Source organism: Vicugna pacos, chromosome 3, assembly GCF_048564905.1.
Source record: "Vicugna pacos chromosome 3, VicPac4, whole genome shotgun sequence".
NCBI lineage: Eukaryota > Metazoa > Chordata > Mammalia > Artiodactyla > Camelidae > Vicugna > Vicugna pacos.
The window spans coordinates 38,251,941-38,478,017 of record NC_132989.1 but is presented as its reverse complement, the minus strand read 5'-3'; the positions used below and the strand labels follow the sequence as shown (position 1 = coordinate 38,478,017).

The 226,077-nt window shown below is 39.7% G+C and overlaps 2 protein-coding genes and 1 non-coding gene across 9 annotated transcripts; all 3 read left to right on the top strand.

The window, feature by feature from the left end:
• Nucleotides 1-6,627: 6,627 nt before the first annotated feature.
• On the top strand, nt 6,628-127,481 carry TNFAIP8 (TNF alpha induced protein 8). Of its 4 annotated transcripts, none has more exons than XM_015250328.3 (2): nt 6,628-6,777; nt 125,750-127,481. In XM_015250328.3, coding segments are annotated over exons 1-2 (567 nt in total). In that variant the 5' UTR covers nt 6,628-6,776; the 3' UTR covers nt 126,316-127,481. The 4 variants fall into 4 exon arrangements, with proteins under 4 accessions (XP_015105814.1, XP_072814014.1, XP_031528989.1 ...); XM_072957913.1 differs by lacking the exon at nt 6,628-6,777 and adding an exon at nt 57,499-57,522; XM_031673129.2 differs by lacking the exon at nt 6,628-6,777 and adding an exon at nt 64,593-64,992.
• Nucleotides 127,482-136,706: 9,225 nt separating this feature from the next.
• Nucleotides 136,707-136,811, top strand: LOC116278209 (U6 spliceosomal RNA). The gene has a single exon (XR_004187606.1). It is a non-coding gene; the product is annotated as a U6 spliceosomal RNA (small nuclear RNA).
• A 12,317-nt stretch (nt 136,812-149,128) lies between these two features.
• Nucleotides 149,129-223,336, top strand: HSD17B4 (hydroxysteroid 17-beta dehydrogenase 4). Of its 4 annotated transcripts, none has more exons than XM_072957894.1 (25): nt 149,129-149,352; nt 153,448-153,501; nt 162,247-162,354; nt 164,265-164,324; nt 165,589-165,610; nt 165,715-165,761; nt 167,283-167,367; nt 168,461-168,648; nt 177,124-177,215; nt 179,788-179,812; nt 181,431-181,559; nt 181,714-181,817; nt 183,221-183,457; nt 185,922-185,973; nt 189,072-189,143; nt 191,008-191,111; nt 194,294-194,359; nt 201,475-201,544; nt 202,151-202,257; nt 203,542-203,628; nt 206,655-206,741; nt 207,756-207,894; nt 217,537-217,664; nt 221,298-221,442; nt 222,922-223,336. In XM_072957894.1, exons 1-25 carry the CDS (start codon nt 149,295-149,297, stop codon nt 222,930-222,932), a joined length of 2,277 nt encoding a protein of 758 aa, XP_072813995.1. In that variant the 5' UTR covers nt 149,129-149,294; the 3' UTR covers nt 222,933-223,336. The 4 variants fall into 4 exon arrangements, with proteins under 4 accessions (XP_072813995.1, XP_072813990.1, XP_072813997.1 ...); XM_072957889.1 differs by lacking the exon at nt 222,922-223,336 and adding an exon at nt 222,148-222,314; XM_072957899.1 differs by lacking the exons at nt 149,129-149,352; nt 222,922-223,336 and adding exons at nt 149,671-149,691; nt 222,148-222,314.
• Nucleotides 223,337-226,077: the final 2,741 nt, after the last annotated feature.

Sequence of the window (226,077 nt, the reverse complement as noted above, 5' to 3'; positions counted from 1 at the left end):
TCATGACTTTCTTTTCCTTTCTTCTTACTTTGTTTTCTCCTGTATGTGGCCTATAATTCAGGGAGCTAATGGCACTATTTCACAAGGCTCCCCGGCACAAGAAAATTTTGTTAATGTTCTCACACTGCGAATATAGATGGGTGATAGAAATGATCCAGTATGACAATCCATTTCTTTCCACGGTGGAAATGCCTTACTTCTGTACAGTTGATTGTCTATACAATGTATAGGTCTGACTTACGTCACAGAACCTAAGCAGTACAGTGTTTCAGCCCAGGATATGTGTTTAAAAAATTCTAAAGTCTATATTCCTCCCACATGCCAAATCCTCCCTCCCTCCCTCCCTCCCTCCCAAGAAGTCCAGTGATTTCATCCTATTACTGCATGACGGTTAGGCTTGACCCCAGGATTCCATTATCTAAGTCAGGTTCAGGTGTATATGTGGCTCCTCAAATGAGCTTTCTTAAGTGTAGCGCTCCTCAGTCTAAAGACCTATGAACAAATGAGGCTAGTTATGTGCCTCCCACCCATGAAACATACAGTGGTGGGACAGAGGTAGGATAGATATCTCCCATTCTAAAAGAGAAAATAAGTCACATGGCAGCCCGTGGTCTGTAGAGATTCTGGAATTTAGCTGGGCGCATGTCTCCAGTTCCTTGAGTAACCCTGTTTCCTGCAAGTAATTCTGCAGGACTCTTGGCTCCACCCTCTGGGCTGCTTTTTTCTACCTCTCAGTTACTATTTTTCCATAAAAGTGGACCATGTTTTTAACTGTAGTGTTCTCAGCTCATTCCTGGCCAGAGAAGTTTGAGGGTTCAAGGGCCTCTTTACATTTTATACAAGTCCTGTCCCTTATGGTTCAGTCTAGTGAAATTGCTTTTTAAAACATTGTGGGTTTCTTGTATGTAGTAATCCATTCATTAGACAAAAGTCACACCCATATTTTATTTCTCAGAAGGGCTCTTCTCTACCTTGGGCCCCCTGTGAGGCTACTGTAGTATTATCACCTTAAGATTATTAGAAATCTTAGTATTTCATGAAAAGACACTAAGACATGTCACACCCTAAAATCTGAGATCTTAACAAAAGGATTTACACCCATAACCTTGACTGTATCTTTACTCTGAGACTCTGTAATCTACCACAATGTTGAATAAATTTTTAAAAAATGCACGTGACCATGTTTATACAGAAGGAGATAGATGACCAGACGCATGTACACATGCAGAGAAAGAATTCATACATGGAAGTAAATAGCACACCAATGCTTTACACTGAAGATTGATAATTGGAAAGAAATGAGGTTACTGAAGGAGGACAGTGTAGGAGTCAGAGCCCACCAGGTGAGGGTGTTGTGCTTCAAACACTCCAGGATTAAGGTGGGAGTCTTGTTTAAAATCAAGTAAAGCATTGCCAATAAGGACTAGCATTTCACGGGTGTAAATACAGAAGAGAACTGTGTTAGTAGAGCCAGGAATTTAGACCATATGCATAGAGAAAGGGCAGAATTGCACAGCCAAAGACAAAACAAAAATTGCCTTTGTAGAACTTGAGATAGGCTCAAGTGAGATTGGAGATGGTCAAAAAGGAGAAAATAGTTCAGGTGAGGAAGAACCCACATAGATGAATCCAGAGGTGCAGTCACAGAAAAATAAGGGCCCTAGCTAGGGGCAGCAGCATATTTTCTATACAGGGATGGCTTAAGGGATAAAAATCTGGAAATACGCAGAGAACTTGTATTCATATAGAGGGTGGCTGATCAAACTAAGATTGTGGATGACGTTACCTTTTGATGCAGGCAACAGTTCTAGCAAGCTTTCTTAGGAAGTGGTGTGTTTTAGTAATTTATCATAGTAGGTAAGTAATTATGAATAAAGAGTAAAGAATCCTGTATGATGCAGTTATAATCACTAGTGATTACTTCTGTGGAAGTAATAGAAAAAGATCGCTGATCCCAAAATCTTGATTTTTGTTCTGTCGCCAGCTTTCTAGTTTGCATGACATCAAACAGTTCTCCTACCTTACCCAATCTGCACCTTGACTTCTATTAGGGCAAACATACTCTTTACCATTCTTATATTTTTCCTTTAAGCACACAATTACATTATGATAATGCTCTGAAAAAGAAATAGGACTGGAAAGAGATTTGAAGCAGTAGACAGTTAGTGATCTTGGAGGATGATGAAGTTATAGCCATGTTTTGAATCAGGCTTATTCATTGATATACTCCCATGAAAATGTAGTTAAAGCACAGGCCACATAGATATTTCTGTGGACTGTGTTTAAGGAGCACATCCTCACTTCAGTGCTTTTGGCCTGCTAGGAAATGTTAGGCCGTATCTTTCTTCTCTCTCTTCATGCTGCCTGGAGTGCCCTTCTCTCTGCCTGGCAAACTTGAGTTTGTCCTTTTTGACTTGGTTGGATGAAACCTCCTCTGTGAAACCTCCATTCTCCTAGGGAATGCAAGCCACTTCCACTCTCCTCCCAGAGTATTTGTGCATACATTTTTATTGCACGTTTCACAGTGCCACGTAGTTATCTCCTTAGACTTCAAAAAGAGGAGGCTGGGCCTGAGTAAACAGAGTAGAAGCTTGAAGCAAAAGAAGAGTACAAGAGAAAACTGAGTCAGAAGGTTTTTTTTCCTTTTAACAACTTTACAACTGTCTAAAGTTACTCCCTATACCTTCAGCTGGGCAGAAGTAAAAATAGAAGGTATGCACAGAGGTATTTTTGCCATGCAGCTGTAGTTACAGCTCTCTTCACTTCATGTGATTTATTGGGCTTGGGATTTTCTTTGTGGGAGGTTTGTCTGAGAAGGTTCATTAATCCAGATATAGGTGCAATCATTTAAAAATATAATTAGCCACTGAATAATGGACTAGTTATTAGGAGCTTCTGAGATTCTGATATGTTTTTTACAAACCCAAATTGGAAATATGCAGGTTCTAGTTTGAAAATGAGCTGATCCAAGTATCTTTTGGCCTAAGTAAGATAGGAGAGTTAATCATCTGTTAATTCCTAAATATTATCACACTATGAAATAAGGTGGAGTCCTATGTCTTTATCAAAGAGAAGAAAAATTGGTTGTTCTTTGATGACAGTGATGCAAGTTGCCTGGGATTGTAGAGACCCCTTCCCAGGCCACCTAGAGTAAGCACTGAGGCATTGGTCACTCTGCATTGTTTCTACTATCAGCTCCTGTGGTCACTCAGGTCTAGATGGCCCAGTAAAGTGGGTTGTGGTGAGAGAAAGTGGTAGGACCCATGGAGATTTTTAGATTTTATTTTATTTTAACATTTTAGCGTTTTTTAATGTTCTGTGGGGAAAGTATAGAAATTGAGAGGTTGAGGATAAAAGAGAGGGACTATTTAATGGGATGCAGCCTCTGTAGTTAGATGGGAGGGCTCCTGGGGGACTCAGAGAACTGGTGAATAGGTTTGTTCTGATCCACTGGGATAAAAGCAAAGGAAGTAAAGGTGAGTATGGATGCAAATGGCATTTTTGGCAGCTTGGGCAGGAAGTCAAGGAATTTCTCTACTGATGATCTATATATGTTCTCTGAAATAGGAAGTAAGATTGTATTTCAAGAGCAGGAGGGATGGGGTGCAAAAGATGTCTCGAGGAAAGGGATAAAGATTGAACCCCCTTTTCGTTTCCATCCATGATGCAAGAGGAAATCCAGGTTGCATGAGGATTTAGCTGAGATCAGAAATCATGAATATGCAGAGCATCGGGTTTCACACTTTTTGGTTCTTCTTAAGTAGCCCATAATAATGTGGATGGCTAGAAAGATTTGCCAGGTAAGTACAAGGAAAAGAATGATGGAGTAAAGCAATAGGAGGCACTAGCAGTGAGTGACCAAAGTGTTGGTTCTTGGGGTTGGGCTGGATAGAAAAGAAAGCCAACTAGGAGAAATGCAAGTCTACATGAGGTAAAGGAAGAGTGTGAGGACCAAGGATGAGAGGATGTAGTAGGAGTACGGAATGATTTATCTCCATCGTAAAGATTTTATAATCTTTATCTTTGAAGGTAGAAGCAGCTCTGGGGATTGTACTCCAGGGTGCAGCTTGAGACAAGGAGGCTGATGAAGCAATGGTAAAAGTTACTGGGGTTAAGTTTACAGACATCATGACATCCTGGCTGACTCTCCCAGCAGTCACACAGATGGGGCTCCTCCTTCTATCTCAGACAGTAAAAGAAGCCAAGTCTCATTAGGGCTTTGTGCTTTGTCCAAAGTGATCCAGCTTACACAGAGCTAAGACTCTCAGTTGCTGATGACAGATACTACTGCTCATGGGCATTCAGGGATCATTTCTAATGATTTTGAGGGGTAGAGGAAGCCTGGGAGTGTACAAACCTTTATAATTCTAATTTAGTTCCATCCCTGCAAACTCAGAGTATTTAGAAAGGACCTGCCTTTGTCCCTCCCTCCACTGGATGGCACCACCAAAGACTTAGCCTGCCAAACCAGTCAACCTGTATGATTCTCCTTCCCTTAGCCCCCACATTCGATCAATCTCCAGGGTCTGTGTAAGTCCTGAATCCTCCTTCTTTCCATCCACTTAGTTTAGGCATTCAGCATCTGCAATTATTTCCTATTATTGCCACAACAAATTAACAACAATTTAGGGGTTTAAAACAACACACATTTACCATTTCACAGTTCTACGTGTCAGAAGTCCAGTATGAGTCTCACCAAGAAAAAAATCAAGATGTCAGTAGAGCTGAGTTCCTTTCTGGAGGCTCTTAGGAAAGATCCATTTCCTTGTGGTTGTAAAACTGAGATTCACATTACTTTTTTGTTGGCTGAAGTCTATTCCCAGCTTTTAAAGGCCACCCACATTCCTTGGCTCCTGACCCAGGTCAAGTCCTTCTCATACTATGAATCTCTGACTCACTGTTCTTCCACATTATGGGAATCATATGATTAGATCAGTTCCACCCGAATAATCCAGGATAATCTCCCCATCTCATTGTCTTTAACCTTAATCACATCTGCCAAGTCCCTTTTTGCCATGTCAGGTAACATATTCACAGGTTCTGGGGATGTGAGAGTGGACATCTTTCCTGGAGTTACTATTCTGGCTACCACTGTATCCCAACCTGTCATATTTCACTAAATCCATAAATAAATTTCCTGGCTCTGGTATTCTCTACGCTGTGTTCAGATTAATCTTTCTACAGCAGTATTTGACATGTCTTCCACGGTTCAAATCCTTCTGCCTTTCTACTCACCAAGGGTCAAGTTAATGTTCTTTAGCTCCTATAGTTAGAAAACACTTAGGTTTGGTTCTTTTCTATTGTTTTGGCTTTATCACAATCTCCACTTCCTCCCCAAACCTTAATGCTTGAAAAATGTTTTCTGTGTCCTTTCTCCACCTGTAGCTGCTTGTGAAGCTCCCATTCTTTCTTCCAAATTGTGTTCAGACATCACATCCTTCAGAAAGACCTTCCTAACCCTCCCCTCTCTATAGCTACAACCACAGGACAGTGTCCCAAACGTCTGAACCTTCTGTATATTCCTATTTGGAGCATTAAACCCAAATGTGTTGTGATATTTGTCTATTTCACCTATCAAGTGTTAACTTCCCGGTCTTCCAACAAGACTCTGCCACTTCCTAAGTTTGTAACTTTGGGCAGGCTATTTTATTTCCCTATGCCTCTCTTTCCCTTTGTAAAACTAAGGTAGCTATAAGATCTACATTTATAGGTTGTTGTGAGGATTATACAGTGACCGTGACACATTAAGCTTTGCTAGTGTATTAATATTCCCAGCCGTCTGCACACAGCCAGCAATATAGTAGGTTCACAATGGAGGATGAACCTACTATATGAACATACTCTGTCAAAGGTCCAGCTCCTTCGCCCTTGAGAATGGCTACCCCGGGTCAGGGCTCCTCACCACCAGAAGGAAGGCCCAGATTCAGCCGCATTCTGATGAAAAGCCAGCCTTCCGCTGTATGGGCAGGGTCAGTCCCTGAAATCTGAAGGGATGGCTCAGACCTGGCTTCTCAGGAGCCAATGAGCCTTTAACTCTGCGAGGAAGCCCTGCATCCCCGCGAATGAAAATTGGGAATCAGGAGCGCGTCAGACATCGCTGGGTAGACTTGAGGCCAGTAGAGGCTGAAAACAAAACAAAACAGAAAAGTTAAGAGCAGGCAACATTTAGGGGCCTTATACGGATATGATGGTGATGATGATGATGATGTGATGATGATAACCATAATAATGGCAACAGATGATAACATTCATGCGTACTTGTTACGTGCACCGGGCACTGGGCAAACGTGCATGAGCTCATTTAACCGTCTAAACACACTACGAGGTTGGTATCTCATTTTCACAACTGAAGAAACTGAGAGACCCCAAAGGTAACGTCTTCCCAGGCTCTTGGCGCCCAAAGGTCTTGCCTTGCAGCTTGAGTCCAGCTCCCGGGCTGCCGCCCAGCCCCTCTCCGCTTTCTCGCGAGCGCTGGTCACTCCCGGGCCCCGGGCGGTCCCGGCTGCCAGGCTTCTCCTCCTCGCTCCGCCCTGGCCCTCTAGACCCTCCTCCTAGCCCCGCCGCTCCTCCTCCCCTTCACGCCCCGCCTCCAGTCCCTAGCCCCGCCCCTATCTTCTTTTGCCCCGCCCCTGACTTCTTTTCTCCCGCCGTCGGTGGCCCGCGCTCTGCTGATCAGTCCGCGGGAGCCCGCGAGCGTTCAAGCGGCTAGGGAGCTCCGCGCCGTCAGACCGCCCAGCTCGCCTCAGCGTCCCGGCGCCGCCGCGCCCCCTCTTCAGAGTAAGTGCCTCCCGGGCGAGCCGGTCCCGCACACACCCTCTCGGGGCTTCCCGGGCCGCTGGGCTGTGGGCTGCTCCTGGGGGCGCGCTTTCCTCTCACCGAGAGTTTCTGGAGTGAGTGTGAGTGGGTGTGCAGGCGCGCACAGCTCCGGAAACTCCCCGGAGTTTTTACTCAGTTCCTGCGTCGCAGCGACAATCTGAGACCTCGAGTTAGGAGCCCTTACGGACTCTGGTTGACCCCCTAACTTCCACCTCCTGCCCTAAGCCCCGTCGCTATTCCTTCATTTCTTCTGCAGTCGCGGCCCCCGCTTTGTGTCACGCCCTCCTGGTACCAGCCCCTGCTGTGGAAAGGACTGCCCGGGTTATCAGAATGCCCCAGATTGCAGACCGAGATGCTGGCCTGAGATTGTAATCCAACCCTGCATTGTAAAACGGGCAGGGGCTAGAGTTTTGCCTTGAGATCATTCTGTGGAGACTTCCTTTGAGGAAGAAAATTGTGTGTGTGTGTGTGTGTGTGTGTGTCCCCGTCCCCCCGGCCCCCGCCGTGTCCTTATGCGCGCGTGTGTGACCCTCAAGCCCTCAGCACCTGATGCAAAAACATTTCATGAGCGCCCTCGGACCCGGGGCGGCCGATAGGCACGTTCAAGACCGGGCTGACCAACTGGGCTTGGGCGCCTAAAAGATGTTTATTGATTCAGTGACACGATATTTATAAGGCCACCTGGTTTCCCAAAACACAGTATTAGGTAGGAAGAGCAGTACCCCAAGGGAACCATGGGAGGACGGAGACAGTAGTTGAGAGCTCAGTGTGTAAACAACAAAATGCTTGCGTTAAGACTGATAATTCCATCCTTCCATAAATTGTTTTTATTGAGAAGCCAATACTATCTCAACGTTGGGTGTATTTCTGTGCTAAAAACAGATTCAATTGATAGCCGTACTTTAATCCATCTATAAAATGATTCCCTGGTTGCTGAAGTCCCACACAATTATAACAGTCTCTGAATTCTTCTGTATCTCAGTTGATTCTTGCTGTGTTCTTGCTGTGAAAGTCGAGATACCCATAAGATGCTCCACACTTTCTTGATAAGAATTCATTTTAGAGATGCTGGTAGGGGAATGGCATGTGGAGTAGAAATGATTCATTGAAGTGTAAGGGAAATGGAACTATGTGGCTAAAGGAAATAATCAGAGCCTTTAAGTTGCCTTTGTGCCCTGGGTATGAAAGTTAGAGCTGATAAATTCACTTTAAGTGCTGCTTATCACAGCAGATATTTTTATCCTGGTTTGAATCCTGTGTTACACAAAAGTGTTTCCACAGTGTTTTAACTAAGGAAACATTATGCTTTGAAATGTAAACATATGACTACATCTCTCTTTAAGGAATGAAATAATTATCACATTTAATTAAACACCTGGAAACATTGATTGCCACCTTCTAATTCTGTCATGGAGAGTTAAGTCAGCAAATTATTATTAATATTCTAGCTGGTAACATAATTGGCTTTTTTGTAGTTTTGGGGCTAAGGGGGGATGCCTGTTCCCCTCTATACACATTACTTGCCTCCCCATCCCTTGCTCACCTTTTGAGTTTTTATGGGTAATTTGAGTAAATAAAGTTTTAGGGAAGTGGACTACCATCTGCCTCCCTGTAAAATATGAATACCTTAGTTATTGAATGCACAGTCTTAGCTATTTGCCTTAACGGAGGCCTTATGGGCCCTTATGTCTGTCAAGATTATCTGCTAATTTAAGAATCATTAATAAATTATTGACTATAAGAAATTTCTCCACAAAGTGCAGTGATCCTGCACAGATGGTCCTTTAAATTTTTTTCTTTAAGGGTGACTTTGTTGTGCCCTGTGTTCTAATGTGTTTAAGTTTAATGAGACAGGGGTGGTGTGAGCTGGAAAATCTGCTTATCTTTGTTGTCTCTTAATTTTGTTTCTGACAGTATTGCTAGAAATAGTCTTCATCTGTGTAGTGAATATTGCGAGGACAGGCTGTTCTGGGATCCCAAAGGAATGACAGAAACAGAGGGTGAACGTGCACACTGCCAGGGCCAGTAATAGAGGGTTTTATGAGGCCCATTCTCTGCAATTCTTCATTCTGTTGAAATTCGAGGAAAGGGTGTGTGAAGAGAAATGATTGCATAGAAACAGTACTCATTAGGAAATGCTGAGGTAGGGGTAGGGGTAGCCGGGCTGGTCTGTAGCTTGAGGAACTTCAAATAGCTGATCCTTGAAGCTGAGGCCGCCATGGTGTCAGGCACTAGAAAAGCCTCAGCGTTAATTAATCCAATTAATCCTTATCTGCTTGGACAATGACTTGGGCAACAGGGACATGAACAGGGGCCAACCTGGATCAAAAGGGGACAGTTTGCTTCAATTTGGCATTCACAGAGAATCAGCTCTGACACAGAAGTTAAGGGAAGGCACCATGTGGTGCCAGATTAACTTTTATCACCTCTCCTCTCCTCACACTGCCCACATCCTGCATTTAATACCAAATGCACACAGTAAGAACTCAGCCAACACCAAAAAGGAGCTTTTAACACCCCAACCTTAATGTTTCCCTGTAACAGTTTACTTCCTGCTCTCCTCTCTGGTTTTGATGACTTTGGCCCTGGGGTCTAAGCCAACTGCAGTTTCTACACTTTTGTCCACCAGTGGGGTTTCCCAGTAGCTAAAAATGGGTGATTTGTTGAGGGTTAAAAAAAAAAAATCAGTGAACCTTGTTGCACAATGTAAACGAGGTCAGATAGGATCCAGTGAACATCAGTTTGCCTTCTACATTTTGACCTAAAGAGAAGGAAATGAACTACAAGTAGGGGTTAGATAATTCTAGAATGTGAGGGCAAGCAGCACCTTAGAAACCGTCTGACCCATAGGTCTTAGACTGCAACGTTGGCTGTTATATAAGGTATACAGGTTTGGAGCACAGCCCCTCAGTCCAGTTTGCAGGGGCACCATTCATTCATGAAGCAGGCATTTATTGAGCTCTTACTGTGTGTGTGGCACTGTGCAACCCTCTTATGTTCACATGAAGGCCTGGGATCCAAGAGGACTGGTGACTTGCACAAACATGTTTATTGGTAAGAACAGGTCCCTGAAAGTGAGTTGACAGTGGCCAAGATGGCTTCATAGTTCTTCTGAGTTTTCCAAAGGAAAGTAAAGACACTTTCTTAGGTTGGTGGAAGAACTATTTTCAAAGTATTTTTATTTTTCAATAGTAAGAAACACCTTTCTTCTAATGTCAGTTTCTAAGAACCCGGGGTCTAATTGCAATACACCCGATTCCACAGGATTTTGTTTTCCCGGCCTTTCACATCGAGCCTAGAAGTTACCTGAGAAACTTGTTGAAAATGTCACAGGCTCTGGAATATTCAAATAACATACACCCACCTTTTTAGAGACCAGTTGCTTTTTCTCAAGAAGCAAATATTTATGGTTCACAACCAAGGCAGCAAAGATTCAGAGCCAGTTGCAAAGCTGAATGGGTGTCAACATGTTTGTTTTCTTAGGGTTGTGCTTTTTTACGTAGAATGAGAGGGGTTATAGATCAACATGATGATACTTCACTTGAGGTGACTGGGAGCTAACTAGGCATGCAGCAATCTTCCCTACCAAAAAGAAAAAAAAAAGGGTGAGAGGTCACAGGAATGGACCTTCACTGGAGCAACCCAAGCCGACTTATAAACAAATTGGGGTATGTTTCTTTAGTAACAGAGAGTGGAATTAAGTTCAAAATTCCACTTGTCGTAGTTTCCTTAAACATTGGGAATAAAGAAGAGTTTTAGTTTACTCAAGAAATCGTTGGTTCACATGACTCGGCTGAAATCAGCTGTTCATGTCTCAACCACCGTGGGCTGTGTGACTTTGGACAATCTACTTAAGCTCTCTGAGCCTATTTCTTTACCTAAAAAGGGGGGCTAGTATTTATATCATATGGATTAAACCAGGCTGTTCCTCTTCTCTTGTCCACTGTGCAGAAGTGAGCAGTAGACTTTGTTGGATTGGCCAAATCGATGTCGTTTCAGGAGGATGGCATTTGTACTGGGCCGTTGTGGAGTAGAGAGGGAGAGAGGTAACTTGTACCACACGTGCTTTTAGCATGAACTTTCTTTTTTGCTTCTAATGATGCCAGAGAAACCCAGAGGAACGGGGTGAATATAGCACCATTTCAATGATTCGCAGCTGCAGGGTCACATGATTAAATAGGGAAATCTTGCTGCTGCCACAGAGAGAAATGAACCAGAGCAGGGCACCTGGGTTTTATGTGTCTGAACAGAAAGAGCCAGTGCGTTCAGTCTCCCTGTGCAGAAGGGAAGCTTTGTAAAGACCTGTTACAGTTCAACTGTGAGCTGTAGGTTGGCCTTTCATCTTGGGAGGCCCTTATTTAAAACAGGTCGTGGATGAAACCAGGTTGTCCAAGCCAGACAGGAGCATATGTCTCAGCTGCCCTTGGTGTTGCAAAGGGACTGGGGCTGGCATGTCCTCAGGGGAAGTTGTGAGAGTTCCGGGAGGCAGAGGGCAGGGGCACCATCTTTAGGGTTGTCCACTGGGGCAAGCTCTTCTGGGGACACAGCCCTCTCCAGGCCACACAGGACACTTTGAAAGGACCCAAAGGAAGAAACAGCCCACCCAGCCAGTACCTTCTCTAAGCCTGACTCTTCTTGCTTCAAACCCAGTGCGTTCAGTTCAAGCCTTCTCCACTCCCGACTATTACTTTATTTATTTCAAAAAATGAGTTCCTTATATTATGACTGTCCACCAAAGTGAGGGAGGTTGTGGTGTGTGCTTGCAGGGCCCTAAGTACCTTTCCTGTATCGGGCTCCTGAGCTGTGTTCAGGCTCTCACACACATGTAGATGCAATAAGAGGGAATTCTGCAGAAATGCCACTGGCTTCTAAGAAAAACTGCAGGCACCATGTTGGCAAAAGATTGCAAAGTTCAAAACAATCTTTGATGACTCAGACCTTTTAGAAATAAATTCAATACCTGATTCCACCCCTCTGTGATCAGGAAATAACTCCTCCCCACCCCCTTTCTTCTATCTTTAAAAAGATGAAGTAGTTTTCCAGGAAATGGCTGGTGTTTGATTCAATACTATCACCGCCCTCGAAGGGCAGAGCAGTCTAGACTTCATGATGGAATTCCTCCCGCCTTGGAGCAGAGGCATGCCCCCAGTGACTCACAGAGTGTACCTGATGAGCTCAGCCGTCCCCAAGCGCCTGGCGATGGCCTCTGTGTTCTACACACTCAGCTGTTTTGCTCCTTTGCCTCTGTGGCCTGGAACCACTGAGAGTTCCGGAAGGAACGGCTGCTAAGGTGAGAGACTCTGTGTGGATAAGGAGCTTCTTGAGAAAGCAGGGTGTCCCAGCCCTGGGTCCCCAGGTGGGCTGGTTTTAGAGTATGATTATCTGGGCAGCCACAGAGGTAATCTGCTAAATGGAACTTTGAACATGTCCAACATGCTGCTGTATTTTAGGGCTCATCTGGGGCCGTAGCTCCCTACGTGACTGCAAGTTAGCATCACCTGGGAATCCGCACATAAACAGTGCAGAATCCTGGGCTCCACCTACTCCAGCATCACAAAGGCCGGGTCTGGGAGCTGCATTTCTAAAAGCCCCACCCCCGTGACTGATGCATGGCAAACTGAAAACCCCTAGCCTGCGAGACCAGTTTTAAGGTCTTGTTCTGTAAGATTATTGAGGCAGCAGATATCTATAGGGGTTTTTTTTGTTGTTGTTGAGTGGTTTCTTTGTTTGTTTGTTTGGTTGGTTTGGTTTTGGTTTTTGGTAGTGGAAAGTGCAAATCTCTTGGAAGTATAGAGTGGCTTTAAAGTTAAAGAAGATAAAAATGAACAGGCAAAAAATGAACACCTGTGTACCCATCCTAAGAAATAACAAAGTGGTTTTTCAAGTAGATCCAGTCCTCACTGGGTTAAAAAAATGTTAACCTGCAGCCAGGTTAAGAACAAAAAACGACCAAAACCAATAGTCGCATTGCATAAATAAATCCAGGAATTGAAAGCCATGAAGTAGAGACGCTGGGGAGTCAGCTCAGTGTTCATTCGTTGACAGACTGGATTTCCAGACACTGGCAGTGCTGACCTCACCCTTGAGTGTGCCTTTATGACACCTCGTGTCACTTTGTAGATCACTAACAAGGGATGTGAGTCCTTCTTCCAGGAATGGCACATGCTGGGAAGAGCCCCAGGCCCAAGACCCTTGGGTTGCCAAGTGGTCCGTTTTCCCTTGCCTGGGTCTACTCCCCTGTCCTGAGTCCTGGCACCTCCAGGAATCTGTCCTGTTCTGAGTGCCCCTCTCCCCTTGTAATGGTGGGCAGTGGGAAAATGGAGAACAGATTTTTTTTTCTTTGACGCCTTCTGGCTGTAACTTCCTCCCCCCCCATCCACTTCCTCCCCCTCCCCCATCCACTTCCTCTTCTTTCTCCTCCTCCTCTTCCTTCTTTGGCTTTTTTTGCATTTTGAGTTGTGCCACAACTTGAGAGTTTCTTTCCTATTTCTGAATTCTGGTCAGTTTGCAGTTTATCATTGTAATAGGGGCCAGGAAAACTATGAATAGTAACGGTCCGCTACTGTTGCTGCTTGCCACTGACTGCAGTTGAACCACTATATTTTCCCTCTAGGTTTAAATATTTGACCAGGGATCAACAAGTATGAACATGGACTGATTTGAGGCATGCCTCAGCCTTCCTCTCCAGCTGGCCACCCTCCAGGTTTGCTGCCCCAGAGTCCAGCACACCAGGCACCTTCCAGCCTCACAGATGGGGAAAGGGGCTGATAGAGGAGGTTGGGCAGTGACGTGGAGAGAGACCACGGGGCAGAGGATTAATCACCACAGTCTTCCTGGTGCATACCTGGACTCTGAGTTCCCTACAAGCACCTCCACCCCACATTTTACCCGTCTGTCAGTCTTTCGTAAGTTCCCTTCCCTTTTATGGCTGCCCTAATATTTGTACATTCATGGTAACAAATGGAATACTTCTTCACTGTAACAATTTGCTGGGGCTGCCGTAACAAAATACCACAGACTGGGTGACTTAAACTGTAGAAATTAGTTTCTCACAGCTCTGGAGGCTGGAAGGCCAAGGTCAAGGTGTCAGCAGGTGTGGCTTCTCCTGAGGCCTCTCTCAGAAGTTTGCAAATTAACACATTTTCCTGGTGTCCTCACATGGTCTTTTCTCTGTGCACTCGCATCTGCCGACTCTCTCCTCTCTTTTCAGAAGGACTGCAGTCTTACTGGATTAGGACCCCACCCTTATGACCTTATTGAACCTTGGTTTCCTCTTCAAAGGCCCTGTCTCCAGTCACATTGAGGGTTAGGGCTTCAACATATGAATTTGAGGGGAGGGGGTAGAATTCTGTCTATAACAATCACTTTTGTAAAGGGAATCGCAAATAATACCCTTAACGTAACTGTCATATGATTTACTTCCACATATATGTATCCTCAGAAATGATGGTTATTAGTTTTAACTGAAATGATCTTTTAAAGAAATGGAAACATGGCAAAAAGTTTTTTTCATATTTCATATATATCCACTTATTTGAAGGTCTGCATTCTTTAGTGTAGACCCAAGCTTCCATCAGGTATTTTTTTGGCCTTCACCCTGAAGAACTTCCTTTACTATTACTTGTAGTTCAGAGCTGCTGGCAACAAATTCTCTCAGTTTCTTTTGTACATATGCCCCTGGTGTCTGTGTACCCAAATCTCCTCTTCTTATAAGGACACCAGTCAGATTGCATTAGGACCCACCCTAAAAGCCTCATAGCTGTTGAATCACCTTTTTAAAGACCATATATCAAAATACAGTCCCATTTTGAGGGACTAGGGGTAAGGGCATCAACATAGGAATTCTGAATGGACATGATTCGGACTATAACAGTTAGGATGCTTTAGGCTGCAGGTAAGAGAAAGCCCAGTTAACAGTGGTTTAAACAGTAAAGACATTACATTATCTTAGGTGAAGGGTAGTCTGGGATTGGTCCAGTCCAGAGTTGAGTCAGTGGCTCAAACAGTATCATCAGGGACCAGGTTCTTTCCATCCTTCTACTCTTCCATCCTCAGCACGTTACTTTTTTTCTGCAGACTTGCCACCTGCCTCACAGACAGAAAATAGCTTCTTCAGGGAATGGGTATCACAGGCTTCTCCAAATTCATTCAGAGGCAGAAAGTGCCTGTGGGTGTCGGGGGAGGTAGGCACAGCGTGTGGTGATGAATCTGTCCTCTTGTGGTGTCCATCTCTTTTCATCAGACGACCAAATCTTTCTTGAAGCCTCCTCAGGCCTCATTGTCCAGAACTGAGTCACAGCTGCCAGGGAAGCTGTGAGAGTGTCATGGACTTTGAGGGACAGCTTCTACTGTGGGAGACTGTCTGTACCAATAGGAAGGACAGATTAAAAAAAAAAAGGACAGAGAGGGGCATGATTCCTGGGCAGACAAATAGCATCTGCCCCAGCCCCAGGCTCCCATGCCCTAGCTGTCTAGGCTAGATAAGGCCAACACTCTTACTGATAATAATCATCCCAGGTTTTATTGGTGTTAAAATAAACCACCCAAGATTAGTGGTTGGGAGAAACCAAAGCCAAGATGTGGAAGGTGTTGAAAATCACACACAGGCACATAATTACTACTAGCAGTGACTTTTTAATGTGAAGGGTTGTGGGATAATAAAAATTGCCTCTCTTAGTTTGGGGGACAGCATGTTGCATTGAAATCCAGAAGATGCTCATCAGATAGAGAGTTCTTTCTGTTTCTGCAAATGTTTACCACCCCAATAACAGTAATCATGGCAAACATTTTTGGGTACTTGTGATGGGCCGGGCACTGTGGGAAGTGCTTAATACACCATATCCCATTTCATCTTTGTAACAGATCCGTGAGAAATGTATTACTGGTTTTTTTATTTTATCTTATTTTATTGTTTATTGAAGTGTAATTGATTTACAGTGTTAGTTTAAACTGTACAACAAAGCTATTCAGCCATGTATATACATACTTTTTTTTCAGATTCTTTTCTGTTATAGGTTATTATAAGAAACTGAATATGGCTCCCTGTGCTATAAAGTAGGTCTTTGTTATTTATTTTATATATAGTAGTGTGTATCTGATAATTTTTTAATTTATCCCTCCCCTACCCAGAAAGGTATTATTGTTAAACTGCATTTGGAGATGAGAAATTAAGGTTTGGGGAGGTTAAATAACCTACCACAGATGCCTGGCCAAGCTGGGAGTCACACCCGGCAGCTCAGCTGCCTCTCATACTTGTGCTCTGAACTGCCACAGGGTATTACTCCTCAGTAAACTGCTACCAACTCCCTCATTGTCTGTGAGCTGTCAAAGGCTGTTACCTCTCCAGCCAGTCGGAGTCTCCTTCGTGGTTGTGTGTCCCATGGTAGTATGCGTATGCCCCATTTATAGTTTATGTCCTATTTTATTCTTCACATCTTACAGTGGAGATATACTCAAAATTTTGTTTTTAATAGTTGAAAGATGAACCATGAGCGTGTGCCTAGCTGACACTCACTCACTTGGTGACCTTCAACAAGCCAGGACAGTCTCCTCTACAGTGCCACATCCCGGCACTTAGGGTCTGTCATTCTCGGACTGCTGCCATCTGCAGATTGTACCCCAAATCCTATGTTTAGTTCAGGTAATTCACATTTCAAAGTAAGGCTGTGGAAGTTCAAGATCAATGGAGCTGCACTTCCCAAACTGAGAAGATAACCTTTATCTCCTATTTCATACTGGGGAGAAGTCGGGCAATTTTAATGACCCAGAGGAATAGGTCTTTCATTATTGGTTTGTACAGCAGAGTGCCAATCTGAGTGATGGCAAATTTGTCTCAGGTTGTAGATTCTTCGTGTGAGGACAATTTTACAACAGCTGAGACAACTTCTGGGTGATCATTGTGCAGATTGTGCCCTGCAGAGTGCTTAGGCACTGGGAGCTGGCCACGGTAGATGCAGGGCTATGTGTTTCTTGTGACTCTGATGCTGGGAACGAACGCAGTGAAGCCACTGCTCCGAGATCCTATCCACACAGCTCAGTACAGACCTTGGGAGCCTGTGTTTCTTCTCTTAGTCCAGAACCCACGCTGCCAAAGCTGTAACGACATCTTGGGTGTGACAGTTCACGTAGACTTTAGGATGCTTAATGTTTGGGGAAAATTGTTTTGTTTGTTTTTTTAAATCTACTATTGCTAATAACTTTGATCTGGAGCCGACTAGGGGAGTAAGGAGTTTAGGTTTCTTGTCTGATTCTGGGAACTTGAAGCTGCGCTAGGTTCGTATGCTGAATGGTACAACTTTGAGTCAAGTGATTCATTCATCTTATGTCTGTGAGAACTCAACACCCTGCAGCTCTTGGCAGTCCCACTTAGGCATCCAAGATGTCATTTTGAGTTGGGAGTGCCTTTGAGATATTTTGGAGTATGCCATTGCTGTAAGTTTTGGTTTTTTCTTTTTCCCTTTTTCAGTTTTATTAGGTAGAATTGTTACAGTTCGACTGCACATACACGTTATATTGCATGTCAATACATATATACAGTATATTGCACTTTTTTTTAGTTTACATATATGTACTGATTATTGTTTCTAAGAACAGATTAGAGCTTTAGCTTTTTACACTTACGTAGTTATCAAGGGAATAAAGCCAACTACAAAATAAGAATCAACAGAATGCAGTAATCCAATCATAAAGGACAGTCAAATGTGCTTACACATATTGAAGAAGTCAATCAGCTTATAAATAATTAGTTCATTTGTGTTCCTATGATTATTGTTATTATTTTTTAGATTTCTCATATAAATAAAGTAATAAATTATTAACAAATAGTTTGAAGTGCTATAAGGCCAATTTTCATTAAAGCACTGTGGATGAAATTGTTTATCATCAACATGAGCAGAACACTGACACAGAAGTCCTTCATCAAACAATGGCTCCCAGCTGACTGGCTGCTGGCCCCTTGCCCTTCTCTCTGACTGGCTGGCTTTCCCATCAGTTGACTCTTGTGCTGACACACCTAGATTTTCTTTTTTTTAACTTAAAAAAAAAAGAAAATGTTACTTTATTGCTTTTTCTTTAATTGAAGTATAGTTGATTTATATATTAGTTTCAGATGTACAACATGGTGATTCAATATTTTTATCGATTATATTCCATTTAAAGGTATTATGAAATATTGGCTATATTTCCTGTGCTGTGAATAGATCTTTGTATCTTATTAATTTTGCATATAGTAGTTTGTACCTCTTCACCCCTTACCCCTATCTTGCCCCTCCCTACTTCCCTCTTCACACTGGTAACCACTAGTTTGTTCTCTATATCTGTGAGTCTGTGCATATTTAGTTATATACATTTGTTTATTTTTTAGATTTCACATATAAATGATAACATATAGCATTTGTCTTTCTCTGTCTGCCTTATTTCACTAAGCATAATACCTTCCAGTTCCATCCATGTTGTTCAGATGTTGTTATGGCTGAGTAATATTCCATCATATTATCTATTCCACTTATATTATCCACTTTTTTATCCATTTGGTCTGTCGATGGACACTTAGGTTTCTTCCATATCATGGCTATTGTAAATAATGCTGAAATGAACAATAGGGTGCATGTGTCTTTTTGAATTCATGTTTTCAGGTTCTTTGGAAATACAACCAGGAGTGGGTATATTGATTCCTTGGCCTTAAGAGACAGATCCAAAAAGATATTGCTATGATTTACATCAATGAATACCTATGTTTTCTTCTAGGTGTTTTATGGTTTCTAGTCTTACATTTAGATCTTTAAATCCATTTTGAGTTTTTTTTTTATACAGTATGAGAAAATGTTAGATTTTCTTTTCACTTTTTATTGCAAAATAAAATACAAGTAACAAAAAATGCCCCCACATAAAACAGAGGTACACCTTAGTTAATTATTATAAGGCAAACACTCATACAGCCATCACTCACATCAAGAAATAGAACTTTACCAGCTACCCTCCCTGTCCTATTCACGTTCTCCTTTGTCCTTCCAAAAGTAAATGCCATCCTACCTTTTATAGTAATAACTTCCTACATCTCTTTATGGTTTTATCACCCAGCTGAGCAGCCTGACACACTGTAGTTTACTGTTGCCCATTAAAAAACATAACAAAACAAAAAACAACTTGTCTCTTCTAATCTACATATTTCCTTAACATCCTCCCTTATTTAAAAGAATAATGTTTCTGTTGTTGGAGGATTTGGGCAGTTTGATCTGCAGAGTTTCCCACAGTCTTGGTAACAAGAGAGATGCACCCTCATCGTGCACTTCAGCTTATTCCCTTGCACTCTATTTCCTGTGTCTAGGTCCAGAGCCTTGATCAGACTCAGGTTTGATCCCTCTGGCAAGATTACAGTGCTGTTATATTCTTTCACTGAGAGGCACACAACATCTGTTTTTTCTGCTCTTTTTTTGCCTTTAGAAGATGTTGACCCTCAATGTCTAGATTGACCCTAATTCATTGGGGATTGCATAATAGTGATATTCTAATTCTACCATTTTGCTTTTACTTATTAGCTGGAATAGTTTTATAAAGATAGACTTCCCTTCCATCTGTTATTTGATTACACAGTGGTATAGGTCACATAGGAAAAACAAGATGAATGCTCAGTTCTTTCCTTTGATTTACCCACTTTTTGAGAATTGGTTTCCTGTCATTCTCAAAAGGGGACCACTTAGGACATTTTCTTTATTGTTATGATCATGAAATTCAGTATATTTAATAAAACTCAGACTGTCCTATCTTTGACTAGTGGGGGCTTCTTCAAGCTGGCTCCTGGGTCCTTCTGCCGTGACCTTAGCTTCCATGTTATCTGGTGTGTTATGGTGATCCAGGCTTGTCTTGTACATTTTCTGCCTAGACCTGGAATCAGCCATTCCTCAAGAATCCCTCGTTTCTTTTAGTAAGAATGATATTTCAGGACCATAATCCAGCACTAGGGATGCTCATTCAGTGGAATGGTCGTTGTTTCTAGGCCTTTTCATTGGTCAAAGCTGAGAAAATACACACACACGCACACACACATACAAACATATATACACATACAAAGATACAACACTTTGTAAGATCATATTGATATTTCCAAGTGAAGTTCAAGGGTACGGGGTTTTTGTTTAGCCTCTTCTATATTACATTTGTATTTCCTTCCTTTCATGCTTAGGATCTTGGCTTTTTAGCCACAAGGGAGATAGAATATCTTTTAGTTACCTATTTGATTGTCCTGTGTTACACGTAAGCAGTCTCCCAGTAATCAGCTCTGATTAATAAAAAAAGTAAAAATACTTTCTTTGGCTTATGCCATACCCATTATTCCCCACTTTTTTTTTTTGCTTGTTCTGTATCTGCCTTTGTCAGATCATGTAGCCATTATATACTGAAATACCTCCCTTTTCATATTCATCTAGTCTTATTTCTGCAGGCAACTATATATGTCATGCTTATTGTCCCTACACATTTTGACTGAAGCCATTTGTCTCGTGGATTCCTTAGGAAGTGCTCTTGGGAATAGTATTCCCAATTTCTTTCTTTTCCCCTAATTTCTTGATAAAACTCTGTGACCTTTATATTAAAGGTCAGTTTTGCTGGATATAACACACTTGGCTCAATTTTCTTTCCTCGAGAATTTTAAATATATTACTTCATTTTCTTCTGACAAAGTGTGTTGTCAAAAGTCTGATGATGACGATGACCTCATTTTCTTTCCCTCTCTAGGTCACTTTTGAGAGCATCAACTCTACATCTTTTTCCTTCAATATACTGTTTACCTAGCATTCCAGTAAAGTGGTTAATGAGATGGTATGTTACCAAATCCAAGTTTGAAACTTGGCTAACCCTGGTGCCAAATAATCTCTCCCTCCTGTTAACCTAGAGGAAGCCACCTACTCTCAGTAACTATAGTTTTTTAAATCTTTGTAACCTCAGCTGTACCTTGGAAGGTGCACAGTTAGCACTAAATACATGCTTGTTTATGCAACAGATGCAGTGGAAGGATGTGGTTTTTCCCTTTCCTTCAGCCTGTTAGAAGCTGCCCCTCCCCTTTGACTCTTTTCCTCCTATCAGGTGCGGCTTCGCCTCAGACTTGGCCGGCTGGGTGGGGAGGCTCTGCCCTGAGCAGGAGGTGTGTGTGCGGCCCCCGTGGGTCCCGGCCTGTCCCTGTACTCACCGCGTCCGGTTGTCAGACCATGTTCTCGTGATGCTGCTTTTCCAAGACGATTGCACTAGGAACCCCCGGCTCACTGAGTGTCGGCTCCACAGCGAATGCTCCCGTGGTCCCGGTGCCTGCTTGCCCTCCCGGAGGTGGGTCCTTTGCCTTCTCATTGTGGGTGTAATGGCCCAGGCCCCTGGCATGGTGGGCCCAGACCCTCCTTTCTCTGAGGGTGCTGGCGCTGCCGCCTGCCCTTTCCTTTCTTGGCTGACTTTTTCGCTGTTCACTTCTTGGCCACCAGAACCCACAGCAGGACATCAGAATGGGAGCCCTCACCCAGGTGTGATCCCTCGTGTAATTTGCTCAACATACACACTGTATTTAGTTTTCAAAATTTAAATGCCAGTTGGTTGGTTACGCATGCCAGTTTGGCCAAAGCCTCTGCTGCTTGCTGCTGTGTTATCCTGTCAGTCACATATTTCACTTATCAATTGAGTTTGTGACCTTTGACCTCTAATACCATACTTCTTAGAGTAATGGTCATATGGACATGACCTTGGGCTGCCTGATTTTAGGCCTGGCCTTCACTATAGTCCTGTGATGTCCCTGCCCTGACTGTCCTTGTTAGGTCCTGGCCTCTGGGCCGTGCAGATCTTTTTTTTCTTTCTTCTTCTTGAGTATATCATTGCCATATAATTAAAAAACGAAAAACCATCGTGATACCTGGCTTTTACAGAAGTTCACCCGCAAAAGCGATGATGAAAGTAATACAGAAGTGATGGGATAGTGGCTCTTCCCCAATGGATGTGAATTCTGAGGTAATCTCTTATTTCAGGTATGAAGGAAAGTGAAACCCCACAGCCTTGACCTCGCCGGGCAAATGTTGCTGGTAACAGAGACTCATTGATATAGAAAAGCCACCCTTGACATGAGAAATTGCTCTGGTTGTCCGAGTTTTCTTTTCTTGGTCAGGCCCCTGAGGTGAGGAACTGTGCAGCCTGGCTTTCTACTCCTGGGCCTGGGCCCCTAAGAGGCAACTCCTCAGCCTGATCCACCCTAGTGAGTTTTTTCCAAGATCTAGTGTTCTGGTTTTGGTTTGGGTTGGGTTTTTTGGAGGTACATTTGGCTCATACCAGTGTATTAGTTTCAGGTGTACAACATAATGATTTGATATTTGTATATACTGCAAAATTATCCCTACAATTGGTCTAGTTACCAGCTGTCACCATACAAAGTTATAAAATTTTTTTTTCTTATGATGAGCAATGTAAAGATTTACCTCTTGGCAACTTTCAAATATATACTGTAATATTATTGACTATATGCTGTACATTACATCCCTGTGACTTACTTATTTTACAGCTGAAAGTTTGTACCTCTTGACCTTCTACCCCTCTTTCTCCGTTTTACGCACCCTGCAACCTTCCTCCCCTCTGGCAATGGCCATTCTGTTCTTGGTATCTATGAATGTAATTTAGTTTTGTTTGTTCATTTGTTTTGTTTTCTAGATTCCACATATGAGTAAAATCATATAGTACTTGTCTTTCTTTGTCTGACTTATTTCATTTGGCATAATGCCCTCAAGGTCCATTCATGTTGTCACAAATGTCAAGACTGCATTCTTTTAATGACTGAGTAGTATTCCATTATATTTGTATAATATTACATATGTATTTTACATATGTAACATATATTAATATTATACATAACATTAATTATAATATACATATACATACACACACACACCCCTACATCTTCTTTATCCATTCATCCATCGATGGATGTGGTTGTTTCTATGCCTATTGTAAATAATGCCACATTGAACATACAGGTGCATATATCTTTTTTAATTAGTGTTTTCGTTTTCTGCAGATAAATACCCAGAAGTGGTATTGCTGGATCCCATGGTAATTCTGTATTTAATTATTTGAGGAGCTTCTATACTGTTTTCCATAGAGGCTGTCCCAGCCTAGGTGTCATGTCTCAAGTTTCAATTGAAACAGCCCTGGGAATACTTATTTGCTCCTAGGACTCTCCATAGACAAATATGGACTCGTGTGAAAATGTAACCATTTTCTATTCTGCTTTTGTTAACTCTGCAGAAATCATACTGAAGACTTTTTCTTCTTTTCTTACTCCCAGCTGTCTGTGTTTTTGCCTTTTGCCCCTGCTTGGCTCCTGTGTGAGCCAGGTGTGGTGGTAGAAGTTCAGTATTTATTGAGCACTTACTATGTTCCAGGCATTGTACTGGCTCTTCATAGACATCGCTGGATCCTAGGTTCTCTCGTTACTGTTCCCATCTTAAAGATGAGGAGACTGAGACCATGAGAGTTGAAGTACTTACCCCTGGTCAGAAGCAAAACTGATATTCACATCCTTTGGTTCTTAAACATATTGCAGTACTTCCTCCTGCAGAAACACAGGCTTCAGAGGCAGTTTGCAGGTCTTCCTGAGGGTCAGTAATAGAGCTGGCCTCCAGGATCTAGGGGGTGCAACTGGCAACCCTGTGATGTTTATGTTTAGATCTTGAGCAGACTTTTCTGAGAGCTCTTCAAGATTCCTGATTTAGACTAAGCAGCATGAATAGGAGGAAGAGCGGGGAGTAACAGAAATATGGCTCTGGAGTCTCACCGCCTGGAGTAGTCCCAGATTTGAAATCCATTCTCAGGACTGCAGACAACTTGCGAGCTGCATGTCTTGCTAATAACAAGTCAGCAGTGTTACCAGCACTCACTTGCTAACACCTCCACAAGGGACAGGAGAAGGGAGGTGAAGCATAAATATGTCAGTTTTAACACTTGCTAGACATTCTGGTAGTGAATTTGGTGGAGAAATAAGTTAAAATGACACAAATGAACTTACAAAACAGAAACAGACTCACAGACATTGAAATCAAACTTTTGGTTACTAGGGATGAAGTGGGAGGGAAGGGATAAATTGGGAGTTTGAGATTTGCAGATACTAACTACTATATCTAAACTAGATAAACAACAAGCTTCTTATGTATAGCACAGGGAACTATATTCAATATCTTATAGTAACCTATAATGAAAAAGAATATATGTATGCACATGTATGACTGAAACATTATGCTTCATACCAGAAATTGACATAACATTGTAAACTGACTATACTTCAATTAAAAAAAGAAGTTAAAATGATCTAAAGTAAGGTTTTAAAAAATTTCTTACTACCTGTGCTATCTCTACATATCCTCTCAGAATGGTCTTTTTTTTTTGTTTTTTGTTTTTTGCATCATGATTTCCGACCAGGGGATATTATAGACAGATTTTGCTTACATGGTCTTTCTGAAATAATTAAGCAAAGGATACAGATGTTGCTTGGTACCATGTAATGGAAAAAGCTCTGGAATAGATATGCAGAGGGGGTGCTGAACAGCAACAGGCTGGGTGACTTTGTGGAGATAGTCAGCCCTCTGGGTCATAACTGCTACCTCTAAGAAATGTAAAGTGTAGACTAGATAATCTCTAATCCCTTTCACCTCATAAATTCTACGATTCTGATTGTTACAGTCTGCACTTTTATTGACATTTTAAGCATGGAAACCAAGGGAGGCTGAAGCCAGTGGTAGAGCAAGAAGGGCAAACCCCTGGATTCCTCTGGAAGGAATGCCATCCTGCCCCAGTGTGGAATGAGGAATTCTATACGAGGAGCCCAGGGTGGGAAAGCCAGAACACTGACCCTGAGTCTTTCCAGGAGGCTCCAGGGCTACAGAGTGAGATATTCCTGTGAGTAAATTTATTTTTAGGTTATCTTTGTGTTCCCCTTCATTGCTAAGATAAGTGACTGCTAACTATACTAACACACAAGGAAATTTGCTAAATTATGTCTTACACCAGAGAGTGCATCTGTGACTATCCAAGAAGCTGATACGAGTGACCATAAGTGAATTCAGTTTGGGACAAAAAGACTTCATTACAGTGTTGTTTTTAAGAATAAACACGATGAAAACTCTGAACAACCTGATTATGCATCCACAGCTTACATATATATTACGATACTTCCGTGACATGAAACATTATGCATCTTTAGAACAAGGTTGGTCTGTGTGCACTGATAGGGAAAGATCTCCAAGACAGATTAAGTCAAAAAGCAAAATAACGATCTCATTATGTTTAGAAAAAAGGCATATTATATGTTTATGAGTGCATAAGCTTTTTTTTTTAAGAAGAATGAACAACATACTATTAATAGTGGAACTCTCGGTTTGAAGCAGGGAAAGGAGTTTAACTTTTCATTTTATATCTTCTATTGTGCTTAAATTTCATAATAAAAATACGTTTGATAAAGGAGAGAATTTAGATTTCAGTTGAGCCTTTGAGGCATTCTAATACTTCCTTAGAAAAATCTGTATATATAGCGCACACTGACCAGAGCAAGATGCTGCCTGTAAACACTGTAGTTTCCCAACATTAAGTAACCCCGTCACCTCCCCAGCCTCTACTGTCCTCATCTTAACACATGGCTCTCAGGTAACTGCATCCTCTAACTCCCAATTTTCAGTTGCTCCCAATGGCTATCAAAACCCAGTGCAGAAGAGCCATATGGTGGCACTGCCACGGGGAGGCCTGCAGGTGGGCTACACGTGCATCTGGCAGCGTTTGTGGAGGACCAGCTGGGCACCGGGCGCCGTGCTAGTGCAGGGTTGTGTCGGCAAAGGGCGTGTGTTTTGGAAACTGTGTGACTTCTCGGAGTGTCAGTCTTCTCACTTATAAAACAACCGTGGGGATTAAATAGAACAGCAAGTGCAAGGCCCCTTGCCCAGGCCCCAAAGGACAATATTTGCTCACTTGCCTCGCCCTCCTCTCCATGTTCCGGGCCAGGTCTGATATTCTGTACTCTTTTGCATACTTCCTTTGGTTCCCATTCCTAAACTGTGCATAGTTCCGGAACGCACCCCACTCTTACGGGCTTTTACCTTTAGCACTATGTCTCCCTTCCCTCCATGCCCGTGGCTTCTCTTTCCTGGACAGAATTAGACTGCCCTTCAGGATCCAGCTCTAATGTGCCTCCTCCATGCAATTTTTCCTAGAGTTCTGTTCTTTACCAGGGAAAAAAAAAAGTCCTAAAGTAATCTCTTCCTCTTAAGAATCTGAGTAGCTCATTCTGGTCTCCCTGTCTATTGATTACATTGTCACTTCCGCCACTGTCCCTGAGTTTGCAGCTGCGTGTGCCCCACTAGATAACCTTTCTGAGAGCAGTACTCAAGTTTTGTGCATCTGTAGAACTCATCTGTGTGCCTGTGTTCTCAGCAAATATGTAGGAAAGAATGGCTTCCTTTTTATGATTCACCCTATATTATTTTTACTTACATTTAAAGGATTATTTTAGTTTGAAACTAAAAACGAGGACATTTCTTGAAATCCACTACTATTAGCAGGTTAGACAGAGCTTCTCTCCCCTCTCAGGGATTAAACTTGGAATTGTGGAATTGCTATCCCTGAAGAATGTTCGGGAAGAGTCAGGCAGTCATCTCTCTAGGGTGGTCCAGGCAGTCACCACCCTTGATGTGAGTAGCTGGCTCCTAAAATCTTGTCTGTCGAGGTGAGATCTTATCCTGATAATTTAAAGAAGCAAACAAACTATGCCCACTATTAAGAGCTCCCAGCAGAAGAAAAAGAAATTAGAAAGAAAAAAAATAGTAATATTTTAGATACGTGAGAAAACAGCTTGTTTCATTTTTCATATTTCTTTTCCCTTCTTATCCATAGTTATATATTGTAGCTGTGACTACAGCATATACATAGTTTAATATTCTGCTTTTCTCTTAACATTATTTCCCACAGACTTTCCTATGTTTTTATGGACATTTTGATTCTATTTCTCAATGAAACAATTAGAGTTAAGACGATGACTTTCTTGAGCAAGAAATGGAGACTAGAAAGCAAAGATGTAGCCTGAGGGAATGTCTGCATTGTCTGTTTTTAAAAGACATGATCTTATCCTGAGATTGCTGAGATGTATGGAGCAAAAATTTTAACAAATGATTTGATTTAGGTTTGCAGCATGGGAAATGAGATTAAGATCATGAGCCACTTTAAAATGTTTTCTTAAATATACATCTTTACAAGATTAGACAGAGTTTTGCTGGCTCTTTATTTACAAAGGCGTGTTGGGAACAGCTGGAAATCAGCCTTCCCTTATCAGTGGGTTTGTACAACTAGCCTCAAGTTGTTTGCTAAAGAAGTTCATGTCTCCCATGCTAATAGAAGGCAATAATTTGACAGAGAAGAATCAAAGTCTAGCCTCCTTTTTCAGAAGAAAGTAATCTGACTGGTGCCTATAGGCAGTGAGGTGTGTTTAACATATGGAAATCATTAGGCTAAATACCAGAATCTCTTTGAGGTCTGTGGATATAGTCTCCAAAGAGAGAGAGAAGCATTTAAAATTAAACTGCCCAGAATTCCAAACAGCACTGTGTACTCATTCTTGGAACTAATCTTGCTTTGGCCCTAGGCTAAATTGACTAGATTTGTACTCCCTTTGTTGATTTAAAGCCACATTCAGTCCTTTTCACAATGGGAACCAACTGTCTTCTAATGTGATTTTGTAGCTCTCCTACATAGAGGTTCTTAATTATTTTGCTGTTTCTGTCATCTGTCAGAGTCATTAATATAAATGTCAATTTAAGGTAAATTTACCTTCTGGGCCAGCTCACCTGGTAGGAATTAGTATATTTTATAATTACAGATGGTCCCTGATTTACGATGGCTTGACTTAATGGTTTTTTGACTCTCCAATGGTGAGAAAACAAAGTACATTCTATAGAAACTGTAGTTCGAATTTTGAATTTTGCTCTTTTTTCTGGGCTAGGGACCAATGGTGCACACTCTCTTGTAATGCTGGGCAGTGAGCTGCAGCTCCGAGTCAGCCACAGTCACAAAGGGAACTACCGAGGCACTTAAAACCATGCTGTATCCACACAGCCATTCTGCTTTTCACTTTCAGTACAGTACTCCATAAATTACATGAGGTATTCAATACTTAGTTATACAGAAGGCTTTATGTTAGATGATTTTGTCCAACTGTAGGCTAACATAAGAGTTCTGAGCACGTTTAAGGCAGGCTAGGCTAAGCTATGATGTTCCACACGTTGATTATTAAATACATTTTTGACTTACAATATTTTCAACTTACGATGGGTTTATCAGGACTGTAACCTCATCGTAAGTCAAGGAAGATGTGTATCTTGCTTCACTCTACTTATTGTGTATCACATCCTGTAATTTAGCCTAGGGGATGATGCTTGAATTTCTTTGTGTTTCCCAAAGGGGTGACTGCATCCTTATCTGGTATCTATCTATGGTTTGGTCTGTAAAAGAACCCACAAGAGATTAATTCTAGTATTTTTTTCCTCTGCTTTCATTTATGGCTTAAAGAGAGGTATTCAGTCTTCCTAGTCGCCAAACCAGCTACAGTGAATCCTAAGAAGACCTATGAGGACTCTGTTAGACCATAGCTTAGTCCGAACTCTGGAGAGGACCTGCACTGGACTGAAACACTCTCTAAAAATTAGAGAATTCAGAAGAAATCTTCTCAATCAGACACCTATAAAATACCTCTAGTCCCTGGGGCTTCTACCAGGTTTAGGCTGTTTGGACATGGCTGACCAACAGCAAACCTGTTACGTGGTTACTATTTATTATTGCCAGTCTCCTCCCCCATCCTCATCCCTGACTCCTGCCCTGCCACACCCCACTGCCTTTGTATCTTCTGTGACACTGGGAAGCTGGCCTTGCTCTGGGAAAAGTTAGGAATGTCACGGTGCAAGACAAGTCCTCAGGTAGAGGTGAGACAAGGTCTGTCTGTATTTCTGGCTGTGTTTCCTAAAATCCAGGGCTGCTTCAGAATCTAGACCACCAGCTGTTACTACTTTCACACTACCAAGTCCTTAAAGTAAAAAAAAAAAAAAAAAAAAAAGACAGAATCATCCAAAACCAGTATGAAGTCAGCCCAAGGCACAACTTCATCAACAGTTTCTTCGTTTGATTTCTCTGTTCTTTTATCATTCAATCAACTAATGATTGCTAAGTGTCTTACTAAAGCATACAGATAACTGAAAAATGACAAAGAAGGTCCTTTCCCTCTGGGAAATGTTAGTCTAATTCTAAGGAAAAGTTATAAGGTTAGGCTACAAATAATTGGAATGCAATGCGTACTACATCAGAGAGGTATATTAGTTATCTACTGCTGCTTAACAATTGCCCTAAAACTTAGCAGCTAAAAACAATAAGAAGCATGTATTATTACACACAATTTCTGTGTCAGGAATTTGGGAGAAGCTTAGCTAGGTGACTTGAGTTCTCTCCTGAAGTTAAAGACAGGAAGTTGCAAATATCTGGAGGTTTTTCTGGGGCTTCTTCTGGATTTTTTCTGAGGATCCTATTCCAAAATGGTTCACTTACATAACTGGCAAATGGATGCTGGTTCTGAGCAGGAGGCTTCAGTTCCTCACTATGTAGGTTTTTAAAATATATATATTATTTTTTCCCCCTTAACAGAAGTACTGGGGATTGAACCCAGGACCTGGTGCATACCAAGTGCATGCTCTACCACTGAGTCATAACCCCCACCCCACCACCCTGTAGATTTATAGAAGTGTCCTTGAGACCAGGGTGGATGACTTGCCCTAGAGTGAATGATCCAAGAAGGCACAAAGTGGAAGCCTCGAACATCTATTATGATCAAGCCTTGGAAGTCACACAGCATCACTTCCACAATATCCTATTGGTTATACAGGTCGTCATATTCAGTGTGGGAAGAGACTGTGAATGCCAGAAAGTGAGAATCACAGGGGGGCACTGTGGAGACTGGCTATCTCAAGAGGCAAAGATCTTGTGTAGTAACGAGAAAGCAGTGTTGGGGTGCCTCCAGGAAGGAGGTGGAATGTACAACTGATGGATTTTCAGGGGCTGAGATTGAGGGAGGGGGTGTTGAAGGATGGGGCGTCAGGAGCTGGGGTTGGACAGCGACAGGTCCTGCTGTGTTTGAGGAACATTTGACTGGAGCAGAACTCGGCAAGGTGAAAGGGGCAGGGCCGATGAGGTCTTGAAGGCCAGACTGGGAAGTTTGGTTGTTCTTTGTTTCTTACTGATGAGCCCACTGGATGTTTTTGAGCAGGTGAGTGACATGATCATTGGCATAGTTCAGCTTTAGTCTGCATGTGAGCTTTAGGGTTTTGGTGTCCTTACCTCCCTTTCTTTTTCCCTCGGTCTTATTCAACTCTCTCATTTCTAAAATTCTGTAATATTTCTGCCCTTGCCCCTTGATCACATAGTATTTTATACTGTTTAACTTTGCATGTTTTTGCCCTATCACAAGTAGATTGCAAGCATCATAATGGCTGTATCTTTATCCATGTCCATTTCCCCTGCTGTGCCTACTGCCCTGGGTGCCTAATAAATATTTGCTGACTGATTGGATAATAGCAGCCGATTATTACAACATGACAGTACAGCCACTGTTTCCGGCCTGATGTGCATAAAAGAGAGAGCAACTGTAGTTGATCTGACTTATGTCAGTTAAAAAAAGTGTTCAAAGTCAGTTCTGTGTGCTTGGCATTTGGCATTCCAACATATTTATAGGAAACTTGGGGTAATAACTTTATTTTTAAAAGCCCGTGGATTATTTTCAGCTTCAAACAGAGTTCTTATTTTGCCTAAATTAGGCAAATGAAGGAATGACCGGCCACAGAGTGAAGTCAGGGCTCCTTGCATCTTTTAATAGTGAAGGGCAGCCTCTTTCATGCACATCTAAGATATAGATGGAATGAAACTCTTGTTTGGAGTTTCAGGCAAGGTTTTATCTCCTTCTCCATTTCTTAGTTTGAGGGAAATTTCCCTTGTCCCCATTGTTTCATTTATCAAGTATTTCACCATCATCTCGTGAAAGCTGGAGACTTCTGGTTTCAAGCTACCAAAGACAATTTTGCTTTCTTCTCCTGAAAATCCCCCAAACAACTCAAAAGGCAAAAGATCAGGCATATTCTTTGCACACTATATTCTCAGAGACCTTGGAGAAGTCTCTAACCCTAAACCACACAGGACTTGAAGAGAAAAAGCAGATGAAGTGATGGCAAATGAGTTTGCAGAGAGAAAGGGTCAAGAGTAAAATGCCTGCAGGAGGGTGAGGGGAGAGGACCAGAAGCAACTGATGTGCTCACAGAATCCCAGGAGGGCTCAGAAATGAGTTCCCAGGTTCCCCGGAGGTGAGGTTGAGGGCCTTGGGATGGGAAGGGGGATGTGCAAGTCGACAAGAGGTGAAAGAGTGTCCTACGTTGATTCAGGAGAGAAATTCCTCAATTGCAGCTCTGGAACAGAGAGAAAAACCAGGCCAGAAGCGGGCAGAGGGAAGAGGGCTCCAGGAGGGGTATTTCTCATGGGAATAATGAAACTCACTAAAAAAGAAAAAAAAAAAGAAAGGATGGGAAGTTCTGAGTTTAAATCCTGTCTCTGTCACCAGTGAACTGTGAATATAAACAAATCAGTTATTTCCTCTTTTGTTAAATAAAACGGTGGCACATATGAGGTTTAAGGTCCATTCAGACTCTAATATTTTGTGATTCTGTTCAGTAGAAGGCAATAAAACCCCAGCAACTCCACCTCTAGGTGTCTGCTGAAGAGACATGAGAATACATGCTCACATGAATATTTCGATTATAATCTTCATAAAAGCGCTATGCATAAGAGCCCCAAACTGGAAACAGCTTCAATATCCATTAGTTGGAGAATGGATAACAAAATGTGATATATTTATACAATGGAATACTATTCAGCAATAAAAAGAAGGTACTATATCTGCTATAACATGGATGAACCTTAAAAACATTTTGCTAAGAGCAAGAAACCAGAGGCAAAATTCCCTTTATATGCAGTGTCCAGGAAAGGCACATGTGTAAAGACAGAAAGTAAATTAGTGGTTGCCTGAAGCTGAAGTGAGAATGGGGATTAAAGGCAAACAGACACTTTTTGTGGGAGGGTGAAATGTTCTAAAATTGACTTATAATAATGGTTGTAGAACTCTAAATTTACCCAAAATCACTGCATTGTATAATTGCAATTATAAATTGTACCCCCAATAAAGCTATAAAAAACAAAAGGTAACCACAAAGGAGTAAGGGATGGAGAGGTGTAAGTGAAACAAGATTGACAATAGGTCGATTATTGTTGAAGGTGGGTGATGGACAGTGAGGGCTCATTATATTCTTCTTTCTACTTCTGTGTGTTTGAAATTTTGCGTCATAAAAAAGTTTAAAAGGATGAAGAAAAAATGCAATCACAAACCTTTTATTGTGTGGATGTCAGATAACAATTGCAACATATATTTTATGTGTTATAGTGGGAAACATTCTAGATACTCTTGGGATATAATTTAACCCCCACTGACAGTAAATCCACAGTATATTGAGTCACCTTTATTGTGGTTAGCCCTTCCTTCTACTTCATCAGGCACTTGAGAAAAATCAGTGATCATAGCATCAGAAAGAGGGTTCAGTTTTGATCAGCATATTCTATTCAAACAAATGTTATATATTTTAAAGAGGAGAGAGTTAGAGAAAGCTTTACAGCTTTATTGGGAACCCTCAGACTTAGAAAGTAGACCATCTAAAACCATGTCATTTGTAATAGTTGTGAATAGCTAGATTTTTTTATGCTTGAAACTTAGAAACAATATTCCATTTTAGATGCTGTCTATTGTCAAAAGTGGGTATAAAAATGAGTATTGGGGGAATGGTAGAATGTATGCTTAGCATGCACGAGGTCATGGGTTCCATCCCCAGTACCTCCAGTTAAATAAAAAAAAACAATTGATCAATAGACCTGATTACCTCCCCGCAAAACAAAAAAAGAACGAGTATTATTTTCCTTGCTTACTGTATACTTGTACTCAAACCTCATACCACCATTCCAAAGAAGGTAGTTTTTTTGGCTTTTTTTTTTTAACTTTTTTATCATAAGGAATTTGAGGCCAGAGAGGCTGAGTAATTTGCCTGAGATCAAGCAGCTGGTAAATGTTAGTGCTGGGACCATGCTGGGCTGTGTTCTTATCAACTGCACTCTCCTGGTTGTATTGGAACATATTTTCTGTCCGAGGCCTTTCTTCCACAAACCTCAGGTTAACTTATGTGATGTACTCCCTTTATGGAATCCACATGAGGTAGAGGGAAAGGGGCAGGCATTCTTCCAGGGAGAGGAACCCTAGGTGTGGATGCCATTTACGACAGTGACCATCTGCAAGGCAGGTTTTGGGCTGCTAATGCTAAAAGCATTACAGATGGGCCCCAAGCTTTGATCTGAAGGTGGAGACAGTCGTCTAGAATTCAGAATTCAGATCCCCATTTCTTAGCGTGATTAGTATGTCTTCTCACCTGTCTCCCAGCTTCCAGTGCATTCTTGGCCTTGTCACCCAGTTGTGTTCCTTCCAGGCATAAAAACCATCAGTGGTGCCACACTGCCTGCACATTAGCGTCTGGACTCCTTCTTTTGGTGTTCAGAGATCCTGTGTCTTGTGTCATCCTGTCTTTCTCTCCTCCCTCCCGCCATTCCCCATTGGGGCACCCTATGCTCGTGCCAGCTGGAATATGTCACAGTTCGTACCCCTCCGTGGACTGGTCTGTCATTCCCAGGCCCCCCTTCTCTGCTGGGAGAGCTTTCAGCTTTCAGAGCCCCACTGAAACGTCGTCTCCTATGGGATGCCTTCTCTGATCCTCCCTCAGCAGCAGCAGCTGCTCCCTTCTTTGGCTCTTCATGACACTTTCCACAATTGAATGTGATTTTTGTCAGTTGTTCGTGTGCCCCAGCTCCTTCAGGATGGAGACCGTGTAGTCCCATCTTTGGGTCTTATCACCCACTTCTGTGTCTGGTACTGAGGGAATGTTGGTAGAACTAACTTTTCCACAGAAATCTGATTTACACTTTTTAAGGATTTTAAACAAATCATCTTTATGGGGAAAAGAAATGGGAACTGGCCTGAAAGTATCAAGACACATATTCATAATGTACCAGAAGTACAGCCCTATCCCTTAGGGTAAAATAATCCAAGTGTCAGCCAGGATCCTAGGAATATTCCCACTGTGCCCTCTTCCCCACTCTGACGTCTCATCCGACTGTTCTGGGTTGGGGAAGGTGTGGGGAAATGAGAGTCCAGGAACTGGAGAGGAGTGAGATGGGTGTTCCTAGGAATTTTTCAGTTGATCTTCAGGGAAAAAGACCACTTAGATCACATAATTTATGCGGTCCCATCAAGCTCTGAAGTATTTTTAGTTGCTTTTTAGTCCCCATCTTTTAGCAAATAAGAGAAAGGAAGGGTTGGTTTTTCACTCACTAGACATTTTGAATGATAGGACCAAATGTGGTGGCCTTTTTGGGGTCAGACTGGCCAGAACATTGAGCTTCACCTTCAAACCACCTGTTGTATGTTCGGGTCACTTGGTTCTAAGCTATAGCTTTCCTCTAACTGTTTACTGGTATTTTATGGGCTGGTAGATCCCTAAACTTTCACAAGTGATAACCTCAAAATGGTTATATTCCAAGGGAGGTAGTCTAGAAATATGAGCATTATTTTATGAGAGAAAATAATTTCTAAAGAACTTTGAATAGTTTTGTTTCTACTCTGCTTCTAGTATGTTTCTTGCTAGTCGCTGTATTAAAAATAAAAATTCATCTTTCTTTCAGAAGGGTGGGCTGAAAATAACTTATATTTCTCTTGAGAATTGGTTCTGCAGAACTGTCTAACTATTCACCTGTATTGAGAGGGAGAGCATCTGGTTTTCCGTGGTGTCCCCCCTCCCTTTTCTCATCATCTTTTAGTGGACATTTTATGAGTTCATATGGAGGGTGTTGCTCACCTGACCGTCATCTTTTCATCAGGGCTGGCTGGATCAGTGCAGTAATTTCCATTCTTAATTAACACTTGAAGCGTATGATCTAAGAGGGTTCACCTGCAAAAACAAATGAAAACTTAAAACAGCAAAGCAAAGCAACTTTCCCATCATGTGCTGAGGACAAAAGGAGAAAAGTGAAATACCCCTGGCCTTTCTCCCTGCCCTGATTTCGCATCAGCATGGAAGGAGAGAGACTTCCTGCCTGGGATTTCCCACTTTAGTTAGAGATTTGATACTGTAAGTTGTTATACTTTGAACCATTAAAATGATAATTTCTACCTTCATTCATTTGGTTGTATTATGTTTTAAAACTTTTGCTTGGGAAGACCCACCTGTCATGCCTGCTGTATCCTATTCTGCTTCTCTTCTAGAAAGACTCCTGTGCCCTCCAGCCCTCCAGAGCAGAAACCACAAAAATTGGAGAAATTGGGGAACTGGGGCCTGGTTTCCGGGTGGATTCCTTGAGGGGAATGGCTTTGCAGCCAGAATAAACATTCCAATTCATTTAGAGATAACTTCTTGGTTTTCCATTACCCACGCCAGTGAGGTCATAAAGAGTATGCTCACTTTAATGAGCCTTGTGTTTTGTTTAAAGTGTGTGTTGCCTGGTAGAAAATACTCAGGGTTCGAAAGCCAGAGGATTGGGTCCCAGTTAATGTTTTGCTACTGACAACGTGTTACACCGAACATACTTCTCCTTCCTTCTCCCTCTGCTCTCTGCTGCCCTGTACAGGGTGAGCAACACTGTATGTTCTGGGATGGGCCCAAGTAGATGGACCCGTGCCTCTTGAAGGTCAGTACAACCATGCGTCTTGACTTGAATCTCAGAGGGTGGAACACAGGGCTTTCTCTCCCTCCATCCGTGGGTGAGAGTTGGAGAAGTAAATCCAAGCAGATGTATAGTGGCCTAGAAAACAGGAGCGGTGAATGCTTGCTTCAGCAAATAAAACAGAAAGGAAAAATAGGTTGAATTGAAGTAGAAGTTCCCTGCAGGACAAAGAGTAACCAAGGGCAGAACAGGAACCGATGTGAGGAAAGGCAGGCCTCTCCCCAGCAGTGGCACCTGCACTCACGAGATGGTCACCTTCCCCTGAGTTCTCACCTGTCCCATGGTGTAAGTGAACCCCGTGGTAAGAAGTAAGTATGAAACAACAGTTAGTTTCTATCACCTTGTGCAATAGTTTCCCACCATTGTTCAGGGGTGAAATATTTCACTTAAGTAAATTTACCAGGTAAGTGGTTTCCAGCTGTCAACATTTCAACCAGTCTGATTGGAAATTTTCTCACCCTTTCTGCCCTTTGTCCTCTGAGTATAAATGGAGACACTGTGTTCCATGGGTCTTCCTCATAAGGGCTCTTTCTTTCTTTTTTTTTAAACAGAGGTACTGGGGATTGAACCCAGGACCTCATGCATGCTAAGCACGTGCTCTACCACTGAGCTATGCCCAACCACTCCCCAAAGGCTGTTTCTAAGACAAGAATCCCACCCTGTCGGTCCCAAGCTTCAAATTCTCAAAATTGCTCCCCCTGCTTTCAGGCTGAGTTCAGACTCCTTCACTTGACATATTAAAGGCCTCATTATCTGGTTCTAGTCCAACTTTCCAGCCTCATTTCCTTCTGCTTTTCCAAAGGCACTCTCTACTTCAGCCGTTCTGAACCGTTTCTTACAGTGAGTTGATCTAAACTACTACGCATATTGTTCCTTCTCCTTGGATTGCCTAACCGCCTGATTGCTCTGGACTCCTGCTTTGAGATGTTCCCATGTGTGCCCTCCTCCCCTCTACACCCCTGTTGCCCCCATATAAATTAGATGCTGCCCTTCCGGATTCCCCCAGGGCCTCCATCACAGAATTGGCTACACTGTACCGTAGTCGTGGGTCTATTGGCCTGCGTCCCCCACAACAATAATTATAATAGCATTTATTGAGCAGTTACTAAATACTCAGCACTTTTCTGAGGGTTTAATTTGTATTGACTCATTTAATCCTCATAGCAATACTTTACAGTAGATGCTATTATTTTAAGGATGAGTAAACTGAGTCACAGGACATTGTACCATTCACCCAAGGTCTTGCTGCTTCTGTTGGTAGAATTAGGATTTGATCCCAGGTACGCTGGCACCACAGGCTGAACCACTGTACCCCTGCCTGTCTATAGGGACTGGCTCCCTAGTTAGGGAACACAGTGGGCATGCTGTGTTTAGGGGAATGGATGAATAGTGAATGCAGTGATGCCCCGGGAGCTTACAGAGGCCGGTTGATCTGAAACAAGAAATACACCAGATTGGCATTTAAACATCTTCTGTTTAACTTGACTACTTCCACACTGTTGATTGTCAGTTGTTAATGTGATTCCTACTAATCTTACCTTGACGAGGAAGGAGAATCCTCATTGTCTTCTCATTTAAACACAGATGGAGTTGCCTAGGGAAAAGAGCTTGTGGGGAGAGGACAGAGTGGTGACTGCTGCCGAAGACAGTGATGGCTTTTTGGAAACTTGCGGCCCTCCATGACCCATAGGGGACCTGAACGCTTTCCCTACTGTAATGATTCATGGTGCACCCACAGACCTGCACCTCAGAACCCTTATCTGAATATGATGCAGTCATCGCCCTTATGATCTTATTGGAGATGTTGTAAAATCAAAAACCGTGATTACATGAACTCACTTCTGTCAGATGATAGTAGCATAACTACCCCTGTTTTTTTTTCAGGGAATAACTTCCTTTCAGTAAACTGGTAGTATCCTTTTAGAAATTATTTTCAATTATCTTCTGTGTAAATCTTATAGCACAGGTTTCCCTTTTGGATGCATGAGGAAGCAAATCAGTACATCTTTGTTTAATACAAATTGATTTAAGTGATACATTTTCCAAAGTTCTAACCCTGTGTTTGAAGCTGCACTGCACCAGAAAAGAAAAGTCCCAAAGGAGCAGTGAGTGAAAATTATCTTTGAAAGAAGACAAAGACCATCTACAGATGACTGGATAAAGAAAATGTATATATATATATATATATATATAATATATATTCACACACATACATATACACACACAAAATGTATATAATGGTCTAATATATTGTGGGGTATATATATATATACACACACATATATGTATAATAGAATACTACTCAGCCATAAAAAATAATAAAATAATGCTGTTTGCAGCAACATGTATGAACCTAGAGATCGTTATTCTAAGTGAATTAAGCCAGAAAGAAAAAGACAATTAACATATGATATCACTTAAATGTGGAATCTAAAAAAGAAGACACAGATGAACTTATTTACAAAACAGAAACAGATTCATGGACATAGAGAACAAAATTGTGGTTACCAGGGGGGAAAGGGGAGGGTTAGAGGGTTAACTTGGGAGTTTGAGATTTGCAGATCCACACTACTACATATAAAATAGATAAACAGCAAGGCCCTACTGTATAGCATAGGGAACTGCATTCAATACATTGTAATCACCTATAATGAAAAAGAATATGAAAAGGAATACAGATAGATAGATAAAACTGAATCACTATGCTGTACACCAAAAATTAACACAACATCGTAAACCAACTATACTTCAATTAAAAAAAAGAAAGAGGACATATAATTAAATCATTTATAAGTAAGTCAATCTACTGTGCCTTCTATCATGACATAAAGAGGAAAATAATGCCACATTGCTTAGAGAGAGAAGTGAGGTAAACTGAAATCTTTAAACTCCAAACTGAAACAGCAGAGGAAGAGGCATTTGAAGTGTAAATTTTGGTGCTGTGAGCTCCCAGGTGCAGGCTCACCCTATGAGCAGAACTTAAATCAGCTGATTTGCAGAAAAAATGGAAGAGCTGGAAAAATATAGGGTGTTTAAAACATTTTCTTGCTAGTCATTTTAGGAGTTCCTCCCCTCAAAAATAAACTTAGTTTTCCAGAGGCCATTTTCTTAATTAAATACATTGAGGGAGGGGTATACTTTCTCTCAAGAAGGAGATGAAATTTCCAAGCATTTGCTTCAGTTTACAACTATTAAAATATAAAGGTCTTAATCTCAGAAGATTTAGGTCCTTCCTGTTTGAGGAGTAGTAACAATTCTAATTTTGAAAGTCATTTGGGAAAAATTTGTTGAACTCTGTTACCTCTGTTTTTTTTTTTAACTTTTTTTTATTGAGTTATAGTCATCTACAAATTTTGAACTCCCAGTCTGTCCCTTCCCACCCTCCTTCCCCTTGTTACCTCTGTTTTTACATATTGTAACGGTTACCCACCTTATGTGACAGATGCAAATAGTCAAATCATGATAGCTCAGGCCACTGCTGCTGGAAATTCCTTTGCCTTAGACCTGGGTAGGCCAGGGGATCTGCATTTTAACAACACACCTTCCCCACCCAGACCCCCACCCCGCTAATTCCAAGGGTGGAGGACCACCAGGTGAGAAACACTGCCCTGAAGCTTCATCTTCTGGGCCCCAGCTTACTTGTGCTAAGGACCCGGCCCTTGTCCTTGAGGCGGCCATCCTCTGCTGGTGTGGTTGGCCTTGGCCAGACATCGTCTCTCACCTCCCCCTTTCTCCCTCAGAGAAGAACACTTGCTCTGCTTTGCTGCTCCGTCTTCCCAGAGGACAGAACTTCCTCTGAATTCCCACCCCCTCCACCCCTAGCATGAAGACCAAGCTACAGCTTTCGGCAAGACTTTCCTGAATGATCAGGAAACAGAAAGGAAGCAGACACTGCCAGGTGCTCAAGATCCATCAGCAATCTTCCCGCTTCTTTCGTCCCTGCTTGTTTTTTGTCTGTAAAATAAAAAAATCTCATGGGGGTGGTTTTCCCAAAAGGGGTGGTCTGTCCTATTGTTTGTCCAAGCCAGTACATTTTAGGAACCTGGAACGACTTACATGCGGTTTGTTTTGTTTTTATTTGGAAGTAATATGTGTTCAGGGAAACACCTCAACCCTTAAAGAATATAGGATAGAGTAAAATAAAACATTTTAAAGCATCTTTTCCTTCCCCTGTGTTACAATTAGAAGTAACTTTCCAGAAAATTTCTATGCGTATTCAAGCATATGTATTATACGTAAACACAAATAGGATCGTACTACTGTATTTCATGGACTCTGAGATGCCAGATTGTACACTAATTTCCCAGATGTTAAGATATGAAGAAATGTGCATTTTACAGTCAATGAAATACAGAATGTTACTCTTAGAAATTAGATCTTTTTTGTTTTCTTTCTCTCACACATATTTAGTATCTCAAACATCAGTCCGTATTAGCAGAGAGATCTACTTCGTTCTTTTTAGTTCATGGTGTTCCACATTCCAAATCTATATTTAAATATCTATTCCATATTCCAAATCCATGAATGTAACATAATTTAAGAATTCCCTTATTGTTGAACATACATGGTTTTATAGGTTTTTATAGGAGTATAGATTTTTTGTTATTTTTTATCGATTTGTTTTTTAGGTGAATGAAAGATTCTTTAAATTCTATAGTGTTTTATAGTTTTCAAAAGTTTCAAAAACATGATTTCATATAATCCCATAATAATCCTTTTTCTCCCTGCCTCTATATCACCCTTCTCCCCTCCCTCTCCTTGCTGGTAACCGCTAGCTTGTTCTCTATATCTGTGAGTCTGCTGCTTTTTTTTTTTTAATTCACTAGTTTGTTGTAGTTTTTTAGATTCCACATTTAAGTGGTATCATACAGTGGAATATAGGTTTTTGTATTTCAGTTAATGCTATAGTAAATATCCTTGTTTATATGTCACTGTATTCAAACAATTACATTTATAAGGTATTTTCCTAGAAGAAGTAGAATTGTTGGGTCAAAAGGTATGCCCAAAATACATTTTTTTCGTGCAACTTTCATAAAATTCTTTTACTAGCTTCTGTGTTTTCAGTGTTAGGGAGGAGTTACACACAGGATGAGTAGCTTCTGCTCAGGGTCTCTTGTTGAGAAAATTCTGGAAAGATAAATAGACACATCTAGTGAAGCATCCATATTTATCCATTCTTACCATAGTCTTTCGATTCTGAGATGCCTGTTTTTCAGTTTTTAACGGTTTTAATTGGGGATGCATTGTAATGTTGTAGTCCTTCCCCTAAAACTCCTGCTACTAAATTGTGTGCCTGACAATCCATGGAATCAAAATATGGTGTATTCTAGTAAGTGTATGTGTCTGTACGTAGATGCTCTTCAAGACGTATTTGTCAATGATTCTTATTCTGATTTAATTATGAAAATACAGTTGTAATTATTTTGCCACTGAGGCAGTCTTGGAACAAGGCAGAGCTTTACCGCTGCACTGTGTTTATCAGCAGTTACTGCTCTCCTTTACAGTCTGCACATGTAATTTAAAAACAAACTTTCATTTACAAAAGAGCCCCTTTTCAAGGAAAAATCAAGTCACAAGCAGCACCTTGAGAAATACTAATGCCATTTCACTTAGAAGTACAGTATTTAGAAGCTGATTCCAACCTCCTTAACTTACAGAGGAGGAACCTTCTGACTCAACATGTGGTGTTTTGTGCATCTTGCCGAATTGATAATTGATAGTAAAAGAATATTGTTAAGTGAATATCACCAAGCTCCAAAGCACACTTGAGTCATGAAGTGTTAGCTTTGGTCCCAAGCACAGCACTCCCTCCTGCCCTGGTGACTTCCCGCAATCTTCTACCTGCGAACTCTTCAAGGGCAATCTGCGTCATTTCCCAGGGGCCTGGCGTTGCCAAGACTGGCCCCTCACACCTGTTTCTCACTTTCTGTTTAATCAGGTTTGAAATCTGTATTTTTCTCCCCACCACTCTTCCTCTGCCTTTATTTTTTGGTTTCCCAGCTGGTGTGCAATACATCACACAGGCTGGACTCTCCTGTCTCTTGGCACCGAAAGGCTTCCATTATATCAGGGGTGGCCTTGGGAGTATGTCTTAAACAGTTGGCACTTAATAAATGTTCTTGGCTGACTTTGCGTTTTGGGTCTTCCCTACGACTGCTCCCATTGTGCACTGGCGGGGTATCTGAGTTGGTGTGCCCATGTCCCATAGAAGTTGACTTTTTTTCTTACCAGCTATTTATCCTTCACCTGGTTAAAAAGCAAAAGCAGTTGTGCATGTGTGTAATAGAATTGTTAAAGCAGTTTCTTGGTAACTGTCAACTGATATTGTAGGAGACAGTTGCTTACATTTTCAGTTGCTTTTTGTGAAATACAGAGATCAAAGACCTCTTCTGCAGTTTCTTCCTGTACTTAAACCACAGCTTCCTTCCTCTGTATTCAAAGCCTCTGTAACATGCATTAGTATTCTACTTTCTCACCCTGGGTGGCAAATAATAATTTTATTGAACCAAGATGAAGTGTGGCCGCTTCTCTGTGGGTGACCCTGTATCACTGAATGGACATTCTTGCGACACCCTTAGAGGTCTATTTAGAAGCACATTTTGTTTTTATTTCTTCCAGGAGGAAAGACTTTGTGGAGGTGCTTCTCACTAGTTTTCAACCTTTTTTTTTTTTTTTTTTTTTTTTTTTTTTTTTTTGTTATGGGTCCCTCTGAGCATCTGATGAAAGCTTTAGAGGGGAGCTTGGTGACAGGACAGCCGTGGGTCACTCCAGCACGTTCTCCAAAAGTGATTCCCTTTCAACAGGTGTCTAAATAACAGATTAACAAGATGGCTTCTCAGACTAATGAAGGGATAACAGTAGAGGAAATAGGGTAAGAGCAAGGGTGGGTAGTTCTACACCAGATTGAAGCGTCAGTGTTCAGACTGTGGGAGGAGCAAAGGAGACCAAGTGGGGGCATTTGAAGTGAACCTCCCGCAAAAGACACAGTGCCCCTAAGCCCAGTCAGAGGATGTGGGCCTCAGCTTGGAAAGTTCTGTTCTCAGGCTTGACGGGAGAATTCTGTGTGGGCCCAAGAAACCTTGGGTAGACCATTACCTGAATTTCAGCTCTAAGGCTTCCCGGGTATGAGGCCTGGCCAGTCAAGTTACTTCACTTTTTTTTTTTTTTTTGAGCAGGGAGGTAATTAGGTTTATTTATTTATTTTTTATGGAGGTACTCGGGGTTGAACCTCGGACCTCGTGCATGCTAAGCACACATTCTGCCTCTGAGCCATGCATTACTACCCCACTACTTCACTTCTTTCAAGTCACTGTTTTCCCCCAGAAAGTGGGAGGAAGTAAAACCAGGCACACAGGATGGTGTGAGGTGTAACTGGGATGACCTGAATCAAACATCTAGCACATAATAGGTTTTCAGCAAATTATTTTCCTTTTCTCCCTCCATCTCTGGTTTCTTTTGGGAAGGGAGGTTTTCTTCCCCAAGGAGATGGATTTCAGAGGAACAGAAATCACTAACTGCACGGAGGCTCTGTGTAACTGTCAGAACTCAGATGCTTTTGCGGAGGTTGGGAAATAGACGTCACTCCTCCGTGCCCCCCTCTCCAAGATGCCGTCGCGGGCACTGTCGCTGGCACTGTCGCTGGCACTGTCTCTGGTGGGCAGTGGGCGAAGATGGAAAAGGCAGTGGGGCTGTCCTGGGAGGGCCCAGACGGGAGGGAGCCCGGTGCTCACTCCCAGAAATGGAACCTTCCCCAGGGCAGTAGCCCCAGCTGGGGATGCTCTACTGGGAAAGGCCCAAGACTGTAGGCCAAGGCAGCGCCCCCTGTAGGATTCCTGGAGAACTCTCTAAGGCAGAGGGAAGGAAGATCTTAGAAAGCTTGGAGAGGGCAGAGAACCAAATCAGGTCTGGGCAAAGCCTAGTCTTAAAGCTGATTTGAAAATGTTCTGACAGCAGGGGTTCACCTTTCCCTTCCTTCTCATTTTCCTTCCCCGTTTCTTTTCTCCAAGATCCAAAAACATCATACTCCAAAGACTTAAATATTCCTAGCTTTGTTTGGTGTTCATTTTAAAGGGAACAAAAAGGGGAAATGGCAACATGAATTCTGAAAGGTAAAATGAACATGAGCCTAATGCATGAACCCTTTTATAGCAATAGATTGGAAAATAAGGTGATCAGCAAAAATGGAGTAAAATTAGTAAGAAATGCTGCTGAAGGGACCTTGTGAGCATTTACTGAGGAAGGAAGAACAAAGTTCAGATTTGTGGAGTTTGGGTTTTAAGCAAAGGCATAAAAGTATTTACAGACCTGTGGTCCCTTTGAGGTTCAGCAGAGTGTTACATCTATTATTTCCTTAGGGTGATTGCAAAGTTCAGAACTGGCTTCCACCTTGCAAAGTATTTCTTCATCCAGTTTCCATCTTATCTTTAAAAGACCACTCCTTCCTCTCTTTGAATTCTTTATTCTGCATTCTTTGTATTTCTTTCTTTCTTTTCTTTCTGGGCTCTTTTTGTTGTGCTTTTGCAGAATAGTATTTAGCGTCATAATCTGGACTACTGAAAATAGCATTAGCTGATAACCTTGTAATTGTAACTCAGAATCAGTGTGAATGGAATTCTTATCTAGAACATTTTCAGTGGGAACCCGCGCATTATGTTTATCAAGGGAGAAATGCTGGGTTATGCAGAGCAGTACTCGATCTGTGTGCTTTCGGATGTTATTTCTCACTTCTCTGATAGGCAGTCTGATAAGGCCCAAGGTGGGAGGGAAAGTGGGCAAACAGGGGCATTCCCAATCTCAAACACTATTGGTAAGATTGCAACTTGGTGACTTTCTGGGGAGCAGTCTGGCCGTAAGCATCAAAATTTAAAACACATATACCTCTCACCCTGCGGTTTCACTTTTAGAAATTCATTCTTAGGTAATAATTGGACACGTGCACAAATGTTTTAGGCTCAGATGTATTCTTAGGATAGCTGCTGCAATATTATATGTAACAGAAGAGAGTTGGAAACTGCCTAAATGATCATCAAATTTAAGCAAACCTAGTTTAACTCAGGTTAACTTAGTTGTTGTACTACCACATGGTGGATGAGTATTGAGCCATGACAGAAAGAAAAAAAGTTATATGTAGACTTTGAAGGATGCTCACAATGTATTTTTAAATTCCAAACTAATGTGTGTGTTATATATAGTATATATATATATAGTAGGCATACTTATTTGGCATTTAAATTTTAGAAGAGGGAGGTGGGGGAAGTGGGTGAAGGTAGTCAAAGGAAACTCCACTAGTAAGATGAATAGTTCTGGGGATGTAAAGTACAACGTGGTAACTGTAGTTAACAATCCTGTATTGTATGTTTGACAGTTGCTAAGAGAGTAGATTTAAGAAGTTCCCACCATAAAAAAAAACAAAACAAAAAACTATGTGTGGTGATGGATGTTTTAAATAACCTTATTTTGGTAATCATTTATTAGTCTACACAGATATAAAATCGCTATGTTGTACATCTCTACCTAATTCAGTGGTATATATCAATTATATATCAATAAAGCTGGAAAAAAAACCTTGGGAAGGAAAGAACAAATGTTATCAGCGATTCTAACTGGGGAAAGATTGGGAAGGATTCTATGGCTTGAATCCTTGAAGTGACTTTACATGTGTATATATTGCAAAATGATTGCCCCAATAAGCTTAGTTAACACATCTATCACCTCACATAGTTACAATTTTTTTCATGTGGTGAGAAATTTTGAGACCTACTCTCTTAGCTACTCTGATGTATACAATACAATATTGTTAAATTTAGTCACCATGCTATATATTACATCCCCATGATTTATTCTTCTTATAACTGGGGATTTATACCCTTGACTACTTTCGCCTATTCCCTCCTCCCCCAATCTCTGGCAACCACCAATCAGCTGTTTCTGAGTTTGAGGTTTTTTGATTCTGTGCATAAGTGACATCATACGATATTTGTCTTTCTCTGACTTACTTTATTAGCTTAATATCCTCAAGTTCCATCTATATTGTCCTACATGACAGGATTTCCTTCTTTTTTTTACAGCTGAATGATTCTTATGTATATGTAATAAGGATTCCAGGAAAACTCTCTGTGGTGGAGGGAAGGAAGGATATATATATCATATTTTCTTTATCCATTTGTTCATCGTTGGACACTTGGGTTGACTATTGGAGATAATGCTACAATGACCATGGGGGTGCAAATATCTCTTCAAGATAATTTCATTTCCTTTGGATATAACCCAGAAGTGGAATTGCTGCATCATATGGTAGTTCTATTTTTAATTTTTTGAGGAACGTTTATACTGTTTTCTATAGTGGCTGTACCAATTTACATTTCCATCAGCAGTGTACAACGCTTCCCTTTTCTCCACATCCTTGTCCTTTTGATAACAGCCATTCTGACAGTTATGAGGTGATCTCTCATTGTGGTTTGATTTGCAGTTTCCTGATGATTGGTGATGTTGAACGCCTTTTCATGTACCTGTTGGCCATTTAAATATCTTCTTTGGAAATATGTCTATTCAGGTCCTTTGCCCACTTTTTAATAAGGCTATTTTTTCTATTAAGTTGTATGAGTTTCTTTTATATATATTGGGATATCAACCCCTTATCAGATATGTGGCTTGCAAATATTTTCTCCTGTTCCATAGATTGCCTTTTCATTTTGTTGATCATTTCTTTTGCTGTGCAGAAGCTTTCTAGTTTGATGTAGTCCCACTTGTTTATTTTTACTTTTGTTGCTTGCACTTTCAGTATCGTATCCATGAAATCATTACCAAGACAAGTGTCAAGTAGCTTTTTCTCCACATTTTTTTCCCCTAGGAGTTTTAAAGTTTCAAGTCTTTCATTTAAGTCTTTTGTGTTCATTTTTATGAGTGGTGTCAGAAAAGGGTCCAGTTTCATTTTTTTGCATGTAAATATCATTCTAAGTGAAGTAGGCCAGAAAGAAAAAGAAAAATGCTATATGATATTGCTTTTATGTGGAATCTAAGAAAAAGAACACAAATGAACTATGATAATTTATAACTTAGATGATTGATTTCTTGAATATGTGTAAGCACATTGCCTGTCCTTTATGACTGAATTACTACATTGTGTTGATTCTTTAAAAATATCTTTATTAAATGTTCTCAATTTAAAAAAAAAAACCTGTGGAAATCTGAAGAAGGAAGACTGCCAGGTGTACAGGAAACTTTATCTTTTGTACTCATTGGTCTATCTCTAGCACCTTAAACAATGCCTGGCACTGCTTAGTAAATTTGGGGTGGAGGAGGAGAGCACCCCAGATCCAAAGATGAGAGTGTCTCAGTAGGGTAGTTTTGCCTTAGACTTATTTTTAACATGTATATAACAAAATTTTACATATATATATATATATATATATATATATATATATTTAACATATATAAATGAATAAATGAATGCAATTAAGGATTCAAAGTGAGGAACTCAATTCAAACATGGAGGATGGGACTCTCAGTACCAGGTCACAGAGGTTGCTGTGAGCAGAGAAGAGAGTATTTTTGGGAGAGAGTGGAAGATGGTCAGACTAGAGCTCTGAGATTCATAGTGGAAAATAGTAAGGAGAATACTGGATGATAGGAACCTTCAGAGCTGTGCAGGAGAGTTGGGGCCATCAGAAAGAGGAACTATTGCAGAATTTTTACCAGAAGAGGGACAACTTGAAAGTGACATTGAAAGAAGATTTGACATCTGTAAGCAAGGTGGTTTGCAGTTATGTGAGCTGGACTGAGCCAGCTCAGAGGCACTTGCAAATCCAAGAGTGAGAAATGAAAGAGCCTTAACCAAGACAATAGAGTGTTAGGGAGAGACTCGAAAGAAGAATCAGTAAAGCATGGTGAGTGTCAGAAGTCAAAGCTGAATTCCAGGATTAACTTAAGGCAAGTTCAAAGACATGCACAGTGCCTTGTGATTCTGTCGATGGAGTCTGGAACAAAACTGGATATCACATATCTTCTCTGTATCTGGGAAATTTTCTCCTAACCCAGCATTTCTAACCCAAATCAATGAGAACTTAAAACATTTGTAGTAGGTAGAGTTCAAGTTTGGGTTCTTTTTGGAGAATCAGGGGAGGCAGCATTTTTTGGTGGTTAAGAGCAAGGGCTTTGGTGCCAGAGAGAAATGAGTCCAAGTCCTGGCTTTGCCTTGGATAAGTTTCTTAAACTGCATAAGCTTCAAAAACCCTTGTCTACCAAATGGGGACAGTAATAGCATGTCCTTTACAGTCCTGTCAGGAGCCAGGGAGATAATACATGTACAGCTGGTAGCAAAGTAATGTACACGTTGTAAGCAAGTTGCCCATTAGATTCTTCCCAGACTGGGAGAGGAATCACTGTTATGTCTGTATGCATGTGTCTACTTGCTTCTTTCCTAATTAAAGAACAGCCATCAATCTGTTACAACCCATAGGTTGCCACATGGTTGATAGGAAAGCCACAGCCAGAGACCAAGCACTTAGGGGAGCAGTGCCCTCGGGGGCGGTGCCAGGTCATTCTCTGCACAAATTGGAACTAATCCCAGAGTGTTGAACACACTAAGGCTGGTAGAGGACGCTGAGGTGTAAGGGGAGGAGGGAAGAATTTGGGCTGTTTGTGGCCGTGGAGCTTTTGTACAGGAACCAGACTTCGCTGTCAGCTCCAGGTAGGTCCCTGGTAGTGTCACCTACTGCAAGGATGAACCCGCAGAAAGAGCTTGACTTCAGTTCCCATGTGGGTTCTTTGGGTGTCTTTCCAGCCCACAGATTGTTGGCTTGTTTATTATTTTTAATGAACTCAGCATCCAAGGCCAGTTTAGTGGCGCCCATTAGAGAGATGGCAGCTCCAAAGTTTTCTTCATTGTAAAGTGGGCATTTTCACCCTGTGAGGACATAGTTCTGTTTTTGCTCTGTGTGAAGCTTGGTTTCTAAATTACCCACACTGTGGAGTATTTTAAGATGCAATGTTAAGATTCAAATCAATATGCTCTAGTTTCTGTCCAACCGAAAGGGAAAAAGAAGTTTGCAGATCAGAACTACAGTTAACCTTTTTCCGTTTCCTCTACTTTTTTCTGTTTACTGTAAAAATGTAGATTCTAATACCAAGATAAGAATACTCTCATTTGGGGGAATGTGGTGCATTTTTGTGTTCCTTTAAATTGGTTCAGTGACTTCCTTGCTATCATTGATACACTCTAGGGCAGAGATTCTCACACTTGGCTATGTATTTTACAATCTCATGGCTTCAAAAAATCCAGATGCCCAGCACCTAGCCCAAATGGATTAAATCAGAATCTCTAAGAGATGAGACTTAGAATCAGTATTTTTCAGAATTCCTCAGGTGCTTCTAATGTGTAGCCAAGAACCAGTGCTCTAGAACAATGGCTTAACCAGGAGCAATTTTGCCCCCTGTCCTCCCAACCAGGGGACATTTGGCAATGTCTGGAGACACTTTTGGTTGTCACAATTAGGGGAGGAGTGCACTACTGACATCTACTAGGTAGAAACCGGAGGTGCAGCTGAACAACCTGCAATGCACAGAACAACTCCACCATAAAGTACAATCACCAGGCTCAAAATGTCAGTAGCACTGAGGTTGAGACACAGTGCCCTAGAATGATCAGGCTTAAGAAATGAAATACCAGAGCAATGTTCCTGCCCATGGTGAGGAAATCATAGCGTGCAGAAGTTTGTATTTTTGGCCTCCTAGCAAGAGGAGGGGAGGGAAGTGGTTTAGCAAACGCCTCTGCCCCTTGAGTCTTCCATGCCTGCCATTGTGGGGGGTCTAATGATGTGGTCCTGGCCTGCCCTTGTCGCTGTTTCTGATTTTTGCACAGGCTTTCTTCCTGTGGTTCCCTAAGTTTATTACATTTGAATGGCTTGGAAGAAGACCAAAGTTAGGAAAATTAAACCCATAGAAATTAGCCAAGATAAATAATTAGTAAGTAAGTTTTTGAGTTGGTTTTTTTTATGTAAAGTTTTTTTTTTTTTAATTAGGGAGTGAACCATGTGAAAGTGATTTTTCATGGGCTAGAAGAAATCTGATTTTATGTGCTATAGTGTTTCTTTCTCTTCTTTCCTTTTGATTGGATAAGAGGAGTCCAGGAAAGGCATTTTTCGTTTTAGGGCAGTTAAGTTTTCTTTAATGTTGAGACATTCAAGAACACTTTTATAGCACGTTCTTTAACCTCTATTTATTATACTGTATAATTAATCTTATGAACTTTATCCCCCTCTACAGACACCCAGTTTTCCAGAGTGTTACATACATAAAAGATATTTGCCATAAATAAGTTTTCTGGTTACACTTGTCAAATTTAAAGTGTTTGATTGAGTGGTGAATTTTAATGTTAGATATAAATAATACTAAATTGAAAATATTCAAAACTGTTGGTGTTTCCAAAAACCTGTAAAGTGGATAGTTAAAGCTCTTGAAGTTGCTCTGAATTCATTGATCCTTATGCAAGTGGTTGAATGCCAACTTTTAAAAAAAAATTCTCCCTTTAAAGAGATTTCAGGAGATTTTAAGCAGTACCTTTAATGCTCTACATCAACCTTTTGTACTAGAATTAAATTCATGTATATGAATCTGGGGTTATGTCTACAACAGTGTTTTAGTTTTCTCTTTCCTTTTTGGGGGGATGGTGGGAACCCTTTGGCTCCAATGTAATGCAGTTTATTCATTCAGTAAATATTTCAGGGCCTACTATGTGCGTTTTGCATTAATTACTATAATGGCTTTAAAACTGTTTGAGTCTAGTTTAGTGTGATTTGAGGTACTATGCCAACACTCTTGTGTGCTGAGTCTCTTTTACACCTAGTGGTTGGAATGTTTTAAATTAAGACTTAGAAGAATAACAGCACATGTAATATTTGGCGTGAATCTCCAAACTTCTGTGTTGGAATAACATATCCTGTTTCTTCATCAAGTTGTGGCGGTGACTCCATAATCCACAGGATACTTTAATTTTAATCTAAGCCTGTTTTCTTCATAGCTGTGCTTTTAAAGTAATGTATAATTGCATTTTTTTAAGTTTCCTTTGGATATATAACCATTTAGGTTTTTCTTTTGACTTTGGAGTTTTGTTAAATGAAGTTTGCAGAAAATTAATCCAAATTTATGGTGTAGAATTTACTAAAAACCTGATTGCCATAAGAACCATTACAAAGTATGCTTAATAACAGGTGTTCTTAATAGTACATAGCTGAGATTGTCATGCTAAGTGAAGTAAGCCAGGAGAAAGAAAAATACCATATGATATCACTTATATGTGCAATCTAAAAAATGAGACAAATGAACTTATTTACAAAACAGAAACAGACTCACAGACATAGAAAACAAATTTGTGGTTATGAGGTTAGGGGAAATGGGGGAGGGGTGGAGGGATAAATTGGGAGTTTGGAATTTGCAGATGCTAGCTACTATATATAAAATAGGTAAACAGTAAAGTCCTACTGTATAGCACAGGGAACTATATTCAATACCTTGTAATAGCCTATAATGAAAAAGAATGTGAAAAGAATATATATATATATATATATATATATATATATATATATATATATATATATATAACTGAATCACTATGCTGTACACCAGAAACTAACACAACATTGCAGACTCTTTACTTTAATTTAAATAAATAAATAAATTCTAAAATAAAATTAAATTTTTAAAATAGTAAATGAGTCTGAGTGTGCATACATGGTCGATGTGTGTGTTGGGGAGAGTGGGGGCTGTTCTCTGCTGGGGTTGGGGGACGGATGGGAAGGAGAAGAAGTAAATTAGTGCTTAGGGGACTGAAATAGATCAAGCCCAAACCTTGAAGTAGAAATTGCCCTGTGCTATTCTAGTTCTTGGAAACCAGGGTTATTGTGGCTATTTGTATACGTATTGGTGTAACTTTTATTGCATAGTTTGTCTACACCTACATTAAAGAACAACTGGGTTGGTTGGTGGCCCCTGTCTAGATATTTCCCGGAATGGGGAACTGTTTGTCAAGACATGTAAAAAGAACTGATTTAGTTTGGGGAGTAGGGGAGTAACAGGATGGGGCAAGAGTTAATAGTTTTCGAATGTTTGAAAGACATAAAAGAGGGATTATGCATGTTCTGTGTATTCTGACAGCAGGGAGCCAGGGCTGGTGGATTGAAATACAGGAAAACAGACTCTGGCTTGGTTCAAGGGGTGTCTAAAGAGATCATGAACCATGGAGTAGTGAAGAGGAGAGGAGGAGGAATGAATGGAGTGAAGAGGTGTAGAGATTTCCTTCTATCGGAGGTTGTCAGGACCATGAATGGGATGGGACACGGGATTCTAGCAGGAGACTTAGAGTGGACATTGGACTAGATGGTCTTTAAGTTCCATTTCAGTCTAGCCATCCTGTGATTTTTTTAGGACACATTACCTCCTTTGAGTAATGAGAAAGGAGGACCCCTGTCATTTGAAGGGGAATTTCATCTTCATTAGTTCAGGGTCCTTGATGGCTTTGTCTCTCCAACTTCTGCAAATCCTCCTGCAACTATACCCCCTCTTCTACGACATCATTTTCTTTCTCTGTGTGGGAACATCCTCATCACCCATGCTTTTTAATCACCCATCCTAAAAAGCAAATGAAAGCAAATAATGCAAAGAAGAATGCACTCGTGCCAAAAATGTCAGCACGTTGAGACTCAGAGGGAAAAAAAAAAACAAGTGGAAAAAAAATTCCTCAATCCAAAGTAGTCTTCCAGCTCTCACCCTACTCCTTTGTTCTCAGTTCCGGTGGAACTTTCCCAATGAGGAATCTCTGCATGCGATCTCCCTTTCTCTCAGCCCTCCTCACCCTTCCACTCCTCCAAAACTGTCCCTGTCAGAGTCACCAGAGACTTCCATTTTTACGAACCTCATGACCACTTCTCCATCCTCATCCCATCAGCATCAGCAGGATCCGCATCGTTTATCCCTCCCTCCTCCTAAAACACTTTATTGACTTGGCTTCCAGGGCATCACGCCCACCTTTCCTCCTTCCACCTTAACGCCTCCTTCCAAGGGCCTCTGCATTCTCCACACCCTCTGGACAGTGGTTCTTTACCTGGCTTGGGCTGCTGGGAAAAATGGGGGAGGGGCTGGTCTCACTCAAGTCTGATTAATTCAGTCTCTGGGTGGGGAGGACTCCTGGGCATCAGATTTTAAATTTTGGTTTTGCTTGTTTGTCTTTGTTCCTGTTACCTGCACTATCACGTGGCCAGGATGGAGAACCCAGGTGATTTCATTTAGTCCCACAGAATAGATACCAAATACTAGCTAATGACTCCCAAAGTCAAGTCTGTCACACATCTCTTCTGAATTCCAGACTTGATTATTCTCTTGCCTCTTTTATTAAAGTTCCTCTAGGAACAGACACCTTGATTCCACCCCTCCCTCCTCTCCCCAAACCTCCTCCTCCCCTGGGTTTGTCCTTCTCTGTCAACACATTTGTATACTTAGCTCTCAGGCTAAAAGCATAGCCCTGCAGCATCCCACAGCTAATCCAACAGCAAGTCCTATCTATTTCTCTTCCAAATATGTATATCCCCCATCTCACCACTTCTCCGCCTACCACCATGTCTCATCTCAGTGACCTCAGTAGCCTCCTAACTCCCACTGAGCCCTTGCCTGTCCCGCTCAGCCACTTCTCATGTCATCAGAGTGGTCTTAGAAAACCCATCAGACCATGTCATTCCCTTGCTCTCATCCCTTCTGTGCCTTCCTGTCATAATCGATCAAGTCTACACTTCTTACCATGAGCTACAGTGCTCCCTTGACGAGGCCCTGGCCCAACTCTCCAACTTCACATTGGACCACACTGCCTTGCTGGTTCCTCAAACTTTCCGAGCTTGATCCGACCTCAGAGCCTTTGCACCCACCCCTCCTTCTGCCTGGAAGGCCCTTCCCCTCAGCTTGTTCCTTGGCTCTCTCCCTCACCCTTCTCAGGTTTTGCTCAGCTCTCACCCCAGGAGAAGGCCCACCCATCCATCACTCTATCTCTTTCTTCTGGTTGATTATTTTCCTTCCACAGCATTTATCTCTGCTTGACATCCTGTTTTTCTGGCTGTTTTACCAGAACTTCTGTCAGTGCTCTACCCTCAGCACTGTAAACAGTGCCATACCCAGTAGATGACCAATAAATACTTGGGACTGAACAACGGAGTGCCACTTGTGTAACCTTGTATTTGGTCACTTCTGTCGCCCTTGGCCCATTTTCCAGCCCCTGAGCTGACCATGCTGGCTATGGCCAGGATCTACTGCCAGGTTTATCTCAGAACCATCTCTCTTCTGCTGCCTCCCATTTGGCCCCTGCCTGCTCAAGATGACTCTAAAAATATCGATGGGTGGGGAAGAGATAGAGCAGCGCCTGGCATTTTGATGGTGGGTGGACAGCCACCATTCAGTCCTCTCCTTGACTGCTCAGCGCAAGTCCCTACAGCTCCAGTTTTCTCTATGCAGGCTTTTCCTTGACAATCTACCCTCCAGATTTCCTTCTTCCTTCTCTCTCTATCCCTGCTTCGTCTCCTCTGCAGGCTCCTTCCTCTTTGTCCATCCCTTAAATGCTGGTATGTCTGAGGGTGTTGTCTGGGTTCTCTGCTCTTCCTGTTCCGCCCTCTCCGTTGGTGACCCCATCCATTCCTAGGGCTTCAGATTCTCTGCATGGTAACAACTTCCATATTTGTATTTCAAGCCTAACTGAGACTTGTATGTCCAGCTGTGAAGTGTTTTCATCAGTACTTGGATATCTCACAGGCAACTCAAACTCAATGTGAAGTAAGCTGAATTTACCTTCTCTTCAAGTTTTTCCCCTAATAAATGATCCAATTGACCATCCAGAAACCCAGAAGGCATCTTCTGCTATCTCAGTCAATTGCTAATATTGTCAGTTGTCCCGTTAAATAGCTGTAGAGTCTGTACTCTCCTTGTCATAGCCTACTGCCACCCACTAAGACCAGGTCACCACCATCATCTCTTACCTGGATTCTTTCAAGGTCAGGTGACATGCCTGCTCCTACCTCCATACCAGTCTGGCGTCCTGTGCTGCTGTTGGTCTTTGTAAAATATCCACCTGAATATGTCATCATCTGCTTAAGATGCCTTATTAGAGTTTTTGATAAAGTCTAAATTTTTAACAGGGCTTGTTAAGATCCTTAATAATCTGTTCTCAAATTGACTGTGTCCCTGTTAGAATATCTTGAAAGTACCTGCCTCCCTTCCCTCCACACCCCATCCCACCTCCCCAGTACATCCTCCACACCTTGTGGCCCCCTTGTTTATTATTTACTCTAGGGGCTCCCCTGGTGCACAGTAAGGCTTCAGTAAATATCTGTTGAATGAATGTGGGAAGGCAGAAGCCCAGGATTGTCATTGTCAAGGTCCTCAAATTCTGATTTAATTTGTCTTAAAATTTTTAAGGTTCTTCCAGAGTCAAAAAATTCTGTTTTCTTGTATAGCCCTACATATATGTTTCCCTCAGCTCTGTTACTTCCAGGGGATTATTAAAAATAGAAAGAAAAGAAGTGAGATTCTTCTAGCAAATCACTTTCTGTCTGTGTTCTCCGAGTGGCCCTTGAGTGCTGAGCCTAGGAGGCTGCCAAATGGGACGTAGGAACCAAACCACTTGTGACCCAGTGGCCAGCAAGGAGGCACGCCGGCTGAATGGGCCTTGGAACTTTTTCACCTTTTCAACTTGGGCATGAGTAAGCCAAGATTCAGAATACCGGGACTTGTTGCAACTTGTCTGAACTGTTTATTAAATTTTCAAACCTGTTTGGGAAGAAGGCTCGTACAACACAGTGTGTTTGGATCTTGCGCAGTAAATCTTGTTTAAGAGAAACAGACAAAAATGTAATCACGTTTAACCTGTAATAATAGGAGTGAGAGTGTTGTGTCTCAGTTGTATTGAATCTAAAGGAGAATGATGAAATGCTTCTTCTTTGGAAGATCCAGGTTGGCTTTTCAAACTTCAGCCCCAGGGCTGGGAGCTCCTGGGTGAGGTCTCTAAGTCTCCATCCTCTCAGAACTCCTACCTCTCACTTCTCCACAAGGAGGATCCGAGGGGCCTGACAGTCAGTGCTGAGTCAGAGGGATCAGCAAGAAAGGAATGACACACTTCCTGCCCAGGAGTTCTAGGGAGTTTTTTGGTTTGTTTTTCTGTTTGCTCTGAAGTTTCTAAAAAGATAGAAGACTGCCCTGGCCAGCTCCCCATCAGCAGCCTCTTTTATTTCTGTGATCTCACAGGCTGTCTCCCCTGCTGTACCTTCTTGTTACTCACAGCTTTTTAAAAACCTTGTTTTTCCCTTTATGAAAGCATCACACGGTGCTATAGTATATTGATCAACTACAATTTAACAAAAAAGTAAAAGATGAAAAAAACAAAAGTTACTCCTTAATTTCAGCACTCAGAAAAAAACATTTTGTGGGGCGGGATAAATTGGGATTTTGGGATTTGCAGATACTGACTACTATGTATAAAATAAACAACAAGGTCCTACCGTACAGCACAGGGTACTATATTCAGTACCTTGTAATGGCCTATAATGAAAAAGAATATGAAAAAGAATATAAACAAATATGTATAACTGAATCACTGTGCTGTACACCAGAAATTAACACAACATTAAAAATTCACTATACATCAATTTTTTTAAATAATTAATTAATTTTAAAAAAAGGAAAAACATTTTCTGAATATAACCCCAGGCTTTTTTTCTGTATGCCTGTAAGTTTTTCTTTACAAAAATTATGTAGTACTTCATATGATTTTTTACTTTTACATACTGCTTTGTAGCCTTTGTGAAGAGTTCTCATGTTATTAGTTACTCTACAAAATCGTTTTTAAAGGCGATATTACATGTCATTTTATAGATGTGTTGTAATTCGCTTAACAAATCCCCCGTTTGGGTAGTTGAGCTGTTTCCGGACTTCACCATTGTCATGACGCCACACGACTCCCTTGCACTTAGCAGCTGTCCACGCTTGTCTCTGTTTCATTGGATGTGTTACTGGAAGTGGTTCAAAGGGTATGAGGAGTTTTAAGGTTTTGATCTTTATTGCTGCTTTGCCTTCCAGCCATGGTCCTGTTTTCCATTCCCAGCATGTAAGCTTCTCACTGTGCCCCGTGTGGCCCTACCTATTCTGGCCTTCGCCTGCCTCCCAGCTGCTTTTCCCTGGGCTCCCTGCTCTGTGGCCACACCAGCCCCCTTTCCGCTCCTCTCCCTGCGGCGGCCCCACTTGTCCTGTCTCAGGCTGGAACACCCGCTCTTCCCATTGCTCATTCCGCTCTTTTTCTGGCATACACCTCCGATGCCCTCTCTGCCAGAGCAGTCTCATCACAAGGCCCTGCTCATTCCCATCCCAGCACCTCTCACAGCCTGTCCTTAGTTACTCAGGTGTTTTAATCAGCTGCCATATCTTTCTCCCACTGAGTATCAGTCCACTTGTGTATCATTTCCCATCACGTACCCAACGCCTCAGTCAGCACCTGGCATGCAGTAGGTACTAGATAAATGCAGGCTGCCTTTGTTGAATGAATGAAGAAATCTCCTGTTACCTAGGAAGGTGCCATGTAATGGGATGATGAGATGCATTTAGCATTAGCCATCCCTTGGAGCAAAACAGACTCTGTTGTAAGGAAGCTTCCAAGTTGCAGAGAAAGATGGAGTAGGAGCTGGCATCTGGCTGCAGACATCATGACAGGCCTCATGGGAGCGGAGCCTTGGGAGACCGCTCATATTTTGTAGCTGATGATGGTGGAAAGGACCCCAGAGGCCAAGGAAGGTGGGTGAGCAGAGGCCCAGAAGTAGCCCAGTGCTAAGCATGGCGAGGACCACCCTAAATCTTGTGCTGACAGCGTGGACTCTGGTCCACTAGCAGCTGGGATGCATCATGCCTTCCTCGTTGGAGAGTGGCATGCTAAAGCCAGGATGTGGAAGCACTTGTTAAACTCAGTTCTAGGCACAGATGGTGATGTGATGGCGATGGAGCTGTGCTTTAGGAAGATGTGCCATGAGGGCAACTGAGTGAAAGGAGCAGGACGTTCAGGCCTGCAGACGCACCTGAAGTAGACTGGGCAAAGGGGCTGGGATGAGGGCAAGGTGGCAGACGTGCCCGGAGGTGGGGAAACTTGAGAGCCGGTGGCTGGCAGGGGAAATGAGGTCCCCAAGGACACTGATGTTCAAGTCTGAATGGCTGAGGGGAAGGTGAGATACGGAGCCCAAGAAAAGAAGCTGTTGTGGGTAAGGGAGCATAGGAGTTTAGTTTCCGCCCATCCCTGTGATGTACTTGTGAGCATTTTCTAGATTAAACTTGCTCACATGCCCTCCTTCATCCTGAAAGGCTTTGGGTGACAAGAGGATGGAGGAGGGAAGATAGAAATATACCACAGAATAGGACACTCCGGGCTCCTGGGGCCCCTCATCGTCTTTAGGAGCAGGACTGCTTAGTGGGAAGGGAAAATGGGGCTCAGACATCTCTCCAGGGGATGAGAGGTAGGTATGCTGGCAACATCTGCTCCTTGGTCACCAAGTGGAAGAAACTTGTCTGATGTCAGCTTGTCATTCAGTAAATTTGTTCAGTTGTTAGACTGAGGAGGATGGAGCAGAAGACAAATGCTGATTGTTGGGTGCCTGAGTGTGGGGGCTCTGGGTCCACATATGACTTGGTGACACATTATCCTTCCGCTGCAAGTGGTCAAAACTGATGTCGGTGTTTCCTGGGGCAAAAGTCAAAGAGCAACTTTACTCAGTACATGCTGTAATTTCTGATAGCTCTCTAAATTAAAATGTTTCTGAAAGCTTTTTTTTTTATTTAAGTTTCAAAATAGCCACATGGATAAAACTACATAATGACAGCTCTCTGTCCCCTAAAGGGGAATGGAGGGCAGGCTTTCACGGCCTCTGAAAGTTGTCTTCTCAGGGAAACACCTGCTGTTACCTTGAGAGTGAAGGGTTTAATCAAATTAAATCCAAATGAGAATGGGAGAGGCACAGATGGAAAGACAGCAGACCTTGGTGAATGAGAGACCATCCAAACCAAGAGAGGAATCAGTGATGACCGGGTAACAGGGTGATGATCGGATCCAGAGAGGTTACAACAGAGAGGAAAATGATCAGGTTTGGCGACGGAGGCAGGATGAGGAATTTGACTTGGGAAATGTCATATGTTGCGCATTAACTAGAAATTCTAGAGATTTATAGAGGAATTTACTCTACAATTGGAGCGTTTTTCTTGGCAAATTTAGAGTTTAATCAGGTTAGTATTTTATTACAAGGGATCATGTTCAGCTTTACACGAAAGTTTGCGATGGAAGAATGCTATAAAATGTCAGGACTCTGTTTATATTCAGCTCTGCAGAACGTAAACCACCTTCAAGTGCCAGCGTATTTGTTGCAATAAGCGCTCAGTGTTTCTTTGCTTTGTTAAGGCTGATTTAGTGTTTTCAGTGGTGGTGCAAGCGTGAGGAGAGATTTGAGCCTGCATCATAGGAAGACAGACATAAACGCTCATTCTGGAGTCCTAGCCTCTGGCTCTTGCCACAGCTGTGCTGCTAGCTGCTAACCAGCTCCCGGTTATTTAGTTAGTTATTCGTTTTTTTGTTTGTTTGCTTCTGAGTAACATATTATAAAATGTATACTTCAAAAATAGAAACACTATGTGATAGAAAAGTCTGCCTTCCTGCTTTTATGCAGCCCATCTAGCGGGAGGCTGTGAATGGCAGTCAGCGTGACGATGGACTTGACCGCTCTCCCCTCAGCCCCAAGCAGCTCCTGTTCACTGAGCTGAACTCCCTGCTCTGCCTGACCTTGAAAGGTGGGTGGCCAGGTGTTCTTTTTATTTTCCAGACAGTCCCCTGTTTGTGCTTGCTGTCTGGTGAACCAAGGACACTTTTGTGATAGGATATGAAGGGGAAAAAAGCCAGAGAGAAGGGTAGAGCTCAGTGGTGGAGCACGTGCTTAGCATGCACAATGTCCTGGGTCCAATCCCCCCATACCTCCATTAATAAAATAAAATAAAAATTTTTTTAAAAGAGAGAGATAAAAAGCCAACAGGTTTGGAATAAGAGATACCTTCATATTTTGGCACTACACTGAGCAGGTGTGTTAAACTTACAGAGCTCGGTTTCCCCGCCTGCCACCTGGGGATGATGGTGCCCACCTCCCAGAGTTTCGATGAGGACTGAGTGAACTTAGGGAAGTCATCATGCACCCTGCTCGGCTTCTAGTGGGTACTCAGCCTGTGGGATATCCCCACCCTCGCCCAGACATGAACCACGCACTCCTCTGCTGGCACAGGGTCTCTTGTGGAGAGAGGGCGAGTCTGACTGTCACTGTCTCTCTGATTACACCTGGGAGATGCTTCTGGAGCAACTTACTAACCTCAGGCACTGAGTCTCCTAGAATAATCCCCCTTAGTCTGCCTTTCTTTGTGTTTTGCCAATCACTCCCTCCTCCATGAAGAAGAGCTGAAGGACAGAGAGAAGCAAGTTGAATCAAGGAGGAGGCTTTGGTTGGGGCTCTGGTTTTAGGGAGGCCACTGAAAGCACTGAGGTGGCTGGGAGAAGGCCAAAGAGTAGGGTCTGGAGGTGGCTGATGAGGGGACGGGAGGATTAAGCAGAAAGAAAGCAGCACTGCTCTTGGCAGCCCCGACTCATGCCCTAGAGACTCGGGAGCACCTTGAGAAGGCCAAAGAGCAAAGATCAAGGTGCTCTGCAGACATTTCCTGTTCTGTCCCCAGCCTGTAGAGTTAGTTGAAATAAACAATTGAAGGCACACATTTTCTTGCAGTCGTAAATTACGTTATCCTTTTGGTGGTTTTGTTAAATGTGCTGCAGATAAGGCTGTGGGAGGCTGTAGAGGAAATTTCGTTTTTCTTGGGGGATGTAATAAGCAGTCAGTGAAACTAGGCCAGAGGGAGAGCACGTGTTCTGGAGTACGTCCTGGGCCCCATGGCTTCGATCTTGGGGCTTCTCTTCTCAGCCCTGCCCTGTCTTGCCGGGCCCTGTTGAATATGCTCCTTAACTTCTTTGGAAATTGCCACCCACTCTCCCTGGGTGTGGGGACAGTGAAATGACTGATGTGATAGTGCCTGGCTCTGAGATGCGTAGATAAACGTGGAAAGCGTGTATGCTCAGGAGGAGGCTCTGGTATTCTAAGAGCCGCCGTCATGTGGGGACAGAGAGATGGAGAGGAAATACCAGATAAGATGCACCCCGACTTCCCTAAAGATGGCTTATTTAGTGTCACCACGAAGCTCCAAGTGCCTCCGTCACCAGCAGTGCCAGTTGCACTCCCAGGGGCAGGGGGCCGGGGGTGCTGGCGTGTTGAACGGTATCTTGCTTCAGCTGCAGAGCTGAGCTCACCAGAGAGAGAGAGAGAGCTTTGTGCAGTCCTGAGCACCAGTCGCCTTAACACAGTGAGCTCTGGACATATTCCTCGACCACTGGGCCATCACATGGGGTTTCCAGGACTAGAAATCCCAGCTGCCTCCTCTCTCCCTGCTTCAAAGCACGGGTGATGCATCTGCACTGGGCAGCCGTCAGAAGTGTTCATCTGTGAATCTGCTGAGAATGTCCTAATTGCGAATCCTAGGGAAGCATGAGAGAGCTGTATTCCTATTTATAAAAGGAACTAAAACAAGTTACATACATTGTTATATAAGGCTCTACTGTTAATTTTGACTGCTTCCCAGTCTCCCGGGTCTTTAGCCTCTGTCTGTGATTCTTCCTTCTTCCCAAATGAAGTTCTAGATGAGCAGAATTTAAAATGACAGCTGCAGGGACTGCTTTAAATGGCAAACTTTGGAGAGCTCTGACCACGTAAGACCTGGGCATTCTGATCTCAAGTAAGAGAGGAGTGGGGGGGGGGATGCCTGAGGAAATGACCTCCTGCCTGATTTGTAGCCCATCCGGACGTGTTCCTCTTTATTCTCCCGTGGGTGGAGTGCCCTCTCCAGAATCAGGATTGGTCTTCCTGGGTGTGGAGGTGCCCAGCTGATACATGAGTCTCTAACACTTGCAGCCTTCACTGCCCTTGCCTGGTGTCAGGGCCGGATCGCTGCCTCCCTGATTATGCCTGGATCACGTGTGAGGGCTGTGCTGCCACGCTGGCAGGTGTTTTTATGTGATGCTGTAAACTCTTCCTCCTGCCTTCCCTTCCCACAGCTTCCCTTTGCTGCTTCATACTCTCTCTGCAGGAGTGGACAGAGTGGTTACTGGTGGCCACCTACTCATGCAGCTGCCCCCAAGGCCACATTTTAATGAAATGTGAGAGACCAGTTCCTCTGTTGAGATATAGCATTTCTGCTCTTTAAAAAAATTTTTTTTATTGATGTATAGTTGATTTATAATGTGTTAATTTCTGGTGTACAGCATAGGGATTCATTTATACATATATATGTATAATATATTCATATATATTCATGTATACAATATATACATACATAATGTGTATACTATATGTTTAAAGGAATATACATTTCCTTTTCATATATATATTTCATATATATATTCCTTTTCATATTTTCTTCATTATAGGCCATTATGTGGTTTTGAATATAGGTCCCTGTGCTATATAGTTGGACCTTGTTGTTTACCTATTTTATACATGTTAGTATCTACAAGTCCTGAACTCCCAATTTTTCCCTCCCCATCTCCTCCTTTCCCCCCTGGTAAACATAAGTTTGTTTTCTATGTCTGTGACTCTATCTCTGAGCGTTTCTGCTCTTTACATTTTATTACTTCTCCTTGGAATTGCCACTGCATCAGGGTTTGGGAAATCTGTATGATTTCAAATCCTGCACTTCTGGGAGGAGTTTTCTCTTGGCATTTTCTTTGACTGTTAGTCCCTGACAAAGTTGTCATAGCATCAAGAGGTCAGTCAGAATTTGAGGAGAGCAGTTTGGTTGCAGCCACTGTGGAAAACAGTACGGAGATTCCTCAAAAGACTAGGAATAGACTTACCACATGACTCAGGAATCCTGCTCCTGGACATATATCCAGAAGGAACCCTACTTCAGGATGACACCTGCGCCCCAATGTTCATAGCGGCACTATTTACAATAGCCAAGACATGGAAACAGCCTAAATGTCCATCAGCAGGGACTGGATAAAGAAGATGTGGTATATTTATACAAGAGAATACTACTCAGCCATAAAAACCAACAACGCCATTTGCAGCAATATGGATGCTCCTGGAGAATGTCATTCTAAGTGAAGTAAGCCGGAAAGAGAAAGAAAAATACCATATGAGATCACTCACATGTGGAATCTAAAAAAAAAAAAAAAAACACAAACAAAGCATAAATACAAAACAGAAATAGACTCATAGATATAGAATACAAACTTGTGGTTGCCAAGGGGATAGAGGGTGGGAAGGGATAGACTGGAATTTCAAAACTGTAGAATAGATAAACAAGATTATACTGTATAGCACAGGGAAATATATAGACAATCTTACGGTAGCTCACAGAGAAAAAAATGTGACAATGAATATATATATGTTCATGTGTAACTGAAAAATTGTGCTCTACACTGGAATTTGACACAACATTGTAAAATGATTATAAATAAATAAAAAAATGTTTTAAAAAAAGAATTTGAGGAGATAACACAATGGAACACAAAAGGATGGTTTCTAAGGTATAGACATCAAACCTCTGTGAGTTACTCGCATGATCATGTAGACTAGAGAAAATAAGAAATGTGTGATATATTTGTCAGTTGGTATTTATTTGGTATTTCTTTCAGCCACTTACCTAAATTAGTAGTAGGCATTTGATTTTAATTCAGGTCAACAATACTTATTGCTATTCAAGTGCTTGCTAGGCATCAGGCAGTATGTTATTTGCTTCCCATGGTTCTCTACATCTTGATGGCAGTTCTATAAGGTAGGTGATGCTCTTCTCCTCTAACAGAACAGAATTGTTCAGAGAGGTGAAGTAACTTGCAAGTCTACAAAGCAAAGTCTACAAAACCAAGTCTACAAAATTCCGGCAGCATGGCTGGAATTTGAATCAGGACTAGCAGATTCCAGAGCATTTGTCCATTGTATTCCACATGGTATCTTTTTTGCTGAGTACCTAGTAGGCACAATGCAGTGTTATTATTACAGAAGATAAAAATGAAGTCGAGAAACTTACCACATAGTCTGGGATAAGCTAGATAGGCCACCAAAGATAACATAAGGACAACTATGACAGGTACTCAGGAAGTGTTACCAAGGAGGCTCAATCATTTGCCGTGGGGGTTAAAGGAAGAGGCTGAGATGCTAACACCTGATTGGGATCCTCTGGAAGAGGATTCACTGAGGTGGTGCACTTGTAGTGGGCTTTGTGGGACTGGCGGAACCTTGCCTGGTGGAGATGGATAAGGGAAAGATTTGTGGGTGGTGACAACTGTCAAATCCCCAGGCAAATAAATAAGCTTCTAAAAAGACTGAGAGTGGATGTATGCATGTATCTCTACATATGTACATGTGTGTATTGAGTGTGCCTGGATGTAGTCATGTGTCCATTCTTTATAAAAACCTTACGTTCTCTTCAAAAGCAAAAGAATAATGATTTTAAGTAGCAATGTTGCCCAAACTTTGTTCTCTTGTTCTCCTGAGAACAAGAACACCTTTAAGCAATACTTACTATTAATAGACATTCATGTTTATACTGGCCAGGTAGGAATGAGTTGTGTGTGTGTAAATTTTTTTTTAAATTTTATTCAGGCATCTGTGATTAGGGCTGCTCCCTTTTTTTTTTTTTTTTTTGAAGTATCTGTTACTCTTTTCTAGCATGTTGAAACATTAGACTTCCTGTTTCTGTTTGATTTTGAAAATATCTCCTGTTCACCTATCACAGGTAATCCCTGTGTTTCTGTGCGGCTGTAGTTCAAGTGCAGGCAGCAACCAGTCCGTCCCCGCTGTGGACGTGGAGACCTCTCTGGATTCACAATTAAAGGCTACAATAATGCGTTCCACTATAGGTGACGAAACCCAGCTCCCAGAATAACAAGCAAGACAACTTTTAAAGTGACTGCTGGTGACCAGTGTCGTCTGTGCGTTTGTTTGGTGAGCTTATAGCTGATTTTTCGAAAGGACGGCACAGATTCTTTTGAATTATTCTCGAGGAGGGCTGACTCTCCCTGGCGCGATGTGGATGACATAGGATACAACATCAACAGGGAGGCTGTGTATGTTCCTCTGGTCTGTGTGACTCTTCCGAGACGGTGAAACTGATAGATACGGGGGAAAATGCTGAAACTAGGTGAGTTAAAATTACCCTGAGACTCACTTGGTTGTAACAGCTTTGTCGGAATCTGGTGGAATATTCAGATGACTAAGCACCATGGTGTCACTGTCTACAGGGAAATAACCTTTGGTCACGGCTTTAAAGTGGTTGTGTTCCATAAATCACTGCTTTTCCTTTGCTGTGACTCTCAGTGTGGAGAACGCGTGTTCAGCTGAGAGAGGTTGGAGTACTGTGGGTGGAAAAAATGGCATCTGAAGTTTGCGTGTAGACAATTTCATTAGTAAACGAAGGATTGAGATGTTTCAGAAATGGGGCTCTGAAATGATTGATAACTTTTTTGCTTGCAGTTTTTCCTTCTTAGAATTTCTGTGTGCTCATCAACTCTCAGACGTCTCTCGTTCCCAGTGGTCTAGTAATGGCGGTAACACCTCGTGGAGACTTGCAAAGCCAGGGTGTTTATTTCTATTCTCCCATCACGTAAATGCTTGTCAGAACATCGCCTCTACCATTTCTCCTAACAGCCAGTAAGCAGTTTGACCCCATACTTAAGGGTTTTTGTGCTTTTAAAATACACCTTAGGCTTGTTTTCAGCCTTACTTAATGCTTCTACAAGTAGACAATTTTATTTTTAAGGTAAAATGGAAAAGTTTTCAAGGATTGAAATAAAGAAAGCATTTAAAATAGCCTTTAAAGGAGGGGAGGGTGTAGCTCAGTGGTAGAGTGCCCACTTAGCATGCACGAGGTCCTGGTTCAATCCCCAGTACCTCGATTAAATAAACAAACAAACCTAGTTATCTCCCCCCAAAATTAAAAAACAATAAATAGCCCATAAAGTTATATTTGTATTTAACACTTTTGCTCAAGTCTGTAGATAGTATTTGTTGAGGTTTATCTAAAATTTTTATGCTCACAAGACTTTTGGGACCTTAAATGGAATGCAAAAAGGAACTTGAAATTAGAAAACATAGATGAGTGTTAATATATGTAGTTTCTTGGCCCATGGGTTGAACCCCTGGCAGCCAGTGCTGTTTCGTAGCGCTGTGACAGCCTCTGTTGTATGGTATGTGGTTACCTGCACATCATTTATATAAAAACGTACATTTGCCTACCAGATGCCCAGAGCTGTACATATGATTCTCTGTCAACTTTCTTTCTATTTGTATATAGGCACAGTCTGTATGATATATAAAAATGGCTACGTGTCTGTGACTGTGTATCATGGTGTATATACAGTTGGGATCAGAGCCAGGCTTGGTTGCAGGAGTTTTGTGGGAGAAGTGAGTTTGGGGTAGAGTTCTACGGGAAGGTGGGTGTAAATAACGTGCTTTGGCAGAAAGAAGCATACATAAAGCTTCCAAGGCTGGAGAGATTAAGTTAAATGCATTCATGAGTGGGCATAAACCATTCAAGAGCAAACTGTAAATTATTAGTTGAAAATAGCGAGGCTGGAAGTGAAGAGGAGTCAAGGCGATAAGTGTAGCAGGCAATGGGAGGGGTGCTGCGGCGGGGGCTGGGGGGCATCTGTTCTCTGTGCTGCTAGTAAACTTCAGCCTTGGATATGAGCATACCCAGACCACGTTGCCACCTAGTGGAACCAGCTGAAATGCACTGGGAGCATCACCGCCTCTTCTCACTGCAGGTGAGATGAACAGTGCGGTCTCTTGGCAGTAGAGCTTGCTTCTCTTTCCCCTGGGGATTTTAGATGAAGAGTTAGAGAAAGGAGATGGATTTAGAAAATGGAGCTGAGTACCAATATAAAGAATTTCCCCATAGACCACATTTGGAGGCTGTGATCTTTCTGAGAGTGTAGGGTGTATGTGGCCCTTCAGCTCAGAGCGTGGAGCATAAGGAAGCAGCCCTGAGAGGACCTGCGGCAGAGTGAAAGCACACCACAGATGTCTCGGGGCGGGCTTGTTGTTCCATGTGGTTATAGAGTCCATCCTGTACAGAAGTGGCAGAGGAGAGTCCTCCGACCGTAGACAATGCAGCCCACAAACCTCAGAGCTGGAAGACATGGGAGAGAGCTGTACTCCTGCCCTCCCTTTCACTCATCAGTGTGTGCATCCATTCCACACAACTTACTGAACTCCTCCTCTGTGTCAGGGACTCCCCCAGGTACAGGGATATGCCAGTGAATAAAGCAGAGAGAACTCCCTGCCCTTGGAGAGCAGACATTCTACTGGGGGAGACAGGCAATAAAGAAATAAGTAAAATATACAGCAGGTGAGATACTATTGAGTGCTAAGTAGGAAAAAAACTGTTTTAAGTTGAATAGGAGGATGAAAATTGTGTGTGTGTGTGTATGTGTGTGTGGGGGATTTGCAATGTGTATCTTCACAGAGAATGTGATATTAGACTCACTTGAAAGATGTGAGGAAGCCACACCTGTGAGTGTCCTGGATCAGAACATTCCAGGCAGAGGGCAAGCAGATGTCAAGGTCCCGAGATGGGAGTGAGCATGGTGTTCCAGAAACAGCCACAGTGCTGATGAGAAAGAGGATGGAGGATGAGCTGGAGACTTGGTGAGAGGCCCGATTAGGGGATAGGTTTTGGACAGTTATAATGAATCTGGCTTACATGGGGCACAAGAGGAGAAGCTGTTTGATCTAGTCTAATCATCTCATTTTACAGATGAAATTTAGGACAGAGAAATCAAGTCAGGTGTCCGTGGTTATTCAGCATCTCAGTGCCAGAGCCTGGAAGGGAACCTGCCTCCTAACACCTCCCCACCCCCTGCCTGCCCAGCTGGGATGCAAACCACATGTTGGCCCAGACATCCAAGTGCAGTGGTCCAAGGGGAAGCCACATGCTGTGGGCTCCTCCAGCAGCGGTTTCAGCAGGGTTCATCTTGGTTGTTTCCCCAGTGTGTCCTCCCCACCTAGAGAGGCCTCATGTCAAACACAAGGATCAGACTTCTTGTCTCAGAGGAGTCTTCTGCCAAAAATGCCTTCCTCTGTTTGAGTATGGCAAAAAATCCTTTGGGTTTTGCCAGTGGTTAAACCCAAGAGCCTGCCATCTCTTAAAGCTACCCTACATTCATTTCTAAGTTAATTGGAATATAGTTAAATGATTTCTGTAGCCCCAAGTGTTTGATCACAGCTCTCAGTATCATACCTCACCATGAAAGTTGTAAGGTTGAATATTTCATATTACTTAAAATGAATTTGAAAACAGGATTACCTGGTGAGGAGAGAGCGATTGGTTATTATCCAAGACAGCTTAACTTGGATAATGTTGGCCCTACGTTTTTTGCCTTCTTGCTTTACCATGAGCCCGTTCCAGCTTTTTTCCCCTTCCATCTCCTTTAGCTCCTATGACAGTTGTCCTCTGGACACAGGCCAAATCCTTGAATCTCACTTTCTGATGAGGATGAGACCAGTGCTAAGGAGAGAGGAGAGTGACTGTGCCTGCATCAGCCGTCTCCTTTAATCACCCGTGGCCTGTACCTTGAGGAGAAAAGAACGTGAGGTCTTTGTACAAGGTCGTCCCATCTTGTGGGGGAAACTAACTCATCCCTGACTCTCTTGCCCCTTCTTTCCTTTCCTCCTAAAGCAGAGCTGCCACCAGAGGTAATGAGAAATTCACATCATCGCCTTATTTTCCATTTACATTTGTTTGCATAGTACTTTGTCACTCACTATCACTCTCTCTCTCTTTTTTCTGCCAAACAAGGTAATTTCGTATGTTCATTTGTGTGGTCTGTCTGTAAATGAGCTCTGAAATCCCATTACCATTGGGATTGCATTCTTTGGAATCCTTTCAGTAAAGTTCTTTGTCTCCCTGGGAGCCTGAAGGCACAGACCCCTGTGGTCCTTTGGTTCTTGGTCTTTACGAGAGTAAGTGTGTTCCTGGGGGAGCTCTTTGGAGCTGGCTTTGGTGAGAACCTGAGAAGGAGTACTTGCTGGAGGAAATTCCATTATGAAAACTCAAGATAACAAAGCAAATGCAGTGATGCAGGTGTTTTTGCGGGTGCTGCTAGGAGCAATAAGCAGGCCTTAACAAAACTTGGCAAGAAACATTTCTAGCTAAGAACAGATATTTGCTGTATGTGGGTGACAGAGAATGAGAGTGCTCCTTTAAAGACCTCCAAAAACAGCCTGATTAAAAATGTAGCTAAGCGTGGGTGGAGGTATAACTCAGTGGTATAGTGTATGCGTACACAAGGTCCTGGGTTCAATCCCCAGTACCTCTATAAAAAATTTTTTAAGCATTAAAATTTCTTTAAAAAGAAAAAAAAAATACCTAGCTGATTTCTCCAGCTTTCAGAAGGTCCTTCTGTTGGAATTCAGTGTTTCACCTCTAAGACTGCAGTGGAAGTAGAGAAATGCGATTAGCTGTGTGCTGTGTGTTTTTAACAAGCAGCCCCAAGTGGACTTTGAGCACATCCCAAGGCAAAATTCTGGCCTGACCTGAATAGGTCTGTGCTTTCCATTGTTGATCTGCCCCTTCTCCGCTAACTTAACACCTTCTTACCCCTCAGTGAATGTGTCCCTGAGCTTCTCACCACACCTTTGGTTCCTGGGAGATATCCTGGGGCAGGCCAGACCTGGCTCCTGGCTCCTGCTTCCAAATTAAGATCTGGAGCTTTTATACACACACCATCCCTGCTCCTTGTCCCTCCTTACAAGTCTTGCCCTTTCAGTCCCCGTCAAGACAACAGCCACCCATCTGGGGCAAGGGTGGCCTCACAGAAATTCCATCAAGTAGGCCATCAGGGATGCCTGGGCAGCAGCACGCTGGAAGTGTAGGAGCACGCTCCGGGACCGGGTCCTACCTCTCGGGCTCTCCTCCCTGTCTGTGTCTCTAAGGTTTCTCAGCACCCCCCCCTAACCCCAGGGGGTTGCTCTCAGCAGACAGACAAGACTTGGCCCTGTGGGAGAGGGGGCTTCCAGCCTGTGCTGGAATGTGAAGACTTTGAAGCTGCACATAAATAAACAAAATAGGACAGTTGATCTTAAGGAATTTTGTTTAGTTTACTATAGACAGGACCTCCAGGAGAATGGCTGTCTAGGGCAGGGGAAGGGGGTGGGGCATTCAGAGGGCTCTTGGTGGAGTGAAAGGCAGGGTAATACAAAGAAAACACCCCTTTGTGATAAGTACATTAGACTAGAAGAGATGCCAGTTCATCTTTGTAGATGAAATCTGTGGCTGGGGTATAGGATTCCAGATTCCTGAGCCTTGTTCCCAACCAGCCAGTATTCCCTGCCTCATCCCTGAGGGAGGAATCCCTCTGTTGTCAGTGGGTGTTGACCTAAACCTTAGTGATGACCTCGAGTGAACTAGGCTGCCCATGTGGGTCACAGAAATCAAATCCAGGAACACTGGGCTAGGCTGCAGAAGGACGCGGAGGCTGTCCCAAGGGGCTGCTCGCAGAGAAGACGTCTCCACAGTGGAGATCTCATAGATCTGCATTCTCGTCCCTCTTAAAACACTTGTGTGATGAGCCTTTGGACTTGTCATATCAGCTTACTGGACCTAACTTCTCATTTGTGAACAAGTGTGAGAAATGAGGAGATTCAGAGGACCTCAAAAGCTTCCTTAGAGTACCAGCTTTCTGATTCTTAGCTTCTATGGATAGTGTGATAGGAAGTGTCACATGGAACTGAGATATGGTTAGGGGTGGGGACTTAAAGCCTCCTTGCCAACACTTACGGGCAGACAGGTGATGACCCAGTTTCTGTATCGTGTGCGATAAATGTTTTAAATAGCCATCAAGTGGCTGGACTGGTGGAGCGCTGGGTGTGAACTGCTCCAAGCTGAGTGTTGTCAGTTGGATACCACAGATACTGCGGTATGAGCACGGCTCACTGAACAGAGGGGTTGCTTCCTTTGCCAAGCCAGGCTTGGATTTTGGCTGCCAGGCTTGTGTTCTGTGACATCCAGATGTCAGGGATCTTGTGGGAGCAGTGAGATCAGATGGTGATTTGTGGCAGATGCCCCTGTTAAACAGTGGTTTCAAAGCCATGGTCATGTAGCTTATCCTGGAACAGCAAGCTCCACCAGTGTTTTTGGTCTCCCGTTTTGTTAAGCTTCTGATTGCAAGTTGTGTTGTACCTTGTGGTTTATTGTGTTTTTAGTGATCCTACCACCCTGTAACCCTCACGTGCTCTGCTCTGAAACATCAATGCTGGAGCTCTACCTTGTAGGAGAGGTTTTTTTTTTAACAACAGACTGTATAAACCAGTGGTCCTAAGCGCAAATGTCTACAGGAACCAGGCAAGAAAGATGAATGTGTAAATAGTGCTTTATATGAGCAGTTGGAAGTCTTGAGGCCTGTGGCAAACTTGCATTTAGTTCCCATCTAAAGGGTTTGAAGTTCAGGTGAAAATGTAAAACTTCTCTGGCCCAAGAAGACTCTGAGCTAGATTCAGTCCTAAGGCTGCCAGTTTGTGATTCTTGGGCTATAAGCCAGCTAACTTCAGCTATCATTGGTATGTTTGCTTAGCTTTAGAGATGCCAGCTTTTTTGGATGTGAGCCTTCTGTATTTTTGTTTTTATAATGGATTTTAGCTTTTTACCTTAGATTAGAGGACTAGCTGCCATTGGTAGAAGTGGGCCAGCATAATCTTTATCTGCAAATTGCAAATACTTCAAAAGACATTATGTCCTCAAAGAAAATGAATTTTTTGAGACCTAAACAGACTTTCTTTGATGAAGACATACAGATGACCAATAGGCACATGAGAAGATGCTCAGTGTCACTAATTACCAGAGAAATGCAAATCAAAACTACAGTGAGGTATCACCTCACACCAGTAAGAATGGCCATCACTCAAAAGTCTACAAACGATAAATGCTGGAGAGGCTGTGGAGAAAAGGGAACCCTCCTACACTCTTGGTGGACTTGTAATTTGGTGCAGCCAGAATGGAAAACAGTATGGAAATTCCTTAAAAAACTAAAAATAGAGTATCCCACTCCTGGGCATATATCTGGAGAAACCTCCAATTTGTGAAGATACATAAACCCCAATGTTCCTAGCCCCATTATTTACAATAGCCAAGACATAGAAGCAACCTACGTCCACTGACAGTTGAATGGATAAGTGGTGGTATACACACACACGCACGCACGCATACACACAATGGAATACTACTCAGCCACAAAAAGAATGAAATAATGCCATTTGTAGCAACATGGATGGATCTAGAGATTATCAGATTAAATGAAGTAAGTCAGACAGAGAAAGACAAACATTGTATGATATCACTTATATGTGGAACCAAAAAAAAATGACACAAATGAGCTTAAGTACAAAACAGGCATAGAAAACAAATTTATGGTTACCAAAGGGGAAGGAGTGGGGGAGGGATAAATTGGGAATTTGGGATTAGCAGATACACACTATTATACACAGAATAAACAATAAGGTCCTACTGCATGGCACAGGGAACTATATTCAATAACTTGTAGTAACCTATAATGAAAAAGATCATATATATGTATTATAACTGAATCACTATGCTGTATATCAGAATCTAACACAACATTGTAAATCAACTATGCTTCAATTAAAAAAAATCATTTCTTTGGTTCCGTATCCTTTGGAGGCTGATCCACTTAGAGAAACAAAGATGGAAATCTCGATCAATACTGTACTGAGTATTTTACACCATTAGAAGAATTAACATCACTGAAGATAAAGAACCCCAAGCATTTGAGACTCACACACCTGCCTGGCAAGCTGTCTCCTGGGTTTATTTACTCTTCTTTGGCTTTTCCTGGTGTTGGGCAGGCTTGGGGTCAGTAAGCAGGGTGGATTGGGAGTGGGATAAGCTGGCGTTTACTCCTTCCCCACCCCTCCAGCCCTCCACGTCTCCACCTCTCCAGCCCTCCACCCTCCCATACTCTTAACTTCTGCATTCCTGCTTCCACCTGGGATGCCCTATGAAGCAACAAAGAAATCAGTGAATTCATCTACTCTTAGATCTTAGTCATCCATAGGCCTTTCCTCCAAGGGACGCCTGTATTTTGAAAAGAATCTGATGGTAGAACAGAAAATAAGGCAATGTTTAGCTCAAAGTACCGTCTCTCTAATGAGAGCATTTCCTGTAGTGCTAAGAGGATAATTTCAGGCTTGGGAGCCTCCCAGGCGCCTCACAGATAACACCTTGTGTTGCTTTGCTTCAGGTAAGACCTGCCAGACCAGCACCAGCCATGAAGCTTGGAGGGGGTGTTAACTTCATTCTTTTTCATTTGCATGACTGAAACTTGTGTCAGAGAACATACAGAATTCTTGCAAATGTGTTTTTGTGTGTGATAGATGGCACCCAGTTTCCCTGTGTTTTGTGTTGACCAGCGAGAGAGCTGTGGGAATTTAAATATTCCTTCAGCCAAGCCACTCAATTCTGCTGTGCTGAAAATGTGTTCTTTTGATCGTGCTTTCTCCTCAGAGTACTCTCCCAATTTATTCCTTTCAGCGTGCTTGCATAAGTGAATAGTCCCCCAGTCCTTTCTCTACTACTGTAACACCAGCTTATTCTGCAACCCTTTGCAATTGGGCTCCTGTGTCTAGTCCTGTTACTAAATCATCTTTCTCAAAGATCCCTCATGGCCAGCTCATTATCATATCCATTGGCTTTTTCTTTAGCCTTCCTTTCTCACCAGTTATTCTTCCCCTCTGGACCGTTACACATGGTGCTAACTCTACTTGGAACCATTCTTCCTTCTTTTCTCTCTCACCTGCCCTTCCTTGACTAATCCCTTGACCCTCAAGTCTTAGCTTAGGCAGCACTTCTTTCAGGAAGCCTTCCTTGGTAACTCTCTCTCCCAGGTCTGGTTTAGATATTTACCCTTGGGGCCTTCACAGCACCCCACACTTTTGTGCTATTGCACTTATCATACTATATTTTCACTAGTGTCCTTCCGCCTCCCACCTATACTATAGCTCTGTGAGAGCAGGTACCATGACTGTTTGATCTACACCATTTGCCTTACACTTGTGCATGGTAGATACTCAAGAAATGTTTGCAAAATGAAGAACTACATAGATGAAGATGACATCTGAACAGTGACTTCTACAGCTTCCTCTGGAGCAGAGGATGAGCCCCTGACTTCCTCCTTCAACCTTTGTTTCTCCCTGGGTCCCTTGTACCTCCAAGTGGAGATATAGAGGGATTGTTACAGGCTGTCAATAAATAGTAACATCTGACCCTGAAGAAGAAGACAGGTGTCAGGAAATCCTGACCATTCCCATTCAGCCACTCATGACCGGGCAGTAACCCTCTGCATTGCTTACGTTGAACGAGTAATGGCCACACGTTGATGAAAACAGTGGAATGCGCGAGTTTTAAGGGTTCTGACCACCAGCAGAATGGGACGCACATCGTTCAGGAGACCATTCTGTCATCATCATGGAGGAGGAACTGAATATCTGATTGGCAAATGCAGACAAACATAGACTAAGATTTAGAGGAACTAATAAGTATTGTGTAGATGGTACAGTACTTTCCAGGCCATTTAAGAAATTTTCAAGATAATTTTAAAGTGAAAATATGCAATTTCACTTTACTGATTTCAGAACCCATTGTCTCTCCTCTCCCTTCTGAAAACATTACTGCCATATATTAAGAGCAGTACATCTGTTCTATAGATCTGTGTATTGGGCAGGCTTTCTAGAGCCATGAAGAAGAATGTGGTATGTTGATCACATGCTTCTTCTTGCCTCTTGAAATTGGATAGAAATAGGGGACGGTATAGCTCAGTGGCAGAACACATGCTTAGCATGCACGAGGTCCTGAGTTCAATCCCCAGCACCTCTGTTAAAATAAATAAATAAACCTAATTACTCCCCCCCCCCAAAAAAAGCTCCACAACAAGCAAACAAAAAAAGTATATGAAGGATGTGAAAACAAAAAAATAAATCAGTCTTAAGAAAAAGAAATTGGGTAGGAATTGTTGACTAAATGTAAAGACAATGAAAAAGGACAACTTTATCAGGCAGGGTTTAGTGAGCAAATGTAGGTTCCTATCTGTATTACAGAATAATGTGATCAACAGCAGTAGTCTACTTTGTTAAAAAAAAAATAACAACAAAAACCTGTGTCCCTTTTGTTTGGTGAAGAGAAATGCAATCTGTTGGAAATATTTTCATCAAAGCCTGTGAGGTCTGTAGGAGCAGAAGCGGCTCTAGCACATCCCCACAGTGGTGGTCTCCCTCAGACTTCAGACTCAGACGTGTGAGGCAGACCCACCTCCCCCCTTGCCACACCTGTTCCTCCGCCAGACTTCCCCTTTTCTGTTCATGTCTGGCTCCCTCTTCTTCCAAGTCAGCCAGGCTCGAGCCTCCAGGTCAGCTTTGCTGTCTGGCCATTCTGGCTGCTCCCTGTCCCTCTTCTTCTGCAGCATGTGGCCTGTTTGCCTTGCAGTAAAATTATCTGTGCTCTGCTCGTTCAGACACACCACAGCAAAGAGAGAAGTAGCACAGAATGATGTCAGAGGACCCGCATTCTGGTCTCAGTTCACATTCAGTCCTAGCTAAGTGACATTGGGCCAGCCACTTAATTTCTCAGAGGATCTGTATCCTCATCAGAAGCAAAGGGAGCCAGTAAGATCTTTTCCTTACAGGCTTATTCTGAGGGTCAGTGGCAGTGTATGCAGAAGCACTTCAAGAGCTAGAAAATACCAGCTTGCTGATGCATAGTAAGAGGTGAGAGGTGTTCTGTCATGTGCAGAGCAGAATACCTAGCACATAGTAGGTGCTGGACAAATTATACTTATTACTGCTGGTGATGTTAAGCATAGCTTCATTTAAACATATAAATTGTTTGTTTCTAAACTGGGTGGCTGGTTCAGAATTTGGTACTATGGCCAAGTGGGATACCTCTTCCATCCTCTGGTCCAGATAACAGGATATTTGGTACAACTAGGATGCTACCTTTTTAAATTCACAGGTTAATTTCATCCGTTAAGAAAATAGATGACAAAATTAATTATATATTGTACAATGATGGATCCCAAATTGGCCTTAGAAAATGCAGCCTATTGTAAATGCAAACAGCCTCTGAGGGAAAGCTGGCTCCTAGGAGATTTGCTTAATAGAATGTTTATCGCCTGAGAGAAGTTCATGCCTTGAGTAAAGAGGTGTCTGGAATTCTCATCTGGGATTTATTAGTATATATATTCAGGTGGCCCAGTGCCGGATGCTAGTTCTTAACTGAAAGGAAACAACATTCCCACTCAGAGAGGTGAGGCTGCTGCTTTTTTAAAGTGTGCAGCTGCTGGGGGGTGGGTATAGCTCAGAGGCAGTGTGCATGCTTAGCATGCATGAGGTCCTGGGTTCAATCCCCAGGACCTCCATTAAAAAATAAAATAAATAAACCTAATTAGCTCCCCCAGCCAAAAAATAAAAGTCAAGTGGGCAGCTGCTGCTGGTACCTTGCTGGCCCTGGAAATTCCACCATCTGAAATGGAATTTTGTTCAATCCATCTTATTAAGGGCACCTAGGACAACTGTGGTGGGTTTGGTAGGGGGTTGGTGAGGTTGCCGCTATAAAGATAAGCACGGTCCATTAGTTGAAGCCGAGACTCCAGCGACTTCTTCTGGGGCTGTTTGCATTTGCTCAGCACTCTGTTTATGAGGATGTTAGAAGGAAGTGCATCCATTCTCTGCTTGTAAAACAGAAGGTTTGCAGCTGTCAGAATTATTTTCTTCTCCGGTTCTTTATCTGATAGAGTTTTGGATTGTTGCAGATTACCAGCCTCAGCTCTCCAAATGCAATGCAAATTTTCTTTTCTTGTTTTCTGTCTTTGAAGATAACAGATAATTTTTGTACACAGTTCCTTGTAATGTACTTTTTGGGTAAGGGGAAATTAAGATTATCCTTGTATATGTGTCATAATTCAATATTATGAAATGATTAGATGATTATTTTATTAGTTATGTACTGCCTTCACAGCATACAGTGTGTTCCCCTGTCTAGAAAGGAGGAAAAAAATACAGGATACAATATTGCATTTCAAATAGTTTACAAATTTGCCGCAGAAGACAGCTAACATCAAGAGTAACAACTTTAAGTATGGTAGAAATTCACAGTGAATGTTTAGTTCACTGTGGGCTTTGGTAGGCTTTAGGGAGGAGTTGAGACCCAAGCTAAGCTTTGGGGTTAAAAAAAAAAAAGGAGGTAACATAGCAGAAAAAAAAAAAGACTTGCAGCCCTGCTCCCACAGTGTGACTGCACAAGATATTATGATGTGTCATAAGATCTATTTCCAGTAATTTCCAGTTAATGAAAACAAGTGTCAGCATTTCTGAATGATTATTTACTTTTCAAATCATTCATATCCACTTGTGTGTGTGTTGGGGGCGGGGACATGATTTTTCCACTAGCAGCGTCATTCACACTCATTTGCTTTGCCGATGCTTTCTTTGGGAGAGAGAGGTCGGTGGTCCAGCTGCGTCCTGTGCACCTGGCCCCCAGCCTGCTCATCTCTGCCATCTTCGTGGGTGCAGGGACTGAGACAGCCAGTGGTTGTGACAGGTATGAATTATCGTATTTCTAGCCTCAGTGAGCATTTGAATTTTCAACCCATGCTCTCCTTTAAGGGAAATCAGCTTAAATCTATTAGAGAATACCAGCTACAGATGACAGTTTGACTAACAGCTGTGGGGATGGAGGGAAAAAAGGCCTACCCAGGAAACATTTTGTCTGTGGGACTTAGTGAGATTAGAAATAAGGGGAGACAGAACAGCATAAGTCAGTGATAATCATAGGTTTCTAGTCACCATTGCCGAAGTAAGAAAAAATTTAATATTATGAAGAGAATCAAGATATTGGGGTGGGAGAGGGCACTGTCTGTGCCTTCAGGTGTACGATTACTCCTAGACAAGATGAGACTAAGGAAACATCCAAGGAGACAGTTCCTAATGGCAGCTGGAAACGTGGGCTGGAGCAAAGGTTCCTGACATCTTCACTTATGGAGCCCTTAGTGTCTCAGTAATTTAAAAAATTTTGTGTGTGTGTGTTGTTTTTGGGGGCGGGGGGAGGTAATTAAGTTTATTTATTTGTTTATTTATTTTAACGGATGTCCTGGGGATTGAACCCAGGACTGCATGCATGCTAGGCATACACTCTACCACTGAGCTATACCTCCCCAAACTGGGTCTCAATAATTTTTCATGTCATATCTAGGAAACAGGAAATACATAACAATTTCCTTTATTAAGAGCTTAGGTCCAGGTATTTATGTACTAATAACTTTGTAGCCATGTGAAAAAATAAGACATATAAGTTGAAAGGTTAAAGAATAACATTTTTATTTCATCCTTCACCAGTTACTTACCAATGGAATGTGTACACCTTTTGGGCCCTGCATGTCTCAGGCAGGAGACGAACCCCAGGATTATATGAATGGGAAAGTTTAATATAAAGAAGTGTCATCTGGCAAAACCGTATGGCAGCTCCTAAAAGCTTAAAAATAGAATCACCATCTGACCTAGTGATCCACTTCTGAGTACCTACCCAAAAGAATTGAAAGCAGGGACTTGAACATATATTTGTACACCCAGGTTTAATAGCAGAATTATTCACAATAGCCAAAAGGTAGAAGCAACTAAAGTGTCCATTGATGGATGAATGGGCAAACAAAATGTGGTCTATACATGCAATGGAATATCACTCAGCTTTAAAAAGGAAGGAAATTCTGACACGCTCCAACATGGGTGAACCTTGAGGACATTATGCTAAGTGAAGTAAACCAGTCACAAAAAAGGCAAATGCTGTGTAATTCCATGTACACGAGGTACCTAGAGTAGTCAGATTTAGAGGCGAATGTTGAATGGTGGTTGCCAGGGGCCAAGGGGAGGGGAAAATGGGGAGGTAGTGTTTAATGAGTATAGAGTTTCAGTTTTACAAGATGAAAAGTGTTCTGAAGATGGATGGTGGTGAGGGTTGCACAAGAGTGTTTGTGTATTTAAAACTACCAAATTGTATACTTAAAAATGATTAAGATGGTAAATTTTATGTGATGTGCATTTTACCATAATTAAAAATAGTACTAGAAAGAAAAAATATTTAAAAAGAAATATTAGCTTTGATGAGGGCTGCCTGTTAGGAAGTAATGAGAATTCTAAAGAACAGAGGAATGGCAAATATAAAGAACAGCTACTCTCCCTGGGTTTGAGAGAGGCCACCAAATGCAAGCTTCCCTCCTCTCTTCTACTCCAGACTTTGTTGGAGAGGGAATGGCTGGCCATGGCTCCTGGGATGGTGGAGAAGTCACAGTGATGCTCTGCTGGTAGAACTTGCTGGAAACTCACCCTCTAGGATGCTGAGGAAATCTGTTCGTGGGGAGGCTTCTCACTGGAAGCTCTCTGATACAAAACTGCCCAGGGGGAGGCCAGCAGAAGGTGCTGGTGGCTGTACCAACACGTACAGCAGGATCCAGTTGCTGAAGAAGGTGCCTGCGTTGCAGGAGCTGGAGGCTGGAAAAGCCATGTATGCTTGCAGCAGTTTGCAGCATGAGCACCCCAGAACCAGGAAGCAGAAGTTCTTCATCCTGTAATGTCTCTCCATGGCACTCCACTGACAAAGCTTAGAATTGTACCAGCGAGCAGAAGAAAAAATAAGCAAAGTCCCTTCTTTATTTTTTCAGAGCAGGTAATGAAGGGTGAATTTGAAGCTGTGAGGTAATAAATTGATCAGTGGCCACCTCACAATTTCTTAAGTCCTGAAGTCAGATTGGATCCCACTACCCTAATTTCCTGTTTCATATTACTTTTCACATAATATTTGCTTTTTAGTACAGCAACTGCCAGCAACCTAGCTTTGCAAAGAAATGATGTAACCAAAAGAAATCTAGCACAATCTCATGTTACACTGTGAACTAGTTTGAACTAGTGGTTCAAGCAGTGTCTGAGAGATGTTGAAAAATGCTATGTCTTCTTTAAAAATTTAAAATATCCTGCAACACCCCTGTGAGTTTGCTGTAATGCTCTCAGTCACCATGGCACAAAATTGGGGGATCTCAGGGCTAAAATCGTGAGTCTCTTTCAGCAACTCTGGCCACTTCATTCTATCATATGAGAATCTATGGTACTGATTTGGTTAAGAGTACAGAAGAGTCATGTGTAAAGTAAAAATTATATGGGGTCAATGTTATTTTTGAGAATCTTTTAGAAAGTTACAGGACTGAAGAATAACAGACCATCTTGCAGTAAGGATAGGACTTATGTGTGTTTTCCTCTAGCACTGGAGTAGGCTCCTGTTTCTTTGGACCAGATGGAATAGTTGCCTTGTTTTTAGAGGCACTTTTATATGAAAAAATGCATAACCTTAACCACAACACTCGCCATCAGTGCACAAGATGCTCAGTGTGAGGGACAGGGCAGAGACAAGAGTCAGGGAGGGACCAGCAAAGTCCCAGCTCTGTCTCCTGTTTGCAGCATAAAATCCTTTCATGGTGGCTGAGCACCATTTAGGTTATTTCTCTCTGTCTGTTTTGGGCTGATGGTGCATAACTGAAATTGAGAAACTTAAATGGCATATAATGGGACTTTGCTGAATTCAGTTGTAGAAATTCTGTTGAAATAGTTTTCAGATTAAGAATGTTAGTGATTTTTAGCTTTCTTCTGTTTCTACTAGGAAATGAATGGACTTAATATGACCTTTTTTTTAGGTAGGTAGGCAGGCTTATTGTTCATATTACCAGTTTCCCAGAAAATACTTTCATTTTGGTGATGTTTACAACTTGGTGCATCATAACTATTACATATTTCTCTAGCTTCTATTTAAGGAGAAGTTGAATAACTTAAGTTTTGTAACCTGACCTGTTCAAGTGGAAAAACTTCTCTGTGCCTTTCAGTTCTACCTGCAAAACTACCTTCCCTTCCCCCCTGCAATCCTGTTTGGATAAGTTCTGCTTTGGTTCACATTTTCACCACCTGCTGAGTTTGTCGGCTGAGTTTCAGCCTTGGCTGCCTTCAGCCAAGGAAAGTCTGTCTAGCCCTGTAGCTTTGCCCCTCCGCCCCCAGCCTTTTCTGCCTCTTAAACAGTGACGAGTTGGCACAAATATTAACTTAATAGAGATTCTACCTATGTCAGAAACCCAGTGTTAAAATCCAATTATGACAGCTTGGAGTGGGTTAGACTTTCAAATAGATCTCTGACCAGGAGTCTGTGGTCCAAATTCCACCTACGGAGCACTGCTTCTCTTTTCTTGTGGATTTCAAATTTTGTTCAGAAACTCGAATGAAGCTCTTAACTGCTCAGATGCCACCAAGTAGGACCATTACCCCACCTGTCTTGACATCGTTTTCTTCCCCCTTAGAGTGAGTACATGGAAGAGAAAGAGATTGTTGCTGCTGCTGCCTCAAGCCAAGCTGCTTGCTTCTGAATTCTTCATGATAATCAATAGCAGATGTCTGACTGGCCCTGGAAATTGCATAACTGTCTCACATTGCATTCGACTGCAATTGCTAAGCCAATATGAGGGGGTCTCCACTAGGCTGAAAAAGAGAATTCAGTTTAAAAATCTGTTTATCTCTTCCCCAAATTATTTCCTTGCTGTAAGGAGTAAAGTCAGTGGTTGGAGTGGAAATGGTTTACTGTCCTTAAACTTGAATTTCAGTTCATTATGAGGAGGAACTTTCTAATGATTAGAGAGGAATTGGGGCTGTCTCTTAAAGGAGTGAGTCTCTGTTAACAGAGGTAACCAAGGAGATCCCAGATGAATGCTTGCTGCCTGTGATGTCTAGGAGATGGATTCACAGCCAAGCAGAGGATTAGAGCAAACAGCCTCTAAGGCTACCTCCAAGCCTGAGTTTCTGTGACTATAATTATTGATCACTTTTTCCACTTGCTGCTTTTGTGAAGGTGAGCAGGGATGCACAGGTCAGGTGTGGCACTGCCTTCTGGGCCCTCTCTCAGCCCTGCCTCTCTTCTTCCTGTTGAATCCCCTCTGTGCCCTCTCTCAGGTTATCCTAGGCACAGTGAGGTTCAGCCCCTTTATTTTCACTTTCCATCACTGAACCACACACTTTTTAAAAATTTTTATTTTTTATTGAAATGTAGTTGATTTACGATGTTAGTTTCAGGTGTACAGCAGAGCAATTAAGTTAGTTATATATGTATATAACATATATAACATATATATACATACATACATATGTATTTTCAGACTCTTTTCCATTAGAGCTTATTGCAAGAAATTGAATATAGTTCCCTGTGCTGCACAGTAGGATCTTATTGTTGATCTATTTTATACATGGTAGTGTGTATCTGTTAATATCAAACTCCTCATTTATCCCTCCCCAACCATTTCCCCTTTGGTAACCATAGTTATCTGTGTCCATGAATGTTTCTGGTTTATAAATAAAATTTTAGATTCCACATATAAGTGATATCATATATTTCTCTTTCTCTGTCTGACTTACTTCACTTAATATGGTAATCTCTAGGTCCATCCAAGTTGCTGCAAATGGTATTATTTCATTCTTTTTTATGGCTGAGTAGTATTCCATTGTATATATATACCACATCTTCTTTATCCAGTCATCAGTCAGTGGACATTTAGGTTACTTCCATGTCTTGGCTATTGTACATAGTGCTGCTATGAACAGTGGGGTACATGTGTCTTTTCAAATTAGAGGTTTTTTTCTGGCTAAATGCCCAGGAATGGGATTGCTGGATCATATGATAAGTCTATTTTTAGCTTTTAAAGGGACCTCCATATTGTCCTCCATAGTGGCTGCACAAATTTACATTCCCACAAGGAGTGTAGGAGGGTTCCCTTTTCTCCACAGCCTCTCCAGCATTTGTTATCTGCAGACTTTTTAATAATGGCGATTCTAACTAGTATGAGGTGACACCTCATTGTAGTTTTGATTTGCATTTCTTTAATAATTAGTGATGTTGAGCATCTTTTCATGTGCCTCATGTGCCTGCTGACCATCAGAATAGGACCACAGACACTAAATTGCCACACCTGTCTGGAATATCCATAGGGCCAGCATTTAAGGGTTCCAAATAAATGTTCCACAACCTAAAATAATCTACTTTATTTGTGAAAGTATTCAGAAAAATGATGAGTGGGACTTCATAATTTTCAGTGCTTCATCACATTCTCAACTCATTTCATTATTGTTACTACCTTGTGAAATAAGTGGCATTATCTCCATTTTACAGATGAACAAACAGATGCTTAGAGAGGCTAAATGTCTCGCCTATTTTTAGAAGAAACATGAGAGAAGAATGAGTAGAAAAATAAGTATCCTTATGTAAATGTGGCAGTGCCTTCAGTTTATGGTAATCAGTCCCAGGTCCCCCAAATTGAGTCTGGTGTTCCTTTCCCGGCTCCTGGCAGCCTCACATCCAAGGTGGTTTAGCCAGGGTCCTGACAGGACTTTTAATTAAGAAAAAAAAAAAAGATTTGTAGTTTCATGTAGCTGAATAAATGGATAAGCATGAGACTTATGACTGTTTAAAGCATTGAATATCAGGAATGGAATCACTTTTTTTAAATGAGGTACTGGGGATTGAACCCAGGACCTCATGCATGCTAAGCATACACTCTACCCCTGAGCTATTTATTACCCTCCCCCTGTGGAATGGAATAACTTTAATTTGAGGCTGTGATATGAGCATTTGAACAGAACAGTGTGAGTGGTCTATGCTAGAATAATGTCAAGCGTAGACTCTCTGGGAATCTCCCAGTACAGCAATCTTTAAATTATTCTTCTGCAAAATAAAGGGGTTGAATTTTACATGAGTAGTTTAATAGAGTGAGAGTCTGGATATAGGAGGCAGGAGGCCTCGTCTGCATTTACTGTAGTCTAAAGAACATTATTACTTAGTTTTGTGACCTTGAGCAAATTGTATAACCTCCCTTTCTTTAATTACATGCCTGTAAAATGAGTATGATGACCCAAGGGAGCTAATTGGGAAGTCTGAACAAAACCTATATAAATGCTAGGCATCATAGCTAAATATTATAAAAGAAAGACCCTGGGTCATAAATTCTTCAGATAATATTTTCAGACCTGATTTTTTAAAAATTATTTTTTTATTGAAATCTAGTTGATTTACAATGTTGTGTTAGTTTCTGGTATACAGCATAGTGATTCAAGTTTACATATGTATATTTTTCTCAGATTATTTTCCATTACAGGTTATTATAAAATACTGAATATAGTTCCCTGTGCTATACAGTAGGACCTTGTTGTTTATCTATTTTAGATATAGTAGTCTCTATCTGCTAATCCCAAACTCCCAATTTATCCCTTCCCCTCCCCTTCTCCTTTGGTAACCATAAGTTTGTTATCTATGTTTCAGATCTGATTTTGAGTGTGTGTGTGTGTGTGTGTGTGTGTGTGTGTTTAATCATCTGCTAAAAGTTTTTAGCAAGGAAGATTTCTTAGGAGAGAAATAAAAACAAACAACTATAGCCTAGAAAGCAGGTGTCTCCTAGATGTATTGTTGTCTCCGTGTGTGTGCTCACCCAAGATGTCAGCACTTCTGCCTATTTCCTTGGAATTATCCCCTCACGCCCAGAGCATTCGTAAGCCTGTAGGATATACTGAAAATGTCATAGGGAATAGTCTGAGGAGAGCATTTACCCAGAACAAGCTTCAGATTCCCAGGCAGGGCCCAGGGAGGCAGTGTTCCCCTCCTCCATCTCCACACTCCTCCTCAGCATTCTGCAACCCCTACCTCCCCAAAACTACCCCCTCCTCATCTGAGTACCAGCAATGCATAAGCATAAAGCCACTTGAGGCATAGGGCTTGGCCTCCTGAGAAGGCGCATAAGTGTCCTCCACTGTCATCTGAATGGTCCTTTCTCCACTTCTGCTAAATAAAACTTTCTTAAGGCAAGGAGAGCGAGCTCACCTGAGCAGGGCAAGGGCTGTGGCCAGACATCCATTTAGCCCCACACCTCTGCAAGAGAGTGTCTGAGGAGGGTAAGAAGGATGTGAAACCTGAGACCAAGGTGAGACCAAGAACGCAGATCCTCCTGTGAGGAGAGGGATTGAAAGCCAACTTAACGTATAGATCATGGAAGCCTTTAAAGACTGTCAAGGCTGTCATAACACAGGAAGAGATGAGGAAATCCTCAAAGCCAAATAGAAGAAAGCCTCCTTTGTGTGTGCAGGCAACTTTTGTTTTTAAACTTTAAAAAATAATTGAAGTGTAGTCAGTTTACCATGTTGCGTCAATTTCTGATACACAGCATAATGTTTCAGTCATACATATACATGCATATATTCGTTTTCATATTCTTTTCATTATAGGTTACCACAAGATATTGACTGTAATTCCCTGTGCTATGCAGTAGAAACTTGTTGTTTATATGTTTTATATATAGTAGTTAGTATCTGCAAATCTTGAACTCCCTACCCCCTTTATTTATTCCTCTCTACCCCCTTTCCCCCTGATAACCATAAATTTGTTTTCTATGCCTGTGAGTCTGAGAAAGCCACTTTTTATATTAAGTAAACAACTTTTTTTCTGACCTAAAATGTTCTATGTACAGATGTAATAACCTCTTGTCTGCAGAGTAGAAATAAAAATATCTATGAAATGGCCATTGACATGGGGTTCTTATGACCTAGAAGCTGTAGGTCTATAATGTAACAAATTGACAAGACATGCTTATTTTTTCACTGAAGAGACCTTAACCTCCTAAATACCTCCTAAATAAATGGCACCTTCTCTTGAATGGAGGTACTGGGGATTAAACCCAGGACTTCATGCACGCTGAGCATGCACTCTACCACTGAGCTATTACCCTCCCCTGTTCTTAACAGACATCTGGACAACTGTAAACTAAACAAAGGGTCCAAAGCCCAGGGGTTTTTTGTTTTTTGGTTTTTAATAGCTTTATTGAGGTATAGTTTAAGAGAAGATTTTTCTGCTGCTCTCTGATGGAGTTTATTCATGAGGCAGTATTAATAAACCTTCCTGAGAACCACAGTCACTTGGAAGGTTGAACTCTTTAGGTCTGTGATCAAAATTACCAAAATTATGACAGTAAGCTCCAGGTGAGCAGTACCCTTTTATATGTGACACATGTAAATATTTGATCATTGCTGACTGCGTGAAAAAAAAACAGACCTTCAGAATCTTAGCCAGCATTTTAACCCTCCCATCTTGACACAGAAGGTGGGAGATCTGCTGTTGGACATGGGTAGGCGTTCAACATAGTATTTAAATGCAGTTTGGTAAATGAGAAGTGTTGCTAACTTGGTTGTTACTTTGTATTAGGTAGTCTATAAGCAATTATCAGTGTGACTTCCAAGCATGTTCCAAGCCAGGCAGTGTTGGGGTATTTTGTTTTGTTTTGTTTTATTTTTAATGTGGGTGCTGGGGATCGAACCCAAGACCTCATGCATGCTAAGCATGCGCTCTACCACTGAGCTATACCCACCCCCCTGGAGTGTTTCTTAAACACAAAAAAGTGACCAGGCTCTACCTACAGGAGAGAACAAATCATTATAATGTACTGGAGCGTATTTACTGGGCTAAAAAGTAACTAATTCCCTGTTGAGCAAAAGCAGACAAAATCAAGGTGAAGTGACTGACCTAGTATATGTCTAGGAGTTAAGAAGACCAGGGAAGCCCCAGAGAATCAGCTGCCCTTTGTCACCATCCTGCAGGGGTATAGGGGGGACATGGGGCAGTGTAGTTTCCTGGGGCAGGTGGCTTTGAGGTTATACTCAGGTGACTGAGAAGTGTCCTTATCCACATAAAAGTTTTTTTCCTTCTTATTCAGGAATATTTATTGAATATCTACTCTTTTTTGGCTACTATACAGAGTGATGAAGAAAAAATAAAGCAAGCCCTGGGCAGTTTTTTTAATGATTTCATAGAATACATAAAAATACATACACCATTTTAACTGATGTCCTCATGTTACATATTATACAGTTGTAGTTCAGAGGAGTGAACTGATAAGTCAGAAGAGCTAGATGCAGATGCTGAATGAATCCCTTATTTTACTATCACAGTAAGCTGGTTTCTCCTTTTAGGTGGTTAAGGAGATCTAGATAAATTTAACAGTTAACCGCAAAACAAAGAAATAAATGCTTCCAAGCAGTAAAACACAGGTCGGGAGAACTACCAAGAAGGACATAGACATTTTATATGGACAGGTCGTAGAATACCTGGAAATTTGGATCCTGAAGAAGAGTGGTTTAAGGAGGGTAGGACAAGATGGAGAGAGGCCGTGATACAGTCTTTTAAAATAAACTGAGCATTCCTTGCTCTAGAGCTAAATCAGAATGTTCTTCCCCAAGGTGACCGCTAGGCTGCATTTAAATACAAAAGATGTTTCTCGCCAGGTTTCATGAGGATCACAGTGAAAGTTCAAAGATCAACCCAGCTGCTAAGATGCCTCTCAGCTGAATTAGGAGGCTGACACAGCAGCGCTGGGACTGTTCATTCAGCAGTTGTTCTCCTTGGCTGACCTGAGCAGGGCTGAAGGCCTTTTTGTGAACCCAGAATGAAAACACATCGGACATTGAGGACATGTATTTTTACACACCTTATGTGGTTTGTACAAAATTGGACTTGCAAAAGGACATTTAATAAATCATTCTCGTGGGAGCACTTTCTGAAAAGAGAGGGTGAAAGTGAGTCCTCTCTGTGGCTGGTGGGGCCAGGATTTAGGGTTGTGTACATTTGCATAATCATCACCTTGACAAGGTGTTGCATCTTACTCCAATTATAGATGAATGGGAGCTATCTTTGTGTCATTCACAGCCCTGGTGAGATCCTGCCAGACTCCTGGTGGACATCTGTGGAAATCTGGGCTGCCCTGAGGGAGGGCAGGGAACAGATGGCTTATGTGTGGTGGGGTGGGGGATGGGGGCTCCCAGAATGATTCCTTGCACAAGACAGGAAAGGTCACTTCTGGCTGGTGAGGGAGCATTTCTTTGGGTTCAGAATGATCCGCATGTCTCCTTGGGAAGTCTGAAGTTACAGAGGGAAGATGCTCATCTTAGCAGCACCCGACCCAGAACGTGTGGCAAAGGGAACCATTCAGTTAACTGCAACTTTCAGAACAGTGTAGCCTGTTACCCTTTTGGTGATGAGGTCAGTTTCCCGGAAGGCTCCACAATGCTGCTATTTTCCAGAGGTCTCTCCTCTTCTCCCTTCTCTGACCGTCTGTATCTTCTTATCATCCTGCCCTTTCAGTAAAATTGAGATAAAATTCTGCTTGGTGTCTTAGGCATGTTAGAATCACTCAACAATAGGAGGTGGTTTAACATCCAGGCCTTATATTAGTATTTATCATCACCTTCACTGCCTGTGATAGCATAAGCACTTCTTTCTGTTCAAACCCTACATTGAAATAAAACCCAAGAGTATCTTTTACAAAAATTTACTTTTAAATGATGCAATAGTTTGTGATAATCTGTGTAGGACTTTATGGTTTTCAAATCACTTTTTGCTTATATTACCTTATTTAATACCAAACATAAATCTGGGAAGTAAATAGTACTTTTTTTAGCCTCATTTTCCAGATGAGGAAAGGGAGGCCCAGAGAAGTTAAATAATCTGCTCAAGGTCATACAAGTAATAAATAGCAGAACAGAATTTTAATTCAGACTCTTTAAATCTATACCCTTTGTATATTCTTTTCACTAAATTTATTATAGAGCCTCTCTTCTTTTTCTATATAAAAATGGGAAATGAAGGGAAAGAAAGCAGCTGGAAAATATATTTATTAAAAGAATGTAACTTTTCTCACAATTTCCTAATGGATCTTTCAGGTGTGTTATTTGAGGACCTGTTGCCTTACATTGGTAATAAAACTAACGCTCTGCAAAATACCTCAATGAGCAGGTATATCTGTGACAGCTCTTGTTCCCCTTTCTCGGAAAGAACACTAAGGCCTTACAAAGCTAAGACGTCTTGCTCTCAGCGGGTTGTAGAAACCTGCGGACCCAACCAGGGGGCAGAATTGAGAACTGTTCTCAAAGCTCCCCAGCCTCTCTATTCTATCCGTGTTTCAAAAGCCTGAATACCTCCCCACCCAACCCCTCCTTTGGCTTTTTGGCAGGAATTTATCCCCGGCAGTTGCTAGTAGCCCAGGAGAGAATCACCCCCTCTGTCTGAGGATGGCCCTTTGGGGTAACTGCAGAGAAGTTAGTGCTCCCAGGCTAAGGTTTGACTGAGTAAGAGTACTCGCCCGGATGATAGTAAGCCGCCTTGTCTGCTTTTCCCGTGCAAAGATAAGGGGTCGAGGCCACTCCCCATTTTCTTCAAAAGCCCCCCACCCCTTGGGCTTGTGAAGACGATCCTTCCAGCCACATGGACCAATATCCACGTAACTTGACTGTAAAAATAACGTACACAGCCGAGCCGCTTTAAAATCTTTTTTTTTTTTTTGGCGTAAAAGACCCCAAGACACGGAAAGTTGAATGGGCGTCGGAAACTGTAACCTAAAGATTGAGAAGCATTTCTTCTACTGCGTGTGCATTTGTGATTTCTGTAAAGCAGCAGTGCGCGCTGAGATGGGACTTTCTTTCTTTCCCGCACATTGGCTTCCCCGGCGTAGCCTGTCGGGGTCCTGGCCGCCGCGCCCCTCCGCCCGGCCCCTCCGGGAGTCAGCCCCACCTGCGTGCGCCCCGCCGCCAGGTCGCCAGGTCGCCAGGTCGCCAGCTCGCCTGCGACGGGCTGGGGCGCGCGGCCCGGGGGGCGGACTCCCGCCGCCCAGCTGAGACGCGATTCGTCACTCTTGCAGAACTTTCCCCCTGAAAATCCCTGCACCAGAACCAGCCCTCCTGCGCGGGGGAGGTTTTGATTTTAGTGGCTTTCCTTCCTTTTATTTTCCATCGTGTTCGGGTTTTGGCTGCCGAGCGAATTTGCAGCTCGCCCGGGTACATGTCTGCGGCAGTCGCCCCGGCAGCCGGTCACCCTGACACAATGCACTCCGAAGCAGAAGAATCCAAGGAAGGTATGCTTTTGATTTTGCCGGGGAGCCCCCGCCAAGTTCTGCGGAGGAAGGGCAGAGTAGGGAGCAGATGGGAGTTTAAAAGTGAGCGCTGGGTACTTTGTCTGCTTTCCCTGCGCCTTCGCAGCTCAGAGCCGAATGTGCCGAACCCTGTACCATCTCACCCCGCGGCCCTTCAAAGGGAAGGGAAGGAAGAGTCAGACCTAGCTCAGCCAGCCTACTAAAAGCTGCTTTTTAGATTTCTCTGAAAACGAAAAGGCCCCAGTCTTGATCCTTAAGAAGGCAAAATGTGCTTGGACGAGCGCTGCCTGCCTACATCAGGACAGCCGAAAGCCGGATCCCCTGGGGGATCCTGAAGAGTTGAGGGTCCTCTGAAAAGGGTTTCAGAAATTGGAAATGCCCTGTGTTTCCGGCTAAAAGGGGAAGAAGCTGAGTGAAGGGGAGAAGTGAAAGATGTTTATTTCGGGAATAGAATGGGTTTTTTTTTTTCCTCTTGCTGGCTTTTCAGCAGTAAATTCATTTTGTTGGGGGCTTTAAGGGGGCTGAGAGATATGAGGGAGGCCTTGTGCAGCTTGAAACTGAGGAGAGTTTGTCTGTTTCTAACTTTGCCAAAGCAAAGGGTTTCATTTACTCCTAACAGAGAACGGGTGACAGGGCTGGAAAAGCTCCAACCAAAACACAATTATACGCTCGTGTTAGTTCGAGGAGTTTATTTGTGTTTGAGTGTTTGTATGCTTTGTTTCCTGAAACTTTATGTATACAAAAGTCCTCTTGTAAGTTGAGGTAGGAGTAGGGATAGTTGGGGGAAATTAGAGAGTAAGAGAGGAAACTTCAAGATTGTGAAATTTCTTTTCAAAGGAACCTCTTGGGGAAACTGGTAACTTTTAGTGAATCACAGCAGTTCTGGGAGCCTGAGGGGCAGAGAGGAGCCCCATTGGTTCTCCATTTGGTAAATACCAGTCAGGGAGAGCTCTTGAAACTTGTCCTCTTCTTTTACTGATTTCCCTCCCAAAGTAAAGCTACTACGTGTTTCAAAATGCAGTCTCTGTGGGCTGACGATTACTTTATGCTGTGTGAGGGAAGCAGTCAATGAAAAAGAGGCTTGTTTAATAGAAATATGGGGCTGGTATGAATGAAAGCTGACAGCCAGGAGCATTGTTTCTGAGCTTGACGGGGAGCTTGGGGGATTAATGTTTTCCTTGCTGCTGCAGCCTGGCTCCTGATGGGGCTTTGTGCTGTTGGAGGCTTTTCTTTTCTACCTTTGGAACAGCAGTTTACAGTGAGTCAAAATTGGTCAAAGGTGAATAGAAAATGGGCTAAGAGAACCCACTGGTAAACTTTTGTATGAATTACAAGTAGCACTTACATTGGTATTTTTCTCCCAGGCATGTTTTACTTTTTCTTTTGAAAAAAAGAGAGTGGGGAGAAAGTGGAAGAACAGTATCCCCAAGCATATGATACATTCTCTAGCAGCACCCACATGCTTCCCTCCTGTCTGGCTCACCCATGGTAAGCCTGAAAACTGGAGTGTGAAGAGGCCCCTTAATTATCTGCTTATTCCTTACCTTATCTCCATCATTTACATTCTGCAGATCTGCAGCAAATTATCTGGCCCCTATGCTTTTTACAGAAAGCCCAGAATGTTTCTTTTAAAATAACACGAGGTGCTAGAGTTTTAAATTGATGACAATTAGGGTAGGATATGGAATAACTCTTGAGGGAGAATAAATAAATACTTTATTAACAAACGGAATCATGGTGGCTTCTGCCAGGAAATAAAGGGCAAGGGTCTGTTTGTATGTGTGTGTGTGTCCCAGGCAGTTCTTGGAAGACTGGTTATTGGCTGTGATCTAGAACCCTCTGTTTAGCTACTCAGATGTCTATGAAAAGAGCAATGCTGTTTAACTAATTGAGTTATCTTAATTCTCTGTCCTTACTAATCCTATCCCATCTCCTTGGATTTCTCTCTTTCTCTCCCTCTCTTTCTCTATGAACTTAAGTATCCTGTTTAGTGATAGATCACCACAAACTCTTTACAATGCCTGCATTGCAAGGAAAATTGCCTTCGGGTGCTTCATGCCCGATTTGCTGTGATGGGAGATACTTTTAAGTCATTATTCTGAACCGCAGTGAGAGACTAGTATACTTTGTTTGGGGCTGAATCTGAAAAAAATATCAAGTCGGATTCAGAAGTCCTTGGAGGCCAACATATTTGTGTATGTGAGTGAATGCAGAAGCAAATGACTGGGGATATTGTTAAGCCATCACAGCTAAGGACGGACTTGACTCTGTGCCAGGAGTGCTGAACCTCCATCCTTGGTCACTGGCCACCTCCTAAAGAATCGATGTGATTTCGCCTACTTTCAAATGAATAGGTGATTGTGCTTGAATGTTAAACAGAGAAAAAGAACCCAGACCTCACTATTAAAAGCTGAATGAATTTAAGTTCTGAGGCATAGCATGGCTAGGAAAACAAGGGAAAGTAGGGAAGGCCATTGAGAGGAAGACGTCAGCAGTTTCCAGTGGATGGGGGCTTCCTGAGGGGATAGGTTGATGGCCATATTTTTGGCATCGAATTGATTCCTGTTGAGTAAATTACTTAGTTATGAAGTAGGAAAAAAATGAATGGCACTTAAGATGTCTGAAGATCTTTCTAGTGTTAAGCGTTAAGGGATCAGGGCTCCTCTGTCCTGGTTATTGAAGCTTTGCTACCAGACAGCGAGGAAGCCATCATTAAGGAGGGTTTGCTTTGTGAGGACTTGGAAACGAGGAAGGGTTGCGCTGCGAGTGAACGCAGCTTCTCCTCTCTTGCTCATAATAGCCCTTCCCGCCACCACCTCTCCCAGTTCTCTCTTGCTTCACCCGGCCTGCTATTTCACAAAGGAAATAGTAGCCATTAGACAACTCCCTCAACTTCCTGCTTCTAGACTGACAGACTCACCTTCACCCACACTCACCCTCCTGGTGAAACAGACATCGTTCCTCTTTCCACCATGTGCGCCTCACTGCACCACTTAGCCCCCCGTCTTTCCCTCCCTTCTTTGTATAGCTGTGCTCAGGCTTCCTACTTTGGGGTGTTGGCACTTCCCACCTGAAATGTCCTTCTCCCCACCTGACCCCCTTTTCCCTGCTCAGCTCTTTGGAGAGGCTTTTTCTGAACCTCCAACCTAAATTAAGATCCCTTACTGCCCTCTCTCAGAGCACCTGATCTTTTCCTCGCTGGGACTCATCACTTTGTTTAGCATCCTTCTCCAGACCACAAGCTCTTTAGGGCAAGACTGCATCTGTTTTATGCCCCACTGTGTCTCCAAGACCTACACAGAAAGGGTGATCATTCAATATTTATAAAACGAATGGATGATCTCCATTTGGGGGGCAGTAACCCTCAATACTTGGCTCAGTTTTAGGGATTTATCTCTCCTTTAAAATGAGCCTGTTTTGTTTTGTTTTTTAAGTTTTGCATAGTTCCTCCTTTCTCATTCTTCATCATCCCTCACCTACTGAAGTCAGCCTTTATCTCCACTACTCCACTGAAACTGCCCAAGTGCTAAAATCACCAGTGATTTCCCATGTGCTAAAATCACCAGTGACCTAGCCTTCATATTTATGCCGTGACTTACTTGACCCCCTCCTTTTTTTTTTTTTTTTTGCAGCATTTGACGCTAGAAAGACCTGTGTCCCTGCAATCCTACACTCCTTCCATAGTTCCTATGACTCTACACTCTCCTGATATCCCCTTCCTTTTTCTAAGTGTTTTTTTCTAATCTCCTAGACCTCCAGCCTCGGCTTTTCTAAGAGTCACCTGCTGCCTGGCAAACACCATGCTCGAAGGTCATATAGGTATCTCAAATTCAACACACCTACACTGAGCCTGTCATGTCGTACTCTTAACAAATCTATTCCTCCTTTTGTATCCTCACTGAATATCATTATGCTCTTCTTGGCTTCCAGACTTCAGATCCAAAAGGTGGCCTTGACCCTGCCCTCTCCTTTATCTTCAGCTCCCTTTCCCCTCCTGACCCCTGGCCCTTCATCCTCCTTGTTACCTGTTGAAGGCTTCTCCTTCTCTGCATCTCCCTTGCCCCTGCTGTGGTTCAAGCCCTCAGCATTTGTACCCTGCTGATGACAGTAACCACCTCTCTCATCAGGGTTGTTGGCTGCAAGAAATGGGAATTGATTCCTGCTATCATAAGCAGAAAAATTTACTGAATGTATAAGGGGTAGTTCACACAGCTACAGGAAGAATTAGCGTCTGAAAATGCATCAGGAAATGCAGCCAAGTATTGCCTGGTTAGGACCTCACCATGGCCTTTGCTTCTTCTGTATTTTTCAGTTCTGTCACTGCTTAGACTCCATGTGTGGCTGAATATTTGATCATCCTCAACATTCAAAAATCTTGGCAATAAGCAGGCTGATTGGTCAGGGCTAGATTGCGTACCTGGCCCCTGCTGCACGTGGGAGAGGGAACTTCTGGTTCTAGCTTTGGGAGTGGGAGATAGGGGTCTGACTCCTACAGCCACGTGCAAAATAAACGTTTCTTGAGAAATAGGAAAGGACCTCTGATGTGGATCACCAGCAGACATCTACCACACCACCGGAATGGTCCATCCAAACCCTAGTGTTGCCCTGTTTATTTACTTCCTTATTCCCTCAATAGATGTCATTTCCTTTGTTGGGATTACTCTCTTGTCCCTCCTCAGGTGCGTAATATCTCCAACTGGACCCACTTTGGAGTGGATGATCTTTCACTGTGTTCCCAAGACACCATGTACTTCCCTTAGTTGTACCATGTTTCTATGCATGACAGCTATTAGTCTTCTTTCCTTTGCCTCCACTTCATTATGAGGTGTTTGTTTGTTTGTTTGTTTGTTGACATGATATGATGAAACTTTTTAGAGCACTGTTTAGAAATTCTCTAGCCTCACTTTTCCAGGAATAGGTCCTTCCAAACCTGGAGGACAAACCTATTTAGTATTTCTTAAATTCTCCACTGAAGTACTGTAATGGTAGAGGCAAAACAAGCATTTGTCTTTGATCACTGGGATCAAGTCCTGACGTGGCTTGCCAGTATCTCAAATGATTTGGCCTTGAAAATCAAAGAAACAATTTTGAAACTGAAATGCATTGAGTGCTTCCCTGTGCCAGGCACAGTGCTAAGCATCTGATTATGTATATTATCTCATTTAATACTTGTCTAGTAACAGTTGGTTTTAATTCCACATAACAATTAGGAAAACTGAGGTTCAGGGAAGTTAAAAACCATGCATCAAACCAAAAAACTAGAAAAGATAGAATCAAGATTTGAATGGAGGCTGACTATCTGTAGAACCTGCACTTTCAGCCCTGATGTGGTACTTCCTGGAATGTCCATTCTCAAGTAATCTGGGCATTCAGGAGGATGCCCTCTGTGGTCCCGTGGCACTTGTACCCCAGTTTGAGAAGCCAGGAGTAAGAGGCAGGCATCTCCAAGGAGGAAGAGAAGAGCCCAGGCACACAGGCAGGGAGTCCTGAGTGCATCCTTCTACCCCTGATGCAGGAGATCTAGGAGCCGGGCAGGGCTGAGTGGGAGGTGCCTGGAGCTCACTGCAGCAAGAGAGACCATCGTACCTGTGGGACAGGAGAGGGACCTCACTTTCTGAGGCAGTGGCTAGCTTGCAACCGAGAGCGTGGACTCCCCAGGTCACTGATGTGAAGCAGGGTTCCATTACATGTGTCTTACGTTATCACAACTGGGTGACTTTGTAGTGACCACTGAGTTTCAGGTTTCTTTAAAGTCTACCAGGTGTCTATACACATGTGAGTGATTCTCAGCACAGCTGTGTCCCACTCAATTTGTCCCTATATCTCCTGATAATATGTTAATTTGCTGGGCATATGTACGGGCATTTGGAGTCTCAGTTGTAGCCGTCCTTGGCTTAAGTATCATTTAATAGGTATCTGACCTGTTCCTCAGTGCTTCCACAGTGGTTTCTCTGTGCTCCAGGTTGAGTCTGTCTCAACATAGTCAGCAGAGTTGGGTCCCCAGTTCCTGGTGGGGTTCCCGAAGCCCATCTTGATCAGTCAGCTTGCCAATTAAGTGACTAAGGTCAGTGACTTGCCAGGACAGAGGTGTACCTGAGCACTGCCCCCTCAAGCACATTGTGCCAGCAGGCAGCCCTGTAGAACCTTCTAGGGACCTCATGGTCAGCATCACCCCACCTCCTAGGAATTATAATTCTTCAGGGAAACAAAAAGTAGAGACTAACACTAGAAAAAGTGTGTAAGTATCTGTCAGAGTACTGATCATAGAAAAGTTCAGTTGTTCCATAGCGGTGACATTAATATCCATTTCTGTCATCGAAAAGTTCACTAGTATCATATAAGCTGCACACCAGGTGGTGTCCTCACTGTTTTAACCTCATGTGCTGTGACAGCTTATATAGTAGCATTCATTGCTAAGCATTACCATACCAGTGTTCTCCCCCTCTCCCTCCCTTCCCCAGCCCTTGCTTTGCCCAGAGAATGAAGAGGAAAGGGGGTGAAGCAGTAGTTCAGATCTGATGAAATGCATGGCACTTTGTGTGGCTGACTGTGATGTCATCTACAATGTAGAAGGTGCAGCTTAGGCTGTAAAACACCAGAGTTTGATGTAATGATGTTTCCTTTCATGGGGTTATTAGCCTTGGAGTACAGTGTGCTGACAAGGACTGAACTGGAAAATCCATTTCAAGATCTGTGCCATTCTGTCTCCTCCACAGTGGACATCACTGGTAACCTGGCATCACCTGACACCCCAGCTCTGTACGCATTCATTATCTTGGGGCCTTTTTCTTCTTCACTTCTGAAATTTTCATCAGACTGAATTAGCATCACACCTTTCTTGTCCCAGAATTATGATGCCGTGGAACAACCGGGATCACATGGATGATTAAAATCCCAGCTTCTCGCTGTTGGTAATCCAGGAAGTAGCTGAAAAGTGGGCGGGTAAGAGAGAATGCAGTGGGGTGAGAGAAAGTCTCGGGACCCAGTGATTTCATTTCAGAATAATGCAGTGGCTGGATTTGCCACAAACCGTATATTTGTCAACATTTCCATCCGTGTAAGAAAGATGCTAACCACTTGGGAAACAATGAGCTGAACATGGCTGTATACCTCTCTTCATTCAGTAGATGGTGGTAAAAAGATGGTGTAAGCTGAATTTTTTAAAAATAAAAAAAATCAAATCATTATATGTATCTGTAATATTTAAGAAAGATCTGCAGTGAGAAGCCTTTTGTAATTAAAATGATTCCCCCTACAAATTCAAGTAGAATCAGCATTGTTTAGAGTTAAAAGCAACTTGGCACATCCCTTCCTCTAACCCCTTCATTTTAGAGATCAGGAACTCAGGCCGAGGGAGGTGACGTGTAGGCCCTTTCTACCTGCCTTGTGCCTATTTGCCAGCAGGAAATTTTGCAAGCATAGGTTTTAGCATCCTGGATTTTGGTGTCAGATCTCCTGGAAACCCGAAAACCCCATGTGTTTATGTAGATGTCATTCACTTTTGGGGAATTTACCAAGTCTTAATGGAATGGCTGAACACATGGAGATTTCCTACTTCACTTTCTCTTACATGTACGTCAGGAGAGTAAGAAATAAAATTTAGCTCTGCAAATAGATCCTTTTAGATCCCTGGTTTTCAAAGTGGTAGACCGAGGGAGAGGCAGTTTAATAGTGAGCTCATTTGTTTTCATTCCTTTGAGAACATCATTCAGGAAAATTAGTGCAATAGCTGGTTGAGCAGGGGCCCTCTTCCTTGGAGAGAAGGTGTGCATGTGTGTGGGTGGGAAGGGAGTGGCATTCTGACACCAGACACGCAGTTGCAGGAATAGATGGTTGTCCCACAGCCTGGTTTTCCCTGGAGCACCGCAGGCCTGGTGCATGCTGGGAGTCAGAACACGTTCTTTCTCGGGGAGTGGCTGAGGGGCTGCAGCCCACTGACCCCCATACCGCTGTTGATCAAGATACCTAAAAGAGCAATCACTTAAATCTTTTTTCGTCCAGTTTTATAATTGGCATAAAACACTGTATAAGTTTAAGGTGTACAGCATGATGATTTGACATGATGACCATTTGGTGATGTGTATAAGTTTAGAAAACATCCATTATCTCATATAGATACAAAATTAAAGAAATAGAAAAAAATGTGTGTGTGATGAGAGCTCTTAGGTTTTACGCTCTTAACATTACTCACATATATAACATATAGTAGTGTCAATTATATTTATCATGTATCTTTTTTTTTAAAATTGAAATATAGTTGATTTACAATGTTGTGTTAATTTCTGGTGTACAGCATAGTGATTCAGTTATACACACACACACACACACACACACACACACACATACATATGCAAACTAATTGTCCATCCACAGATGCCTGGATGAAGAAGTTGCTATACACACACACACACACACAACAGAATAGTACTCAGCCATAAAAAAGAATAAAATAATGCCATTTGCAGCAACATGGATGAAACTGGAGATCATCATACTAAGTGAATTAAGCCAGAAAGGAAAGAAAAATAGCAAATGATATCACTTATATGTGGAATCTACAAAAAGGACACAAATGAATGTATTTACAGAGCAGAGACAGACTCACAGACGTAGAAAACAAACTTATGGTTACCAGGGTGTGAAGAGGGGTGGGAAAGGATAAATTGGGAGTTCAGGATTTGCAGATACTAACTACCATATGTAATAATAGATAAACAACAATGTCCTACTGTATAGCACAGGGAACCATATTCAATATCTGGTAATAGCCTATAATGAAAAAGAACATGCTGTATCTTAAATCTTGTTCTCAGGGGTGAAGAATCTTGAAGAGGAGTTAGGCATAGAGCTGTACTACCTGCTGAGTGACCACTGGCTGGGCCATCAGTGGCTAAGGGAGTGCCACTCTGGGAATCTGTAAAAAGACTGCAAATCCTGTGTTATTAGGCTGGTACCTTAGGGTATTCATGGTTTAAAGATGTGTGGAGCTTTGTGTTTCTGTATAGAACATCGTCTTTGGACTTACATGGGAATATACTCTCTAGCTTCGTTGTGACAAATGAGATTTAATTTTATAAATAACTAGGGGCAAAGTGTCTCCCAAGGAAATCCTGAAGCAAAGTGGCCACTAAGCAGAATGCCCTAAGTGATCATGACTGCTTTAGGCCTGAAGCTTGAAGACCTCAGGTACCTAGTAAGGGTTGATTGACAGATACCCAGTTTGACATGCCGTATATCCTGGATTCCAGCTTACCTGGCCCAGGTATATGTTTTCATGTGGCCCCCTCAGCTCAGCTGAAGAGCTGGGGACCCGAGGTGTTGTGCCCGCCATGTACTGTCTAGGAGACCCCTGTTTCCAGGCACAGCCTCTCTCCCTCAGTCACTGCCACCCTCCCTTGGCCCAGCATACTCATAGCAGCAAGTGTTGACTGAGCTAGTACTTCCTCTGTGGGGCCTGGGGAACAGATGGTGTGTGCAGAAGGCCCTGCCCTCCAAGAACTTCTGGTTCAGGGCATCACACACAGCACGTATGCGTCCATAGGACGAAACACCTGATGGGGAACTCAGGATGAGTACAGCTCAGAGGATGAGGCAGCAGACCCTTTGAGAATCTAGAGGAGAGAATGTTCACCAAAATCTTTATGGGCAGAGTGCCTTCACAGAGGAGTTAGCTGGGACTTCAGCTAGGCCCTTTAGGCAGGAGGAGAGGAGCATTGTGGGGTGGAGGGCATTGGTGGGCCATATTGCAGCAGCATGTGGGGCCAGCCTAGAAGCCAAGCTGCCCAGAGGGACACTGTGGGTAACAGAGAGGACACTGGGAATCAAGAGACCAGTTCTACTCGTGACTTTGCCCTCGTTTGTCTGTGCAACCTTCAGTTGCTGCTTGGTCTCTCTGAACTTCAGTTTCCTCATTAGAAAAATGCAGGTATTGAAATTACACTTAGGCATGCCCAAGAACCATTTAGGAGGGAAACACAATTGTAAGGAACTGAGGGGTTTTGAGCTGGAATAGGGCAGAGGCAAAGTAGGTGGTTTAAGAATATAGAGCTGACAAGAGCCCTGGGTTGGTCTGAAGGACCAGCAGAGCCTGGGTAAATGAGCCTGGGTGGAAAAGTGTGTGAATATCCAGCCAGAAGGGGAGAATTGCTTCCCCTTATGTGATCTCTGAGGGGAAAACTGACGAGATAGGAGAGGTCTGGGCTATGACTTAGCCTCTGAGAATACCCTCTTTTAGAAGGGAAAAAGGTAGACGCAACCAATAAAGAAAACAGAAATGGAGACACTCAAGAGGTTAGGAGGAAACCAAGGCAAGAACAGGAGGACGAGAGCCCATGGAGCGGTGATCAGCCATGCCTAAGGAGAGGTGCTGTAAAAGGTGGCTTTGCCATCTTCTCTGTGGGCCTCAGCAAAAGCTAGGATCCTGAGTTTGAAGAGCTCATCTGCTAAGAACACCTCACGAGTGTTCCATCAGTATTTAGTGGGTAACTGAGGGGATGGGGGAAGGCATGTGGGGCCCAGGGGATGAGCAAGTCCAGTGTCCCGAGGAATGGAGACTTCCATCATCCCCATTGGCCCACATCTCCCAAGTCCTAGTTGCCAGCAGATTCCTTCCTGATCTCCACCCCCATCACCTCTGACCTCTCCCTGTGGCATTGCAGAAAATCAGCCCTTGTGCATGAGGGTAAGAAGTGAAGATAGGTAGGAAATTTAATCCAGCTCTTCATACTGGGAAAAAGCTTTGGCTGGTCTGAGAAACAGGAAATTTTTCTCCGTTCCCTTCCTCCTTCACTTCCTGTCTTCCTATGTCCTTTCTTTGCTGTGACAGGAAACATGTCTTGGAAAACCACTGATGCTTCTGCCAGGGATACCCTAGATTTGATATGTAATTGGAAACTGAGGGCTTTAGTCTTATACATATTAAATAGGATTTGCCACACTAGTAATTTAGCCATTCTGAGGAATTTTTCATTTCTCCTGAGGTGAGAACCAGTGAGATGCTGCTTGTGTCAGTGATTAAACAGTTTCACCCAGGAGATGCTGGTTAAATAAGACAAAATCACAAAGACAGAACCCTCCCATGGCCTGACGACAATATTTACCTGGTTAAGAAGCACTCATTTCCCATCCTGTAAAAAGCCAGGAAGCGTGGGCCTGCTCCAAGAAACATTTTCCTTCTGTAAAGTTATCCGATAAAAATGAAATGTCAGTGCACTGACTGTTCTCTTTATTATAAAGCACTTGTAAAGCCATTTCACCTTTTGAAGGTTAAAATTTGAGTTAAGTCAGTGATGAAGCCGCTGGAATGAAAACGCACGCCTTCCCAATATCCCAAGTCTGAAGGCTGGACTCAAGTTCTTGAGGGAAAGGAGATTCTAATGAAGAAGTCTCTCCAGAGAGTTGCCAAGGAGGTGGAATTCAGGGGCCAGTCGCGCCAAGGAAGGGGAAGAAGAGGAACTGCTGGGGAACTAGTGAAGGAAGTTGAGGGAGTGGCCATTTGGCAGGTTTTGAAATTTCAAGGGAACAATGAGGAAGAAGTAGGAGGTGGGAGGCCCGGAGTGGGTTCCAGGCCTGCTGCAGAGCCTCCAAGGGGAGGAGGCTGGTGGAGAGAGAGGAAGGGAGGAGTAAAGAAAGAACTCTAAAATGGAAAAAAAAAAGGTAATTTATGCTAAGCTAGAGAGGTGAGCAGCAGTCTAACTAACAGGCAAGAGACCATGGTGACTGGGGTAAGAAATTTTGGCAGTTCAAGTATTTGGTTTGATTTTGCAGTTAACAGGAGGTACGAAGGGGTGCTGGACTCCCAAAGTACGATACAGCCTTGGAGCCCATGAAATAGTGGCGTCTGGAGAACACAGAAGCGCCCCAGTTCTTCTCAGGCAGGATGAATGCAGGGGCCCATCAAAAGGACGTGACGTTGAGGAATGCTGCTGCCTTTCCAACTGCTAAATTGGGGCCAGTCTGAAGCAGGGGCTGTGTTATGTTGGCTTGGATTCCAAGTGACTTTCTTACTGGGTTATAAAAATGATTTCCTCAAAAAGCTTGCCAGTGGCAGATAATGAATTAGAGAAGCTGGAATGCCAGCCTCTGGGAGTCATCTCAACGCTGTCAGCTGTACCGTGCCGTCCATTTGATGGAAGGCCAGTGGGACTTTGAGTGAGTGGCTGTTGGGGGAGTAGAGAGCCGTCACCCCATCTCAGGCAAAGCGGCACCAAATTTCTGGGAGGTTCACTCATTAATGAGTCTGATGGTAAACAGGCTCACTGAGGAATTTCAGGCTGAGGGTTTTTATGGGCAGAGCTGGTGTAAATTATTTGGCTCACTCGACCGTTGCTCTGAGTTGATGCTCAAGCCGATAACCCTACAAGTGCAGAAGCAGTTACTCGACTTCCCCGTCCTTGCCATCCATCCCAGCATGCTCTGGGGCTGCCCCCCCACCAGTGCCCGTGCTTAGGGCGGGGGCGGGGAGGGGCTCCTCTGCGGCCTCGCAGGGGACCTGCAGCAGGCCTATTTCAACGTGTAAGGGTTAACCAGGTGAATTATAATTGCTGCTGGGAGAGGCAGCCTAGCTGAAGCCTGACACAGCGCTCAGGGTTGCCAGAGAAAGGGTCACCCTTACAGACCTTAATTGTTTTCCTCTCTTTCCCAAAGATGGGTTTTCAGTGTAACCTGATGGTGTTAGCCCAGTAGCTAAAGACATTCCTGGTCTGCATTTCAGTCCTCTGCATTCTTGTTGCTTTAAAATTCTCAGGCGACCCTTCTTTTAAAATGTAATTAGATCAAATGGAAAGCAAAAAGGAATAAATTGATTCTGTTGTTGCTTAGTTACTGGAGCGAGATCTTCTGCATCTTCAGGCCTTTTTGTAGGTGAAGATGTGGAATGTCAGTTGGACCATTTCATCCAGAGGCTGGGAGTGGAGAAACTGTTCTATTTGGTAGTCATGCTGGAATATCACAGAAAATCGTATCATTGAGTAACATTGTCTGTTGTTTCCTGTCTTTTGTTTTCCTGGCACCATCTATCCCCAGTCTGTGAAACAGTCAAACCTGTTTTCATTGTGTATCGTCTAAAGCGTCAGTTAGCCAGATTTTTTTTTTTTTAATGTTTAATGCCGTTCTTTAGTCCATGAATGACTCAATTGACAGAATGTAGGCAGCTCCTGAACTTGGCAGTTTGTTGCCATCATCCTGCCCCTGGACAGGAAGTGTTCGGTATAGATATGAGTAACCAGTTTCCAGGCTTAAAAATAAAGTGGGGGATTTCTGGACAGAACGGGTCTTTGTCACTCATTTCAACACGCCTGAGAAGCGTGACACTCGCAGCAGCCACTTAGCTTTCTCACTTTTTCCAGGCCATCACTTCACCTGACATTTTCTGTTATATAGATTGAAACTTTATCGTGTCGGTGGTTTGTTCTTTATGTTTTTAATGAAATAAGAGGATACTTGAATAATCGTGAGAATCAAATCGAGCCAGTGTTCTCTCCTTGTTGCCTCTTTTATTTTTAGCTCTCTTTAAATCATCACCCTTCTGAGGTAGGTAATGGGGAAATAATCTTCACCTGCCTGTGTAGCAGCTTAAACTGAAAGCCAGAAAGACGTGCCCGGACAGCTGCATATATTGTGTGACTTGTCTTCTTGAATCTGAGGCCAACTTGAAGCAGCATTTTTTTTTCCCCAAAAGTGACTTATAATCATTGTGGCGATTCTTAGATTTCTTTTGTCAGATAATCCCTTAGCAACTCAGGATGAACTTATACTATTTGGACAGATACTGAAAAGTTTTTTGGCACCTTGCTGCCTACAACTGTTGTTTCAGGACTTTGAAGATAACTTCATATGTTATGTTGTCTTGCTGTCTCCTTCAGTAATGTCAATTTCCCTCCCTTTAAAAAATTTTCCTTTCCTTTCTTTCTTTTTTTTTTCCTTTCTTTCTTATTCTAAACAGTATTTTTTTTTGTCTTGGGAATTTAAGAAATCTTAATACTTTTTTTGTGGAAATGCTAAATTAGATACAACATTTATTAGATGAGAGTGGCTCAACAACAACAACAAAAGTATTTCTCTTAACTCTGTACAAGTGTTTGTCTCTGAGCTTCTATTTATTCTTCAGATAAGAAACTGTGCCAGGGAATGATGATATAAAATACAAAATCCATGCAAATGTTTTTAGTTTGTGTTAGGGGGAGGTCAGTCATGGTTCTTTGGGAGAATTGGACTTCATTTGCCAAATTTAGAAATAAATCATAAATTTATAAAGAATAAGGTTATGGTTACTCAACTTGAGCCAAACGTGGCTGTGAATCTGAACCAGTGTTTCTTCTGTGCACCTCCTGATGGTCTCCTTAATTATCTCCTCTGTTTTCAAGACCGAGGCAGGAAAGAGTAGAGTAGTCCCTGCTGTGCCTTAGATTAAAACTTGCTAAAAAATCAAGCCTTTTGAAAATACAGAAATCCTGTGTTCCAAATAACCTATACCTGTTCCAGTAAGATGTTTTCAGGGGAAAAGGGGAACTGTTTATGCAAGCCAGATTTTCATTGAATAAAATGATTCCCTGATCTAAAATGTTAATCTCCCCTCCTGTTTTGGTGAAGACTCCTTCTCTACCTTTGTAATCTTGTTGTGGCAAGACTCTTCTAGTTTCATGTTGATGGGCACATGGTAGGCAAACAGAAAATGCTTGATAACCAGTGAAGTGTGAGGATAGACATGTGGTCCAGAGGGTAAAATATCTTGCAGAATTGAAATGTCTCTTGTTTCCCTGAGATTCAAGGATCGTTTCAACATGGATGAAGATCCTTCATCTGACCTTGGTGTCTGTTTTTTAGATACAGGAAGACATTGTGCTGGGTAGGTGGTTGTACCGTCCATGGTGCCAGCAGTCGGCTTAAACCAAGATGGACATTCAGAATGTATTGTGCACACCGGGGGCATTTAAGAAGACCTGTTAGGACCTTCTTTTTGCTGGTTCCTTTGAGGCCACGGGGGTAATAATCAGTCTCCTAGTCAGTGTTTTGAATCACAGTGGTCAGGCCTAAGCTCGGCACAGACCTACAGGAGGGCTTTAACCAGACCACACCTGTCTAGGCTGATGGAGGCTGTAACAGGCTACCTTTTTTTTTTTTAACATTTAAAAAAATTGAAGTATAGCTGATTTACAATGTTGTATTGGTTTCCAGTGTACAGCGTAGCAATTCACACACACACATGCATACATATACATATTCTTTTTCATTACCGGTTACTACAAGCCATTGATTATAGTTCACTGTGTTACCCAACCAGACTTTGTTATTTATCTATTCTGTACATAGTAGTTTGTGTCAGCCAATCTCGAACTCCCAATTTATCCCTCCCTCCCCTCTTTCACCTCTGGTAACCGTAAGTTTGTTTTCTATGTCTGTGAGTCTCTTTCCGTTTTGTAGATAAATTCATTTGTGTCACTTTTTTTTTTTTTAGATTCCACATATAAGCAATATCATACGATATTTGTCTTTCTCTGTCTGACTTACTTCACTTAGTGTGATAATCTCTAGATCCATCCATGTTGTTGCAAATGACATTATTTCATTCCTTATGGCTGAGTAATATATCATTGTATGTGTATACACACACACACACATCTTTTTATCCATTCATCTGTCGCTTCCATGTCTTGGTTAGAGACTAATTTCTTACTCTGTCAAAAAGTGATGGAAACTAAAGAGTTGTCCTCAAATTTGGGTCAGACAGGCTTTATTATCAGAACCCTTCTGACACATCTTGTGAGGCAATGGAAAAGGGAGAGTTTTAGGCAACCATTGTGTTTGAAATGCTGCTTTTTTTTTTTCCTGCTAGTTTTTGTTGTTTGTTTTGCCACAGAAGCATCTCTCCATTTCAGTTCTTTGGACTTGTGCATCTGTGAAGTTCTTCCTGAGTTCCAGCCATTGGGACGTGGCTCAGCCCAGAGTAGCCTACCACTAGTTAAATCTAGTTTAAAATAAAAAACAATTTTAGAAGAAAGATGAGAGAAGAGGATGTTACTTGATAGGGGGACAGAGGAACAGTGGGTGTATCCAGATGTAAAACTCTTTGGGGCCAAGGAAAGTCTTTTAAGAACTAAAGTCTCAGCTTTCATTTGTAAGTTTAGACCAAAAAGATGAGGAATGGACTTTATCAGACTTTGGCCACAAATGAAAGGCCTCAACCCTCTTTAACCATGTGTATACATGCTCAGAAGTTCTATCAGATAATGAGTGATAAAGGCAAGCTACTGATCAAAATGATCTGAATTGTGGCTGAAAAGAAAGTCTTACCTCCAAGACGAGAAGAGCCTGTGTGCTGGCCCTTTCTAGGCTGGGGCCACTACCTTGCTTTCAGCCCAAAGACAAAGGGAATAGCTGTTACTAAGACCTCTATTGACCCAATACCAGCCTCCAGCCAGTATTCCAGGCATCTTCTCAGCTACTCCTACTGATGAAAAAAAAATACTATCGTGAAATATTTCAGATTCTTTATCTTCCATCACAGTGCTGTGAGCCACAAGTCAGCTCAAAAAAAGATGACCCAACTCCTGACCCCCTCATTGCTTTATTTGATGCCATTAAATCCTTGGAGACTTGGAAGGTCGCTGAGGCCTACATTTGGGACCTAGAATCTTAATCCAAGAATTCTGAAACTTCCTCTTTTTTTGCCTATATTGAAGGTTGCTCTGTTTTGTGATAATACCAATTTGATGAAAGAAAAATACTTACAATGCCAGATACTTGTTATTTAAGAATTAAATTCCCTTTGATAGCTAGTCTCCTAACTTTCCTTTAAACATGGTTTCTAAATTTCGATGGGGGCAGTATGGTATGTGGTTTTATTTTGTGCTGTAAGATATCGTCAAACAAGATTTCACTTTGATTCATCAGTGGTGAAAATGTGGCAGAAGTCATTTGGGGTATTTGCTATAGAATGTGCCCTGCATTGGAATGTGGATGGAGTTCTGGCATTTGTATATTTATATGTTTCAGGGAAATAAAGATACAGAGAAGCACTTGTCTGTTGCCTATATAAAGACTAACTGCACAGCTGACAGCTGAAAAATACTGTATGAGATGACATTTCATGTCCCACAGTAGCATCTGTTTCCTTCATTCTAAGATCAACAAAGGGCATCAAAGATGGATGCTGAAAACGTAAGAGGAAAAGCCCTTCTTTCTGGCAAATTTGTTATCTCCCCTCACCATCCTTTCCAAAGCAGGAGTGGACTGAATGACATGAATTGACAATTAACAGGAGATTAGTTCAAGGGGGAAACTGTTCAGTTAGGGTAGATTTAATTTTCAGGTTTAGAAACCAATTCAAATCATACATTCTAAAGACTTGATTCATCTTTTTCCTAAGCATTTAATCTTTATAATATACATTGTCTTGCATCTTAGAGATAAATTCAACATTATTTTCTTAAGATATCTTCTACTTTTGCAGCAATGAGGACATTAGAAATCATCTGAAGAAGAAAATTGCAAAAAAATGTAGGTTGTCTTTCTCCATCCAAGCAATGTTTTAATTGAAGGTTCTGTTATTCATCAATATAAAATAACCACTAGATATGATCAGGAATATTTCCCAAGAACAAGGATATGGTTATAAACCTTACTGATCATTTGACTCAGTAACATTGTGTTTCCAGCCTTAAAAAATGAGTGTCATGGCATCATGTCTACAGATCTTATAAGGCCTCCATTTTTCAAATAAAATTAATCTGGATACCGTAAAAGGACAAATTGACCATCTTAAATTGTCTTCTAAAACAGATAATTTAATGTGAAATTAGTAAATACTGCTTTTAATTGCTTGTGGATATATTTGTCCTCTGTCTTTTTACCAAGTTGACCCAGGTAGTATGAAGTGGTCCCTCCTGGGCACACATGACACAGGGAATCATCACAGAAGGTGCTCAGCCCCTTTGTCCGCCCCAGATATGAAGCCTATATACCATACATTCCCCCTCTTCCCAGCCTGCTAGGTGCACTTACTTCTCTTTAAAATAAACACTGACCTACATAGGATAGCTCTTACTTAGCACACCAGTAGTAATTGTATCCAATGCTTTGTAATATCCTCATATTTAAGAAAGAGCAAAGATATGCAGTTATTTATCCCTATGTCTTTCACCATATTGGACACCTTATCTATTAGAACATGTTTTAGTTCATTTAGAAGCTGGTTTGTGAGAGACTTGAACACAAGCCCATCAGGTACCTCATGGCCCGACCTTATAAAAGACCCCAACAACCAACCCTCGGGGCTCACACAGGCACCTCTTGTCTGTGTGGTCCACTGTTGTCTACGGGAGCATAACCTAATAAACTCCTTTTTTATTCTCAAAAGAAAAAAAGAAGCTGGTTTGCAATTTTTTTTAATTGAAGTATAGTCAGTTTACAATGTTGTGTCAATTTCTGGTGTGCAGCCTAATGTTTCAGTTGTACATATACCAGGTTTTTTTGAAAGTCACTTCAAAACTCTCCTCACCCGGAATGTGAAGACAGGCACACACCAGGAATCTGACCAGGTGTAGGTCAGTGCCAGTAGCTTTCACCAGAGAGGGATATGTGGTGTGGAAGACCTGTCTCTGTGCTTGAGGAGGTGGGTTTCGGTCTGGAGGAGATAACCAGACATGTGCATAAGAAACTACATGAGAGGGGAATGTCACATCAGGCTAGAGAGGTTCAGGAAGGGCTCTTCTGGCAGAGATACCTGAAGCACCACTGCTGAGATGAGTAGCATTGGAAGGCAACTCTGGATGGAATTTCCCATAGTGTGGTGCGTGTACCATTGGTGGTGGTAAATTAAGTGGCTAGAAGAGGCCTCAGGCACAGGGTTAGATCATCTTCAGTAACTTTACAAGACGATTAGTCCCTTTCAGCTCCCTTGGAATCTTTTGCATCATCCCCAGAGAATGCCTGTATTTGGGGCTATGTGACCTTTGCCCCCTTACTCACACTGACTCACTCCTTTTGTATCATGTAGGTAGACATGGCCATCATGGCCTTGGGCAGGCAGCAATATCTGGCTAGAAACTAATACTATTAGGTATTTTTTCTCATTGAAATAATGTTTATGATTTAAATTTTTAAATCATTTATATGATTATGATATATTTCAGGGAGGAGTACCAACTTTCATTCACATAGTGTATATGGTTCCCTTTTAAAATAAATTCATGATTTTTAAAATTTTTTAAATTTTGGGAGGGGTTGGGGGACGTAACTAGGTTTATTTATTTATGTTTTTTTAATGGAGGTACTGAGGATTGAACCCAGGACCTTGTGCATGCTAAGCATGTGCTCTACCACCGAACTATACCTTCCCCTCTTATTTTTTGCTAATAATACATCAAGTAACCAGAGGGAAATAAAATACAGATTGTAAGTAGAAAACAAGGGCAAGTCATGACAATGGTGCTCAAAGGATGAAGGTTTAGATTATGGCTCAGGTAAATACAGAATGGCGTTTTAGGTGAACAGAGATTTCAGCAAATATCCTGGGGTGGAAAATGCAAGGCATTTTGGGGCAAAGAGGAGTCTAGAAGGTGGCAGAAGCCCAAAGATGTGCCCACAGGTGAGAACCAGGAAACCTTTATGCTCAACTTGATTGCCAGCTAAGGAATCAAAGGACCCAAGCCCTTTGGAATCACTGCTGGAGTCACACCCAAGTCTGCAAAGTGATTCAGAAGGCTCTGAGTCCCTGCTCCTTTAAAGCAGGAGTGGCCAACTCACATGCCTTGGCAGATTTCCTGGCCCCTGTGGCTTGTGGCCAGGTGGGAAATTAGACAGGGCCTGTTTCTTACCCCTCTCATCCCCTGTCCCCAGATGTTACCAAAAGATCAGATTTTTCTTAAGAAGCAGGAAGTATGGTTTTTTTATGTTAACGCTCCCGACTTTCACAAATTTTTTACTAATTCAAAAAAATATATAAAACATTATGAGGGCCCACTTTGGGGTTAATGAAAGTGTTCTGAAATCAGATAATGGTGACTGTTGCCCGTGGTGAATATAATGAAAGTCATCCAGTTGTACACGTTTTAAATGGTGATGATGGTGATTTTTATGTGATATGAATTTTACCCCAATTTCAAAGAGAGAAAAAATTATGGGGGCCCAACCAAAACATGTTATGAGCCATAAGTTTGTAAACTCTGTTTTAAACAGAGGATTACTCTTTGCTACTTTTGATAATTCCAACATAAATCACCTTTCCACAGGCGGCCAGTGGCCAGGAGTTAGTGGAGGTTGCATTGTGACCCTGCGTTAACCTCTGGGCCTCTTTTTCCACCTGTGGTCTCCATGGCTTCTTCCATCTCTGAAAGTAGGACTGGTGATAGAAATGTGGGGAGGTGGGATGGTAGCCTTAATTCTGGAGCACTGCGTGAGTGGGTGCTTTTTGTAGACAAAGCTACAAAAAGGTGGGACCTGCCAAAGTGTTTTAGAGAAGTGATTTATTTTGTTGTTATTTGGCAACTAGTGGTAAAATTGATCGGTTACTTTATTTGCCAAAGTTTATTTTACCCAAATATCTACCATTAGGGAAGTAATCCATCTCTAAGACAGCAAGTTAATGTATTTAGGGAAACGTTTTTTAGTTCTTAAAAGAGATCAACTATAATGGCCTTTTTTAGTTATTTTCTTTAACTGAAAAATGAGTTTAATATACCAAGTATGACTCAACATCAAAGGATTATGATTATTTTAACAAAACTATTCACCTTTATGATTTTAGGGGCTTTATTATTTTTAATTGTAAATATAATTTTAAGCTAGCCAATTTCAATAAGGACAAAATAGGAAATTTAAGATTTTTTACATTATAATCCTAATTTAATTTTCAACTTTTTCTTTCTGAACAAGCTAGCAAGGAAAGGTAGTTTATGCCTTGTTAAATTTCCAGTTTCTTAAGAATTTATCCTTAAAAAATACGCCTTTTTTAGTCTTAAAAAAGCAACATCTATCCTAAAATCAGAATTATCTGTGCCAAGTGTGGGTTATTCAGTAATTCTTACCAGTTTCAAATGTTACCAAGAGATGATTTTTTTTCTTTTGATGCCTATGTTTAGTTACTAATTGACTCATTTAGAATTAACTTTTTCCAAAGGATTATATTGCAATATTCATTTCTTAGGTAAATTTGAGATGTGGTACCTAAGTAACGTATTTGAGATGTGGTACCTAATTAAAGTAATATAAATCATTTATAGTTTCTTATGTCTTATAAAAAATCAGTATGCCTTTCCCACTCCTCCCCTGGCTTCCTGTCCCCCTAGAACAACCTGGAAATTTTTTTTAATCCAGCAGATACATTTTAAAGGTTAATCGAGCATTTATTATGGCAAGGAATAAATAATAAATCATAACCAATCTCAAAGATTTTCCTTTCAAGGGAAATAGAGGCAAACAGTTATGATATAAAGCAGTTTGAAACAAGAGTGAAAGATGGGACAGGACGTTTTTGACTGGGTTAGTCGATAAAGACTTCCAGGAGGAGATGCTCTTTGGGAAGGATTATGGGGGAGTAAGATTTCACCTAAGTTGTTCTCCCCTTGCTTCCTTCACATCTCTGCTCAGATATCCCCTGTTCAGAAAGGCCTTTCCCTTTAATAGGGATAAAATAGCACAACCTCCTCTCACCCCCATTCGCCTCCCCAACACAAACATGCCCTCTAGTGTTCCCTAGCCCCTACCACTACTTGACTTTTTTTTTTTCCTTAATGGAGGTACTGGGGATTGAATCCAGGATGTTAAGCATAGCCTCTACCACCAAGCTTTACCCACCCCACAACTTGACATTTTTGTGCATGTTTGTTTGTTTGTGTCTTAGGTCTCCCTCTACTAGCGTCTGTGCTTCTGGAGAGCAGGTACTTTCCCTGGCACACAGTAGGTGCTCATTAAAAAATGTGTTGAGTGAATGAATGAGTGACTGACTGGGAGGAGGCTTTTCTGCTGAATGTCTGTTTACTGTGTCGAGCTCCAAATTCGTGTGGAAAATCCAAGTTCCACTTTCTCTCTGGAAATTATAAATTTGGCAAACTCACCACCTCTCTGTGACCCAGTTAACACATTCTGTAGAAGTAAGGGGGAGATTTTGGTGCCCAAAAGTAGCTTCCTGAAGCCTGGGACTAAATAACAAGTGTCATGGACACAAATTGTTTTTTTGGGGTGGAGGGTAACTAGATTTGTTTGTTTGTTTGTTTGTTTTTAGAGGCAGTACTGGGGATTGACCCCAGGACCCTGTGCATGCTAAGCATGCGCTCTACCACTTGAGCTATACCCTCCCCCCTTAAATTATTATTATTCTTAACATTCCTACCTCTTCCCCCAGCAAACCCTTAGACAATCACCGACTACACATAATTTAGGTTTAAATTATTTGTAAAATCTATGTGACTCACACACATCCTTCGGTTTCTGACATACAGATACACTGCTGGGCAGAATTTCTGATTTCTAAAGAGAGGAGTTCTGTAGGTTGGCTCTAAAATGTAGTCACTTTTATTTCTGTAAGAAAGAGGCCATCTACACACATGGCTACAGAGCCTGGGCACTGCTCATGAGTGTGTGAAGATGGCCAGGGAGGGCCTGTGGTAAACCGGAAAGGGTATTCTCCTTCTGAAGGTGGCAGCCACAATTTACCTCAGGACCACTGTTGCTGTGTGGGAAGGTGGGCCCATTTTGGTCAGATCTTATGATTATTCAAAAGAAAAACAAAATCAGATTTTGAGGTTACATTTTTTCAATTTTTAAAAACAAGCACCACTAATTCTTAGAACAATACATCACTCTAGAGGCCCAACAATGGGGTGTCCAGGTCATGGCCTCTGCAAGGCATCCTGATCTAAGTAGAACAGAGTGGGATACCTGAGCACTGGAGCAGGGGAAAAAGATGAGTAAGAGGAGGAGAAAGTACTTGACAGAGAATCTAAGTGCTCTGCTGAAAGTAGGCAGTAAGCACACAGCTTTTGTAAACCTCTTGGGGTTTTTCAGAGTTTTATCCTGGGATTTCTTTGCTTCAGTGTATCTTGATACTTAGAAGGAGACAATTCGCTTCAAGGCCCAGCAAATCTCCTCTCACCATTTGTGTACCTTTAACAAGATCTAGTCTCTGAGGACTTGACATGGCTATAAAACGCTTGACTAGCTTAACCTTTTAATACGGTTATTGGGGAGAGGTTTTCGCAAGAATGTTGGGAGGCCGTGCCAAGATGCATATTTGAGAGATGCCCAAGCCAAGGCCAAGAGGTTACTGCTCCGAAAATACTCAATCAGATGGGTTTGGGATATTTGCATGGAAGATTCCAGAACATTTGCTGTAGGGATTGAGTTAGCTAAATATGGTCACTTCACCAAACAAAAGTGGCTGGTTATTCTGTATGTTTTGGCAAAGGACAGGGGAGAAAAGCAATAATAGACAAAAAAAAGAAAAATGTATATCTTTTATATAGATTCCTCTCCTTTAAAACGAAGAATTTTACATCCCACAGGAAGGACTATATTTTTGTTCATGGAGTACAAGTAAACTCACTGGTTAAGCCCTAGATACATAAAACTGAATTGATTTCCTGACACATCTTCATGAATCGCTGTAGGAGAGTGATAGGTTCTACTGAAGCAGATGAGAGCAGTGGGGTGAGTTCTCTCCATGGTAGCTGGAGGGCACATGTTCTGCACTTTGAGGAACAGAGAGATGATTAGAGTGGGACCTCCGTTGTCAAGGATCATGATCAAGTAAGATAAGATAGGAATTTAACTCTCCCACAAGGCAGAAAATCCATTAGAAGAAACGCTTTATTCTCTCCATTGGCTATGGAGAGATTCCTTTGCCACTGGATTTGGAAGAACTTCTTGGAAAAGGTGGCATTTAAACTGACCTTAAAGACTGAGCAGAATTTTTTCAGGAAGGGAGCACGGTAGACACATAGTTTTTCTTAAGCTTTTTTTTTTTTCCTCTAATGTGTCCTGCTTTTTTTTTTTAATTTTTTAAAAAATTTTTCTGTAGAGAAGGTAATGAGGTTCAGTTGTTTATTTTTTGGAGGAGGTACTGGGGATTGAACCCAGGACCTTGTTCATGCTAAGCATGCTCTCTACCACTTGAGCTATACCTTCCCCCCATCCTCCTGCTTCTTTGGTTCAAGGAGTTGCTTTATCTTGGGGAGCAGATAAACTGTAAGAAGTGGGATTAGGCAGCCGGCTTAGCAACATCATGGCATTTGATAGAAAATTCTTACATAGCACACACACACTCTTATTAATGTCACTTCTCTTACAGAGCAGCCGTGCACCATAGTTGGCAGCAATGTACCTGAGCTCTGCCACTCATTAAATGTCCTTGGACAAGTCCCTCGACTTCTAGGATCTGGTTCCCTCAAGGTTAAGTAATAATGAGAGAACCAAACCAGAACAAACTTTCATAAACATACGAAAGTGTTAGAGGGAAAATATTTTGCAAACAACAGAGTGCCACACACATGTCAACTGTGATTTTGTTGTCTGATTTTACTGTACGGCCAGGAGCAGCCTGAGACCAGAAGGGGTGTGTTGACCATTGATGCCAGTTTTGGGGGCTGAGTCAGTAACTAAACTGCTGTCTAGTGTGTTGGATTTTCAAGTCTGTTACTGGTTTTCTAGGCACTGTGTGAATATAAATATTCATCAGGAGCCAGGGCCTCTGGCCGGATGGGAGAATTATGGGGGTGGAAAAGTGTAGAAAATTATGAAACTTGTTTGGAGGATATGCCTCTACAGACTGGTGGAAGCTTGGATGATATAAACAGTGGAAAGGCTTCATATCCTCAAGAAAATATGTAAATAAACCCAGCTTAATTGAAAAGTCTTTTAAAAAAACATAAGTTACCCTAATCCAACAAAATAAATAAGGAAGGGTTTATTTAATTTAAAAAGAAAAAGAATATATAAAATAGATAAACAACAAGGACTTACTGTATAGCAGAAGGAGCTATATTCAATTTCTTGTAATAACCTATAATGGAAAAGAATCTGGAAAAAAAAATATATATGTATGTTTACGTATAACTGAATCACTTTGCTGTACACCTGAAACTAACATTGTAAATCAACTACACTTCAATAAAAACAAAATTAAAAAAAAGTATAGTTCTCTAAAGTCAGTTTGGTATCAACACTCGTAGGACATTTTTTATTTAATTTCAAACCCATATGAGACCTAGATAAGTCCCTGTTAAAAATTTTGGATGACATATCATTTAAAGAGACTAGCTTTTCTATTCTCTTTGAGGTTTTAATATAATAAATTCTATTTTGTAAACATTTTCTCTGGATTCTGTGCATAAGATCACACCTAGTTTTTGGTGAAAAACAACATTGGAGGGGGAGTTACATCTGTTCATTGGCTACTTGCAGCATGTCTTCATGGCCAAAGTATGTCTACTTGAAAATTGTGAAGTACAGCATTGTAGAAGGACACCTCAGAGCAGGGGCTCCGGCTTCAGTCTCTTTCAGGACCATCCGTCAGGGTGCTTCTTACAAATGCAGCTTCTTAGACTGCAGTCTGAGGATTCTGATTCTGTAGGCCTGGCAATCTGTATTTCTGCAAAGGCTCCAGACCCTTCAGATGCAGATGGCCCATGCCACGGAGGATGCTGCCCTAATAAATACCCGCTGTATCAGTCCTCTCCCTGCCCCTTCTCAGAAACGGAGTCCCTTTGTAGTGAATGTTCCTGGGCCTTGACAACAAGTTGCATACATAGTTTGTGTTTAGAGGTTTTCTGAAATCCGGGACCTCCATGCATCCTGGGGTTTCTGACATATAGATACACTGCTGGGCAGAATCTTAATCCCTAACTCGCCAGTAGGAATTCTATAGGTCAGCTCTGGAATGCAGTCACATTTATTTCTGCAAGGCAGAATCTTTTTTTCTTCCAAGTCAGTCTCTTAGGTCAATCTCCTTTTGTGAAACCTTTCGTCAAACCTAGCTTCCCTTCATCACCCCTTCCAGCCAAATTATTGTTTCCTCTCTTTGCTACCATTGCTTTTTGCAGTCTGCCTAGCCATGTCCCCATCTCCCCTTCACCCCTACCCCATGTTAGACTAAGTTCCTGGAGAGAAAGTATACATCTTTGAAACCACAGTATCTGGTACATTATAAACACTCAAAAGTTTTTTTTGTTTTTTGTTTTTTGTTTTTTACTGAAGAGTAGTCAATTTACAATATGCCTCAGGTGTACAGTAAAGTGATTCAGTTATATATATTCAGATTCTTTTCCATCTCATTATAAGAAATTATAAATACAGTCCCCTGTGCTATACAGTAGATCCTTGTTGCTTACCTATTTTATACACAGAAACGTGTACCTGTTAGTCCCAAACTCCTAATCTATCCCTCCCTCCCTTTCCCCCCTGCTAACCACAATTTGTTTTCTGTGTCCAGCACTCAAAAATTTTGTTGAATGATTCATATCTTTGGGTTAACGTTCTGTCTTCACCCCTCACTCCTATTTCAGGAGTCATGATCACAAGACTGTATCATCCCTTCCCAGCAGAACTTCAGCAATATCTACCTTAGTAATAAGGATGACAATATCAATGAGAACAGTAATAAGAGTTCACATTAACTGACCCAGTTATTTTCTATCTGGCACTGACCTAAGCACTTAATATGGATTATTCTCATTCAATCCTTATAAAAACCTCAGGAATCCCCATTTGCGCATGGAGAAACTGAGGCATAGAGAGGTTAGGTGATTTGCCCGAGGGACACGAGCACTTGGTAGAAGAACCAGGCTTCTGACCCAGACAGTGTGCCTTTAGACCTCGTGCTCACAGTCACCACATTGCCTGGCTTTCCCTGACTGCCTGTCTTGCCCTCTCCTATTTGCACAAGACGACTGTGAATCAGCTCCAGAGGGATGGCAAGAACCCAGGTCAATTTGTTAGCCACTTATTTTCACTGACCTTATCCTACAAATTTGTTAATGGGTCCTCTGTGAAGTTAGTTTGGAAAACTTGGGTAACTAAAGTTGGTTCCTTTACTGCACTAATGCCCAAGAGCTTTAATATTATTAGTAAATTTTTTGCAACTCAAATGGGACCTTCATATACACCATTTCCTGAACTTATTTAAATATAATTTCTTGAAGAATTCAGTTTTTGGTTTTTGTTTTTAACATAATTTGGAATAAAAGCTGGCTAGTGCTCTTGTGGGGTTCCTAAGAAACTTCTCAGGTCCCAAATATTTGGGTAACCCTACTTTTGACCCTTTCTTCTTTGGTCTTGAGCACGTAAGTAGTCTTTAGTGACCACTTACATTTACCTGCTGGGACAGTCATGGATTTGTTGATATAGTGTAATTACTAGTAGTACCCTTTTCAAAGGGATCCCATTTGGATGATAAACTCTACACGACTGCTCTAATCAGAACCTCCCTCCCTAATTAAATAAAGACTTCTATTTCACACTTGCTGCCTTCTCTCCACTCACTGAAGGATTCTTATTGCTATTGCATGTATGGTAACAGACAAAAGTAATAGCCTTGTGCCTCTGGCATCTCACCATTTTATGTCAGAGTCATGCATGGAATTATGGAATTCCATAAACTGGAATTACCTAGTTTATAGTCTCTCATCACTCACAAGTTGCATTTCTTAAGAACTGCAAGCCTTTAAGACTTCACTCTGCTCAGTATCTATCTATGCATATGTAAGCTTATCTCTGCAGAAAAGCCAGCAACTCAGAAAGGATATGGAAAACATAAGACTAGTTGTTGCCTCTGGGCAGCAGCCGTTGGGGTCGGGATCATGCAGTGGGTGGCAAAGCTGAGAGAAACTTTTCACTTTATGTATTTACATCCGGGCTTTTGAGTAATGCAAGCATATTTTTTTTTTAATTATGGTTTAAAAATGTTTTAAAACTACTTAGGGTTTTCCCTGGAAATACAGGCTCTTTCAAGCCTTCCTGGATTGATCTGCCTTATGGAATCCATTTCCTTCCTCTAGGGAGACCTGATCTCTATTTTTTCTCTCTTATTTCACTTAGTTAAATATTTTTATGTCTTCCAATACCTTCAAGAGGGAACTTTTTTTTTTAAGCTTGTGTTGGTTAACATAATTCTTAAGAGAATAGCTTGAAATTGGACATACCTGGGTTCAAGCTCATCTCTTCTGCTTACTGACGGTATGGCCTTGAAAAGTGACTTAATGTCTCTGGGCCTCAGTTCCCTTGTCTGTAAATGAGGATAATAATAACCTCCCTCTTGGGGTTGTTGTGAAGCTTCCATAAGATAATGCATATTCTGGGCAGTTCTGGGGATAATATAGTAAAGTTCAAAATATGGTGGCTGCCAGTAGATTCTCATAACTGTAAACCTCTCACTCTGACTTTGGGTAACCACAAAATTCACTTCTATTCCTGTAACCTCTGTCCTAATATTTATAAGACTGACATTCTGTGGGCTCCAGCCATACCACTTCATATAAATATCATCCAGCTTTCTTCCAATCCTGGTATTAGTGGACCTAGAGGCCACAAGGATATCTTGTCAGAGTTTATGCCTTGCAGGAAGCAATCAAGACATCACATGATTCCTAGAGCAAATTAACCGGGGGGGGGGGGGGGATGGGGGTTGGCGGGGGGAGGGGGAGCAGTGATAGAATATAATATGAAGTTAAAGCTATTTAAACTTAGGAATTTTCATTTTCAACTTCCAAATCATCACAAAACTAAGCCATGGAAATTAAAAGACAGACAGTGGAACCCAAAATCATGGTGAAAAGATTCCAGAATTAAAGCAACAGAAACAGCCTGAGATCGCACAGGGAATGACTTCATGGTGTTTTCTTTAGGACATAATTTCCCTTGTCCACAAATTTGGAAAATGGAAGATATAAGAAGAAACAGGTAGAAAGAACACAGTGTGTGCAAATATTGGATTTGAACCCCTGCTTCTCCATCTCAAGTGTGTTAAATAAGGGAGCAAAACTCAGCGTGCATTTGTGGTCTGTCACGAGCCCAGCACATGGCTGGGTGTTTTCTGATTTGTAACACATTAACTCTTACTAAAGCCATGCCACCTTGAAATGATATCCCTCTTAGCAGATGAGAAAACAGGTTTGAAGGAGTTAAACACCACCTAAGTCTCCAACTCAGGACTCTTGACCTTGAACTTTTGTTTCCATCCATGCTGTTCCTACTAGGAAGGAGTCCCTGCCTTAGAGTCTCTGGTTCTCTGGGAAGCTTTGGAAACTCTGGGTGAGAAGCTGTGACTTTATCGGGTAATCTTGTTGGCCGAGGTGGGTTTTCACTTTGGCTTTATTTTTGATCTCTTTCCTTTACATTTTTTGCCTGTTGCACAGCTTTGTGTGGACGTTGATACTGTTTGTCCTCTTGTTCAATTCTGTTCTCCATGGGTTAGTTTTCTCTAGACAAAGTACACTTATGCTACCTGTCAGAATCCTTGTGGTAGTGAATCTGTTTGCTAACAACAGATTCAACACCTTAAAAAAAAAAAAGAGAGAAATTCCCTGATAAAGAAAGTTTTAATATGTATTTTTTAACGTCTTCATGGAAAAGGATCTGTAACTCATTAACTGAACTATGTGAGGTGTCTGTTTTCACACAACCATCTGGCATTTCGCATATCTCGGCTGCGTATTACTTCCAGAAGGAGTGGATTGATTTTGACCGATGTTGCTCAGTACTCAAGAGCATCAGAAAGTATTTGAAGTGTAGTTTGTTAAGTTCTTTAGACAAACCTGTGGATAAAGCTGTTCTGGGCCAGGCATTGGGTGAGAATCTTCTCTATGGCTCATGTCCATTTGTCTTTGCAACAACTCCAAGAGGTGAGGATCCCTATTCTCATCTTGTAGGCAGGGAAACTGAGTCTTGGTATTATCCCCGAGCAGTAGGGCAGTTCATGAAACCATTAGCTACAAAATAAAGACTTTCTTTCCAGAACCCTGGGGGAATTGGTTGCTGCAGGAAATGTGTACTCATTCTCCCCAAAGGGTTATATGTGCTGCAATTTTTTTTCACTTTATATGATTTTGATGAAAAAATCAAATATGTGTTCAAGGGTACCTTATAAAGAAGGTAAACTCATGTCTCTCATAAAAATACAAAATGGGCACGCCAAAGATTTGATTTAACTCATTAATTAAGGCAGAATCAGTAAGAGCTCTTATTTTAAAGGAAAATCTCAAGTGCAACACAGGCAAACAAGAAAGTGAGGAAGCAGCTGTCCCTCCACTAGGCAAAATGTATTTGTATCTGTATGGACAAGAGCCTTTTGCAATACTATCAGATTTACTTACAGATTGTCAAATAGCTACGTGAAGAACAATAATAGAAATCTGCAAAGGGGGTGCTTTACAATTCCTAGAACTCCACTGAAAACCACCCAGTGATTTATTTTTCTTCACTCCTTTCAAAGTCACCATCTTCCCTCACATTTGTCTTCTTTATTATGTTGCCTTTTCAGATGAGCATGTACTTCTGCGGGGGTGGAATGAGTGACTTAGCTTGTCCCTGTGTTGAGACATGCCATTGGATTTTAACCACCAGGGGTCAGAGAAATGCATGCACACCACAATTTGCATTTAGTATCAGGTTAAGGCCCCCAGATGTACTGATTCTCTCAAAACCCTGTTTTCTGGTGCTGGGGACTCCATCTGTGTGACCTGAGGGTGATTCGGGGCTAAGGTTCCTGCGCTTGGCTTTTCTCTGTGGGTAGGGTTGCCTTAAGCTTGCTGTCATCGTCATTGCTTCCAACACTTCCAGGGTCAGCCCCTCTCATATCTGAATCTCTGCTGGCCATGGCCCTCTCCCTTCCCCTCATTCCCTTTTTCTTGCTCTATTTTTGTTTGTTGTTTCTTCCCTATCCTGTTGAATTTCCCACTTTGGGAATTTTGAGTGTGGAGGCTGGCGTCACAGATACATCACCAGCCGTCCCAACAATTCTTTGCTTTTCTCCTGGAGCCCTACCTACCAAATCCCCAGGTAGGGAGGTCAACACTAAGCCATTTGACTTCTTGTGACCATGTTGACAGCTGGTTATGGGCGCTTTCTTATCCCCAAAGATGTATTTTTGCTAAGCCCCATTTAGATTTGGAGTAATTCAAACTGCAAGAGAGCTAAGGTTTTATATATTTGTATAACGAACTTTTACGAACAGACCCCAACAGCCAGATGTGCTCTCCAAATTGTTTTCTTTTCCATCCTTCCTAACACTGGGCCCTCTGGATCCAATTGTAACTAGGCAAGAATTAGCAATGACATATATGTGCACCTGTAGTCACTGTTTAAAGGTTCCAAGTATAACAAATTTGATACGTAAGGAAATTAATGTCTTTGCTGGTAAGTTTGTAAAGAAAGTAACTTGGGGAATTCGCTATATTAGCAATTTCTTGGAGCAATGTTATGGGTCATTTTTGTTAACTCCAGAAAACCATAGTTTTTCATTAATTAATGTCATGCAAAGATTTTGGGTCCCCCCCCCAATTCTAAGCCCTTTTTTTCTTGTATACAGGGATCATTATATCTTTAACTTTAGTGTTTATCTCCAAATTTATAATTGGTGATACTTAAACCAAGATTCCCTCAATAGCAGTTTGCCTTCCAGCAAACACTGCTGAAATGGACTATTTGATTACGTCAAGAAATGAGCTAGACATAGAGGAGGGGCAGCGAGATAAGTAGGTGAAAAATAACATTCACATCTATTTCTATAAACAGTCTTAAATAGTTTTAACATACTGGTAATCCTTTTTTTTGTATTTTTTAAACATTTATTTCATTCTTTTTTTAAAGCTTTTTTGGGGGGCTGAGAAGGAGTAATTAGGTTTATTTATTTAATTTTTTTTTAAATGGAGGTACTGGAGATTGAACCTAGGACCTTGTGGATGGTAAGCACACACTCCACCACTGAGCAATACCCTCCCTAACTTTTGTGTGTGTTTGATATAAGGTATCATTGTTCATTAGTCAACACATACATGCGTATTTTCAAACACAAGTGAGCCAATAGTTTCAGGACTTCCTCCTTTGAGAATGTCTCCTATTCATACATCTTAGTTGCTTCCCGGCGTGTATCTCTGGTTACATGTTTCATCAAAGATCCAGGCAGAGGGGGAGGTGGGCCTATGTTTAATCTTCCACTGTAGCTTAAGTTGGAACCATTGTGCCGTGCTTTTACGCTGAATATTTGTATTATTGTCCTTTGATGTTTTCTCATTGTGCATAATAAATCTTTCCTTTGTAAAAGAACTGATTGATGACAGAGAAGCCACACTCTGGGGTGCACTTAAAAGGAAGAAAACCACATATTTAACTAGGTAAAACAAATATGTGTTTCTCTAGCTTTTAAAACAAACAAAACACCCACATAGGTATTTAGAACTCTTATTTTGCAGGCCTGAGTGTTTTCACAGAGAAGTATTTAAGTATAGTGAAGAGAGGGGGAAATTGACTTCTGCTTCTGTCAGACGTGCCATGTACCAGGCACCCTCATAGGCCCAGGGGACGACACGGGGAATCAGATGGACAACTGCTCTCAAAGTGCTTAGATTCTAGTAAGGAAACACAGACAATAAAAATGGAGGCAAATGATGAGGATTTCAGGAACAGGGAAGTGTGACGGTTAGTGAAGAATTTAAGTGAAGCATCACTTTCTAATTTCCACTTTTAAAAGCCCTGGCTTCTGTGTGGAAAGTGATTGGAAAGGTGTGTGGACTAAGCTGTTGTCCATGGAGATAGAGGGAAGTGGATAGATGTTAGAGAATTGGAGGGTGGAGTGGAAAGAACTAGATGATGGACTGGGGAATGGAGGGGATGAGGTGGGATGACTCCCTGGTCTCTGTCTTGGGCACATGCATGGAAGGATGCTATTAATTAAGATAGTAAAGACTGGAGAAGGAGCGCTTTGGGGTCGGGAGGGAATCAAGGATTCAGTTTTGGATATGGTACATTTGAGATGCCTGCAAAACAGCCAAGGAAAAGAAAAACCTTGAGTGTATTTGCAAAATGAGCCTGGAAAGGAGGTCAGGGCTGAATTTTGACTGTAGGAGGACTGTAGGCACATGGGTGATATCTGAAGCCATGGGAATGGATGAGATCACACAGAGGTGAGGATAGAGTGAAGGAGAAAAACTCGGTGCAGGACTAGCTCTGAGCTACACCAGGCCTTTAAGTCATCTAATGAAGGATGTGGAACTGACAAATGAGTCTGAGCAGGAATGGCTAAAGGCAGTTAATTTGCAAAAAAAAATTGTCATATTTCATGATCACAGACCACACAGTCCTGGCCAGCAACGCTCAGCCACAACCCCGAGTTGGCTCTGAAAAAACCTTCACTACTGCTCGGAAAGAAATCTCCCGTAAGCATGTCTTTCCTGTGGAGGGGGAGAAAAGAGCTTCATCCTCGTTTCCAAAGATGACTGTGCTGATATAATCGAAAGGATAAAATCAGAGTATGAAGCTGCTGCTGCTGTGTTTCTAGAACAGGGTTTGAAGTTCCTCTGAAACAAATGTGAAAGCCTCAGAGATCAGCTTCTCTATCCTGGTTCAGACTTGGTTCAGAAAACAATCTTGCTTAGTTAACAGCAGGCTTTCTCTTGCATGAAGTTAAAGGACTGCCCTGCAGAGTTATTTTGTCCTTATGTTTGCAATTAAATGGGACATTTAGTTTTAATAAGAAAAGTAGCTTAAAAGAGGATGAACTTGGAAGTCCATCGTTGGAAAAAGGAGCACAGAGGAATCTTTCAAACCCCTCTCCCTTTGATTTCAGTTATTTTACAAGGTACAATATTGCCATCTAACAGGCATCGCAGTAAATCACAGATGAGATGTTCGTAGACCCTGCCACATTCTAATAGATGAAAAACAGAATAACCTTTCAACTCTATATAAAATAAATTCCTGAAATCCTTGTTATATATTGTGTATCTGAAAATTTGCAGATGTCCCTTCCTATATAAGTTAGGTTTATTATTTGTAGAGATCTGTATCTGAAGTTCAGTAATGGAAGATGGTCCCTGGTCTTAATATGTAATATTAACTACTTGTGTGCCATTCATTTTGACATAAATTCTTTAGTGCAAATTAAGCTGTACACTTTTGGCTATTTCTTGTGCTTTTTCACTTTCCTTTTTTTTCTCAAAATATATTTCAGTTCTTCTTCTGCAGTTTCAGTTCATGTTTCACTAGTTTAAATACCGACATTGGTGAAGGCACTATTTCTAGTTCAGTCATGGTGTTCTTTCAGGGTTTACATCTGTGTGTAAATGGTGTCCTAGTCATTAGGAACCACTTGGCAGCTACCTATACTATATATACCATGAGCTACTTTGTTCCAAATTTCAAGTCTAGCATGGTAGTTCCACACTGAGGAACTCTTCTTATATATCCTCCCAGCCTGGATGTGGGAGGGGCTACCTTTTTGTTTTCTAATGTAGCTAGCCTGTCCAAACTAGAAATAATTTTCTAAGTATTTCTAATAATATCACTGATGCCATGATTCATTCCTACATATCTGTATTTTTAAGCTTTCATCTTTCACTACTGAATGCTTTCCAACACCCAGGCCTAGGCTAACACACTGGCACATGCAGACAAAACAGCTGCTCCTGGACCCAAAGGTGAAATAGAGACCCCGAGATCTACATCTCTGAGGACCTTGGAGAAGAAGGAGAAAGCACAGTTGTGGTGGAGCAGCATGCACAAAGCGGGCGAAAATTTTGGAGAAAAGCTAAACTTGGTTTGGGAAATAAACATTTACTGAGCATCTGCACTGACTGGCTGTAAGCTAGGAACATCACAATGTCTCATTAGTATTTAATGCATACAGCTCTTATTATATGTCCCTTAAACCTCTGTCCAATTAAGTTATGATGATTCCAAAATTAAACTCTAAGCATCAGCTTTTTCAAAGTATGTTGTTCATGCAGCACATTTCATTAGTTCATACAGTAGGGCTATTTCCTCAAATCAGCAACAGGGTTTTTCCTGTATAGCATGGGGAACTATATTCAATATGTTGTAATCACCTATAATGAAAAAGAATATGAAAAGGAATATATATATGTGTATAATTGAAACATTATGCTATACATTAGAAATTAACACAACACTGTTAACCAATTATACTTCAATAAAAATTATAAATAACATAATTCTCAAAATATTGTATAAAAATTTAAAGGGCACAATGGCCATTCATTAGAAATAACAAGTGACAGTAAGCTCTCCAAGGAATATTTCTTTCCAACACTCAACTTGGAGAGTTGAAATTCAAAGTGGTTAGGATGATCAGACTGGTAGGTGCTAGACAATGTGTTGGGAAATTAGACTTTTTGCAACTGAACTATGAAGCAGGGCTCTTCCACTCAATATCATGGCTTTGTCATTTATCCCTCTTACATTTAAATGTGTTTCTTTAAATTGTTATTGGTTACTGTTGCTCAAAGAGCAGTTGTGGAGTTGATTTTATATTTCTTATGTATTTCTTATAAAATTAAAGCTAGGGAAAATTGCATAAAAACTTGTCACCTTGTGAGACATACAATCTTGATAATCAGAACTCTTCAACATCTAAACAAAGCACTGACTACAAAGCAGAAGGTATAAAACACCTGAATTGCCAAAAACCTTAAAGATTATTCACAACAACCTGTTCATTTCACAAATGAGAACTTAATCCCCCAAAACATAGGAAAATTATTTCAGTTCCTTTCAGAACATAAACTCATGTCAGCAGGTAGGAGGCAAACTAAATGGTGGGAAAATGTGAAGGAAAATACTCCTTCAGATTTCAGATTTTTAATTTGCTTCTCTTGCTGATGTTGACTGATCTTTTATCCTCCCCCTCCCCTTTGTTTTTAGTGGCCACAGATGTCTTTAATTCCAAAAACCTGGCTGTTCAGGCACAAAAGAAGATCTTGGGTAAAATGGTGTCCAAATCCATCGCTACCACCTTAATCGATGACACCAGCAGCGAAGTGCTGGATGAGCTCTACCGGGTGACCAAGGAGTACACCCAAAACAAGAAGGAGGCAGAGAAGATCATCAAAAACCTCATCAAAACAGTCATCAAGCTGGCCATTCTTTACAGGAATAATCAGTTTAACCAAGACGAGCTCGCACTCATGGAGAAATTTAAGAAGAAAGTGCACCAACTTGCTATGACCGCAGTCAGTTTCCATCAGGTGGATTTCACCTTTGACCGGAACGTGTTATCCAGGCTGCTAAATGAGTGCCGAGACATGCTGCACCAGATCATCCAGCGTCACCTCACCGCCAAGTCACACGGACGGGTTAATAACGTCTTTGATCACTTTTCAGATTGTGATTTCTTGGCTGCCTTGTATAATCCCTTTGGAAATTTCAAACCCCACTTACAAAAACTGTGTGATGGTATCAACAAAATGTTGGATGAAGAGAACATATGAGCATGTGGGCTGAGATTGTGACTGCTCGTGATTTGTTTGAAGATGGAGCACTGATGTATGAAGGAAAAAAAAGAATAATTCTTTTTTAAAGATTACCCATTTTTCAGAAAGACTTTGCCCAATTCAGTTGTCAGACGTTAATGATAATGTTTTGTGAGGCTTGTTTTATTCGAAGAAGAGTATATTGCCAAAAATTCTGGTGAAAAGCTTCCTCACGGTTAACAGATCACAGGAAACTTGTATAGTTGCATGATGCAAATATTGAGTTATATAAAGAAAAACACGTGTGGCTCCAAACCTTGAGACATCTTTTTAGGGCAGTTGTTTTGGCTACACATTGGGTGTTTCTAAGGTGTACAGGATTATGTGTTTGAATTCACCTTTACTCCTTACTATATATATGTTGTACCTTTTCTAAAAAGCCAAGAACTCTCTCTTAACTGTCATTTCTCCTTTTGAAACAATCCCATTTTCAAATCTACCTTTTGTTAAGGATTCTTTTGTTAAAGATTTTGTCATTGACATTCAAGAATTCTGTCTTAATTAAGAATTAAGACATTCAAGAATTAAGGCAGTCATATAGAACCCTCAGAAAAATAGAAAACTGCTTCTCTGAAATCAATCTTATAGAAACCAACTGTATTTGCCATTATGAATCATGTCTAATATAAGCCTGTGCTTCTGGAATGGAGTCCTCTTTTTTAGTACCAACAGTAATACTTCTCAAAGCTTGATCACTTGCCAAAACATGACAATGGCATACCATTGCCTTGAAATCCTTGCTGAGGGCTTAACTTTCCTGTTATCTTGAAAATGTGCTGATAGAATCTCCATTTTCTCATATCCATTTGAAATGCAACAGACAAAGAGGAAATCTAGCTTATTCTCCATGTTGGGACAATAAAAAGTAAGTGATATTAAGAATGATAAAACCTTTTTTTTTTTAGGAGATGAGCCCATCAGAATAACTTAATTTAGGGGGCTGAGGGGCAAAAGGAAGAAAGGATATTGCTACAGGACATGAGAGTGAAAATTAATGCATTTCAATGTTTTATAAGGTTTGATAGATAAATAAAGAATGTCACTTTTTTATTTAACTGCTAAGGCTTTTGCTATTTTGTTAATTGCTACTTTGATGAGTAAACCAAAGAATGTTTGCATTCCAATCAGTTTGTGTGTTGTTTCTAAAACATAATTTTTGGTGTGTGAATGATAAAGTAAGCATTTGCTTATTTTGTAAAGAAGAAATAGAAACCTGCTGGCCAACTCTGTCACCTAGGAAATCACAGCCTTGGCCATCAGCACTGAATATTACATTGTCACTGTGTCTATGATTTAGTGTATTCTTTTGCCATGAAATTGCCTGCCTCCCAGAGTAATGACATTAAAATAGTAGCTCACCAGGAAAGGTCCTCCAACTAAAACTTCCAGGGGTTGAGTTCTTCTTTAACCCATCTCCATGACTGTTCTCACTTTTCAGGGTCAACAGGCGATAACTGTATGTTACAGCGATACCCTAGTGACTGCAGAATTGACTCCTCTAGCTTCAGAGCCTGCTAAATAGCTTGTACATTTAGTTTAGCAGCCTTTCTTGACCATCTCTGCTTCCCTCGCTTGGGAAACCTGAGAGTGTATCCTGTGGGCGCTACTGGCTGCATCCTGTTCTCTTATCAGATCTCTCTCAACAGAGGGAGGGTAGAAAAGAGGGCGCCTGGGCAGGTGGTGAGTGCTTCTTGCTCATCTCTAGCTGTAGACAGGACCAAGCAGAGAGAGAGGACCTAGGGGTAAATTTAGATCAGTCTGGGTACTTTGGGATCATAGAGTTGCGCCTTCAGGGTAGCAGTCAATGTGCATGGGAGAGAGAGAGAGCAGCCCTTAATTTCAGGAAGGCAGTGAGGAGTTTCCCAAAGGAGGGAAGTCTGTTTGCTGCCATCTCTCAGAATCATCTTCTGGAGGGAATTCATCTCTTTACCAACCCTGTGCCTGGAAGAGATGCTTCAGAAGGATCAGCAAGAAAGTCTTAATTAGCAAGTTCATTTCTGACTCCCCTTGTGCATGAATTTATTTGGGATGGAAAGCTGGAAAAAAATCCAAATGTGCTTAGGATAGATAATTCTGAGCCAAGTTCATAGTCACTTTGGGGTCTTATGAACAATCTTGAAAATTTTGAGTCTTTTTACATTTTGGGGGAAAAAATCATGAATCGTGTTATAATTGATTTTTTTAAAAATTTTGTGCTGATGGCCTCCCTGCAAACATTATAAGTTAAAGTATGATAGGTGAGTGGTAATACTAGGTTAACAACTGACATCACAGAGTGGACATTATGTGCCAGGCACAGTAACTCATTTAATCCCTGCCACAACCTGCACCATTTTACAGATGAGGAAACTAAGGCAAGAGAAATCAAGGAATTTGTCTGAGGTCACATAGCTGTTAAGTGTCAAGACCAGGATATCAATAAAACTTTATTTTCATTTAAAGGTGGTATGGATAAAGGCAAATCTAGAAATGTCATTGGTTCAGAGAAGAGTGGGCAGGGTGTTTCTGAAATGGTTTATCACATAGGGGCATTTGAGAAGTTATTTAAATGATACAGGTCCGACCTATTCTCTAAAGATCTGGATATGGTTTTATACAAAGACATTTTAGGAAGTTTTCAACATGGCTCTTCATTGGGGAGTATCTCATGGCTCAAATTTCTGTCCCTCCTGGAACTTCAATTCAAGGTGTTCTCAATTAACAATGACTTTGAACGCTGACTCCTGCAGTACAGTGCGCCCCTGCCCCGCCCCCGTGGTCTTTCCGTGGATGCACAAGATGCTCTACGTGCACGAAACCAGGACAAAAGCAGCAGTTCACCATGTGTTCCCCATAAAAGGTATGGCATCGATTTAAAACTCTATTTTCCAGGTTTAGAGGCTGGAAATTTCTGAGCCAGTAAGTTTAAAAATAGTCTGGTGCTTTTCTGATTATTAGACCTTTCATATACTACTCAGAATTAGTTTAAAAGAAGATCAGGTGTTAGGAGCTTTAATGGTACAGAAATAATGCTTTTTTAGTCTTACATATCAGTAAATATCTCTCATGCCCAATTATCTGGGAAGTTCTTTTTCTCTCACCATGTTAATAAAAAAAACAGAAAGCTTAAATTTTCTGATGGATTCTTCCCCACTAAAGGATTAAAATAGAATTTTTGGTGGTCTGTACATATCAACTGGATTTTTACTGAGAATTTTAATTTATCCTTGAGATACTGGATGAGAGCACCTAAGCTAATTTATAATTTAGCATACCGACCTCGTCAGATAACAAATAAAAGATGAGTGTCTGTCCATATGATGAAATATTTGTGGTAAAAAAAAATTAAGTTATTTAATTGCTAGGAAATTAAAATATCCTAAGAAAACAAAATTAGCATGTTAATAGTATTTAACGTTTTTACATTTTAGACCAATCTTGCATTCCCAAACTTGCATTATCTAAATTAGCTGAACTTTGCAGTGTTTGAAAAATCACTGTTTTACTTGATCTATTGCATTCGTGGGCATAAAGCTATGTAATTTGTTAAACTCAAAGCATGTTTTAGTACTCTGTGCTGTTTATGATAGATAAAATTGTATCTTAGCTCTGGAATAATTTTCCTTGCTGTGAATCAATTAAAGTCTTTATAGAAACCACCTAATGAAGTCACTGAGGCACTAAACAGAAAAATGAGTTAACTTTCTACTTCCAAAATGGAACAGTAGGAAAATATTAGGAGTTTATAAGCACGTATCACTATGATGGCAAACCATTGAAAATACATTTTCTCTTTTACTTAGGTGTCCTGATGGTTACTTACGTGTGCCCAGAGCCAGAAAGACACTTTTATCTCAGGGAATTTCCCAAAATGGAAGCATTTTTGTGTAATATTGATTTCACGTCTGTCTAGCCAACGATGTGTTTTCCATCTAGCAATGAATATCAGCCCCAAGTTCTAGGGGACAGTTCACTCCAAAGACGTCCCGTCTGCTGAGCACTGAAAAAGGGTATGAACAAGTCAGCCAGCATTCACAGTTAAGAGAAAAACATCTGTGCTTTGGGATATGTTCCTTAGTTTAGAGCATTGTGCTCTGTGTCCACCAAGTTTCCATGCAGTCTCTGTAAGAGCAGCCAGCCAGTGGATAAGACCTCTCATCTTCCTTCATGGGTGGCTGAGGAAATTCTCTGCCTTCCCCGCTAACAGCCGCAGAACTGTATTTCTGCCTCTTGGAAATAAGGTGGCTGATAAGGCACTTGGGGTTTGTTCTTAACACAAGGAAAGAATATTTGATTTTTTAAAGTATGTGTTTCGATTCACAGAATGATCCAAAACAATATGCTTCTCTGTACTTTGTTTTTTTCCATTTGAAAGCTTCCAGATGGATTAAGTCATTTAAAAGTGCCTGTTGGGACATATAAACACAAGACATGGAAGTGAAAACTCTGAGTTCACCTACCTAGATTGTTGCCATTATCTGGGATGACTGGGGTTTTATAAGAAATCCGGGTTCCGTTTTCCTGGAAGGTGGCTTTGCTTAGCCCGGCAGGAGCCACTACTTACCCCATCCTAAGCGTCTTGTCAGCTCTCTTCTGAAAGGTTACATTTCATTAACAGATAAATACTTGCCAAGCAAATTACAAATTTGTATGAGACATTTAATGTCCTCGAAGAGCACTTGCTGATGATTAGATAAAATTCCAGCATTATTGCTGTTCCCTGATCATACGGACTTGGTCTTCTCATGACTGACAAGTCACATTTTTAGCTTGCTGAAATATTCACTGGGGAACATGCAGTGAAATCCACAAAAACTTTCCATAGTATTTTCAAACACTGTGTCAAGAGCTTGGTATCTTCTCCTCCTGAGGACTCATCGGAGGGTGGCCAGGTAGAACCCAGCAGTGTACAGAGGGCGTGTGCTGGAGCAACTGAAACCAGTGTTTCCAGCTCCTTGTCTACTAGGGAGCTCCCTTCCGTATCTCTAAAATTTGGATAAATTCAATGACCTCATATTCTCATTTTCAGAGTAAAATTAAATAAATCATGAAAAGCTTTGAAGCCTCCTAAAGACTATTCTTATGTGAGGTAGTCTTTACGTAAGCTATGAAAATAAGGCTGGAACCTTAAATAAAATAATAGATTTCTGCAGCCTGAGGGAATTTTACTAAATCCCAGTCCTCTTAAAAAATACTGTTTCTTGCTTTCAATTTAAGAATAATGTTTTGGGTTGAGTTGCTCAAGTAACTGTGTCTGACAGTTCCTTATGTCTGATCTCTTAGCCAATTACATTCTGAATCTCTTCAGTTATTTTATCATTCCTGCTGGTTTTAGTTATCTATTGCTACCTAACAAGCCATCCCAAAATGCAGTGGTTTAAATCAACAACTATTTGGTTATTGCTTATGATTCTGTGGGTTGACTGGGCTTAGCTGGGCAGTTGTCTCTGTTGGAGTCCTGTGTGTTTGAAGTCAGATGATGGCTGGAACTGTTGTCTTCTAAAAATTCAGCTGTGCCCTTGGGATGGCTAGACCTTCCCGCGGTCTCTACTTACTGTTCACTCAGGGTATCCAAAAGCACAGGAGCAGAAGCTTCCAGGCCTCCTTAAGGCACATGCCCAGAAGAGGCACAGCATCACTTTCACCTGGTTCAACTGGTTACAGCAAATTATAGGCTGTGTGCAAGATCCTCCAGACTGCCTTTGGGTTTGAAGCTTCTCTGGAAGGAGAAAACTCAGAAAAGCTATTAGACTCACGGTGAAGTTTTGCTACAGTGAAAGGATACAGATTAAAATCAGCAAAGGAAACAGGAGCATAGAGCAGAGTCCAAGAGAAACCAGGTGCAAGCTTCCCACTGTCCTCTTGCAGTGGAGTTTTACAGATAACACTTAATTGTCCCAGCAGCGATGTGTGATAACATGTACAAAGTGTGGCCAACCAGGGAGGCTCACCTGAGCCTTGTTGTCCAGGGTTTTTTTAAAGGGCAGTCACATAAGCATGGACTGCCCACGTGGCTGACCTTAGTTACTCAGTCTCTGTCCCCTCCTGAAGTCAAAGTGATACAGCATGGTCCACAGTCCCAGGTGAATAAAAACAGGTGTTTACCATAAATCACATAGTTAGCATAAATTATCTGGTTGTGGCTTAAGGCCCTAGAGGTACAAAGGCACTCTTATCAGACAGAATATACCAAGTCTTACAGATTATATCCCAGGAGCTAGTCAAGGGTCAGTCCTTTCTTTGGAAAGTACAAAGTTTGACCATCCTAAGCCTGCAGAGTTATTCCTTTATTGCATATAGGCCCAACTCCGATTTAATATAGGAAGGATTACCCAAGGGCACGAATTCTAGGGTGCATGGTTTTTGGAGATTTGGTGCCACGTCATTATTTTCCCCTCAAAACCCCAACAGAGACAACAAAGCATTTAGGAAGTCTGGAGTTCTTCAGAGAACAGTTTGTTTTAACTGAAAACTGAAAAAAAAATATGTGTATACATATATATATATACAGGTATACATTTATATTTATACATATTACATACATTTATATGTATATATACATGTAATGAAATAGTAGTGGGCTAATCTGTATAAATAGCAACACTCTTGTCCAGTGAAGATGATAGTCCCATCTATACCGGATAAGTTAACATATTCCATCTATGAAATGGTGATTGAATACCTACTATGTGCCCAGCCCTGGGCTGCGCCTTGGAACTACTCAGTAACACCCGGCTCCTGTACCTGAGGAGTTTACTGACTGGTGGGGACACTGACAATGCACAGGTAAGTTACTAAACTGGGATTCCCAGGATGAGGAGGAGTCTAAGAAAGGCTTTGTTAGCCCCATGTAGGCTTTCTGGCTTTAAAATTTTCAGTCTTTTGAGTGTTAAATGCATGGTTTAAAAGCTCAAAGTAGTGGCAGGTTTCTTTTTCAAAATCAATGGTAAGCAGGCGTGTGTGCATGTGTGTGTGTAAAAGAAAAGTGTTCACAGGCCATATTTTTTTTCATTCAAAATAAAAATGATTATAAATGCGTCCATAGCAAAACGTAGATTGCAAACTATACTTAGTGAGAGAATCTAAATGAAAACTAAGTAACATTGTAATTAATGTTTAATTAATACTTCAAGTCATGAGAGTATCTGAGAAATAGCAACAGGAAAGAATTTTTATGTCATTTTTTCAAAAATAGATTACTGCCCAATTTGTGAAGCTGGATAAACTCTGGTTTCACATCCTTGATCTCAGCAGGGTGTATCTGTGTCCCCTGGGCCTCAGGCCAGGACACGGAAACACATGATTGAACTGGCCCAGTGAGGATGGCCCTTCCACATTTTTTTCTAGCCACGCCCCTGACCCAGCTCTCAGTGGGTCCTGCCCACCACTTGGTTCTGTCTGCTCACTTGTCACTAATCATTACCCTGAATCCCTGAATCTTGGAGAAGAAACATTAACAAACAGCATGTGCTCTTGGTGGCAAAGGAATGGAACTGGCCCAGGAATACAGTCTGAGGATGAAGCCCTGTGTGAAGTTCACACCCTGACTTTCAGCCCCAGTGGCTTTTCCGGTGGTTCTAGACAAGATTTTTTCCTTTTCTTCAGATTATATTCAGCGAGTTGGTGTCCAAAGTCCTGTTTAGACAAATCACAACACTTGCTGATACTTGCTAACATGACAGGATTTTTAAATTCCTCCTGATTACAGGGGGATAAAAAGGCTTTTGAAATTTTAGTTTCAGTTTATCTATCACTTGACTAACCATGCAATTTCAACCAAGAGTAAATAATACATAAATATGAGTGATGGCTTAGAAACCTATCCTATGTTTTGAACTATGTTCTTAAAGTTCGACTTTTATTAATTAGCAGGCTAAGAAGGAAGATGGCTTTTCTATTCTGGATTAAAGTTGTATTTGCCACACTCTCTTCTCCCAGAAAGAAGCAATCCCACTGGGAAGACATTGGCTCCTGTTCCTTGTAGCTTAGGGAGAAGGAAATCTTGGTGAGCGCCTCTGACTTCCTGGCCACTGTCAATAAAAGCTGTTTGGAATTTGAGACAACCTAAGCTTTTCAGTCTTTTTCCAATACTGATTTCAATTCAGATGTTTTCCCTAAGTAGCTTGACTTCAGTACTTCTGTTTGGTTCTCATAATATTTAAGAAAATCTTTCTACACATGTATGAAGATCACAGTTTTAGAAGAACCTGAAATTCTAAGTCAATGTGAAAGCTGTTACACAAATCATGCAAGAGAGAGAAACCAGTGAGTCCAAGAATCGTAGTTTGGTTGTTCTTTTCCCTCTCCATTGGAGAACATTTTTGTAGGTGTACTTCCATGCAAGGATTGTGTGTTTTCACCTGACAGTGCTTGACACTAAGATAGGAATTTTAGGGTAACAACCCTGCCTGAGGGGAGCAGCATTTTCCAGCATGTATGTGACTAATCTCAACTGGATGGGGTTGAAGATTCTTCTCTTTTTTTTATTTTAAAGTTTTCATTTTAAAATTATTGTAGACTGATAATACGTTGTAAAAATACTGCAGAGAGACCTGTATATCCTTCATCCAGTTCGGTCCATTGGCGACCTGTTACATAGGTGTAGTACACTTCTAAAGCTGGGAGTCAACATTGGTACTAGATGATGACCTTGTTTAGTTTTCACTAAGTGAGGTTCATTTTTTTCTTGCCTGCATGTGTGTGTGTGTGTGTAGCGTTCTATGTAATTTTACCACCTGTGCATACTCGTGAAACCACCAAGATCATAATCAGGATACAGAACTGTGTCATCACCACAGAGAAACCCCCTCCTGCTACTTGCCTCTCTATACCCACACCCCTTCCTACTCCATCCCGCTCGAATCCCTAGCAGCAGTCATCTGTTCTCCATCTCTATAGTTTTATCATTTTGAGAATGTTACGTAAACAGAAACATATAGTATGTGACATTTGAGACTGATTTTTCTTCGCTAAGCAAATGTCCTTGAGATCCATGGGCATGTTCCTTTTTATTACTGAATAGTATTTCGTTCTAGGATATACTAAAATTTGTTCAACCATTTTCGCATTGAATGACATTTGGGTTGTTTCCAATGTTTCCTACTATGTCTAGAGCTTCTATGAATAGTTGTGCACAGCTTTCTGTGTGAAATGAATTTTTCTATCTCTGGGATAAATGCCCAAGTGTGTGATTTTTGAATCATATGATAAACACTGCAAAAATCATCTTCCTGAGTGCAATGCCATTTTGCATTCACACCAGCAATGTACGGAACCAAGTTTCTCCACATCCTTATCAGCATTTGGTATTATCACCATTTTTAATGTTAGTTGATCTAATAGGTATGTAGTGATAGCTCTTTGTGATTTTAATTAATGACATTGACCATATTTTCAGGTTCTTAATATTGTGTTCACTTTTTTTGTTTTAAATTTTTATTTCTCTTTGTTTTTAATTTTATTCCTTTCTCTCCTCTTTTCCTTTACTTCCTCATCCTCTTCTCAATAAAACTGTTGGAGTATAAATTTCTAGAAATTTCCTACAAGGTGAACACACTAGTTAACCAGCACTCTGGTTAAAAAAAAAAAAATTCTATCACCCAGTTTTCCCACCCAAGCACCCAAGGCATCCAACATTTTGACTTCTAGAACTAGAAACCAGCTTCCTCTATTTCTGAACCTCACATAAATGAAATCACTCAGTATATCCTCTTTGGTGTCTGGCTTCTCTTACTCCTAATGTTCATCAAATATTCTCTTGAACCATTTCTAAGAGTGACTGCCTGCCAATTTTAGGCAGCAACTACCATGAGGGTACTCTCCAAGGTATGTCGTGGAGTTAAACATGAGGATGCAAGATCACTCTGGGGTCCCTGCTGTCTTGGGCCGAATGTCAGCAGCCAACCAACAGCAGTTCTGATGCCGGGTAAACACCAATGACTGAATAATGTGGGGTGATGATGATGTTGATGATGGTGTGATCTAAGAAGATCCTGAAATATAAACTACTGTGCCAGCCACTTACCCTTTGCACCTTCTTCTTGGTCCATCTTTTCAAGGGAGTAAGAGTTGCTTTTAGGGATAGCTTTGGTAGTGGGGAAGTAGATATTATCAAGAAGCAAGACTAATGAGTTGGAGCAGGGATCACACTTCTTGGGGGTGACAAGCCATCACCCTTAGCTTCTTGGTATCTCAAGAGGTGGCACTCCTGAGGTCATTTGTGTAAAGGTAGACACCTGTGCCTCCTAACCCCCTCCTCCACCCTTCCTCACCCTTAGCAGCGCTGCTGCTACTTAGAATTGGAAAACCCTACGTACAAGTGAGAGCGGATCAGGGAAACTTTGATGGAAGTTCTCACAGATGATAAACTTGTTCTTTGGGGCAGCGCATATACTAAAACTGGAACAATACAGAGAAGATTAGCATGGCCCCTGTACAAGGATGACATGCAAATTCATGAAGCATTCCATTTTTTGTTTTTAATTGTTCTTTGTTCTAGGAAAGAGGAAGTGGCACATTTAGGGTTATCTCAGTCAAGATTAGTTCTTGCAGAAATAGAATGGCTATCTCTGAGTTTAATCCTTTCCTGTCTTCTTCTGAATGTTCTGTCCCTTCTGCAGGTATCTTATACTGATCATCTTGGGATTCAGACTTTCCCACCCTGAATATGATGCTATCATAAAGCATTTACTGGGGCTGACTTAGCACAGCTGTTTTATAGTGTACTCTCTCACTGTGAGGTATGTGGTGTTGTTGTCCGCTTCATAGAAGAGAAACTAATGCTGAAAGGATAAGAAAATTTCCCAGTGACTCAGCTGGTAAGTGGCAGAGCCCCGGGCTTGAACCCAGGACTCAGACTGAGGGCCCTGCTCTCTGTGCAGCGCCCCGAGGCTCCCAGAAAGCAGGTAGTTGGCTGAGGTGCATCCTGAGCATTCTCCTTCTCTAGGCTCTGATGTTCAGTGGCAGAGTGCTCTGTGGTGGATCAAAGAAAGTTTCTGTCAAAAAGTTATCTGAATCACCTTAGTACTGTCTTTACCTATGTGAGGCTCATTCATGCATATCCAAATTAGAAAGCTGACAATCATTAGAAGTAACAACTAGCTTGTTACTGAAAGTGAGAAAACTGAGATCCGCATTGTCATGTCCACAAATCAGATGACTGGTTTAAACAAGTGGATGAGGGAGCCATTTACTGACTGTGACCTTGTGCAGGTTGTTGTTTTCTCCATCTCTCCTTATTTTCTTTTGTTAAGTAAAGATAGTTGTAATCCTTACATAATCCATGTAAAGCACCTGGGTAAAGAAGAGTGTTTAACATATAATAAGGGCTTGATTCCTGCTAGTCGCCATCACGACCACCATCACCATGGTCACCATCACCTGGAGAACGTGGACAAGGATGTGGAGGTATGGGAGTGGTGCTGAGTGTGACTGGAGTCCAGGTTGCTGGGCTACGATACCTAATGAGATTCTAAGAAAATGCTACTTGTTGAATTCTAGATTTGAAACATGCTTTAGCCATCATCCAGGCCATGCTATGAAGAAGGAATCTGACGCACACAGAGTTTATTTAGGAGACTTGCTCAATCCTTGGGGTGTTTTAAACTAGCACTTTATATTTTAGGAAGATTCATATTTAGAGAGAAATGTTAATGTTCATTTTGAAAGTATTCACTAGTTCTCATGTTGCACTTCCCTCTTTTCTTCCAGAATATAATAACACAGTCAGCAAGGGTACCAGAGCCGTGCTAACAGTTTCATCCAACCGACCAAATTCCAACTACTGGCCTGCTGGCTCCCTCCCTCCAACAGTGACCCCTCTCATTCCCCAGTGCCTGGCTGAGGTCGTGTTCTTGGTGGATTTCAGCTGTAAGAATGGTGATTGGTCTGTTCCTTCTGCATCACCGTTGTCCCTGGCTGTAGATTTGACATACGTTCCATGTACACAATATTTAAACCATATGGATACCATGTGAGAAGAGCCTCTCTCCTGGGTTAGCTCTTTAGGATAAGCTGAAAGCTCTGAGGCTGCTCGCCTCTGGCTGCTTTAGTCTCTGTTACGGCCCCTTTGTTTTAGATCCTGGAACTTCCAAGATCGTGACAAAGTGAGCGTAGGGGAGGAGAGGTGACTGACACTTGTTACGTTGCTTTGGATTCACAAGTATTGACTCTGGCATAACTTGACTGTGAGTAAGAGATGCTTTATATTAACTGATTAAGCCTGTATTTGGCCAAAACATAGGACCACTGCCCATATGTTGGCAATAGTTACCTGGCCTGGATTTTAGGGATTGTCCTGAGTTCTAATGTTATATCTCGTTGTCTTTCACGGGCCTGGAGTTTAGTTAAGAATATGTGGAGTTGAGTCCCTATGCTCATAGGATGTTAGGACCTATAATTGTGTAGATTGCAGTCATTTACATTTTGTGGCTCAGCATTCATTTTCCTTCTGTTGTTAACAACATCCTGCTTTCTCTGTGGAACAGGAGCACCACCTGTCCCCAGCTTTCTATCCAGGTACTGATGTCACCTCTGCTGACAGTTGGGCACATGACCTGGGTCTGGCCAGTCAGAGCATGGCATCCGCTTTGTGTCAGCGATGAACATGTAATGCAGCTGTGCCGTGGGGCTCAACTGTAAATCCTCCTAGGACTTTTGCTTGAGATACAGGCAAAGAACCATTCTCTCTTCCCACTGGACTTGGAACTATGAGGCTGTGAGTCTGAAACTTCTGGTAGACAATGTGCTTCCATGAGGAGAGAGTCAGACTGAGAAAGAAACGGACCTGAGAAGCAGAGTCAAGAGTTGGAGGAAAAGTGAGTCCTGATGTTGGGTCATCTGAAGCAGCACTTCTAGCTTCACCAGTTTCAAGAGCCAATACATTTGACTTTTTTTTTTGCTTCAGCCAGTTTGAGTCAAGTTTCTTTCCTATAACTGAACAAGTTCTGATTGATACAAGATGATTGCTAGATTTGTTTTGCATTCCCTATGGAAATTTCTTGCTGTTTTAGAGAAGGGAGAGGGACTCTAGAGACCTCAGTGCCAGGAAACTTTGCCTAGAAACAGACTAGTGGGCACTTGAACTAGTCAATGGGGACCAATGAGCTAGAACTTAGAATTAAAAGTCTTTCCTGAAGTATTATGAGAAAGTTTTGATTCAAATTAAAATTGATTATTTCTAAGCATCTGTGATACTTTAAAGTATCTTGGAAGGCTTCAACATGTCCTCTGGTTAAGAAAATAAGCTTTGTAGTTGAAGCTTGGGAAAGTGATTTCATTTCTTTGAGCCTCAGTTTCCTCATCTATAAAATGGGCACATCTAGAATGCCTATCTCAAATAATCCTTAAAGCACAGAAAGCACTCAGATCAGGATGTCTAGTACATCCTTAATAAGTAGAAGCCTTCACTATTAATAATGCTCTGAACTTTTCTTTTTTGGATTGTGTGATGAAACATATTTTATCTTTGAGCCAGAACTAAGAGTCAAAATAATGTAAACTAGAAGTCCATACTCTCCAGAAAGAGGATACTAGGTGCTTAAATCTTCCTTAGGCTGATCAAGATTTGTTTGCTAGCTCTTCCAAGTTGGTAGGTAAAGGGAAATCTTAAGTGCTGATTGTTTTCTTATATTTAGTGAAGGGCCAAGATATTCCATGGTGTTCTCCTTGCTCAGTTTAAGACTGCTAGAAGTTGTCAGTGACTGTCCTTCTCCTGATGGAAATGAAAGTTCAGACCAAGCTTTACCTCCTGCCCACTTAAAAAAACCACAACACAAAATAATCAAAAAGCCTAATCCAAACCAATTTTTATCTAGTACTATGTGCCTGGCACTACGCTAAACTCTCTCTGTTGACCATCCTGTCTCCATGACAACTCTAGAGGGTAGAAAGTCTTATCACCATTTTACAGGTGAGAAAACTCAGGCTGAGAAAGAAAGGACTGTTGACAGGTACACAGCTGGTAAGTGGTGGAGCTGGGATGCTAGCTCAGGCTGCCTGACTCCAGAGCCCACATTTTCTCCACCACACAAACTGCCCCCACGCCCATGCACTGTGCACTCCAGCAGGATGGGCGTCCTCACCCTCCAGTTTCCGAGCCCACATTTGTTCACCATAGATCCGAGAGCATCAGGAGACCTAGTTCCCAAGAGTCAGAACCCTCAGGATCACCCAAAAGGCTGATAGTGGGATTTTCCAGTGGCAAATTGTGGGGGCAGAACTGAATCTCTTTGAGGAAAAAGAATGTCAGGATGTCTTTCCTGGGAAGAAGTGTTGTAGTCTCATTACATCTGCTTTCTGCTCTGAAAGTTTGGAGATGATGTCTCATTGTGAAAGGACAATCATTCTTTCCTAATGAACCACTTAATAATTAATTTTAATTACATGTGGTTAATACGGGAGCCAGATGTGGGTAAGAAGTATCTACTATTTTTATTAATTTTTTAAAACAATGCTGAAAGAGGAAAATGGAGATGTTTATTTGAAACAAATGATTTATTTTATGTGAATTTTGAATAGATGACATGCCTCGTTCTAAGACGGATTTAAGACAGTGGTAATGAACATCTTCCATCACCCTGACCATCCTTGATCCTATCACCAGGATGACTTATCTGAGGTATTTACTGTTGCTGTCAGATGTTGTCATTGCCTTGGCTTGTCTCCCCATGATGTGTGTGTGTGCGCATGCATGAGGGGTGACTTGATGATGACAGGAATTAACAAAAGATACTAGTAGAGACTGAAACAATACTGAACAAGTGGATACTAATGACCCTCATCACACAGCAGTGAGCAGCGTGTGGTTGCGGATGGTGAGGACCATCACACTGCACAACGCCAAAGGGGCTATTTGCACTAGATTCAGACATCAAGGTTCCCTGGAAGCCAAATGGGCCTGGGGTAGGAGACTAGGGAGAGGTAAGGGCCGAAACGTGGTGGAGGTGGACATGTGTTGCTTCGTGGCTGCCCAGAATTCATTTACTCTATTTTGAATAGCTTCTGACATTAATTGGGAACCTACTCTTCTCCTGCTCTCAATGTAGGTAGAGCTGTTTTCACCCCCAGCTCTAAACACTGCAAGTGACTCAAGTCTGACCAATCAAAGCTTCATGTTCCCCTGACTGCAGAGATGGATAATGACAAGTCCCTGGGACTCTAGGCTCCTTTGCTGAAGCTTCTGAGATAGAACTTGACATCGAGACTTCTCTGCCTGTGTCTGGCCTGATCTCAGAAATTCCTGAGCTTTGGGGGCCCAGCTGTAAAACTGATCTGAGCAGATCTAAACCTGGGAAGGAACACAGATATAATGGCAGGAATACAAGTTTGCAGTGAATTGGAGGCATGTATTTCTCCATAATAAATGAGCGTTGCAGAAGAGGGACCAGTGTTACTAGCAGAAGACTGTTAGGGAGAGGAGTTTTGGGAATTGCATCATGAGACGTTCTGGATCTGAAATCTGTTGGAAGATTCCAAGATTCAAGATGTGATGCGTCTCCCAAGTTGCAGTAAGCTCCCCTCAAGCTTTCGAGATCACGTTGTACAGGGCCTTGGCTGTCTTTGCATTCCTTTATCCAGCTGAATATTTTCAGGCCAAAAGATTTAGCCATTGTTCTTTCTTCAGTCGTTTGGAGTCATCTTCGGTCTTTAAGGCATCTTGGGTATCGTTTTTTCCAGCTCCCATCTTTTCTCTGACCACCATGACTAGATTAAGCTTTGCTTCTGAGTCAGTGTTTAAAAGAGTTTACATTTCCATTCAGTACTACACTTTGAACTCTGGATAAGAGTTATCATAGAAATCTAGTGATAAACAAAAGGATCTGCTCTATAGCACAGGGAACTATATTCAATATCCTATAATAACCTATAATGGAAAAGAATCTAAAAAAAGAATATATATATGTCTATGTGTCTAACTGAATCACTTTGCTGTACACCTAAAACTAACACACCACTGCAAATTAACCATACCTCAGTTAAAAAAATAAAAGAAATCTAGTGAAAGAATGAACTCTTGGGACAGTCATTTGGTAATTTATTTTCAAAATAAAAAAAAATCATAGTTTGGAAACCTGTTTGGTTGAATCTGTGTGTCTTAGTAAGCATCAGTCAGGATTCAAGGAATCATATTTCTTTTGTCACAGCCATAAGTTATCTCCCATTGTATTTACTCCTCCCTGTAGTTTTTGCCTGACATTCTGCCGGCAGCATCTGACTAACTCTGCTGAGGGAAAACTATCTTACTCAGCACTATTCATCATTTTTTAACCCAGGCTGGGCTAACAATGAAAAAAAAAAATAAATCCCCAAACACCCTGCATGGTTAATTGGGTATAATGTGCTACCATTTATGGGGCTCAGAGTTGTGGAACTTCCCCAGGCGCAAAGGACTCAGGAATGATTGTGGATTATAACTGAGGATTTCTGTTTACGGCATTCCAAGAAAGGCGTTTTTTCCTAGGCTCTGAATCTGACCTTTCTCTGCTTACTGAGTGCTTAGTGTAGGCCTTTGAGAGTTACTCATTGGCTACTGTATTACCTAGTTGCTCTGGTGCCATGATAAGTTAAATCAAGAACTGCCTGAATCATTGAACATTGCAAGTATTATCATAGACCAGATAGTTGGGCTCTGGTGGCAAATCAGAGAGCAGAGGCAGGCACTGCAGGGTGCCTTCAGCACTGAGACAGGAACCCACTTCTGTGTGAATCAGTATCATCTCGGGGAGCATTCCTCTGGAAAGTCAGCCTGAAACAGCAGCGGGAGAAGTAAGCTGCTCCCAGATGTATTGTCTTCCTCTCTACAGAGAGATTTTCAAGCTCTGTCTTTGGTCAAGAAAAAGTCTCTGGATTATTATAAGAGGAAAGAGGATGGGGGAGATAAAAACAGCAAAAGTTCCGTTTTCTCCGGAGTGATAGAGCCTAGCCCTAAAAATACTGAATGAGATGCTTTTTTGGCTCTGTCCTCCCTCTTGTGGTGACATGGTGCCACTATTTTCTCACTATTTTGGCCTAAGGCGGAAATCACCAAATTGTTTACCATGAGAACATGTTGAGATTGGATGTAACAATCCAATAAGGCAAAGAGCAGAGGTTCTATGCTGCATTTGGCCACATCTCTCAGAGAGTTAAGATATTCAGCTGTTAAAAGTGGTAAATAAGTGTGTAGATCCACTGTTCCCACCAAAAGATAGTGTTCCAGATTCCAGCACAGTCAAGATCTATATTGCAATTGCCAGCCAACTGATTTAGGATTACCTGGGGGATGGAGGAAGAGAAAAGCTTCTTGTTTGAGCCTTTCAGTTTACCAGTCATACTGTGTCAATTGGCCAGAATCTGTGAACCGAAACTCAACTGAAAAAAATCTTCTGTAAAGAGGTTAGTTGTGCATCCATGTGCTCTTTGTCCAGAGACCCAAGACTTTCTCCAGCTGTGTTGTAGCTATTGTCACCACCAAGACAGTGCTTCAGAGGTTCACAGACATAAAACTTTCCTACTCCCAAAGATGCATTTAAAAAAATTTCTTTCCTGCAGATATTTTCTTGCTGCATCAGGTCCAAATTGGGTCATGTATCCAAGGCTAAGAAACAAGCTAAAAGAGGAAAAAATTCGCCAAAAAATCCATTAGATTTCTACCTGCTAAACTGAGCATGAGAAGAAGCCAAGTCTGAGGTGCTTTGTTCCTGGTGCTAGTGTTTTGTCTAAAGTTCATGCAAATACAGTTGCCTTTGCAGTACAGGGTCCCCTAGAGGGCTTCTTGTGACCCCAGGAAAAAGTTTTCTATCTCCATCCAAGACTTGATCCTGAATTATGCAGTATGGGTTCCTGGAAAGCCTGTGTATTTTCCCAAATGAATCTATTTTTGTATTAAACTTGGCTACTGTCGTCTACAAGTGCTAAATCAGCCGGCACAGCTGCAGTCTCAAACCAGCCGCAGCTCAGTGACAGCTGACAGAACCTCCGGGAGGGCCAGCCAGTGAGATCAGGGGCTTTGCAGCCAGGAAACATGCTCTAGTCATGCCGCAGGTGGTTTAACGAAGACACCATTATCCTCACAGACCGCTACTAGACCTTGCCACTCGACCTCTGACACCACAGCCATTGAATCTTGCCCACCCCCACTGGAACTGATGCCATCTCCACTACCACCTGTCACCAGAATGGATTTGTATAGTTAGTCATTCTCTCCATCCCAATTCAAAACCTTGGGAGGAAGCATCTGATCGGCAGAGCTTAGGATGAGCTATGCCTGGCTGCCAGGGAGGCTAGGGAGGCGAGAATCTGGTGTTTTCAGCTGAGGCAGGAAATACGTGGAGGTATTCTCCAACAATAGGAAGTAGGTTCAGAGACTCAGCAGCAAAAGAGAGAAAAATACTGTTTCACTGTAGTATCCCTTCATGATTTCCCAGCATTAGGACTAAGTCATAATGCTTAGTGTCTCCCTTATAAGAGGAACCCCTTAGAAAAGAGACATCTCTAAAGTCAGAGCAAAGGGACAAATGTACGAGGACTTCTTTTTTTGGAGGGGGCAATTTTTTTTACGTACATATATATATATTTTCAAATTCTTTTCCATTACAGCACATTACAAGAAATTGAATACAGTTCCATGTGCTATATAGTAGGTTCTTGTTGTTTATCTATTTTATATATAGTAATGTGTACATATTAATCTAAAAGGAGGACTTCTGACTAGCAGGAAAGATCCCCACTGGGAAAGGGAGAAAGGTTAGGAGGGTAGATAATAGGGGGTGCGCTTGGCCTGGGGTCTTCAGGAACCCAACACCCCTTTTCCCCTTTTGGGGCCTGGGCCTGAAGAGGTTGTAGGGGTGAAAACAGTAGAAACACCAGACAGATTTTGACTCTGAGAAGACACGGCCATGCAAGTCACTCTGAATCATCATAAAGTGATTGTAGCACAACGTCAGTGGCCTTGTTGGTTTGTGTAGTAAGGGGCTAAAGGTCCTACTCCTGTCTCTCTTGGCTCCTGGCTTGCATGGAAGAGATACAGTTTTGTTTGCTTTAAAATTTTATTTGAATTTTTTATATTGAAATAATTTTAGATTCACATAGAAGTTGCTAAAACAATTCTGAGAGTAAGAAATAATGCATGGTTGATTCTAGGAATACCTGAGCCCACACCCGATGTGAACGCGATTCAGAGGCTAGACCGATCTGCGTAGGGGCCAAGTGCAGACAGGTTGAGAACTACTGGGACCCCTCAGTTATGCTAGAAAAATAAACCTTAAGTTTTATCTGCCATAGACTTTATTAGTAGCCTAGGGGAGAAACAGAAGCCAGCATTGCTTTAAGGAGCACCCCAACCCCTGCCAAACCTTTCCTCTAACTTAATGTGACCTTTAGGCTAGAGGAGGGAGAAGGGAGAAATCCTGAAAGATCCCATTCCCCCCAAAACAGACGGGGTTACATTTAATTGGCAAATTTAAGTCTCTTCTGCCTCCCTCCACAAGTATGAGGACTTGAGGAGAAGATAAGACCATCAGAGAACAGGGCGCACTAGTAAAGCAACACTCTTTTGTAGTGTATTATACACCTCACTTTACTTCCATGACTGATTCCTAAGTCGGAATCACCTCTCGTTCATATTCAAGATATATTTATTTGGGCACTTACTGTCCTGGGCACTTGCATTTACCTATCTCCATTGGCTCTGTTGCACTTCATCGTAGATTACGGTTGGGTTGATTTTGCACTTACATTTCTGAACGTAGGAATAATGTACACAGCCACAGCCGTTTTTTACTCTTTTATTCTTTTTGTTAGCTTTTTTTAAACAGAAGATCGGGGTTATTACGGAAATGACAGGCCAGCCAAGAAACAAGCACCACTCGGAGGGTTGGAGTACTCAGATTTATTACGCCGGCGGGCTCAGAGGGGCTTCTGCTCCGAAGCTCTGAGCACCTCCAAGACGTGTGCATGAGGTTTTATAGGGTTAATTACAAGCTTGGGGTATTTGGCCAATAGGCATGGAACAGCTATAGCAACATCATTATCACAAAAGTAGAGGCAGGGAGGCAGGGAGGCAGGAAACCAACATTTCAAGGCCAGATATGTCTCTTTGAAAATCCAGCTGGCTAGCAAAAAAAAAACATGAACAGGGAATCAGCAAACCAACAATAATTAACTCAGATTTACAAGTTAGCCCAGCAGAACTCAGATCAGTAATCCGACACTTGTTACAAACTTAGATTTGTGAGTTAACTTGTTAGTCCAGCTGGGCTTTTCCTTCACAGGGTTATTGGATTAAACAAGAAAGATTACAAGATTGCTAAAGATACCCCGCATCAAGATCTGGGTACTCGGTTCAAGTGGAGCTGGGCAGAGGAATGGATACCCAGCTCACTAGGCTTGCTCGCGTCATTTAGCCCGAGGAAGTTTGGCTCCGCTCCGCCGCCGTAGCAACGTCCTTGTCCGCAGCTGCAGGGCTATGGAGAGCGCTGTTTACAGAGTTGTCGCACCGCCTCACCCGTGATGGCGATGCTCAACGCTCATTTTTACATCTTGATCTGAGTCTACAATCCGGATGCCGGCGGACTGGGCCGCCCGGCCTCCCTTGTTCCTAGTAAGCAAAGAAGTTCGGTAGTGGCTTGATGCTGGGAGAGCGTCTTGGGTCGGCGCGCCTTGCAGGGCGCAGAGCTCCACCTCCAGGCGAGGCGCCCGGGCGTGGCCGGATCCTGACTCACAGCGCTAGGAGCGAACTCTGTTACTACAGGGGCTTTCTTGTCCTTGAGTGCCCTCGAGGCTAGCCTTTCTGAGTTTTAGTGATCACCAGAATTAAGGGGTCTGACGTCCAAAAGGAAGATATGGACAAATGGCGAAGAGAGCAAAGGGGCTGGTGTAGGGGCGAGCTTTCAGTGATAGGGCTGCTTTTTGAGGATTTAGGCTTGAGTTCTAGAGAGACTTCTCTTGCTCTTCCTGAGAGCTGAAATCAAAGTCTTAGAACTCTGGTACCGTAGCTGTTTGCTGGGCATCTGTAGCCATAGCTTCACTTCGCTTCCTGTAGGCAGTTTGCCCCACATTGAAGTCCCACCATGATGATGAGCATGTTGCCTCCAAAAGTTCATCTCCCAGGATTCCTTATTTTGATGAATGGCCCACCATAATCTAGATTCTCAAGCCAGAAATATGGGGGTTATTTCAGTCATTCTCTCACGTTCATGTCCAGTTAATCAAAAAGATCTATTGACTGTTTCCAAAAGTATCTCTGAACTACCTACCCACTGTTCGACATTTCCTCTGTGTTACTTCTGGTCTCCATAATTTTTCCCAGTAGGTTTCTACTGTTCCCCCTGCCCATCTCCAATCAATTCTCAATGGTCTTTTTGTATGTAAACATCTCTCTGGCGTACTCTTGCTTAAACTATTTTAAGCACAAAATTCAAACACCTAAATGATCCGACTTGGTTTACTTTTATGCTCTTCCCCCCACTCCAGTGTAGCTAGTACTTCTGTTGCCTGTAGTGTCCTCTATTTGCAGAGCTCACTTCTTAAGGAGCTTTGTGCAGCATCTCCTTTGGAAAGTTTTCTCCCCAGCAGGGGTAGGGTCCGTTTGTTTTGGCACAAGTCTTAGCATGCTGCCCTGTTAGTAAAGTTTTACCATCTGACTTTGAATAACTCAGGAGGAGCTTATTGTTCATCTGTGAACTTGCACTTATTACCCATAGGTTCTTAATAAATGTTAAATGAATACCTTATGCCATCTGACTGCACTCAATATACAAAAGCAAAAATCATTTAGGAACACCTGTTGACATTTTTCTGTCCTCTGACATTCTGTTACCAAGGCTGTTGCCCCAGAATTATACCCATATTCCTCCCTCCATTGGAAACCAATTGCTCTTACCTAAGTTTTAGGAGAAAGCTGAAAAGAGAAAAACAAGAACAGGTTCCAACTACCCTCAAGATGGTGGAAGATTTGATTTCCAGTGTACCTTTAGCCTCATTGTATGCTCATTGTAATATGTTAGCATGCTAAATGACACACCAACCACCGCCATAACAGTTGACAGTTACCATGACAACAACCGGAAAAGCTCATACAAGGACCGAAAAAGAATGTTGCATCAGTTCTGGATCTAAACCACACCTCTGTTCTAAGATAAGTTATAAGTATTCCTCCCACTTTTCCCAATTCCCTCCTTTTTACCTCAGCTCTGCTATACATGGTGTCTCCACCCAGACTGGGTTGAGAAGTTGATTTGCAAACTAAGTTCCTGCTTCTCCATACCTTGCCAATTGAATAAAACTTGTGCAGTTCCAGTCTCAGCATTGGTTTCATCATTGGCTGTGCGAATTCTAGCAGAAAAAGAACCTCCCTGGCCGAAACAAGAGGTCTCCGCACCGGATAGGACCACCGCGCAGGTCTAATCAACCAATTTGTAACAGTTCCATTCCGGAGACCAGCCGAATTCCATTAGGGAAAACTCTGCAATTTTCATGGTTCCCAGATGATTCCCATCCAGGAGGTCCAGGGATTACATTCTGAGAAATTTTTCACCCATCAGTAAGTGTTTCTTTACTTCTTTGGGGTTATTTCTGAAAGCTGCTTAAGGATAGGGGCTGCATCCTCGCCTAAATCCAGGAAAGGCTTGTTGAGTGAATGACAAAACGTTGAGTGAAAGGCTATTCAAGGTTAGCCGAGCCAGCCATTTTACCACACAGGTCCTAACAGCTCCCATTACTTCCCTGTTGCAGAACTGGCTCTTTAAGGCCGAGCCTCTTTGGCAGGCTCTTGCCGTGACTGGAGGCAGACTGGACTACATTTCCCAGAGGTCCAAGGGATTCCCCGCGCAGGCGCACTTGGAAAACTAGGCGTCCGTCTCCTCCTCAGAAACGTGTAGTCCACTGCCTTCCCGCCCCGGGCACTCCCTTAGTGCTCCCATTCCGGCTGTCTGAGCGTCAGTGGTTCTCGGTGTGTGTTTGTGTCGCTACAGGCTGGACTTATGGCCTCGCCGTTGAGGTTCGACGGGCGGGTGGTACTGGTCACCGGCGCGGGGGGAGGTAAGCTGGTGAAGGCGGGGGGGGGCTGGCGTCTGTATCTCTCTCGTGCAGGGAGCCTCCCTTTTCAGCCTGAGGTAAAACGGTAGATGCGGGCCCAACGGCAGGGCTGCGGGCAGCAGAGGCGGGGCGGCTTGGGGAAGCGAGCGACTGGTGGGGAGGTGGCAGGACGGACAACGACCGTTCCCCGGGCGCCGAATCTGCTGAGGGAGAGGTGAGGCTGACCGGCCTTGAGAGGGGAGCCAGCAACTCCTAGCGCATCCCGCTTGCCTCCGCTTTCGAAGCTTCTCCAGGTTTCAGCTCTTGCGTGAGAAGACGGGCCAGGTTGGGTTGCAAAACTAGGTAAAAGTTCTTCCCGACGCTTGTCTGTGCACGTCATTTGAGACTCCCCTGCGGATAGACTCTAGGCCTCTGTCAAGTCTTTTAAAGGTGGCAGAAAAGCTGTCTGGGGGCTGGAATCACCGCCAGAGGAGTAGAGGTGTCAGTCCTTTGCTTTTGAAAAGTCAATCATCTTTCCCTCTGTCAGATGGTTTTAAGTTCACCAGAGGGAACTTAAGTTCAACCTTCTCTAAAAACGGCATCTGATAAGAGTCCTTCTAGTTGTACTTTGTATGCTTACCAAACCAAGTACCGTATTTACAGGTCAACTTAAAAAGTCCTTCTAGTTGGACTTTGTATGCTTACCAAGCCAAGTACCGTACTGCCAAGTCCACTGAAGTCTTGGCATGGATTGTAAACTCAAGTGTTTTCAGGACTCAGGCCAGTGATAAGGGAATAAAATGAGAGTGAGGTGGAGTAGGACCTGGGGAGCAGAGGCCTTTCTGAAGTGGGCCAGATCTTCCCATATTTCACAAGCAAAACGGAGATTTGTTATGTGACATAACTCTATTTTTAGAGGACAGAAAATTAAAACAAACCACTCATACCCACATGGATGCCTTGCAGGGAGATTCTACACTATTTCCAACCAGTCTATGACGTTTATAACCTCCAAGTGCAGGGATCTTGACCTTATGAGCCTTTGATTCCCTACTGGTAGTGCCTTCTACCTAGAATGGGCCTAATGCAGAATTAATGTGAATTATATATTAAAAGTCACAATGAAATTCTGTCAGTTAATTCAATGTAATTTTACATCTCCATTGATAAAGTGGATCATCATGCTTCCTTTCAGAAAATGTCTTAAATATTGACTAGTCAAAGATGTTTTATACCCGTAGCTATGTTCCTTCTAAAACAATCACATGTTTGTAGGAAAACATTTTGTTTACACTTTGCTTTTGATGGAAATAAGTAATGCACCCATGTTTTAAACCTCTTTTGACGGTGAGTGACTCACAGTGTGAAATACATTGTACTCCAGGACCCAGTACACACACATACCATTTATATTTGAAAAAAGTTCGAGACATGGTGTATGGTAAACGTAGTACACCTATAAAGTTTCTATTGTTTCATTAAGTAAATGCACTGTAACGCACTACCTTGATTTTCTGAAGTGTTAATGAATTGTGACTAGACAAGTATGAATTTAGCACCTCCTGTTCATAAATTATTTCATATTTTAAAGAGCCTGGATTTTGATATAGTTGCTAGCCATTAGATTTGAATATTGATCTGAGGGTGGAATATAATTTTGTGGGAAAGTTAAGACTGTCATAAGGTCCACATTAGGCCATCATTATTGAAAGAGATCTAGATTTAGAGATCAAATTCCAGACCTAACATGAAGACTGTTGTCCTTGAGGTCTTGGGGTTCTCATTTACAGATAAGTACCTATAGAGTTGAGGCATTGCTGAACATCCCAGGAGGGTGTCCATGAATGCCTACTGGGCATGTGTCTGGGAATTAATCTGACTCCAACCCACTCATATTCTAGAAATGAACAGAAATATTTTTGCACTATTCAGGTGCTATTGTTTACCTTGAAATATTGACTGGTTTAATGGGAGACCTGGAAGGAGAGGTTTAGAATTGTCCAGACCTAAACAATCTTGCCATGATTGGTGGTATAATAGGAATTTGTATGCGTTAGCTGACTATAGCGGTTGCTGGGGCTGTAACTGTGTAAGAGTGGTGGAGTTGGGCAGTGAAGGGAGGGAATCTGGCCATTTGGAATTTGAGATGGTTGTAAGATAGCAAATTGTAGATCCGGAGATAGCGAGAAGCGTTGGAGTAGTTGAAGAGACTGAAGTCAGGAGAGACTTGGAAGTCATTTGATTTCCTTTGATTGGTAAAGGTAAAAGGTAAAGCTAGAAAGTGAAATAGTCTAGGGACCTGGTCTCAGGGGCTCTGTTAACTTAAAGTCGATAGAAGTCTAGCCCACTGAAGAGAGCGCTAAACAAGCAGGTTGAGAAAAGAATCAGCTGAGATTTGATGGTGCTAAAGAAGTTAAGGTCAAAAGAAAAATGGGGGAGAGAGGATGACTGACAATGAGCCTAGATCTGGGGCAGATTTAAGACAGGATTTGAAAGAGGATTAAGACGAAACAGAAGCTCTTGAATTTAACTTTTTGTGCATTTTGACTGTAAAGCTCTGCTGGGCACCGTGGGAAATGCAAAAGAATGACAAAATCTCAGCCCAAAAGGACCTTCTATTTTAGTTAGGGAGACAGACTAACACATATAAAGTATTTAAATAATGTTTATATAAGCACAGATGTAAAAACATGGGAGGACACTTACGAATCTGTTAATGGACTAGTGGTATGCGAGGGAAACAGGAGAATGTCATTTTTGACTTCATATACAGATTTGTGTGCAGTTTGTATGGCCTTTATGATAAAGGTAGATCACTTACGTATCTTTTGAGAGAATTATATAGCTTGATTTTGAGATAATTCTCTGATTAACTTAGATCAGGCTTTCCTAGAGACTTACCCCATCCTTTCATCTGATGATTTTCTACTTTGCTACCATAACCTTTTTGCATTCTGATCATTAAGTATTTGATTTCTCTAAAAACCTCGTGTTTAGAACAAGTGCTTTAGCCTTGATAAAATATGAGGAGTTTTGTATTAGCTGACTTCTGTCTTATCCATTCAGAGTGGATTAAATTTTAAAATAAAAATTTTGGTGAGCCTTTTGTTTTGGAAAACTTTTTATTTTGGGTTCTTTTTTGAAGAGCCTGATAATTTCGCCATCTCAATTTGTTATCTGTGTACTTATTTATCAATTAATTTAAATTAAATTTAAACTACCAATTAAATTATCAATTAAATTTCAAAAAGTGTACATGTTAAAACAAATTAAGCAATACACAAGTAAGCTTTCTACCTCTTGTTGCTAGTCAGACAGTTCTGTTCCCCAGAGGTAACCACTAATTGCCAGTCTCTTATATTGTCTTTATTCTATGCCTAGAAAACTTATATAGGTATGTGTCCATTTTTGAATGCAGAAATTTATAGCTCGTACCTTTGAGTCAGAATTAAATATTTCCTGTGTATGATTGTGTGGTCAAGGTTCAGAGCAGGATATAGAAATCACTAGATATTTGAAATAGGAAAGGACTTCGTATAGGGAGTTAGATTTTAGACAGTACCTCCTGGAATTACTTATGGAACAATATAAAACTGGTCCATTGGGGAGCTACTACCTCTGAGGCTGGCATTGGAACTGTCAAAGCCCAAACAGTCCCTGGACCTCAGGATCTAGAGAGTAGAAGCTGCCAGCCAGAGATTAGGGAGCTAGTCAAGAAGGTGCCACTGTATCCACTTAATACCTAGGAATTTTCAAGAAATCAGCTTCTTAACCAACATCAACAGTCAGAAATCACAATGAGCTGGCTTCTGCCTCATTTCCTCTTTCCAGTTTTCATGCAAATGTGTTCAAAGGTGGAACCCAGTTCACATCTAGCATCCTAGAATCTAGGCAGAATGGTAAGAAATGGTAGGTAGAATAGGTAGAATACAATTTTAACCTTTCCAACCTCTGCAAGTAGAAGAGGATAAAGTAGAGGCTGAGAGTACCAACAGGGACTCTGTCCTTGTAATGTAATTAATTGCTCACCAGTTACTTTGCAATAGGGATTGAGTTGAGTGGGCCAAAAAAATTATGCTGTCCTTTGCTCAACGTTATGATTATTTTGTTTTTTAATAGGATTGGGCCGAGCCTATGCCCTGGCTTTTGCAGAAAGAGGTGCATCCGTTGTTGGTAAGTTGATATATTTTTCTTTTTAATCAGTAGCTGGGAACTAAAATACAGTCTTCACAAGCCAGACACCTTTGTATTTACATCAAATAATTTGTCAAGGTCAAATTTCATCACTAATTTTTTCTCCTGTCAGAAAAATTGTTTCCTGTTTTAGGCTGACTTTTTAACTTACTTTTTAAGGTAAACTAGTTTCACAGAATTTGCAACTTAACAGAATTGAGAAAGATGGGCAGGTATTCATAGTATAAAAGGAAATTCTTGAGTTTGGTAAAGTGTGGGCTGTAATTTTTCAGTGTAGAAGGCTGGTGCAAGATGAGTCCTTCTGAGTTTAAATATATTGATAGGGTAAGAAATAAGTGCATTTTCATAACTGGAAGTTTGAAATCAAGGAATCCAAAGTGTGGGGTTTTAAAAAATCTTTCTTCAAAAGTTTTCAAGTGGATGCTTTTACAACAGTTTTTATAATTTGTAATTAAAGGGGCATTTGCATGAGTTTTATGGGGAGGGGGTCAGTTGGAAGATGCTGTATTGAAGAATTCCAAAGGTGGGAGATCTTAGTAATCTCAGTGGTTTGCCCTGGCCTGATATACTTGGCAGTTGGTGAGGGCATAGGAGTGAATTTGTCTACAGCCAAGCCTTGTGGAAAATAACAAAATGAGTGCTCTGAGTTGGATTGGTGTGTAGGGCAGATGTTATGGCCCAATCTTTATTAACATCTTTCCTGAGCTAAAATTGTTGGCCTGCAGTGACCTCCCAGTCTCAGATTTCCTACATCTTACTGGGGAATACAGAGAGGCGAATTTCCCCCAATTAGTTTACGGAAACGTGTAAGAAAAGAGTAAACAAGCACCCGGGTTTTCTAAACAAAGAAGAGCTAAGCAGGACACTTAATGCACTCTTCTCCTTCAGTGTGGGTGTGTAGCTTGTCTTTACGGAAGGGACAGAGAGACTTTGGATGTTCCTTGTTGAAGGTCATTGCCACTGTCTGTTAATCCAATCTGCTTTTTGTGACAAGGAAACATTTTGACATATGATATTTGGCCAAAGTGTGTATTTCAGGCCTTCATTGCCAGATTTTCCCAAGAGTATTTCATTCTTGGGAAATGTCAGGGCCTAAAGGTACATGTCATTACTATTTTTTTCTTTCAAAAAATACTGCTATTTATTTATTAATATTTTATCTTATAACTTTTTATTTGCTTATGTCTTTTCCACTCAATTTTAGAAGTGCAAATACCTTCTATATCTCCTAAAGGACCTAGATTATTGCCTTTTGTAAAGAAGGTACTTTGTTCATTGGTTCTTTTATTGTTTGATGTAGCCTTTTTGGCAGGGGGTTAGTGATTGGTGAGTCTTTGAGATTGGTTGCATAAATTTCTACCTTTTTTATTGTGACTAAGATATAATCTTAGTTTATAAACTGTTTTATAAAACCTTTTACAACAATATGGGTTTGTGTGGATCAGTTACCCTCTGTTTATTTATTACCTTTGAATATGTTGAATTCAGATTGGAGTTTTTCAGTTCTAAGGAAAATAATCAACAGGGATGGTGTGTCTGTTATTTTGTTTTTGCCTTAGGGATGATATTGCAGTAATTGCTTGTAAAAGTCCAAGAAGGCAGAGAATTCGTGTCCTTGGATACATATTTGCCAAACTTGGCTGGAGAGGCAGATTTAGTTTGATTTATGTGAAACTGCAGAGCTTTTCACTGATGTTTTCTACCACTTTTTGGACTGTGACCAGGCTACCAGTAGGTTGTGTTCTTCCCTAACCACCACTACCCTCTGCTTTAACTTTTTAAACATAAATGCCCTGCGTCCGGGTTGTATCATGTGCACTAATGTTTCTCCTCTGTTAATTTTATTCTGCTCAACATATTTTTACCTGAGTAAGCAAACGTAGGATTGATGACATCAGAATATCTTACTTCTGGAAAAATAACTAATCATTTAATCCTGTAACTAGTTAAGAGGCCAATGAGAAGTAAGACCTTAAGAGATGGCGGTGGCTTGTTTCTCATACAAGTCAACTTTTGCTGGGTTATACTGGACTAACAAATGAATCTCAGTGGTTTGCAGTAATAAAGGATTATATCATACTTTCATGACCTTTAAGCTTTTGGTCAGCTGTGTCTCTGCTCTTCATATCTTACTAATTTCAAGATCCAGCTGAAGAAGCAGCTTCCATCTGGGACATTGCTCTTCTTGGAACAGAGGTGGCTCTTAGAACTTCTGTTCAGAAGTAGTCACATCTGCGCCTGTTTTGTTGGCTGAAGTAAATCACCTTGCCAAGCCCAAAGTTAAGGGCATCTCTGACTGAATGTTAATAGGATTACTCTATTTTATATTTCATAGTGTGAGGTATAATGGGAGAGTGACATCTGGTATAAGAACTGATTAGCCTTTGGCTGATAATTATCACAAGGGAAATTTGGTTTTGTACACATTACATCTTGCAGGAAATGTTCGCGCATATCTGAAGTGAACGTTGGGAATAGAATAGTTTTGAGGTTTCCTCAGATGAGCCATATCCATTTCTCTGAATATTAAGTTTTATCTTGAGGGCAAGAACACAGAGAAGAGCCAAGTCTTCCAGCAAGGATAACCTCTTCTTGGACAGTAAGAAAGGCAGAGCACTTTCTTTTTTTGAACTGAAGAAGTAACGCTTTTGTAATTGAAATTACAGTCTTCTAAAGTGAGATCAACATGATTTCTATGCTGCAGTTACATAATAACTGGTAAAGATGAGTCTTAAGTGCCTTTGGTCTGATGCCAGAACCTGTGTTTTTAACCACTGTATGATCCTGACAGCCACAAGGTGAACTGTAGTGGGGAAAGTGAATTGCCTTTGAAGTTAGGTCAGGCTTCAAATCCTGGCTCTGCCCTCTCAATGAATGACCTCTCTAAATATTACCTAATAACTTCCAGGATTATGATGGGGATTAAATGACATCAAGAATTGGACCTTTTGAAAAGGGAAAAAAGCCAACATTAGAGACTGCCTACCATGTGCTGAGCACTATGCTCAGGATCATGTCAAAGTGAGCCTGTGGTTTTATTTACTCAAGGGGCACCCCAGGCTGGAGTGAAACCATCCAGGGGAAGAAGATTGAGAGATGAGAGGTCAAAGGAGACCAGAATATTTAGGACCATTTAGTTCCAAGTAAGGACTGGCTTCTACCTGGGTTGAGATGGAAAGCCATTGGAGTGTATGAATAGAGGAGCAACATGACCTGATTTAAGGTTTAAATGCATCATTCTGTTTGCTGAGTGAAGAATAGATTATAGGGGCGCAAGAGCAGAAGTTGAAGAGAATGATGATCACATCGTGGTTTATTATACTATTGACTCTTCTTGTCCCCACTTGTAATTTTCTCTTAAGAAGAAGAAGGAGAAGGAGGAGGAGGAGAGGAAACCTGTCTGGTTATTGCAGTAATCCCCCTACAAGTTGGTGATTCAGACAGGTGGTAGGGGTGAGGGTGGTCCACAGAGGTTAAATTCTGGACATATTTTGAAGGTAGATTTTCTTATTTGCTGATGTGGGCTGAAAGGGAAAGAGAAGGCTGTTTACTGAAAAAGGAAAGACTGAAGGAGGGCTGGGTTCACAGAGAGGGGACATTCCCGTTAGACTTTCAGAGGGAGGTATTAAGTAGGCAGTGGGACATAGGACTCTGCAGGGGCAGAGGGGGCAGGTTGAAGCTATGTAATCGGAATATTCTGAGTTTCTAGGTGGTATTTAAAACCAGGAGACTAGTTCAGCTTACCCAGGAGTGGCTGCAGATAAACAGGAGAAGAGGTCCCAGGACTGAACTCTGGAGGACTTAGTCTCTCATTTTCAGTTTCTTTTCCCTTTAAGGAGACCTTTGAAGCCTTCTTGTTGTTGAGACAACTTAGGTCCCTTAAATTAAAAGTGCCTAATTTAAGACACTGCTTTCTAAACCACCACCACGTTCAGATACATTTATGGCCATTCTGGAAAAGATTCCTGATGAACTACAGTGATTGTATCTTTCTACCAAACAATGAAAACAGTATGGGAACTCTGTTTTTCCCCTTTTCCTTTGGTTGTCCAGAAGCTTAAGGGTAAACCTGACACTGTCTCCAACTAGAGTAACTATTAACTTATCCTTTCAATAGGCTTCTCTTTCTCTGATGTAACATTTTCTTGACTTTTCTGATCTTTATTAGTCCATGCAAGTTCATTTTATATTTAAGGCACTTTGAATACTTTTTGGTAGCAGTCAGGACATAAACAGAATATAGGAAGAAATCTTCATTGGGCCCACAGCTCTGAAATCAGTGAAATGCTTCTTAATGCTGTTGATTGCTGTAGGAAACTATCAAAATGGGAGGAACGGCATCAAGCATAGAAAATAGAAATGTCTGAAAGGACATCCAGGAAGTGCTTAATAGTTACCTTTGGGAGAAACTGGCATAGGGCAAGGATTGAAAAGGATTTTTTTGAATCTGCAGGGCTTAAATTTCTTAAAAAGGATAAAAAAAGTAAATAACCTCGCCAAAAAAAAAAAACACCATTTATAGTATAATATTGACCTTATTATCTTTTCATACACTTCTTGAATTACTCAGTGCAAAAGATGTCACTTATATAACCAATATATATAAAAGTTACTCCAATTTTATAGAATTGGAAGCATCATTTTACTTTGGAAATAAAAATGGTTTATAGAGATGTCATTGGTGATAGATATGACTCAGTGCTGACAAATCCTTGGATTGAATAAATATTTGAATATGTCTAAATGTACTTATAAAGCACTCTTCAAATGCAAAGCATTATAACGTTATTACTCTTTATAATTAAGTCAGAAGTTAGAAACTGCTGTATAAGCAATTTCTTGCACTGAGAGCAAAAAGAAGGATCTACGTATAGTAAACTGAAGCATAAAATGAGGCCAACCTTCAAGGGATCTTGAAAGTTAGGCAGTGAATAAAAGGGTTCCACTACAGATTTTGAACAAAAGAATGACATAATATAAAGTCTGGCTTAGGGCCATTACCCAGCAAGTGTCTGTTGATCGCCTGGGGAGGTTAAGAGGAGGCAAAAGACCACCCCTTTTTGGTGGGGAGGCAACTGCAGTAATATGGGCATGAAATGATAGAATAGAAACGATGGCAATAAACAGTTCCTCAAAAGAACTGGAAACTTCTCAGTGCACAGACTGTCTATCTTAAGAGCCCAAAGCACCGGGCACAGTGTTGGTACAGAGTGGGAATATAGTGATCGTTTGAAATCGATGACAAGACCTGGGGCTCAGTGACATGTGCTGTTCAGAGACGGGAGGAGGGAAAGAGTGCCTGGGAGATAACTCCCCCAGCAGAGAAGTGATGCTGAGAAGGTGGGACAGTTTGAACAAGGTGATGATCAGTTTAGTTTGCATTTTTTTTCCTGTCAAACTGAAAGTGACATATTCCCTTAGCTGGTTTAGCAGCCATCATATCAAGAGCAAGCATGTTTCTTGCTCTAGTCTTTGAAGCCAATTGTCAGAGGAGACTAGGGTAAAGGGTAGAGAGACAGAACAAGAAAGCCAGCTTCTGAGAGCTAAGTCCTGTCCAGTAAACAGGATTACTAAAGACAGATTCACATTTCTCAATCTGGTTTTCATAACAAAATGCTGAAAAACAATGTACGTAATACTCATCAAGTATTATTAATGCTCAGATATTACCTCTGTTTCCTTCTTAACATTTAAATAAAGGAATTTATTATTTATAACATATGACAAAAAATTAAAATCTTTTATAAAGGAGGGACACGTACAAATCTGTAAGAAAGAAAAGCATCTCAAATGAAATGTGATTTAAGCAGGCAAAAAATAAGAAATATAAATGATCAATAAGCCCATGAAAATAAAATGTTACCTGACTAGTGCTCAAAGGAATGTAGGTAAATTAAAATAATGAGCTACAATTTATAATCATTTAATCGTTAGACTGAGAAGAATGATAATGTCCACTGTTGTAAGGATGTGGGGAAACAGGCATTCTCACAAAAATGTGGTCTGATTTTTAGGCCATCTATACCTGATAACTCGGTACTTTGTTTTTAGGTATCCATTTACCTCTTAATAGAGTACTTTTATAGGTTTTAAGTGTGTTTTAGAATTCTCTGGTTCCTTACATTCCTGCTCTAGTGGTTGACATATAGCAGTATTTAGTTCAATCTCAGGGTAGATTTTTAGTAAAAAAAAAAAAACCACATTGTCTTTAATAGACTATCCAAGTCACTGATTAATTTAAAATGCCAAATAAGCAAAAGACTTTGCATCTTAAAAAAAAACTCCTTAGAGGTGTAAATTGGATTTTATATGGAGGATTTACGAATATATCACGTTTGGGGATATTTTGATGGTTTCAGTTGAAAAGGCTCTGTCTTTAACTATCATAATCTTACCGTTTTTACTACCTGTTTTAAAAAGCTATTTGTTTGGCTGAGGTGGCTGACTTAATGTTTCCTCTATATCTTCCCCAAACAAATGAGATTTTTTTTAAGTGGAAATAATTAGAATAAAGGAAACTTTTGTTTATAGCATTAGAGGAGCAGGGTGTTACTGTGGTAGGTCTAGGTTCTGGTCTGGATTTTGCCATTTCAAGCTTTGCTAGGTAACTTGTTCCCTCTTCTGTGGAAATTGGAACATCTGTTCTTGCCAAACTCCTAAAAACCTATATGGAGATTAAATGCAGCAATGTACAGTATATACATAATGGGTCTTTGAAAATGCAAATACATATATGTACCAGTATAAGGCAGTAATGGTATTAAAAACTATTATTATTATTATTATTATTATTATTATTATTATTATTATTATTATAGTTACACATTTAAGCGGTAACAGCGTTACATAGTATGGCTACATTGCTCTTTGTTTACAATTACAAAAACTCTTTTAACATTATTGCTATCCAAGCCCGTCAGTATGTAACCCATGCTTTTCTAGTTTAGGTTGTAATCCCTGCAATTTAGCTCTGTTGTTGGTGGCATAACTGAGTGGGATTCATTGTTAAATTTGTGCTCTCTAGCATAGAGACTTGTCTTGAGTAAATCTGTTATGATATTGTTTCACTGCACATCATTGATCACAGTAAATTATCCAGGCTTCAGTGCTTACCTTTGATTGCACATGGCTGTACTTTAAACAGTTTCCACTTGGGGGTAATGTTTCATTGCACAATTGAACAATTCTTTGTTTACTTAAATGTTTCCTTTGCCAGTTTGCTTTTGAGCTTTCCCTTGCTTAGATAAAAAGGGTTGTAAAAGCTGCAAGTCTTAAAATCTTGATAATTTTTACTGGTTGTTTCCTGTCATTTGAGTAATTGCCTGGAAATGAACAATTGATAGGAATTTAATCTTGAGAATTGTACCACTTTTTTTTTTTTAAATCTCTGAGGGATAATGTAAACCTTTCCCCATTATTTTGTCTCTTTGCAGCATTTTTTTAATTTACAGTAAGATTGATAAAATGTATTGTTATAAAAAATATACCCCAGTCCACAAAAATTTTGAATATAGGGAGATGTTATATGGTCAATGTGGTCAGTTGTTAAACATGTAAATCATATATATGGTATAAATTAGTGACTAAACACATATTAGTTGTGTATATAATTTTTGGTCTCTTTGAATAAATAGTCTTTATTTGTTTCTTTCATTTTTAGACTATGACACTGTGTTTTATGGAAGTTCACAAGTGTGCTTCTCCAAGAGTTTAATATTGCACTTGCTCTTTATCACCATTCCTGTAAACAAGCTTTCATGACGTGGAGAAGATATTTCACACTGTTTATTTAACCATTTTTTTTTATTGTGGTGAGAACACTTACTATGAGATCTGCCTCCTTAATAGATTTGTAAGTGTACAATACACTATTATTAACCATAGGCCCTGTGTTGTACAGCAGATAAGATCTCTAGAACTTCCTCACCTTGCATTATTGAAACTTCATTGATTAGCAACTCCTCATTTTCTCCTTCCCCAACCTCTGCAACCACCATTCTACTCTGTGATTCTATGAGTTTGACTATTTTAGATACTTTCATGTAAGTAGAATCGTGTGGTATTTGGCCTTCTGTGACTAGGTTACCATGCTGTATTCAAAGGTCATCCACGTTGTCATATATTGCAAAACTTCCTTCTTTGTTTTTAAGGTTGAGTAATACTCCATTGTATGTGTGTACCACATTTTCTTTATCCATTTTATTTGTCAATCAGTAGGTTTTTCCCACACCTTGGCTATTGCGAATAGTGCTGCAGTGAACATTGGGGTGCTGTTATCTCTTTGGTTCCTTATTTCAGTTCTTTTGAATAAGTACCCAGAAGTGGGATTGCTAGATCACATAGCAGTTCTATTTTTAATTTTCTGAAGAATGTCCATATTGTTTTCCTGTATGTTTAATATTAATTTTGATCTTTAGGTTTCTTTCTTTTCCTTCTTTTTGCTAAAAGTGGCTTGAATTATGTTCTTTTTCTTTACAAAAAAGGAAAAACATTGCACAGTTAAAAATTTCATGACATGAACCTATGTGTAAACATATCTATATATCTATATTTAAAAACAAGAAGGCGTGTTTTAAAGGTACATATCTCATGGTGCTTTCAGTAAGGTGGAATAGGGTAGGAGGGAACTGGGCAGATGACTGAAGAAATACACTTAGAGTGTTTCATTTCCAACTCATATTTTTAAGGGCTAGAACTGAATTCTTACTTACTTTTGCATTGCAGTGAATGATCTAGGAGGAGACTTCAAGGGAGTTGGTAAAGGCTCGTCAGCTGCTGATAAGGTTGTTGAAGAAATAAGAAGAAAAGGTGGAAAAGCAGTGGCCAACTATGGTATGATTTTTGAGAGGACTATACTGTTTTATTTTTTTCTCTGCTAATGCTACTTCTCATGTTAATAATCATTGAGCAAATATCTCAGGATTCCAGTGTAATTATGAAATTAGATTGTACGTAAGTCTGACAAAGTCTGGCTACATATTTTATATAATATGTGAGAATTTTTTTAAACTTTTGATGTAGATTATTTCATGAGTCTAACTTTTATTCTATTGTTTAATTTTTTTATTAATAAGCACATGATATATTCAGTACATTATTGTAGAATTGGTTGTGAATATGTTCTTGTTCTTAAAAGACCTGCTCTGTGTAAAAAGTCTTTTTTTCTACAGAATAATAAATTATTTTTTTAAAATTGTTTCTTAGAAAAATTCTTAAAGCAATATTGTGTAAGAAGTGAAATGCCCCCTTTCTGTACCCAGACTTCATATTCCATACTGCACAAGTTATCATTGCTATATGTAACTTTCTTATCATTATAAAAACTTAAGAGTCAAAATTAGGCTTGACATTAAAAATAAAGCCACGAGAAGAGCAGCAAATACAATCTTTACATTTGATGTATTGATTCTGATAGTATTTGTAAGGAACCTTCTTGAATAGATTTATTTTACAAAGCCAGTGCTTACTGACTTCCGCAAATTAGATTTTTTTTTTTTTGGACCAGGGATAAAATTAGATTGCCGGTGGGTTTTTTTTTTTTTTTTGAAATTTTAGAGGAAAGGAAATAGGATATGATTTGTTTTGAGTGTTCAAGCGAATAATGAGACAGACATTTTAGTGTCTTCTTTCCACATTGAGGATCTAGAAAAATGTTTGCAACTTTTTTTTTTTTTTTTTTTTTTTTTTAGTTCTGGGGTTTTAAAACCAATTTTTTAAAGGTAAAGATTCCAGACTCCCCTCCCCGCCCCCTAGTTTTGATATGCAACGTGTAGCAGTCAGGAAAACAGAAGCCCTCTAGGTTTTCCAAGTGTGAAGGGTTTGAATAGAGAATTTGAGGCTTACCGTTGGAAGGGCTGGGCAGGTGCGTGTCAGGGAAACTGTCACTGACCATCTCAGCAGGTGGTTCTCAAGAGCTAACCTAGATGTGCTGCCAATCTTACATCTACAGCCTGCTCACAAGATTGCGTGCATCTGCAGGCTTCTACTTTTTCACCCTTTGAGTATCTCTTTTTGTAGGTCTAACTCAAGGCTGGCAGGGTCCCAGGGAAGGAACCTGGCTCCTCCCAGGTAGAAAGAGGCAGTGGTGATGTTGAGTTGCCATCTGACCATTTGACCCACAACTCTGGGGATGTGAACCCTTCTTCTGGGCTGATTAGCAGAAAATAACGAAGCCATAATATTTTGTTGAGCTTTACTTTTTGTAGTTAGTATTACAAAAACAGTAAGTTTGTTTTCCATATGTAGTGGTGTAGCCTTGAGCATGCTTTTTCAAATCAAACGTGCTCCTCCTCCCCTCCTCAAATTCTCATTTGCCTATGTAGCTACTTAAAACTAATAGGAATGAAATAAAATTGAATATTCATTTTGTTGTACCAGCCACATTTCAAGCACTTAATAGCCACTTGTGGTTACTGGCTGCAGTGCAGAAATAGGACATTTCCATCTTCCCAGAAAGTTCTATTGCACAGTGCTATCTTAGATATTATTAGTCAAATACTTCTTCTTTACCCCCCTCCTTTTTTTTCCTCCTGTAGGTTAAAGAATTGTCTTAAGGACTAAGTTTCCTTTATAACATTAGATCACCTGTATTTTAGTTTGTTATGTACCTGCAATATAAATGTATTTTCCCTAGAAATGAGTTCTGTTGAATGAATGTCTGTCATGTGCTCTGACGCACAGAATTTGGAAGTCTTTTGTGAGGGATGTTACTGAAGTTTTGTATTAATTTTCTTTTCCTTCAGATTCAGTGGAAGCAGGAGAGAAGGTTGTGAAGACAGCGCTGGATGCTTTTGGAAGAATAGGTGATGACTCTTTGTGTTTATTGTACTAACAGAGCAGCTTCTACCTTTCTAATGAAATATTTGTTATTTTACTTTTGTTTAGTAAAAACTCTCTTTGGTAATCAAATTTTTATTTTTGTTTTCAAAATTAATTTTTTTACATACCCTATCTTATTCCACAAAGGGCTTTCTGTAACAGTTTTTATGCGTGTGTGTGTTGTGTCTGTTTTATATATTTTTTGCACTTTAAGGGCCTTTAAAAATTTGTAAGCATTTTCTAAGTATCCATTTTATAACTAATTATACCCCAAATGTGTTTAGACAATCAAAAATAAATCAGTATTTTGGCAATAGAAGATCCAGTGGACTCTTTGGATAATTATAATGATTCAGATTAAAATGATTCAGTATCTTGCAAATTAATTAAGATGAATTATACATAATAAAAATCCTCATTTTAAAGAAGCATTTGAAATATATTGTTTAGTCCATCCTTCTCTAGATAATGTTCCTGATTTAGTCCCATATGTTCTTAATAGAAAATTATTGAATTACTGGAGAGAAACTACTGCAGATAAGCCCAACATGTTTATAGTCTGGAAAACATTAATTTTTGTTGTTTGAATGTGCTCCCCCCATTTTTTGTCTGTCGTATTTATGTAGCTATGTTTGGTTAGCTTATAGGAGACATGTTCACTTACCATCTGACAGAGGGATAAAGACCACGAAGATGTGAAATCATAAGGTGAAAATAGCCACAAGATGGTGGTGGAACCTTAAAAAAATCCCTTTCTTTTTATAGTGGAAGAAGGCAGTTATGTCTGATGATAGGCCATCAGTTTTTAACTCTAGTCATTTTTTATGAGCTTTTGACTTTCGAGGGGCAAGAAGAAGTCTTTTAAATTTTTAACTTTCTCAGTGACTTTTGAAGTTAAATGAGGGATGGCTTATGATTATCACTGAATTCTAAGAACCTAAGAGTTGTGTGACTGCTAAGTCTTTACATAAGCTCATAGAATTTTGGCAGAAGGTAAAGGTAGAAAAATTTAGGTATGTAGGTTTGAGAGGAAAAGACTAATATAGTGTGATACTTGTGCTGCTGTGAATCATATTTTTTTTGTTGTTGATTTAGATACAAAATTTTGTTCTGATAGCACTTGTTGCCTATTATACCTACTTTTCCATGGGGGATAAAGAACATTTTTGAAAGAAATGTGAATTGTAAGCAAATGCAAATTAGTAAGCTTGCTTTTATATTTGTGACTTGGATCTTTTTATATTGTAGATGTTGTGATCAACAACGCTGGGTGAGTATTTCTTTTTTCATTTTCAGTAAAGTAATGTACATGCAAAGTTTTTTTTCTTAAGAGTTTGCTTTCTCCTCTAGACATATATAATATCAATTTTTCAGAATTCTAAGGGACCGTTCCTTTGGTAGAATAAGTGATGAAGACTGGGGTAAGTTGTTTTAAATTTATGTCTATGTAGAACATACTTATCCATTTAGCTTTTTAATATTTGACAAATGTATACACTTAAGGAAAAACTTGCTTCTACCTGTTTTTGCTTCTGCTAATGTAAGTGATGAATAAACTTTACAACTGAAAACGATGAACAGTTGAAAGTAGTTTTTGTTAACTTTTGATAAATTAAAAAAATTTAAAATCTGTTGACAGAAGTTATCCAAAAGGCTTTTGTGCCTTTCATTTTTTCCCCTTTTTTCTCTTTGAGAGGTTGTCAGCATTTTCTTGCAGTATTAGTTGTTTTTAACAGCCTTTTTGCATGCTTCCCTGGCTGTGTGATTCTTATTTCAAGAGCAGGAACAGTATGTGAAAGAGAGTCTGAGGCACTAAAAATAATGGAGATCTGAGAATCAGGTGGGAAAAATCCAGATATAATTTTGAAGCTTCTAGTAAGTAGGAAAAATTTCCATTAGTAATGTCATGTTGGAAAGGTTGAGTTTAGATAATGAACAGATTGTGACTTTTTTTTCCCCCTGTGTGCTCTTCTTTGCCCTTACTTTCGTTGGCCATCAGAACTAAAACAGGCACTGGTGGCTGAGACAGTGGCAGGCATGGTAACAGAGGTGAATAAGATCATTGTTTATACAGTGTGTTTCTGGGGAATATTGCCAGAAGTTCTTCTGGAAGGAGCCATATACCTTTGTGACTTAGAATTAAGCAAAGAAGGTCTTTTAATTTCCTCTTCCCTTGTAACAACTGGGGTGAAAAAGGAGCTGAGAAAGATGAGATTTGTTGGCATAGGGACTTATGTTGGTGCTTTGCTTTGAGCTCTGATGAGGCTAGGATATTTCCTCCTGTTTTCATCAGAATAAAATTAAATCTAGAATCGTTCGTCTCTCTGAATCAGCCCCCAAGTTGTCTGTTTATTAGATAACATCTCTTAAAAACAGATATGCTTCTCTCCTTCTCTCTGTTTTTCCCTCTCCTCTTCCCCTATTTCCTAACACCATCGTCCCCTCCCCATCCCACCACCACCTCTCTCTAATTTATTTGCAAACCCTGGTTAAAATAGGGATATAGAGATATACTGTAAACATTCCTTGATGATGACCCATGTAGTTTATAATTATCCTTTAACTAATGTTTGTGTTGAGTCCCAATTGTATGTGTAAGATTCTTCGGTGTTTGTATTCACGAATTTTTATATAAAGTAGGCATAAATTAAAGATGGCATTGTATTTAGATGTGTACAGACATCATATTTAGATGGTTGTATTTATGACAAAACTGTAATAATTAGACCATAAATTAAAGGCAAAACAGGTATGAACCACTGATTGGTTATGTAATTGGAACTAAAGCAAAAATGATTACTCAGAGTGTGACAATACTTGATTTTGAGTGCTAGGTATAAAATGAACATCTTTATGTAAGTAAATCATTGCTTGTGTTGATTCTGAGATATGCCTATCTAATTTTTGACAAAATATATAATAAAAATAATTTCTTATTTTAGATATAATCCATAGAGTTCATTTGCGGGGCTCATTCCTAGTGACCCGGGCAGCATGGGATCACATGAAGAAACAGAATTTTGGAAGGTAGAGTTGTCTGTGGCTGTCAGGGGAGCTTGGGGATGCTGTGTGTGGATTTTTGTGTACAGAGGAAGGGAGTTGCTTTGACATCAAGAAACACTCCTTCAGATATGCACAAGCTTTTTAAATGTAGTTTTGGCACATGTCTTCTCATTAGATTGATACCAGTTAGTGACAGAATAGCTGAGCTGAACAGCTTTATATTTCTTTTCATCTCCTGCTTTTCATAATTAATGATTTTCCTGCTGTTCTCTGGTATTTTAGCAGTATAAACATTGAGGATACAGCTGTGTTTTATTCTTTAACCAAAAGTATCATTTTGTGTGTCCAGTGACCAACCAGGGAGAGATGAATGGCTATCTTCAACCAGCTGGTGCTGGTCAGACATGAGTTAGTCTTTATAAACTAGGAATGGTAGAACTCTCATGATTGCGTCTACATGGCTTATATGTGACAGACCTAGTAAGTGGCTCCATGCACTGTGGTGTCAAGGTTATTCCTTGTTAACTAAGAGTTCACACACATCTGCTAGAAGTAAGTTGTTTGTGGTACCTGTTCTTATTGGAGATTTCTAGCTTATCCTGATCCTAGCAGTTTCTGAAAGTTAGTGATATGATTTATTTTACTTGTTCTACTAGGCAGAGTGAGTGAAATTGGGTCAGATTATGAGATGGCATTGTTTTGTTGGGTCATTTAATATTATCCATAAGGAGAGGTATAAAGTGATGAGAACTAAAGAATTAGAACTGCTTGATCTGATATTTCTTACTAATATTTTAATTGGTAAATCTAGAGTTTATTTTATTTTTATAAATATTTATTGTTGTTTTCAGTAGGTAATGTACACACATTCTTATACTTGAGTTCATTTGGTCCTGACCAGGGATTCTTTTTAAAATAGTTAAATCTTATACTTGAATTTTGAGAGATTGCTCTTATTACTAATATTAATTTAGATATATGAATCATGACTTTAAGGACCTAATGGAAGTATATAGAGTTGCTTTTGACATGTGTAATACATGAAAAAAAATGCTTAGAGTTGCAACATTGTCAAAACATAGACAAGATGATTTTAACAGATTGACTTTCCTTTTAGGATCATTATGACTTCATCAGCTTCAGGAATATTTGGCAACTTTGGCCAGGCAAATTATAGTGCTGCGAAGCTGGGTCTTCTGGGCCTTTCAAATACTCTTGCACTTGAAGGCAAGAAAAACAACATTCACTGTAACACTATTGCCCCTACTGCCGCATCACGGATGACCCAGACTATTTTGCCTCAAGGTAAGTAGTTTAGATTTTCAGTACTGTTACCCACAAATCTGTGTGGAGTGAGCTTTGCAAAAGTATTTAATTTATTGAGTAGTTAAAAAAAAATTCCTCACACTTTCGAAAAGCGTTATATGTAATATATGTTCATTATAGAAAATTCAGAAAAGCACAAATGAAAAAGTGAAAGATGACCCATAATTCAACCATACAAAGATAAATGTTCTCTTTGTCTAGATAGGCATACATGCATTTTTTTTAACAGAATGAGGTAATAGCATTCTTACTGTTTTATAATAATAATAAGATAGTTTTTTGAATAAAAGTAGATTTATTTTGAGAGATATACATGGCAGCGGAGGGGGTTGGTGGTTAAAGTAAAGGCTGTACACACTCCATAGACAGTGTGTGTGTTGCCTCAGAAGTCAAGAGAGAAAGAGCCAGTAATTATTATTTTAAAAAAATTAATTGTGTTTTTTAGAGCAGTTTTAGTTTTATAGAAGAATTGAGCAGATAGTAAAGAGAATTCCCATAGACTCCACCTCCCACACAGTTTTCCCTATTATTAACATCTTGCATTAGTGTGCTGCATTTGTTACAATTGACGAACCAGTATTGATCCATTACTATTAAGTTTATAGTTTACATTCGGGCTCACTCTTTATGTTGTACAGTTGTATGGGTTTTCACAAATGCATACTGTTAATGTACACACCATTATAGATTATACAAAATATCTACTTCCCTAAAAATCCCGTGTTCCATCTCTTCATTCCTCTCCTCTTCTTCCCAAATGTCTTGGAGGACTGAAGCTCACTTCTTTTTAAATTTTTATTTAACTTACTTATTTTTTTAATGGGCGTACTAGGGATTGAACCCAGGACCTCCTGCATGCTAAGCACATGCTCTACCACTGAGCTACACCCTCCCCCTCATTTCTTTTTATCACTGAATAATATTACATGGTATGGAGGTACCCACGGTTTGTTTATTCATTCACCTATCAAGGAACATTTTGATTGCTTCCAGTTTTGACAGTTATGAGTAAAGCTGCTGTAAAAATTCATGTGCAGGTTTTTGTGTAGACATGTTTTCAGCTTATTTGGGTAAATGTTAAGGAGGATAATTGTTGAATTGTATGGTAAGACTATGTTTAGCTTTGTAAGAAATTTCCAGACTGTTTTCCAAAATGGCTGTATCATTTTGCATTCCCACTAGCACTGAATGAGAGTTCTTGTTGCTCTACATCTTTGCTGGCATTTATTTTTATGACTTTTTGCATTTTAGTTCTCTTAATAAGTATGTATGTTTTAATTTGCAGTTCCCTAATGATACATGACATTGTACATTTTTTCCTGTGCTTATTTGCCATTTACTTGTTGTGTTTTATGATGTATCTGTTCATACCTTTTGACCATTTTAAACTTGGTTTCTTTGTTTTCTTATTGTTGTGTTTAGAGTTCTTTGCCTATTTTAGGAACAAGTTCTTTAATAGATAAGTGTTTTGCAAGTATTTTTTCCTAGTCTGTAGCTTGTCTTTTATTCTCTTAATCTCTTTTACTTTTGAAGGATAATTTCACTGGATACAGAATTCTGGGTTGGTAATTTTTTTTCTTTGAACACTTTAAATGTTTCACTCCACTCTCCTCTTGCTTACATGGTTTCTGAAGGGAATTCTGATATATTTCCTTGTTTCTCTATGGGTAAGATGTTTTTTTTCCCCTTTGTCTTCTTCCAAGATTTTCTCCTTGTTTTTTCTGTACTTTGAATACGATGTGTATAATAATAGGTGTAAATTTTTGGCAATATACTACTTGATATCCTCTGAGTTTCCTGGATCTGTGGTTTGGTGTCTCATTAATTCTGACAAATTCTCAGCTATCACTACTTCAATATTTCTTCTGTTTTTGTTTCTTTTTCTTCTCCTTCTGATATTCCTATTTGTGCCTGTTATATCTTTTGTAATTATACTACAGTTCTTGGATATTCTGTTCTCTCTCTTTTTTTTCCATTTTTTTTTACTTTGCATTTCAATATGGGAAGTTTCTATTGACATATATTCAAGCTTACTGTTTCTTTTTTTCATTTCTTTTACATTGTTTTTGTTTTCTAGTGTTTCCTTCTGATTTTTTTCAGAGTTTCTTTCTGTCTGCTCATAGCCATCCGTTTTTGCATGTTGTGCACTTTTTTTTTTCCATTAGAGCCCTTAGCATATTAATCACAGTTACTTTAAATTCCTAGTCTGATAATCCAAAATCTCTGCTATATTTGAGGCTGGTTCTGATGCTTGCTTTGTCTCTTCAGTTTGTACTTTTCTTGCCTTTTAGCATGCCTTGAAATTTTTGTTGAGAACTGAACATGATGTAGTGGGGTATTAGAAAGTGAGGTAAAAAGGCCTTTACTGTGAGGTGAGGTTTTATGTTTATCTGCCTAGGAGTTAGGTTGTATTTATTGGTTGCTGTAGCTATTGGTGTGAGAGGCTGCATTTTCCTCTTCATCCTTGTTTTTGTGTCCCCTGCTGCTTTTGGGTTTCCCTAGAAACTCTTTGTTAAATAGAATATATGCCTTGCAGCTCTCTCAGTTGTAATCCGCTGTTATACTGCAGCCCTCTCAAAGTGGCTGTAAGTTATGCGGGAAGGGAATGGTTCCATAATGATTAAATCTCTCTCTCTCTCTCTCTCTTTTTTTTTAAGCATATCAAAGCCCCTGGGCTCTGACCTTCAGAAGAGTTTCTTATTAGCCTTTTTTTCCTCCCCTCATTTCAGACGGGAATGCTCGAGGGGCTCCAGTAGTCTGATTGCTCTTCCCTTAGGTCAGATAAGGTGCTGGTAGTTCCCTTGAGGATAGGCCTTCATTAAGGAGAACAAGATGCCCTCGGCATAGTTCATTTAGTTATATTTATTTATTTTGTTACTCTCTCCCTCTTTTCTATAATATTTCAAAGCAAATCTTAGACATTATATTTCACCTAATAAATAGTTGCAAATCTATCTCTAAGAGATATGGACATTATAACCACAATGCCATTATCACACCAGACACAATAATACATTAACATTTTCTGATATCAAATTTGTATTAAAACTTATTAGTTATCTAAGGAGATATCTTTTTAGAGTTAGTTTATTCCGCAAGGGTCTACACGAAGTCCACAGGCATTTTGTTACTATATCTCTCAAGTTTCATTTCATACATGATAGTTCATTCTCCTTTTTAAAAAAGTACCAATTATTTGTTGAAGAAACTACTAATTCAGCTGTCCTATAGACTATTCCTCATTCTTGATTTGGATTGCCTTTGCACTTTTGTGGAAAATCAATTGACCACATGTATGTAAGTCTGTTTCTGGACTTTTCTGTTCTGTTCCATTGATCTTTGTGCCTGTCCTTTTACCAATACCATGATGTTTTGATTACTATAGTTTTATAGTAAGTCTTGGAATTAGGTAATGTGAGTCTTCCAGCTTTGTTCTTCACAAACATGAAACAAAATTTTAAATTTAAGGATTTAAATGTATGACTGAGAGCCAATGCTAATTTATTTAGTTATATAACAAATAGACTACTTGACTAGTGGAAAACTATGTATGGTTTTTGATACTACCGGTTTTAACATATTTGTAAAAAACATATAATACTTCAAAAGTAGCTTCTGTGAAATGTTACATAGCAATTGATGAGTGAAATTATTTTAAAATTAGCTGCTTCATGGAACACTCATGATACCAATTTACTTTCCACATTTAAACCAACATTCATTTTAGAACTTGGGATTTGTAATATGAAGCATATGCTTGCTAACTTTTCCTAAGAGCTGTTCCTAATCAGTTTGCTTTAGTGTAGAATAGCTATTAGTACCTGAGATCTAATTCTTTTTCCTTTCCCTTGTCAACAGGGCCATTTAAAGAAGTCCCTAACTTTAAAAACTGTCTTAACTCTCCTGTTAATGTCAAGGAATTCTTGTTAAAGAACTAAATTATATGAAGGGCAGATACAACTTACTTTTTTTCCTTTTAAGTGTAATACTACATATATATGCACAGCAGTGTGTGTTACTGGTAAGAAGTAAAGCATCAAAATACAATGAATAGTCATGAACGCAACCCAAGATTGAAACATACTTGCATCTAACTTTTATACCTTCTATTGTTTTCCTCTGCTTCATGCCAAGAGATAACCACTATTTAGAATTTTATGCTTATCATTTCTTTGCTAGACTTCTGCCTTAGTCAGTTTTTGCCATTAGCTATAGGCTTTTTGGGAAGCAGCAGGTTTCAAGAAAATATTGAAAACTTTGGATTTTAAATTTGGTTTCCTCTGAGAATAGAGTTTCCATTAATTTGGACAGGTCTGTACTTCTGGAGATTTTTAGGTCAGTGTTTAATGTAGTACCCTTTATGCCACCAAACTCCATAAAAAATATATGGAGACTAAAATGTACTTGAGACAAATGACTTAATCTTTCTGGACCTGTTTTCTCTTCTGTAAAATTAGAGAGATACGTCATTTTTAAAATAATTGTCTTTTTCTTATTAATATGTAGGAATTTTTATATTCTGATAGAATTTTGTCAGACATGTTTTACAGATATTTTCCCCACATATGTAGTAAGCATACCTTAAATTTTCAAATGTATGAGGATTTAATTACTAATTTTTTGTTATTGGTTTCAAACTCAATTGCTTTGTAGGTAGAAAACATGATTGTGATACTGATGATTTGAAATTTGTTGACATTCTTACTGGCTAGTATATAATCAATTTTGTGAATGTTCATTGTGTTCTTGAGAATAAACAGTATCTTCTAATTGGTGATAGCAGCGCTCTCTATAGCATAGCAATATGATTATTTTTTATATTCCATATATTTTTGAAATATTCTATGTATTTATTGGCTTTTTTTAAGCTCAACTTTTCAATTATTGAATCAGACATTGAATCTTATGCTTTGGAAAAAATATAAATAAATACTAGTTTCCTTCTATTTTTCTATCAATTTTTGATTTGTAATTTTTGAGGCTATTTTATTATTGCATATGTATATAGAATTGTTAGATATTTCTTGTCAAATATTATGTTATGCCTTTTACTACCCCTCATTTTAAAAAGAATTCTATTTTGTCTAATTTTAAAATATTTTTTTTTGTGGATAGATATTTTCCTGGTATTTCTTTCCTTTTCCTTTTTTATATTTTTATTTTCAGTTTTTTAAATTTATATTTTCAGTTTTTTATGTCTTTCTGTTGTAGGTGTTTCTTTTGTAAATTGCCCTTCTCGATATTAAAAAATAAAATCTGACAATCTCTTTTTTAACTGATGAGCTTAGTTTATATATTTATGGTACTGATAGATTTGGATTTTTTTCCCTCTTTTTGTGTTGTGATGTCTTAATGCTACTTTTTCTATACATCTTTCTGTTTCTGGAAATCATATAAACATTTATTTGCTTTTTTCTGTTAAAATGCACATACTCTGTTCTTTTTATGTTAACCTTAAATAACGTTTAAACCTCTGTTATGAGTAGTATAAGGATCTAAGAACACTTTAACTCCAGCCATCCGCTTTATGACTTACGTATTATTGCTTTCCATTATTGTAATTTTCTTTTTTTAACCTCTGTGAATTAGATATTACCATTGTAACTATTATTTTATATGAAAACATTTGTTTAAATTTATATACATGTTATCATTTTTTAAACTCACTTTCCTTCTTGTATTTTTGACCATTCTTTTGGGATCATTTTCCATTTCCCTAGAATATGTCCTTTAGAAATTCCTTTACTGCCAGTCTTTTGTATATTCTCTCAGGTTAGCTTATATTTAAATGTATTTATTTCACTTTCTTGAAAGACCATTTTTCTGGGAACACAATTCTAGGGTGATAGTTACTTTCTCTCAACATTTTGATGAAGCCATTCCACTCTCTTCTAGTTCCCATTGTTGTTGAATTGTCATTTTTTAATAGATGATTTGTTCTTCACTTTGGTGCTTTTAAGATTGTCTTTTCATCTTTTGTGTTCTTTTCTTTCTTTGATGTATCTGGGCATGGATTCTTTTTATGTGTCCAGGATGCTTAGCTTACATTTGGTTTCTTGATCTGTGGATTCATGGTATACATTTTTGCTTAGTGTTATATAAGTTCTGGAAGAATTTTAGCCTTTATCTTTTGAAGCATTACTCCTTCACTCTCCTTCTTTCTTTCTAGATGTCAGGTATATGTATATTAGACCTAATTCTACTCTCTATTTCACTTAATTTTTCATTCATATTTCTATGTCCTTGTCTGTTATGTTGAGTTATGAGTAATTTTATCAAATGTCTTCCATTTCACTAATTCACTCTTCATCTATATGTAGTCTACTTTTTCATATATCTTTTGATTTTTTTTGCTTTCAATAATTTAGCCCTCCCCTCTTTGTCAAATCTAGTCTGCCTTTTAATTTCTGACAGTTTCTAACTGCTTGTTTACCATTGTGATTGTATTATCTATTTTCTGAATGAATAATTCACTTTTGTATATGATATATTTTCAATTCTGACATTTCTGTTTCATTATAGTTTAAATCTATTGTTTCTTCTGACTTTTACTCCTGGTGGCTTTCCTTCATGTGTTCTTGGTGATTTTTAATCATGAGCTTTTTGTCTGATCTTACTCTGTGTTTGTTCTGTATTTTAAATTGACGATTTTTTCTTCAGAGAGGATTTGTCTTTGCCATTACTGGTAACCAGGAGACACAACCAATCTTGGAAAACTTTGGTCTTTCTTGACATTTGAGGTTCACTGTAGAACAGTTTAGGTTCAGGACTTCATCTCGATGCTGACCTACCTCTGGGTATCCATGTTCTATTACTGGTAGCTGTTTCAGGGCAATCCTGCCGTCACAGAGCTAAGAATTCTTTTCCTTATTTCATTCTAGTTGAAGGATATTTCCTCTATTGTAGCAATGCTTCAGAAATATACTTTCTTGCAGCAGAAGGATTCTTCAGAATACCTTGCTTACTGTGATGCCAGGAATCTTGTCATCTAGTACTGTGGACGAAACCACTGGATGGAGTAAATAATCTTAAGATGTAATTTTGATTTCATATAACTCTATATTATTAGCTATGGAACTTTTTAGGAATTTCACCTACCCTCTTGAGCTTTGTCTGTAAAACTGAGTTTAATCAGATGGTAGCCGACCTAGGAGTTTGAGTATGTGTTTTGAGAACTGGAAAAGAAGAATATTTACTTACATTATTAGTGATAATATATGAAATAAGACGTGAAGCAGAAGTAATTTTAATATGTGACTTACTTTTTTTTCTTTTTTCTCACCTAACAGATACTCAGTTGGGTTTTATTGGCATATTTATTGTTACACTCATTGTAAAGTTAATCAGTTCAAATATCTGAACATCTCTTGAGTCAAGTCAAACATCTCTATATAGCCATCCTTTAACATTCCATTTTGCCAATTGATATATAAGGGAAATTAGAGGAATGTTATGTATTGACATGAATGAGATATATGTTAAGAATTTGTTTTCTTATGTAATTTGAGATGGTTGGAGACTTTCTTTGGTTTTCTCCTCATGAGGATAATGGAGAGTAGGGGACAGTTGCCATTAGATTTTTTGCATATTTGAGAACTTTTAGAAGCTATAAAGTGAAAAGTTTTTGGAACTGTTTTTTAATTTACAGGGACTGTATGTGTCATCTTTGTTACTTTAAAATATAAAACTGTATTTTGCCATTTCACAATTAAAATTTGCATTTATTTCACTCTTTACAGATTATAAGGTATATTAACAATTTGTATCTCATTTGAGCTGTGGAACAACTTGGTAGAATAGGCAGGCACAGCATGTTAATTACCATCTTACTGATGAAGACACATGTCCAGGAAATATGAATGATGTGCTCAAAGTCCTAAGGTACCTCCATGGCAGGGCCAGTAGTAAACTCTAGGTGTTCATGCTCCTTGTGCAGTACCTTTCTGCTCTGTTAAGTTGCTCACAGAAAGTATGCAACAGGAAAATATTTCTTAGACTTTGTTACTTGTCAGTAATGGTTGCAAGGTCCATTTCACATCATTATCTTACTGCCATTACAGTTGTCAAGTTTTCTGGATTCTTGTGAAATAGCTGGGGGAGCAAAATAGTTTCGGGAATGAATGATACCTAAGTTCCTTATGCTGTGTGTACCTTTGCCCACCAGTCTTTGCCTAGGCAGCTTTAACTAGTGTTCAGAATAGTGTGTTACCCATCTTGGAAAGGTATGTCTTATGCCCTCAGGGTTAGAAACCTGGATGTCTCCATTGGGATGAAAAGATTTTCTAAAAGTCTTGGGTATTAAGACTATTAATTATGTATAACTAATTTTTCCTTATTTAAAAAGTCTCTAAACCTATAATTTTATAAGTAAGGCATTTTCAGAAAGTAAAATGATTGATTAAATATTTATATAGTCTTGTTTATAAACTTTTTTTTTTTTGGTATTTATTTCAGATCTTATGGATGTTCTAAAGCCGGATTACGTAGCACCCCTGGTGCTTTGGCTTTGCCATGAGAATTGTGAGGAAAATGGTGGCTTGTTTGAGGTATTCTGCACCTTTCTGTTTTCTCCCAGAGCAGTATTTGTGTAATTAAATACAAAAAATATTCAAAAGTTAGTATTTTCCAATTGCCCACATTTTTGAAAATGTACATGAGTTGATACTACTTGTCTATTTTTTAATATTATATCTGTGTTATAATTAAAGAAATAAGTATGGCTAATATCCTTTTTTGGAAAAGAAGCAGCAACTTCTTAAATTCTATTTTTCCATAGTTCTTTGTTTCTGATATTTTTGTCAAGTGAAAATGTGACTGGTTTGATGTGTTTAGTCAAATACAGACCTTCTCAGTTGGTTAGAGATGCTGAGTGGTAGAGTGGAAGGACAGAGCTGGTGGTTTACAGTCACCCAGGCCAGGTTTTGATTTCTTGCTCTAGTGATTGCTGGCTTGCTGGAATATTGTACAAATTAACTTCCTTGAGTTTTAGTTTTCTTGGGATTTTGTTGTGAGAACTAGAAATCATATTTTTAAACTCAGCACACATAGCAGTCACCCCTCAATTTTACCTGTTATATCAGTATAGCAGGAGTTTTGTCTGGGTGTGATAGATCAGCAAACACAGCTTATTAACTTTAAAAATAAACTTTTTTATTTTTCCTCTGTTGCAAAGCTTTAAGTGATTGTTGTAAGAATAAAAACCACACATAAGCCCACCATCCAGTGAGATCCAGTTTTCACTCTATAGTCAAAGTCCTTTCAGATTTCTTTATGCTGATTTATAGATTTTTGAGCCCCTGTTTGAGTTTAATCTCTTTTTTCTTTTCTTGCATGAAATGTTATATTTTAGGCCCTCCCCTCCATTTGATTCTCTGTGGTAATATAGTAATAAACCTGTTGTGTGAGGAATACTATGACATCAAAAATATTTCTTGGTAACAAATAACCTGGCTCAATTTGAAGTGAATGATACAGTACCCTGATTCATTTGAATAAAAAGCTGATTTGTAAATGAAAAATAATCTGCATGTGTCTAAGCAGAGATACATGCGTCCACTTCCTTAATCATAGTCATTGATTGTGAATTGTGGGAAATTAGATGTGGAGAGATCTTTACAACTCTAGATTTACATAGGAGGAAAATTTAATAATAATCAAGCCATTTGGAGCTAAATTTTGACCTGCCTGTCTTTTAGCTCATTAAGGAATTTTTAAAAAAACTTTTTATCGTTTACATTTATATTTATTATTAATTCTATGAACAAAATAGTATGTTTTTTGTAGAAAACTTTAAATATACAGGGAAGTATATAGAAGAAGATTAAAGTCACCCACATTACCACTATCCAGAGATAACTCCTTTGAATATTTTTAGGTATTCTCATCCAGTCTTTTATTAGGTGTGCATTTTACGAGAATAGTCTGTATTAAATACACATTTGACATACTCGCCCAAACAGACACAGACAGTTAGGATAATGCTGTAGATAGAGTTTTGTATGTTGTTGTTTTCTTTTACTATATTGTGAACATTTTTGGTGAGGGACATGTGGTATGCAAGACTGATAAAATACAGTAAGAAATGTGTATAATATCTTGACTTAAACCTTGAAGGTAGATTGCCACTTTGTTTGCACAATTTTGATAGCTATCTAGAGTGGCAGATGTAGATTTTTTGGCTCAGTTGGAGCTGTTGTTTCTGGCACCTGAGTGGAGGTTGCAGCTTGTTGCATCACTCCCCAAGTTTGGCAAAAGGTATTATTTCTCTTGTGTGTTAACAAAACTACTGCTGCTTTATCTACTCTGACAGCGTCAAGGCCGATTGGCTTGGTAGTGTAAAGGAAAGAGTGATTACAAAGCCTTACCCTTGAGCCTAGAGCCGCTGAGAAGTGTTAGATTTTCTTCTGTTACCTGCGTGTAGAATTCTCTTGATAAGTTCTGGCACACTGTAGTTGTGCTGTTTGAAGGTATGACAAACAGATTTTCTTTACATCATACATTTTCTTCTGAGAGTTTCCTAGAATGACATCTTTCTGCATGGCGGTTAATGTATTTGGTTATTTGCCTTATCTCTATATAGAGGTGTTTCATTAAAATGACTAGATGTAAGTTCATTACGTCAAATCCTGGTTTTATATTTCTTCACTTTTTGGTTTTTTTTATTCACTAAGTCTTTCGAGAGGGGCATGTATTTCAAGTGATGTGCTGGGCGGGTTTGGTATTTATATTGTTTAACCTTCATGATTATCTCATGAAGAGTCTATTATCATCCTAATTTTGTATAAGGGGAAATTCGGACTTAGAGAAGTCAAATAATTTGACCTTGGTCACACAGCTAGTCAGTAGAACTGGTATCAAACCTTGGTTTCTGTGCAGAGTCGTGCTTTTCTACTACATACATTTCTACTATATTGTGCTGCTTTTTATTTCTACTCTGATAGCATGAGCAGTGCAAGGTCATGAGGGCCTATGAACTTTTGTACAGCTGCATTATTTTCATCCATTGTCATGTAGCATTCTGATGTTCTTAAAAAGGTAACTGCCTGTTTTTTTAATTTTGAAAATTCTATTAGTGATTTCACATTAGATGATATAACCATTTTGCCTTCTTTTTTATAGGTTGGAGCTGGATGGATTGGAAAATGTAAGTCTCTTTCAGTTTTGGTTTGACATATATTATTTCCATATCTTTAAACCTGTATATCCAGTTAGAGATGGATAAAAGATCTTGTCAGGTGCCTAACCATTGGATCTAGTGCACACATATTCAAACTCAAACACTGGTATACCAACAGGTCTTCTAAAATGTGGTAGTTGTCCAGCAGGCTTGTGGCATTTTCAACAACCTTTTCAATTTTTTCCTGTCGGCAGTCCTTATTTTAGATTTGCCCTGTCTTATCCAGAACTGGCTGTTTCTTCAGACGACACAGTCTCTCTTCATACTGGTGTTTGTCTTTCCTCATCTCTGGCACCCACATGCTTGTTTCGCAGAGACATGAGTGGGAGGGAGGGCTGTTTTTGAAAAGATGGAAAGAGCCCTGTCCTGATGGTACAGCAGGCAGATTCTCCAGTTCTCTCACTTGGCTCTTCTTCCTTGGAGCATGAACATCAGGAGGAGACAGTGAGGAATCACACTGGACAACTTTCTAGGGGAGAAATTGCAGCTGATCTATGGAAATTATTTTCCTCCAGCCTAATAGCAAATTCATCTGGCTTCAATCCTCTCTTACCCCAGTTCTTAAACCTTGCGAGCTCCAAATTCAAGACTTACTTTATGGCATTAAAAAAAAATTGTGAAAATTCCAATATCAAAATTCAAGTTTTTAGTTGGATGCTGGTATCAAAATTAGTTGAATTATTTAAAAGGCTGCCATTACTGGAGGGCATTGTTCCAATATAGTGTAGAGTATCATTAACGACTGTTCTCTCCAACTATAAAGTAACTTGTATTATTCAGCCATTTTTAAGTGTCTTGTGACATCTATTTAAGAGAGGAAGATCAATTTTTGTAATAATAGCTGCGTATGGAACTTTATCAAAAGGAAATTTCTAGAAGCTTCTGTTATTCCCCAAGACAAATCTTCAGATTAGTAACCATCAAAGTCTGACTGTTACATTTAAATAAGGTTACTAGTGATTATTTATTCTTTGGGCTTTTTAAAAAGAAAACAATGTTAAAAATTCTCCTCATGGAACATATGCAGTAGTGACTATTTTTGTGAATCTGGGCAGTCTAGTTGACTTCCCGTGGAAAGGGAGCAGGGAGCAAAGGAAAGAGAAGGGAGAATTACTTGGGGCTGTCTGATATATTAATTTGGTTTTCTGGAGTCGTTGACCTGTTATTACCACTAGTCCTCAGTTTGCTATCCAACAAAGCTCTGTTCTGTTATCTTGAAGTGTATTATCTGAGTGTTCTGTGGTCATAAAGTCAGTCTTTTGGCATGATTATATGTAATTTAATTTTTTCTCATTCAGCATTTCATTCTGCCTTCAGTAGTATCTGGCATAGTCGGAGGAGAGAGAGGTTTTCCCCTTCAGCTTCAAATATTTGAAAAAAGGAATTTGACATTATCCTAATGGGTTTGTTATTTTAGGAAAAAATGCTTTTTAAGGCTTGTAGTAAAAATCTTTAGGAGTTGGAATCTTTTTTACAAATTCCATTTTTCTTAAGGTTAAAAAAATTCATTGGACTCATGAATTCTACTCTCTGCCTCCCTCTTAAACTATGTGCTTAGTATCTTTGCTTTGTTTTCTGTGACCAGTACGATGGGAGCGGACCCTTGGAGCCATTGTAAGACAGAGGAATCAGCCAATGACTCCTGAGGCAGTGCAGGCCAACTGGACAAAGATCTGTGACTTTGATAATGCTGCCAAGCCTCAGAGAATTCAAGGTAAAGAGTCCCAGTCAGTTCAGTCCTGGCTGGGGAATCAGAGGCGACAAAGCAGGCTTGCTGGATGGTGCAGGAATAATTATCTACAACATTTTCTTAGTCACGTCTTTAACAAAAGCATTGTTATTACTTATTATCTTTTTTGTTTTTTTAGAATCATTTGACACTATAGTTGGAGCTCTAAGTAAAATAGATTCAGATGGAGAAGTTATGGCAAATCGTACCAGTCATGTGTCATCAGCAGCCACATCAGGAATTGTAAGTGGGGGAGAAAGCCTGAAGCTCTGCCTTCCCTGGAGATTTTTTTCTTTTCTTTTCTCTTTTTCTTTTCTTTCATACAAAAAAATTATTTTCCAAGCAATTAATTTATTGTTAAAAAGGAAGGATAAATGACCATAAAACTTTTTATAAAACGTGTACTAAATATGGAATTTGAATGAACATAGGGCTAAAATATTAAATGTAACTTTTACTTTCTCTTTTTCAATGTAAGTGACAAGTGTTTTTTGTTTTGGAGCATTTTTGATAATCCTACTTCAGTTACTTTCTAACTTTTTCAAAAAGAATATTTAGTTTCTCTTTTGAGTTATATCTTTTTAAGGAAAAACATTGATAGATTGTATTTTGGAAATATTTCAACATGGTTGCAGGTAAAACTTCTTTTTTTATAAGGAGCATAGAAAGTCTAATAGGACTGTGGTTAAAAAGATCATGTGAAGTTTGCTGATTTGCTATCTCTGACACTTTTTTCTTAAAAAAGTTGTAGTGAATAAATAATAATAAATAAATCATTTGACACATTTGATTGTGGTGTTTTGCGACTCAGGTCAGACATAGTGATAAAATTAACAATCTAATTTTAACCCAGAGAATATGATCAGTTTATAAATAAGATTTCAGTTTAGAGTAGTGGTTGGCAAGCTTCTTTGGTAAAGGGCCAGATAGTAAATATTTTCTGGTTTATGGACCACATACTGTTTCTGTCACATGTTCTTCCTGTTTTTCTTTTTTTAAATGACTCTTTAAAAATGTAAGAATCATTCTTAACTCACTTGTTTGCTGACTCCTGCTTTAGAATGAAAGTGATACAAAATTGGACATCATTGTTTTATAACCTAATATATGCTCCGCAAATTAGCTAGGCATATCACTGCTAAATAGGAAAATACAGTATCTAGTTAGATAAATGACATTCCTGGATAGGAACTTAAGGTAAAACCTCATTTTTACTAAAACCATTATGAATCAGTAATTTATAAGTATTAAGCAACATTTTGCTCATCACTTATAGTGAATTCATTTATAATAGATCTTATAGAGCAATTCAGTATCCTTATTTATAATTTATTTTTTGTATTTTTTAGTAGCCAATACTTGCTGAATTAATAGGGTTTTCCATCATCAGGGACAGGAAAATTGAAAATGAGACATACTGTCTGTTAGTAAGAAGCAAGCAATAAAAAAGTACTTATCTGTACATGAAGCCTTTTCCACACTATTTATTAAAAAAAAAGAAACAATTATGATACTCTTGTCACATTTACTAAAATGGCATTCTGTTCAAACTAAATATGTGAGCAGTTAATGATTTTGAGAAGTTCTTGTTTAAAGATTTGACAAAAATATCAGTGGAATAACAATTTGCTACTATTGTTCTGTAGGCTGGAGCTGTTGGCCACAAACTTCCTCCATTTTCTTCTTCTTATACGGAACTGGACACTATTATGTATGCCCTTGGAGTGGGGGCATCGATGAAGGAACCAAAAGATTTGAAATTTATTTATGAAGGAAGTTCTGATTTCTCCTGCTTGCCTACCTTGGGAGTTATTATGGCTCAGAAATCTATAATGGGTGGAAGATTAGCAGAGATTCCTGGGCTTTCAATCAACTTAGCAAAGGTGTGTTTATTAAGAAACCTTCATTTTGCTTTTCTTCTGTTTCTTTAAATATGTTTGGCAAATGTCACATCCTTTGTGTGTGTGTGTGTGTATGTATGTATTAATAAAATAGTTTATAGTGGTTGATTCAAGAATAAAGATTTAGCATATCTTTTGATTTTTCTTTTTAAGAAAAAAAGAGAAGAGAGTTAGTTGAAAAGGCAAGCAAAAAGAAGACAATGAAAATTATGTGCAGTCCCACAACCCTGGCATAATATTATTAATTCTCTCTCTGCCATTACTTGATGTTTGACCGAGGGTAGATAACTTCTATGAGCTTCAGTTGCGTTATCTATAAAATAGGTATGATATTCCTTACCAGATGATAGTGATGAAGGAGCAAGAGGGAAGAGTATTGAGGCTGAGAGAGCAACTGTAGGCACATCCCGATGCAGGTGCATTCTTAGCTTGTTTTTGGAATAGCAAGGGGGCAGTGGTAGAAGAGGGCCTTGTAGTCATTGTAAGACTGTCAGCTTATACTCTGATTAGCCCAGGAGGCCATTTGTAGTCCTTGAACGGAGGAGTGATGTCATCTGGCTGTGTTCACTCATGGGCTCCTTTTTGCTACTTTGTGGAGAACAGAGTATATGAGAACCAAGCATGGAAGCAGGGAAACCAGTTTGGAGTCTATTGTAGTCATTCAAGTAAAAGTCTGCTTTTGTGGAAAGGAAGAAGAGTAAAGGATGAAGGTTATTGTATAATTATATACAATGTATTTAATATGTTTAGTAGTTACATGTGACATATTACTGTGTATAATAAAATAGATATATACAGTTACTTTGAGGTGGGGATGATCAGAAGTTGGCTTTGGACAGATTTGAGATGCCTTTTCCATATTCAAGTGGAGATATAAAGTAGGCAGTTGAGTATATGAGTTTAGAATTTAGGGGAGAGGCCCCAGTGGGATTCTTAGCATTTAAGTGAGATTTAAAGACAGGAGACTAGATGAAATCACCTAATGTGTGAATATGAGTAGAGAAAAGCTTGAGTTTAGGGATCTTGTAGTAGTTAGAGTTTGAGGAGATGAAGTGGAATTAGCAAAATGGACTTGGAAGGGATGGCTGGTGAGGTGTTAGGAATATCAGGAGAATGTGGTGTTTGAGGAGCAAAGTGAATAAATTGTTCCAAAAAGGAAGCAGTGAACAATTGTGAGAAAGCTTTTCAAGTGAGGTATGTTTTATTTCTTAAAGTGAGGTCAGGTCATGAGCCCAGTGATAATTGTTTGACTGAGAACCCATTTTCTGGAGGATCGATTAGCTTATTGCTGCTCTGATTCTATGAGTACTTACCTTATTAGAGTATTTGATGAAATTGGAAGGGAGGAAGAAACATGCCAGTCCGTTTGTTGTTTAGTCATTCTCCCATGGTATTTGCTGCAGCCAGTTCTTCTGTTTGGATAATGGCAGTACAATTAAAGGAAAGTTTCAGAATTCTTCCTCAGAGTTGGAAGGAGTTGGAAATGTGTGGCTAGGAATGATAGCCATCTTGGGATTTGAATCCCAGCCTTCCCAGCCTTGGGTTTCCAGACTGTATGATGGTGAGGCAGTCCACCACATGCCCTCCCATCACTGCCCCTCCCCACCTTTCTTTCTTCCTCTGGATTCTGAGGAAGACTGGGAATTAAGCTGTCTGATAGCAGTGGAGTGTGGTCATTTGGATAGGTGGGTCAGGCTTTGTTTTTACCATCCTATTGTTTTCCTCCGTGTATTTTCATACTCTTCCTTTGATACATTGAGGTTAAGTGGCTATGGGTAGGTCCTTAGTGTTTATTCTTTGTAGGTAACTTATAAGATACTAAGGAATTGTTCACATTGATAGTGCTTTTACTTTCAACATGGTTGTAAGATTTATCTCTGTGCTTTGGTTGAGTCGTTTATATTTGGCAACCTTGGAGAAGAGTTACAGGGGTACTGGGATCAAGAAGTTTTGAGAGTTGAGAAAGACGCACAGAAGTCTTCTTTAATGAAAGCAATCATAAAGTATTACTGGAAATCCTTTAAAAAAATTCCTATGACCTGAAGTTACTTTACTACTAGTACTGGCCAATTTGTCCATTTTTAGTCAACAGATCTTTATTGGATACCCAGTATGTTCCAGGCACAGTGATAAGCACTGGGAATACACCTGGTTTAGTGCCTGCATTGGCAAATAACCCACAGGTAATAGTTAAGGATTTATGAATGTCCAGAAAATACAATTATGCTTTCTTTGCTCCAGAGAGCTGGCAGTCTCTAATTTGGGGGACTGATTATTTCTCAGTCATATAATTTAAGAAGTAGGAACCAAACTGAGACAGATAATTTCAGGGAAGTTGTCATGTGAATGTGTGGACGGTGAACTGTCACTTGTAATTAGCAATATCCACAGCAGAACCTGTGGAAAAAGGAAGTCGGCTAATAAAATTTTGTTTACCCTGCCATAGGTTCTTCATGGGGAGCAGTACTTGGAGTTGTATAAACCACTTCCCAGAGCAGGTGAGTTCTTGATCATACCATAATTTTATTTTCTGATTAACCTTCCAAACTGTGTCAATGGATTAAACTGGCATAGAGTGACCTAAATAAACCGTATTTTAAGTTATTTATGTACATGTCAGCCATTAGAGTAGATTGATTAACTAGTACCTGTTTTGGTTGCATTAAACATTGTCCTACTTGAATAGTCTTATTTAATAAATTACTTCAACATACTACTTCACATCTGGTCATCAACTGAAAGGAGCATTGTGTGTGTCCTAAACTTAGTAATTGTGTATCATTAGTTATGATTCCTATGGATATGGTTCTTCATTCTTTTCCCAGTTTTTATGTTGGCACTGATTTTCATAAGGCAAATAATATTAAAAGATACAGACTATCTTATAATTAACTTTTTCCTTTTTTCTTTTAGGATAAGTGAAACCAAGTCTGTCTTAATAATCAGTTTTATTTTTCTCAGTAATATCTTACTTATTCAGTAAAGCTTCTCTTTATTTTTTTACTTTCATTTGATATATTTGTTTTGTGTTACTACTCTGATGTCAGAATATTGTCTGATTATATACTGGCCATATAAGGTGGTAAAGTACAAAAAGTCTTTATCATTTCATATTATATAATGTGTAGGTCAGCAGGTAGCTTTGTAGGTAGAATTGTACTTTACTTTTTTCCTAAATTTTTTTATTTTACTAAAAAAATTAGGAGATTCTTATTGCTTAAGGCTGAATAGTTCCACTTCACTGTTAGTTTTACTTGTTTTTGGTTGTTTTTGTCATTCTTCCCTGTTTTTTTCTTCTTTTAGTTTCTTCCCTGTAACCATATGATTTTCTGCACATTGGGGCAGTCATAGGAAACCAGTCAGCCACCCACGTGGTTTCAGCCTGCCCTCCTCCCCAGTCTCAGGAGCAAGCAGGTGTTCCTGCTCCTCACAAATGGAATCCAGGCTTCCCACAACCCTCCTGTTAGTCCCACCAGCCCTCCAACCAGCCAAGGGGATTTGCCTGCCTTTTGTTGGACACCAAGGCGGGGACACCCAGTATGGCTTGAACTGCTCACTCCCCAGGAGGGTCTCTGTCCATGTAGTCTTCCTTTTCCTCTGAGTCTCCTCCCAGGGGCATAGGTCCTGACCTGATTGCTTCTCTTCCCTTCCTATCTGATTCTGTGTGGCTCCTTCTTACAGCCTTGGTTGTATAGGAGCCTTTCTGCCAGTCTCCAGTTAGTTTTCAGTGAGAATTGTCTCATATGTAGTTGTATTTTTTTTTAATTGAAGTGTAGTCAGTTTACAATGTTGTGTTAATTGTAGGTGTATTCTTGATGTGTTTATAGGAGGAGGTGAGTTCTGTGTCCTACTCTGCCATCTTGATTCAAATCTTCAGTGTCAGTGTTACAGCATGAGTTTTCACAAAGCTCTTTTTATCTGAGGCAGTGTGTGGTCAGGTGAAGAAGTCTGACTCTTAAAGGCAATAGATAAACACCGAGGACTGTAAGAGGGAGAGAATTAGATGATCAGATATGGATTTTAGAAAACATCAAGTCTGGCTCATCTTTGTGATGTTTGGATTATAAGGGAGTGAGATAGAGGGAAAGAGATTTTGTAAGAGACAGTTGTAATGATCTAGGTTAGAGACCATGGTTGGCTGAATAGGACTGTGACCATGAGGATGGATGTAAGTGGAGAAATTGTAGAGGTATGTAGGGAGGGGGCCTGATGTTTGATTGGATGTAGAGCTGATCATATGGGGAGATCATCACCAATTTGTCAGTTATTTATTGATTGCTTGCTAAATTCTAGGCTTTCTGCTAGGGCTGTGAATAAATGGAGAACAGAAATACATCTGGACTCTGCCCTCATGGAGCATATAATCAAGTCGGTGGGGAGGGCAGCTAGTAATAAAAAAACCGCACAAATTAATATACAATTGCAAGTGCATGTGATTAGCACTACAGGTGAAACATAAACCATTAGAACTTAAAAGTAGAAGGATTTGACATAATCAGGTTGGTCATCAGGTTGACTCTGGGGAAAAATAACTTCAAACATAATATGGAGCATGTTTTAAAGTTGATTAGAGTGGATGTACAGGTACTAGTTAGTAGTCTTGTGGTAGTTCAAATAAAATGATGGTAGTGTTGACTAAAGTGGTGGTAGAGAGATGGAGAGAAGTGGAAGAATGAGAGAGATTTAGGAGGTGGAAGTGACAGGTCTAGATATCCTTAGTGTCTCTTTTACCATCTTTCACACCCAGGCAGGTGTGTGTTCTTTGATTCTCTCTTCAACACATTTAGAATCCTTCTGTTTCTGTCCACCTCACTTCCACTTCTTTGTTGAGGCTGCCATCATCTCTCACTTTCTAAGTGTTCTCTCTGCCTCCATTCTTGCTCCCATAAGGGCTGTTCATCTCACTGCAGCCAGAATATTATTTCCAAAATGCACTTCCCTATTAAAAACCCAAGATAGCTATTCCTAAACTTCAGGATGAAGTCAGAAGCTTTCAGTATGGTTTAGCTTCTCCCAGTCTCTGCATACTCAAGTCTTGTCATATACTTAGACTGTGTTATGAGTCAGGGGCCACGCTGAAGTTTCTGGCTTAGCAGCTGGGTGGATAATACCATTCATTAATATAGGGAACAAAAGAGAAAAGCAGCTTAAAGAAAAAGATGATAAGTTCACTCCCAAACAGTGATAGTCCATCAAGACGTCACTAGGTAAATGATGGAAAGAAGAGTCCATAAAAGAACAGAGTGGTTAGAAGAAAATACTGTCTCATTGAAGCCAGTGGAGTAGAGATTTCAGAAGGAATGGGATAAATGGTTGTATGCTTAACAAATGTTTAAAGAATGGTAGAAAAATGTATTTTTAAAAACAATTTATCAGAATTATTGATATTTCAAATTTAGTGGCTCAAGTATTCTGATGGATTTGAATGCTGAATTATTCAATGTTATATTGAAAATTATTTCAAACCATGATTTTTTAGTTTTGCTGAACTTAGTGGAAATTATGTTAAATTCTCTCATGTCTTCATGTAACTTGTGGCCTTTAAAACAGTCTATTAATTAATTAATTAGTTAATTTTTTTTACTTTATATTTTAGGAGAATTAAAATGTGAAGCAGTTGTTGCTGATGTCCTGGATAAAGGATCCGGTTTAGTACTTCTTATGGATGGTAACTCATTTCCAGTTCTTCTAATAATATTGTTGGATCAATAAGCTTTGTATATATAACATTTTATCATAGAAGTTGATTAGTAAGTTCGTATTTACCTTCCAGTTTGTGAGAAAGCAAGATAAGCATTCTAAGAATTTATAAGCTCTTTTAGAAAATAAGGGAGGAGGAGGCAGAGTAGGTTAGGGGGAGGCTCAGGAGACTGGGACATTTCAGGGGATTTGTGGCAACATAACCCAAGTGCAGAGGTGAGAAATGTGGCTGGTATAGCAAACATAGAGAATTAATGCTCGCTGGAGTACGTTTTTGGCAGGAATGAACACATAGACAGCCCTCAGCTGATAGTTAGGCTGTGTTGTAGATACTCTTTTTCCATGTTTGCCCTTTGGATTTTGACATATTTGAGCCTTGAACCATTCTTATCCATGGCAGTTAGGTTCTTATCCTTGCACATTCAAACTTTTGAACTCATAATGTGGTTGAAAGACCATAGCCACATTTTATTTACAGTGGAAAAAAGATTCCAGTAGTTTAATAAATGTTGTAACACTAGTGATTAAACATAAAGATACATTTGCATAAATTTCATTTATTTGAAAGTTTAAGAACAAAAGAACTATTTCAAACATTTTGGAAATAGCAGGGGAAAGTTTAATATTGTCTGGCATTTGGATTATAGGCTTTATCATTTTTGTTCTACATATATAGGAGGTTATACTGAATGTGTTGTTTTGAAATTTGCCTTATTTTTAATGCTTTTAAATATTTTTCTACCATGTTTTTGTTAGCTCATAGTATTTCATCAGTTGTCTGTTCTCTTTTTCCTCTTCTTCCTTCTCACTCTTCTTTAGATTTTTGTATTTTATTGTCATTCGAGATGTTGACTAACATTTGGCTGCAATTCTCCCAGTCTTCTTTCAGTCTTCTTACCATTCTACCAAATGTAACCTACCACAGAAAAGTTCTGTAGTGCTCCTTAGCTTCAGTTTCTTGATATACTCACTTAGCTGTAGCCTGGTAATGGGGAATTGTGTTAAAATTTGTAGGTAAAATAGAGATGAGATTAGATATCTATTTTTCTGTGTAATAAAGAAAAAAAATCTTATTTTTAATACAGATTGCCATGACTTTCCTTATTTTGTATTATAATTAGATTTTTCCTTAGTATGCAATTCAAAATCATATTTCTAGCTTTAAAGAGCTGGAGATTCAGGTGATAAACTCCCACTAGGAAATGAGTCAGTGGGAAGAAGGACAGCTGTCTTTCATTCATTGCTTGTTTACTTATTCACTAATGTGCTCACTCATGTTGTTGTACTTTGATTCATTAATTAATTTAATACATATCTATTAGGTGCCTTTTCTGTCCCAGGTACTATTCTAATTGCTGGGAATATGATGGTGAGCAAAAGAGCCATGATCCTGCCCTCTTGTAGGTTATACCTTCATTCTCACCTATTTCCCCTTTTACGTTCCAGGCTCTTTTGAGGGCTCTGGCAGGATGCTTGAAAATTTGGGAATGTGATTATCTGCACTTTGTAGTGGAATTGTTTGAAATTTTCCAGATGGAGGGAATTGAAACATGAAAGGCAGTTGGGGAGGTGTAAGAAGAGGTGGGGGGAACTGCTATTTGATAGTCAAGAAAGGATTTGTCAAGATCCTCGTCTCTCCGCCTTCCAGAGACTGGTAGTGAATGAATTAAAATGAATGCTTTGTTACCCATACTTGGGCATCCTTAAATTACAAAACATTTAGTCATTGAATTTTGTTCTTGAAACATTTAAAGGAATTGTTGATCATCTATTGGTTAACCAATTATGTCTTTTGTTGATAACTTTCATTTTTCCTTTCATTTGCTTATCAGTCTATTCTTACTCTGGGGAGGAACTTATATGTTATAATCAGTTCTCTATCTTCGTTGTTGGCTCTGGAGGCTTTGGTGGAAAACGAACATCAGACAAAGTTAAGGTAGGCTGTGACTTTATCAGCAAAATATATGTGTTATTAAGGATCCATATCTGTATTTTGAGCTTACCATATGTGTAATTTTAGAGAAGAGCTTCAGTAATCCGTACTTCTTTGAATCAGACTATGTTCCTTGGATTTGAAGTGCTGTTTATATTTGCATATTTTAATATAGAACATGTGTTATGTATAGAAAAGTCTGGTTGAGGTAGTTACAACGTACCTGAGATAATTATGGGAATATCTTTATTTTCTTATACAAAACTTTGCACCCCCAAAACTCTTTAGAAAAACCTAACACATACAAATGATCCTTGTATAAATTAGAATCTTCATTCATTAAATGACTTAAGCATTTCTCTTGAATAAAAACAATTCTAGTTACTCTTTAGTTCTCATATTCTCTCCAAAAATAATTTTTCCTAAAAATATTTTGTAGCTTGGATTATACACCAGTTTAACCTGACCTTTACCTCTAATTTATTTGAGGTAATAAGATTATATGCTAATAAATATTCTGTGGAGTAAATAAAGTATTACTTAGAGCAATATTGAGCAACTACTTCTGGAACGATACTGCAAGCAGTTTTTTGGACCCCTCTGTAGTGAAGCAATCATAACTGGTAAAAATTATTTAAGAAATAAGTTTAAAGTTTCTGGGGATTGTTCTAAGGGCATATAGCAAATGAAGAAATATTTATTCAGGGAAATCTGTACCTTCATAAGAACAGTGAGAACCTGTGGCATTTGAGCCACACCTCTGTCCTCTATCCCTCTTCCCCGAGCTCAGTGTGACAGAAGCTCCACTCTGGCAAATACAGCCAAGAACACAGGACCCCTCCGCCCTCAGGTCCCAGAATAGGGCCACACTATCTTCCTAGGAAGAGCAGGCCACTACTTTTTCTTGTTCCCTCACCAGCATATGTTTCAGAAACTCTCTTCTGGGTGAAATTGGCCAAGAGTTAATGGGGCTTTCTTCCTTCCCCCGGCCCCTACTTGTAGGGTGGAAACTCCCCCACTGTGGCAGGCTGAGAAGAGTGGGCCCCTGATCACTCTTGCCCCAGCCTACTCATAGGGTGGGAATTCTCTGCTGCTAGAGGCAGGCTGAGAAGACCGGAAGCTACTACACCTGCCCAATACCCTTCTTGGAAAGTCAAGATGTCATTTGGAGAGAAGTGGGCCACTGTCCTTGCCCTTATCTCTGGTGCAGTGGTGCAGAGGTTTTGCCCAGGCTGTCTGTAATAATAGAGAGCTCTGAAGCTCTTCTCGAGGAAACTCACTCTTTCTGGGATAGAGTATTTGGAAGTTCAAGAAGTAAAGGTGCTTTCAAAAACAAGGTTACTTTAGTGGTAACCAGGAGGAGGCTGGTAGCTCTGTGAGAGCAGTAAGTTAACTAGTCCAACTAGAAATTTACTAGAGAGAACCATGGAAAGAGACAGCTAAGAAGAGTGTCATGGGATCATAACAAACCTCAAAGACTGGTAACAAAGACGACCCCTGCAAAGAGGCTTGACTTTAATTAGATCAGGGCCTTGTTAGAAATAATAGAGCATCTGGCAATTAGTGGAGCCTTACATCTGGGAATGATACCAAAAGAGGGAGACAGTTTAACACAGAGATCAGGGAGAGACAGTCACAGAGAGCCCTGCTGATACCTCTGTCATCCCAGGGTGACTATGCTTGCCTGAGGCTGCCCGCTCTGAGGAGCAACATGGGAGTCTGCACACTGTGGGGGAACTAGACTTTAACTGAAGTAGTCTTGCCAGGCCACTAAACAAATAAACAAGTCCACCAGTAACAACAAGCCCTGGAAGGAAAGATGTATCGGTATCCAGAGTTGCTACAATACACTATCTAAAATACCCAATTATCAACAAAAAAATTACAAGACATGAAAGAAACAGGAGAGTGTGACCCATAGATAGGAGGAAAAAAAACAAAAACAACTAAAACCCAAAATGAAAGAGGCAACAGAAGCTGCCTTTGAGAGGACTGAATGTAGATAAAGACTTCAAATCATTTATTATAAATGTATTCAAAGAACTGAAGGGAACCATGCTTAAAGAAGTAAAGTATATAAAGTAGTGAAGCTTGATGACAGTGACTCATCAAGTAGGGAAAATCAATGAGTAGAAGTTATAAAAAAGAACCAAATAGAAGTTCCAGAGCTGGAAGTACAATAGCTGAAATGAAGAATTTACCAGAGGGCCTCAGCAGGAGTTTTGACATGGCAGAATCAAAAATCAGAAAGCTTGAAGATTGATCCATCTATCTGTCGGTCCCCATCTAGAGAACCGAGAAAAAAGAAGAAAAGAAAAAGAGTGGAAAGGCTCAGAGAAACATGGGATACCGTTAAGTACACCAGCTTTTATGTACTTGGGAGTACCAGAAAGAGAGGAGAGAGAGAAAGAAGCAGAAAAAAGAACTGAAAGAATAATGACTTTGATGAAAAACATTACATGTTCAAGAAGCTCAACCAGTTCCAAATAGGATACTAATGCAACCACCCCCTTAATAAAGTGCACTTAAAGATGAAGTCAATTTTGAGGTGTATTGTTGGTCTTTTTCTTACAGTTTTTGTCATCTTTTGCACTGGAAAGATTCTGTATCTTTTTCTCCTTTGTGGCCTAGAGAGTGGATCTGGTTATGTAACTTGTTTCATTAAACAGGGTCGTTTCAGGGAAATCATAATGTAGATGAAGCTGGCAGTTACGAAATTTTAAGTGTCATTGTATCCTGAACATTAAAAATTTAAAAAGTCTTCTTATCCAACTTGCAGATTTTATTACAGCTGGCCCTCCATACCCGTGGTTTCTGTATCCACAAGTTTCGCATCTGCAGATTGAACCAACCGTAGGTCAAAAAGATTTGGAAAAAAAAATTCCAGAAAATTCCACAGCTATTTACACAGCATTTACATCATATTAGGTATTATAAATAATCTAGAGATGATTCAAAGTGTATGGAAGGATGTGCATAGATTTATATGCAAATACTGCTCCATTTTATATGAGGAACTTGAGCATCTGCAGATTTTGGTATCCATGAGGGGGGGTCCTGGAACCAATCACCCTTGGAAACGGAAGGACGACTGTATATTGAGACATGATTGTTTATCACATACCAGTTTGGGTAAAGAAAAGTTATTTTGTTAGTATTTAACCTAGAATGTTTTTTGATTTCAGGCAGCTGTAGCCATACCTAATAGACCTCCTGATGCTGTACTTACAGATACCACCTCACTTAATCAGGTGAGATTGTATTTTTGAAAAGTAGTAAAGCCAACTGACTGATAACACTTTATAAATTTATAACTCATACCCTGTAATTTTGTGAGTACAAAGGTAGTGGCTGTGCCCTTCAACATATTAAAAATAATGATGTATTTCTGTAGTTGGAATTTATTCTTTCTACATTTTTACATATCAGTTTTTTTCTCCACTAGGTATCAGAAGAAAATATAAAATGGCTTTTCATTAGTTGATTGAAAAAGCCTCATGCTTTGTTGGCAATGGAGTGCTTGCCATAAGAGACTGCCTAGCTTAGTAGTGAAGAATTTCATGAAAGCCTTAGAGAGCAGGTTAAAATGAATTAAAAGGCAAATTTTACTTATCCTTCCCTCTATTGGAAAAGAAAGCTGAGCTACATTGCTTAGAGACATTATTTTATGCCAACTTTAGTGGACAGGCACAATAAAGCATCTTAGAAGGGGTAGGCGATTTCATCTCTTTTGTTTGGTGTAAATAATACGTCTTTCGATGGAGGAGGTAACATGTCCTATCAGTTAACAAATTCTGTGAGCATGCAAGGATTTATTTAAGAAACAAAAGGTAACCACAAAGATGAGAAAAGCTGCTTTGTTTTTGAGATACGTAGAGATTCTCCTCGAAGGTGGCCAGAATGCTAACCATGCAGATACAGAATACGTAAGGCTCTGAAGTTATGCTGTAAGTGAGCCAGTAATGACAGCAGATGAATAAAGTTCACTTATTTTTGGATGCTAATTTTGATATGCTTGCTATGAGAACTTCTTCAGGATTTATGTTTGCTGGCAAATAGAATTATAATCTCATGAGCCAGAAATAATTAAGTTTGAAATGTATTAATTATATTTTTTCTATACTGTATCATTGGGTGATGGAAAGAACAATACTTTTTTCCTCAGATTAGTTTTTGCCCTTAAATGTTTTTCCCATCCCTATTTCTTACCAATTTCTTAAGAAGGCACCCATATTTATGTTTAATTAAAGCTTCATAGTGAAATTAATTTTTTTAGGGCACTAAAGAACAGAAAAGGCTTCATGGTTTCATGGTTCAGAAGACCCAACAATGCTCCCTTACTGTTCTTGGGTTACTGGAATAATAAAATACATCTGCTTTAGATAAGAAGAGTTGAATAGTTTCCATGACTTGAATTTCTATATATAGTAAGCAGGGAAATTTTCTTTTTTTAATTCTTTTTCAAATGAATAGAACTTTTTGTTGGCTTTTAGCAGACTTGACTATTTTGTTTGTGACAAAGAACAATTTTTAAGTTAACAGATGTTTTCTGTATAAATAATGGGCTCCTATCATTGACAGAGGTTCCTGACCATTTGTGTCATATGGTCATTCAAGAATATGATAAAAAAACAATGTGCTGTTTCTTTAAAATATTTTGCATAAAACTTTGTATCAATTTCAGGGGATTTGTGGGGTGTTTTGAACTGAATCTGTACTATAGTAAATACAAAATCAAGTAGAAGTGTGTGCTATTGACAAAGAGGTGAAAGGAAAGTTTGGTACAAGATGTAGATGTCTGGGTAACTAGGGCACCTGTTCCAGGCAACAAACAATTAAATACAGGGCTTTGAATTATAGAGTAAGTGCTCTAAATGTAGAGAAGAGATACTCATTAGGGAATGAGACGCAGACGGGTTTGGTGGGGGAGATGGGACTTCTGAACTAAAACAGTGTGTAGATTTTTTTTTCTTTTTTCTTTTTTTCTTTTGCTGAAGATATAAGGCTTACAGTATAACCCAGAAGGGGCTAAGAACTTAGTAATGATAGCAGAAAAGAGCATGATGTGTGTACAAGGAGTAAGATCTAGAGTATTCACATTGGAGAGTGGTGGGAGATGATTGTGGATGAACAGATCTTCAAGGAGAAGTGGAAATAAGGAAAAAAATTATGCTATGTAGTTAAATTAAATAAGTAACTTTTTGGTCAGTATGGAAATTGGCAACCTTATTTTTACCTCTACCAGTATCACTTCTGGGATATTTTGTTTATCATGTCTTTAGGAGAATTTCTTCATCTTCAAACTGATAGGATATTACAAATACACGTTATAGTTTTCCTAATTAATAAATAGAAAATTCATCCCCAGCAAATTAGAAAGACCAAAGAATAAATAGATATCAGATGTGAGTCTTTTTATTTGTGGAGAATGAGAACAAGTATCTTTAGTTTCCCTGATATGTATCTTATACTTTTTACTCTAACAATTAGGATTTTAGCTATTGTATTTTAAAATAAAGTCAATGTAAGTAGTACCTTTTAAATTTTGTTTTGAAACAGTGATTCATTATTTTTCATGACTCTGGGTTGACTGGGTGGTCCTTTTGGTACACATGGTGTTGGCTGTCTCTCATGCAGCTGTTCTCAGATGGTGACTGGGCAGGACAGAGAAGTCCAAGATGGCTCTTTCACAGGTTTAGATCTCAGTGTGGCTGTTGGCTGGTGTACCTCTAAACTCCGCATGGCCTCTCTCTTAATGTGGTTTATCATCTTCCAGGGCCTTTCCATATGGCCCACAAGGGGACTTCTGTTTAAATTTCTAGAGCTGTTTTCTGTGTAACTTCTCCTTTTCAGTATGTATACATTCCAGCTGCCCAGTCTCCCAGAACTCTGATCTTTCTCTCTTTAATTCATTGAGACTGTTTTGCTGTGTTTGTGTTTTCCTTCTTGCACTGCAGTCTGGGAAGTACTGTCAGACAGAGAGCTATGGCGATTGTAGAGTGCGTCTTGTTTGTTTCTCTTCTATCAAGAATCATAATTCTGGGCTGCCTACTGTCCCATGTCCAAGAATAGTATCTCCCTCCACCACTTACATTTTTTTTTTCCTAGTTGTTTACAGTGGAAGAGTAAGGCCATTTCAGGTACTCCATCTAGGCCAGAAGTGAAAGTCTTCTACCTTTTTATATGCCCTTAGTGCCTCATTTTCTCATTTATTACTATTTGGTTTTTCAGTTTTTTTATCGCTATGCTTTGTTTTCTACTTGTTGCCAGTATAACAATTGACAAGCCTGTTTTATTTTTTTGTTTCTCTTTCCCTTATTGCTCTCTTTTTTGGGATGCATTACTTCTACTTTTTCAGAACATTTAACACTTATATGTTATTCTTCCCCTCTTCCCCGTGTTTGTTTTAGTCTTCAATTTGCAATTGAATATATCAATCCTTTTGCCAAAAGTTCCCTCATCACCTCCTGGTAGAATAAAACTCCTCTTATGGTAGACTTCCCAAGGACTCATGTGTATTGTGTTCCTTGTTCCTGTGTATTTAAAACTGTTTTCTATACCCTAGATATGTTACAGAAACCTGAATCCCATCGAGAGACCAAGCGACACTCAGTTGGAGAACTCAGGTTTATTACGCTGGTGGGCCAAGAGGAGTTAGCACTCCAAGCTCTGGACCCTGTCTGTAGGTTTACACAGGCTTTTAGGTTTCGATTAAGTTTGTGTCATATGCAAATGAGGTGTTAGAAATGGACCAATCAGGTGTGAGCTTTTGGAAACCAATGGATTTTAGGGGTAAGTTTCGTTTTCCTGGAAGCAAGCCCTTTACAGAAGCTCAAAAGCAGGAAGGCAGTGGCCCTGCCTGGGAGGTCTTGCTGGTCCCTTTGTAGGTTTTGCCCCTTCAGATATATGCAGGACAACTGGCTGAATATGAAAGCTTGAGTTTCTAAAATTGTGTTCCATTATTGCCTGGCTTTGTTGCTTTTGAAAAGTCTAATGTTGTCTAATTATCTTCTTCTAAGTTACTTGATCTTTATCCTTGAAGCCTTTAGGATTTTTCCCTTTGTCTCTAAAATCTAATAGTTTTACTAGGATATGTCTGTGTTGCTCATTCCCTGTCAATTTTCCCACATAGCTGGTGGGCCTTTTTAATATGTATGTTCAGATCTTCTTTTATTTTCAAGTTTCCTAGGATTACATTTTTACTCACTCATTTTGTTTTTCTTTCTTCAGGTATTCTAGGTTATATATACATTGGATCTTTTCCTATCTTTCTTTCAACCATTTTCTCTCTGTCCTTTTTTAGTTCTTTATTGATGTCATTTCCATTCTCTTCATTCTTTTCTTCTGTTTCTTCTATCCCCCTTATTAAATTTTTATTTGAATATGTTCTCCTTTGGGAACCTTATAATTTAGTCTTCAATTTCTGATATGATTTTGATTTTTTTCTCCTTTTTGTTCCTGAGTTTAGTCTTCTCTTACTTCAAGTCTTCATTTTTGTTGTCCATTTATATTCTTCATTTTTAATTTCAGATTCAAGGTGTTTGTTTTATATCCCCAAATGCTTGAGTGTTGTGTTACAGTTTTCTTCTGTTTGGTAGTTGTTTTCTTTGGGGGAATTTCATTTGTTATAATGTTTTGGTTCTGATTTCTTTTTCAGTCTTATAGTAGCTCTGTACAGATAAGGATTACTTACTTCTGTGCATTTGGTGGGTAAAGGTAGTTTGGGATGGTTTGCAAGATTCCCTCTTCAAAGAATTAAAGCCTGCTGTCTTCTGTCAGTGCAGCAAAGTGCATTTTCTTTAATGGGTAACTTTTTGGAGTGGGCATTGCGGGAGGTATTACTATTATTATCATTATTAGTAGTAGCAGTAGTACTACTACTTCTACTGTTACTTAGTTCTCTTTATCCTGCCGGATCATAAATTTCCCTTCTTTCTTCTTTTTTCTTCACTATTCAGTCTTCAAAGGGGACGTCTTCATTTTATCCTCTTCTCCCTCAGAAGTGTTGCCTTTCTAGGACTGCTGTTGGAGGCTCCTGTGCTTTAATTCTTTTCTCTGTGGTCAGTACTCCAGTCTTTCAGGATTCTTCTCAATATTTCTGTCTTCACTGTAGACTTTCTGTTTCTGGAAGTGATTTTTCTTTTTCATCCTCTTCTCTCTTCCATGTGCCTTTTCTCTACTGCTCCCCACTACCCCAATAGCTTTGAGAGGGTGCTCCAAAGGCAGTACTGCTGGACATAAGTGTTTATTTTTCTGTTGATAGGAATTTGAAGTTTGCAGTGTTCTCTTTCAGGTACACTGTAGGCCTGGGATCTGTGTAGTTTTACTTGTTCTTCTTGTTGATCTTTATGCTTTTTTGAAGGCTGTGAGGATTTGGGAAGAACTAATTCCTGAACCTTTTTAATTAGCATTTAGTTTAATTTAATGGTACACTGTAAATAAATAAAATTAAGAACTAACTTACTCATACATAGAAGATCTTCCCACTTACATTTAAAACACAAATAAGACAATACGTATCTATTTTTCTTTGTGTTTGTATGTGTGTGAATTTTAGTGGTTTTTATGTCTAGGGCAGAAATGAAACAAAACAAAACAAGACGCTTTTAGCTTTTTTTCTGAAATATGAAAATCCTTCAGGATATTTAGAAAATAAGCCTTGACAGTGTTCTATTATTTGGAGACTGGTTGTTTTGTATTATGTTTGAATTTAGTCATACATCCAATAAGTTGACTTTAGTCATTTTTTATGATGGGTCTTTTTTGTCTTTGCTAACTCTGCTGTCTGTAGGAAGCAATGCTGTTGTTGAAATAATATGAAAATTTTCATATTCCTTTAATGTGATTTCTTTAGAAGAGTTGTTTCTTTTTATTTATAAGGATGATTTCTGAGGGATAAGAATACTAGTACTAATCTGAACCTTGATTGCTTTATACTTGTGCTAAAATCTTTTAAAATAATAATAGTTCATACTTATTTATCAAGGATAATGCTTTGTAAGAGGTTTCTTAACCTCTCAATTGTAAAAAATACCTCAGCTTTAAAGTACCCAGGTCTGTCTAGTGCCAAAGCCCTTATGTTTGACACTTTCCCCTTTGGGCTCTGAAATGTGCCCCTTTCTTTTGTTTCTATGCAACATGATGATGTATATTTGCCTAGTGTTTTATTTTTTGTGAAGTGCTTTCTAAACGTTATTGTTTAATGCTCCACCATCTTATACGGAATCTTGTAAGTCATATCCATTTGATAATTGTTGATTTGATTTTAGAAGTTACTTTTAGAAGACATATAAAGCATGAAAATATTGAGTCACTGAAAAAGTGAGTAATGTACATAACTATCATATGGTGTGATGGGAAAGGGAAATTGCCTCTTAAAATTAAACAAAACATAATAAAAAATTAATGGCGTTTTCCTATGAATTATAGGAAATTTTATTTTCTATAAACAAAATTTATTTAAAAATAATAACCAATAATTCAGAATAACAAAAAAACACTAAAAAAGTCAGGTATGCTGACTGGCTAGTCTTTATACAGCTTTTTAATAGCCTTGGAAAGCTTAATATAGCAGTTGATGAGAAAGAGACATCTCAAGGCTGACCCAAAGTTAATTTACAGATACATTAAATATTCAGTGTTAGCTCTTTTGTGAATGTCTTCCCTTCAGTACTGAAGAATATTCTCTAGTTTGGCCATTGCATAATTTAAATGCTGGGCAGTATGGTAACTTTTTTCCTATTGTTACTGATATCTCTCTGCTAATCTCGTCTTAACTAAGTATGGAAGTGATGTGAAAATCTGGACTAAGCAGAAATTTAATCTAAATAGCAAGTTATTAGTCTGTTTTTTATTTTTGCCAGGTGAGCTGATCTCAGGATTTAGTGTACCAGTAGAATTAAGGTTTGTAAGAAGTGTTTAATGTTTATATGCCTATTACTGGATTATAGGCTTCAATTTAAAACACTCTCATAAAAAAGTTGGCATAAATTTTGCTTGGTTAGAAGAGGGTATATACTTTTATCTTATCTTCATTGTGTTTTAATAAGAGTAGAATGATGGGTTCCTTTTTGTGAATTTCTCCTTAGGCAGTGGTGACCAGTGTTACTATCAGCTGTAGTTCTTGGTTCCCCTTCCTATTATTTGACAGTCCTCACCCCTTCCTAACTGATTGCAGTGCTGGTATTACAAAAAGCACTTGATTTAATCTTTCTTTGTTAGAACTAGTAATTTTTTAATTAAAACTTCGATTAGGTACATTATGATGCATTTCTTATACCATAACCATCTGTATTTCCTGTTTTTCTCTTAATGCATTCTAAGAAAGCACCGAGTGCCACTTACTATTATAATGCTTTCTCCACAGGCTGCTTTGTACCGCCTCAGTGGAGACTGGAATCCCTTACACATTGATCCTAACTTTGCTAGCTTAGCAGGTGAGTTGCTAATACTATATGCCAATTAAAATATTAGCTCAATTATTTAAATGATATTTAAAGACATCGCTACTTATGGCAGGTAGTTTGAGTAACATTTGAAAATAGCCCTCTCCTAATACAATTATGCAAAGGATATGGAAAGGTAGGAAGTAGTGTTCAGAAAATGGTGTACTTGAAATTCAGATTATGGTGGAAGGTAGCCTTTGCTAGTGCAAGATCGAGGATAGGATCATGGGGATGGGTGTTGTGAAGGGCAAGGTCATTGGAGGAAAGAGCAAAGAACTTGAAGATTAAAGAAGGATCATCTGCATACGTGGATATTGAAATCACCATTGATGATTTCATGGTTAAAACCAAAGCTAAACAAAATAAGTCCTTGTGTTTCCAGATCTCTAACATTCCTTTTTTTTCCCCTACATTTCTTAATTTTCTTCTCCTAGGAGGTATTATTCATAAAATATTTTCCATGTTTCTTCAAATAAGTGGTATGATTCAGGCTAATAGAGTTTAAAAATGTATTTTTTGAAACCTGAAATTAACTATTCTTAGTTTTCAAACATGAAATGTGCCTATATCTAATTAAATTCTCACTCTTATTTTAAGGTTTTGATAAGCCCATATTACATGGATTATGTACGTTTGGATTTTCTGCCAGGCATGTTTTACAGCAGTTTGCAGATAATGATGTGTCGAGATTCAAGGCCATTAAGGTAAATATATGTTATTAATAATTTGTCTTTAACAAATTTTTTTTGGGGGGGTGAGGTAATTTAATGTATTTATTTATTTTTAATGGAGGTACTGGGGATTGAACCCAGTGCATACTATGCATGCACTCTACCACTGAGCTATACCCTCCTCCCTATATTACTAATAATTTGAATATTGGTTTCTTTTTATTTTTAGAGAAGAGGAATTTTAGTGATTTCGTTTTAAAAAGGTGCTGTACCAAAGTTGTTATTTTTATTATTTCATTGACTTGGCAGTTGACATGTTTTCTTTTTGGGGGTATAAATACCTCTATTATACATGCATCATGAGGATATTATATACAGTTTTACTTTACAGATTAATTGGGTTGTTTTATAAGTTAATTAGGAGCATACATGTATTAGCATATATGCCTTAACAACTCAAGATTTACCTTTAAATTTTTTATTTTATTTTTTACTGTTTTATAATTTGCCTTAATTTATTGGAAATTGTTAAATGGCTAGATTTGAACCCTAGTAGACATACATCTATATCTGTATGTTGGTAGCATATTGATTTTAGTTTTGTACTTTTAAGTTGGCTCCAAGTTTTCATCCATTATAAATTACAAAGAAAATCATCTCTACACAGAGTATCTTTGCATAAATCCAAAGATATACACTAAAAAACCTTTAAGGTGGTGTCAAATAGCTCCAAAAGCTTCCATCAGTTGGTGCTCCATGTAGCAGTGAAAATTTATTTTCTGATGTCCTGCCTTTGATAACATTGATTATTTTCATTATTATAACTATAAAATAGTTATAGTTCATAGTTTATGTATAATATAAACTACATATAACTATTTTTATTATCCAATAATATGTACAAAGAGCAAGTAAAATAGTATAGAAAATTATGAAATAAAAAGTAGAATTATTCTCTTGTATATGCTAACCCCAGATCGTTTTCCCCAGACTTAATTAGTACCACTTTTAACTGCTTTGTAAGTTGTTCTGGTGGTTACCTGTATAACTCTACTTAATATGATTATGCTCTGTCCCTTGACTTGTCAAGATTAAATTATTTATTGACTCTATACTTTGAAAGACAAAGAATTAACTTACACTAACTACATCCTTTCTCTTCTAATTTTATCATTACTGTTTTTATTTTATGAATTTAAATATATTCAGACCTCTATTTCTTTTATGCTCTCTAACCTCCCTTTAAATCCTCCCCTCCTCAGTAGAAGAGTTTCACATTAAAATATATTTAACCCTAGAACTAATTTTTTTTAAAAGGTTCGTTTTGCAAAACCAGTGTATCCAGGACAAACTCTACAAACTGAGATGTGGAAGGAAGGAAATCGAATCCATTTCCAAACCAAGGTATGAATAGTGTAGTTAGAGGTACTTGGTTTTGTTACTTTGTTCATTGCCCCCTGTAACTGTGTTCCATCCTAGCATTCTTTTGGTTAACACTATGGGTATCAGATAAAACTTAGAAAAAATTTTTTACAAATCAGTGGTAACTTTTAATTGAAAATAAGATAGCCTCCATACCTTGTTTTTTATTTTCTGTTTTATTCTCAACTAAATTGGTGCCTGTCTACATGTCATTTCTGAAAACCCAACCAACCATATCTTTTTGACCAACCTATCATTCAAGTTGTTGTTGAAATATGATCTTCAGAAAATTAAAGGCTCTCAGATAGATATAAAATGAAAGCATGGTGAAAATTTATTTTATTCCTTATTGAGGGAGCTGGCTGGATGATAAAACTGGTTCAAAGGAGAATTAGAACAGCAGTGTTTATATAGTCCAACAAGGAAGGAATTCTAAAATAATTTTGCTGAGTTAGAGAAAACTAGTTAATTGTCCCATGGAACAATAAAACCATATCCTTTACAGTTATCTTTTCTACTAGACAGAAATCGTGTGCACCTTTTTTTTAGTCATCTTTTTAAAAATTTTATGTTTTTAATTGAAATAAAGTTTGATTTACAGTGTTGTTAGTTTCAGGTGTACAGCAAAGTGATTTGGAATATATCTATGAATATTCTTCAGATTCTTTTTCATTATAGGCTGTTGACAAAATAATGAATATAATTCCCTGTGCTATATAGCAGGTCCTCGTTGTTTATCTATTTTATATGTAGTAGTGTGTAATCATGTGCATCTTGATCATACACAAATCCACAAATTAACATCTTATGTCATAGAGTTTGGGCTTAATTAATAGTAAGTGACAAGGCAAATTAAAGTATGTCTCCCAATAGAGTTAAGCAATTTGTGGGTGAGGCTATTAGCAGTACTCCAGTAAAATACTAAAAGATCATGCAATCATCCTTTTATAAATTTTTTTAACATTTTTTTGGGAGGGGGAGGTAATTAGGTTTATTTATTTAACGGAAGTACTGGGGATTGAACCTAGGACCTCATGCTTGCTAAGCACACACTCTACCGCTGAGCTATACCCTCTCCTTAAAGTTTTTTAAAGATAATTTTTGTTAACCCCGTTGACCAGGGTGATGCTTTTTGGCCTGATCATTTATACTACATAGATGGTTTGTGTTGAGCAGTTTAAACACTTAACAATAGTAAGCGCTTCCAGTTATTGAGTACTTATAAAGCAGGCTATAGCATTAAATGGATAACAACTCTGCATTTAATATGGGAAAGTCTGGGTTCAGGTCTCCTGAATAACTTTCTCATGGTCTCACAGAAAGTGGTGGAGCTGAGACAGATGCCCAGGTGTGCCTGTCTCAAAGCTTAGTTCCCAGGCCCTACCATTTTTTTTTTAACTGTATCATGATTTCTTTCATAAATAAACAACTCTGCAGAACTCTTCTTTATGTGGTTGCCTTACTCCATTTTACTTCCTACTGCTTGCAGTATCATTTTCCTGGTTCATTTATGCACACTGTTTATTTTACTTTTCACATTTCATTTGTCTTTTAGGCTTCAATTCAAGCTCTCCTTTGTCCTTCGAGGCAGTCCTTTACTACTCCCTTCCCCTGACCTGTACAGACACACATGCTGGCTTTCTCTGAAATCCTCTTGCATTCCATATTGGTGCCACATATTCTAGAACCCTCTTATTTCTAATTATTTTGTCTCAGTTTTATTTTTTGAGTAAGATTATGAACTAACAGTGTTAAGGACCACGACAACATTACAGGTTTATTTTCTAATAATAAACAGTACAGAAATAATTCCTGTAGAGACAGACTTAAAGGGTTGAGAAATAATTTAATATCAAATATAATATATTCTTGCCATTTTGATAAATTCTAAGCACATCGTCTTATCTTTTCAGTATATTTCCCTGGTTCCCCATTAAGCATACTTGTATTAAAAAGAAAAAAAAAAAAGAAAGCCCACAAATATCAATGCTCAGGCTCCACCGCAAGCATTTAAATCAGAATTTTTGGAGATTATTTTCCCTCCAGTGATTAGAAGTATTCTTCTTCTAGAAGTTATTTATTAAAGGAATCCTTTTCCTCCCTTTACAAGAAAGTAATTTACTGAAGCATATTTTGTTCATGAATTGTTTCTTTGTGTGCTTTCCACTGTATGTAATTTGAAATAAAATGAACAAATTGAAAGATCTTTTTTTCTGAAGTATGATGGGAAGTAGTCAAGGGAGAATGACCTTCTTGAGTGTTAAAAATCAATTTTAATAAATGCTACCTTAAATTTTAGGCATTATCCTATATGTTTGTAGCAATACCATAGTTTTATGAAAGAATACCATTGGAATAATTTTAAATGAAGTATTAGAAATTAGAATTTGAGTTCCTTTAATTACTATTTTGATAAAAGGCTATTTAAGTATTTAGTTTATACTATGTACACTTCCTATTTGAAATAAGAACTAGAAATAAGAATTATTACTTTAAAAAGACCACTGTGGTCTATTTCTAGCCAATTTTATTCTGTATTAACAGAGCAAATGCACTTTGAGTATCACTACCTCATGTGGATATTTTAGTATGCCCTTTACTGTTTTTAAGAATTCAACAATTCGCAACCTGGCTTCCCATTAAGCACACTTGTATTAAAACAAAAAAAGAAATCCCACAAATATCAATGCTCAGGCTCCACCCCAGATCATTTAAATTGGAATTTTTGGAGATGGGACCTGGTCATAAGTATTTTTTAAAGGTGATCCAGTTCATTCTACAGTTAGGGTTAATAACAGTTGTATTAAATGAGTAAGCCTTCATGTGTATTCATCTTGACATTTAATTTATGAACTATGTATTTAATTTGGATTATTTTCTTTTACATATGAAGAAAAATGTAAATTTCTTTTAAAAGACTTAATACTGTTTCACAAGGCAATTGTATTTTCATTGGAATTATGAGAGTGAACTGGGTTTTTTTTTTTCCCTCTTGTACTTTTTGTAAGATCCAAGAAACTGGAGATATCGTCATTTCAAATGCATATGTGGATCTTGTGCCAACATCTGATATTTTAGCTAAGACGCCATCTGAGGTAGGTAATAAACATTGGTATCCAAGTCATACCTTGATTTGTAAATTTCAGCCAAGATTACTTTTAAGGTTGTTCAGCTGCTTTAGAAAATCAAGAGCTGTGAAAGATTCTTAATTCTTGAACTGGAGGACATTAATTCAAAACTGCTTGGAATAAAAGGAATGTTTCGACAACTTACTAATTTTTTAAAAACTCTTATTAGGGTATCTTTCAAAAGGCTATAATTAATTTTCTAGTTTTAGAGTAACTAAATCGGTTGTTTAATGAAAAATCTTAAGCAAACAGGATTTTGGAGAAAAATAGATTAAAAAGTTACATATCCTGTAACTATTTCTTGATTAGTTAGCTTTTTCTTGATTTAAAGAGTTGTGTAAAGTTTTGAATCTATATATAAAAACAGTAGCATGTATTATTTATTAAAACATTTGTGACATTCTCTGTTCACATGCTGAGACTTTGAACAAAAATATGTTCTCTGTTTCCAAAATATTAACTTTGTAATGTTGAGGTTTTTCAAAACCATGATCTTAAATTGTCTGTCATTAGCGATATTATCACATAACTGACTGAAAATTAAAATCTCTTTAAAAAGAATCTAAGATCAATAACTTAAGAAATTTTAAAACTAGAAAGAAATTCAGGTTTCATGGAATTTAGTCCCATTTTACAGATAAAGAAATGAGACCCAGAAGTTAATTTGTTTATTGTCTTCTAGCTGAAGTTAGTTAGGACATAGGTTTTCCAGTTCCTAGTCTACTTTTAGAATATTATTTCTGAATTCTGGTAAGAGTAAAGTTCTTTAATTAAGAGGACTGAGGCTCTGGATGACATAAATAAATATAAGGAAAGGTATGAAAGAAACCTACTGTGAAAAAATCTAGTTTGTCTTATTTATGTGCAGGTTTTTTTAAAAAAAATCACCTTACTGCACATTTATTTTGTAGTAGTTTTCCCCCCTTGAGTCATTTTTATGAAACTTAAAAATTAAATTATTAAATTTTCTTCTTTTGGTAGGGTGGGGAGCTTCAGAGTACCCTTGTGTTTGAGGAAATAGGTCGCCGCCTTCAGGGTATCGGACAAGAGGTGGTGAAGAAAGTAAATGCTGTATTTGAGTGGCATATCACAAAAGGTGGAAATACTGCAGCGAAGTGGAGTAAGTCTTCTCTGTGGCTTTATAATGTTCTAAACTAACCCTTACTAAATAGAGATAAAGTATCCTTGTTATAATTAAAGCTTGTCTCCTTGAAGGTAGGTAAGTCTTACCTTCTTTGGTAAGTCTTTTTTTATGGGAAGTAATAGATTTCAGGGCACCCAAAGGTAGGTATGTGTTTTAGAGATGTAGAGAATCAATTAAAATGAAAATATCTGTTTTGAAGATTTCATTGTAACATCTGAAATTAGTGCTTTAAACACTCGTCTTAGCTGTATGCTTCTTTAACTAATCTTTAGATTCCTCTTAAATATAAAGTACATCAGGTTAAATGAAATGTTTTTAAGTTTTGAGTAAGGCTTATTATATTTTAACAGCTTTAAAATTGTTTTCTTTATCTCCAGAGGTGAATAATTTGGGTTATCACCTTAATTATCAGTATAAAAGCATGATTACTATTTTTTTAAATTCAAATACAGTTGATTTATAACTTTGTGTTAGTTTCAGGTATATAGCAAAGTTATTCAGTTATACATATATAATATATATTATATTACATATGTATATTCTTTTTCAGATTTTTTCCATTATAGGTTATTACAAGTTATTGAATATAGTTCATTGTACTATACAGTAGGTCCTTGTTGTTTATTTTATAGAGAGTAATATGTATCTGTTAATCCCACACTCTAATTTATCCCTGCCCCCCACCTTTCCCCTTTGGTAACCATAGGATTCTTTTCTATGTCTGTGAATCTGTTTCTGTTTTGTAAATAAATTCATTTGTATCACTTTTTAGATTCCACAAATAAATGATATGTATTATTTGTCTTTATCTGACTCACTTCACTTAGTATGATGAGCTCTAGATCTGTCTGTGTTGCTACAAATGGCATTATTTCATTCTTTTTATGGCTGAGTAATATTCCATTGTGTGTGTGTGTGTGTGTGTGTGTGTGTGTACACACCACATCATCTTTATCCATTCATCTGTTGATGGACACTTAGGTTGCTTCCATATGTTGACTATTGTAAATAGTGCTGCTATGAATATTGGGATGCATGTGTCTTTTTGAATTAGAGTTTTCATCTTTTCCAGATACATGTCTAGCAGTAGAATTGCAGAATCATAGGGTAACTCTATTTTTAGTTTTTTAAGGAATCTTCATTTTATTCTCCATAATGGCTGCACCAATTTACAATCCCACCAACATTGTAGGAGGGTTCCCTTTTCTCTACACCCTCTCCAGCATTTATCACTTGTGGACTTTTTAATGATGACCATTCTGGTGTGAGGTGAAACCTCATTGTAGTTTGATTTGCATTTCTCTAATAATTAGTGATGTGGAACATATTTTCATGTGCCTGTTGGCCATCTGTATGTCTTCTTAAATGTCTGTTTAGATCTCCTGTGTATTTTTTTGATTAAGTTTTCTTTTAAATATTGAGTTATATGAGCTGTTTATATATTTTGGAAATTAATCTCTTACTGGTGTAATCATTTGGGAATATTTTCTCCCATTCCATAGGTTGTCTTTTTGTTTTGTTTATGGTTTCCTTTGCTGTGCAGAAGCTTTTTAGTTTGATTAAGTCCCATTTATTTATTTTTGCTTTTATTTGTTTTTCCTTGGGAGACATTGCTACAATTTATGTCAGGGAATGTTTTGCCTGTGTTCCCTTTTAGGAGTTTTACGGTGTCATGTCTTATATTTAAGTCTTTAAGCCGTGTTGAATTTGTTTATGGTGTGAGAGAGTGGTCTAACTTCATTGATTTACATGAGGCTGTCCAGCTTTCCCAGCACCACTTGCTGAAGAGACTATCCAGATGGGAATCAAAGATACTAATTATACCTAATCTAGGGAAATTATCTAGTAGAGTGCTGTGTTAGCAACCTGGCAAGGCATTTGAAATAAGCCAAGTTGCAGCAGAAAAAAAGCAGTCACTTTTCCACTTATAGGGAGGTCCAGGAGGACCCTGGTACCATTTTATGAAGAAAGAGAAATTAGATGATAAAAAGAGAAAGGGAATAAAAAATTCTGCCACACCTTTTGCATCTGCCGTATAACTACATTCTTAATCATGGCACAAACTTTTCTATGCTGTGGTATATTAAAAGTTTGTACTGCCTAATTTTATTTTAATTCTTAAAGTAAAATTGGGGAAGGTGAGATGAAATTACCAAAGAGGAATTAAAAAAAATTTTCTAGGTTAGATAATTTTCTCTTTTCTTTGGTCTATGTGATAAAGCACTAGCACTTTTGTTGACTCACTTTGCTAATCAGCCAGATCTGTTGGCAACTTTCTAAGTATCCATTGTCTGTATGTTGTGACGGGAAAATACATGGCTTCATCAGATTTCACTGTGCTGTTTCTAAGTAGGTTAAAGGACAGTGAAGAGAGTGTACATCCATCCTCTTTTCTCATCATCAGTCAATTATAGATTGATTAGCCGCTTCTTCCAACAATGAGCATATCTTAGTTCAGGCTGCTATAACAAATATACCATAGAGTAGGTGGGTTAAACACTATTTTCTCATAGTATGGAGGGTGGAAAGTCCAAGATGAGGGTGCCAGCATGGTTGGGTTCTGGTGAGAACCCTCTTCCTGGTTTGCAGATGGCTGCCTCCTTGCTGTTTCCCTGCAAGGCAGAGAGACATTATCTCTGTCATGTCTGTTCTTATAAGTACACTAATCCCCTTATGGAGGCTCTACAATCATTACCTTGTCTAAAGCTAATTACCTCCCAAAGGCTCCATCAGATACTGTCATATTGAGGATCAGGGCTTCAACATACGGATTTTGGAGGGAGACAAACATTCATTCCATAGCCTACAGCTATTTATATTTTGAATCATAAAACATGCTATTAATGAACTTTGGCTGTCATTTCTTTTATCTTTATATTATGGAGTATTCTAACCTTATCTTGATTTATAATGTATTCTTTCTTTACAAAGTATTCTAACCTTACTTTTATGTTACAGAGCATTCTGTCTTCTAGAGTTGTTGGAGAAATACCGTGTTCCAGCGAATGTTCACCGTATCTTTTTGATTTTTCATGTTTTCCATCTTTGACATCCACAGGGACAGGATCCTTTCATTTGTAGCCAGTCAGCTGTGGTCCCTTGAGTCTGCCTACTAATTGGGATAGGAAGTATCCAGAATAGTTTTTAGCTCAAAGATTTTTTCCTTCCTTCACAGTTGTGAAACACAGTGGGATCCCATGTAGTTAAGGCTAGCTAAGAGCCCCTGGAAGTGGCCTGTCATCGGCTTATACTCCAGGACCATATAAACATTTAGACCAACTCCAGCTGGTTATAATCCTCCTGTGGGGACTGTGGCCTGATGTATGAGATGTAGTATACCATGGTGGTACCTGGAAGCAAGGACTGCAGTCTGTGTTTCTGCAAGTCCCACACCTGATGGTATGAACCATCTTCATTCAATATTTGTACACCACATACCATGCAGGTAATATGTCTATATCAACATTTTTTTAAGGGAAAAATCTTTAGGTTTGGGACTTTACTTGCAAAGTATAAGCTAATGTTTTGTAGATTTTCATTATATTTTACTCTAAGATTGCTATTTTAGAGTGCCTATTTAAGTGCCTTGAAAATGACTGTTTTATTCCTCATTACAACTAAAGATCACTGTAAATGCCCACTTAGACCAGAAAATTACTATCTACCTTTAAATCACCTGGAACTATTGGGGATAATCTTCTATTACATATTCTTAGAAAATATTTTGAAGTTTTGTTTAAGTGATTTTGGTTTAATATAAACAAGATTCTTTTTAATATAACAATTGCTATTCCTTTTAGAGGGTATATGCTCATTATATAAAATTTGGTATATAAAGGTACAGAGATGAAAGTCGTGATGTAAATCCCACTACCCACAGTTAACATTTTGATGTTCATTCTTCTGGAGGACTTTGTACTTATAGGATGTTAATTCAGAAGAGGAATGAAGGAAGTCAAACATGTAATATGTATTTAGTTCCCCCAATTTTAAAGTGTCTGTTTTTTTTTTCTAAAAAACTTCATAGATAACAGTAATATAGGTGTCATCATTTCCCTTTCTTTCTTCTTTCTACCTGTCCATGATGGAGTTTAACTTTTCCCTTCTGGGTGAAGCTATATTAGAAGTTGAGTTATAAATATAAAGCACAGGATTTTTGAAGATATTGATGAAGGAGAGGAATGAGATCCATGAGTGAGAAAGTGTGCCGGAACTGTGTGTCTCAAAGTTGGCAGAATAGAACTCTGTAGGGATTTATAAAGTATACAAGTGATTCAGTCTGGCAAATAGTTTCCTTTAGTATAATGTCAATAACCAACTAAGATTTTTCCCCTTATCTTGGTGACTCTTTCCAAGTAGACAGCATTGGAAAATGTGCTTACATTTAATAATTACCTATAGTTAACCTAGCAAAAGGGTTTTTTCTTATATTAGAAAAATGAGAATATTGGAATCCTGTTAATAACTACTAATTTTTGATGCCTGTGGTTTTTGTTTGTTATATCATCTCTTCTTCAGGTCCTTATTTATCAAAGCTAATGGTCAAATTGGATCTTAAAGCTTTCTCTGAAAGGGTTCACCATCACCACCATTGGTTATCTGCCTGTTACTGGATTTGATTCTTAGCTGTGTAACCTTTTTCAGTTCTGGTTGTTTTTTCAGTCTTTGTGTCACTGAGCTTAATCACGGTAGCTGGCAGCAGTAGGTACTATGTAGGTCTTCCAGCTTACGGTATTTTAGAAAATGATTCAATGTTGGCATCTGTATTTTGCATCTTGGCACTTCATGACATGAAATAGATGATCGAATGCTTTGACTTAGGGAATGCCTTTTTTTTTAATATGAAGTTTTAAAAATGTTTTGCTAAACAGCTAACTACCAAATTCTTTGTATTTTAAATTATTAAACATTACTGTGGGAACCTGGTTCCAGAGAACAGGCTGAGCTCCTCAGTTCACCTGTATAACTGAAGTTATACATGTGTCTGACCTTGAGCAAGTGTAGGAACCCACGGATTTGGGATCGGTAGCCTGGGAGATGCATTCTAACCCAGAGATCCTGGACTGTGCCCGTCTTCCCCATTTCTTCCCCTAACTTGCCATCCAAATACCACCAACAGCGGATCTCTGGGCAGAATGCATGTCTGTGTTGGGGTTTTTTTAAAAAACCAAATTAATGTGAGTCTGGAGAGCACTGGGAGAGGTCTGGTGTCAGGGTTGGCTCTGGCTATGGAGGAAGAGGAGTCATAGCTGTGTCTTTTGAGGTAAGGTGCCTCTGAGGCCAGTCATGCATGTCTGGAAAATAAGAGGAACAAGAGAGTCAAAACTAATGCCAAGTTTTGAGTCTGAGTGACAGAGGATGTTGACTCCATTACTAGAAGTGCAAAACATGGGAGAGGAGAGAAGTTTGGGAGAAACAATAATAAACTGTGATGCCGAAACTGTAGCAGACTGAGATCTGGACTAGATTGTGGGAACTATGGGCCTGGAATTTAGGAGTAAGTGCACAGCCAGAGGCAGAGAGTTGGAAACTGTATTTGAGGAAAAAGTAGTTGGAACTCAGAGTATTAGCTTTGCCACTCTGGTTTCATGGCACACAGGAAGAAAATTAAAGGAGATCTTTGTTGGTTCTACAAGATTATCTGCTATTCATGGTTTGTAGAATAATGGCTCTGGTATTTCCATTTGTCTATAAATAAAGTGAACATCTTAGAATTTGACCCACACATTTTAAATATACAATTTATTGTAATTCTAAGCCCAAATATAATCCCATGTTTCCAAATAAGTATCTAATTATTGTTTGAATGTATCCATTAGCAACAAAATTTCCAGACAACTAAAACTTTTGACAAAAACATTTATTTTTGTGTAATAACTATACAGTGTCACTGAGTAAAAAAAATGTTTTTGTTTTCCTTAGGATGATAGGTTTAAGCTGATTGGCATTGAGCAGTTTGTTTTCCTCCTACAAGAAATTTGGTTTCCTTTCACATATTTGTAATCTTTTCCATTGGAGAAACGTGATTGGATTTTACATTTACATAGCAAGGTTATAGAAGTACTGTGCATTTTTGCTGGGATATTGTTAAGTAATGAAGTGAGTTCGGTTTTTAAAAATATAAACTATAATTAATTGTGTAGCACTAAGTCTACAAATATATATTTAATCCATTATGCCCTGTGTGACAATGACTGGTTCTGTGAATGTTAGAGATCATCTGTTTTGGATCTTGGAAATCTGCCCAAAAGTGGAAGAATGTATACAAATTTGGCGACTGGCATTCTTTTAAGATCAGAATAGGTTCATTCTTGAGGATACCATTTGATCATTAGAATATCTTAGCTCCTGGGTTGGTGCTCATCTTCTAGCTGTTAAAGAAGTTTACCCTTGAGGGTCTCTCAGCTTGGATATACACTGTACCTTGAGGACATTTGTTCCAGATTTTGAGTTGGGCCCTAAATGAGAGTCTCACGTGTTTATAGAAAAGGACTTGAAAGATGACCTTTGGAGAGAAATATGCTGTCCAGTCAGGGATGGGAGCCTGCTTGTTGGAGGATACATCTACTTCGGGTTAATCTCTTTTCTCTTAGCAACACTGGCTGCTCCCCGTCTTACCAGCACAGCCCCTGACTGCATTTACACACAAAATCACTTAACACTGTTATGGCTTTCCATCTTGCTATATGTGTTATTCATCTTAACATCTGTTTGTAATTATTTATTTTAAAATAATTTCAGGCTTACAGAAAAGTTGCAAGAATAGTATGAAGCATTTATGTCTGTCCTTCACCAGTTTCTCTAGATAATTAACATATTATTCCATTTTCTTTATTATTTTCTTTTCGTTATATATATTATTATTTTTCTGAAGATTTTGAGAGTAATTTTCAGGCATGAAACGTATCCCTTTCTTGTCCCTTTATCCTTAAATACTCCAGTAGCATTTCTTGAAAACAGACTTTCTCTTTTCTATTCACAGAACAATTATCAATATCAGGAAATTAACATTGATAAATGTACTGTTATCTCTTCTGCAGACCTTATTAATATTTCACCACTTGTCCCAGTGTTGTCTTTTATAGCAAACTAATAATAATAGTAGTGATAATAATAATAACAATAATAGAAGTGAAGGAAGAAAAAGAACTGATCAGAGTACAATTTGGCGTCATATATTGCATTAGTTGTTAGGTCTCTCTAGTTTTCTTTAATCTGGATGAGTTCTTCAGTCTTTGTTTTTCATGACCTTGACATATGAAGAGTAGAGATTGGTTATTTTGTAGGATGTTTATCTGTTTATTTAATATTTCTTCACTATTATTAGATTGCATTTATGAAATTTTGGCAAGAATAACACGAAAGTATTGTGTCCTTGGTGTAATTTTTTTTTAAAACCCTCTTTTTTACCTAAGGCTTTTTTTGTTTTCATTATTTTTTTTTATAGACATGTTTCTTCTGTGTACTTTTCTACTCATCCATTTAACAAGCAGTTACTAAATACTATCTAGTCAAAGAGGAGTAAGGGATACAAAGATAGGCCATTCTCCTTCTGCAAAGAATTTATAATCTAAACGGGAGAAAGCATCAACATAAGTAACTTTTCTCCTATGGTAGCCCTTTATGATCTGTAAGGTATATATCCTAAAGATGTCAAAGATCTTTGAGACCAAATGCATGTTCTCATCTAACACCTCTCCCTCCCCTATTAAATTCTGTAAAGTATAACTGAAAATTTTATGAACTTTTTCATTGCTTTAATGATTATATAAATATAGAGCTAAAATCATTCATAAGCTTTTAAAATACACTCTACCACTGAAACAAAAGACATATCATTTGTTTCTTCATTTCAGTAAGATTAACTGTGACCTGACAGGCATGTGTAAACTCAATGTGTTGGTGGTGAGTGATGCTTCTCCTGTAGGAGCGTGTGTAGACAATGACTTGAGCCACTGCGGAATTGAAAGTTCCACTCCTTTACCCCAAACTTCCGTATTCTTTCCAAGAACCTCCCTTTCTAAGTCCTCTTTTCTTTTATCATCACTAGTTATTAGCTCTCCACAGAAAAATGTTTTATTCCTTTATAAGAGTCATGGCTGTGAAGCAGCATGTAAAACCAAGTGTGTGAGAGGGCAGGTGGATAGCCCTTCATCAGCTAAGAGACTTATTCCACACTGAAGCGTTAGCATGTGTGAGTCCAGTTTTATTCCTGAGCAGGACTGGTATGTGTAGTGGGCCTTAGACTTACTGTGAAGAATTAAAACCATGAATGTTGTCTGTTGATTGCCAGAGGTTTGCTTTTCTTTGGTCTTTCCTTTCTCTCCCATGATCCCTGCCCCTCCCTCTTCTCTGCTCCCTCCCTGCCTGCCTGCCGCCTTTTCTTTTTCTACCTTTCTTGCTTTTTAACTATACAGATCATACATGAAAACACATTTGTAACATGTAAGTGCCAGTACAAACAGAGCTTTGTACTTCATGCCTCACTTTCAGTATGTTGCATGTTGCCTGACACTCACAGAAGAAACTTAACAATGAAGTGAGGGGAGAAACACTCAGAGCAAAAGCCCCCTTCTTGGCCTTTCTCTTCCCCATGGTAACCATTATAGTCAAGTTGTTTTTTTCTAGTTTAGTTGGCAGAATTCTCTGTGTGCACTATTAATTTTCTCTGGAGCAGGGCTTGGCTAAGCAGAATGTAGTTAAGCACTCTGGGTTTTCTTATGTATGTGTAGCTTTTCCCTGACCTACGTTGTGAGTTCCCTCCTCAGCCTTAGGGAGAGGGATGCGATTATAGCTTCTTCACTGTGGCAGGAGAAAGCACACTCACGAGGCTGACGATGGATGAGTCTAATTGGGCTTCCTGGATGACTGGTGTCAGTCATATACGAGACAGTCAAAACTTTCTAAAATGTAACTTTGGCATAAAGCCCTATAAATGTTATATAGCAAGCAATGAAGGTAAATTTTTAATAGTTTTCCCAGTTACCCAGCCTGTTTCTGGGACGCTTAAACCTTCTGTCAAAAATGGTTAAGGGGAAAGAAGGCAATTTTAATGTTTATTCATAACAATTAGGGCGAAAAACATTTTATAAGTGAATTATAAGTGTAATAAACTAATAAGGATATTTTTAAAAATCTGATTTACCTTTTTATCCATATGACAGAACCTTTGATGATTTCAGGTTTTTGAAAGTTGATTAGAGTGTGCATTCCCTTCCCCCAACCCAAGCAACATGCAGCTGTTACAAAATTCAGCTTTCTTCCTTTGTTGACTGTAGTCTATATCTGAATCTAAATGCCTTAACCATATAACTTTATACAGCTTCCTTATGTTATCCTACATAGATTCACATTTAAAATATCTCTGTTGTATAAAGTTCTTCAGTGAAGAAAAATGCATATTGATTTGACTATTTTGAAGAACACGTTCTTTATAAAAAAGATATCTCAAAAAGTAAAGTATTAAAAATTTTTTTCTGAATGATAGGTAATATATAATTTAGAATAAGTACCACAGTAACTTGGAAACTGTAAAAATATCTGCATTTTAGTTGGTTTATTTTATTCTCATGTTATGAAAAAAAATGATACATATTGGCTTCATCCTATTTTTCCCAGCTATTGACCTAAAAAATGGTTCTGGAAAAGTGTATCAAGGCCCTGCGAAAGGTTCCGCTGATACAACCATCACACTTTCAGATGAAGATTTCATTGACGTGGTCCTGGGCAAGCTTGATCCTCAGAAGGTGAAGTTCTTAAAATGTTAATTTGTTTGTCCTGATTCCTGCTTCTTTGACAGTTGCAGTTTTCAGGTGACTCAAATTCTGATTTATAAGACAGATTCCTTACAACTCTGAAGAACACAGAGTGGATAGCACTTTTTGAGTTGACAGATCATGTATTTTTCTAATGGAGTTTTTCAGCTGATACTTTTTAAAAGCAAATTCTTAGGAGATTATTTCATAAAATTAGACATTCATTCCTGATATATAAGATTAAGAACTTGTCTTACTGATCATCAAAAACTGGAAATGGAAAGAACATAACAGCCAATGTCTTACTGAAGGTTAAGCTTTTAGATCCATTTCAGTGGAAAATCATGATTAAAACAAGAGTGCCCTCTCTGACCATTATGAGTTAATATTGTTCTGAGACTTTTTACCAAGCCACAAACACACAAAATTAAAATAACTGATGTAGCAATTAGAATGGAGGAGAAAATTTTGTTATTTTTGATTCATGATTATGTAGCTAAAAATCCCAAGATTATCAACTAATTGATTCTTAGATTGGAGGAGCTCAAACATGTGGTTGAATGCACAATAATTATTTAAAAATAGCTTTCACATAGCAGCACAACCAACTAAAGATATAATTTGAAACATTTGTTTATAATCACTACCCAAACTACAAAATATCAGTGACTCCCCTAATAAGAAAAGCACAGTGCTTATTTGCAGAAAAGTACACAGCTTCACAAGGAACAGAGCACTTTGAATAAAGGAGGAAATGTTCAATTTTCCTGGATAGAAAGCTAATTTAAAAAGAATTATAAAATAGTATAGTGATTAAAAACATGTTCTTTGGCATCAGATAACTCTGAGTTTGAATCTTAGCTCTGCCACTTACTCTCTAGTAAGATTGCTAGACATTGCTTAGAGACTATTTGAGGCTTGTGATAAAAAATTTAAAGGGAAGCCAATTTGTTTGGTTATATGAGTATTTCATTCTTGTCTTCTCAAAACTCCCCCACCCCTACCTCTCTTTCATTTTCAGCTGATGACCTTTCTTCATGCCTCATTTAAAAAAAAAGGCTTTCAGATGAAAACGTTCACCTTCCCATCGCCAGATCTGTTCTACCTGCACTTGAACCCATCTTCGTTTCTTCCCACATGTTCCGTCCCTCTTCCTGTCAAAGACTTCTTCACTCCTCCTCTAGATAACTACTCGAAGTCATTGCTGCTTCTCCTTTCCTCTCTTTTCTGTGTCAGTCTCTTCCATCCCACTCCATAATTGTCGCACAGTGTACAGGCAAGCTGAGACTCTAAAACAAACACCCTCTTTTGAAATCAGATTCCCATCCAGCGTATGCCATATCATTTCTCTGCTCCTTTTCACAAACAAATTGTCTAAACCAGCACTGTCCAATAGACATGAAGTGCAAGCCATGAATGTGATTCAAATTTTTCTTGTAGCCACATTGATAAAAGGTTAAAAAGAAACAACTGAAATTAATTTTAATATATTTTATTTAACCCAATATATTCAAATATTTTAAAATGTAATCAATATGAAATGTTGATGGGATATTTTATGTCCTTTTTTGAAGAAGTCTTTAAATTGCGGTGTATATTTTATAATTGCAGTACATCTCAGTGAGGACTAAGCATGTTTCAAGTGCTCAGTAGCCACATGGGCTAGCGGCTGCTTTATTGGGCCGCAGAGGTTCAAGCATCCTGTCTTGACTGCTCTTCTGCCCTCTGTTATGACTTCCACATCTGTTACTCCACTGCTGCTCTTCTTGTGAAGGTCACTGATGACCTCTGTTTTGCTAAGTCCAGTGAATAGTCTTCGATCTCCGTCTTTCTCAGCCTTTTAGTAGCATTCAGCTCAATTAACGATCAGCTTTTTGAAATAATATCATCCCTTGGCTTTTCATGACACCTTATCCTCTTGTTTTGCTTTCTCCACCTTTGGCTGTTCCTAATCTCCTTTGATGTCATCTTCTTTTACCCCCAGCCATTGAATTTTGGTATTTCTCAGGGCTCCTTTCAGCTGTCTCCTCTACATAACTCTTTCCTTAAATGAGTGCATCCATCTGGTGGTATTTGCAATCCTCTATATGTAGACAACTCACAGGTTTAAATGTCTCACTCAGTTGTCTTCTCTGAGTGCCATAGTGATATAACCAGCTCTCTCCTTGCCTCTCTGATGGGGAGTCTTCCTGTGTCCAGCATAGAACTCATGATTTAGTTTTCTCCCCTAGTCTTTTTCTTTCCAGGAAATGGCACCATCATCTGTCTACCCAGATCAGTATGCTCAGTAATGTAAGAACTATCTTGGCTTCCTTCTGTACCTCTGTATTCTTTCTGTCTTTAGTCCTCCTTGTTCTTTCTCCAGCATGTGTCTTGACTTCATTTGCTTCCCTTCATCACTAGGGATAGCATCGTGATCCAAGCTACCGTCATCTCTCACCTGGCTGGTTTCCTGACTGGTCTCACTGCTTACGGGCTTGCCTTCCCACCAGCCTGTTCTCCACACAGGAGCCAGAGTTATCTTTTAAAAATGTAAACCAGATTATAGGTCATTCCACCTGACAAAAACCTCCAAGATTTCCTTCTGCACTTGGATGAAACCCAAACTACCTATTATTATTTTGTATGTGATGTTTCTCTTGCTCATCTTTCCAGCTTCATCTCACACTTGCCTTATCACTTACAATGCTAATTCAGTTTACATTGCCTTTCCTCTCGGTTCCTTCCCATCAGTTTTCACTCCTTTAATGTCTATTTATTTGCCTCTTCTGGAATTTCCAGCCCCATCTTTTTGCGTGGCTGGCTTTGTTTCATCCAAAGTAGTTCTGTCCTCTTGTATTATCTAATAGCATTCTTCATAGCATTTATAACAGGCTTTAATTATTACGTGTTTACTTTTTATTTTTGACTCCCCTACTATAATATTAGCTCTGTGGGAACAGGGAGAGATGTCTCTTTCCTAGCATAAAATATTTCTTGGTGTACTGTAGTTTTTTAATTAATACTTGAGTAGATTAAGGCAAGGATAGAAAATATGGAACATAAACTCAGTAGCAGTAATTAAAAACTGCATGTCACACTGCACAAGATATTCCATCGACCTGGGGAAAAGTAAAATGGTGATATACAGTATATGGGTACTTATAACCTATAAAAATTCTGGACAGTACTGAGGCCTAAGTATAAAAAATGAGCAAAAGATATGAACAAGTATTTAATGAAAGAAATAGAAATGACTAACATAACTAACAATGAAAGAAATAGTAATGACTTACATAAGAAAAACTATTAATTTTTCCCAGTATCCAAAACATGCAAACTAAAGCATGCCTTTTTTGCCTCAGATTTTCAGACATTAAGAAAGTAGTGGTATTAAGGGTGGGATAAAAGAATTCACAGGTAGCTGGAGGGAATATTAGTTTTGTGTAGTCTTTCTGGAAAGCACGGTGGCAGATTTTCACTGACTTTCTTTATGGCAATGTACAGTCTCAGTACTTTTTGCATGGCACTTGTAGGCTAATGGGGTTCACTTTATGAAGTATTAGGCCCATACAAGAATAGTTTTCATGTTGTGTTTGGCCAGTGTCATTGTATTTCCCTCAAAATGTTTTAACTGTTCCATAGTGTCTTGGTGCATTTGCTGTGATGTCCCAGTGCCCTGAGGTGCAGAGTTTGAAAACTGGCAATATGCAAGCATGGTCCAGAAACTTATTTAAGAAATGTCGTAATTTAGTAATTCTTCTTCTAGGAATTTGTTCTAAGAAAACAGGTAAGAATGAAGATTTATGTACAGAATTCTTGCACTCAGCAACAACTGTCAAATGTTGGTATATTTACGTCAAGGAGATCGGTGTTCTTATTTAGGTCATAGGTCTCTGTCAGACTTCAGTACCCAGCAGGCAGTTCTAAGCACTGACTCCTCAGCAGGAGGCACAGACCATCATTTCTGTATCTGCATAGGGAAAGCAGCCGTAGGGTTGGAGTTCCAGTCTCCAGTTTGAATACTTAGCACTTCGTCCTAACTAAATGAAACTCTCTTTTATTATTTCTGGGATAGGAAGTTTGAGTAGTTTTTGCTTCTTCCTCCAGTTGATGAGGATTTGCTTCTGAGATTAAGTTGCTGCTGTTTAATAGGCAGGAGACACTGTTAAGCAGAGAACACCCGGGTTCAAGTCCTGGCCCTCTTCTTGCTGGCCCTGTGGCCTGAGCAGGTTCTTTAAGCTTTCTGAACCTCCCTTTTCTCATCTGTCATCTTGGGGTAAGAATTGCTGATACACCTACTTCAGGTTGATGCTTCTCAAGTGAGATTATATTTGTGGGGCTGCTTTGTAGTCTTAAATATACATGGATATTACTCTTTTTTCAGTCTTGCTGAAAATCTGGAAACTCCTTTTTCCTTTCACATTCTGTATGTTATTTTCTCAATAAGCTGTACTGTGTTTTATTATTTTTATTTTTTTTATTTTACTGATAGGGGATTTGACACCAAGGGAGAGCTTGCACAAGTTTCTGCTGTCAGGTCAGATACAGAAGTGGCACAGGAGCCCTCAGTGTTTTGACAAGGCAGCCTTTTCCTTGGTAATAATGAGCTTACTAGCTCCTACCACACGTCAAACACTAAGCTAAGCCCTTTACATACTATTTTGTTAGACTCACTCAACAAAGCTGCTATATTTAGGTGCTGTTCTCGTGCCTTTATAGATGAGGAAGCTGGAGTTCAGAGAGGTTAAGTAATTGGTCTACACTTACCTTGCATTTAGTGGCAGAGCCTAGATTTTAACCCAGGCATTCTGATGCTACAGCCCAGAATCTGTTCACCACTTTGTTACACATCTTACGTATTTTGTCATTATATCGCCTTCTTTTTCATGAAAATGTAATATTTCTAATCTGCCTTTTAAAGTTCTGAATTGAGTATGTTTATTATTTGTAATACAGGACAGCCTTTTTTCATATGGTCTCAAGCTCATGTTTAAGAATGTAGACTAAAGCCAGAAGTGTAGGTTGCAGCGGAACTCCGAGATCTGTCAATTCAGATAAATTATTCTATAGTTCTCTAAAATATACAAGGAGTCTTTATTTTTTTCTTAAGTGTCTATGAAAATATGTGTGCTATCTGTAATTATGAAACTTTGTTGTCCAGAGTTGTTAACTCAGTTGTATTCAATCGAAACAATGATATTTAAAAAAAAGAAATAAAATTAATATGATAAAGGTTGGCACTCTTTTTTCCCTCTCTCCTTTCCAGGCATTCTTTAGTGGCAGACTGAAGGCCAGAGGGAACATCATGCTAAGCCAGAAGCTTCAGATGATTCTTAAAGATTACGCCAAGCTCTGAAGGACGTGCTACATTACTAACTACAGTAGACAAATTAAATGCTCTCATCCCTAAATATGCAAAAGTGATTCAGCAGAAATGGTCAAAATTAAGATACAGGGGAAACTGCTTCACATTTTCAGATTTCAAATAACTTTTCAGATTTTCGTTTTTTACTAATTTTTCATGTTATTATTTTTACAAGGAACTGGAAGCTGACATGTAATTAATAATCCTTCTCTCCTTAGACCTATGCCATCATAATAAAAAATTTCACCCAATCCAGTTTCTTTAGAATTGTAAGAACATTTATAAGTTGTATGGAAAATTAAATGAGTTAAGGCCACTTTGATGCCTTTTACATTTTATTTTCTGTTCTCTGATTTATTGATACCCCAATTTTAATATGAACTTTTGTATATGTTCTCCTTTTCATACTTTGCTATAATAGATAGTGTTCTGCTTTAAGGCAAGAGAAAGGTCTTTGTGTTTCCAAATAATTTTCTTTCTTCTCCCTTCCCTTTTGCTGGAAATTTCTTGCTTTCATGTAATGCTTGGAAATCCACCAAACATATAGTTTTCTTTCTCAATCATGGATCTTAAATTGTCTTAAAGTGACACTACAGTACTAGCTAGTGAATCTTAAAGATGTCACTAGCAAGTACTGTAGTGTCACTATTTCCCCAACACTTAGTTCATATGATGTGTGTTGAGAAGATGCTCTTTTGATGGATTTGCTGCAGGGATGACCGGCAAATGGGATGCTCAGGTCAGGGTTTATGGAGCACAGGTGAGGAGAATATGTGTGGGTGGGTGGATGAGTTCCCTGGGAAGCCGACTTTGAGGTGGAGATTTATGGGCAGGGCATTTATTTGAGAGTACTCTTGGGATCAACACTTGGGGTCGGGGTCAGTAAGCAAAGGGAGCAAGGCTGTATGCAGAGGGAGAAGTTAGGCTGTGGTGCAGTTACTGCAAGGTCTCAGCTGATCCTTTAGGGAGCTCAGAAGCTGGGATGGCCCTTCTGAATTGTCCTGAGCTAACTAGTCATTATTTATGACCTGATCTGCAAAGGGGCCGTGACCTTGGACAGAGCAGCAGAGCAATTCCTAGAGAGGGTGTGTGATCAGCTGATAATCTTCCCAGCAACTGGGGGAATTATGTCTTCAGTCCTGATTTGGGCTTCTGGGAGCTCAGCACAGCACTTTGCTTTAGGGAATAAGACTGAGGGATCTAGAGTTTAGAGACAGGGGAGACGTTCTCAGGACTTTGGAATTGTAGAATTTAGCACAGTAATGGAACATAGTAGAGGACCTCAGTATATTATTGTTGATTTAATGATGAGCATTGTGTGTAGAAGGCATAGAAAAAAGTTATGTATCTGGCAATTAGGCATTAGTGTCATGAACTCTGTATGGTATCATAAAATTTAATATCTAATTATTTATAAGTTACTTTTTATACCACATTATTTTATTTATTTCTGTTTAATATTTAATATCCCCTCCACTCATTTCTCCCACCCCTCACTCCCCACCACTGACATTCACTAATCTGTTCTCTTTGTCTATTTTTTCCTTTTTAGATTCTTCATATAAGAGAGACCATAACGATATCTGACTTTCTTTTGACTTCTTTCAATTAGCATGATGCTGGAAGCCCATCCATGTTTTTGCACATGGCAAGACTTCATTCTTTCTTATGGCTGAGTAATATACCATTTGCCTGTGTGTGTGTGTGTGTGTGTGTGTGTGTGTATCTATACATATATCTATATATATATAGATAAATATTTTTTTCTCACTTTTTTTATACATTTATCTGTCGATGGACACTTAGGTTGTTTCCGTATCTTGGCTACTGTAAATAATGCTACAGTGAACATCAGAGTGCATATATCTTTTCAAGTTAGTGTTTTCACCTTCTTCAGCTAAAGACCCAGAAGTAGAATTGCTGGGCCACAGGATAGTTATATTTTTAGTTTTTTTAAGGAACCTCCATACTGTTTTCCATAGTGGCTGAACCAATGTACACCTCCACCAGCAGTACACAAGGGTTCCCTTTTGTCCACATCCTCTCCATTTCTTATTTATTGTCTTTTTGGTAATAGCCAGTCTGATAGGTTCTGTCAAAAGCCCCAGCAAAGGCCTCATTTAGTCTTACTAGCTGTGATTGGCTTATAAGCAGGTCCCTGAACTTATCACTGTAGCTAGAGATGTTGGATATGTGAACTGACCTGCATCTATCAGGCCTATACATGTAGCTAAGGATAGTGTGTTGAGGAGCCCCAAGATTTCCCCCAGATTTGGTGATTTGCTAAAAGAACTTTTAGAACTCAGCATATCACTCATGACTATGATTTGTTACATCAAGATGATACAAAGCAAAATCAGAAAGGGGAAAGGCTGCATGAGTGAAGTCCAGAGGAAATCAGGTGCAAGCATCCAAGAGTTCTTTCCCTGTGGATTCATGCAGGACATGCTCAATTGTGAAGAGACACATAAAATGTCTGCCAGACAGAGTATCCATGTTTTTAATCAGGGGGCTGGTCACATAGGCTTCTTCTGCCAGAGCACATACCAGAATTCTGGGGTTCTAGAAGGGAAGCAGGTATTTAGCATGCACCACATTGTTTGTACAATTTGGGCTCAGGGAACTACTGTTCTTAGTGAGGGAATGAAGGGAACCTTCTCAAAATTTAAGTTCGCAGATGCCAGCAAGGGCCAACCTTGCCAAAACTCAAAGGTTAGCCGTATCGGGCCTACATGTTAACTCTTTTCTGCGTTGATACAATCAGCCCCAAACTACAGTGCCTGAGAGCAAATCAGGTGTGATATCAGGAGATTTAGAGTTCTGGGGAGCCAGATCTCACAAGTCCACTCCAAAGGCTCTTTAGTTCTCCTAAATTGCTTTTTCATCTCATCATCTGTCAGCCTCCTCTGTATACTGAAAACTCTTTTAAGTGTGTCACCTGTGCTGAGCTGCTCTTCACCCTCACTCGTGGAACAGCCTCTGACTTTTCACACAGATTTTTGTGTATATTTTAAAGCAAACAATCTGATTTTTATATCAGAGAGAAATAGATTTGAA

Bases quoted from the DNA above. Each gene is read 5' to 3' on its own strand.
- HSD17B4 (XM_072957889.1), top strand. From the start codon at position 149,295: ATGGCCTCGCCGTTGAGGTTCGACGGGCGGGTGGTACTGGTCACCGGC. The intron at 207,895-217,536 runs GTAAGTCTTCTC...TATTTTTCCCAG, and splicing joins AAATACTGCAGCGAAGTGGA to CTATTGACCTAAAAAATGGT. The intron at 221,443-222,147 runs GTAAGAATGAAG...TTTTACTGATAG, and splicing joins AATTTGTTCTAAGAAAACAG to GGGATTTGACACCAAGGGAG.
- TNFAIP8 (XM_006217200.4), top strand. From the start codon at position 89,797: ATGTCTGCGGCAGTCGCCCCGGCAGCCGGTCACCCTGACACAATGCAC. The intron at 89,870-125,749 runs GTATGCTTTTGA...CTTTGTTTTTAG, and splicing joins AGCAGAAGAATCCAAGGAAG to TGGCCACAGATGTCTTTAAT.